Below are 288,358 nucleotides of genomic sequence, written 5' to 3' on the forward strand. Positions count from 1 at the left end.
CTGTAGTGTGTGTGGTGTGTGTAGTGTTAGAGAGAGAGAGAGAGAGAGAGAGAGAGAGGTAGCTGTAGTGTGTGTGGTGTGTGTAGTGTTAGAGAGAGAGAGAGAGAGAGAGAGAGAGAGAGGTAGCTGGAGTGTGTGTGGTGTGTGTAGTGTTAGAGAGAGAGAGAGAGAGAGAGGTAGCTGTAGTGTGTGTGGTGTGTTATGGTCCCGGGGGGAGTATAATGTGTAGTTAAGCGCAGGTCCTCTGCTCTCTCCCAGAATCCTCTGCTAAAAGCATAACTGCGCTTCACACACTCCACTCATCAGCTCTGCACACACACACACACACACACACACACACACACACACACAGCTTCTACAGACCCAGCCCCCCACAGCCAAACCCTGCCTAGTTAACCCCTCACACTGCAGCAGTGCTGTAACAGCGCCTTTCCTGACCCTCAGGAGCTCCGTATCACAGGTATCAGTCATCCTACAGGAATCCTCTCCCTGCTGCTCACTGAGGCGAGCAGACGACCCCTATCAGAAGTGTGAACCTCCGTTAGAGAGCAGGAGCACAATGCACTCCAATTAGGGATTTGACACTCTTTTATTTTACACAGTGATATAATGATACTTTATTATGAAACAAATTCATCATTTTTATTTAATAAGTAGATTTTATTTGCAGAAAAAAATAGTATTGTAGGTGTATGATGATTTTGTCTGAGTGAGTGAATTAATTATATAATGTAATTCCATCATAACCAATTACACATCATTCAAAAATTACTATGAACTATTCTGTTAATTACTTAATTGTTCAGTAATTACCACATCCCATTCATTTATGTACTTTTAATTAATTATTACTATTAAAAATTCATTAACTACTATATCTCATTCATTGCTGCACAATTATTGTTATTATTATTATTATTGTCATCAGCAGCATTATTATTGTTATTAATATTATTATTATAATTGTTGTTATTGTTATCATTTGTAATTTTGTTATTGTGTTGTATAACTGCTACTGGTTGCTAAATTACATTCCGGATCAATATCTATTAATTATTCCATCATTAATATTTATTATTTAGTAACTGTTTTAAACTCAGTACTTACTTTACATAAATTACTATTAATTATTTGTGAACTACTATGAATTATTTAGTAATAACTTTTAATTATTCAGTAACTATTATTTCTTTAGCAGCGACTATACATTATTCAGTAATTATTAAGTACAAGTATCCAATAACTTTTGAATTACTGAGTAACAACTATAACTAACTATTACTATAAATTCTTCAGTAAATAGTATGAATTATTCAGAAAGTCTTATGAATTATTGAATATCTACTGTAAATAATTCAGTAGAGACTATTATTTATTCATGAAAAACGTGAAATGAGTTACACAGTAAATAAAGTGTTGAGCTGGAGTATGGGTCAGCATTTCCATTCATTTAACCACTAAAATCTTTTATTTTTATCAAGTTATACCAATAATTCCACTTCAGCCATTGCCCAAACCTTCATATTTACCAGAGGAATCATCTGAGTCTGTGGGTGAAGGTGTAAAATGCAGTTGGGGTGTAGGGTGTAGGGTGTCAGTGCTCACTGTTCTGCAGTGAGGTCTGTTTTTACCTGCTAAGTGTAATTGTGCTGTACAGTTGTGTTACAGTGCAGCAGCTCATAAACACAGTTTTCACACGTCTCATTTCCTGCAGGCCAGGAGAACAATGAGCGGTGATGAATACACACAGAAACACTCCAACCTGTAGTGCAGGAGGCATTATTCCAGCGGCAGTGAAAGGAAATTTGAGTGAGTCAAACACAAAAGTGTGCGATGTCAGAAAAGCCTGACAAGGCAATTAAGACAAAAGAGGGCCGCAATTAAACAGATAGATGAGAGAGAGAGAGAGAGAGAGAGAGAGAGAGGGAGAGAGAGAGAGAGAGAGCAAAAGAGAGAGAGAGAGAGAGAGAGAGAAAGGGAGAGAGGGAGAGCAAAAGAGAGAGAGAGAAAGAGGGAGAGAGGGAGAGCAAAAGAGAGAGAGAGAGAGAGAGAGAGAGAGAGAGAGAGAGAGAGAGTTGGATTCTGCAAAAGGTTATTTTTAGTCCAAAATATCATTAGAATATATTTGTTGTCTTTTAAAAACTAGTGTAACAGTATTATTATTAATATTATTACATAATGACACTTCTCAGAATTCTTAGGACCTTAACCTATAATACATAAGGTTAATATTATGCATTAAGGAAATCAGTGTAGGTACTATCATTGATTTTCTACTATAATTTGTTCAGTAGCTACTGTAGATTATTCAGTAATTATTCAGTAACTCCTATAGATTGTGCAGTAATTATTCAGTAGCTACTGTAAATTATTTAGTAATTATTCAGTAACTCCTATAGATTGTGCAGTAATTATTCAGTAGCTACTGTAAATTATTTAGTAATTATTCAGTAACTCCTATAGATTGTGCAGTAATTATTCAGTAGCTACTGTAAATTATTTAGTAATTATTCAGTAACTCCTATATATTGTGCAGTAATTATTCAGTAACTACTGTTAATCATTCAGTATCTCCTATAAACGATTCAGTAATTATTCAGTAGCTACTGTAAATTATTCAGTAAATATTGTAAATTATTTAGTAACTACTATAAATTATCCATTAATTATTTAGAAGCTACTGTAAAGTATTCAGTAATTATTCAGAAACTACTGTAAATTATTCATTAATTATTCAGTAGCTGCTGTAAATTATTCAGTAATTATTCAGTAGCTGCTATAAATTAATTAGCAAATATTCAGTAGCTACAGTAAATTAATTATTAATTATTCAGTAGCTACTATAAATGATTCAGTAATTATTCAAAAGCTACTATAAATTATTCAGTAAATACTATAAATTATTACTATTTAATTATAATTTATTATTATTATTTAACTACTTTAAATGATTCAGTAATTATTCAGTAACTACTATACGTCTTGCTGGTCAACCAGTTTGGTCATGTTGGTCATACTTGTTGGTCACTATGAATTATTTACTGCCATAAATAAGTTGATAAACTAATAAGTAACTAATAAATAAGTACCATAAAGTAATGTAGTAATGTTCAGTAGTAATGAAAGTGAGTTGAACTGAGTGAGTTATGGGATCACACATCGTTCCATACATTCCCTACAACCACAAATCCTGTATATGGAAGTTGAGATTTACCACAGTAAAAATGACTGTGTGTGAATCTGTTTATAATGAATTTCTCTTTGACAAAATACATTTTTTTTCTGTTGTCCCTCATTCCCTCATCCCCTCATCCCCTCATTCCACCCCGTAACCATTTCTTCCCTGGTAAAAATAAAGCTTTGCTCTTTCTGACATCGCTGCAAGGAAGTGACGTCATCCAGGTCTCTTCATCTGCAGGGTTCTTACCCCCCTTCACCACACACTCGAAAACACTGTAACTTTAACATCCAGCTGATGAAACTCATCATCATTCCACCCCCGTCTCTCTTCCTAAAATACGTTTGTGAGATCTGTTAACAGATTTCCACATCCAAACATCTGGCGCGGTGCCAAGCACAGAAGGATCTGCTCTTAAAACACCATTTTGAACGACAGTGTTTGCAAGCGTAGAGCGGAGCGAGGCTTCAATTCGCTTCTATTCGCCAAGCCTTGCATTTTGGGAGCGTGACGGGGTTGAAGGACTTGACACTTTCTCCTGAGAACGACTCACTCACTCACTCACTTACATATGGGACATGAACCCCTGTCCTGACACTGTATAAAAACACAAATATGTGTGTGTGTGTGTGTGTGAGGGACTGTGTTTGCATGTGCTGACTGATGAGTGTGTCGTGTGTAATATTAGAGAAAGCTGCTCCCTGTGTGTCACTTCATTATCTGGATATTATTACAGTTATTGAACTTGTGCTTCCATTCGTCAGAGCCAAACTACCAGGCCTTAAAGAAGCCTTCCAGAGCCTCCTTAATCAAAACCAGCCCCTAACTCCACTCTCTCTCTCCCCCTCTCTCTTTCTGTCCTACAGCAAAATGTCATCTTCTCTCCTCCCTTCATCTCTCTCCCTCTCTGTTTCTCTCTCATTTTCCTCCCTCCCTCACTCTTGCTCTGAGACTTGGCCCAGGAACCTCTGTAAAAAACGCTCACTCCAGAACTCTTCTCTCATCTGAATCCAAAAGAACTCATCAAAAGGCCCACAGCGAACCCAGCTCCCCTCCCTCTCCTACTGTATGCTACAATGCCTCAACTCTCACACATACGCTTACTCACTCTCTCTCTCTCTCTCACACACACACACACACACACACACACTCATGGAGTGTGCGTACGCAGCTGCCAGGGTTACACGCAACAGGGATCTGGACCCGGTTTGTCTTCTCCTGTTTAAAATGAGAAATCGAGTCAGACTGAGATCCTCGCTGCAGTAATTGAGACGGAAAGTGTACAGCGCTCAGACAGTCATTTTCTCAGTGGGCTGCAGATGTTAGCTGCTGGATGAGACTAAATACAATGCTTTAGTAGGTAGATTAGCCCTGGGTCGGACTAGTGGACCAAAATCAGGCAAAATACAAAAACAATAACAGTAATATCACCTAACCACCTAACATAGATAGTTATATCGATATAGATTAGTATAGTAACTAAGTAGAACTACTTCAGTACTGTACCACAAAGTACCACATTACCACCTCCAGAGCGCTAGATGGCGCTGTCACCAGGTTTGATGAAGCCGCCTCAGCATTAAGCAGGACAGAAGATCGAGCTGTGAGAATGCTAGAACTCTGTTAGTTTATCTCCAGATGGAAGAAGAAGAACCACCAGAAGAAACCCCTCCATCTTCACCTCCTGCAAATCCTCATATGTGTCCGAATGGCCAAAGATCTTTCAGCTGTAGTTGAGTTCACAGAGAGTGAAGCTCAGGGGTTTGAGCTGCTCAGCTCTCTCTCTTTTGGGTGAGTTAGTTTAGAGAGTGAACTGAAGACTCGCGAAGGTTCATGAACTCTGTCTTCTACAGTCCTGTCCTTCTACTACAGCCAGAGGAACTGAGACAGGCCTTAAGTCTGAGCATCTGAAATCATATAAACACTGATACTCAAACTTTTGACTGCTTTCTGTAAGAACTACAGAACAAAGTACTGTACTTTTACTTTCAGTACTTAAGTACAAAACATGTTGAATACTTTAGTACTTCCACTTAAGTCTGGAGCTTAAAGACACTTCTGCTTCTACTCAAGTCACTTTTTTGATTTTCACATGAAATTATTTGCCAGTACTGTTGGGATGAATTGGGAAGTTGGGAATGAGATAGGTGGCAATTATCCAAGAGTCTGACCTCACTAACGCTCTTGTCACTGAATGCAATCAAATGCTCACAACAATGCTCCCCGGAAATCTAATAGAAAGCCTGGATTTTTTAATACCCTTGATTTTAGAAGAAACAATAAATGAGCAGGTGTCCCATTACTTTTGTCCATATAGTGTATTCAGCTGTTTCAAATGAGAAGTCAGATTAAGACGGAAAGTATAAAATGCTTGAGTAGATGTCATGCTGTCATGCTGGGTGACCAACCAAAGCTTAGTTGGGTCAAGTTGATCATGTCTGTAGACCAGCTAAACCATCAAACTCACCCCACGCCAAAACAGACCCTCTGCTGGTCGAGAGCTAGACTGGTCAATCATCTTTACCAGCTTGAACACCTCCAGCTGACCAGGCTGTGTTTTTCAGAAGGGCAGTTGTGTCAAAGGTTCTGTAGGCCATGGTTCTGTAGTACAGGCAAAAAACTTTTTGGGTGCTTCTCTGGCTGGTTCTCTGGCTGGTTTTATGGCTGGTTGTCTGGCTGGTTCTATGGCTGGTTCTCTGGCAGGTTTTATGGCTGGTTGTCTGGCTGGTTCTGGGGCTTGTTCTCTGGCTGGATCTATGGCTGGTTTTATGTCTGGTTCTCTGGCTGGTTCTATGTCTGGTTCTCTGGCTGGTTTTATGGCTGGCTCTCTGGCTGGTTTTATGGCTGGTTGTCTGGCTGGTTCTCTGGCAGGTTTTTATGGCTGGTTCTGTGGCTGGTTATATGGCTGGTTCTGTGGCTGGTTTTATGGCTGGTTCTCTGGCTGGTTCTATGTCTGGTTGTCTGTCTGGTTGCTGGGCTGGTTCTCTGGACGGTTTTATGGCTGGTTCTCTGGCTGGTTGTCTGTCTGGTTGCCGGGCTGATTCTCTGGATGGTTTTATGGCTGGTTCTCTGTCTGGTTGACAGTTCTTTGTAGAACCCCTAAATGGCACCAAGAAGGGTCCAGGGAGTGTTTCTCAGTCCTACACCAGACCTTTTTAGCTTAGAGTGTCTTAATGAGCTCGAAATCAGAGGAAAAGCAAAAATGACAATGACAAAATGGTCCCTCCCCTAACAAAGTTGCCGGATACTGTAATTCAGGCAGATAAATGGATTGGTCTCCATGGAGACGGCTGGCGAGAAGCTGCGGGATGGGGTAACGGCTTCCTCACCCAAACAGATGGGGAGTAAGATGGCGTGGAGTGGATCGATATCCATGTGCTCCACTGAACACTGGCTCCTCTTGTCTCCTGGACTGCGCCCAGCCTGAGGGCCACCGCGGGCTCCTTCCCCTCCTCCAAACACAACGGCTGAGCTTTGTCTCCTCCAAACACTGTCCGTTGTGTCCGCACAGACGGTCAGGCAAAGAGGAGAGACTGAGTTGTGATCCTGGGAGGTCAGGGGATGATGTACGAGTTTATGGGGAAGACAGTAAATGCTTTCTGTTGCAGCTTCCTTTTACTTGCCTGTATTGATCGGTCTCATGAATGCGAGACCTCGTTAGTAAGAAAATACAGCAGGCCGCTCTCGCGCTGTGTTAACTATGCGCAAATCGGGTGGCGACTGCACACAGCAATGATCTGAGTGGGAAATTAACTTTAATTAAATTAACTTAATTATTATTTTGAAGTAATTACTTAATAATGTACACTAAATTGACAAAAGTATTGGGACCCCTGCTCATCCATTACTTCTTCCAAAAAATAGTTGATCCTGCTTTTGTTGGAGTAACTGTCTCTACTGTCCAGGGAAGAAGGCTTTCTACTAGATTATGGAGAAGCTCTGCTGTGAGGATTTGATTGTACTCAGCGACAAGAGCGTTAGTGAGGTCAGGATGTTGGATGATCACCACCCCACCTCATCTCCAGCTCCCCAACTCAACCTAAAAGTATTGGATGAAGCACGAACCATCATTCCAGAGAACACAGTTCTTTCACTGCTCCACAGCTCAATGCTGGGGGGCTTTATACCCCTCTATAGCCCACGCCTGACAGCATGGTGCCAACAGGTTCATGTTTATCTGCGGGCAGTACTGCTCTACAGATACTAGTCAAGCTGTGTGTGTGCGTGTGCACTTGGCGTAACGTAAAGTAGCTGAATGCATTCATTAGAAGGGTTGTCCACAAACATTTGGACATGTAATGTACAGTATTAGAAGATATTATCAAGGAACTGGGCCCTAATGACTATTCACTACATTCATAAATCTGCATTAATAGATACAGAACATTATTATTATTATTATTATTATTATTATTAAGTTAATTTAACTTAGGTTAGTCAGGTTAGGTTAGTCTGCATCTCAGTTTGATCCACACATTGGTCATACACATTAAGTTGAGCCTCAAAACATTAATAATTAAACATTAATAACTGATTAAATACTATGTAAGATGTTTAGTCTGTGGCTCCGCCCCCTCAATCTGTTTACTGTTTATTCCCAGCTGCAGGTTACAACTCCCCCTATCACATCTTCAGACTGGGAGGATTTTGACAGTGGCAATGCACTGAGGCCTTGCTGGGGTTTAAACGTATGATCTGCTCAAACTTGATGAGCAGCAGTTAGACCGTAGGGCCGGTCTAGAACTGTGAAATTCCACTACATAAAACGTAGCTTTCCAACATCCATGACAAAACGTTTGTTTTACTTTCACAACTTTGAAATTTTACTGATTGTTTACATAAGCCGTATAAGCAGCCACTTGTGGTGATTTAACCTCCACCCCATCGTTTGCAGTGTGAAAATGTAACTTATTTGGATGGTTCTGACTTTCAAACCAATTACAGGAACTTAAGGAAGGCTATCGTTACCCATCAGACAACAGAAGAAGAAAAAGAACTGGAAAAGCCGCAAAAAATAAACAGTGCAGGCCGACCTAGGAATAGGAAGATTCAGTTCATGTAGGTGAAGACCAAGAGGGGCAGAGACGTACCCCTCCGTTTGCCTAATAATATCACTATTAATAATAATAATAATAATAATAATAATAATATGTCAATAACAATTTTAGCAAAGATGTTACTAGCTCTTTTATTATTATTATTATTATTATTATTATTATTATTATTATTATATTAGTAATATTACTGTCATACACATGCATGAAATATTTTCTTCTGCAGCATAAAACTACATGTGAACTTGTGTCTTTTTCTGCCTTTTCCTCATTAATACATCTTAGACTTTTAAAAGGAGTAGTTTAGTGTCACCCTGCTAGCTCACATGACCCTTATTTTGTCAGTGCCCTGTTACCAGCTAGCATAAACAAAGCCTGTGCTAACGTACCTGATGCCTTTGCTAGTTTAATTAATGGTCTAATTAGTGGTCTAATGTGTATTGTCGGATGGCTATAGGGTTATAAATGGCTTTAACCAAACCATACAGCCATGAGCTATCATTACCCTGTCCTTTGTGTGACTGACTTGCATAATGGAAAGGTGCATTATGGGAAATGTAGTGCCTTTAGTCCTGTAGTTCTGATCAGATAACCCAGGATAAAATGTTATTTTTACAGTTGTAATTTTAGTGTTGCGCAGCAATATTGGGTCTAATTATGCCATTGATGAACAGCTTACGTTTTACAGTCATTTTATCATTTGTAAAAATAAATAAATAAATAAATAAATAAATAAATATCTGCATTAATAACAAAGTTATATTAAGATATTAAGTGAAAATGACTAATAACGATGAATTAAGGAATCACTATTAGTTATTTTCACTAAACTGAATTTACCGAAGTTTACGGTACAGCGAGTGCAGAGATGTACACCGATCAGCCATAACATTAAAACCACCTGTGTAATAATTTATGGATCCCACTCCTGCCACCAAAACAGCTTGTGGAGGAATGGACTCCACAAGCTGGTGGTATATCTCTGGCACTTGCTGCCGAATAGGGAGATTCATCTTGACAGGTGCCATTGTCACTGTATCCAGATTATCAATGTTTTTCACTTCACCTGCCAGTGGTTTTAATGTTATGTCTGATTGGTGTATTGTTCCTGCCTAAATACACCTTTTTTAAACATATTATGAGCTCTTCGCTCATTTGCAAAGGAATAAAATCCAGTACATTATACTAATATACATTTAACAAATACACTATATGTCCAAATGTTTGTGGACACCCCTTCTGATGAATGCATTCAGCTACTTTACGTTGCACCCATTGCTGACACACATCTCGTCATTGCTGTAAAGGATTAGGACTAAACTATAACATGTTGGCACCATGCTGCCTAATGCCAGGTGTGGGCTAGATTGGTATGAAGCCCCCGAGTATTGACCTGTGGAGCAGTGGAAGAGCTGTGTACTATGGTTGGTGGTGCTCCAGCCAATACTTTTGGATGGGATTTGGAAGTTGGGGGGTTGGGGATGAGGTGGGTTGGTAATCATCTGACAGCCTCACTCACATTCCCTTGTTGCTGAATGCAATCAAATCTTCACAGCAATGCTCCAAAATGTAGTAGAATGCCCTTTCTGGGACAGTCGAGACAGTCGAGTCGTTACTCCAGCAGAAGCAGGATAAGCCCATTTTTATAGCCTTGATTTTGAGAAGAGAGAAACAATAAATGAGCAGGTGTCCTAATACTTTTGTCCATACAGTGTATTTTAGTTGGACTTAGGTCAAACTGAAGACTCTTGTGCTTTTTACAGTGTGCAGCAGTTTACTGTGATTTGGCCGTGATTGGGTAGATGCTCTTTGAGGCCTTCGACTTTTGGTAGGCCCATTCTGACCTCATGTGACACTCGCTAAGGACTCACAGTGAAGAAAGTGAGGCACTGAAATTTTGGTGACATCACCGCCGCATGAATAAAGCATGCTACAGAATCGCTCGCTCTGCCAAACGTAAGCAAACGGAGAGACAAAACTGTGAGGATATTTTATTCATGTGGAAACGATGTACATGTTTTTTCAGTGTACAGTAACGCTGCTGATCTGCTGCGCTGGGGTTAGCATCCACCCCACAGTGCTGAATAAAAATACCACTCTCCCTGTAGTGCTGTAGCTGTTCTGTGGTTAGCATGTTCATAGAGCGTTTTAACTTTAAGACAAGTGAGTCTCCTGACAATAGGTTGCTTGTGTGAGGGTGTGTGTGTGTGTAAGTGTGTGTGAGTGTGTCTCTGTGGGGGTGGTGTTGCTACGTGAGGAGGGTTGAGGGGTTGCTAAGAGATTGCTGTAGGCTTAGGTTGAAAAGCCATGGCAGAAGGTCATTAGATTCTGGTTTCACATTAGCATGTGCTGAATGGGATTACCCAGTCAGTGAGCCCAGAGGACACTAAACTACACACACACACACACACACACACACACACACACACACCCTGCAGGCACTACCGCTATCAGAGCAGTCATTAGTTGAACCCCTGCATACAACTCTGTCTCTCTCGCTCTCCTTCTCCTATCTATCTCTCGCCCGCTTTTGTTTATCAGTCTCTCTGTTCTTTCATTCTCTCTCTCTCTCTCTTTCTCTCTCTCTCTCTCTCTCTCTCTCTCTCTCTCTCTCTCTCTCTCTCTCACTCACACATTTCTGGTTTTCTATCTTTAATGTTTTCCTCTCTCTTCTTCTTCCATCTCTTGCGCCCCTCCCATTTTACTCTCTGCCATTCCATCTTTCTCTCTCTCTCCATCTCTCTCTCTTTCCCATTTCTCACCCTCTCCATCTCTCTCTCTTTCCCATTTCTCACCCTCTCCATCTCTCTCTCTTTCCCATTTCTCACCCTCTCCATCTCACCCTCTTCATCTCTCCCTCCATCTCTCTCTCTTTCCCATTTCTCACCCTCTCCATCTCTCCCTCCATCTCTCTCTCTTTCCCATTTCTCACCCTCTCCATCTCTCTCTCTCCATCTCTCTCTCTTTCCCATTTCTCACCCTCTCCATCTCTCTCTCTTTCCCATTTCTCACCCTCTCCATCTCTCTCTCTTTCCCATTTCTCACCCTCTCCATCTCACCCTCTTCATCTCTCTCTCCATCTCTCTCTCTTTCCCATTTCTCACCCTCTCCATCTCTCCCTCCATCTCTCTCTCTTTCCCATTTCTCACCCTCTCCATCTCTCTCTCTTTCCCATTTCTCTCCCTCTCCATCTCTCTCTCTTTCCCATTTCTCACCCTCTCCATCTCTCTCTCCATCTCTCTCTTTACCATTTCTCACCCTCTCCATCTCTCTCCTTCCCATTTCTCACCCTCTCCATCTCTCTCCCTCTTTCCCATTTCTCACCCTCTCCATCTCTCTCTCCATCTCTCTCTCTTTCCCATTTCTCTCCCTCTCCATCTCTCTCTCTTTCCCATTTCTCACCCTCTCCATCTCTCTCTCCATCTCTCTCTCTTTCCCATTTCTCACCCTCTCCATCTCTCTCTCTTTTCCCTTTCCCATTTCTCTCCCCCTCCCTCTCTCTGTTTTCCCATTTCTCTCTCTCTCTCCCTATCTTTCTCTCTGTCCCATTTCCCACCCTCTTCATTTCTCTTTCTCTCTCTCTTTTCCTTTTCCAATATCTCTCTCTCCCTTTCTCTCCTGTTTCTCCTGCTCTCTAATCTGCTGCTCTCTATCCTCCCCTCCTCCCTCCTGTTTTTGTCTTTTTCCATTTCCTTTCTCTCTCTCTCATCCTCTTCGGTCTCCCCTCTCTCTCCCTCTCTCTCTCTCTCTCATCCTCTTCGGTCTCTCTCTCTCTCTCTCTCTCTCTCTCTCTCTCTCTCTCTCTCTCTCTCTCTCTCTCTGCTGTTTCTCTCTCTCTCATCCTCTTTGGTCTCCCTTTCTCTCTCTCTCTCTCTCTCTCTCTCTCTCTCTCTCTCTCTCTCTCTCTCTCTCTCTCTCCATCTCGTTTCCTCTTCCTTTCAATTCAATTCAATTCAATTCAATTCAGCTTTATTATCATGATAATGCAAGGACAATGGACAAATACACCAGACAGGGCACTTAAACAATCAGTACAACAAATACAAAAATCTGTGTGAATATATAGAGTTGTAACTGAAGGTGCACATTGGTACTATACTAATCAGTAATCATTATTAATTAATATAATACTGTAATTAATGTGTAGTCCAGCGATTACCACTGGCTATTGTATTAAGGGAAGAGTACAGTATGCTCAGGTGTAGTGTGCTGAGAAAGAGTGTGGGGAGCATTGCTAGTGCTAATGCTATTTAGCTGACGCTCTTATCCAGAGCGATTTATGAGATTACTCGTATTACAGAGGTGGGCCAGTGTGGTGTTAGGAGTCTTGTCCAAGGACTCTTTTTGGTGTAGCACAGCACAGTCACCCAGACCAGGAATCTGCTAGCTCACTGGCAGGTATTATAGCAGAACCACTTTTGGTTCTGTAGGGTTTTTTTTATTGCCCAATGACGGGTACTGTGACCAGAGAATATAATTATTGATTTAATTAATCTCCATGAAGATTAAAGAAAATTACGAGTCATTTCTGAGTAACTCCAAACATGAATACCCAAAGAACAGTTAGCTTAGCATTATTCTCCTAACCACAGCGCGAGTATAGCCAATCAGAGCCTCCGAAGGAGCCCCGGCAATCTCGCCCTCCCTGGAATTCTAACTCTCGGTTCTTACTTAGAGATCCTGACCTTTTATCAGTGACCAGATCTCTTATCTCCTACAAAAAGCATCTAACCAGCCAATCCAAAGTGCCCACAACCCCCAACTGTGTGAACACCCCCCCCCCCCGACCCCAAACTGTCGAGGTGGGGGTTAGACAGAGCAGGAGGGCAGAATGCAGCATTTATACGTTTATCACTTCTACTACAGTACCAGAGTTGTATGAGAGTGAAGAACCTTTAAAGGAACCTTTACATCAGGTGAAGGTCCGTCTAGCCTCCAAAAAGTTCTTCACACTCATACAGCTCTCTGTTACACAGACAGGGCTTTCTGGAACCAAGCGTGGTTCTTTCGTGGCATTGCTGATGAAACCCTTAGTAGCAGCTTTACGGTTAAGAGTGCATGCCTTTCCATCCCGTTTCGCCAAGACTGAAGGTGGCTTTTTTAGTTCTGCTCTGGAGCTACGAGGCTAATGAAGCCAACGACCAACGGCAGCTCACACCCCACCAGTCAGCACTGTGTAAACATCCTGCCTGATGAAGCCATTACACATATCACAAAGAAGCACACTACTGGAACTGCCTTTGCTGATTGACTGATTGACAGGAAGACTGAGCACCCTCTGGAGTGGAATGGAGGTGCACTGTTCTACTGTGCAGCGAGACCTACTCAAATATGGCCCACAAAGAAGTAGTTATAGTTATAGTGTCTTATTATTTTGTAGTTAATAACTGAATAAAACTTTACTACTCCTTAATAACAAGCTTACAGTGTAACCCCTTAAATTGGCGATGGCCGGCGGGCGGGCCAAACTTTTTACTACACACTTCTATTACCAGGGAACAGCCCCAGCAGTTTGCACAGAAGTCTGTGTAGCTACAGAGTAATACACCTTAATGTGTAATAAGCCTTGGGGTATTAAGGGTTTAATGGCTTAACACTATAAATGGGGAAACATCCCAAGGCCAAAACCTCATTATCAGTCTTTATGGCATATTACTATATTTGTTGAAGCAAACTATGGATATTAAGATGTCTTCGCTGATTGACTGATTGACAGGAAGGGTTATCAGACTCAGGAGTGGAGGTGGTGGTGCACTGTTCTACTGTGCAGCGACACTTACACAAATATGGTCTTCATTAAGAGTCACCGTAATGCTACATATGATCACTCTGCAGGCCAACAGGCCCAGGTTTGTTATTTCTATAGTGGTCACCGAATAATTCGTCATTATTAACTGATAATAGGCTCTCAGTTATATTATATCTTGGGGTGTCTTAAGTGTCTACACATGTAGTAGATTACTACATGTGTGGGAAGCAAACTACTGACATTATTACTGACATATGGAATGGTGGTGCACTTTCCCACTATGTTATTACCTACACAAATACGACCCTCATAGAAGAGGACTCTATGGCCAAGTCATAGAACATGGCCAAGTTTGTTTTGATTACAGTATCGCATTACTTTCATAGTAATTACTAAGAAATACATTCTTACTCTTTAATAACAAGCCCACCATTTAATGGTGTAAGGCCGAAACCTAATTTACAGTCTCAATATTAATATATGTGTGAAGTAAACTATGGATGTTAACAGGTTTTTAGGTCTTTCCTGATTGGCTGATTGACAGGAAGACTAATTAGACTCTACTGCCCAAATTAGACCCTCATAGAGCAACATGGCCAAGTTTGTTTTGACTATATAAAATTATATACATAATATATATATATGAGTAAAGACATGTTTATGTCCATAGTTTGCTTCCCACAGATAATACATCTGTATATATATATATATATATATATATATATATATATATATATATATATATACACACACATTTATATATATGTATATACACACATAAATACATACATACATATATATATGTATATATATATATATATGTGTGTGTGTTTGTATATGTATATGTATACACACACACACACACACATACACACAGCCAATTACCCAACCCACTCATTAGTACTTCCACCATCACATGTAATCCTCACAACACTGGGAGGGCAAGGACTGTAATACGCCTCTTCTGATACAGGCAAAATCAGCCACCGGCACCGCAATTTCGAACTGCTATCAGTGCAACAACAGGGGTTCGACCAGGGCTCCGACCGACCAACGCACTCGGATGAAAGTGCCAGCATCACGCTAAAGTTATGCGGGTAAATAGAGAGAGCACAATCTACCCACCCGGAGAGAGCAAGGTCATCTGTGCTCTCTCTGGCTCCGGTTGATGATGGCAAGCAGGTTTTGCTCTCTGCTTCCCAATGAAGGCTCTAATCAGGACAAAGACCAGCGGCCTCCAGATGAGCGTCTACTGTCTACTGACCTTTCGAGTCGCGTGATCAATATGGACCCAGAGCTCAGCGTCATGAATACTGCTTCTGCTCCTGGAGCGGAGAGAAAGTGGAGCCTCCCCCAGCTACTGTGAACCCGTACAAAACCCATAAGGCTAAAACACTTGCTGGAGTATCATTTCACATAATAGCAGGCTTTCTTTGCCAGGCCTTCAGTGCGGCCATTTGCCGAGGCTGGAGCGCATTCATTTGCGTTTGATGAATCACAAACATAGTACATCACGCAGCGCCGAACAATTATAGCAGCGGAACGTTTAGAACAATAAATGTTTATCACTGTTTATTGGCTGCGACCGCTGGGAAACGATTAGGTCCAATAGCGCGGTGGAGTTTTCATGCTTATTGCATTACCTGCACATCTGAAGCGCCGGAGCCGTGCAGACTGCACGACAGTATATTAAACAATATTTCAAACACTGTGCCTTAAATAAGCTCTCAGATTACCGCACATGTATCATACCCATATGTATGTACCGGATCATGTGGCTCGGGATTGAAAAGCTGATCCAGGGTCAGCTCTCTGCTCTGATGCCCATTTATAGCTGGTTAAGAAAACTGATCCTAGATCAGCAGGCTCATTTAAAACCTTCCAGGTTTGTCTGGCCACAGAGAACCCGATCTGGTGTCTGTGGTGGCGCGGCTACGTGTCTGGATAAACGCATGCCTTTCGAATAGACGGCAACTTGGTTTTCCAGAGATTTCCATGACTGAAACTTAATAGCAGCGGAGTCACAGGTCAATCTTCCCAGCTGGGAATTTTTTCGGCAGAACGTTCCATTTTACCATGCAAACCCACACAGGTCGGTTAAGCACTGTTTGTGTAATAAACGTAATGCTGACAATTTCTGACGTTTTTCACTTCAAAAATAAAAAAATAAAAAAATCTGGCAGTTGTTCTTTACACTGTGTAAAACTTTACACAACACATGTATTTTACTTTTACAGCATGTACAAGTGTTGGTAGCCTGGTTAAAGGACAAAAGTAATGGGACAACTGCACTCCCTTACTGTTGTGCGGATTTGATTGCATTCAGCAACAAGTGCGCTAGTGAGGTCAGGATGTTGGATGGTCACCACCCCACCTCATGCCAAATGTATTGGATGGAGCACCACCATCTATCATTCCAGAGAACACAGTTCTTTCACTGCTCCACAGCTCAATACTGGGGGGGCTTTATATCCCTCTATAGCCCACATCTGGCATTAGGCAGTATGGTGTCAACAGGTTCGTGTTTATCTGCTCCAGAGAGTCCTATTCTATTGGCAGTACAGTATTCTCGCATTTGCACATCTGTGTCAGCATTGGGTGCAACCTAAACGTAGTTGAATGCATTTATTAAAAGGGGTGTCCACAAACATTTGGACATATTGTATATCATTGGCAGCTCTACTTTGCCAGTTGCTGGTATTTAACTGAATGCATTATACCCCTGAAATGTTCCCTGAGCCACTGGCTGCAACACAAGCCCAAAGCATGATCCATCCCTCCCCATGCTTAACAGTTGGAAAGATGTTCTCAGCATGAGATCCAGCATCCGTTCTCCTCTAAACACAGCAAAAAGGTCCTATCATAACTTTCTTAATGAACTTTTTCTACAGCTGAATTTGGTAAAAAGTATATATATTTGCCAATAATAATTTTATATTTGCCATAGTTTGCTCAATGAGGGGCATCAAACCAACAAGAAAAAAGTAGAAGAGCTGATTTAAATAACTTATATGTACATTTGATTAATATTTTATTAAAACTTAATACTTACTTAAATATTCATTTTGGTACGGTCACACAATTATATTATTCCTTCATTTTTTTTTATATACAGCTGTCATTTCTTGACATATTTTACATCTGTCAAGTAAAAACCTTGTATCTCCATTTTTGCCGTTGTCATTTGTCATTTGTTCTCTACATCCACTTTCTTTAAATGTCCACATTTCATGAAGAATTGACCAGTTGTCCAAAATGACTTGGAATAAAACCTTTTTACATTGACCTTTATTAAGGGTCGAGTTTTTTTTAGTTGCAGTTTTGGAGATACAAGGTTTTTGCGTCACAGCGACAGTAATCATGAATTTTGAAGCATTAATAAGGACATACGAATCATGCTCTATCCAAATAACTGTATTGCTGTGTAAATTATGCAGGTGACCTAATTTACCTGCTCTTCAGTTTGTAAGCCATCCAGGCAGTGAAATTACACCTCAACAGTGCCCTCTACTGACAGGAGCAGTGCATCACAACAGCCACACACTTCACTAAAGACCTGATAAAAGGAGGCACACAACAATGTACAAGAATTTGTGTACAAAACGTACATATTTAATGCAGATCATACACATTACAATAAATTAGAAGCACACACTGAATTGTAAGCTCTCTCTTTTTCACTACAAACACACAAAAATGGCAAACTTCATCTGTTTACACTCCTTATGACAAACTACCACACACCAGGGCTCACTGAGTCCAGGCCTGGAGGGTCGGCGTCCAACAGAGTTTGGTGTTTTCACTGCTGTATAAACAGGAAAATCAGCAAGCGGTGCTGGACCAAAGCCCTCGGTATAAACTGCTGTAAGAAATGATGGATTTATTTGTCATTGTCATGCAAATACCTTTTATCTCCAAAAGGTCAATTTTACAGGATGAGGGGAAAAAAAAACTCTTTTAATGGAAGTAAATGTTAAAATATATTTTATATTTTATTTAGTCATTTTGGAGGATGTTATTGGTCAGTTCATCATCAAACTTGTAAGATGTAAAGAACAAGAGATTGACATGATGTCAAAAACTGCAAAAATTGAAATACAAGGTTTTTGTGTGACAGTGGCGATATGTGAAGCTGTGTTCTGTCAAGGGATTATGGTTTTAAATTTTTTTAGTTGACTCTGGTTCATCTCTCTGGCCGATTCCATTCTGCCGGGGGGTCTCTGGGTCCTTTGGGTTTCTTTATTCGGCAGTTAAAACCTGAAGGCAGAGAAAACAGACAAGAAAACAACAACATAAACAAATGCAGGTGACCATTAAGATATGATATGATTGTGCAAATCAGCTTCAGCAGCAGCACCAGAGATGTGTATCAGCAACTCTAGGTCAAAAATGATTTAAGGGTAATACCAGAATGTTTATATATATATATATGACAAAAGTATTGGGACATGTGAAAACAAGAGTATTAAAAGAGTTGATCCTGCCTTTCTTGGAGTAACTATCTCTACTGTCCTGGGAAGAAGGCTTTCTAGATTTTGGAGGAGCACTGCTGTGAGGATTTGATTGCATTCAGCAACAAGGGCGTTAGTGAGGTCAGGATGTTGGATGATGATCACCACCCCACCTCATCCTCAACTCATTCCAAAAGTATTGGATGGAGCACCACCATCATTCCAGAGAACACAGCTCTTCCACTGCTCCAGCGCTCAATGCTCCACACTCCTCTCTAGCCCATGCCTGGGCTCCTTTAAGCAGCTGCCCAGCTGCACTCTGAAAATTTAAATAATTGATGACCACAAAGGAGAAGTCTTCAGTATGTGTTGTAATTAAGAAAGTTAGTAGGAGACAGCTGCTTTAGGATTACTAAATAGTCCAATCAAACCCCCTAATTGAATGTAAAAGACCTTCAGGAAGACTGAGCAGACTCTGGAGGGGTGGTGCACTGTTCTACTGTGCAGTGACCCCTGCAGAAATATGACTATGACTAATATGACTATGATTCATATAGAAAGATTAAAATGTTTGACTTGGGCAATATTTTCAGTGAAGTTACTAAATAATTCATTATTACTCCTCATTAATAAATTTACCCATTTCGTTCATTTTGACACAGCCTGTTTGTACAGTTTGTACCAAAACCCAGTAGAACGTCTTTCCCGGACAGTACATTTACATTTACGGCATTTAGCTGACGCTCTTATCCAGAGCGACCTACAAGGTTACTCATATTACAGAGGTAGACCAATGTAGTGTTGGGAGTCTTGCCCAAGTACTATTATTGGTGTAGCACAGCACAGTCACCCAGACCGGGAATCGAACCCCAGTCTCCCACATGGTGTGGGAGCTCATTGGCAGGTAGTGGTGTTATCTGTTGCACCAACCACAATAGATGCACAGTTACGCAAATAATTTTTTTTAATCCCTTGATTTAGAAACAAACAATGAATAAGCAGGTGTCCCAATACTTTTGTCCATACAGTGTGCACCTAATGGACCTAATAAACTGGAAAAAAACAGGATTTCTCACCCATGCCACCTGGACTGCAGTAGCTGCTGGTGTCCCGGACCGGCAGAGAGACGTTGGAGAGGTTAGTGACATTAGAGACGTATTCGTAGTCGTCATCTGTGGAGCTGTTGTTGTCAGCTGGGAACACAACACACACACACACACACACAAAGACAGCACACAACAGGTTGGCTAAACCTTATAAGACTCAGGAGAGAGAGAGAGAGAGAGAGAGAGAGAGACAGACATACAGACAGAAAGTGAGAGTAATCTAACACTTCTTCCTGTTTATTTCTTCACAACACTTTACACTGGTGCGGTTGATAAGCAGTCTCCAGGGTAGACTTCACACAAACACACACACAAACACACACACACACACACACACACACACACACACACACACACACACACATAAGCTCAAAGCTCCCTCAGTATACGGTCTTTGTGCTGGAGTTGGTAATAAACTCTTTATTTTCCTGTTGTTTTCACTCCAGCTTATCCTTAATTAAAACATTTTACAAAACGCAGCGGTTCCCCAACTGAGAGCTCCTTTAATCTGAATGCAAAAATCTGTAAAGTACTTACACGTCCCCTGAGTCGGAGGTGGGTACAGCTGTAGGAGATACAAAAGATCTAAATGAGATTTTTCACCCCAGTTTTTAAGTTGCACGTCTTCATCTGTGAGAGTAAGTGTTGCACATAAAATCGCCGAACCGCTGAAAATACAAACTTTAATAAGCACAATTATCACTGAGTGGAGAGGAAATCAGCACTAAATTCACCCTAAATCCATGTTACGCTGAGCTGACACTTTATTAGGCACATTTATCTTGTGCCAGGACTTGCACAGTTGCAGTTGCACTGCACAGAATTACCAAAAACAACACTGTGTGAAGTAAAATCATCTGAAATCATGCCAATATATACAATATTTCTCACACTGAGGTTGTATTAAGAACATTATAACTCGATTTAACTTATTTCTAGACACTGAACTTTGTCCTGATCTAGCCTTATCAACCCCCAAATTAAACATCCAAGAGGGCCGCACCGCACATCAACAGCGGTAATAGCAGTAGTGTTATACAGTAGAAAGTACTGTCCAACGCCACAATCTGTGGACGAGTTTCCATGATGTTTGGATGCGCGAAATACTGTATAGTGCATAAGAAATGCGTTATGCAATGCTAACCTGGTACAAAGCTAACAGTGCTAACCTGGGACATAAATATTGGGATGCATTTTGGTCGATTCGCCTTAAAAAACACTGATAAATAAAGTCGTGGGCTAACAATCATCAGAAACTGATGATTTGACTGGAACACAGTCAACTCGGGTGTGACTCGGGTCATTCCTAGCTCCAGCATCCGACTTCTGAGGTTAATGGAACGCAGCATAAGACGTGGTCTGATCTCGATCCAACCCAACTATTAGGTGCACTCCACACGTTTGAGCTACAGTTCTGAACAAATGCCGTCTCTGCCGTTGCTCTATGTTAAACTGCACAGAAATCTGCAGTAGTCCAGAACACAGGACCGAGAAAACGTTCTTTCATGGTTTGTTTTGATGCATTTTGGTGCACTTGTAAGTTTGCGAACTTGTAAAGTTCCAGTTATGTTTCATCGCTCCTGTGTGACTGTGAAACCTGCAGCGTGTGGAAGAAGGGCAAGATGGATTTAGTCAAGTATCAGGAAATCCCAGGAGAAAACGTCACGCTGTCAGTGAGGAAGCTAAAGTTTGTGCATCATTGGACCTTCCAACAGGACAATGATCCCGAGCATACCTCCACCACGTCCACCAAGGCTCGGTTTCAGAAGAAGTCCTGGAAGATTCTGGAAGTGGTCGTCAGAGTCCCTTTACTTGAAACCTACAGCAAATCTTTGGTGGGATCTGACGAAGGTGGCTGCAGTAGCAGCAAACCCAAGAATATTAGTGAACTAGAGGCCACCAAGATTCCTCAGCAACACTGCCAGAAGCTGGTGCCTGGTTGTGCATTGTGTTTGCAGCAGGTCAGAACAGCAGAAGGGTGCTCTGATAAATACTAAAGACGCTTGTCATGGAGGGGTCATTAAAAGTATTTTGGCATTTTGTGATGAACTGGGAGAAAGCACTTGTTCTATTAGTGGTGTTGAGATATTTAAATTGGTCTTGTTTGATTGGTTTGATTGCAGTTTCCATTTCAGCTGTATATGGCCAGAGAGTGTAGGTGCAAGTGAGGTCTTTCTAACAAACTCTTTTTTTTTTTTTTTTAAGGCAGCTCAGTTTGACAAACAAGAAGCAGTTTTTAAACTTCCTACCACAGGAAAACAGAACGTCAACAAGTGCAAAATGAGAGCAAACTGTGAAAATGTCAAGAAGAACTGCAGTCGGCCACGGCTGAGAAACACTGCTTATTTACTAGAGGAACGCACTGTCATCGAGGCAATTACCCACACCTGTACATGAGACTGAGCGAAGCTGAGATCCTTTATGAAATATCCTTCATTTGTCAGATAAATTGTGAATACAAACGGCCAAACAATATGCACATATGAAATTGAGTGCAGATGAGATTCTAGATAAACGCCGGCATCTCAGATTGACTTCATGAACTGTATGAATATAGAACAGACGTTTGACAGGTTGTGGCTGAGGCGGTGGGTGGCTGCTGAAGCTGGATGAGAATTAAATACCGCTTGTCAAACAGTACTTAGATAAAATGCTGGCGAAATGAGAGATCTGTACATAATGAAAATGGTTTCAAGCTGCAATAAGGAATCTACTGCATCTATTGGGCAGCTATGCTCCTGCAACACATGGTTTGGTGAAAAATCGAAATAACATGATGTATCACTTTCTGTAGATGCAGTTGATCAGCTTAGATATGTTTGGCATCTGATGTTTGGTTCAGTAGTTTAGAACAGGAAATGCTAGGCTAGCATTGCTAACAAACACTGAACTTAAAGACTGTGACCACCCAGCTGACACAGCCAGCTCCAGACCAGCTTTTGTTGGTAGCTGGTTTTGGATGTCCAGACAAAAACAAACCCTATGCTGGTGAGCTAGCTGGTTCACCAGCTCAGACCAGCTCGTTTGGCCATGCTAGTCACACGCTGGTCGACAAGCTCAGTTATTCTGGTCATGCTGGTCAACTAGCTAAGTCATTCTGGACATTCTGGTCAACATTCTTTGTCAATCTGGACATGCTGGTCGACCGGCATGGTAAAGCCTGGTCATACTGGAGGTCCGACTTCTCTACAGCTTCGCCATGAACCTGGTAGACCAGGTTGACCATCAAACTTAAACAAAAACAAACCACATACTGGTCAAGAGCTAAGATGGTCAAACAGTTTAACCAGCTTGACCAGCTAGAGCTGGCCAGGCTGTTGTTTTTATAGCAGGTCAATCTCCTCTTTGTGAAAGTATGCCTCTAAACAGCTTGTAACCTGCTTACAAAGCATCCAGAATTACATTTTTGTGGTCAGACAAATTGATGTAATGTTTAGAAGCAGTCTGTAAAAATAATACAGTCTTCTCAACAGTAACCAGAACCACATTTACCCAATTTTACTCAACATATGCAGTAATTTATTCACTCATTGTGGTCCATTTTGAGAAGTGAAAAGTGTTATAGAGGTCATTATGTAGTTCAATTTGAGCTCACATCTTTACATAAGGCCTCTCTGTATATAATAATACCTATTTCTTAACTGTTTATGTAGCTTTTCTATAGATTTCTGATGCCACTGCTTGTTAGCAGCATTAGCCTAGCACCTAGGGGCAGTGGTGGCTCAGAGGTTAGAGCTCCGGGCTATTGACTACAGGGTTTTGGGTTTGATACCCGGGCTCAGCAAGCTGCCACTGTTAGGCCCTTAAGCAAGGCCCGTCCCCCTCTCTGCTGCCTGGGCGCTGGAGTTGGTTGCCCACCGCTCTGGATGTGTTTGTGCTCACTGCCCCTAGTTCACTAGTGTGTGTGTGTGTGTGTGTTCACTACAACAGATGGGAAAAATGTGGACGGCGGTGACAATTACGTATCTTCTGGGATAAACTAAAGAAGCACACAGTCGATATCAAACAGTTCAGGGTTAAATCAGGATTCCTTTGATTGTTCTCCAAACTACTACTTTAAGTGTATAGAGGGGAAGTGGACGTTACCTGTGAGTCTCTCGTCCGGAAGTCCACTAAGAGAAAAAAAAAGAAGAAAAGAAAAAGCAGATGTAAATGATGGATAAAAATACTTTTAATAGTTTTATTTCATTCCCACAAAATTTAAACGTGATATTATATATACACTATATGTCAAATATTTGTGGACACACCTTCTAATAAATGCATTTAGCTACTTTAAGTTGCACTCATTGCTGATGTGCAACAGATGTACAAATGCTCGCACACACACACACACAGCTTGTCTAGTCCCTGTAGGGAAGCACTGCCAATAGAATAGGACTCTCTGGAGCAGATAAGCATGAACCTATTGGCACCATGCTGTCTAATGCCAGGCGTGGGCTAGAGGGGGGTATAAAGCCCCCCAGCACTTGGCTGTGGAGCAGTGGAAGAACTGTGTTCTCTGGAATGATGGATGGTACTTCATCCAGTATTTTTGGAATGAGTTGGGGATGAGGTGGGGTGGTAATCATCCAACATCCTGACCTCACCAACACTCTTGTCGCTGAATCCAATCAAATTCTCACAGCAATGCTTTAGAAACTCTAGCAAAAAAACCTTTCCTGGACAGTAGAGACAGATACTCCAACAAAAGTAGGATCAACTCTTTAATACTCTTGATTTCATAAGAAACAATGAATAAGCAGGTGTCCCAATCCTTTTGTCTATATTATTCAGTCCATATATATATATATATATATATATATATATATATATTCTTATATGCTATATTCAATTTACTATAGACAAAAAAAAAAAACAAATAACACATTTTTCTGAGATTAAATGTATGTCTTGATTCATCAAAGCACTCATCTGGATGAGTTTACAGCATCCAGTAAGGGATTAGGGAGCGCATTACAGTACATATGCTGGCCTTCTGCAATTAGCCTTCTGTATTATCAAGGCCAATATTGGGATAATGACTAACAGATGATATTTTGTAACACACCTTTAAGTAGATTCACATGCACTGGAGCAAAGAAACACTGCGCAGGGCTGCAGGTTGACCTTACTATTCAAGCCAGCTGTGTGCACTAGTGGTGTTACTCTGATGTAAACCTTAAGAACCACAGGCTTGCACAATTTACACACCTGAGTCCTCTCTCTCCTCTGGTATTTATCAATCCTTTCAGGAGTTGCTTTGTACATTTTAGAGTAGGGAAAAAATGATTTATCACATTTAGGCCTTATCTTATTTATACCACCGCTAGCCTACGCCTGGCATTAGGCAGCATGGTGCCCATGGTTTCATGTCCATCTACTCCAGAAAGTCCTATTCTACTGGCAGTTTTTCTCTATAGGGACTAGACAAACTGTGCATGTTTGCATTTGCACATCTGTGTCAGCAATGGGTGCAACTAGTAGTAGAGGAGTAGCTGAATCAATTCATTTGAAGGGGTGTCCACAAATATTTGGACGTACAGTGTATTTGTATTTGACTGATTCTGTTCATTTCTGAACATCACAACAACCAGGACAACTTCACAGATTCCAGGTGTGACAAAATTTGCTGCATGCATAAATACGCGATCACACCAGTCAGTTGTAGCAGAGTGCAAAACGATGGTCATGGGCAAAGGACGTGATCTGACTGATGTCCAAAAGGGCATGATCATAGGGTACCAGGCAAAGGGTGCTAGCATCTTGGAAACTGCTAAGTTTGTGGGATGTGGCTAGTACCGAGTGCAGCTGTACCGAGAACAGACCTCCTGTACGCCGAGTGCCTCCCAATGACATATCAATGGTGCCCCATGGGCCACTGGGGATGCCAAAGGGGGCCGATGACTCCAGGGAGTGGTACAGAGCAATCGGCGCTCTACAGTGGAACCCCTATAATGAACACCTTCACCCAATATAGTCCATGCCACAATGCCTCACTAGCGTCTTCCGAGTCAAGGGTGGTTATTCCCACTATAAGGTAGGGGGTCAGGATATTCACATAAGACTGTATAGTTACTAAATTACTAAATAAACTGAATAATGAATTAAACATGTAATTGTGTACTTTATTATTATTTATTTACATGAACTTCTGACTTCTAAGAGTTAAAACTGGAAGAAAAACAGCCATTTCTATTCTTAGTCTGTTTTTTGTTTACACTATAAACACGTTGCTATCTCTCTCTCTCTCTCTCTCTCTCTCTTTCTCTCTGAACATTTTAATACCTGGATAGAAAGTTGTGTCTGTTTCCTGGCCAGCATTCCTTCGGAGATGTAATTAAACCCTTACACACTGAGAGAGAATAAACATCAAACCCTGCCGCTCTGAATACCCTGATGATCACATGAAAGGGAGGAATTCAAATAGAGAAGTAAGAAAAGGGGGGAGCGGAATAAAAACAGCTCCAACAAAAGTTTCCAGGCAGGCTCATGGATGTGTTACACAGCACCACCGAGACGAACACACACTTCTCCTTATACAGGCTTTTCCTCAAAGGAAACAGTGAAATCACCGTGTGCCATTAACTCTTACAGTGCTCTCTTACAGAGTATGGCCTAAATTGGAGCCGGAAAAAGGCAAAGGGCAAAGGCTTTTTCTATTCAAATTCTATTCAAACTTTGTGGGACTTGTCAGGTATAGAACCAGGTGCTTATTTATGGGTATGGTAAATTGCACAGAGTATTGATTGATGATTTGGTAGGTAAACATGCTGAATTTTTAGTCGCTAGTGATGAAGAAGTTGCTTGTTTTTATTTTAGCGAAGTTTAATGGGGAACAACACTGCTCGTCACATGGCAGACTAGGGTTCAATTACCTAGCTGGGCAGGCACACCACTCTACACCAAATGTGTAGAGTGGTGTGAGTCCTAACACTACGTTCTCCTACCTGTGTAACACTGATCCTGGTGAGAGTACCTCTGGATAAGAGCATCAGCTAACTGCCATTACTGTAAATGTAACAATGTAGGTCCTATAACAGAACCTTGTGGGACACCATAAAGTGGTTTGTGTCACCCGTCCCATGGCAGACTAGGATTTCACTGCCCGGCTGGGCAAGCATACCACTCTACACTAATACAAGTCCCTGGGAAAGACTCTTAGACTCTACATTAACACTACATTCTCCTACCTGGGTAATCTGGTGTGGCAATGAGATAAAAAATGTCTAAAAATGAACTGCCTCTTACCTGGTAACGGTTCATACCCACTGTGCTCCACCTCTATCTGAGGCACCATTGTCCTCCTCTGGTTGGCCAGCACTGTCCTGTCGTAAGCAGGCGCCGCCCCAGCGCCCCTGTTTTTTGGCTTTACAATACTGTACAGAGCATTGCTGGGACCTTTCTGGCTCTCTGAGTCTAAATTGTCGTAGTGGTGGACTGTAGGTGAAGCGGTGGGCTGCCTGGACTTGTTGACTACTGCATACGTGTCGTTCATTCTGCTTGACGGAGGAGGATGAGAAGATCTAGGCCGGAGAGGAGGAGGTTTTCTGCACAGACGGAAACACAGAGGTTAGATAGGGATATGAAAGATGTGGTTACAGAAACAGCAGGTGTCCAAATGTTTGTGGACAAAAGCTTAGGTTTGATTTTCGACATAAAAGCGGACCACTGGAGGTCATTAATGGAGGTAATTAAACTTTATCTGTGACTCTGTCTCTCCACCTGCCTCTTCTCTGTCTGAGCTACTATGCGGATGGGTTGGTTTTGTCACCTGAATGATACAGTCAAGGGGGCTCAGTCTGCACACCCCTTTCACCTTCTTCATGTAAACTGTCGCTCTAGTCAGAGGTTGTCTTTGAGGGTCTTGGTTTTCTTAGCTGCATTCATCTTTCCCTCTTCAGTACATGCAATCGTCAGGATGCTGTGACCGCCACGATTCACTGTAGGAATGGCAATAGCCAGGTGATGAGCAGTGCCTGGTTTCCTTCTTGGTATTCAGGCCAAAAAGTCCAATTTTGGTTTCATCAGACCAGAGAATCTTGTTTCTCATGGTTTGAGAGTCCTCTAGGTGCCTTTTGCCAAACTCCAAGAGGGCAGCCATGTGCCTTTTTCTAAGGAGTGGCTTCTGTCTGGCCACTCTACCATTAAGGCGTGATTTGTGGAGTGCTGCCTGGATGGTTCTTCCATCTCCACAGGGATACGCAGGAGCTCTGTCAGAGTAACCTTTGGGTCCCTGCTTCCTCTTCGCTCTTCTTCCTTTTTCTTACAGACACCACTTTAACAAAACTCTGCATTCCCCAACGGCTCACACTTACTGAGTCACTTGAGCTACACTTATTGGTCTAGCACATCCCACAGATGCTGGATTGAACTAGGATCCAATGAATTTTGAAGGCATCCAAAGAACGTTGATCCAAAATTTGTTAGGCACTAACCACTCCAAAATGTAACACCCTAAAAAACATCGCCTACTGTTTCGGCGATGTTCGTATCCAGGCCAGTCGTCTAGCCATCGCAGCTTGGCTCTTGTAAAAGTGGCTCAGATTCTTAAGCTTGTTCATTTTTTCTGCCTCAAAAACTAACTGTACATCTGCTGCCTAATGTGTAGATCCCACCCCTTGACAACTGCCTTTGTACTTTGTAGATGAAGCACTGTTATTCACTTCACCTGTCAGTGTTTTTAATGTTATGGCTGATCAGTGCACACACTGTCACTCTGATAGGATCGTACGCTCAGGAAATCATGTCTTAAACCTCTACTCTCCTTCCAAGATAGAGAACTACATCTGACTTCTTCTGGAAACGAAACTGTCAAAAGGACCCATTTTTAGACTCACCAGATGAAGCGTTTTAGCAAGTCTAGCAAATGGTAAGCAGGAAATAAGCACTGCTGTTCTCTGTTCTCCTACAGCATATCAACCACAATCGACCCGAATATGTAAATATGATTTCAAAGTGAGCTGGCATGAAAAGGCATGTTTAAGTCAAGAGCTCCTGGTAAATGTATGTTTTATTGTACTGTCGATGTCAGGCAAAGAATCTTGTGTCTATTAAAAAAGACGATTTTACATAAGAGGGAAAAGACTTTGAACTTTCAGTGGAAAATGTCAATTTCGGAGCATTTCTATTGGTTCATTTAGTTTTGACACAATGTAAAGATCCATTCATCCAATTGCAGCATGAAGTTAGCACTTTTATCATTTTCAGTGTAGACACGCATTCTGTTCATACACAGGCCTAATGATAAAGTGCAATGATGGGCCTCAAAACATTAAACACAAAACACATACAATAGGGTTTGTATGTGGTCCCGTACTTCAATTTCCACTCTCACATAGTTTACAAATAGATTCATTGTAATTACTGACTCACTGTCTTGCCGTTTAAGGGAATAACTAACCTAACTTGGTGGATTACATTCGGAAGTGATGCACACAAGGATGAATCATTGAAAGTCAGAATGCAAATCATGCTCACGTCCGATCAACCATAACATCCTGTCTTGTATGTTGTGAGGTGGGGCCCTCAGGAGCATCTGTGAGCCTTAGGTGGCCCACGACCCTGTCACTGGTTAACGGTTGTCCTTTTTTTGGACCACTTTCGGTAGGTTCAAGTCAAGCCAAGTGGGTTTTATTGTCATTTCAACTACATGCAGAGTACACAGTGAAACGAAACAACGTTCCTCCAGGACCATGGTGCAACATAGACCAGTACATACAGAACACACATGCAACACAGAACAGTAGGTAGTATAGTTATTAGTGCAAAATGCCATATTGTTTGGGGTAAATGGTTGGTGAATGAGAGAGAGAGAGAGAGAGAGAGAGAGAGAGTGAGTGAGGAACAGAAAAAAACATCAGTTCAGTCTCTGGAGTTGAGAAGTCTGATGGCTTGGGGGAAGAAACTATTGCAGAGTCTGGTCGTGTTGGACCGGATGCTGTGGAACTGACTGTTCTGACCACTGCCTGATGTTTTGGAGATGTTCTGACCCAGTCCAGTCATCTAGCAATCACAATTTGGTTCAAAGTGGCTCAGATTCTTATGCTTGCCCATGTAACACCTTTATCACCTTCAAGAACTGACTGTTCACTTGCTGCCTAGTATTTAGATCCCACCCCATTGACAGATGCCACTGTAGATGAAAACAGTCAAGGTTTTTAACTTCACCTATTATATAATAATAATAATAGGTAAAAATGTTATGGCTGATGAGTGTATAGTCTTGTCTTGTATAGGATTATCTTGTCTCGTCACTGTCGAGCAAAAACCTCTCCAAAATGGAAATTTTACAGGGCAGTTCTACTGGCATGCGTATGCTCTTTAGTGTGATTTACTAATGAGCTGCACTGTGACTTCATGTGGTTGGGTGGGTTGAAACACATCTGAGGCTGGAAAAACAACACCTAATGCCTATTTATAAACACTAACACCTTAAACTGCAGGGCTGTGTACATAGGTCCACACTTCTAATGTCTATTCTCACACATAACTCATATGTTAGATTCACTGTAGTTACAGCATAATAAGCTATATTGCAATTAAGTAACCTAATGTGGTGAACTGCATTCAGATGAATGCCAAAATTAATAAAAGCCAAAATGCGAATGCCTCTTATATAGCACTCTTATACTACACTCTTATATAGTTAAAAGAGTTTCAACTTTGAATGAACATCAATATTCATTTCTATCAGATATAAATAATGTCAAAAAGTAAAAAATGGCAAAAATAGTGGATATATATTGAATATTTGGGGCGGTATTTCTGTCTGTTTGAACAGGGCTGTGATGTTAGTGGCAACTATATTATTAAAGTTAGTTATGCCATGGAGCTCACATTTAGGGGTGAGTAATATGTAAGACAGTATGTTCCCTTTATCATTAAAGCGTCTAACAGTCAGTACTGTTGTCAGAACAATGAGCGACTGTATGTATCATAAAAAACAGCTTCATAATCTGCATAGTAATACATGGTTGGTTGATGTGGCGCAACAGATAACACCACTACCTGCTGGTGAGCTACCTCACCACGTGGGAGACTGGGGTTCAATTCCTGGGCTGGGTGACTGTGCTGCGCTACACCAATAAGAGTCCCTGGGCAAGACTCCTAACACTACACTGACCCTCCTCTGTAATACGAGTAACCTTGTAAGTCGCTCTGGATAAGAGCGTCAGCTAAATGCCATAAATGCCAAATGCCAATACATAGGTGGCTGATTCGACTGACATCCAATCTTTGTCAATTTTACTTATTGTTTGATTTAATGGTTGATTTACCCCAATAGTTCATTTTTGTAAATCATATATAATATAAATAATTGTGCTTCAGAGCTTTTCATAGCTTTTCATTTACAAATGTGCCACTACTGTCTGTTCTACCCTCATGTTCACAGTCCACTTCTAGTTAGTATCTTGACTAAATGTCGGTACAGCACACAGCGCTACTCTCTTAAAAATAAAGGTGCTCCAAATGGTTCTTCAAATGAGGGATACCACAGAAGAACCGCTTTTAGTTCCATGAAGAACCATGTTTGTAATAGAGAGGTGTGAGTGCGAAGAACATCAAACGATGGTTAGATCTTTAAAAGGTTCTACACACTCATATCTCGCATATCTGTTGCAAACATTGGGGCCTCATTAACCAGCTCACTATATGGACAAAAGTATTGGGACATCTGCTCATTCACTGTTTCTTTTAAAATGAAGGCTATTCAAAAGAGTTTATCCTGCTTTTGTTGGAGTAACTGTCTCTACTGTCCAGGGAAGAAGGCTTTTTACTAGATTTTGGAAAAGCATTGCTGTGAGGATTTGATAGCATTCAGCAACAAAAGCATTAGTGAGGTCAGAGTGTTGGATGAGCACCACCCCACCTCATCATTCCCAACTCCCCAACTCATCCTAAAAGTATTGGATAAAGCACCACCATTCTGGAGAACATAGTTCTTCCACTGCTCCACGGCTCAATGCAGATAAATGTGGACCTATTCTATTGGCACCAGGTCTGCTGCCAGTGTGAGCAGGGGATCCACATTTATCTGCTCCAGAGAGGCTTATTCTATTGACAATACAGGGCTACACATACAAGGACTAGATAAGCTGTGTGTGTGTGTGTCACACATCTATTTTAGAAACAGGTGCAACTTAAAGCAGCTGAATGCATGCATTAGAAGGGGTGTCCACAAATATTTGGACATTATGTATTATGTATCTTAAGAATTTTTGTAAATTTGTTCTTGAGAAAAGTCCAAACAAAAAGTCTACGTCAGATTCCTGATGTGTTTTTCAAGCGCAGAACTGTTCACAGCTCTGCTCTTATAATGATGGATCTTGTTGTCCTTGTAAATTGAACAAATCCCAAATGAGAAAAGGCTGGGGAATGGCGAAATAACCGCGAGAACAGCGAAGGGTGAAAATAAAGGGTTGCTGAAAGCGGCTCAATGTTGGTAATAGCTTAAACTGATGAAGAACCTTTACATCATCAAGTGACGGTTATTTAGATCGCACATCTCTACTGCAAACATGGTTCTTAATGGAACCAAAAGTGGTTCTTCTATGTAATCGCTCAAAGAACCATTCATAGCACCTTTATTTAAAAGCGTGTAGAAGACAGTCCACGCGATCAGCAGAAGATTAAGTCTGATTCTGTCCCTGGAGACGCAGATACATCTCAGTCCGTCCTAATCTCGGCTGTTTTATCCTGTTTACTGGATGTTTTGTAGCACGCAGCTCCCTTAAATTGGCCACTCGCTGTGTTCTTTCCTGTGGTTCTTAATCACAGAGGCCGCAAACAGCCCAGCATGCTGAGAATGCCCCTGTATGTGTGTGTGTGTAAGTGTGTGTTATTACCTTGTTGATGGGTCAAAGCTGCTGCCGCTGATGGAGACTGACCTCAGCGCTGGCTTTGGGGGAACCACATTGGCGTAGAGAGACGGAGAACCCTGAAAGTTCCAAAAAAAAAACGAAACGAGGGTTGTAAGAGATAAGAGAGTTAAAACGGCTCTCGTCAGTGTCGCCGAAACCTGAAGCAGAAGGGTGAGGAGCAGTCTGTCAGGGTGTTGCTCAGACTGCTGCTCCAGTATTTGCATAGAGGAAGCACACAGTGAGTATGTTTCCTGCTGCAGTTGGGTTTTATTTAAACACTCGCAGCATAAGATGTTGAGGAAGTAATGTGAGTGATGGCATAACAGTTAATAGGGGTACGTCCAATATTAAGGGACTGGTAAATAAAACGGGAGAAGTGAAACACTTCTCTCTTTACAAGCTGTTACAAGAGTTTTTATTACACACTAAATGTTTAAATTCTGCCTGGAATGGAGAAATGAGAGGACACTTGTGTTGTTATATATCTTACATGGGATTATACGCCACTTTCAGTGCTGGTTCTATTCAAATACACCTGATTTACGTCATCTGGCAACTGCTAAACCCGTGTGAAAAAGCAAGCAAGACACTATACTGGCATTAAAAACTGCTGTTTCTCACAACTCCACCACCTAGAAGGTTGACGATGCCGATTACAGACCTTACTACTGAGTCCTTCTAACAAATGAACACCTTCACTTTCAATCACTTGTTATCATTTGTTATAAACTGCACTGCAGTGTAATCCTGTGAGTGGCCAACAGGGGAGCTCTCTCTACCTTACAAAAGAACCTGAGGAGGTATGACCCAAGAGAGATGTTTAGGGCTTCTCCTCTTTGACGACCTGAAAAAAACTCATGCTCAGCTCGCTATCTTTGTTGTATTTTGCCAAACCCATACACACTATATGGACAAAAGTATTGGGACACCAGCTTATTTACAGTTTTGTCCGTAATCAAGGCTCCACACCAGTTCCACTGCTCCACAGCTCAGTACAGGGGGCTTTATCTTTAATGCCTAGCATTATCTGCTCCAGGGAGTCCTATTTTATGGGAAGTACTTGTATACAGGGACTACACAAAATGTGTGTGTGTGTGTGTGTGTACACATCTGTGTCAGCAATGGGTGCCACTTAATGTGACTGAAATGATTTATTAGAAAAGGTGTCCATCAGTGGGAAAGGACCACAACTGGACCATCCCTGCCATCCCTGGGTGGCGGACCTTTCTCTGCACACACACACACACACACACACACACACACACACACACACATACATACACATACACATATACACACACACACACAAGTAAACTAGGGGCAGTGAGCTCACACACACCCAGAGTGGTGGGCAGCCAACTCCAGCACCCAGGGAGCAGAGAGGGTGAAGGACCCTGCTCAAGGGCCCAACAGTGGCAGCTTGGGTATCGAGCCCGGGTATTGAACCCACAACCCTGTCATCAATAGCTCAGAGCTCTAACCGCTGAGCCACCATTGCAAAATTAGGCGTTGCTAATAATGGTTGGTGAGAGTATCTTAGAAATGTACCTTGGTCTTCTTTTGGGGTGTGTGTATAGGTTCTCCCAAGACCTTCTCAAACATCTGAGCCACAGTATGAAACACAAATTCATACTGCTCCTGAAAGGACACAACAAATCGTCACCATCTGACCTGAAAACGGTCAATTTTACATGCTTTTACATTCATCAATATCCAACACTTTTACTGAACACCACACATTATGTCCATATTGTTTAGATCTAAGACACACTTCACAAGCCATTTATTAGCTTTTTTCAATAATAACTACCAGTTGATGTCCCCAGACTCTACCTTAGTTTGAACAGCTGACGGTCTCTGTCTCCTCAGCTCCAGAACCATGTCCATAATGCTGAAATCTTCTCCAATTTTCTATCAAATAGAAAAAATGCAAACTTACATAAATGCAGCAGATATTTCTCAGTCACTATCCAACCATGGACATGACAAATGACTTTTTATTTCAACTATGAATACCTTTAAAGGTGGCCTAGAATGGAAAACTGTCTTTATATGGGAGTAAATGCTTAATGAGAGTTCAGTAGATTAATGTGAGAAATTGGGAACCGCAAAACTGTTTTCTTCTTCAAAATAACCAAAGCAGGGCTGTAAAACGGGTCAAATCCAACCCCTCAAAACTTACATAAGCCCAGCCCACTCCCATAACCTTCCAAGGCTAAATGCTATGGCTATTTTGGGAGAACATGGAAAGCTAAAAAAGCTAAACACTTAGACTAGGTAGACCAAATGAAGCTTCACTGTGGATATCCATGATGTGTGGAGGCCAGGGGAGCTGATAAAGACCAAAAGCCTAAAAGCTCATGCTAGGCCAGCTAGAGAAGGGTGGATGCTAGGCCTGCTAGAGAAGGGTGGATGCTAGGCCTGCTAGAGAAGGATGGATGCTAGGCCTGCTAGAGAAGGCTGGATGCTAGGCCTCCTAGAGAAGGGTGGATGCAAGGCTAAAAGCTAACCCAGCTCTCTCTTCAGCTAGTCAACCGAGAAGATCCAGAGGTGACAGCAACACTATTCAGTACAATTTAAGAATAATTACAAATAAATTGTGTGTTTTTTGTTTTACATTGCTAGGCTAAGATAGTCTAGGCTAAGGCTAAGCCGGACCACCACTGGCTGCGTACATTCGTGAATGGTGAATATTTCGGACCAAAATATCTGCTCTTTATGTCTGAAAAATGTTCTGCGGTATAAAAATGAACTCAAGCCTTGCCCTCAGAGCTTCAAGACGTAGACCACATATCTACTAGTTTTTCGATTTGAAAGCCCAGGACCTCATCAATGTGGTTTGTCACTTACGCCGCGTTAATATTGGTGGTGAGGCTGGTTGCCAGTGCTAGCGATGCTAACGTCGCGCTAGCAGTGTTAGTTTCGCAGTAGCTAATGTCACAATATCGTTCAGGCCGGGGCAGTCAATCAGCCAGTCAGTCAGTAAGCGAAATCACCTCCCACCATCAATGACAGGATGGTAAATCGGTCTTGTAAAACAGCATCTGACCCCAACCATTCACCCCAACAAAAGTCACATCCTTATTTATACATTAAAGAACAACTTGAATACTGAATAAATGCATTCTGTGGCCCCTTTAGAGTATGAAGCTTATGGGTGGTCACATGGTGCTGACAGAACGGACTCACTTATACATTCAGCATTTCATGAATCTTTATTTCTTTCCGTACCTTTTTGTGCAGTAGGTCATTAATGTAGTCGATGGCACAGATCACCCCGGTCCTTCCACAGCCGGCGCTGCAAAAGCAAAGAAGCAAAGGCAATCAACCCCAATCACTCAACACAATCGAGTCTATTCCTGCTGCCACCGCCGCCGCCGTGGAGGTCAGCGAGGAATCGCGGTCCACATTGTCGGACAGAGCGTCTCCCATACATTATAGCGCGAGGGTAATGAGTGAATTTGTGCAGAAGTCTGTGAGTTAACTGGCTGTCGTGGCGCTACATCAGGTGCTGAATATTTAACATGTCTCGCTTCATTCAAATGCTGGGATTAAAATGCATGGGGCTGGGGAGGTACAGAGAGCGGCTCACTCTGATGAATTTTCATGGGCAGATGGGTCATTTGTCAGAGGTGGTGAAAAACAGTCGGTTAGTCATGGTGAGGACGGCCAGTTTTGAAGTGTGTGAGTGAGAAAGCTGTTGATGATTTGATTAGGGTGTGTGTGTGTATGTATATGTGTGTGTGTAACAGACAGACCTGCAGTGGATAAGCAAAGGTCCTGTGTGGTAACCCTGTCTAATATTGGCCAATTCCATCATTCCCAAAATGCCATCCGGCATATATGGAATTCCGTGATCTGGCCATGCTGTGTACTGGAATTGGGACACAGAGCGGGTTTCCTACACACAGAAACAGATGTATTGAAATACAATTGGATGGCCATTCTGAACAGAATACGATAAAGCATTATAGAAACAAGCAGGTCTGGACAATATGGCAAACATATCGTCAGTGTCAGGAAAAAAATAACCTGTATATCCAATTAATTTTTCTTTCTACATCATGTCCAAATTTCATGACTTAAAATTAATCTTTTTACAATGACCATTGAAAGTTAAAAAAGTTCAGGATGTCTCTACTGTCCAGTTAAGAAGGCTTTCTACTAGATTTTGGAGCATTGCTGTTAGCGACAACAGCGTCAGTGAGTTTAGGATGTTGGATGATCACCACCCCACCTTATCATCCCCAACTAATCCCAAAAGTACTGGATGGAGCACCATTCATCATTCCAGAGAACACAGTTTCACTTGCTCCACAGCTCAATGCTTGGGGGCTTTATACCCTTCTAGCCCACGTCCATGCTTATCTGCTCCAGAGAGTCCTATTCTATTGGCAGTACTTCTCTACAGGGACCAGAGGGACCAAGCTGTGTGTCAGCAATGGGGGCAAGGGGTGTCTACAAACATTTGGACATATAGTGTAGCTTCCTTTAGTGCTTCCTATAAATGCAAACGGTCATTTATATGCGAGTATGGTCCTGAGGAAGTGAGGTGAGCACTCACATACAGAACCTCAGATTTGAAGGGTGAAAACCACACTCTCACACTCAAACTAATAAGCATGTTTCTCTTAATGGCGTAGAAAAGCATGTGCTAGGTACAGCCCGCCAGCTGTTACTCCATATTGCCCCCCAGTACAGTACGTCACATTCTGCATAAAGCTTGCACACATGGAGCAGCAGGACACACGTACATCACAGTATTGCACCGCCAACGTTCGCACTATCACTTCCTCATTCGGGCACGACTCTTCAACCTGCCAGAACAATGACAACACACAGAGGAATTTCAGCAACAGCACTTCCTTTAACACAGCACGTGTTGGGTCAATATCAGGAGTGAAAAGGCTGACCACCATCACATCTTAGATGCAGAGATTTCGGACATGTGGAGGAGCAAGAAACTCAAATCTAGCAAAATACAAAACCAACTGATATAATAACTGAAGTTGCGGCTTACTGTTGAGACAGTGAATGGGCCAAAAGTGGACGGTTCTGCTGAAGAACCCCAGTAGACCTCACATTTTTTCTGCAGAGAGAGATTTGAGAGTGTGTGAGCAGTGGTGTAACACATCAAGGCCATAATATTTAGTAAAGCACCCATTCTTTTCTGTTTTTTTATCCTAAGCCTGTGTTATTCATTAAATAAGGGCTTGAGGTAATGTGAAATAACTAAGACACTCATAAAAACCTTAGTTTTTAACATATTAAAACAGATGGGAATTTATTTATTTCCTCATGTAAATAATATTGAGAGATGGAGGTAAATAACTAAACACACACAACTGAAGAAATGTGTTCTAACATCATTATTAAGATGGAACGAACCCAATGCCACAGAACACCTAGACAAAGACCAGGACGTCAGGAATAACGTGCTTTGGCCAGATGAATCTAATAATAAAAATTTTATTTGTGCATAGTAACAGAAGACATGCTTAGAGCAAACCAAATAAAGCATGAGGTTGATGAATGGAGAATGGAGGTTGAAATGTCATGGTTTGGGGCTGCTTTGCTGCAGCTGGGCCTGGCAAGCTCTCCGTCATAGACATCAGGGCTGTGCAACTAATGGAAAATGAATCAAAGCCGATATTCAGAAGCTCTAATCCAGTGTGGCACCCTGTCAACACACCCCCTGCATCTCTAAAAGGCCTTTTTAATGAGATGATTAGTTAAATCAGGTGTGTTGGGAGCAGGGAAAGCACTGCAATCTTCAGGATAAGGGTTCACCGGGGTCCCAAACATTCCAGTAAATCCACCAAGGAGAGGCTCAAAAAAACAGAAATTAAAATTTCTGAAATGGAAAGTCAAAGCCTGGATTTGTAATCTTACTAAGATGCTGTTGGGTGACTTGTAATGGACTGTCCAGTCAGGAAAGCCCATCAAACATCACTCACTCAACTGAAAGAATTCTGCTTGGAGGAGTGGGAAAAACCTTCTCCCAGTCGATGTCAGAGACTGGTAGACGGTTATAGGAAATGTCTAACTGAGGTCATTTCAGCCAAAAGGGGAAACATCAGCTATTAGGGCATCCTAACTTATTGCATTTCTGTTATTTACAATTTACTCATTATTTTGGAATATATTTCCTGATTTGTTGTGTTAAATTATAATAGCTCCATCTTTCAATATTGTTTAAATGAAGACCATATGTTTAAATATATTACAAACGAGCCCAAGCAGCTGGTATTGAAGGGGACAATACCAGCTACTAGGGCACTGTGTGTCTCAGCTTTTCTAAAATTATTTCTATTAGTTACATTTTTTCAATTATTTAAAAAAATAAATGTATTGCTGTTCTTTAAGTTATATTAGCCCAATTTGTTAGTTGGGTTAAAATGAAAACCATATGTTTAAATATATTAAAACGATAAAAAAGCCCCAATAGGTTTTTTTTATTTTATGGGGTGTCCTAATTGTATATTTGACTGTATATATGGGCCCACCCTGCAATTCCTTACTTTCATAATAACATTTGCTTCATGGTAGCTCCTAAATAAAATGTTTAAGTAAGACTAATGACTGAATACTAAGCCTGCTTACTAAGGACTTAACCTTAAAACATGGTTTTTATAAGGACAGAAAAACATCATTACCTTCCCCATCTCTATCTCCTTACAGGCCATGACTATGACCTACAAAAACAGGATACATCCTTAATCATGCACAAACTCAAACAACTGAGGCAGTGTAGCCACTTCTACATTATTTATAGGCTGCAAGCATCAATTTTTAAATAAGCATTACTGTGCAGAAGTCTTAGGCCATCTGAAAAGTTTTATTATTTTACCAAAAACACCCTTAAAATAACAGGAGTAAAAAATTAGGCAATTCACTGTAATTAGATTTGATTTCTATTAGATTTAGCCGTTTCCAAAGTTCTTCTTAAGGAAGGCCGGTATTTCCAGTGCCCATCCAAAGCCCAGTTTATCAGGTGAGCTGCTGGTCCACCTGAACAAACCCTTGCCTGGAGTTCAAGTCAGGAACCAAACCGGTGTTCTTCTAAAGCCAATATTTATCTATAAATGTAACTGAAGACAAGGCTGTGATCTTACGTTGTGTTGTACTTATGTTTTCATGTTTATTTATATGTATTTATTCTAATATAATATATTATTTTTACAGACTAGAACCCACTCACTTCTAACGTAAACAGTTCTACGCTGTTTTTAAGGCTGCCCAAGACTTCTACATTGTAGTGTATACTGGATTTCTCCATCATCTTCATCATTTGCCTGCATTTACCTGGATGTTGTATTGCCAAATCATACGCCAGAAATCCACCACTGTGCTGCTGAGGGGGCCTTGAGTGGCAATGTATGTCTTATGGTCAGCTGCCCCCTAGTGGAAAAAAGGACCATGTCAGCAACATGACCTATGGCAGTGCAGTTCAGGAGCCTTAATTCCGTCATAAATCAACAAACAAACAAACAAACAGATAAATATTTTTCTGTATGTCATCTAATGTTTTGTGCAATTTCAAACAACATACAATAGTTCACCGATCAGCCATAACATTAAAACCGCCTGCCTTATATTGTGTAGGTCCCCCTCGTGCTGCCAAAACAGCACTGCTAGCACTAACTTTTCAGAGGTTTGTGCTACAGCAGCTCTTCTGTGGGGTCGGATCAGACAGGCTAGCTTTTCCTACCTACTAATGAGCCTTGGGCGCATATGACCCTGCCATCGGTTCTAAGGTTGTCCTTCCTTGGACCACTTTTGGTAGGTACTGACTACTGCATATCAGAAAAACCCCACCAGCCCTGCCTGATGTTTTGGAGATGCTCTGAACAAGTCTTACTGTCTTGCAGTTTAAGGGATTAACTAACCCAACATGGTGGATTACATTCGGAGGTGATACACACAAGGATGAATTACTGAATAATCTGATAAATCCTGTCTGTTGTGAGGTGGGGCCACACAAGCCCTGTCTGATGTTCTGGAGACGTTCTAAACCAGTCCAGTCATCTAGCCATCACAATTTGGCCACTGTCAAAGTGGCTCAGACTCTTATACTTGCTAATTTGTCCTGCTTTTAGCACCTTCATCACCTTCATGAACTGACTGTTCACTTGCTGTGTAATATGTAGGTCCTACTTCTTCCCTTGACAGGTGTCACTGCAACCAGATAATCAATGTAATTCATGTCAACTGTCAGTGGTTTTAATGTTATGGCTGATGGGTGTAAATGTATTTCATATGTCTCCATCATGATTCTCATCCTGACTGCCGTGAAAGAGCTCACATGAAAGCTTTACCTTAATAAAACTGGCGTTAATGTAATCAGAATTATATTCCGGTGGTGTTGGGCTCAGGTAGACGCGAGTCTGGTCATCTGAGGAGAAAGACACATGCCGTTTAGACAAATGCCATTAATGTATATGTAAAAATGTAGGTCCTAAAATAGAACCTTGTGGGATGCCATATAGTGGTTGGTGTAGTGGTAGAGTAGGCTTCAGTTCCCAGGCCGAGCGAGAACACCACTCTACACCAGTACGAGACACAATTCCAACGTACGCAACATCTTTTTCTGTTTTCACTGCTCTAATGCCTTCTAATGAGCTTCTGAACAGCTTAATAATCACATGCTCAAACAAATCATTAACTATAATTTGAAGCGGGGTCTATTAGAATAGGAAAACAACAGAATTGTGCAGGGCCATAATTAAAGTGAGCTATTACTGCCAAACTGAACACAAGAACATCATTTTATGCAGAATAACGACAGATGTGCACCAGTGAGAGAAACTGACTGAACCAGGTCCTAACTCAAAAAGAGATACTGTCCTAACTCAAAATGAGATCTTCAATGTAATAACCAGAATTCACATTCAACATATGCGTTGAATATATTTACATATTACATATAGTTACATATTAGTCTAGGTAAATAAATAATTCCTATTCACCTTTTATAGTAATTACTGAAGACTTTATAGTGGCTACAGATTAATTAATAGGGGTTACAGAGTAATTTAAAGTTGTCATGGAATAATGCATAGTAGTAACAGAACAATTCATAGTGGCTAAAGAATAATCCTTAGTAGTCAAGGAATAATTCATAGTAGTTATGAAAGAATTCATAGTGGCTACAGAATAATTCACAGTGGCTAAAGAATCATCTATAGTGGCTAAAGAATAATTCACAGTGGCTACAGAAGAATTCATAGTGGCTAAAGAATAATTCATAGTGGCTAAATAATAATTCATAGTAGTCAAGGAATAATTCATAGTGGCTACAGAAGAATTCATAGTAGTTATGGAAGAATTCATAGTGGCTGCAAAATAAATTATAGGACTTACGGCACAATTCAAAGTAATTACTGCATAATGCATCATGGTTACTGAATACTTTAGTAACAGAATAATTCATAGTGGTTACAGCATAATTCAAAGTACTCACGGCTTAACTCATAGAAGTCACAGTGTAATGCATTGTGGTTACTGAATAGTTTACAATAGTAGCAATAATTCATAGTGGCTATGGAATAATTAATAGTAGTCAAGGAATAATTCATAGTAGTTATGAAAGAATTCATAGTGGCTACAGAATAATTCATAGTGGCTAAAGAATCATCTATAGTGGCTAAAGAATAATTCAGTGGCTACAGAAGAATTTATAGTGGTCAAGGAATAATTCATAGTGGCTAAAGAATAATTCATAATGGCTACAGAAGAATTTATAGTAGTCAAGGAATAATTCATAGTAGTTATGAAAGAATTCATTGTGGCTAAAGAATAATTCATAGTGGCTAAATAATAATTCATAGTAGTCAAGGAATAATTCATAGTGGCTAAAGAATAATTCATAGTAGTCAAGGAATAATTCATAATGGCTACAGAAAAATTCATAGTGGCTAAAGAATAATTCATAGTAGTCAAGGAATAATTCATAGTGGCTACAGAAGAATTCATAGTGGCTAAAGAATAATTCATAGTGGCTAAATAATAATTCATAGTAGTCAAGGAATAATTCATAGTAGTTATGAAAGAATCCATAGTGGCTAAAGAATAATTCATAGTGGCTAAATAATAATTCATAGTAGTCAAGGAATAATTCATAGTGGCTACAGAAGAATTCATAGTGGCTAAAGAATAATTCATAGTGGCTAAATAATAATTCATAGTAGTCAAGGAATAATTCATAGTGGCTACAGAAGAATTTATAGTAGTTACGGAAGAATTCATAGTGGCTGCAGAATAAATTATAGGACTTACGGCACAATTCAAAGTAATTACTGCATAATGCATCATGGTTACTGAATACTTAAGTGACAGAATAATTCATAGTGGTTACAGCATAATTCAAAGTACTCACGGCTTAACTCATAGTAGTCACAGTGTAATGCATTGTGGTTACTGAATAGTTTACAATAGTAGCAATAATTCATAGTGTCTATGGAATAATTAATAGTAGTCAAGGAATAATTTATAGCATTTACAGCATCATTTATAATGTAACACGATTACTGAATAATCTATAGTAGTAACAGAATAATTTGTAGTAGTAACATAATTCATAGTGGTTACGGAAAAATTCTTAGTAATGACTGAATAAATCATTCTAGTAACAGAATAATTCATAGTGGTCACAGAATTATAGATCTTAAAACTGAAATAACAGGTCTTAAAATAAAAACAGGCCTATGGTTTTAGGGGTAAAGAAGGGTGGTTTAATAAGGAACTCAGTAGCAGTAGTGTGTTACTCACAGGGCAGAATGTCCTTGTAGCGATTTTTCTTCACATTTTCTTTGAGTCCCCCAATCTCAGTAGTCAGCCCATACTTGTCTTTCTGATGCCGAATTTTCTGCATTTACAGGGAAAGTACAGTAATTAGCAGCTGTCAATCAAACGCAATACAGAAAAAGACTTCATAAGTGAATCTGGTAGAGTAGCAGTTATGTTTCTGGAGCACATTTCAGTAATTAACTGAATGTACAGACGTGCATCTAACATACATGAGTGCAAAACTGATGTTGAGGTACTATTTAGGTATCATGTCATTGTCATTGTCATCATTGTCTCCTAAAGTGAGTAAGTAAGCTGTTACTAACACCACAAGGGGAAAAAAGGTCTGCTGAAAGCGGTGGGGAGCAAAGATACACAAGCTACTACAGACCATCAAAGAGGCCTGATCTAGAAACCAGCAGATGCAGGTCAAAAACACCACATCATACTTATACATAGCCCAGGATAGGGTATTTACAGTGGCCTATTATAATGACTATGCTACAGAAGAGTGACACAGCCAGTAAATATCCACATGTGACGCAAAGACCAGAGACAGAAAAACCACTCCGTTAAACCCAGCCCTCAATGACAAAACTACAACCTGGGGTTCACGTATCTGTAAGAGTGATAGATGTATGTGTGTGTGTGTGTGTGTGTGTGTGTGTGTGTGGTTATGATGTCTGAGCGTAAGCTAAGGCACAACTTACAGACTTGCCAAATACAGCATGTAGTGTTTTCAACACAACCTTAATGTCAACACATGGGTTACTTCACTAATTAATGCCTGACTGCTGAGAGCGTAGGGTCATTTAGGGTCAGCCATGATAACCTGATTATACAGTCAAAAAGTTCTTTAAGGGCATGCGTCTCATGTGCACATTTAATTATTTACATCTTTAAAATATATATACTTAAAAGAAAAGCACATTTGTGTTTATTTACACTGTATGACAAAAGTATTGGGACCTACTCATTCATTGTAACTTTTAAATTGAAGTTTTTTTAAGTGTTGGTCCTGCTTTTGTTGGAGTAACTATCTCTGCTGTCCAGGGAAGAAGGCCTTCTACTAGATTTTGGAGCACTGCAGTGATGATTTGATTGCACCATCCCATCTCATCATCCCCAACTTCCCAACGTATACCCCTTTTATACCCCTCTAGATCACGCCTGGCATTAGGCATGGTGCCTAGGCAATATTCTAATAAATACTGAATGAATTAATAGAATTTCATGTGGGGATTGTAGATGATCAGTGGTAGACGTCATTCTGGAAGACGTGGTGGGCTTCAGTTCTGTACATGACCACAAGATGGTGCCTTCTTATTTTTGGCCTAGAAATATATTACATTGTTTTACAGTTGTTTTTTTTCATAAAGAACCAGATTTATAATTAAGATGCGTATGTGTAAAGAACCTTTCCATCAAGTGAAGGTTTTTAGACCTTGATAAGGTTCTTTACATGCATACATGATTACAAATATGGTTCTTTATGAAACCAAAAGTGGTTCTTCTATGCCTGGACACGGAGCTTATCGAGAAGCTGTTACTGTTAAAAGAAAAAAACAAAATCTAACAAAGAAGGAAGACACTGGTGTTCTCAGAGCCATAGCCTGACCCAGGGTCCAGACCTCAACGTCACTGAATGTGTTTGAGATTACTTGGATTGTAAGAAGCTGAAAATTCTCCAATGCCTAAGACTGCTTTTTCTAAGAAATCACTCAAAGACTCCTCTGCAGCACCTTTATTTTAAGGCGGTGTGGGAAATACCTTCCAGCAGATTCTGCAGAAGAACTGAAAGAACTCCGGAAAAGAATGGAAGCTGTAATAACGGGAAAGGGAAAATGAATAATGGCTGTTTTGGAAAACAATAAACTGCTTGCAGGGAACTATATGGATGGCTTATATATGTAAACGGTCAAGCTGGAAAGATTCTGAGCAGAACAGTGGAACCAGTGGTAGCGACAGAGCTACCAGTGGTAGTTAGAATATGACCCATATGCTTTGCTGTCAAGATGTGGAACAGAAAGGAATACATATCAGAACTTAAATGATGGGGGCCGAACCCAGGTCCCAGGGATCCGAGACCAGGGGCTTTACCACTGCGCCACAGCAGCTCCTATAAACCTCTAACCTTGGGCTTTGAAGAAGTACAAACTAAAAGGTGCCAAAAGAAATAGGCTGCTCAAACCCACCTGTTTTAGGTAGGGATGCACCGATCCGATATGAGGATCGAATACTGGCCCCAATATTAACAAAATTGGCTGGATCGGGTAGCGGATAATTAGGCAGATCCATGGACTGATCCTTTCACTTTAATTTGTTGGTGTAAGACTGAACTAAATGAAAATAAATAAACGACAAATGGCAGTTTAGTACATTTATATATATGTGTTTATTTGTTATATAATATAAAGTAATAATTAAGTCAATCCTAATGCCTTAAGTCTCTCCCACATAGTGAGGTATACGGTTTATTAATACAGCAATAGCATCGGATCGGTATCGGGTATCGCCCGATAAGCAAAGTTTATGCATCAGTATCGGAAGTGAAAAAGCCGGATCGGTGCATTCCTAGTTTTAGGAGAGAGTGTGAGCAGGAAAATCGATAAATTACCACTACGTACACAATATAAATAATAGAAGTAAAAAAAGCAATAACAGTATTGTTTACAGATTATTTACAGATAATTGACTCTTAATTGACTCTTAATTGCACGTGTGTGTGTGTGTGTGTGTGTGTGTGTGTGTGTGTGTGTGTATAAGCAGCCTGTCACTAAAGGAGCTGCCCAGTGCTGTCAGAGTCTCATGCATGGGGTGGGAGCTGTTCTCCAGCATGGATGCCAGCTTGGCTGTCACCCTCCTGTCTCCCACCACCTGCACTGGGTCTAAGAGGCTTCCCAGGACAGAGCTGGACGGCCCTCTTTATGAGTTTATTCAGTTTCTTCTTGTCTGCCGTCGAGATGCTACTGCCCCAGCAGACCACTCCATAAAAGATGGCAGATGCGACCACTGTGTCGAAGAAAGTCCTCAGGAGTGCTCCCTCCACTCCAAAGGACCTCAATCTCCTCAGTAGGTAGAGTCCGCTCTGGCCTTTCTTGTACAGTGCAGCCGTGTTAACTGACCAGTCCTGTTTGTTGTTTAGATGAACACCCAGGTATTTATAAGAGAACACTGGGACTGCCTGCACTTTGCAAACACCATGTTTCATCAGACAACCGCTTCCCTCTGGTGGCGGGAATTGGTCTGGCACCCAGACCAACCCTTACAATAAGTCTGGTAATGTGACCCTTGCCTTTAACTCATGGATGTTAAACTGCCACAGATTGTGAGAAACAACGTTTTCTGGGCCTTGCTTTGTAAGCGGAAGGTGCAGAATGTTCCTTACTGGCAATGTGTAAAGTTTGAAAAGTGGCTCGCTTGCAGGCAGGCCATGCTGAGAAAGCTCTGTTTTTTTTAAGAGGCTGTTTATCTTGTTATCTGACACATAAGAATAGCCAGGCTGTGTGATGAAAAAATAGAAATGTGTGATGATTGTGGGCTTTCTCAAACCACACACATCTGTCTAAAGCTGACTAACCCCAAAGACTTGTGAGAAACTGACAATTGTGATGTGTGGAGCAACAACTGGAAGACTATGTGTCAAACTGTTCGCCTCTCAGAGCTTCAAGCCTAATCATGCACAAAGCAAGAGCCTGCGACCGTCTGACAAACAGTGGAATCCAACTCTCAATGGCCAGCATGGTCTTCTGAGAAGCAGGGAGCGACATTATGAACCACAGCAGTTATTAGCTCCTAGAACTGGGATGGAAAAGGAACAGGGAAAGGGACGGCACAGACAAAACGCACCAGAAAAATAACAAATCCAGAAACTGCTACAAGTACAGTACAGTGCTTTTACAGAATATTGGATTGCCACCCACCTCATCTGCAACTCCCCAACTCATGCCAAAAGTATTGGATGGAGCACCATCCAATGGTCTTCTCCTATTCCATTGGCAGTATGTCTCTACAGAGAGTGTTTGTGTGTGCGTGTGTGTGTGTTTTAGAGCTGATACTCTTTCAATAGGGAATCATCATTCAGAAATCTCTGTAGTCCAAGACTAGGCCTAATCCCTGTCTGGGAAACCGGCCCATATAGTGTACGTAACTAGCCACTGTACTCAGGAGAAAGCAATGCAGCATAACTAATCATAAAACCATAAAATATTTTCACATTAATCACCCCCAGTGACAAAGATAACAACAATAACGCGCTTGAGAAAAGGCCTTTTCACACCCCACAGCCAAACCACAATGTAGAAAATGCTATTTGTTCAAAGTTGGACTGCAAAGACCATCTCAAATCATTTCAAAAGACAATGATTTCCAATAAATAAATAAACAATAAATAAATATTAAGCACAGGACAAGGGGACTCAGAGTGAAGTTCTAAAAAACATTGACCTGTTAACCATATTTAAGTTTTAATTCTGGAACTGCTGGTTGTTAACTCGTTCCTCTTTTCAGCTGGCACACGCAACTGAAACGGTTGCCTATGAGCTGCATCGTGATAATGTATGCCTTGCGTGACTCCCTATGACATTAGGTCTTCTCTGTCTTCATGGCTGCTGCCAGGCGTGGAGTCTTAATGAGGAAGATTGAGAATGTTCTCAGTGGACTGGTCTCGTAAGGGTCGGTAAAACTTCCAAATACAAGTTTTAAATGGTCTATATACATACAGACAGTCAATAAGCCATCTTAGCCGCAGGGACAGGGATCAGGCCCTCACTAGCACTAGAGCTAGCACTGATTACAAGTCTCCAGAACTCCTGCAGATTAGGACAATGCTTTTGGTTGCAGATCCACCCTCTTGACACTGCCAGAATACTCTACATCCAAAGGTTTGTGGACACCCCTTCTAATGAACGCACTCAACTACTTTAAGTTGCACCCATTGCTGACACAGACGTGCAAATGCACACACATGGCTTGTCTATTCCCTGTAGAGAAGTACTGTCGACTCTCTGGAGCAGATAAACAAGAACCTATTGGCACCATGCTGCCTAATGCCAGGCGTGGGCTAGAGTATAGTATAAAGCAAAGCCAAATGAATGCCCAGGAGCAATTGGGGGTCAGGGGCCTTGGTTAAGGGCACATCAGCAGTGGATGCCTGTCCTTGGAACTGAACCAGCAACCTTTGCTTCCTAACCCACTTCTCTAAGCTTTAGGCCATGGCACTTTACAGTACCATGCATAAATGCTAGAGTATCATAAGAAACAAATTAATCTGCCATATATCAGTTCAGTGCTGATATGATTTACTCTCTAGAACTGCATCACCACAAGGTGGTCAGAGTCCATCTCCAGGACTGCGGAGAGATCAGCAGGGAGAAACACAGTCAACATGGATTATGAGATATAGCAGTCTGAGGGACAGGAACATCCACACCTGGGAGTGTCATAGCCTTCTCGAAAAAAGAGATTCCTCCACATGCTTTTTGATGCCCAGTTTGTCCAAGATAGAAAGCAATTTCCTCATTTCTGCACAAAAATGATGTTATATTGGACAAGAAAGTCTTGCCTTCCAAATGTGAGTCAGTCCGATTACGGTCTGAATTGACTAAAGGTTCAGAAATGAAGATGGAGACTGAAAAAGAGACACTAACATGAATGGGAACATGGACAATGATGGTGGTGGACACAGACTGGACACTAGAAGTGGACTGACAAAAAGACATGGTCTGAAGACTGTAGCTGATCAAGACACTTCAATAACAGGGACATGAGAAGGAACTAGAATGAGAATGGAGTCAGACCATGGATTTAAACCAGCAGCAGAAGTGCCCAAGGAACCAGTACCTGAATATCCCGGGGAGCTGGCATCTTCGCAATTTGGAAGCCGGCAGCATAGGGAGCTAATACCTGATCAGCATGGGCAGCTGGTATGTAAACAGCCTGGAAAGCCAATGCCTGAGCATCCTGGGAGGACGTTTTTGAAAAGCCTGGGGAGCCAGGACCTGAACAGCCTAATCACCTGATCACTATGGGGAGCCGGGACCTGAACAGCCTGGGGAGCCGGGACCTGAACAGCTTGGGGAGCCGGGACCTGAACAGCCTGGGGAGCTGGTACCTGAACAGCCTGATCACTATAAGGATCCGGGACCTGAACAGCCAAGGGAGCCGGCACCTCAACAGCCTGGGGAGCCGGCACCTCAACAGCCTGGGGAGCCGGCACCTCAACAGCCTGGGGAGCCGGCACCTCAACAGCCTGGGGAGCCGGTACATGAACAACCTGGGGATCCAGTAGTTGAACAGGATTGGGTACTGGCACTTCTTGGGAAACCTGAATGAACACTGTCAGAGACTGGAGGTGTGCAGAGCAGGATAGTCGGAGCTCTAATCAGTGCACAGAGGAAGAGTTGCTGAGTGAGCAGAGGCTGTGGCAGAGGAAACTGGAGCAGCTTGGCTGGAGTGTGGTGAGTGGCTTTGTGGCATGTGGCATATCTGACTTCACCATCTCTGACTGTGAGGGGAAATGACAGTTAAATCCACCATGACCAGAGCAGGGTCCTCTGCCCTGAAGAGAGCGGAGATGTCAGCTGCCAGAAAGGCACCATCCGTAGACGTCAGTTGGCCATTTGCGTCAGACCAGCTGCCACCTACCAGTCTGACAACCTACCAGTACCCCCACCACCCATGCCAGCCCAGCGGCACACCCTGCTAACACTGCTACCTGCCTAATGACCATGTTAAAACCTAAATGGACTCTTAACTATCTGCCACTATTACTCTGACCATCACTGCCATGACTGTATAAAGTCATACTACACCATGATTATTATATTATGATTATGAATATGTTGCACACCAGAGCAATTCAACAGTATTACAACAGTATAGAGGGTTTGGTAACTTTTAATAATAATTAATAAATAGTTCTGATCAGAGGAGGACGGGTCGGGTCCCCCTTGTGAGTCTTGGTTCCTCCCAAGGTTTCTTCCTCCAGCTCTAAGGGAGTTTTTCCTTGCCACTGTCGCCATTGGTTTGCTCACTGGGGGTCTTAGATTTTTCATGTTTTTTTATGTTATTGATTTTTTTTCTGTCTTTTACTAATTACTGATTGTGTAAATCTGCTTTGTGACAATAACAGTTGTAAAAAGCTATACAAATACATTTGACTTGATTTGATTTAGCTACCATCCTCAGAGTGCAAAGAGATATCACCACAGAGGCTGGAGTAGCACAGCCCCATTATTGAGCCATGGCCTCAGGATAGCCTCATCTTCTCCCATGTGGGGTATGTTCTGGAGAAGGAACAGATGCAGGCAACACTGCTGTCCACTGTAACTGCACTGGATTTTAAACAAATCTGCTGCTGTTCTGCCGTGGTTTGGACTCATAGCCGGCTATCTAGGCTTAGAGAAGTTAGCTAGCAGGCAAATCACCAAAGCACAGACCACATTCCAGCTAAGTGAGGCTCAAATCTCACACATTTATAGGATAAAGCCTCATATCTGAGAGCACAGAGTAAAGTGAATGGTCTTAGGAGTGTTTTCCACTGTTTTCAGGCACGTTTGGTAGACTGGATTCACCATATTCACATTCATCTATACTAGGACTGAAATATTGGTCCAGATACTAACAAAATTACCTGGATGGATGGATGGATGGATGGATAAGCAGCATAATGAACCTCAGCCCCTCTCTCTCTATTTGTCTAAAAGTCAAATCCATAGTGACCAACAACCAAAGACCAAAACATGTCCAAAGTTATGTGGACACCCCTTCTAATGAATGCAACACTGCTGTCCACTGTAACTGCACTGGATTTTAAACAAAGCTGCTGCATCTGGTGACATACCAGTGGCAAAGGAACAGGCAGCACTTCTGCAGCACAGGCTGTAAGTGAATGTAAGTGCAATGGCAGTATGGACTGACTGAAGGTCTGAAGTAGAACGGATGGTTCCATGACAATAAAACAAAATAGAAAAAGAAACCAAACTAACTAAAGCAAAACTAGCGCGATAAACCAGAAAGTGCAGAAAAACAGTGAAACAATCCGGGAACTATGAAAAAAAGGAGAAGGCAAAACTATGAAACTAAACCAATAGTTAAACCAATAATACTAAAAAAAGAACAAACTGGGAACTAAAAGTATGAAAAGGAGTGTGGACAGATAATAACTGGGAAACATGGACCGATATCCTAAGTGCTAACATTGAGGGCTAATAATTATAATCATCGATAATATCAGCCAGTGTAATTTTGTTTATTTTACATATACTAAATGTTTGTGGACACCCCTTCTAATGAACACATTCAGCTACTTTAAGTTGCATCTATTTCTGACACAGATGTGCAAATGCACACACAGCTTATAACATGAACCTACTGGCAGCAATGCCAGGTGTGGGCTAGAGGGGTATAAAGCCCCCAGCATTGAGCTGTGGAGCAGTGGACAAACTGTGTTCTCTGGAATGATGGTTGGTGCTCCATCCAGTATTTTTAGGATGAGTTTGGGATGAGGTAAGTCAGTGATCATCCAACATCCTGACCTCACTAACACCCTTGCCATCATATCGTTACAACAATGCTCCAGAATCGAGAGTAAATGTGTTGTAATTATAGTACTCCAGCGTTGAGGTGGTCAAAGGTGGTCATAGAGACGCATATGACCACATTATTCTTGTAGTGTGAACACCAATGCATCTCGATGTGTCCCCAAAAGCAAACGGCACCCGCATTACCTGTGTCACTGCCCAAGTTCAAAAAAAAAAAAAAAAGCATAATAGCCGCAAGACCACACCGTTCACCGTCCGCATGCGAAACTAGGTTCATCAACTCAATTGATTAATGAATTAGTAATGTGCTCCATGCCTCTCCTTCAGTGGAAATGCTGTGAGAATACCGATCACAGGCAGTCACAGGAGACATGCCAGGTGTGAACGGCTATGTTTTTAACCTGTGTGTACAAACCAAACACAGGGTGGATTACATAACAAGAGGGTAAAGCAAAGGTGAGACCAAATTTAGACAGAAAAGGAGAAGAACCTGACCAGAGGAACCATGAGAAGTGGAGACCAAACTTCCACACATTCTTCTGTGCAAAGTGCGGCATGCAGTACTCTCTCAAGTGGAGCGACTGCCTAACTACCAGAGTGTAAACTAACTGTTTTCGCACCTAGCTTGTTTGCTAAAGGCTGCACTAGAGTTTGGGTCTTTGTGACAGTGTATCTGTTTGATTTGGACAGGTTGTTTTCACACGAAGATACTACCAGCACTCTGCTACCTTCACATTTCTTCACATTCTTTGAACTTTCAGCAGCTTATCATAGTGTAAAATACAGCTTCCAGTAGAGTTGGGCGAGCAGAGCCCTCTGAGCTACCATAATCATCATCACTATGAGATGAAATGAGACCAGTTCTGCTGTGGTTTGGACTCGTAACCGGCTATCTAGGCTTAGAGAAGTTAGCTAGCAGGCAAATCACCACAGCACAGACCACATTCCAGCTAACTGAGGCTCAAATCTCACACGTTTAGAGGAGAGAAAAGCCTCATATCTGAGAGCACAGTAGAGTGAATGATCCTAGGGGTGTTTTCCACTGTTTTTAGGCACGTATGGTAGACTGGATTCACCAATCTATACTAGGATTCAAATATTGGTTCAGATACTAACAAAATTAGCTGGATCTGGTATCGGATAATCAGGCAGATCCAGGGGACAGATCTATGCACTGAAACCGATTCCCGCACTGCCAGTTTTCTAGGCCGATGGATGGATGGCATGGACCAGCATAATGAACCTCAGCCCCTCTCTCTCTATTTGTCTACAAGTCAAATCCATAGTGACGAAGAACCAGAGACCAAAACATGTCCAAATGTTTGTGGACACCCCTTCTAATGAATGCATTCCGGTACTTTACGTTGTACCCATTGCTGACACAGATGTGCGAATGTACACATACAGCTTGTCTAGACCCTGTAGAAAAGTTTTGCCAATAGAATAGGACTCTCTGGAGCAGATAAACATTAACCTATTGGCACCATGCCTAATACCATGCATACACAGCCCTTTCTGTCGAAATCTGAAAACAGAAGGGTAGATAAAAGAGTAAAGCAAAGTCAGGTCAAAATATGACCCAGAAAAGGAGAAGAACCTGACCAGAGAAATGCTGAGACTTGGAGACCACGGAAGCTCCTACACCACTCAAAGTGTTTAAAGTGCTGCACGAAGGGCTACCAAGTGGTGCAACTACTGGAGTGTAAGGCAACGTCCAGCATTGAGCTGTGGAGCAGTGGAAGAACTGTGCTCTCAGGAATGATGGTGGTGATCCATCTAATACATTTGGGATGAGTTAGGGAATTGGGGATGAGGTGAAGGAGAGCGGAGATGTCAGCTGCCAGAGAAACATCATCCTTGGATGAGAGTTGGCCATCTACAGTATTTAGTCAGTCACCAATTGTGCAAGTTCTCCCACTTAAAAAAATGAGAGAGGCCTGTAATTGACATCATAGGTAGACATCAACTATGAAAGACAAAATCTGAAAATCACATTGTCTGATTTTTAAAGAATTTATTTGCAAAAACAAGCAAGAAACAAGCAAAAAACAAGCAAGATTTCTGGCTGTCACAGACCTGTAACTTCTTCTTTAGGAGGCTTCTCTGTCCTCCACTCATTACCTGTATTAATGGCACCTGTTTGAACTCGTTAATAGTATAAAAGACACCTGCCCACAAACTCAAACAGTCACACTCCAAACTCCACTATGGTGAAGACCAAAGAGCTGTTGAAGGACACCAGAAACAAAATTGTAGACCTGCACCAGGCTGGGAAGACTGAATCTGCAATAGGCATCACAACTCGTTGTGTTTGGAGGAGAGTGAATGCTGAGTTGCATCCAAAGAACACCATACCAACTGTGAAGCATGGGGGTGGCAACATCATGCTTTGGGGCTGTTTCTCTGCAAAGGGACTAGGACTACTGGTCCGTGTACATGAAAGAATGAATGGGGCCATGTATTGTGAGATTTTGAGTGCAAACCTCCTTCCATCAGCAAGGGCATTGAAGATGAAACGTGGCTGGGTCTTTCAGCATGACAATGATCCCAAGCACACTGCCAGGGCAACAAAGGAGTGGCTTCGTAAGAAGCATTTCAAGGTCCTGGAGTGGCCTAGCCAGTCTCCAGATCTCAAACCCCTAGAAAACCTTTGGAGGGAGTTGAAAGTCTGTGTTGCCCGCCGACAGCCCCAAAACATCACTGCTCTAGATCTGCATGGAGGAATGGGCCAACATACCAGCAATGGTGTGTGCCAACCTTGTGAAGACTTACAGAAAACGTTTGACCTCTGTCATTGCCAATAAAGGATATATAACAAAGTATTGAGATGAGCTTTTGTTATTGACCAAATACTTATTTTCCACCATTATTTGCAAATAAATTATTTAAAAATCAGACAATGTGATTTTTAGATTTTTTGTTTCTCATTTTGTCTCTCATAGTTGAGGTCTACCTATGATGTCAATTACAGGCTCTCTCATCTTTTTAAGTGGGAGAACCTGCACAATTGGTGACTGACTAAATACTTTTTTTCCCCACTGTAGCTAGTGTAGCTAGGAGTGCAAAGTGATGCAGAGGCCCATTATTGGACAACAGCCTCAGGATAGCCTCATCTTGCTCTAAAGAAGAGACAGAAGTGGATGCAGTGGAACATTTGGACATATAGTGCATCACATTTTGTGTGCTTATCACATGGCCTTACTATATCAGTTAGATCTGCAGCCCCCCATGAGAAACAGTGCAGTGAGTAAATACTGCTCATTAGGACTGCGAGTACAAACCAGATTCCAAAAAAGTTGGGACACTAAACAAACTGTGAATAAAAACTGAATGCAATGATGTGGAGATGGCAAATGTCAATATGTTATTCGTAATAGAACATAGATGACAGATCGAAAGTTTAATCTAAGTAAATGTATCATTTTAAAGGAGAAATATGTTGATTCAAAATTTCATGGCGTTAACAAATCCCAAAAAAGTTGGGACAAGGCCATTTTTACCACTGTGTGGCATCCCCCCTTCTTCTTACAACACTCAACAGACGTCTGGGTACAGAGGAGACCAGTTTCTCAAGTTTAGAAATAGGAATGCTCTCCCATTCATGTCTAATACAGGCCTCTAACTGTTCAATCGTCTTGGGCCTTCTTTGTCGCACCTTCCTCTTTATGATGCGCCAAATGTTCTCTATAGGTGAAAGATCTGGACGCAGGCTGGCCATTTCAGTACCCGGATCCTTCTCCTACATAGCCATGATGTTGTGATTGCTGCAGAATGTGGTCTGGCATTATCTTGTTGAAAAATGCAGGGTCTTCCCTGAAAGAGATGACGTCTAGATGGGAGCATATGTTGTTCTAGAACCTGAACATAGTTCTCTGCATTAATGGTGCCTTTCCAGACATGCAAGCTGCCCATGCCACAAGCACTCATGCAACCCCATACCATCAGTGATGAAGGCTTCTGAACGGAGCGTTGATAACAACTTGGGTTATCCTTGTCCTCTCTGGTCCGGATGACATGGCGTCCCAGTGTTCCCTAAAGAACTTCAAATCGTGACTCATCTGACCACAGAACAGTCTTCCATTTTGCCACACTCCATTTTAAAAGACCCTGGCCCAGAGCAACGTCTGAGCTTGTGGAGCTTGCTTAGAAATGGCTTCCTCTTTGCACTGTAGAGTTTCAGCTGGCAACGGCAGATGGCACGGTGGATTGTGTTCACTGACAATGATTTCTGGAAGTATTCCTGAGCCCATTCTGTTATTTCCTTGACAGTGGAATTCCTGTCTGAGGTGCAGTGACGTTTAAGGGCCCGGAGATCACGAGCATCCAGTAGAGTTTTATGGCCTTGACCCTTACACACAGCGATTGTTCCAGATTCTCTGAATCTTTTGATGATGTTAAGCACGGCTGATGATGATAAGTTAAAAGTCTTTGCTATTTTACGCTGGGTAACACCATTCTGGTATTGCTGCACTATCTTTCTGCGCAACAATGGTGGAATTGGTGATCCTCTTACCATCTTGGCTTCAGAGAGACACTGACACTCTGAGAAGCTCTTTTTATACCCAATTATGTTGTCAATTGACCTAATTAGTGTTAATTGGTCTTCCAGCTGTTCGTTATATGCTCAATTTCCTTTTTCCAGTCACTTATTGCTACTTGTCCCAACTTTTTTGGGATTTGTTGACGCCATGAAATTTTGAATCAACATATTTCTCCTTTAAAATGTTACATTAACTCAGATTAAACTTTTGATCTGTCATCTATGTTCTATTACGAATAAAATATTGACATTTGCCATCTCCACAATATTGCATTCAGTTTTTATTCACAATTTGTTTAGTGTCCCAACTTTTTTGGAATCTGGTTTGTATATAAAAAAGGGATGCACTTAATTCAAATGTGCAGTTTAATCACATTCAGTGCATCACTTTGTTTCCTGCACAGGCCATACTGGTGAGACAGCGCGAGACGCACTAAAGCCCGTTAGCATGAAGAGGATTTGTTCGGCCCTATCTGTGTCACAATGAAAGCCGCAGTGCTTTTCTTACTTCCTTGCTACAAAAGGAGAAGAGATCAGCACACAGTGCAGCGTGCCACTTTCAGTTTTAGCCTGGATTGCGAGTTGACCGTGCATTACCTCAGAAATTGCGGCAGCATGTTTAACGCTCACCGATGGGGCACGTATTTCCTGTAGGCATACACAGAATGGGCCAGCTGTGGTCTGAAAGTGGCCTTAAAACAAAAGGCACGGTGCAGGGGAGGGAACAGACTGTCTGTTTGAGCTGCGGTGTACATTAACTAGCAGATTCTATTAACAGTACTCACCACCGAAGAACCGCAACAGAGAAATAAAGAGCCTGTGTAGTGTCCCAGCTAATGCTTTGTGAGGAAACTCCGCGGTCACGTGCCTGATATGAAGGTTTTCCTATCTCTCTCAGTACTGTGTAGCAATACCACTATGCAAAATAGCACAGTCTGGATGAGAAACTAGCACTCATGCAACTCCGCTCACCTGTACACTGACTTCTACATGCAATTGTCTAATCAGACAATCATGTTGCTGTAGTGCAATGCTTGAAACCATGCAGATATGGGCCAGTAGCTGCAGTTAATGTTCACATCAACCATATAACCAATAAAAGAGTGGCATGGTGTTTGTTGGTGTCAGAAGTGCTGGTTTGAGTATTTCTAGACGTGCTGATCCACCTGGGTTTTTTTAGCGGAGCAGTTTCTACAGCTTTCTTAGAATGGTGTACTAAAAAAACAAATACCGCAAGTGGTACTTCTGCAGACAGAAACAGCATGTTGATGGTAGAGCTGCCAGTAAGTCAGGGTTCACGTATATACACAAATAATTCCCCTGCTGGCAAAGCCCAGTACATCACCTGCAAATGTAGACAGTAATCAGCAATTTCTCCAGATTAGCCCCAAAAACTGTTGGTCACAGAAGTCCCTCCTTTATTACTTAATTTACTCTTCCTCTCTTGGTGCCTATAACATGGTATAATACTGAAATATATACACCGATTAGCCATTGGTCAAGGGGAGGGATCTACAAATTAGGCAGCAAGTGAACAGTCAGTTCCTGAAGGTGATTAAAACCTGAGACACTTTGACAAGAACCTAATTGTGATGGCTACATGACTGGGTCAGAACATCTCAAAAACATCAGGCAGGTCTTGTGGAGCCCTTGTTTTTGGTAAGCAGTGGTCAGTACCTGCCAAAAGTGGTGCAAGAAAGGACAGCCGGTGAACCAGCATTGATGCGATTCATGGAGGCCCCACCTCACAACTTACAGGACTTGCTGCTAACATCTTGCAGCCAGATACCAAAAGACGCCTTCAGAGATCTTGTGGAGTCCATGCTTCAAACGGTCAGATCAGGACCTACTCAATAATGGGGGGGGGGGGGGGGGGGTACTAATGTTATGGCTGATCGGTGTGATCTGTGAGGATTTGATTGCATTTGGCGACAAGACTGTTGGACTGTTGGTGAGGTCTGGATGTTGGATGATCACCACCCCACCTCAGCCCTAACTCCCGAACTCATCCCAACCATCATTCCAGAGAACATAGTTCTTCCACTGCTCCACAGCTCAATGCTGGGGGGCTTTATACCCCTCTAGCCCACACCTGGAATTAGGCAGCATGGTGGCAATAGGTTCAAGTCATGTCTGTCAAATGTTAAAGCCTGATGAGCTTAAGTCAACCCACTATGTGACTTTAATTTTCACGGCTGAGGTGCCCTAGGTACTGAGGTGGCTGTCCACTGCTCTGGGTATGTGTTCTCATGGCCCTAGTCACTAGTGTGAGTGTGTGTGTGTTCAGTGCCACAGATAAGTTAGATATGGTGGTTGAACACCATTGTACTGTTGTGCAATAGCTATAAAGCGTGATACTGATCAGCATGTTTTAATGTATGAAGGTTGGAAAGCTTGTGTAGATGCCAAGCTACAGTCTACTGTAGAGCCTTAATTGTAAGCAGTGATCCCATTTACTCTAACAGAGAACAGTTAAGCTTTCATTTATTAAACTGCTTAATCATAACCTAACATCTGATTGCCACCACGGAAAGGCATTAACATCAATGACGGATAACCCTCTCACCCTGGGCTGTGTGCATGCAAATTTCCATGTCAGGGCCTTTATTTTTGGCATGACTCTGTATTAACATATTCAAATCCTGTGAGGGATTGGTTTATTCAGGACAGCGGTACGCACTGCATCCTTCTAAACCGCATGACGCTCTGTTAGACATGCCTTAAAGTCTGTCTCAGAGCATTATCTTCCGTTAATAATCAACCGACTCTTTATGGGCTCAATAAGGAACCACAGCATGAGGCTGTACCCTCATTTACCTCCCAGTCATCATAACTGCAGAAGACTTTTGTACAAGTCAGCACAATTCTCAGTTGCTGTTCTCTCTAAGGCTTCTTCACATGACGCCCTACAGTTTACAGTCCAGGCAAAGAGCTGCATTAGGGACGTAAACATTAGAAAGCCTTCTGCCTTAGCTAACAGTGTTGAGGGTTTATCAAGGCAAGACAACCATATTCACCACTTGTGACATTTCACACACCTGTGAAACACACACAGTTAACAGTGAGCATACATGCCCGGAGCAGTGGGCAGCCCGGGGAGCAGTGATGGCAAAGGGCCTTGCTCTAGGGCCCAACAGTGGGAACCTGTCAAACCTGGGTATCGAACCTACAACCCTATCATCAATAGCCCACAGCTCGAACCGCTGAGCCACCACTGCCCCTCACAATCTGCATAAAACTACTCGGGTATCGAGTTCTAAAGTCCTTAAGAATGGCTTAATTCACCGGCAGAACTGGAAACAGAGTCGATCAGAGTGGTCTGCAGTGAAATGAAGCCCTGTAGAAAACCAGCTGGTGATTTGATCAATTTCTGCACAATCCAAAACAATCACTGAACCCACACATGTCTGAGATTTAGCTAAAACAAATACGTGTGCAATTTTCTGAACGCAGAAACAGTGTCTTGGGCCTCAAGCCTGAGTTGTCAAAGCCATTTTACAGAGGTGTAGAACCCTGCAGACGTCTGGATCCGCTCACCACCACTGCGAACAGCCCTAACTCGCCAGGTTTCCCTGGAAAGTAACAATTTCACAGCGAACCATCTAAACCCAACTTGAGAAACCTGCAACCAGTATCCTCTGAATAACCTCCAGAACTGCTGTGGACCATCTTAACACCTCCAGCATCTCTCAGGAACCTGCAAGTTATGGATCCTGTTGGGTTTACATGAAACGCTAAGCAGCACAGAATGAGACGAAATCCAGAAAAAGAACAGGAACCAAACAGTGACTCAAACGTAGACTACCTGAGTAAAAAAAACAGCTTCCTTACCAACATATCTGAGGGCAATTGTTTTTGACAAATTCTCAAAAAAGTACAAATGAATTATCATGTACTTGGAGATGTGGGCCTGAGTCGTTGGACCAACACTGGAGCTTCATTGAGAAGTTCTAACAACCTCTGGAAATCAGTGTGAGGCAGACTTTGTGTGTTTACAAGGCAGCTAATAGCAATATAATGATTTCCTGAGGTGTTGTGTTGTTTAGTTTGACTCATAGATCTTTTTTTATGTATTTTGTCATCATTTTTAATATAAATAACAACATAAGGAACCTCAAGCAATTTCTCAAAAACCTCTCAATATTATGCTGCTCAAATTGCACTGCTATGCATTAACATAAAGCCCACAATTAAAGCCCATAACTGCACTACTCCCACTTAAAGCCCAGGTTTTCAGAGAGGAGAGGGGTCGTATAACTCACAGCGTACTCAGCCGCAATAACGCTTTCCCCATCGCTGTCGTTTTCTGACAGAGCCCTCACTCGCTCGATGAACTTCAGTAGGTGAGCTTCCATTGAGGTGCCGGTCGACGTTTCCCCCTTAAAGCTGCTTCAGAAACATCCAACTGAATGTTCTCGACAGGTCCACTGAGGAACACCGAGGTGGTAACACCATGTTTTACAGCAGCCCAAAATAAAGCACGAAGCCAGAGCCACCTGTGCGAGTCTACAACCTCCCAGCTGAGCGCAGAGCCAGCAGATAGACAGGGGGTGGAAGTTATCGTGCAGTCATTCACTTGGTTTCCACGGTGGCTGCGCTCCAATACGCGCAGGTCTGCACTAACTAGAGCGCGTAGATGCGTTTCGGTGTGCCAGGGTTGCCAGATCCAGCAGAAAACCTCCAGATTGCTTAAACGTGCCTCTTAGGATGAGAGAAACCCCCACATAAGCTAAAAAAACTCTTGGCTAAAATGTGGAGTGCTTAAAAGATGTTTGGTCCAATATCTCATCCAATTTGGCTAATAGAGCAGTGCCCATAAAGGGGTCAAAATATGGGGTCAAAAGATGGGCGTCTAATTTTTAACCATAATAATATATAACTGTATATATATACTGTACTTTATGTGCATCATAGCAATTTTCATAGCTGCTGTTTACTGCATGTTATGTGAAAATCTACATATGCATTAATGTAATATGACACAGGCCCTTAATAATGGACGCATGACCTCTATCATGCTCCACCACTGTTCAGTCAGGAGGAGCTGTTATAAAGTGATAGTGGGAAATATTAGGGACTTTTATTGTGAACCGTCAAGGGGAGCTTTATTCTCGGCTGGTCAGGGCACAGAGTTTAGGGCAGAAAAACTCCTCCTTGACCGAGTCACAATAAACAGTCTGTGGATGAGTCCCCGACTGCTTTCCCAGTGTCATCGTGCCCTAAGCTGGTGAGCGTGAGTGCAATTCACAACTGTGAGGAGCTGTTATGAAGTTAGGTAATAGTAATAGGTCACACTGTTTTTTTAAAGTTTAGTCTGGGACTGAAGCTGGTTTATTGTTTAGTCCGGGACTGAAGCTGGTTTATTGTTTAGTCTGGGACTGATGCTGGTTTCTTGTTTAGTCTGGGACTGATGCTGGTTTCTTGTTTAGTCCGGGACTGATGCTGGTTTCTTATTTAGTCTGGGACTGATGCTGGTTTCTTGTTTAGTCTGGGACTGATGCTGGTTTATTGTTTAGTCTGGGACTGATGCTGGTTTCTTGTTTAGTCCGGGACTGATGCTGGTTTCTTGTTTAGTCCGGGACTGATGCTGGTTTATTGTTTAGTCTGGGACTGATGCTGGTTTATTGTTTAGTCCGGGACTGATGCTGGTTTCTTGTTTAGTCCGGGACTGATGCTGGTTTCTTGTTTAGTCTGGGACTGATGCTGGTTTCTTATTTAGTCTGGGACTGAAGCTGGTTTCTTGTTTAGTCTGGGACTGATGATGGTTTCTTGTTTAGTCTGGGACTGAAGCTGGTTTCTTGTTTAGTCTGGGACTGATGCTGGTTTCTTGTTTAGTCTGGGACTGATGCTGGTTTCTTGTTTAGTCTGGGACTGATGCTGGTTTCTTGTTTAGTCTGGGACTGAAGCTGGTTTCTTGTTTAGTCCGGGACTGATGCTGGTTTCTTGTTTAGTCTGGGACTGAAGCTGGTTTATTGTTTAGTCTGGGACTAATGCTGGTTTCTTGTTTAGTCTGGGACTGATGCTGGTTTCTTGTTTAGTCTGGGACTGATGCTGGTTTCTTGTTTAGTCTGGTGTTGATGCTGTTTTAAACATGGAATAAATCAATAATAATAATAATAATAATAATAATAATAATAACTTTAAAAGTGCATTTTCTGATGGAAAGAAATAATTGCATAGCTTAACAGGCTAAGGGAGTTGCTAAGATGTTGCCAAGTGGCCACTAGGGTAAAACTGTATTAACTGTATAAGTGGTCGCTATGGTGTTTCTGTTGGTTGCTAAGATTTTTCAGGTAGTTCATAAGTTGTTGCTAAGTGGGTGCCTTGGTGTTGCTAATGTTTTCCTATGTATTTCAGATGGTTGCTAAGGTATACCAGGTGGTTGATAAGGTGTTGTTAAGTAGGTGCTTTTTATAGGTATTTCAGACGATTGCTAAGGTGTTCTATGTGGCTGTGGCTGCCCAGGCAAAGGTATTGTTAAATGGGTGCTCTGGGGTTAGTAAGGTGTTTCTTGCTGGCTGCTATGGTATTAGATCGTAGATCTCCAGTGTAAATGCTGTGATATTTCAAATGGTTGATATAGTGTCAGGTGGTTGCTAGGGTGTTGCCAAGTTTTTTTTTCCACCCCATGTGGTTGGTTGGGTGTTACTGGTGCAAATATATCAGTGCAATCTTTGCGCTCCATTCATTCCTACGGGAAAAAATCTGTAAACAAATTTGTGGTCTATAAAATTCATCTGACCACTCCTGGAAACCCTGACGAACCTGTAACAATCTTCATAGGAACCCATCGTCCGTCATCTATGGAAGAAGTGTTCCTCTGAAAGAAGGACATAATTTCCAGAGTACAAAGCAAACATTTTAAGGGAAGTGAGAAACAAACAGTATGTTCAGGAGAGACAGTGCAGGAAATGACGATGTGCTACCTGAGAACACCACTGACTCTCTGGAGGAATCCAGTGACTTTACCGCATTTTTATCTGGAGCAGAACTGAAGCAAGACCAGAGTTCCTCGAGTCTGGGCACTGATTGCTCCACTGTTTCCCAAAGTCCACCCAGTCGAAATGAGGAGGTGATGACGGACAGCTGGAGGAGCCACAGGAAGCATGTGTTTGTACTGAGCGAGGCGGGGAAACCCATCTACTCTCGCTACGGCAGCGAGGAGGCCCTGTCTTCTGTGATGGGGGTCATGATGGCCCTGGTCGCCTTTGTCCAGGTTGGCGGTAACACCATTCGGTCCATTTACTCAGGTGAGATTTAAAGGTGGGGTTTTAGTGGCGCAGACATCTAACATGTGTACTACGTTTATTAGAAAATAAGCAAAAAAATGGAATTGACAAGCATGGCTTGGCTTCTGGTGTTTGTAGGCAGACAATATGGACAATTTCCTCCTCCAATACAAAGTTCCAGCCCCTTTTCATCCAATCAGAATGTGCGATGCCTTGTGATTTTCTAGCCTAATATTGTGTAGGCCTCCGTCTTGCCACCAAATCAGCTCTGACCCATTGATACATGGACTCCACTATACCTCTGAAGGTGCCCTGTGGTATGTAGTACCAAGACTGTAGTCCTGTAAGTTGTGAGCTGGGGCTTCAATGGATTGCATCACTGAATTGTGGGCACCTAGGACCCTGTTGCTGGTTCACTGGTTGCTCTTCCTTGGTCCACGTTTGGTAGGTACTGACCACTGCATACCAGGAACACCCCACAAGACAAACCTGCTGTTTTGGAGATGTTCTGATCCAGTCATTTAGCCATTACAGTTTGGCTGATGTAACTGACTGTTCACTTGTTACCTAATATGTGGACAGGTGCCACTGTAACCTACATTATTAATGATATTCATGTCATATCAGTGGTTTTAATGTTATGGCTGATTAATTTAGTGTGGATAATGGATGTTCCATGTAAGTAGCATCAAAACTGAGAAGAAAATAGTGTGGACTGTAACCCACTGGTTGTAATCTATGCAATATTTTATTACCCAACTAGCAACACTATATAGCCAAATGTTTGTGGACACCCCTTCTAATAAATGTAATCAGCATTATTTCAGTTGAACACATTGCTGACAAAGATGCACGAATGCCCACAAACACAGCTTGTCTAGTCCCTGTAAAGACGTATTGCCAATAAAATAAGACTTCCTAGACTGGGCTAGAGGGGTATAAAGCCCCCCAGCATTGAGCTGTGGAGCAGTGGAACTGTGTTCTCTGGACTGATGGATGGTGCTACATCCAATACGTCTGGCATAGGTTGGCGAGTTGGGGATGAGGTGGGGTGGTGATCATCCAACATCCTGACCTCACTAATGCTCTTGCCGCTAAATGCAATCAAATTCGCGAAGCAATGCTTTAAAATCTAGTACAAAGCCTTCTTCCATGGACAGTAGAGACAATTACTCCAGCAAAAGCAGGATCAGCTTTTTTTTTTGATAACCTTAATTTCAGAAGAAACAAAGAATGAGCAGGTGTCCCAATACTTTTGTCCAAGTGGTGTATATGATTTTATTTGCCAAGCTATCTCTTGTCTTCCTCCTTCAGACGGGCATATGATTGTCTTCATGCAAAAGGGGCCTTTGGTGCTTGTTTCGGCGTCCAAGAGTCGTCAGTCTGAGCCACAGCTTCGTGCTGAGCTCCTGCATGTTTACCACCAGATCGTCAGCATGCTCACCCAGGCCAGCATCAATCGCATTTTCCAGCGCAGGAAGAACTACGACCTTCGCCGGCTCCTGTTTGGCTCAGAGAAGGTTCTAGACACTCTCCTGAACGTTATGGAGTCTGAGGCTGGCTTCTTGCTCTCGGCTGTGCAGTGCATGCCTATGGCTCCACCTGTCAGGGAAGTTCTCAGCCAGATCCTGCAGAAAGCGGTCACTCCTAACCTTGTGCTGTCGCTCCTAATCGCCAAAGGACAGCTCCTCTCCATCGTCCAGGAGAAAATGGTCATTGAGGATGCCAGGCTGAAGCCGACTGACCTCCACCTCCTCCTGAACCTGATTCGAGCCTCCTCGGCCTTCCAGGCCGGTGAAATCTGGACCCCTGTTTGCCTCCCTCGTTTCAATCCAGACTGCTACTTCTACACTTACGTCGCCTATCTAGACCCTCCTGAGTGCACCGTCTGCCTCGTGCTACTGTCCACCGATAAGGAGGCTTTCTACGCTGTGGCTGACTGCAAGAGGAGAATCGAGGAGGGGGTCAGGACAAACAGTGCTCTGCAGTTTATCTCAAAAGCACACCTCTGTCAAGTTTGCCATGTTGGCGTGGCTGAGCTGAGGCACTTCCTGTACATGCCCTTTGATGTTCCAGACCACTACGGCCAGCTGCCACAATTCACCAGGTGAACAAGTGTGCGCGTGTGTGAATCTGTAGGATAACATGTGGATGTAATGCACACTATATGTCCAAATGTTTGTGGACACCCCTTCTAATGAATGCATTCTGCTACTTTAAGTTGCACCCATTGCTAACACAGCTTGTCTAGTCCCTGTAGAGAAGTATTGCCAATAGAATATGGAGCAGATAAAGGTGTAGCCAGGCGTGGTAGAGGGGTATAGAGCCACCAGCACTGAGCTCTGGAGCTCTAGAATGGTAGATGGTGCTCCATGCAGTACTTTTGGGGCAAGTTGGGGAGTTGACTTGACCTGACTAAGGCTCTTGGTGTTGAATGCAATCAATGATATCCTCTGAAATCTAGTAGAAAGCCTTTGCTGTGGAGACAGTAGAGCTTTTTTAAAAAAGCAGCTTTTTAAATCACACAGAAAAATTTCATTCGAACCGTGGATTGATTGCACAATTTGGCCGGTCACTTTTCTGCAAGCGTTTTGATGAACAGTGCTTTCTGGGGTCAAGAAATGTCACATGCACAGAAACACCTGAATTCATACAAGGAGCTGTTCTCACACAAGCAGGTTTTTAGCCATGCAGGCCATAAGTCGAAGGAGTCACATGTCAAAATGAACCAATCACGCAACCCCAAACGTGGTCCCAGGAGTAGATAGCTTCCATTTGTGCAGCATCCCATATCAATCTCATGAGTCCATATGAAGCGAACCATATGAAGACCACCGATTTCAGAAGGACCAGAGATCAGTGCTGCGGACCATTCCTGGGCTCAAAAACAGCTTTCACACTTACCAAACGTACCAACCTCAGGGAGCAAGCACTCCCCGGTGAAAACGCCCTTACATTCATGCAAGTAGTGTCATATGAGTCACATACCACATTAGCAAGCCTATCTAAGACCAAGCTCAAATTGGTTTAAGGCCGGTGTGCTGAGATAGACATGCAGTTACCATGATGCTAATTAGTGGGCTATAAACCTCCATCACTTGTGGGCTGCATTAGCCTCGTAGCTTCAGTGTAGATTTCAGACACTACTTGAGAAACTTGAGATACTATAAGCCAGAGTTTCGCCGTTTCTTCAGCAGACTTTCCGAAGCAGTGTTTCATCTGCAGCTGCTGTACAAAGTGCCCGGGTGCCTTTTATGCAAAGGCAATCAAATAAGGCCAGGCTGGCTGATTAGGTTGAAACTGCCACTGCAGTCGATGTGTGGAGTATTGTGGGCTCTGTGATCAGCAACAAGCAGCACATGGCGTGTTAGACGAGCCTGAGGTGAAGAACTTAAGGCCTCTTTGTTCTGCAGCATTTGCTGAGGCTATTTAAAGTCGACCAGTGCACAACTTTAGTAACAGAAATGGTTCCCCCCTCACATGGTTTCCATTGTGCGAATCAGATGATACAGCTGAGAAATGTATTTATCACGTTTATACACCAAAAAGTGCAACCGACAGAGTTAACTTAGCTATTGGTGACATTTTAGCTGTGATATTTAAGCTGAAAACACAACTACAACATAACTACAACATATACTACAACATATACTACATAGCTGAGTCATTCAGGTCCACCTTTTCTGATTTTTTGAATATCAGAAATGATCAAAAACATATCACAAACATAAAACAAAGGGCACAGATGATTTTTCTCTCTGCAAAACAAAACTACAGCAATCATACTCACGGAAACATATAAAGATATACATGTGGATTTATTAATATAGAATGACTTAATGTTTCATTAAAAATATCAGCTAAATTATGGCTAAAATCCCTATAATCTGGAGAACCAGGCCTAGTACCAGTGGTTGCTATATATTCCAAACTCTACTTTTTTTCATGGCTTTTTGGTACTAAACAGAACCATTTTCTAATTTATAAAGAACCCTAATTCATAAAGACATGTTTTAGCATCCATATGGTTCTTTAAGTTGTCATGCTTTTATGGGTGGCCGTATGGGTGGGTAAAATTAAGGCGGGTTGAAGGCCCTGGGACTGGAGATGCCGGTTCCAGACCTGCAGTTCCAAGGCGTGCCTTAGTTTTAGTTTAATGGGAATGCTGTGAATGCTGTAAAGACCTGTGTTTACATTAAACATTAAAAGTGACCCCTGTTATGGCTTGGTGAATTTACTGCTATATCTGTCATAGAAATGACCCAAATACCACTGGATTTGTTTTAATGTAATCAAATTATTGATTACAAATTAAATCTTAATTCCTGACTAATTCCTGACTCAGTTTGAGAGTAGCATCAGAGATGAATGTCTATACAGACTGTGGTGGTGGTGGTATTTATTGTTTCCCTATACAAGAGAATATCATGTGTTATTAAGACGTGTTGTAACAATAACAGCAGTATCTAACTACTGATTACTAATCAGTAATACAGTAATAAACATTTAAAAACTAACTATTAAGACTCATAAAGAGGTCATTTATTAAGGGGAAGAGGGCTGCCTTTTGATTCTGAACCTTTTTAGCCAAAACTTTAACCAAATAAATGTATCTAATTTATAAGATGTTTAGGGAGTGTTGCCCACAAAATTACACGTATTGAATTATCCCAAATTCAGTATAAAGCCTTTTATACTTATATACTAATGTAGCCATTTTCCTTATAGACAGTTTTAATTAATTGATCTATCATCTACAAGCACAACTTGCGTCCTTAAATATAATAATATTTTACTTGAAAGTATTTACAAATGTAACTTATAGGACCAAACACATTTATTTGGAGTAATAAAGCATATTCTCTATTAAATATCTACACAAATGGTTTGATAAAGATGTAATCTAATGTAATTGATGCACTTTTTAATTCAAGGCAGAACGTAAAAATTGAAGAAGACGCTAAGCTGTTTGCTAAAAGCGAATGAGCTAACATGGAGTTATTAAAAACAACGGACATCTTTGTTATATTAGGTAGTTTACTACGGCATGTCCTGGAACTGCTGGTCTGAAACTGCTGGTCCAACACCAGCAAGTTCTGCAGAGCGTTTAACGTATAAATGTCCGCCTTAAACAGGTGCGATTGCGTAACTGCGATCAATTCACTGCAAGTTGGAAGGGAAGTAGTGTGTTGCCTTTAAAAGTAACCTCTGTTTTCCAGAAACGCAAAGAAAGTCAGTGTATTTCAGTCAGTTATGTAGTTGAGATCTTCACTAAAACAAGTGTTTACATTTCACGCCAATATTTAATCAATGCAGGCAAAGGTTTTAGCAGCTACTCCTACTAAAAGACTGGTCCCTGTCTCTGCCTCTGTGCCAAGACTAAGCAGCCCGGCCTACCTATCCTCATATCAAAGACCTATTTCCAAATGAAGAAGGAGGTGATTTGTCAGTTGACATAATTGCAGGAGCTCAGTGAATCTCAGGGAATTTATGTTAGTATTATTATTACTATTATTAATATTAAAAATCTTAACTTTTTTACAATACAAATAATTAAAAACTGTATAAAATATATTACTGTAAAATATAGTTTTTAGCACTTTTCTTAAAGAGGGTATCAGTCTTGCCTCAAATAGTGATTTCCACCATATACACATTTGTTACATTTTCAGGGTTGGCGTGGCCCGGGGTGGTGAGGTTTTGGGGCCCAGTGTAATATAATTTCATGGGGCCCAAAATGCCTGTCAGCGCCGCTGTTTAGAATCATTAGCTATACTAATGAACCACTGAAAAAGAGCCACTTTAGAGAGTGTTGGGAACCTGGCCTGAGAAACAGTGGTCACCACTTTATGAAGCCAGCACTCCATGACCTAATCCTTGTGTATGTCTCAGTCCAGAGGTAGAGGCACCGTACACTACAGAAGAGGAGCGGGTTCGTCTGATGGACCTGTACCGACATCTCCACAGCCGAATTCACAGCACCTCACGCCCCCTTAAACTTCTCTATCACTCCACCCAGAGGGAGACCCTGCTAGCATGGGTATGGTAATCCAGACAGAGCTGTTTTTGTTCATGTAGTGTATTTGCAATTTGGATGCAGCGGTTCAATGGGGTTTACAGGACCTCTACTCTTTTGGGAAGACTCTACTTTAGCAGTAAGGATGCACGAGAGCATTAGTGAGGTCAGGTACTAATGTTGCATGATTATTTGTGGATTACAAATGCAACTCCAGATCATCCCAGATGTACTGGTTGGAGGTCCTTCAGTCCGGAGAACACAGTTCCACAGTTCCACATGAGCCTTGGGTCACCATATCCAATGGTAATGATTGGCTAAAGGTGCAGGGCCTATAAAGCTTTCCAGACTCTGGGCAGTGGAGCTTTATAGGCCCTACACCTTTAGCCAGTGATTACCACTGGATATGGGTGCACCTTAACGTAGCTGAATCAGCAGAGGGATATATTTGAATATGTAATTATTTGCATAATCTTAGCCAGAAATAGTGGTAAAATGCCATTTTTAAGGTTGTCATATCTCACAGATCTATTGAATAAAATAATTGTAAGGCTCTGGATGGGTTATCTGAACCCGAATCAAGGCACTGTATTTCTATTAGAACAACCTAAGACCTAAAGTCAGTCCTATCCTCTTCTCTACAGGTCACTGGCAAGTTTGAGATGTATGCCTGCTTTAGTCCACTGGTCCCCAAGGCCTCAGCTATTGCTGCGGTCACTAAGCTGTTGCGGTGGATCAAAAAGGAAGAAGATCGTCTCTTCATCTGTTCTCCCCCAAAATACTCCACCACCCCACAGCCAGGCAGGAGCTTCTCCAATGGCAGGGCCAGGGCCGACAGGCAGGAGGCATCAGACAGCAGCTTTCTCTCGCTCTTATAGCAACAGCAGCTCTTAAAGCTCTTAGGAATTCTCATCTTTTCACAAAAGCAGTTGATCAGGCAAGACATGCTTGTTATTTGAGGTTTGCCTTAGCTTAGCTTAGCTTTGATGCTATTAGGCTAACGTATCTAACAAACTGACATTAAGGATAAATGCAAGGCAAACAATCACTCTAAAGAAGACCAAGATGCATTAACAGCTACATTACATATCTTTAAACCAGCATTACAGTAGGGTGACCACATGCATCACCCTAGTGTCCGACCAAGTGGATGTAAGTTGCGTAAAATGTCCAGGATTTCGCTTTCTTAAATTGTTACTACAGTGTTTGCATCTACAGTGCTTTGTATTTGTTGTGCAGATTTTTAAAGCTGATTTAAACACTTTATCTTATGTTGCTTTTGTCAAATTTCTCCCAATTTGGTACTGCATGTCAGTATCCCCATAGCACTAGTGCTGCTCCCGACTCTCAGAGGGTAAGGACTTAACACACGTCTCCTCTGATACATGTGCAACCAGCCACCACTTCAGTTTGAGCTGGCAGCCGACGCGCCCGGGGGTCCCCAGCTCTACCACACCAGCCAACAGATGCTTGTGCCGGCCAACATCTCTTAAGAGCGATGAGGAGAGAGGGCACCATCCACCCACCCAGAAAGAGCATGGCTAACTGTGCTGTCTTGGACTCTGGCTGCTGATGGCAAAGCGGCGCGGCTCGGGATTCGAACGGGATTTGACGCCCAGGCCATGGTGGCAGCGCGTTAGACAGCTGAGCCACTCGGAGCCCCTAAGCACTTTAACTTCTCTTCAATCCCACCTTCTCTCCACAATACCTGCTCAATATGTGCTGCATCTACACAAGCAGTGGTCAAAACTGCAGCCGGAAAAATTAAAGTATTAAACTAAAGGAAAATGGCACTAAACAATAAATAGGTAGGGGATAAATTTAAAAAGTAAAGTAAAACGTACTAAGGTGTAACAAGAGCTGAAGAAGCTGAGAGATGTGAAACAGATTTAGTTGAAAGATATAAAATATAGAAAGTTACAGATGACCTGAATATTTACAGAAAGAGAGAGAACATCTGTACAGGTGTGCAAATAGCTGTTCAGTCCGGTTTGGTACAGTTCAGTTGTATGTTTTGAGGTTTACAGTGGGAGGTGTCCACTGTGGTTGAGGAGCGCTACAGCTCTGGGGAAGAAGCTGTTAGCATGACATGTTGTGCTGGTTTTGATGGACCGCAGTCTTCTACCCGAGGGGAGTGTCTGGAAGAGGAGGTGTCCAGGATGTGAGGGGTCAGATGTAATTTTGCCAGCACGCTTCCTCACCCTGCTGGTGTAGATCTGCTGAAGTGACGGCAGGTTACATCCAATGATCTTCTCTGCTGTCCTGATGATGCGCTGGAGTTTGGCTCTCTCTTGTGAGGTGGAGGAACCAAACCATATGGTTTTGGAGGCTGTGAGAATGGACTTGATGATCGCTGTGTAGAACTGGATCATCAGGGTCTGTGGCAGGTTGAATTTCCTGAGCTGTCTCAAGAAGAACCAAAGGGGAGAGTGGCAAGGAAAAGCTCCCTCTGGAGGTGGAACCAAGGAGGGAGTAACTGTGAGTAACTGTGAATAATCACAAGTTAAAATGCTAGCTTGAGGAATCCAAAATTTGTCTTATAATGTCTCAGTGTAGTTGTGAGAACCAACTTCATGCTTCTCCAACTTTTTAAGAGATAAATAGACAGGTGTCAGGTAAAAAAGTACAAATACTTCATTCCCTACTTCAGTAGAAATGTTGGTTATCTAAACTTTACTGGAGTAATTATTTTCCAGTCGACTTTTTACTTCTACTCCTAACATTTTCACCCAATTATCTGTCCTTTCTACTCCTTACATTTTAAAAATAGTCCCACAATAGTGGGGACGTTAGGGACAATGTCCCAACTAAGCTCCACATTTACACTCCAATAAAGCTTATTGATCACACGCCTCTGAAGTTTGACTTTTTGCAGCATTACAAAACTTCTAGACAACTAATCCTCACATTTTCCTCCATGAAGCTCATGTTGATGCTCAGTAGAGCACAGAGACGCTCCTTTAATAGAGCTGATATTACTGAAATGCTTCATTTTCAATGGGCAGATCTGCAGCTGAAACAGGAGCCTAGTGCAGCCCAACATTTTAATAGAACATTCTCTTCATTATGATCTTTTAGAGAAATGGGTTTTTGGGGGGTAGTGCACTATAGACCCCTGTGGCGCGGCCTAAGCTTTTGGCATCTGTTTTCCTTCCATTACTTTTACTTTTCAACTTTAAGTAGTTTTGTAACCAGTACTTTTACACTTTTACTGGAGTAAAAAGCTTCAACTTCTATAGAAGTCTTTTTAAACCCTAGTATCTCCACTTCTACCTGAGTCATAGATGTGAATACGTTTGACACCTTTGTAAATAGATGATCGGTCATTGGGCTGGACTAAGCTAAGAGCCAAGAGAGGAGCAGCTGTGTGTGTGTGTGTGTGTGTGTGTGTGAAAGAGAAAGAATGAGAGTTAGTTATGAGATTGAATCCATATTGCAGCATGAATAAAGTGTAATCTACCCTCTGAGTTTAACAGTAGTGACGCTGTGTTTACATCTCTAAATAAAGCCGCTAATACGTCACTCGGCTCTGTGGAGAGAGAGAGAGACCTCCGGGAGGAAGTGGGGGCCAAACGTGATAAGATGAAAAAGGTTCACGCGTTAAAGTTTTGCAGATCAATCACGTTAACTTATAGGAATAATTAAAGTAATGATGATGCTTATAGTAATAGTAGCAAATAGTCCATGTAAAGTCCAGTGTAGTCGGTAGGCCGAAAGCAGTAGCAGGAGGGTGGGTGCTGATGTCTGAGCAGCTGACGTCGGGCATCAGCAGGAATGCTTGGTGTTTTTAAGTCACATGAATTGTCACAAGCTTCTACAGCCACCAGTGCAGTTTCAGCATCTGATAGTGAGCATTTGTAAAAGATTAGTGCTGTTAAATCCGTTCAAAATAAACTGAACTCTCTCCCCAACGCTCTCTTTGAGTCTTCCTTCGAGTCTGATCCTTCATATCAGTGCCATTGCCCTGGCTGTGAGTTTGTGAGACTGTTTCCTGTAATAAGTAGGTTTTTTTTAAGCCATTTAATGAAACACTTGCCTCTTTCTTTTTTTCTTGGGCTGCTTTTGACAGAATGGCTCATTAGATTGAGAATTTGAGCAAAACAACATGACCAGAGTCTATCAGACATGATCCTCCTATTAACGTTATCTTTCTTAAGGGAACTGTTCACCAAAGAACTTTGGTATCCATATCGGGAGCAAAGGTATCCATAATGGGAGGTAGCTAGTCAAATAGCACGTTAGCTAGTTAGAGTGTTAGTTAAGTAACTCACAGTAACATTAGCTGGGCCTTCTTCTGCCAGTGCTTAAGCTTTGTCTGGCCTGGGGCTCGGCCTGCAGTGCTCAGTATCCACATTCCTAGAGTCAAAAACCTTTACATCATATTTTGGAGACCAAGCATGCCTTAGCCACTCAGCCACATTTGGGTAAGGGAGAAACTGTAAAGGTTGCTACACAAACCAGGCCTCCTGACTGTGGTCTTTCCTGCTCTAGTGTCGGCGAAAGGTTCACTCCAACTCGGCGAGCAAGAACCCTAAACCCAGGTGCTCGAATCTCTTCAGCGGACAGTGAGAGGACAGCATCGCTATTCGGTATGCTACGCATCATGACTCCTGTGAGCCGCTGCAGTGCCATAAACAAGGCTATATATGCAGAGCTCATCATGCTTATCACAGGCCATAATCCATAAACCATAAACGCAAAATCAGTGTGTTTCACCCATTGGGTTTCAATAACAGGGTTGTAAACAGGGTTGTAAAACCACATCTGGGCATTTCCGAGGCTGCCTTTGCTGCAGAAGCAGAAGATTTACATTTACATAGAAGGCATTTAGCAGATGCTGTTCTCCAGAGCGACTTACAAAAAAGCTTCACTGTTTACTCAGTAAATAAAATACCCCTAACTAGTTTTTATCTAGGCTAAGATCCAAAGGATCCCTCTAAAGGTCAGTATGGAGACCACAATGCTCGACTCTACCCTCGCCCAAGTACTCTCAGAAGAAGTGTGTCTTCAGTCGGTGGCGGCGGCGGCGGCAGCGAGTTGGGGAAGTCCGTTCCTCCACCACTTCTGTTCCAGGACAGAAGGACAGAAGACCAGAGGGTGGAGCTGGATCTATATCAGTCATAAGAGATGAACTGGTAAGCAGAGTGGGCGATACTGGATGTGGTTTGACCCCACCTTCTATACATCTGGACAGCTGTTCCTTACTGTTCCATACATAATACTCAATATTTAGACTTGTACAGAGTTATAAAACAACTTAAAATATTAAATAAACACATTTAATGACATCTTTACTTCCATCTCCACATCATAACGTCCTCAGGTGGACTGTTAATGCAGCACGCCACCTACTGGACAGGTGAGCAGTAACTTACCTAGCTTATTAGGCGTTTTTAAATGCATGAATGCATGAATGGAAAAATATTTTCATAATCCATAAACCATAAACGCAAAATCAGTGTGTTTCACCCACTGGGTTTCAATAACGGGGTTGTAAACAGGGTTGTAAAACCACATCTGGGCATTTTCAAGGCTTTTACATAGAAGGCATTTAGCAGATGCTGTTCTCCAGAGCGACTTACAAAAAAGCTTCACTGTTTACTCAGTAAATAAAATACCCATAACTAGTTTTTATCTAGGCTAAGATCCAAAGGATCCCTCTAAAGGTCAGTATGGAGACCACAATGCTCGACACTACCCTCGCCCAAGTACTCTCAGAAGAAGTGTGTCTTCGGTCGCTTCATAATGCATAATGTACAGAGTTATAAAACAACTTAAAATATTAAATAAACACATTTAATGACATCTTTACTTCCATCTCCACATCATAACGTCCTCAGGTGGACTGTTAATGCAGCACGCCACCTACTGGACAGGTGAGCAGTAACTTACCTAGCTTATTAGGCGTTTTTAAATGCATGAATGCATGAATGGAAAAATATTTTCATAATCCATAAACCATAAACGCAAAATCAGTGTGTTTCACCCACTGGGTTTCAATAACGGGGTTGTAAACAGGGTTGTAAAACCACATCTGGGCATTTTCAAGGCTTTTACATAGAAGGCATTTAGCAGATGCTGTTCTCCAGAGCAACTTACAAAAAAGCTTCACTGTTTACTCAGTAAATAAAATACCCCTAACTAGTTTTTATCTAGGCTAAGATCCAAAGGATCCCTCTAAAAGTCAGTATGGAGACCACAATGCTCGACTCTACCCTCGCCCAAGTACTCTCAGAAGAAGTGTGTCTTCGGTCGCTTCATAATGCATAATGTACAGAGTTATAAAACTATAAAATATTAAATAAACACATTTAATGACATCTTTACTTCCATCTCCACATCATAACGTCCTCAGGTGGACTGTTAATGCAGCACGCCACCTACTGGACAGGTGAGCAGTAACTTACCTAGCTTATTAGGTGTTTTTAAATGCATGCATGCATGAATGGAAAAATATTTTTTTTTTACCAGCTTTCCTTCCACTTGTTGCATGTTTTCTTGGAAATATATGCATGGAGCATCTGAGTGAAGTTGCTGTGTATGTGGAGCCTCAACACCCCCTCTTGGTGGACCCATAGTGAGCTCCTGGTTCCTGTGGGTGAAGATGGCGCAGGCTCTATCAGAAGAGGAGTTCCACCGTATGCAGGTTAGTCGCCCTGCCCGTGTCTGTGTCTGGTTAATCAGCCGCTGTGGGATTTAGCTTTTAATATGGCAAGCTGCTGATGGGCTTCAGGCAGATTTTTCGGCTGTATCTTAAAGAATTAGGGGGGTAATCTCGGCAGCAGGGCCCTGTAATCTGCACAGTCTGCTGACTGCTGCCGTAACGTTGGTCCAGCCAGCTAGCTAGCACCGCCGGTTAGCGCCCGAGCTAATATTGAAACTAATGCTCGTGTAGGCTTTTAAAGTGTTTTAACATCATATATTAACCATTTTATTTAACCATCTTTCTCATTCTGGTGGTTAGACTGCGTGGCAATATGCTTGGCTCGGATTTTTGATCTTATTAGTAACGTTAGCTGCCTAATTATGAGTTAGCTGGCGCTAGGAAGCTAGCTAGCATCCCCGTTAGCCGGCCAACTAGCTCGCCTTCCTTAGCAGCAAAACATACCGATGTTTCGTTCATTTAATCACCAGAATCGGCTTCAGTTCGCTCAGGGAACACTGTAGGTGGCTTAAGCACTGCTTCAGGTCCCAAACTTTAATAGTACGAGCTCGCAGGAGGGCTGTCAAGCCTCTGTTTCTGCGTGTAGCATCAGGGTTTGTTGACACACGAATGCTTAGCTAGCTGACCTGACCTCCAGTTTCGTGTCTGCGGGGTTCAGAGCTAATCATTTATTGTTTCCATCACCTGACATAATTAGATATGGATTAAAGAAGCTGTAGAAGAAGCAGGATGTCTTAAACTGAAGGAGGTGATGCTGAAAATTGATGACTGCTGACTCCCTACACCTGCCAGTAGCTGGCTGGCTGGCTGGCTGGCTGGCTGATGGAGCACTGCTCCTCTTGTCCACATCCACATGCTTTAATTTAGCTCTGTCCTGGGTTGGAGAATGCTCCCTAGGGCTGTTTTACATCGTAACCCATGATATTTGAGTCTGATCAGGATGTAATTCCCTTTGACGCCTTTTGTTTTTGTCACACCAGGCTCAGCTGCTGGAGCTGAGGACCCAGAACTACCAGCTGTCGGATGACCTGAGAAAAAACACTGCAGGTAAGCAGTGATTACACAAGGCATGATCAACACACACTCACACTCTCTCACACACACACACACACGGCTGACTCCTGCATCTACACACCTAAAGGTGAAGGTGCACGTATTTGTCACTGTACAGCGAAATGTGTCCTCCGCATTTAACCCATCTGTGGTAGTGAACACACACACACACACACACACTAGTGATCTAGGGGCAGTGAGTACACACACACACACCCAGAGCGGTGGGCAGCCAACTCCAGGGCCCGGGGAGCAGAGAGGGTAAAGGGCCTTGCAGAGAGGCTCAAGGCAGCTTGCCGAGCCCGGGTATCGAACCCACAACCCTGTGATCAATAGCCACTGCCCTGGCTTAGGTCATTGTGTTGGGCGGTGTGTGTGTGTATGTATGTGTGTGTGTGTGGGGGGGAGGTGGGGTGTTGGACATGAGTGTCTGATATCTACTGCAAGCCAGACTGGCCACAACTACTGGCATTATCAGCAGCACTGTGATTGCCTGTGTGTGTGTACACACACTACTGTACACTGGTTTTAATCTGCTTGATCTGCCCCAAAATACACTCGCTAGGGTTTTCCAGTTCAGTGTTTTGCCAAATTTTACTCTGATCTCCTAAAACTGGGTTAAATAAGTACTTTCTACACTTTCTACTGGTCAAACTTTTAGGGCACCTTTAAGGATGGAAGGGGTCAGGGATGGGTCAGGAGCTTGTTCAGGAACGTGGGCTTGTTCTCAGTAAATAATACATTTTAGGGGGGGGGGGTATTTTGTTGGAGACCATATTAAGATAGGCCCTTCTAGTTATTTTATTATTGATCTGATTCCTAACTCGTCTGTTGGAACATTTGTTAACATAAAAATGGTTACATTTAATAATGACCTTGGAATTGAACGTCGTATATGCTCGAACCGCATAGTGTATCACATTAGAAAGCTATTTCAGACAATCCTGATTATCATATTGAATCATTTTGTTTGTTTTTGCTGTCAAACCACTTTACTACAGTATAATAATGAGGTAACTTTCATTTATCATATTTCATTTACATTCACATTCACATTTATCATATGCTTACTGTCCACTCCTAGACTCCCCTACCTTGCTCATCCTGTAGAGGTCAAGTTAAAGTCAATAACTCATCTGTTGCTGCGCCGTTTAAATGAGACATCAGTAGTTTATGGGCACAGAGAATTGTGAAGCTGATGTTTTTCGGTGTGGAGGTCTGTTCTCTTTGCAGATTTGTATGATACAAATAATAATGTCACTACCATGCTGGTGTCACTGCAGTGCTGAAAATGCTCCACCATCCAAATAATACCTGGTCAGTGGGTGATCCTATGGGAGTCCTGACCTATGATAAACAAAGTAAACAATTGTGAAAATGGGCCAAAATCTATAATTGAACCTGTGAATATTTATATTTTATGTGTTATAAAATTGTATTTATTTGGTGAATAGGTGATGATGGATTTAAATAAAGTGACTAGCAATTAATTTAGAAATTAGTGAGCAACATATCCTCATATTGGCCACATCCTATTGTTGCACACAGTTTCATTTCCCTTTTTTATGTGTGCTTGTACCAAGATTTGACTGCCTGTCTAAATCACAGTTATAAATATACCAATGTTCAGCGCCTCACATTTATTACTTTTTTAGTCTAGATTAATTTTTCAGGGATTAATCCTAATGCAGAAACTGTTTGCGTTAGCTTACTTTGTGGAGTCCCTCAGGGTTTTATTTTAGGGCCTATGAAACTGATGTTAATTGTGAGAGTGCAGTTATAAAAGGGAATTATGGGCTTATTTACAGGGTCTAAGGGCTTAAACCACACCCACAATTAGAAAGAAGTATCAGTAGAAGTCAAGGTCTCAGTATTAGTGTCCGTAATAATTCCTAATTCAGTTTAGTCAAATATAGAAGGAATGTAGTCTGCTGCGCTTTACTTCACACTTGCTTTAAGGCTCCTAATCACAGCACACTATTGTTCCAGGGTGTTTACCTTGATAACATCAGAGTAGTGCTGCCTGCAGTATTTAATATGTAATAACCGGCTTAGAGACCATGCCTGAAACGCCACTCCTCTGGGTAATGTCTAACTAAGCCACTGTAAATGGCACCTGACTCTACATCATCTTGTACCTAACAGCTCAGTTCACCTGCCTGCCTGTCTGCTTTTTCTGGACATGAAGTGCAGTGAGATGATGTGAACTTTGGATCAAATGACTGATTGCTGAGGAGAAAAAACAGAGCTCTACCCACTGTTTCAGAAATATGAATTTTCCACATACTAAATCAATATCCTATCCATACTAAATAACTCCTATCAGGAGTCTTTTATAGTGACAGGCATTATGGACAGAACCGTAACAGTTTTTATAAAGCAAAAACAAAAAAAATATTTTTTACTTCGAAAACTGGTGTTTTTATTATGTCATTCTACTTATTCTATCAATTATTTAGTGTACGTATTATTTATCTTTTTGTTTATAGAAACTTTGCTTCTCTGTATGGATTTGCTTGAAAGAAGGATTGATTATTATATGATTGAAATTATTTACACTAAATATGGTACAAAGGAGCTGTTATATTTATTCTCTCGTTCTCTTGCCACAATAGAAAATGGACTAGAAATAGATCTGTAATGCCTTACTGAGTCTTAATTCAGTAACTACTGTAAATGATTTTGTATCTATTATATATGATTCAGTATCTGCTTTAAACGATTTATCTATTATGAATGTTTCAGTAATTGGTCTAATTGATTCAGTAATTGCTATAAATTATTCGGTATCTATTGTAATTGATTCAGTCACTGTTATAAATGATTCATTAACTTAACTGATTCATACACATTCAACTTAAATTATAAATGATCCAGGAGCTAATATAAATTGATTAGTGTCTACTGTAAAGGATTTATTACCGATATATGTGGTTCAGTGGTTGCCATAAACGATTCAGTATCTGTTATATATTTTTCTGTAATTGCTATACATGATTCATTATCCACTGTAATTGATTCAGTAGCTGTTCTAAATTATTCATTAACTTAAATGGTTCATGCAGTAGAGATATAAAAGTTATAAATGATCCAGGGGCTGCTATGAATTAATTGGTGGCTGCTATAAATGATTCAGTAATTGCTATAGATATTTTAGTATCTACTGTAGTTGATTCGGTAGCTTTTATTAATGATTTAACAATATTACATATCTACTACAAATGACTCCAATATAAATTATTTTGTATTATCAAAAAATAAATGAGAATCTACTATAAAGGATTAGTAACTTCAGTGAGTAAAATCAGTGGTTTGAGGTCGAGGAATGGAAGTATGTTCCCACTCACAGGATTAAAGCACCACTGTTAAGAGACACAGAACCTTTTTTGGACTTTGTAGATCGCTTTTGGCTTGTTTTTCGTGTGAGTCTGGATGTCAGTCTGTTCTAACTTCTCAATCTGTTTCACAGAACTCAACAATGTCCGTCAGAAGACCTTGACCTTGGAGAAAGATTACGTCAAAGCACAGAAGGTAGACACACCTGTTTTTCTATGAACTTCACGACTGTTAGTGGTGTACTGATATTTGGAGTGTGTTGTACGCAGGCTACTAGGGTCAATGGGTTATTCTTAGTGTAAAGTAGAACTACTTCACTACTGTACTTCAGTACTAAAATACTGTATCTGTATCTACTGGAGTATTATTTTTTTTTCCTACTTTCACTTCTACTTCTCTGCATATTTTGGATGAGTTTAATACTTTTGTTCCGTTACATGTTTGATGTGCTGCTTCGTTACTCGTTTAAATGATAAAAATGCTACGAATCATTTCAAACCCACATTATCACCACGCCAGAGCGCTAGACGGCGCTGTCACCGGGTTCGATAAAGCCGCCTCAGCATTGAGCAGAAGAGGCTGTGATCGAGCCGTGAGCGAGCATGCTGTCGTTCTTCCTGTCACAACTCTGCTTTCTCTCTTTTGAGCGAGTTTGTTTAGAGAGTTAACTGAAGACTCATGTTCATGAACTCCTTAATTTCATGAAATTTCTTAAGTCTGAGCATTTGAAATAATATAAACACTGATACTCAAACTTTTGACTGCTTTCTGTAAGAACTACAGAACAAAGTACTGTACTTTTACTTTCAGTACTTAAGTACAAAACATGTTGAATACTTTAGTACTTCCACTTAAGTCTGGAACTTAAAGACACTTCTGCTTCTACTCAAGTCGCTTTTTTTGATAGAGCACTTGTACTTTTACTCAAGTCTTGTAAATCAGTCTGGTGTGTAAATCAGTTGGATAAGAAAGAAAGGATTTCCTGCTGTTGCTCAGAAAGGGTTAACATAGTTCATCTTGTGTAACCACAACAGCAGAGTGGTTTAGTAAAACGGGATCAGTGCAGGGACGTGCAGACTGCACAGGCCGCAGGCAAAGTAAACCTAAACTGAAGCTCCTATACTGTCCACTGCGGAGCTACAAACAGAAGAAGCGACTATTTGACTATTTTGTTTCCATATAATTTCACACTGTGTCCAAAGCCATGTAAAAGAAACTACTAGAGATTACTAAACAGCTTGCTGTGGTTTGATGTCTGTGAGAAAGTGTGTGAGGAAATGGTAGTTTGCGCTAGATTTACCCTTTCAGCCCTAAAGGTAGGGGTGGGCAACGGGGCCAGAAGCCAGTACAGCTAAACATGATGATTGACAGGTGAGTTGAATCAGGTGTGCTTGAGCAGGATTGAGCAGGAAAAGCCAGGAATCTGGCCCTCCAGGACTGGAATTGTCCACCCCTGCCTTAAGGCTTGTATTCCTCCACAGTTTTGGACGTTTCCTTTTATTTCAAATGGCATGTTGCCATTTACCTTACACCAGTCCGTTTGAGCAAGATATACCCTAACTCCCCTTCTATATAGAAGATGTACTGTACTTATTCAGAACTGATCTGGTCAGGACAGTGAACCCCATGTCTGTCAAGAGGAGAGGTATAATATCATATATAGCAATGAAATGCACTCTGCTTAATTAGAATCAACAGAGACCTCCAGCATTTAAATAGTTTACAAGAATCCTGAATGAAACCCTGCAACTGGAACAGAGCACTTATTGTCTATCGGACAAAGGAGAAGTCTTTCAGAGAACATGGGAGTCATTTATGGACCTCTCACTACCTGCCTAGCATTTAGCATCTGCTTTGACTATGTAGAAGAAAAATCCATACTGTCTGTGACCGTAGGTAGCACTTATTATATATATTGGAAAAATAGTATTTACTAATTTATTAATATCTTTTGAATACTTAGTATGTACTAAATAATTAATATTATAATTATATACTATGTTGTGAACAGTTAATGATTAAATCTTTGTAAGTATTAAATATAAAATTTAAAAAAATAGGCTGGGGTTTAAGTGGTTAACCTTGTAGCTCCAGTGCAAAACTAAAGAAGACTAAATATGTCTTGTCTGATTGATTACATCTGGTATAATGAGGAAATTGGGTTTGATTTGATGGTCAAACCATTGGTTTTTAAAATGTATTATTATTTGTCCAATTTTATGCTGATAAATTAAATTTTGCCATTTCACACCTGACTTGTGCGCCCCCTAGTGGTTGAAAAGTCAGTTCTGCTGCCTCTGTAACTCTGTAACCTCCTCAGTTGATGGCAATATTCCAAATATTGATGCTCCGGCTGGTCGCCACGTTGAAGTAGAAGCAGAAAAGCCTGTGATTGGCTCTTTTCTTCCCTGCACTCTCTTCACCTAGCCCCTCCTCCACATATTTGTTAGCTACCCCCCTAATGTGCATTTGTCAAGTGTGCTGAGATGGTGGGAGACCGGCTGATGTTAAGTGGATGTACTCTTTAAATCTGCTGGATATTTTATAGGGGAAGCTTTGATGAATATGTAATTATGATTAAATATTAAAGTCAGCCAGCATCAGTCAGTCACTGAAATATTAATTGATCTACAGGTGTTTGCTGAAGCTCTGCACGGCTCAAGCTGATTCCATAAATAAACTCCATTACCGAGAAGACCTTGTAAGTTTAACTGAATGTTGAGCAGCTGAGCAGATTTCTGGAGCCACTGCAGCACCTGATGGATTTATGTTTGAGCACCCAGGTTCTAAACCTGTTTGATAATGCTTCTGGGTCTCAGCCAAAAAAAAAAAGGCGCAGATAACTGATAAAATTAAATATAATATAATGAACATTTTGGATTTTATTAACTCTGAAACTTGGTTCAGCGCTCAGCCTGTAGTCTGTAGGTGTTATGACCATGTAAAGCCCAAAGTAACAGTTATCTTTCAGTAATAAGGTTTTATAATCACACTGTAATGCTCACTTATGGGTCGTTCTGTCACATGCATAGAATCAGAATCAGAATCAGAATCTCTTTATTTCACCAAGTATGTTACCCATACAAGGAATTTGTCTTGGTGAGAGCAACACGTATGACAAGTAACAAAGAAACACAGAACACAGTCTTAAACTAAAGGAAAATTACACTAAACAATAAATAGGGTAGGGGATAAATTAAAAAAAGTAGAAAGTACTAAAGGTAATAAAGGTAATAAAGAGCTGAAAGATGTATTTACAGAAAAGAAAAGAACATCTGTACAGGTGTGCAAATAGTCATAGTGCAAAATAGGCAGAGTGCAAATAACTGTTCAGTCCGGTTTGGTACAGTTCAGTTGTAAGTTTAGAGGTTTACAGTGGGAGGTGACCACTGTGATTGAGGAGCGCTACAGCTCTGGGGAAGAAGCTGTTAGCATGACGTGTTGTGCTGGTTTTGATGGACCGCAGTCTTCTACCCGAGGGGAGTGCCTGGAAGAGGAGGTGTCCAGGATGTGAGGGGTCAGATGTAATCTTGCCAGCCCGCTTCCTCATCCTGCTGGAGTAGATCTGCTGAAGTGATGGCAGGTTACATCCTATGATCCTCTCTGCTGTCCTGATGATGCGCTGGAGTTTGGTTCTTTCTTGTGAGGTGGAGGAACCAAACCAGATAGTTATGGAGGCTGTGATAATGGACTCGATGATCGCTGTGTAGAACTGGATCATCAGGGTCTGTGGCAGGTTGAATTTCTTGAGCTGTCTCAAGAAGTACATTCTTTGTTGAGCTTTCTTGATGATGGAGATGGTGTTTTTCTCCCATTTCAAGTCTCTGGAAATGGTGGTGCCCAGGAACTTGAGTGACTCCACCATAGATGTCCTTACTTTCAGTGTCTAGAGGTGGCTAAAACAATAGCCAAATCTTACAGAAGACTGTAAAAGCTACTCGGCTGCTCCAGTTGGCTGGAAGAAGAAGGCCGTTTGCTAATATAATCAGCAAATGTTAATGCAATCTTCCTTTCCCAGAACTCACCCTGGCTGTTTTTTCCATCGCAGCCAAGACTGATCTGATTTATGCCATCATGTCTTTTCTTATTTCCCCCTCCAGGCCCTTAATAAGAGCAAGAAAGCTCAGGTAAGTCTGTCTTTATGGTGTTCCAGGGAGTAGTCAGTCTAATAGCTCATATTGTAATATGCCGGGTGTGGGACATAAGGACGACGTCATACATCAGAGACACTAGTAGATATGAGATGCACAGATGCACATGTTTATTTAATGTACCCCTTTTCAGTCATGAAGAGCGCCCTCTGCTGTCCTGGTGCTCAGCTTGCTGAACCATCAGGCAGGTGATGGTCCCATAGTCCCTAATTGTAGCCCCATAATGCCCCATAAAACAAGTGGTTGGCATGTACTTGATTAAAGTTGATAATTCATATGGAAGAATAGACCTTCTTGTTGCAATGAATACAAGGTTCAAAATAGAGCTGAAACTGGGTATTTGACCCTTTTGGTGTTTTAATTTTTAAGACACCTGGTTTGGTAAATCAGAGCTTAATGATGGTAAATCAGGTGAGCTGCTGCTGCTGATGCTGCTATTGCTGCTGATGGAATTGAACACATCCACGCTGTGCTGGCTGGACTGGGGGGCATCCAGGAGAAACCTGGTACTAAGCTCACTAGATCTCACCTACTTTCTTCAGAATGAGAAGCTCTTGATCATGTTCAATGCGTATTGTTGAGCTAGATGGTTTTAAATAATGTGCTGGGGTGTCTTACAGCGCCTTACAGTACTGTACACTACCGGTAGCACTGCAGTGTACATAGTGTACAGTTTGACCTTTACACAGCCAACCAAAACTAAAAGTGCATGTTAATATTTCTTGTAATTACAGCCAAGGGCTGCTTTTACAAACCATTAGAGCTGTTCCTGTATGACTGAGAAAGGGACCCCAGTACTTTGTATAAGTGGTTTATCTAATTTTCCTTTGAGAGGCTTGACCTTTTAAGAGGCATTATGCTGTACAGGGTTTTCATAGTGTTGTTATTTATTGTGTTCATTTTTTTTTACTTGTTGCTGCAGGAGGTGGATGCTTTACTGAGTGAAAATGAGATGCTCCAGGGTAAACTGCACAGCCAGGAGGATGATTTCAGACTACAGAACAGCACACTCATGCAAGAGCTGTCCAAGGTGCTGAGCTGAGCTCTTTTGCGCACACACACACACACACACACACACACACACACACACACACACACACACACACACACATATGCAGGCCCAAATGCCTACTGGGTATAACAACAGTCTGTTGTATTAGTTTACTTGGTAATAATCAGTGTGTAATAATGCCCATGCTAGGCAGGTTTCCTTGCATTGTCCCAGTCTGTGTTCTCAACCTAAAGTCACTACATAAGAATTTAAGCATTTTAAGGAGACATTGGTTGGAGATGGAGAACTCCGCCCAGATTGCACTGTCAACTAGGACTGTATGAGCAGGACAGTTACAAACTGCATGAAGTTCATTCATCCATTCTTTCACATAAGACTGACTCCCATCCCTCTAAGGGTGTTTGCTGTGCGACTTTGGCATGTTTGGAAGTGTGGAAGCTGTTTTTGAGCCCGGGAGCAGTTTTGGGGGCTCTGGAATTGGGGCTCTGGTTTGGTTTGCAGTGCATGTAGAAGCTCTCTGCTCCTGGTGCCACATGTGGGGTTGCATAGTTGGTTCATTTTGTCTCCTGACTGCTGCGACTTAGCCTGCGTGGCTAAAAACCTTCTCCTACAAGAGCAGGTGTTGGACATGGTCTATTTTGCTCCATTGTGTGTTACCTAAGAAAGAAAGAGACGTGCAGTGCAATCTCAATGGAATCGTGGAAACACATTCACATGTGAAGTAATACTGCATGCTAATGTTCCCTAGTCCTGAAAATGTGCCTTGATTAGTGTGTTGTCTTTGTGCTGGGGATGAAGCTATGCTGGGGTTGGTTAGCTGCTGTAGACTTAGCCCCCTGACTGGTTGGTGGTCTGTGTGTGTGCAGCTATGTTCGCAGATTGAGCAGTTGGAGGTGGAGAATAAGAGGCTGAAGGAGGGGAGAGGACTCTCAGCTTCAGCCCCCAGCCCTGTCTCTGGACCAACAGATGGAGAACTGCTGCGTCTTCAGGCTGAGAACTCCGCCTTGCAAAAGAAATTGGCAGGTAAGAGTGTGAGTCAATATGGAGGTGGTTTGGAGCTCAGCAAAGTGTTGGAGACTTAAATGCACTTATGCTCTGAGCTCAGCACTCAGCCCTGACCCTGCTCTGTAACTTTACGTGGTCTGAAGCTCGGTTGACACTCACGACTGATGGTGGAGGAAATTTCACCAGCTGACTCTTTGTTGCAGCAGTGGCTCCTATTACAGCACCAAGCTCTTAAGAACCATCTAGCATGGCTGTGGCAATGGGACTAAATAAAACACTTGCATTATGTTATTAAAATGTGTCCCAATACTTTTGTCCATATATATGTGACTGTGTGATCTTTTAAATGACGTTGTGTTTCCTTCTCTGTTCGCTGTTAATTCCCAAGTCTGCACTTTTTTCCTGCTGTGCCAGCATAAACCGATTTCCACCGTAACTTCTCTTATTAGGCAGCTAAGCCAAAGCTAAAACACAGATTATCACCCTTTAAAAGGATTTTCCCCTGTATGGCAGAAAAGTGCAGATTGGCAGTAATAATGTCAGCAATCTAGCCTAGTTTATTTGGCCACAGACTCTGATGGATGTGAGCTGTCATTGCAGGGATGGTTATACTCTCTCTGTGTGTGTGTGTGTGTGTGTGTGTGTGTGTGTGTGTGTGTGTGTGTGTGTGTGTGTGTCAAGCTCTTCAGGAGCGCTATGACAACGAGCTGAATCGTTTGCGGGGAGCGGACGTTAATGATGGGAAAGAGGCAGTGATCGATGGCCAGGCCGACTCAAACGGCGTCCACCAGTCGAACGCTGATGCTGGTGGTCCAGGTGATGCAACGGCAGCTGCGCCAGCTGGGGACAGACTGGAGCAGGTGAGATCTCATTGGTTCAGACAAGGGAAGAATGCTCTGTTTTTCCATGGGACCTCAATGAACAATATATATATATATATATATATATATATATATATATATATATATATATATATATATATATATATTAGTTTACACTGTCATTTTTTTTCAGTGTATTTTTTATCGGAGTTAATTATATCTTTTTTTTCTTTTTTTTCTTTGCTTCATTCTTAAATGTGAACCATTTGTCAGTGTTTTAAAATTGTATTTTTATTTATTTATTTATTTATTTATTTTGCAGGCTGAGGCACGGAATGACGCTCTGGAGCAGAGAGCTTATGACCTAAGTGGTAAGCCAAGCCTTCCTCACTACTGACATCTTGACTATTTCTATCCTGCCGTCTGCCAGTGGTATAGATACTTGGGAAGTTTGCTTTTGTGACTTTAGACTAAAACTGTTTGATTGAAAAAATGATTTGGAATTAAGCCTCTTCACAGGGGTTAAGAGAATAGCCCTGTGATCAAGCAGGGTAGGACCCTGCACAGTTTTATGCTTTTCCTGCTCAAACACACCTGATTCAACTCGTCTATTTTTCGTCTATGTTGCCAAGTTTAGTTGATCAGCAAACTGAGCAGGACTCTGGCCCCTGTTGCCCACCCCTGACTTAGGCTACCCAGGCCGTCCATTTGGTATGCGCCTGTCCTGTAGAAACAGAAAGGGATGTGCACAGTCTGTTTACTGAAGCACAATTACTCAGTGTCCAAGAGAGATGTTCTTTGTTTCCATTGTCGTACCACTCATGTCTGGAGGACGGTGAGATGTTTGCGTCCTTCTGAAATCCACATTAACTGCTGTTGTATTAAAGGTTTACATAAAGGCCTTAAAGGAAAATAATGAGCATGACTGATGAACCTAGATGCAATCGATCAGCCAAGACAGGTTTAATATCTAGTGTAAGCAATTAAATGTATTTGATTTTATTTATTTATTTATAATAAGGTTTGTGACTGGAGATGCTTAATTAACGCTTCTAACAAACACTGGACTGGGGTGGGCAATTATGCTTATTATAATTTATGCTTTTCCTGCTTAAACTTTATTGCCAGGTTTAGTTGATCAGCAAACTGTGCAGGACTCTGGCCCCTGTTGCCCACCCCTGACTTAGACTGTCACCAGTCTCCTCACCATAAAAACATGTCTAAAAACCTCTCAAAAAGCAACCAGATCTTTATTTGTTTGGTACACACAAATCAGTGTGGTTTAGAATGATGTATAATATATATTGTATGTACAATTAGAAATGAATTACTACAGTCTATTAAAGAAAATAAATAAATAAACTTATTTACAGAGCTTGATCATGTGATGAACATTTTAAGGAACCCTGTATAATTGTAGCATAAATGTTTGAATCAGATCAGATCCATGTTGGTTTTAGAGGTTTTATTGTTATGTATATATGTTGCTTTTTGAAGCCTATAAATGAAGGTATTGGACATCTATTTACCAATTGTGATTGCTGACAGTGTCATTGTTATTTACCTTAGCCTAGCAGAGAACACTGTAAATGAAATAATTATACATCAGATACCAAACATGTGTTCATTGCATCCCTACTCCCAGAATGCCTGCTTGTTGTTGTAGTGTGTTGACTCTCTTTGCTATAGTACACTCATTAAAATGCCTGGCATAGGGGCAGTGTCAGCTGAAGGAGTTTCACAGTAGAAGCACCGTTTGTGTCCTCATATTCACTGCTGCTTGCTCACTTGCCATTTCCAGAAGTGGAGCTGAAGCTTCAGACAGAGATGGAAGAGAAGCGCTTACTGAAGGAGCAGCTTCAGGCATTCGAGGTAAACACTGTCTCACGATAAATGCCTGCTTCAGCAACACAGCACTTTCTAAACTCTGGGCGCTTCAGAGAAGGGCTTGTGGGTGCCACATACCTTAGCACCCGTCTGCTTGCTTGTGCTTCCCTTATATTCCCGGTTGCTTAGACAGAACTAATTGATGTACAGTGCTGCAATATGTTGTTCTTTGTTGCTTGTTTATTTCAGGTATCTAAGCAGACCGAAATAGGCAAACTCCAAGAGGAGATTGCCAAGGTAAGTAGAAATAAACATTCCCAGATGTCCTTGTGCTCACTGTTGTGACAGAATTTGTGATTGTGATTTTTATTTATTTATTTATTTATTTATTTATTTATTGTTTTTTGTTTTTTTAGCTCTCTGACAAATTGAAGAAAAAACAAGAAAGGTAAGAGAAACATGTTTTTCTGTATTGTTGGAGTGTCGTTAAGTCCTTAAACCCTTTAATCCTGAAGTGAAAACTAATGTATAATTGTTTAGCTTACTAGATTGTGAGGAGCCCCACAGGGTTCCATTTTAGGGCCTATGAAGCTGATGTAAAGCATGACCGCAATGAAGTGTGGGCTTACATACATGGTTTGAATGGTTAAAGGGTTTGAAGCAGCTTTTATGAAGCATTTTTACCTTGAAATTACAGCTTCATCATTGCAGTGATTCCCCACTGACCCGTAATAAGGAGAACAGCACTGCTATCATTGCTGCTTCAGGCTTGGAACGCCAGAAACTATGCAGCTTTGCGAAAGCGGGCAGGAAAATGCTTGCAAGAGCTGTGTAACACGTTGTAACCCAAGTCATAATCATTTTCAGAAAATTCTTATTAAGCTGCTGGTGAATGAGTCCCATTGTACGTCTGATATCATCCGTGGAAATCATGGAAAATGTCCTGGAAAAGTTCCTGGAACAAAAAAGAAAAAGGACGAACCTTGCATGATAATGATCTTATAAATGCTTACATGAATGTCATACCTTTTTGTGTATTATTGATGGTGGACAACAAGGAAAACTGCAGCACGTAGCCCTCGCTGTCCTCTGCCCCGTCCGTACCGCAGTTCTATGTTACGATGTTCTATTTTAAACTCCAGCCTTTTCTTGCAGAAGATAAATGACTGTCATTTTTCCACCTCACCCTTTTGACCTGTACCTGCTGTGCCATGACGAGGCATCCAGCCTCTGTAATGTGGTGCAGCCTCACAGTCGTTTGCCAGCATGCCCTGCATGACATCGCAACCCTGCAGCATGGCTCCCGGACGCGGGTCCAGCGGAGCAGGTGTAATGATTCTGAACGAGAGCTTGTTCTTCTTGCCCTCACTGTCACTTGCTCAGTCAGCAGAAGGCGATTGCCGCCGCCACTGTGGCACCTTCTGACCAGCACTGGGTGCCTGCATCATCACCCACAGGCTCTCCAGGTTGGCAGAGGCTTCATACCAGTGGGGAAAAATGCAAAGTGATCTTTTTGCAAAGGACACAAACTCAGTGCCGTGCTCCTCTGGCTTTTCAGGGGCTGCTTGTGTGTCACAAGCCTACAAGTATTTGGCGGACATAAAGACCCTGTATTCAATGATTACTATCCTTCTGTTGCTGGAGTTATAACTGACTGATATATCTGTTATATATCAGTGTCTTTTTTTTTTTTTTATTAATTTTTTTTTTTTTTTATGGGACCCACCTGAGAGCCCAATAAGAATCGCTCCCTGTTAAATATATCACAGCAGCTATTTCACAGAAACTCACCATAGCTTTAGCATGTAAATTGTTTCTTAAAGCAGCATTATGAATTTAATTGGTGTTGGCGTTTCTTGCTCTGAAGGACACGCTTTTCTGGACGTGCTGTGAGAGATGCAGAACTGTCTCTAAAAGTGAAAGAAGCATGTAGACTGAGGTGGTGGAATAATATTACAAGATCCATATCACGAGGTGCCGTGATGCTTATTGCTATCTTACACCTTGCCAACAGTGTATTTTCATGACTTCTACCTGCGAAACAACCTAGGCGACTGTCAACAGTCAGACGTTCGTCGCTATCCTGGCAGTGAATTGTCAACACAGGCGTGTGCAGCCCAACGCACTACACCCTCGCTTTGCACCATTGAAACAGCAATCAGCCAATGTCAGACCGCACCTGGCTCTTAAAGAAAATGGCGAGTGAGACACGCTGATTGATTTATTGCACGTTTTGCCCAAAACACACCCATGATTAATTAAGAGACTCAGTACATGCCCTTTGCGCATTTCAAGCTGTGCATAGTGTACTTTTCCCATTGTTATGAGAGCAAAGACGCACTGACACCCTAAATCAAGCTGCACAGTGCCCAATTGGCGGCTCATCCAAAGATCGCTAAAAGAGGACCCCAAGAGTTTCTACAAATATGACACACAGGTCTCGCAAGAACTGCAGAGTCCAGAGTAGCAAGTAGCCCTTTTCTGCCTTGTACAGTCAATGGAGAATCACAGTGATTTTGCAGCTGATATTTTAAGGAAGAAATGCTGCAGAGTGGTGCTTTAACATAATCTTTGCCTTGAAAATAACATGGAACTAAATTAATAATGTGCAAAATATGAGGTTATTACCAGAATTCAAATCCACAAAGAATTCTGAGTAGATCTACTTTAAGTGCTGGCTTAATAAATAAGTTTTTGTTAATTCAAATGTAAAAAGTTGTCTCTTAGATAATATAAATCAGGAAAGCAGTGTTAAACTAAAACAATTATTTAAAAAAAACTAAAATCAAAATAATTATAGTATATAATTATTATACCATTATTGACTTTTTCCAACTTCTGTTAGTCATAAACTGCTGGGTAGTTCTGGCCTAATTAAGGTTGCCATAAGTAACTAGAGTAAGTTAGCGACAGACAGTATATGCTGTTTAAAAAACAGTAAAGTTTTTAGTTTCATTAATTGTTTAATTTAAATATTCTTCTTCTTCTTATTATTATTATTATTAACGTAACATTTATTTTTACATAAATAACACAATACGCAAGGCTCAAAGGGCTTGACTAGGCCTCTCTTTAATCTCTCTTTATGCTCCTCTTACAGCTTTCTGCGGCTCCAGGGAGAAAAGGAGGCTCTCTACAATGACAGCAGGTTACATTTACCATTGACTTTGTTTGTTTCATGTAATGTAAAAGAGAATCTAATGATGACGTAGGGCTGTGGTTTATTTGCCCTCCCAGCATATCGTACAGTCATTATATTGAGATATACAGGTGCTTTTCTGAATGTGCCCTGAGAGCAAATACGGCTGTGTATGTTAAATTACATTTGTGATGAACGTTTTGTGTGTGTTTTGCTCCAGGACTAAAATAGAGGAGATTCAGCAGCGCAAAGAGGAGGAGCTGAAATCCATAAACCTGCGTGTGCAGAAACTGCAGAATGACTTAATGACTGCAAACCAGGTAAACACAGCTTAACCTTGCTTTGCATGTTAGTGGTCAGTAAGAACCATTCACATTCTCTGTAGGGCTGCACAGCATGTGCTGCATTGATTTAATATTGTGATGTTTGTCTTTGACATTAATGTTAATACTGCTGTAATTAATTCAGTTTTCACAATTTTCATTGTGTAGTGTTAAGTTAAGGATCAGACCAGCCTTAATGTGTGTCTATCCTCTTTGGAAGTAGAAATGCAGTATTACATATGCTGTATCTTTGCAAAATGTACAATCTGGGCCAATAAATGTCTCAACAAACAGCTTCTTTGGAGCTGAAAGTTATTATTTATATAATAAGAAGCTAGATATATCATATATAATAATCTCTATATAATATTATATTAAAATATTTGTGGACACTGCTTCCAATTAATGCATTGAGGAACTTTTAGGTCACATACAGCTTGTCTTGTCCCTGTAAAGACGTATTGCGTATAGAATAGGACTCTCTGGATCAAATAACCATGAAGCTATTGGCTCCATGCTGCCTAATGCCAGGTGCGGGCTAGAGGGGTATAAAGCCCCCCAGCACTGAGCTGTGGAGGAACTGGGGCAGTGGTGGCTCAGCGGTTAGAGCGCCGGGATATCGATAACAGGGTTGTGGGTTCGATTCCCGGGCTCGGCAAGCTGCCACTGTTGGGCCCTTGAGCAAGGCCCTTTACCCTCTCTGCTCCCCGGGCGCTGGAGTTGGCTGCCCACCGCTCTGGGTGTGTGTGTGTACTCACTGCCCCTAACACGTGTGTGTGTGTGTGAGTGTTTGTTCACTACCAGATGGGTTAAATGCGGAGGACACATTTCGCTGTACAGTCCACACTGTACAGTGACGAATACGTGCACCTTTATCCTTTTATCCTTTAACTGTGCTCTCTGGAATGATGGTTGGTGCTCCTGACCTCACTAACGCTCTTGTTGCAATCAGATCCTCAAAGCAGTGCTTCAAAATTGACAGTTGAGACAGTGACTCCAAGAAAGGTGGGATAAGCAGTATCATAAGGCAATATCATAGTTGGACCAGAATTAAAGAGCCCTCCCAGGTGTGTGTGTGTGTGTGTTCTGGTTTAGGCTCAATATGTTCAGATTGGACTTCCCTTCGATCCAGCGTTTTCTGCTGCCATTACTCGATACCCAAGTCTATCAGTACTGATATGCCAGGTGCGTTTTAGTTCTTCAGTGCCAAACCTCAAAACATCTCAAAGTGACATTTTTCCAATACTATTTAGCCCCCTCACGAGAGCTGTTTAGATGGCGTTAGAGCTCCCCAGCTCCCCTTGTCCAGGTATGAGTGTTGTGGATGGATGGTCAGCAGTGTAATATTAAGCTGGACTCTGCACTCAGGGTTTTGGTATGAGGAACACCCAGTACAGATTAATGGACCTTTACCTACTACTGAATCACTGTCATACTCAGTGCTTGCTGAATCTCAATGCCTGTGTGTGTGTGTGTGTGTGTGTGTGTGTGTGTGTGTGTGTGTGTGTGGCCACAGAATGTTGCTGAGCTGAAGGAGCAGTTGCAGAGCAAGCAGAAAGAGCATGAGATGGCCCTCCATGCACTCAAAGACCAGGTAAAAGTGACCCCTCTGTTCACCTTCTATTTTAACCCATTTCCAGGTGGTATGATGATGAATGTGTGAAGCTGGTGAACATACGTCAAGTGGAAAATATGTTTCAAAGCAAAACAGCTACTTTTTCTTTATTTTTTTGATGTAGAGAAATATATTTATTTATTTATTTAATTATTAATATGTCTGCATATAAAAAACTCCAGAAGAATAGGATTAAATGTCATCATTTAAAACCCAGAGCACCGAATGGAGACAGTTCCTGAATGGAGGTCTGGAGGAAGGACTTTGTAAACTAAGCTAAGAAGCAGATGTTCATTATCATAGCCCTTGAGATTCAGGCGATTATCTCCCTACCTGTCAGTGTGCTGTTTACAAATGAGCGGACCTGTGGAATGGGGCTAGAGGTCTGTGTAAATGCTAATGGGCTCTATGATTCCTGATTAAATATGCATGCTTGATTAAATTCCGTTGACTGTAATTTGGCTCGGATTCAAAAGGCTTGTTAAACTTAAATTCCACCTCCAATTCAAAATCCAGTGTGTAGAAGTGAATGGGCCACTGGTTTTGTTGCTGTATCTACATTTCATGTTTATTTGATGACAAACACATATTAAAATAGATGTATTTCTTGATTTCTTTTGTATTATTTAACCCCCTTAAACCCACTAAGAATCCTGATTAGGCTTCGTTTTTTCACGTTCTTCAGCAGGGTTGCAGCAGTATGCTTCAGTATACTCTAGTGTGCAAAAAATCAGGGTGCAATATGCATCATCAGCACTATCCCTCCATATGTGTCCCGTCTCTGACTTCAGTCCCTATTGAAAAAGCCTGTGATTGTTTAAAAAGGATTGTAAAATGCGCCGTTTAATCTGTGCTCCCGGCTACAACTAGCGTCTGATTTTGAAACACGCTCACCCTGATCTGACCCCATAAAGAAACACACACACATGAACTTTCCCCATCTCTGAGAGTAGTAAGTTTCAGTGTAAGTGTGTTCGTCGACTATTTTGATAACTTCAGAGCAGTTGTAATTGCATTTCTCACTACCCCCCAGTGGGGCACAATCTAATTGCAGCATCATCAGTCGCAGTGTGCACATACACAATAGTCACATCGCAATACGTGCAATGTCACATAAGAAAAATTCAATCAAACACGTCAACTTTTTTGCTGCTTGTTGCAAAAGAAAGGTTAACGGTAGGGCTGAGCAATGAATCGAAATTAATAATAAATAAATAAAACCGACATGCAGAACCTCTAAATGACGTAATCTTGTCCACGTCGACCATTTCCATTTTTTCTGTTAGTACTTTTCCGATTGTGTGTGTTCATGCACTGTCCCCTGAATGTGTTTAGCCCCCTAATCCACCTTGTCCAGTTGGAAGCAACATGGGGGGGCAAACATCGAGTCAGTTATCATAATTATAGAAATAAAGGTCCAATGAATGTTCAATTAACATTAGCATTTATTTGAGGTCATATCGCCCAGCACTAATTCACACAGTTCTCCTTTTCCATCGACGTTTGATGTTTTCCAAAAGGCAGATTATATCTGCCCAGTATCATTTCGTTTACTCCAGACTTGGATACACAGCTTGCATCAGGAATATCATCCTTGATTTCTGGTGAAATCTGGTGATTGCAGTATATCGCAATATTTATCCTTATCGCAAGAAAAAATTACAATTTGTTTTCCAATATTATGCAGGCCTACTTTTCAGAGGTTATTATTAGTTAGATATAATATTACTCCAGTAAGCTTCACCTCAACTAACTACAACAGTACAATTCTGTATTTAATGTTAATGCATGAGTAATAATATTCTAATGATCTCAGGATGATAGTATCAAACGGTCCTGTGCTTCCCCCCCCCTTCCATTTTTAAAAGAAAGTACAGTTTGATTGATTTACTTTTGTCCCTCCTAATGTCTTTTGTTCAAATGGAAAATATAAAAAATGGAAAATCTTTCTTATTTATTTGTTTTGTTTATTTATATTTCATTTATTACTAAGAGATCATTTTTTAAAAATTATTTTTACACCCACCTGTGTTAAAATCGCTTCAGGTTCAACCAAAAACCCTTCTGTTTTCATTCCTTTAAAGCAGCAGTATGAAGAATTGGTATTTTTTTGCTTATGGGCTCCCTCTACAGGTTGAGAGTGTAATTCACTGCAGTGAAGACTATTTTCTTTCAATTCCCATCCTTGTGCCACACAGAATTGTCACTGAAAGTGAGAGAAGCATGTGGACTGAGGCTGGAGAGTAGTATTAGAGGATTTTACACCAATACAACTCTGGTTACGCAGCATTACATAGTTCTTGCGAGTGTTGTCCTGTCCGCTTCACCAAGGTTAAAGTGTAGACACCGGCATGTCGAGCCCAGGGTAGCAACGTTTGAGACTCTATATGCCCCATTACAGTCAGTTTAACGTCACCCTGATTCTTAAGCTGCAATTTTAAGGTAAAATGCTGCATACTGTGGCTTTAAGTGTTATTCTAACTAATATTAATGCTTGTAAAATGTTGTATACTGTGAAACAGAAATTGTTAGCCATTCACCATACTTTCGTTTTCCTCTCATGTTCTCTGTTCAAGCCCTGTAAAGAAAAAGTTTTGAGAAGTTTTAGAATGATCAGGAGAGCAGCATGTTTAATTGGGCTTTAATAGAGGAGCGTGCTAAAGATCACCTGAATAATTAAGGATTAGTGGGGCCGCAGGGCTTATTGGCATTGGCTCCAGCCCTGTGGGAGGGCCCCCTTGTCTCTCTGCCTACATAAGTACTCGGCCTGGGCACCAGCAGTGTCACGGTCTTCCTCAGTGAGGGCACAAATCTTAATTAAGGGCCTGTCTGTGATGGGCAGCTCAGAGAGATTAGCAAGAAGAGTTGGCTGCCCTGCTTTTCCTCCTGTTGGTGCTTACGTTGGAGAGCTCAGGTCGACTTGCACTTTCTAATTCTGTGGGTTTCTTTTTTTTACCCCTTTTTTTATTTTATTTGTTTATCTCTTTCTGAACAGCGCCTCGAATGGATGGCATATTCAATTTTTTGCTCTCCTCAGCTTGTCCTCCCTCGCTCAGATTTCACCCTTCTGTTTCCTGTTTCCTCATTTCTGTGTGATGTGACACCTTTCAACTTCTCAACTGCTCAACTGTGCAACTCTAGCTTCCTCTGACTGTCCTCCTTCTCTTTCTTTTTGTCTCTCTCTCCCCCCTGGCCGTGCGTATGGCGTTGGGCTGAGCTGCAGGTAGCGTGTCAGAGTGCGGTCAGTCAGGAGCAGGTGGAGGGCATGCTGAGTGAGAACGATGCACTCAGGACTAACCTAGCCGCCCTAGAACAGGTACAACTCAGCCTGAGTCATCTAGATTCCCATATCCATCGCCATCCAAACCCCAGCATGAGCTCATTTAGGGCTGTCACTATTGATCAGTAATCAAGTAGTCCACTGGTTATTTAGGCAGTGGTGTAATCGGAGACGCTGGGCGTTTCGTGTATCTTGAGTATCAGATTTTGTTACACAGTCCGGTTCACGCAGCGGTTCACGCAGTCCTTCTGGTTCTGTACAGGTCCGGTACAACGAGAAAAAAGCAAGGGCTCACAGCTATCCCAGATTTAACCCAGATTAAATTAAACAGATAGTCGTGCAAGTTACAGTTTGTTCCACCTAGTTGGGTATAGCGCCCCCTTCTGGTAGTCTGCACAGCTTTTTAGTGAATTGAACAGTAAATTGTAAACATGTTCAATGTGTTTCAGCACACACACACCCTACACCTGTCCAAGAACACGCTGTCCTTGTCCGAGACACCGTGATTTAATGAGTTGGAAAATACCCAGAGTATCGTAGAAATACTACTTTATGTTCAGTCGTTTCACCACAAGTGGAGCAGTGAGAGATTGAGCATGAAGAAAGAACAGAAAACCTAAAGTTACCATAGCGATACTCGGAAATTCACTACAAATCCCACAATACCATGCAAATCCTAACTTTACTTGCTCACCACCTACAGTTTAAAGATTACATGCACACTCAGTATCTATGGCTCTTTGGCCCTCTCAGCCCGTTGGACGAACCCATGTTATGGAGTCGATGACAAACGTGTGGAGGCGGGGCTTAGTGGAATACAAAGCAGCCAATCAGAGAATCAGATTTTCTGGCTTGTAGCTCGCTGTTGTGACCAGTGGAAGTATAGTGTAATAGAGGGGAATAATCCTCACTATTTCTTCATCAGCGGCGGCAGAATTACAGACTTCAACCACTTGGGGGCGCACCAGACAGGTTTAACAGCAAGGGTTTAAAAGCTAAAATGGCTTTTAATGGACAAACTACTTGTTACTTCAAGGAGTCTGTTTTTTTTTATTTTTTTATGAAATGGTAGTTTTCTCAAACTGTAACATTTCTGAGTCTGAAACCTTGTGAGATTTGGTTCCAGGTTGCGTTCATCAATCTTTGGCCGGAGCATGAACGCTTATAGCTTGTTTATAGCTTACGACATGTACGACAGCACGCACCAAACCGTGGTGACTGTACACGCAAATACACATAACCTTGCACCCCTAATATATGACTGTCCACATAAATACTTAAATCTGAGTACTCAGTCCATTTTAAAAGGTGGTCTAAAAGGCATTTCAGCCTGATGTTATATCGCTGTCTGTGCATCCATCTCTACAAGCCACATTCCGCAATCAATGCATCCGGGAGGAGAAATTCAGCAGCCTGTGCTGGGCTGTGGGTTGAGGTGCTTGGCTTAAATAAAGAGCCAGTGCTGTGCACAGTACATCTGCGGTTTAATACATGCTGTTCACGTCTGCACTGACTGGTACAGGAGGCTAATTATCGTAAACAGCTGTCGTCTTGTAAACATCGTCTACCAGGTGTAGGAAACTAAACAACGGAAATCAAGCCGCCTTTGAATAAAACAAACAGTTGGTTGTTGTATATCAGCTGATGTGCACAGTAAGCACCACAGAACAATCGCATTTCAGTCCGGCTACTTGAAGAGAGACGTTTGACTACCGAAAGCTAATGCATGATGATAAGATCTTTTTGGCTTACAATCCAGGCATAGCCAGGGTCAGACGTGAGCTCTGTGAGCAATAATAAACAAATCTGAGCACTTCAGAGATGTCATAGTACTTTACTGATACAGTTACCAGCCTTGCTCTTGGGGATCTGCTATCCTGCAGCGTTCACCTCCAACTCAGACCGAACCCACCACATTCAGCAAATCTTTCGCTTCTGAAAGCAGTACTTCGGTCCAGTGTGGTAGATTAAGGTTGAAACTGAAGGCTGCAGGGAGGTCGATCTCCAGAAGTTAAACAAGGATGTTTATGAATGCATATAGAGATTGATTTAATGAAACCAAAAAAGGTCAGTCTTGAAATTGGGTAATCAAGTTATATCCGGATGTTGTGACAGCCCCATGCCATTCCCAGCCCTTCATCCATGTGCTGCCATTAGGTATACAGTTTGAACCCTGTTACTAAAGTTTAGCATCTCATACAGGAGTGTATGACTGTATGTCATCATGTCATCAGCATAATCATAATCATCATCATCCTCCTACTCCTCCTAAATTACACCTCCATTACCTGACTTTCACCAGTTCTGAAAATCTATTAACCTGGAACAATTCATTATTTCATATTAAATTAACATAATTAATCATTTATATAAAAGAAAGTCTACATTTATATTGATCAAGAACCGTTTTTCTGGTGGGCTTTTTTTAGCTGTATCTTTGCATTTTTATTAATTAATTCATTAATTCATCTATTCATTCGTTCATTAATTAATAGTAGACTTATACAGCCATTATACTACGTACCTTTTCGAACTACACGCAGAAATGGAGAAAAAAAAATTATATCAAAGTAATATGTAGAGTGATTGGAGGTTTTGGCTTCATTCTCTTGCTGTGTGTGTGTGTGTGTGTGTGTGTGTGTGTGTGTGTGTGTGTGTGTGTGTGTCAGATCCAGACAGTGAAGACTCAAGAGATGAACCTGCTGAGGGATCAGAACATGGCTCTGAATGTGGACCTGCAGCAGAGACGCACCGAGCAGGACAGTTTACTGGCCCAGAGGGATGACCTCAGCTCTCAACTACAGGTCATTCAACATCAGCCACATTACAAAACCGTCAGCGGCATTCCTGTCCACTGGGTTTTGCCAAATCAGAGGAAGAAACTCACATTGCCTAACTTCTAGAGTTTTGCTGAACACACTACATATTGTCTAACTCACTGTAACGTCTACAAAACACAGAAATGTAACACATCTAGTCACATGATAAGCCATATGGACAAAATTTTTTATTGATTGGTTTGAAATCAAGGGTATTATAAAAAAAGAGTTGATCCTGCTATAGTTAGAGGAACTGTCGCTACTGTCCAGGGAAGAAGGCTGTCTACTAGATTTTGTAGCACTGATGAGAGGATGTGATGGCCTTCAGCGATAAGAGCATTAGTAAGGTCGGGATGTTGGATGATTATCACCCCACCAAAAGTACTGAATGGAGAATCATCATCCCAGAGAACACAGTTCTTCCATTGCTCTACAGCTCAATGCTTGGGGGGGCTTTATACCTCTCTAACCCACATCTGGTATTAGGCAGCATGCTTTCAATAGATTTATCTGCTCCAGAGTGTCCTATTCTATTGGCAACACTACACTTCAAGCGTGTGTCCATTTGCACATATGTGTCAGCAATGGGTTAAACTTGAAATGTCCACAAACATATGGACATTTATATATAAGATTTTAGAAGTGATGTGCAATGTAGAGGTACAGAGATATTTGGGAAGATATGGGGGTCATTGAGAGAGAGTTTTACAGGGCTGAAATTCTGTGTTTGTCAAGGAACATAAGCTTAAACTGTAAACTACAGAGAAGCAGAACCGGTAGGTGGTCATTCTGTCTGGACCGTGAGCTTTCCGACTCTTTAACTATCCTACTCATCTGCTTCACGGAAACCCTCCTGGCATTGAGTCTGCATTCTGCTGTGTTTCAGCTCAGACAAATAAGGCTGATGGAAAGTTCTAGCTGAATGAATTTTAGCTCGTAAATTGATTTTCATTCTCAATTTCCCTGAATATTGAATCGAGGTGGATTGGCCCCTGGCTACTGCTCGAACAAAGTGCCATATTTTCCTTTGTGACATCAACAAAGAAATTGAGATAAAGGAGAAAAAGGAGTTTATATTTACAGTTTAAGAAACATTTAAATATTCTGCTGCTTGTCTTTCTTAGTGAAACTATGGATTCTCTGATAAACAACTTCTTCAGTATTTGCATGGTTTTTATGTTTCATGTGATCTGTGTCATTTTACACATACAGTTACGTTTTGCAGCCAATTTTATAAGATTATCTTTGCAAAAAACTAAAAAGAAAAGACTGCTGAGAGGTTATTATGCCTGATTCTGTCCCAAGTAAACTATGTTGAGAGTCTTAGCTCAGTTGGTTTTCTGCTGTTTGTTCTTTAGGAGGCAAACCGAGCCAGCAGCAGACTGTTGGAGCAGATTTCTGAACTGGGCTTGGAAAAGGACAAGCTACAGCAAGACCTAGAGGAAGCCAAAAAGGTACGATATACACTGTGTGCAGAATTATTAGGCAAATGAGTATTTTGATCACATCATCCTTTTTATACATGTTGTCCTACTCCAAGCTCTATAGGCTTGAAAGCCAACTACCAATCAAGTAAATCAGGTGATGTGCATCTCTGTAATGAGAAGGGGTGTGGTCTAATGACCTCAACACCCTATATAAGGTGTGCTTAATTATTAGGCAACTTCCTTTCCTTTGGCAAACTGGGTCAGAAGAGAGATTTGATGGACTCTGAAAAGTCAAAAATTGTGAGATGTCTTGCAGAGGGATGCAGCAGTCTTGAAATTGCCAAACTTTTGAAGCGTGATCACCAAACAATCAAGCGTTTCATGGCAAATAGCCATGAAAAAAAAAATAACTACCCATGAATTGAGGAAAATCAATTTGCCACCAGTTTTGCCATATTTCAGAGCTGCAACGTTACTGGAGTATCAAAAAGCACATGGTGTGCAATACTCAGGGACATTGGTGAAGGTGAAGAAGGTGAAGAAGGCTGAAAAACGACCACCTTTGAACAAGAGATAAACATAAGATATAACATAACATAAGATAAAACGTCAAGACTGGGCCAAGAAATATCTTAAGACTGATTTAAGGTTTTATGGACTGATGAAATGCGAGTGACTCTTGATGGGCCAGATGGATGGGCCCGAGGCTGGATCAGTAAAGGGCAGAGAGCTCCACTCTGACTCAGATGCCAGCAAGGTGGAGGTGGGGTACTGGTATGGGCTGGTATCATCAAAGATGAACTTGTGGGACCTTTTCGGGTTGAGGATGGAGTGAAGCTCAACTCCCAGACCTACTGCCAGTTTCTGAAAGACACCTTCTTCAAGCAGTGGTACAGAAAGAAGTCCGTATCGTTCAAGAAAAACATGATTTTCATGCAGGACAATGCTCCATCACATGCATCCAAATACTCCACAGCGTGGCTGGCCAGTAATTATCACATGGCTCCCTTGTTCACCTAATCTGAACCCATAGAGAACCTGTGGTCCCTCATAAAATGTGAGATCTACAGGGAGGGAAAACAGTACACCTCTCTGAACAGTGTCTGGGAGGCTGTGGTGTCTGCTGCACGCAATGTTGATCGTAAACAGATCAAGCAACTGACAGAATCTATGGATGGAAGGCTTTTGAGTGTCATGGTAAAGAAAGGTGGCTGTATTGGTCACTGATTTTGTTTTTGGTTTTGTTTTTGAATGTCAAATGTTTATTTCTAAATTTTGTGTTATGTTGGTTTAACTGGTGAAAATAAATACCTGGTGAGGTGGGTATATATTTGTTTTTTTATTAAGTTGCCTAATAATTCTGCACGGTAATAGTTACCTGCACAAACAGATATCCTCCTAAGATAGCCAAATCTAAAAAAAAAAAAAAAAACCCACTCAAACTTCCAAAAATCTTAAGCTTTGATATTTGAGTCTTTTGGGTTGATTGAGAACATAGTTGTTGTTCAATAATAAAAAGAATCCTCTCAGATACAATTTGCCTAATAATTCTGCACACACTGTACACACACACACTCTCTTCTGATCTTAGAATCATTCATGGAGTTAGAAACAGGCTGGAGAAACAGCACCATTGTCATTGCCTTCATCTCCGTTTCTCTGCCGTTATTCTTGCCGTTCTCTCTCCTTCACTTTAATAAGGCTCATGAACTTTTGATCATAATTGCGACTCAATTAACTCATGAGCCACTCTGTGATTTAGCCCCCCCCCCAAAAAGTGTGCTATCTGTGGATTAGGACTTCTTCACATCCTTCTCTAAGATTTTCATTTAGATTGAAGTGAAATAAATCTCTTAGCAGAAAGACGAGCCTTTAATGACAGGCTTCCCTTTTTGCCATCTTTTGAAAGAGATTGTCTCAGAGTAGCTTCTGGCTACCAGACTAATGTCTTTCTGTGTTTCCAGGCAGATCTAATAAATGCATTCCAAATTGAGGCTTGAAGAGACAGAAGTGTTTCTGAATGAAAGCTTGGCCAAGAAATACTTGGATCCATTAATTTATCCTAAGAGGCACAGAGTGGGTTTTCGGCAGTGATCTCGCAGAGCTCTACAGTTCCGCCTTCAGTCATGTAGAAGTGATCTGAATGAGCCAGTTATGAGAATGTTGTACGCCATGTTTTCCAGGGTTTTTTAGGGTGTGTTTATACTTGCAGCTTGGTTTGTTTTATTTTGGACCGAGTAAGCAACGTCCTTGCAAGTGGGTTCCATGGTCCTTGCATTTTCTTTGCGTGCGGTTTCCTTAATCTGGACCAGAAGCGTTTCTGATAAAAGCTTAGCCAAGAAATACTTGGGTCCACTTATTTATCCTAAGAGGCACAAAGTGGGTTTTCTGTGGTGATCTTGCAGAGCTCTATAGTTACATTACATTACATTTATGGCATTTACCTGACACTCTTATCTAGAGCGACTTCCAGGGTTACTCATATTACAGAGGCGGGGCAATGTAGTGTTAGGAGTCTTGCCCAAGGACTCTTATTGGTGTAGCGTCATAGTCACCCAGACTGGGAATTAAACCCCACATGGTGTGGAAGCTGACTGGCAGGTAGTGATGTTATCTGTTGCGCTACACCAACCAGACCAGTTCCGCCATGTAAAAGTGATCTGAATGAGGTAGATATAAAGAAGTTGTACGCCATGTTTTTTAGGGTGTGTTTATACTTGTAGGTCAGTTTCCTTGGTTCGGACCTAGGAAGAAAATGATGCATTGTGTGCTTTGCGTTCATACTGACTGAATCTGCAGTCAACCAAAAGGGAAAAAAGTGACGTATGACGCACAGATTACAGAAGGCTACAAGTAGAGGTCTGCCCAAGGTGGATGTGTCCGCAAGTCCTGCGTGATCCATGCAATAACTAGCGGGATCTAACTGCTGGATCCTTAAACCTGTCTTATTAATTAACGTCATCTGCATTTCAGTATTAAACCATGATTTTGTACATGATAATGTACACATGCAAATTTTACAGCTTTTATGAACCTTGTTCTGTGAACAGATTAGCATCCCAACTCCCACACATCTTTACTTTACTACACTTTAGCTACACTAATGAATGCAGTTCTAATGGTGGCCAGTTTTAACACTGTGTAGTAGTGTGGTATTGTGTGGTGAACTACAGCGCCAGACAGAAGAAGGTGTAAAGCACAGAAACATGGGCAGGTCTGCACAGAGACTCAACTAGGTGTGTTACTGGGCTCTGATTCTCACTGTTTTGGAAGCCAGTAGAATAATGCTATGTGTAAGCATGTAAGAGAAGATGATCTTTTTTTATTAAATCAAGCAAGGTCAGTCTTAAAATTGAGTAATCAGGCTACATCATGAAAAACGTGTGTGGTCTTTTTTTTTTTTTTGCCCATAGATTTTCAGAGCTGAAAACAGCAACTATAACAAGGTTGGATGAATATTACTGAGGCGGGTGCGTTGCCACAGTACAGAAAGCCTGTGCATGAATTGAGTTGAATTATGGCACCCTAAATTTAAGGGGTGATGGAAAATGTCCAGACAATAATTGATGATAGCGTTGGTCTGCTTGTGTTGGTTGGAGTAGACAAATTTGAGAGTGTAAACGGGTCATATATTGAAATGTAGGGTTTCTGTAATTTTGGATTGCATGTTGTGTTTTAGTATTTAATATGTTTACCTGCCCAGAGACTGTAGATGTAGAAATGTGGTGCATAGTTTATCTTTGGAGATTAATGTAATTTGTATTCATAATAATAATAATAATGATACTTTTGATAGAATGAAAGTTAGTGAGAATTGAATTCCCACATATTGAACACTCTATATGACCACTTTTCCTTTTTTTTGTCTTCTCCCCTTGCACCATGGGACAGACTGCGGACAAGCGCAAGGCCATGCTGGATGAGCTGGCCATCGAGACTGCTCAGGAGAAGTCCCGGCACAAAGAGGAGCTCAGCGACCTGCGCCTCCAGCACGAGAAGGAGGTGCTCAGTGTCCGGGCGCGATATGAAAAGGAGCTCCGTGGACTCCACGAGGAGAAAAATCGCACAGAAGAGGAGATCCGCTCTCAGCTACGAGATGAGAAGGTGAGAGGGAGAGAAAGTAAGAAGGTTAAGTGAAGGTAAGGCGTGTTTGGAGGGGGGAGAAGGGAAGCTCGGGAGAAATCGAGAGACATTGGGGGAACTGGTAATAGTAGACTGGTAGAAGTAGAGATGGATTCCGTGGTGTGTAAGACTGAGACTGAGAGAAATGGGTACGGAGAAAGAAAAGGTTAGGCAGGGGAGTTTGTTAGGGACAGCCATACAGTACTGTGTCAATGATTTAGGCACCTAAGCTCATTATTTAAAAGCTTTTTCTGAGCAGTAAGAAAGTTTTATTGTAGAAGCTCCAGTTTCCATCAGAACAGATGTAGGTGAACATAAATCCAGTAAAAAGGAGCAAGAGCTTTTCATTCTGAAGAAAAAAAGTGAGATCATGTCGGTGAGCTAGTCTGAAGAACAGAGCTCGGTTCCTCCAGGTTTCTCCTGGATGCCCCCCAGTCCAGCCAGCACAGTGTGGAGGATGTGTTCAACTCCATCAGCGGCAGCAGCAGCAGCAGCTCACCTGATTTACCATCATTGAGCCCTGATTTACCACCAAACCGGGTGTTGATCTGAGGAGAACTCTAAATAATACTAGACTCCATGAGAGAGGAGAACTTTGGAGATGTTCTAATGATGAACACAGTGATGGAAAAGCACGACTTATTGTATGAATTTTATTAGTATTTATTCTAATATCTATTAGTGTTTTACTGAGGGAATAAACACTTACTGTCCAGATAAGTAGCTTTTAAATTTTTCCCCTCAGGTGCCTAAAGATTTTGCACAGTGCAGTGTATATAATAGCTACATGTGTTCTGTATGTTTGGGTCTGACACCTTGCTTTGTGTTTCAGGCACGTACCAAAGAGCTGGAGGGTCTGCAGCAGAGTGTGGAAGAACTGCAGGCACAAGTGCAGTCTATGGAGGGCACCAAGGGTTGGTTTGAACGCAGACTCAAAGAGGCTGAGGTACCGCTGGTTTGATTGTGTCTGCAGCAGGGTTTAATGTTGTGGTCGCGCAGGGTTTTCTGTGCTCTGTAAGAATCGAGAATAATCAGTCTGGCCACTTGATGTCAGTGTTGTTTTGTGTAGTTCTTCACTTCAATCCAAAGTGAAACTGAAAAGTTTCTTTATTGATTCTTGTCTTAAGTGTAGAAACATTTACTGTGACTCATATTTAGTTTGCATAAGCATCTATAGAAATGAATCGTGTTTTTTTTTTTTTTTTTTTTTTTTAATGCGTGTTTGTATTTATGTGAACAGGAGACGATGGAAAAGAACAGTCTGGAACATGCAGAGGAGATTCAGAGGCTGCAGAAAGAACACGCTCTCCAGCTAGAGGTAATTGTATGTGCTTGTGTGTGTGCATGACTGTACGGGTGGGTGATGTGATTATACTCTAGTGTTATCATGATGCGTTGCCTCCGTATTTTTGGCATATTGTTGACATTATCAGTACAGGAACATTGATCACTTTCATGTTTCATTAAAATTAGCTTTATCAGGTGCTGAAAAAGTGCTGTGATTTGGGAGATCAGGAGTTCAGAAAATGGCAAGTAGGAGCGGACATTCTGCTGTCATTCTGAAAAGCCACAGATTCCCTTGGGCATTGTTGTGCAGGGCTTATATACCTCTGAATGCTTTATAATATCTTAATGGGAATTCGTTATATATACAGACTTGTTTTTGGAACAGAAATTAACAATGTTTTAAAAAATAATAAAATAAAAAGTCATTAAATGGAAGTAATTAAGTCTTTTAACAGAGCTAATGTTTTTATCCCTGCAGAATACATATGCTATAATCAAATTACACACATCAGTGGGGATTGAATTTAATACGCTGGAAGAGTTTATTTACACTGAGGAGATTTTGCAGAAGTGGTTATTTGTGTATCTACAGTACTTTGCAAAAGCTTTAGGCACCTGTGGAAAATTAGAATGATAAATGTGCTTATCTGGGCAGTAAGTGTTTATTTCCTCAGTAAAACACTGATCTTAGAATAAACACCAATAACGTTCCTACAGAAGGTGGTGGTGGTTTTCCATCACTGTGTTCATTAGAACATCTCCAAAGTTCTCCTCAGCTCTTTATGGAGTCTAGTATTACTTAAGGTGATCAATCCAACACCTGGTTTGGTAAATCGGAGCTTAATGATGGTAATTCAGGTGAGCTGCTGGGCCAATGGGGGCGTCCAGAAGAAACCTGGAACCAAACTTTGTTCTTCAGACTAGCTCACCGACAAGATCTCACTACTTTCTTCAGAATGAGAAGCTCTTGTTCCTTTTTACTTGATTTATGTTCACCTGCATATGTTCTGATGGGGTCTGGAGCTTCTACAGGCAGAACGTTCTTACTGCTGAGAGAAATGACTTTTAAATAATGTGCTTAGGTGCCTAAAACCTCTACACAGCACTGTATATATTTGTGTGTGTGCGTGCAGGTGAAAGCAGGAGAGATTGAGGCTGTGAAGCAACAAATTGTCACCATGGAAAAAGAGAAGGAGGAGCTTAACAGCACCATCACTAAACTCAAACAGGTACCAAAGGAGTCTCTTTGACTGCTTTATTTAGTTAGAATTTTACACTTAATGAGGATGATGTAAGGAGTGTGTGTGTGTGTGTGTGTGTGTGTGTGTGTGTGTGTGTGTGTATGTATGTGTTTACAAAGATAAATACAGCCCAGCTTGAACAGAAGCATATTATGGAGATGTGGTCACTGGACCGATTCAGAATGTGACTCAGCAGCAGAACAATGAGTGTGTGTGTGTGTGTGTGTGTGTGTGTGTGTGTGTGTATATGTGTATGTGCCTGTGTGTGTGTCAGACTTTGCATCACTTACATCTGTTGCCAGAAGAACAGAGACTCCTCGGGGATGTAACATTTTCAGGGCAGCTAAAAATTGGCGTTTTATGAACTCGTTCAGCCATTAGATGGTTTATTAAGACTGACCTTTCTATTTTGTGTGTGTTTGTGTATTTGTGTGTTGCAGGAAATCAGAGACACAGTAGACGAACAGAGAATTCTGGAAAAGAAAGGCAGCTCAGCAGTAAGTGGTCCTCTTATACATTCTCTCTCTCTCTCTCTCTCTCTCTCTCTCTCTCTCTCTCTCTCTCTCTCTCTCTCTCTCTCTCTCTCTCTCTCTCTCTCTCTCTCTCTCTCTCTCTCCTTTTTCCTCTGCATCTCTCTCTCTCTCTCTCCTTTTTCCTCTGCATCTCTCTCTCCCTCCCCATCTCTCGCACACACAAACACTAATGCACATACACTCAAATGCACACATACTGCCAAAGAGAAAACGATGAGTCAGGTCTTTCCATCTCTCCAGTTCTCAGAAAGTGAATTAAACACACCAGTTCACTTCTCTGCACTAAACACACGAGACTGGGTCTTTCACTGATAAGGCAGAGTGGGCCCTCATTACGCTGGCCAGAAAGAGTGGCAAAGCATTCTGCAGTTGAGTGTTTTCGCGGAAGCACAATACGTAATGTTTTATTGTTGTCATTATAATTTTTGTTATTAGTATTCTTATTAACATTAACGTCTTAAAAAGACTCAGACTTTGTAGTTTAAAGCACCAGTAGTCAAGGAAGCTCCTCAGTATCCAGCTTACCCGGCTTCCTCAAATATTTTTTGGGTGGGGCTTTGTCTTGTTTCATTTGTCTTGTGTCATTAGAAATGTGGAGTTATATTCAGATTAGTGTTCATGGTCATATTGGGGGCCAGTTTGTGTCGACTAACATCGCTTTAAGAGTGGTGAGGGCAAAGAGCTCCATCTACCCACCCAGAGAGGGAACAGCCAAATTGGACTCTGGCTGCTGATGGCATAGTGTCATGGCTCAGGATTCAAACTCACATCCCCCGGGCAGGAGTATTGCACGTTAGACCACTGAGCCACTCTCATAACGCTGAGCTAGTCTTTCATAACATTTAAAAAGATCTAATTCATCAGTCTGGCCTATGGAAAGGTTTGGGCACCCTTAGTGATATATATTTTTTTTCTTTCTCGTCAAGGTCTCAGACCTTGATTGGCAAATCAGGCCTGGGGCATCTCACCAAATGTAATTAGGAACTCTCAGCTGAACCCATTTTTCATGTTTCGAACCCTTCAAATACATATAGTATTTATAATAGTATTACTAACTAGTTCTTGAGTGTGTAGTGTGTAGAGTGTCAAGGTTGAGCCTATTTGAATGTCCACATATTTAGAAGTAGACGGTTTTTTACAATGGACAGTTATCCCACAATGCAGTGTGAAACTTATGTAGAGAAGCAGTCATTGAAATTTTGGACTTTATAGAATCAGGACTTAGAAACACCCCCTTTGGCATATGTGTAAAGCTTGCATTACAGAAATGTAGAAGCTCTCATTCTCTTGTAGTTCAGTTCTGAGACGTTTCTGGGTTGTCTTGCTGCACAACATGTTAAAACATTCTCTAAAGGATCAAAGTTACTTTGACGTTTAGGGGGCTGTAAGTGACATTCCAGAAACTATTTAGGTGGATTTTGAGGTATGGTGTTTGGATCCTTATCATCGTCGTCTCAGACTTGGCTTTTAAACAGATGGTTTGTCAGTTCCAGCATCCAGGATTTTTGTGGAATCCACTCTTCCCTCCACCTGTGCAGTATTGCCACTGCACTGGCAGCAACACAACATCGTATCATAACAATGCAGCTCCATGCTTCACAGTTAGCAAGGAGTTCTTTTCAGCCCCCCCTCCCAAGTGTACCTTCCCTGATTGTAGCCAAAGATGATGATTTTGACTTCATCAGTCCACAGAACCTTTTTAGATCTTCTGTTGTACACTTCTACTGTTGAGTTTTTAACAAAGTTGCAGGTGATTATTTTCTTCTTATGCCTCTTTCATAAAGATTGTTGTACAAGCAAAGCTGCCCAGTAGAGCGATGCACCACCCTCTGGGCAAAACTTTCATTTGTCCGTCTTACCAGCATACCAGCAGTTCTCTTAGAGGTTCCTTGGTCTTTCAGATCTCAGCTTGACCTCAACAAATTCCTTGAATGGATAACGATCCTTGCAGTAGAAACCCTACAAGATGAGAACCCTTGACTATATTCTTATGGCCTTCTCCTGCCATGTTGGCATCAATTACTTTCAGTTCTGGATCTTTACACAGTTGCTTAAAGGAGCCCATGTTTGATGAGTGATGATTCCAAGGCTGCATCCCTACATACACTACATACACACTCATAAATATTATACAGTATATGTTATACACCTGTGGAGGTTTGTCTGGTTGATGCACAAAATATAAACATACTAACCTGTTAACCAGAAAGTGATGCTATGTTGCTATGCCACCGTTGCAGCTTCACTTGCATCATTATCTGCCATTTTTCCAATCTTTCCAGATGTGAGTAGATCCCCTCTTTCCGTTTCATACTGCATTGTGGGACAGAAGTGTCCATTGAAATCACACTCAGAATCCGACTGGTTTTAGGCTTCCCGTAGCTGCTTGCATCCGATTCAAAGCCAAGAACGGACCAGCCCCTCCTTACTTGATGGCAATGGTCAAAAGCTGATCCGCACCAAGAGCCCTTCCAACTTTAAGTACGGCTCGGATCGACCCGCCATCCCTCAGAATCCATGGAAAACAAGCGTCCAGGCTTTTTTCTGTCCTGCACCAAAGTGGTGGAACGAGCTTCCCCTGGGTGTCCGAACGGCAGAGTCCAACACTCGCTGTCTTCAAGCGCAGACTGAAGACCCTCCTCTTCTGAGAATACTTGGGCGAATAGCAGAGTACTATGGTCTCCTTACTGACTTGTGTTTAGTAGTGTCTAAACTTAGAGGTATCTTTGAATTATTAGTCTGTTTAAACTAGCTGAGGTTATTCTTGGGTAAGTCACGTCTGCTAAATGCCTTAAATGTAAGGTATGCATCAGGGATTTGTGAGTGTACTCCACTCTGACACTTTTATCTGTATTACATACTGAAAAACTAGTTACTAGGCAATTGGGACGCGTCCCAAAGTTTGAAGAGTTTGAAGCATGGAAATTTGATTCGACTGACCGCTCCTAATTACAGTTGGTGACCTGGCTCAGGCCTGTTTGGTTAATCAAGGTCTGACACCTTGACCCAAAAATGCCCAACGCTTAAGGTGCCCCAACCTTTGCACAGGCCACACAGATAACTCTGTGCCTTCTGCTGTTAGTGTGTGGGGGGTTTTTTTGAGCCACTGTTCCTGAAAGTGTCTTTTGTGTGAGCAAATGCAAATGTTAGTTTAAATAATGGGCATTTGTTTAAGTGCTGACTCCATGACTAGAACTCCTCTCCCTCCACAGCTAAAAGACTTGAAGCGTCAGCTCCATCTGGAGCGAAAGAGAGCAGACAAACTGCAGGAGAGACTGCAGGAGATCCTGACCAATACCAAGACCAGGACAGGTAGGTGGTTTGGGACTTGTGCAACGCTGCAGTGCAGTCTCCAATGTATTTTCCTTCTTTCTTCACATGATGCAGGGGGGTTGAGATGTCATTAAGCCAACAAATCAATAAGAAGATTTATTGTCTTTAATGTTTTATTCATTTGTTATTGTTTATTATTGATGCACTGTGCGCCCGGGGTTGCGTGATTGGTTTATTTAGTCACGTGACTGCTTCGACTTACCGCCTGCATGGCTTAAAAAAAAATCTAATATCTCCTGAGAGAACTTCTTCGCTGCTTGAGTCTTTGTATTTAAGCAAAATGATGAAAAGCATGTAACGGACGAACCAAGGTCCTACCTTTTTGACAATATGTGGGCCGGCAAAATTGCTCAGTCAATCCTGGGGTCATAGCCAACCAGTGATCATGAGTCCCTTCCCCAAATTAAGCCCAGAATCAGACCTGGGTGTGGACTGATGTATTGCAGACAGGCGAGAGAACGCTCTACGTTCCATGAATGCTGATGCTGGCAAGAGGGGCAGGAAATGAAATTAGCAATAAGCAATTTTGGAAAAATTATAAATCAGGACAAACTTATTAATTGAAGTGATTAAAAAACACTTATCTAGTTCAGATGCCCTCCCTTAGACATTCCCATATGTTGGAAATATTTCATCGTATGGAAGAAACATGTCTTACAATTTGTTTCAAGCCTGAAACTGTCTGGATGGGCATATTTTGTGCATTGAGATAAAATGCAGTTCTATGCTGTGTGTATCAGTTAAGTTAAGCCAGGATGAGAGTTTGGGATTCATAAAATGTAGCACAGAATGCTGATGCCAAGCAACATTAAAAAAATAGGCACATTTTCATGATCATAAATGGGTATCATCAATAAATCCGTAAGTAGTTAATCAGTACTAGACAAAGTTGATGGCTGCAGCCCTACTTTCTACCACAGACACCAAGACAGGCAAACTACATGCCATCCTGCTCTTCCCCCTTTATTTTATTACATCAATATTACATTCAGGCTTTTCCCCCCTCTGTGGGTCAAAAAGTCCCAGGATCAGTGTGGGGTGGGGTCAGGTTAAGGGGTGTCAGAATAGGCAGGGTTGACCTGGTCGCACGTCAGATGGTCCACCGTCCTTCTCCGATGGTCTGAACTGCTTAGTTAAGTGGAATTGCTGCTACGTCCCGTTCATGCAGCATGAAAGATTTACAGCAGGTAAGTGAATATGCAACGCTGCACATAAATAAGACAGAAGATGAAAGCTGCCTCGTGCTCTCTGCAGGCGGTCGCTGTAAAAATGAGATGAAGACATGGCTCGGACTGGTGCAGGCTCACTTATTTGCTTGCGGACCGCCGCTTTAAGAACATGCATGACCGTGTCATGATCATTCTTTGGGGTCCAAAGGGACAAGCATCAGTTCAGCATCTCTTCAATATCATCTAAGAAAAGGCTCAAATGCAGTGCTTCAGTGGCAGAAGGTGATTGAGACTTCAAGCTGACCCTCAAGCTGCCAAAACGGCTTGGACCCCTCGAGGCATGGATTCCACAAGACCTCTGAAGGTGTCCTGTGGTATCTGGCACCAAGATGTTATCAGCAGATCTTTTAGGTCCTGTAAGTTGTGAGGTGGGTCCTCCATGGATTGCATCAAGGTCAAGCCTTGGACATCCATGGCCTTGTTGCGGGTTCACCGGTCGTCCTTTCTTGGAGCATTTCTTATTAGGTGCTGTCCACTGCATACTGGTAACACCCTAAAATACCTGCCTGATGTTTTGGAGGTGTTCGGACCCAGTCCGGTTGTCTAGACATCACAGTTTGGTTCTTGTCAAAGGGGCTCAGATTCTTGTGCTGGCCCATTGTCCCTGCGTTTAACACCTTCATCACCTCCAAGAACTGACTGTTCACTTGCTGCCTAATATGTAGATCCCACCCTTTAATGAATTATAATGTTAGAATTGTTTCAGCTTCTAACACGCTGATCTAGCTCAGCTCTAGGAACATGCCTTTTATGATGTGTTTCGCTATGACTTTAACGATTGTACTGCACCACTAAACTGACAACACACGAGTTGTTATAAGCAAAAACTGAACTTTAACATCCAAATCCAAAATCTTAATCTATCTGTAACTGAGAGTGGTGCTTTGCGTCAATGACTCATTGTCCTAATTGCTGTATAGGGACCTCTAGTTTTTAGTGTTTTGGGGCCAAATTCTAAAAATGACTGTCTGGGTATAGTTTTGTATTATTGATTGTAATTCTGTAAATTGCACTGTTATTAGTTCATTTCTATTTTCTAATTCAGCACTAACCCTGTCAATCAGTAATATTTGTAGCCAACACAAATGTTCAGTGTTGAAGATGAAAATATGAAAATTGCATAAACGTATCTCGTCATTTTAACAGTTTATAATGTCTGTATAGGGACCCATCACTCTCTTGACACTGTTTAAATACTTCCAGTCATGTCAGCCCTGCCATTCATTAAAAAGCATGTCGCTGTCCAAAAAAAAAAAAGAAGAAAAAAATCGATAATGCTAAATTTACAGGAGAAGGTCAGCATGCTGTTAAGTTTGAGTGGAAGTTAACATAAAGCAATTAAATTCTTTACAGTTATGGAGCCTTCATGTCAGTCCATTCCTGGAATTTCTGTCGCGATACAAAGAGCAGATTAAATAAGATAAATAGAAAATATATTAAATAGATAAAATAATAAACGCTAAAACTTCCTAGTCATGCTCTCAAAATGAAACCACAGTGTGGGAGGCTCACTAGAGTTGCATCCCTGCTGTGATGAGATTTGCAACATGGCCGCTGAACTTCGATCAGTATACACTGTGATCTTATTGGTGGCAGTAGAGATGACTCTGCAGATGTAGTGTAGCTCAGGCCTCGAATTTCAGAAGGAAAAATTACATCAATACGTAATTGTGTATCTTTTTAGAAAGCTCAGCTTCTCTAGTTTAACATTGGGTTAAGTTATTAACGCTTGAACGAAGCAGCGCAAACATTTCCACTGTGACAAATTTGCTCTGGAAACTGAAGCTTTTTTTGTACTGTTGAACAGAGTGTGAGACGATGAGGGTAAGAGGTAATCTGTATCTAACTGCTCGGTTGTTGGTTTACATTTTTTCCTTTCCAATTTCCCCCTCCAATTTAGTTATTTCTTGTTTCCACACTCATTTAATTTCATGCGGTTTCTTTTATGGGTGACTCAAAGCGCAAATTCCACTTCTAGACTCCAGGGGGAGCCCATGAGCAAATATATTAAAAAAAAGTTCTTCATAGTGTTGTTTTTACTTACAAAATACATAAGTGACACGTTTCCGTATGTAGGTTTGTTTGAATATGGCCACAACCGAATGTGCTCTCTCAGGCTCTGGCCACTGATGGCAAAGCGGCATGGCTTGGGATTAAAACTTGCAACTGCCAAGCAATTCTGAGTCCTTTTCATTTTAAATATAAGATCTATGAGGCTGTTTACACATGACGTTAACTTGCATTTTGTGAATTTTGCAAGACCCCCATGATGCATCGTGAATGCGTTATGATAGGATCCCTCAAACCACAACTCTTGGTGGTGAGAGATGGATCTCTTTAGTATGAACAAGTGTAAATATGTATGGGAAAGTATGTGAAAGTGTAAATGGAATTTGCTTCCTATGATCGGATACAGTCAAAAATGGATAAAAATAATAAAATAGTAATAATAAGGCATTAATATGTGTAATAATTACTGTGGCTCTTGGGCTTGTGCTTATTTACCGGTAGATGGTGGCAGTGTTGCAGTTCATTCCCTTGCAGTTTAAATAGTTCTTATCATTTTCTGATAGAGCTGTTATAGGAATGGGAGAACCATTTGTTGTTCCTACACGTTGTGGAACCCCTCACAGTTCCTCTAAATTGTTTAGGCTCCTAAAGGATAATTTTGGTGAAATACATGGAGTACAGGAAGTAAGACTTTAATAAGGACATGAGGTAAGGTAGGATGTACATGTAAACCCCCCCCCCGATTTTTTCAGAGTATATCCAGAGACTATCTGGATACGAAATGAATGTCAATGCCAGGTGTAAACATGCTTAATTATTCAGTATCTAGTAATTATTCAATAACTACTGTAAATAAAGTAGCAAATGTAACTAACATGTAACTTTGTCATTTAAAAGGCCTCATACAGGCCTTTTAGATGTTCAGTTTGATGGGCTTTTAAATGGCAAGATAATGCACTACCTATGTAGCTTTTGTTCCAAACATTAAATGCCTTATTTGAAGTGAACCCATACTAAGATGAGTGCAGAGATCTGTGTGCATAAATGACAGCGGTCATCTTTACATAACAGTTTTATTTGACAGCTTATTGCTTGTCTGACAAAGCACCCTTAGAAGAGCTCTGAATGCGATCGAATGTCGTAAGTAACCGGACGTCTTGGTCAGTTTCACTTAAGACACTTTCAGACACCGTTGTTTACTCAGCTGGTCGTGTGATTGCACGTCCGAGCAGCAGTGTGGTCAACAGTATTACCTAAAGTTGCCGCATACTTCCAGAGAATCTTGCGGCGTGCGGCTGAACACACCGGTGTCTTAAAAACATTAACTCCTGTGGGGGCCACCACCCTTCTCCGGCACATAACTATCAGGGAGAGGCAGGGGTGTAAATATTTGATGGTGCCCCCCTCTAAAAATGTGCCACAGCGCCACACGTACGCACATTTGCTCTCTGTAGATTGTTGGTGATGCCAGGGCGCTCCTCTTTTGGGTCATCCATTATTTAAATGGCTGTAAATGTTTAATGGTTGCTCTACAGAAAGTTTAGAATCAGACATTTTAAAGTAGGGAGCTTTATCTTCATCCACTGTCCAGAAGGGTCTGCCCCCCCCCCCCCCCCCCCCTTTCCACACACACACTCACTCACCCCTTTCTCTCTTTCTTTATCTCTCTTAGCTGCATACAACTTGAAAAGAGCAGCGTCTGGTGCTTGTTGAGGATGACCGTGCCGTTTTGTTTTTTATGCCGTCATGCTGGGCTGCGGCGTAGAGCGTTCTGATGTAATGCCATAGATTATTAGATGTTAAAAGCTTCTATTTTTTTAATGAATTATCATTAATATAATCTCTACTGCTTGTGCAAAAGGTCTGTGATATGTGTCTATTTGCGACTTTGCAGCATTGCACCCTATTCATTTCAATGGGGAGCTCTCGCGCATGTCTGTTTACTGTAGAAGCTCCAGATCAGGTGAACATAAATTCAGTAAAAAGGAGCAAGAGCTTCTCATTCTGAAGAAAGTAGTGAGATCTTGTCAGTGAGCAAGTCTGAAGAGCAGAGCTCGGTTCCTCCAGGTTTCTCCTGGACGCCCCCCCCACAGTCCAGCCAGCACAGCGTGGAGGATGTGTTCAGCAGCAGCAGCAGCTCACCTGATTTACCATCATTAAGCCCTGATTTACCACCAAACCAGGTGTTGATCTGAGGAGAACTCTAAATAATACTAGACTCCATGAGAGAGGAGAACTTTGGAGATGTTCTAAAGCCCATGTCTACTCATTTTCATAATTCTCTTCTAACCTTTATCTATAACTGTTGTGATGACTTCACTCTAAACTGGCAGAGACAAAATCGCTGCTGTTTTTTTGTGGAGAGGGAGATTTCCATAGTTCTTCTGTTGAATTTAAGTAGGATGGGACTAAATTTGGCCTACATGATGTCGGATTGGCCGAAGAACCAATAAAGAGGTAGCAATATGTGCATTCGGCCTCTGTGCTAATCACACACTCCTAATGTCTTTCTCTCGTTGTTTGCCAAAACAGCATGGAAATGTCCTGTTCACCAAACACAGCTGCACCAACAAGGCAGGAGTCTTCCGCTCCACCTTAAATGATGCAGAATGTAACTGCAGCTCTGTTTTAAGGTGGAATATGAACTTCATGCTGTGATTCTAACTCTTTAAAAACATTTTTTGTACATTTTTATATTATATTATTAAAATCAGTCAGATTCACTAAATACATGCATCTAACTTATGAAGTGAAAACAGGTCACTGCCGATCATTCTGCAATCTGACCCGCCCTCACAGTTCTAAGAGGACTGTATCTCACAGTACTTAACTACAATTAAACTGCCTTCATTTAGAGAAACGCATCGCATTGGTAAATGCTTATTCTGTAGCATATCATTAGTATTAAAGTTCTGGTTACATTTTTTCAAACTTCAAAGTAAAAACACTAGTTTTTATATGAATATTGTTTAAATATTGAAGAAATTAATGTATGATTATCAGTGTTTTACTAAACATAAAACACTCACTGCCCAGATAAGGAGCTTTTCCTTCTCATGTTAAAAGGCAGCACTGTATGTAAAGCATTTAGTGAAACCTGTCAACGAAATGATTGACGATTGATGCAATGCTTAGAAAGTCTGATTTAGATGTTTTTATTTTTTTATTTTAAACGTATGTATGAAAAAGCAATCATCATGAGAAAAGAAACTAGTGTATTGTGACACCCCCAGGGTTCGAATAGAGCAACAGGGCAGATATTTGAGTCCAGTATCAGACTGCCTTTGTTAAATCTACTTCTGTCTGCAACAGTTTGCAGTTTTACTTCTTAACTTGTGCAGTTTTAAAACCTGGGTTATGGCTCCATCAAGAAAATGCATAATCTTTACTACTCTCCTTTAGCTCCTCTGTCAAGAAGAGCAGCTTGAAACTTGGTGCTGTAATGTGTTTCATGAGGTTAAGCGCTGAGCAGTAGTTCAGTTGATGCAGTGTTTACCAGCTTGTGTACTCGCTCGGTTATTATCTATAAAGCGCATTAGAAGCTCTGTTACTGCTCATTTAATTATGCAGATGCTCTAGCTTTTTTATTTTTTTATTTATTTTATTAGCAGGGCTGCATCTCATTCACGTGGCTCAAGTCCAGTGGAAACTGTGTGTCCTTCTTGTGGTAGTTAAAGAAAGAGTCATTAGCATTAGTCTTATTGACCCCAGCCGTATAGATTCCCATAGAAGTAAAGTGACTGTAACTGTGGAGCTTAGCTGAGAAACTGCCACCTAAGCAAATGAGACTGAACGATGCGACACGTAAACACTGAAACTTTTATAATGCAAGATTTGTTGTATCAGCGAGCCAAAATGTTAAGGCCACTCAAAGGTGAAGCAGATGACCTTGATTAATGTTGATTATTGGGTAACAGCATCACATTTTAAGGTCTGGGATGTATGGGAGACCGAAACAGAACAGTCGGTTCTCAGTGTGGTTGGTGTGTGCACAACAGATAACACCACTACCTGCCAGTGAGCTATTACACCATGTGGGAGACTGGGGTTCGATTCCCAGTCTGGGTGACTGTGCTGTGCTACACTAATAAGAGTCCTTGGGCAAGACTCCTAACACTACATAGGCCCACCCCTGGAAGTCGCTCTGGATAAGAGCGTCAGCTAAATAACATAAATGTAAATGTTATAGTCAATATGTAGGATTCAGGTGAAGTGGTCAGTGGTGAAGATTGGAGACATTTACGTTTAGAGCATTTAGCAGACGCTCTTATCCAGAGCGCCTTACAAAAGTGCTTTGCTATTTGCTCAAGAATAACCTCAGCTAGTTTGAATAGGCTAAAAATTCAAAGATACCTCCAAGTTTAGACACTACTAAACACAAGTCAGTAAGGTGACCACTCTGTTATTCGCCCACTTAGACAAGGGCGAATAACATCTGCAAAATGGCAAGGCTTGTGAGGTGGACGAATAGTTCTATGGTCGCCTTATTGTATTGTGTTTAGTAATGTCTAAGCTTAGAGGTATCCTTTGAATTATTGGTCTATTCTAACTAGCTAAGGCGTTTCTTGGGTAAATAGCAAAACACTTTGTAAGTCGCTCTGGATAAGAGCGTCTGCTAAATGCTGTAAATGTAAATGTAAATGTAAATGCTTCTGGTCTGTTGTGCTAAGTATCTAGACGAAAGTGACCGAGGGGCTACTGTGGTCAGAATTAAATTTTTTTTAATGATGATTACTGGGACGAATACCTAACAACACAATGCAGTACCCTCTGCTGCGTAGTCGCAGACCTGTCAGAATTATCCACAAATATCTAAACTAGATTTTGGAGCAATGAAAGCAGGTCACCTGGTCTGAGGAATCCTTTTCTCTTTTACGTCACTTGGACTGCAGGGTACATGCAAACAGTTTACCCGTGGGATGTGCGGGATCCACTTTAGATCTTGGTGCCAGGGCACTTTCATAGGTCTGGTAGAGTGAGCTGTTTTGTGTGGCACTCAGCATATTAGGTGTATTAGGTATTAGGGTAGTCTTAATGTTTTGGCTCATTGGTGTATGCAAGTTGTGCAAATATTCTTCTTCTTTTTTATTATTAATACTATTATTATTATTATTATTATTTTATTTAAAGAGCCTGCCGGATGTATTGCAGTGCATACCTATAAATGTCTGCATGTTTTGAATGTGTGTGTGTGTGTGTGTGTGCAGGTCTGGAGGAGCTGGTGCTGTCGGAGATCAGTTCTCCGAGTCGGACGCAGCAGACAGGAGACAGCAGCAGTGTCTCTTCCTTCAGCTACAGAGAGATTATGAAAGAAGGAGCCTCATCCCAGACAACCAATAAGGTAGACGCACAGCACGCAAGCTTATACAAGCTCCAGAACATCCATAACTGTATAGACATACACACACTGTATGTCCAAATGTTTGTGGACACCCCTTGTAATCTGTGCGTTCAGCTATAATAAGTTGCACTCATTGCTGACACAGATGTGCAAATGCACCCACACACACAGCTTGTCTAGTCCGTGTAGAGAAGTACTGCCAATAGAATAGAACTCTCTTAAGCAGATAAGCATGAACTTTATGGCACCTTACCTAATGCCGAGTGTGGGCTAGTAGAGGGGTATAAAGCCCCCCAACATTGAGCTGTGGAGCAGTGGAAGAACTGTGTTCTCTGGAATGATGGATGGTGCTCCATTTAATATTACTTTTGCAATCAGGTAGGTTAAGATCATCCAACATCCTGACCTCACTGACGCTCATGTCGCTGAATGCAATCAAATTTTCACAACAATGCTCGAGAATCTAGTAGAATTCTCGATTCCCTGGACAGTAGAGACTATTACTCCAACAAAAGCAGGATAAACAATTTTTTTTAATAACCTTGATTTTGAAAGAAACATTTATTGAGCTGGTGTCCCAATACTTTTGCCCATGTAGTGTGTGTCTACGTCCATATAAAACCTTGCATCTCTGTTTTTGCTGAATTTCATTTGAATCTGGCACGCACCTGTTCTGAACTCTTCCTCCAAACTTTGGTGTGATGGATTGAGGGCTCATAAAGTGGCCGGGCATAGCCAGAGCTGAGTGGGCACACACACACACACACACACACACACACAAATCAGCTTCTTCTAACTCTGTTGCCATGGACAACTACTTGTCTCTGCAGCTCCCTGAGCTCATATGCACTTCTATGTCCCCAGGAGTTATTAATAGACTCCTGTATAGTGTGGAAACTATAAATACAGTGGCTTTAAATAAACACTGCAACAGATTGTGTTTGCCTTTACAGGCAGTGGAGGAGTGAAAGGACTTCTGAGTAGTCAGGCTAGTACAGCAATATACACGATTTATTATTACACTGAAAGACTTTGTTCTTTGTACTGAACTTCATGCAGAACAGCACTGATGGTCTAAGCGGTTGCTCCACCCCCCCACCCCCCTTACTTTCGGCACTGTACTAACGAAACGCCCTAAGCTGAAGCAGAACGTCTAGGAATGGTGTATTTAAGTGGAATCGTCTTTGTCCTTCAGTAAAAGAAGCTCATTTAATAAGCCTGAGGGGAAGATAAGACTCCGAGGGGAAGGAAGCAATCGCAGGGGACTGCTTCCAGTCTCGGGGACGTGCTGACCTTCTTTTGATTGGATACACTCCAGTTCCTCCGAAATGAACAAACTTGTGGATGCATGCTGAAACGAAGAGTCATAAACTGTACAAACAGGCTAGCCTCACAGATTAAAGAAATGTCTTTGCTCTGAAGTGATTGCTGTCGAGCGTGTAGGCTTCAAGGTCCTAACATCATATATGTACATATATTTGTGTGTGTGTGTGTGTGTGTGTGTGTGTGTGTACACTATACTTACATTAGTTGCAGTATGTGTTGTATAAGACTTATTAGTTCATGTAAAGATTTAAGAATTCTGACAGTCACAACCATAACCATCATAATCGTGTCCCAATATAATCCAGCTGATTAAGGCATGTGTTAATGTCCGATCCATTAACCAGCCTGAATGATTCCCAATAGAAGATCCTCAATATCTGAACATTTATGAAACTACCACTGAAATGCTCTGTTTTACCAGCGGGAGAACCAGAGAACCACTTAGCCTTCTTTTTTTTAATTAAACCAGCACTGAAAATCCCATTCAGAACAGAGTGGAGGCTAACGCTAATGCTAGCACACACACATGCACTATAAAAAAAAACCCAAGTCACACATACAGCACAGTTATTACCAGTTATAAACCAGTTATTACACACCAGTAGACCAACAACCACAGATATCAATCCAGAATGTGGACCACTATACACACACACACAGGAAGTGATCAGATTGCAGTGTTGTAAAGGAGCTGGGAGCTGATTGGTCAGGGAGGTGAGTCAGACTGGATTATAAGATATTAAACACTATAAAATATTTACGGAAAGTCTCAACTAAACTAATTTAATCAGTCCAGAATGTCTCATTATAAAAACTGAGACTAAAAATAAAGGGGTTTTACTGAACTGATTAATTAGCAGCTCGTCGGATCTAAACTGTGGGGCTGGATTATTTGTACAAACACAGAGATCAGATTGGTAACTGATGATACTCAGCGTTAAGAAACTGTCCATTAGGGGACGCTCATAGTACGTAAGGAGTAAAAGTGAATTGCGCTCCCCAACTGTAGGGGGAGCCCAGGAGCACAAAATAGCAGTTCTTGCATAATGCTGCTTTATTTTTGACCATATTAATGTATATGGGCCAGTCATTTCTCCTTAAAATTGATTCCCAAAAATGTTCAAGTCTGTCGAACCCCATTGGAAATGCTCTGTTTACTAGCTAATCGTCAATCGTCAGTTCAACTCAGCTCAGTTCAAACCACTCTTTGGTTCCACTGCACCTCCACTGTGTTTGGGCTAAGTTTTCCACATGGACGGATGGGTGGCTGGACGAAGGGTGGTAAATGGCTGTGAGCTTGAGTGTTTACATTCTGTGGAGGAAGCCTGTCTGTTCCACCTCTCCACCTCAACACACTGCAATTACCCACGTCTCTTTTTAGATGGCTCGAAAAGTGGTCTGGAGGTGAGGTGTGGGAAGAAAAGTGACTGTGGGAGCAGAGTTGGAATTCTGTTCTTTTCTTCCTTGTATCATAATTTTCTTCCCCTCCTTCCTTGCAGTCCAACACCAGCAGTCCACAGTCTCAGAGACCTGCTGACCTTTCTGATGACGAGGTCGGTGAACTCTTCCAGAGGCTGGCTGAGGTGCAGCAGGAGAAATGGCTGCTGGAGGAGAAGGTATGACCTTTTGACAGTAGTATTGATTTGTCCTCTATTAAGAGAAAGAGTTTGGGTTTTGGTACAGGTCTTTTGTGTTGAACGAGTGAGGTGAATGTCTAAAGCTTATTACATGGTAAGATTGGGCTGTCCAGTCTTGCATGTAAAGAACTGGTGTGTGTGTGGCTGCAGGTTTTCGTTCCTGTCAAGCAGACAAACCTGATTACACTGCTTTAATCAGCTGGTTTGTGGGTAGCCTTTACCTTTAGCTTATTATTCAGGAATTCTATACAGTAGAAGACCAACCAAACTAAGTTACTCTTACATTATAGGAGGGAGTAACAGAAGCCTGGACCCTCCCGTGAGATTGAATTAGGTCCCAACAATAGTTTCTGCTGAAGTCGTATTTTATCGTATGTAACTAGGGCACGGTCTATACTGCGAACTGCATCTTGAGCTTTAAATGATGTGCGAATATTGATGTTTCGACCCAAGTGTTGTTCCCTTACTGTTTCAGTGCATGTGATTGGAATGCCAATACTTGGTGAATTAGATTGTGTGTAATTTTTCTGCTCGTTTCAGAAACGCCTGGTCGGTATCAGGCCTGCTCAGCTTTAAGCATGTTCTGATAGACACCATTTATGCCTTAATATTAATTTAACCATCCCTTTTCCATCTAATTTTTAGTACAACTTAACCTTATGTATGTATTATTCTGTTATTTATATCCTAATGCAGAAATTACAGTGACCTAGTTGGTTACTGTTAAGCATGTTTTGTGGCGTCCCACAGGGTTCAATTGTAGAGTCTATGAAACTCTTATGGGAATTATGAGAGTAATGCAGCTATGAGGGTGAAGAACTGAAATGTGGACCTATGTATAGGGCTTAAGGAGTTGAAATAGCTCATAGCTTAGATCAAAAACCTTATGAAGAAACTAGAGCATGCCGGCTTTAAGATTCACGTCCACAGCCGCTAACATTGCATTAATAAACGTTGAGCTAAGAAGCAGTGTACGGTAAGGGGCCAGAATAGCATCATATATTTTTTATGTGTGTCTGTCTCTCAAGGTGAAACATTTGGAGGTCAGCTGCTCCTCAATGGCTGAAGACATCTGTAAGAAGAGCGCCATAATAGAGACGTACGTCATGGACAGCAGGAGAGGTAGGAGGCTCGCTGTCTGTGGTTGTGTTTTCGGCCCCAGGCTGATTTGCTTTGTCCTGACCTGTAATGCTGTACTGTTGGCATTTTTTTGGTCAGCTAATAGTCGTGCCTCGCTTCCTTTTTTCATTATTCATTATTCAGAGAGAATCTGATGGCAATGCCAGCGAGAAATGAAAATCTGTCATGAGGCAAGGTCTGCATGATCTTACTTTTGGTATTATAATCAGGCGTTCCTTGAAAGTTCTTCATTGGACTACAGTGTTCTATAATAAACTAGCCCTTTTTACTTTGTGCTTGGAGCACTAAATATTTTAAAGAAACTTGGCTTGGCATCGTCCTCGGTCTGAAAGTCGCTCTCCTGCCGTCACGCTTCGGCTGGTAAATCTCAAGATAACAAAAATACTTTTTCTTTTTTTTAATTATTATTATTTTTTTATTTTTAAGTCTGTGTAAACAGCTGGCATAAATGCTTCTATTATTCTATTATTATATTTTGAACTTGTCTTGCTATCTTGCTTGTGTAATCTCCCTTTAAATGTTTTAGCGTGTCTATTTATAAGGGTGCTATTTTTGGGATGGCCCTGCACTGCTCTCGGACGCGTTTTGAAGAGGGAGGAAAAAGAAGAATCTAATAAGTCTGTGATCTGAGCTGCAGGCCTTCCTCCAGGCTTTATGGGTTTCTCTTTAATAAAGCCTGCCTGTGTGACTGTGGAGGGCTGTGGTTTGCAAAGATCCTCGTGTAGTATCTCCTCTGCTCTTTGCTTTAGTTAGATTAGCATCAGACTGACCCTCTGCGTGTGTTATCTGTCTGCCTCACTGGCCTCTCTCCCAGGCCAAATGAACATTACTGTAATGAAAATCGACTTCAAGGACAAATGGGGCCTTCTGTTTCCTTCTGCTGTGTTTTTGTCACTTCTGGGCTGATTTGTAAAGCATTTGGGAACGTCGTATGGTCGTGTGGGATCTGATTAGGTGTGAGCTAGTCACTGATTGCACTAAAATTGGATCCTGAAATTTGCTAATTTCCCACTGCTAATTGCAGTTTTTTTTTATTATTGCTGAGACCTTATTGGCCGCTACCAATTCAGGCTTTCTCTAAATAGTACAGCCTAGGGGTCGACGATATGATAAAAATATTGTAACTGGTTGGTGTGGCGCAACAGATAACACCACTACCTGCCGCTGGGTTACAACACCATGTGGGAGACCAGGGTTCAATTCCCGGTCTGGGTGACTATGCTGCGCTGCACCAATAAGAGTCCCTGGGCAAGACTCCTAACACTACATTGGCCCACCTCTGTAATACGAGTTACCTTGTAAGTTGCTCTGGATAAGAGCATCAGCTAAATACCATAAATGTAAATATATATATAAAGATATATAGACATTTTCATGATGCCTGATATTTATCACGATACGTGTGAACACTGCTATAAACTGCTATTCAGATACTCTCCCGTACGGAGTACAGTGATTTATTATTAAAAATCTGCTGCACTTCATCCAATTAAACCGACTAATTACAACATTTGCAGTGAAATATGAAGTTGATCAGTGTTCTTTAAGCGCTGGAAATATTTTTGATATGCTAAGAAATGTATATTGTGTATAATGATAAAATCTATCACACTCATAGTACAGCCCCACAATTTTGGTAAAATGAACTGTTAATTAACACTGAAGTACTGGAACGCTGAACTAGAGCTGGGCAATATGACGATATTTTATCGTATTGTGATTATCAAGGATGTGTTTAGTGCTTAAAAAAACTGATCAGCTGCAGGTTTCATTACTAACAGTGTAATTAGACTGGTTTAAAAAAGACGAAGAGCAGTAGATGTTGAATATAATTAACTGTATTCAGTACAGGAGAGGATCTGAATAGTAGTTTTAGAAGAGTCTGATGTATTTACATGTATTGTGATATAGTATTTTTAGCATATCGCCCAGCCCTACGCTGAATTGATATCTGTTGTCCTCTACTGATGTAAAATATCAGTAGGACGACTGCTACAACAACCAAAGGATCAAGTATCCAATTCCTGAACCATTAAAATATGCCTCAATATCGCCCCAATCCCAATCTACCGGACCGGTTCAGGACATTCCTATAAATTAGTATTAAGTTATTAATAACAAGGGCACAGTCTGACTGAGCATCTGTGTCAAGGACAGGAACCAGTGATGCTTAATTTTTGAATGCTTAATAACTGGTTTCAGTGTGTTTCTAATAGTTTTAGAAATATGTTTCACATACAGTCTCACCTGAACACATAGGTGAGGTGTTACTGTGCATTCAGCAGTCCCTGTGAGCACAACCACAGGTGAATTTCTAGTAAAGTCCCATTTCCAAGAGCTAGGGAGCACCCTTGACACAAATTGACCCACTTTTAGATCTGGAACCGGTCAGAGCACCTCATAATTCAGCGCTGAAGTCAGTTTCTGACAGACGGACTCTCTCCTGTGCAAGGAGGCACTCGAGCTCAGTAATACTGCCTGGGTTCATCTTACGAAAGTCTAGCCCAAGCTGTAGAGATGGCACTGCAGGTGAAGAAGAGCTCATGAAAGGATAAATCATGGTCTCGTGGGATTTTTCACTTTTGAACTTAAGACAGGAAGTCGAGATCTCCCTCAGAATTCACCTCCAGATCTCCTGGTTATCTGTGAAAGCAAATCTCCTGTGCAGCAGAAAAGGTCTGTTTGAGAATAGGAACGCCGTCACTGAGCAGTTCGCTTGTGACTGAAGGGCCGAATTAGCCAGGAATTTATCGTCTGCTTAATTCCTCAATTATTTAAGCTTGTTACTTTTTGTGGCATTCTGTGAAATGAATGTTTTATACTCTGAAATGCTTCTCATCTGCATGTCTGCTTTCTCTCACTGTGTAAAGACAGAAAATTCGATATTTTAAGGCCTGTAATCAGTACAAATGAATGAAATCACTCAATAATCTACATTTTAAAAGAATATACAGTGGTTTTCATTCAAGTCTGGCTGTATGGATTGCATTAGTGAGCCTTAGGTGCCTGTGACCCTGTCGCTGGTTCACTGTTTGTCCTTTCTTGGACCCCTTTTGATAGGTACTGACCACTGCACACCAGAAACATACCATCACAGTTTGGTTCTTGTCAGTGTGTCTCAGATTCTTATGCTTGACCATTTTTTTTTACTGCTTTTAACACCATCACCTTCAGTAAACTGGCTGTTCACTTGCTGCCTAATATGTAGATCCCACCCCTTGACCGGTGCTGCTGTAGATACGGGTAATCAATGTTGTTCACTTTACCTGTCAGTAGTGCTAATGTTATGGCTGATCAGTGTACAGTGTAACACTAGCAGTATGAATTCTGCCCCATAAGCTTTTCAGACCGAACCGCAGCATCTCTGTCTGTCCTCGAATGAAGACTAGAGCTTGAGTGCCTTCAGTAAGAGTCAGTGCTCATTTCTCAAGGAGATTGGATCTCACTTAACTTTGCCTGTCTGTCTCTGTTTTTCTTTCTCACTTTCTCTTTCTAACACACACACACACACACACACACACACACAAATGTGACAAAAAGCCATATGTGGTTACATCATGTGCCCTATAAAGACCTTGGCCAGATCTTGTTGAGATTTTGGTCATCGTTTGAAGCAAGTGCCCCACCCCCTGTATAAGAAAATAGGTTACTTTTCTGCATCCCCAGTAGAGAGGATAGATGATGTGGCTTCTCCCTGCCCTGCCTCCCCTATGTGCCTTCCTTCTGTTTTAATTTCATGACTGACTGATTTAACATTTAATGCCAGAGTAGATTCTATTAAGGCCAGTGTCTTCTAATTGTAAATATTGTGCTATAAAAGTTGAAGGTCTCTGAACCTTTGGGGTTGTGGGCTTGTTCAGAACAGCCCTCCCAGCCCACACATCTATCAAGGGCTGAATGGATTTGAATGGAGAATAATCTGCACTTTTTGAGATTTTGTTTTTGGTAGGGTTTCATTAATCCTCAGAGTCGAGGTTCTCGGGGGAATTCTGAACATGAGCAACTTTTCAACCATGTTTTGTTGATCTCTGCATTATCATTTTTGATGCCAAGTTCACAAACCTGTGGAAATGTAAAATTCTGCATGGCTCCTAAAAGATGATCTGACCTTCATCTAAAACAGAACCTCTGCTATGCCATAATACTGAATACTGGCAATTTGGAAAGATCGCATTTGATGTCGGATGCTACAGTCAATGTTAACTTTGTCCATGTTAACTTTGGTTTGCTTTGGCCTTTTCACATTTGAACACTAAGCTAATGAGACGGATTATTAGAAGGATTAGGAAAGATCTGTGAAGACTTCTAGATATTCATCAGTATCATGCAGTATTATTGCTACCTTCTCAAGAAGTCCTCGTCCTACAAAGATCAGGGAAAGAACATGTTTTCCATCTGCAAAACCGTGACCCTTGAAGAACTCTGGAAAACTCTGGAGTTTCAATATGGCTTTTTTATGCTCTGATTTTAGCTCAGATTCTCAGGCTGTGTGTCTCTAGTCTGCAGATTTCTTGTCAGTCTGAGTCAACAGTTGTAGAGAGATTCAAGTAGTGCGTGAGAGGCGCATACTTCGATTTTTGGCCCAGTTGAAGCACATCAAACATGTTTGATTTTATTTTTTTTAGACACGAGAGTATCACTAGAAGTGTATACTGGTCCCATCAATAGCTTATAAAAACTGATCATGGCAAGTGCAGTTTTAATTGTTTGCTGCACCTTAAATAGTGCAGCAGCTCAGTTGAGGCCAAGGTCTTTATAGGTCTTTATGGTTTAGTATAAGAACCCCCGCCTCGTACGTAGAGTAGCCTCTAGTATAGGTTGTGCTTTTTACCTCCGAACAAGTAAAACACTAAACAAGAGTGGTGCTCATTTGAGGCTACCATGGAAGAAACTCCTCTTCGTTTCCATAGGTTTGACTGTCTGGATCTTTAATGACGCTGCACTTTCTTTATGTTGATAATTAGATGACTAGATGAATCATAACTGTGAAACATGGTGGCGGGAGTGTGAGAACCTTCACTGTTCAACCCCAAACAGGACTGTCCTTAGTTTGTTATTATGATTTTGTTAAGGGTGGCCTCACATTTTAGGAGCAACCCATGCAGAAATACAGCTAGTTTCAAGGTGTTTACACACTGCATTTCTAGTGCTGGAGAAGCCAGCGTGGCTTTGGCACAGTATCTCTTTTGCAAGCCTTGTTTGTTTTGACTTGCTCTAGATTTGGCCACAAACTGGATCTGCTTCATCAGCTTTGTACGCGGCGCAGAATTACTCTGGCCTGGTCAAGCTTAAACAAAAGTATTAACTTTCTACTTGCTATATTAATCAATCATAATGCTTATGCCAGATTAGAAAAATACTTCACCCCTTTCCTAGTCACATTCTCACCCAGAAACGCCTGTCTCGATTCCTTCAACCTCTTGGTTCAGCAGAAGGCAAGGCTGCCTAAAGATTTAGCTGTGGAAACAGTCCTCCATGTGTTGGGAACAGACACAGTGCATGACGTGAGACCAAACAGACAAAGACTGAGGACGACGTTAGAAAAAGAGAAGACCAGAGAGAGAGGGGGATTGCAGGAGCTGAAGCAGCGGTGCTAGATGAAAGCTGACATTAGCAAGGACGTAAATGATTCAGCTCGAGGATATGCCTGAGTGAACCCAACACTCGTCCTCAATAATGCAGCGAGGGGGCGAGCAAAAAGCAGCAAGGAGAGGCACGAGCCCGTTGTCTTGCAGCTTTTGGGCGACCCTATACAGCATGGGTGTCCAGCTCTTTTCCTAGAGACTGTTCTGATCTCATCTACTGAGCTTTAAAGCATTGAGTGACTCCTGAAGACCTTGATGAGCTGGGGCCACGTTTAGATGCGGTTGGGCAGCAAGGTTGGGCTTTTGGCTTTTACCCATGAGTAATGAGTGAACGCCAGCACTGGTTGGTGAACATGGTAAAGGCTTGCTTTAAAGCAAAAATGACTAAGCTGTCATTACTAAGAGAAGCTGATGAGTCTTAGAGGTATACCAGTTCTTCCTATGGTGTGTCACATATGAACCCAGATAACTCAACGTATAAACAATGGAAAACACTGATGGTAGCACCTTGAGCCTGAATTCCAGCGATTTCCCACACAATTTATTGGCCCTCTTGGCATGGGGGCACTGTGGTTTCTGGGCCTGGTCCTTACAAAAAGCAGAGTCTTCACTTTTCAGCTAGTTATTTGATAGCACAAATGTCATGGATACATGCATGGAACCCAGATGTACGTAAAAGGTTCTTAGGTTTGGGCGATAATGTAATTGTGTACAAGCAATTTATTATAAACAATAGTTCATGTGAGAGTTATAGTGCCTTTCATCATTCCAGAGAACACCATTCCACCGCTCCGCATCTCAATGCTGGGGGTTTTTTATACCCCTCTAGCCTATGCCTGGCACATGCCTAGACATGGCACCAATAGACTCATGTTAATCTGCTCCAAGGAGTCTCTAGGGACTAGACAAGCTTTGTGTGTAATTTTTTTTGCACATGTGTGTCAGCAATTGGTGCAATTTAAATTTAAAGTAGCTGAATGCATTAATTAGAAGAGGTGTCCACAAACTTTTGGGCAGATGTTGTAGGTCTATTTAGGCAGACCCTACTAGTTAATAATATTAAATAATAATTGTGGCAATCTTTCTTAAATGGTGCACGGCCTGCTAGGTCGTGTTCATTGTTAGTCAGTATGCTTGTTTGAGTTGGTAAGGCTTTATCTCAGGTGTTGGGAGCGCTGTTGATCTCTGATCAGAGCATTTTGACGAGATGACCAAAACCGCTTTGCTCAGCGCTTGAGGGCGAATGTGTTTACTCCCATTGGTCCATGCTTGGATGGTTCTGCTGCTTTCTCCTTGAAACCTAGCTCAGGATCCTTCACGAGCAACACGAATCAATAGGTCAGACATCCACGTGTTCGTGCATCGCAGTATTGGCATTTGCATCTCTGGTACATTGCCCTGTTTTGTTTAGCCCTTAGAGCTCTTCTCCGGCTTTCATTAATGAAATGGTGATTTAACATTTGTAGCTCATGAATGTACAAGAGTTTGGATGTGTGTGTGTGTGTGTGTGCATGTGTTGCTATGATGTAAGATGGCTATGTGGTAGTGTTTGGGGGCAAAGAAGGTGTCTCTGCAGGGGCGAGTGGGCTAATCCTGCATTCAGGGACATGCTGCAGTCATGTGTGTACAGGGACTGTGTGTGTGTGTGGAACACTGTCTCTTGCTAAGTGCTCTTTCCTACCGGAGGAGTCAGCCAGGGTGAAGCTCTCAGGCGAGCACAAGCCTTGCTGCAGTCTGGAGGCCCTCCACACCACTAAACCCCACCCTTTACGTGTCCTGTTGTGGACATGCAGTGGTGCATGAAGTGAGCTAACCTTTCACTTCGCGCTCTCTCTCTCCCACCGTGCCGCTATGGGTGAAACAAAACAGGCCTGAATTTCAGAATGCCTCACATCTCTCCGATTCTGCAAATTCGAGGATTTAATGGCTGTGGAAGGTCTGCGTCATTGAAGCGAATTGTTGCAAATCACTCAATTAGTCTCATGCCGGAACTTGCATTAGCAGAATAAGAGAACCTGAAGCCAGAACTAATGGGCTTTCTGCTTACAAGGACTAGCGAACAAAGACGAGACCGGAGCCTTGTTTGCTTGCAGAAATCTTGCTCGATTCCCGACAGTTCTCCAGGAAACTATTGTTCATCATCTGGCGCCCGATGCAAAAGCACCCGCTCGCTCCCTCTGTTTCAGATCTATGACAGCGGATGACACATAGCAGCGAGCAGGCGGGAACCTAGTTGAGGAGATGAAATAGCCTGCTTCCCCCTTGGTCCTTTTTCCATTTAACCTGTCTCGCTCCAGTGGGAGTTGGCTGCAGGGCTGCAGTTAGCTGCGTAGGCAGCAGGCGCCCCGGTGAGTCAGGCAGCATCGCCTGCTGGAAAAACCTTAGGAAGGTCCTAATGAAGCTTCAGAACAACTGGCCCCTGGTTTAGTCTCAGTGGAGCCTCAGTCAAGGTGTTTGAAGGAGACTAGGTTTTACCAGTGGTTTGAAGGGCACGGACACATCTGGTGCTGGATGGAATTCGTAAAATTCATCACCATGCAATTTCCCAGTGTCTCATGTTACATGAAGTTTGTTACATAAAATATCTGCTTTATCATTGTGATGCTTCACTGCTAATTGCTCCATGTCATTTTAGTGTTGAGGGTAGGACGGTGCTCAAGAGAACCCTTGTCATATTTGTGTAAAGCCCTGTAATATTTTTCTCAGACCCAGTCCACATGCTTCCTACATCTCTCAGCTTGTCCAGAAATGCATGTGTATATGTGTAAAGCTCAAAACTTAGAGGTGCCTCAAAGTGCAAATACTTCCCAACTGTAGGGGGAACCCAGGAGGATGAATGACCAGTTTTCATATAGTGCTGCTTTTATAAACCCATGCTTCCTCAGAACTGTAACTTTACACTGTACATATTAACCAGACAGAAACCAGGATAAACTTTACATCTGAAACTTGACAGCTCTGCTGCTCCTCTCAAGTATTGATGATTGTTTGTGCTCAAGACACCTCTGCGGTTCTCCAGCCAGCTCTGTGGCCGGGGATCCCCTGAGCGGAGAGCTTGATGACATCAGCGTCTGCCCCTTCATCTGATGCCTCTCTGAGTAGCCCGGCTTCTTCGCTTTACGTTCTCCCACCGGCTTGTGGCAGGGCACTAAGCGGAAGAGCAATTCTGGCACTGGTCCACGCCTCTGAAACCCATCCCCGCAGCATTTTCCACCCATTAGAGGAGGGAGTCCTCTCTGTAAATCTGCTTTGTGGATTCATCAAAGCTTTTCAATGGAGCTCTGCCTCCACACTGCAGCAAATTAGAATTAATGTTGCTGATCAATATGTAGGAATTACTAGTTACAGGCAGGTGTGGCATTTTCCCATCGATGCCGTCATTAGTGCTGACGTTGATGTAGCTGTTGTTGCTTCGCTTTGAGGATCTCGCTGGCCTCATGGCACAGAGTTGAATCTATTCCGTTCAGGTGTGGCCTGATTGCTTGCTGATTGCTTCATCTTTTTCAACACGTTACACTGAGGTGGTGGTGGTGGCGGGGAGGGCATATGCTGAAAATGAATATGTAAATAAATGTGCTTGCTTTTGACCAAGTACATAAGTAGGCCTATTGCAGTGCACTGTATTTTTCATCAAGGGGGTATTCATGTGAACTAGCTCTGTGCTTGTACCATTATAAATAGTGCCTGTTTGATATATTTTAATTGTTTAGATTAAATTAACATACGCTCCATGTAATGAGTTTCTGAGTATTAAATCTGATTTTTTTGGTATATCTAGATTATATCCAGATTGATTTTTGATAGTCTGAAAACCACATCGGATCTAAACCTCATTTGGAGGTAGTTTAACACAGTCTGGATGCTCTGGCCACCAAAATCAGTCACTCTCAAAGCAACAAGCGACGGCTACATCAAATATCAAATGTAATATATATATATATATATATATATATATATATATATATATATATATATATATATATATATATAGGGGCAGTGGTGGCTCAGCGGTTAGAGCGCCGGGTTATCGATAACAGGGTTGTGGGTTCGATTCCCGGGCTTGCTCCCGTGACAAGCTGCCACTGTTGGGCCCTTGAGCAAGGCCCTTTACCCTCTCTGCTCCCCGGGCGCTGGAGTTGGCTGCCCACCGCTCTGGGTGTGTGTGTGTGTACTCACTGCCCCTAACACGTGTGTGTGTGTGTGTGTGTGTGTGTGTGAGTGTGTGTGTGTGTGAGTGTGTGTTCACTACCACAGATGGGTTAAATGCGGAGGACCCATTTTGCTGTACAGTGCACACTGGACAGTGACAAATACGTGCACCTTTACCTTTATATATATATATATATATATATATATATATATATATATATATATATATATATATATATATATATAAGCAGCTCGTTAACGCCTACCTTGTTACCTCAGAAACCTATTCAGACACTTGAGTCCAGTCTGATCACTTGCAAATAGCAGTGTGGACAGTCATCTCACCAGATCTGATTTCAGAAACAAATCCGGTTTGCCTACAGTCTTATCTGCATAGTTATTGCATATTTGGCCTATAAAAACGTCAGATACCGATACATAGCTGATCAGTCTTTCCCATTTACTAGACTCGCATCCTACAAATGATTCATCAGACCTCTCTTCATTGCGCACCAGCCTCTTATCACAAATTGGTTTTGGCATCTCGATGGCCACATGGAAGGCAAAATAACATGGATTTGTTGTGAATCTATGATGCATTTAATAAGTACAGCTATACTTTAATCGAATAATACAGGAGGTAATTCCAGCGCATGGCCTGGAGGTGCTTTCTCCAGGTGGGTAGATGGCGTTCTTTACCTTCATCACTCTTAAGCGACGTTGGCTGGGACAGCCGTTCATTAGCTGGTGTCGTGGAGCTGGGGACCCTCACTTTTTCTATCCGAGCGTGTCGACTGCCCCGCAATGCCACATCGACGGCAGTTTGAAAAAGAGGCGGTGGCTGGCAAGTGTTGGGGAAACTAATACCAAATATAAATTCTCAAGCATTCAGATTCTTCAGGCCAGCCTTGATAAATAATTCTAATACTTCTTGACCTCAACGTTTCTGACCAATGCTAAGCTTCTTGCTTTTAATCCGTCTTCTAGACCGTGCACAATGCATATAAAGCATGCAGTAGCAGAAAGTCCTTGATGGCATATTTTACATATAACCTCTACATGTAACACCACAAAAGGCATCCAGCACTTCTGCATTCACATCCACTCGCCTCAGAGCCATCCAACACCTTCCTTGCTGCTCACTTCCCCCTTTCTTCTTCTTGTTCTTTTGAAAGTCACAGAGAGTTGCCTGGGCTCACCCCCTGCTAGTGTTGTGACGAAGAGCAAAGAGGGGCGTCCGGCTTCTCATGCTGTTTACTGTCACCCTTCGCGGGTGAGCGAAATGTCAGGCGTAGCCTCCAACGCTGAAAGCTGCGAACTCAAAGGTTGAGCACGCCTCTGGGCTGGGGTTAAAGTCTCCATTAACAATGACTTGTCACTTACTACGTAATATTTCCCTACTGCGAGCTCTTAGTGCAGAGAGAGCTCCAGTACCTCCTGAAGCTGAAATGCAGGTCTGCTACAGATCTTCAGTTTTTGTAAGGCCATTGTAGAAGCACTTGTATCAGATCTGTATGTGGTTCTAGCAGCTGTTTTTGAGCTCAAATGCACATGAAATTACACAAATGAACATTTTTCTGTATGGGTCTCTAAGTCACAATGCTTTCGTGGTTGTTAAGCTTTGCGGCATAACCGGGAAGTAGCTACACTCTGTAAGCCATTCTTTCCTTACATGAGATCATTTACAGTGTGTGATGACTATCTTGCTATGCAGCACTTTTATTTTGTAATGCATTTATAAACGTTGTACACATGGTAATACAGATTAGTAGAGCTGGACCAAACAATTAGTTCCTTTCTGTTTAGTTTTTGAATTTTGTCAGTTTTTAAGCCACAAAATTGTAGACAATGGTGTAGACCATCTACTTTAGATAGTATGTGGAAAATATTAAACCTATAAATCATAGCCATGCATGCTTTGCTGCAATTAATGTTAAAAGGGTAAAGATGCCCAATACATCTTCAGAGTGGCAGCATTTGAAATTATTGAGTGATGATGAAGATTATCAGAGCCAAATGTTAGAAAAGAGACTGGTTTATCATGGATGCACAACAGGTTTGGTCATTCCAGACCTGCTAGCATTACTATAATAATAATAATAGTTCACGGCAAGTTTCGGTTCATTTGCGCCTTCACTGGAATCGCTGTTTATACGCTTTTGCCACATACTGCGAATATTTTGAATGCAAGGGGAAAAAAACATTCTTTTTTACAAACACTTCACGTTGGAGCTGATTACAGAGGCTGGGAAAAGTCAAAGTTGCTCACCATTTAATCGGGGCTCAGAACTAACCTTCAGTTCTGCATAGATTTTTACTCCCAAAGTGCGCACTGGTAAGCAAGAGAAGCGTTTTGCTTGGCTGTAATGAAAATGCAGCTGTCAGTCCTCATTCTGCACAGCCGTGCTCTCAAGCGGCAGTGCTTTGAGTCTGATAGGCTGAAGTCCGTTTCCTGTAAGGTTTCAGGACACTGTCAGTGTAACAGTGTAAGCAGTGAAGTGGTCTTTAAAACAATAGCGCTAACGTACCCCTCAATCTCTTCTGGTGTTCTCAAATTTACCATCCTTTATAGAAACCCCAGGCAGTGAGCAAAAGTAGACTTCTGGTTGCAGCGTATTAAAATTAAGTATGCAGGGTTATGTTATGCATGAACTCACATTCAAATGTTTGTTTAATACGAGGGTTAGAGCTTCAAAAAAGTTCTGTCTGAAGCTGATAATGCATTAGACCCAGTCCAATTCAAGTCTAATCATAGTGGTGAGGGAATTTCTGGGATGTTTGATGGATATTTGGCATTTGTGATGGAATTTGGGGATTTTTAATGAAATTTTAAGCAGTTCTTAAAGTCAGACTAAGTCCACGTTTTATACGTAGATTCACTGGAATAGCAAATACTGCTTATTTATTAGCCTAATTTAGGTCTAATAGAAGGTTTGTAGAATAAAAATCATTTTAATGGGATTTTTGTATTTCTTTGATGGAATTTCTGGCATTTTCGATGGATTTTGGGAATTTTTTTTATGGATTTTGGGATTTTTCATGGAATTTTAAGCATCAACATTTTATATGTAGATTCACTCCAATAGCAAATACTGCTTATTTACTTGATCCAGGCCTATTTATGTCTAATAATAGTTTTAATAGTAGCATAAATATCTCATAACTGTATTTTGTTTTTAATGGAATTTGGGGGATTTTTAATGTTTTTTAACCCAGCTCTAAAAGTCAGACTACGTCAGCGTTTTATACATAGATTCACTCAAATAGCAAATAAATAAAAGTCAAACTGAAATAGGTGGTTGTGGCATTGGCACAGCGCTCGGCACCCTACCATCACGGTATTGCAGTGATTGTTGCGGTTCTGATGCTACGAGCTGACCTTGAGTCTCTCCACTCACCCAGATAGAGTGATATTCGAGAGAGACGCAGCCCGATCGAACTGATAGCATTTGCCCTTGACATGCTTGGCAAGCCCTCCGCAGCTCACTTCTCCACCCTTCTTCAGTCAAACTGCACCCGAGCATCTGCGGCTTCACCTGAAGCTCAGGCGTACCTGTGCGCTCCTGTTAAAGAGGTGTCCCCGCTGTATCGTTTAGCTCATTAACAGAGGAGCTGTCGTCCGCACATCATCACCTACGCACCCGCCTTTCATTTTTTAACAAGTCACTTCGTCCAGTTACAGCCCTCAACCCAGCCAGCCAGCCAGCCAGCCAGCGAACACGGCCAGTAAATCCTCATCAGGTCTCATCCAGCTGCTCTTTCACTTCATTCAGCACAGTGACCTCACCTTTCTCTAATCTCTACTCTCTATATCCTCCTTTTCTTTCTTTCTTTTCTCTCTCTCTCTCTCTCTCTCTCTCTCTGTTCTTCTTTTTTGTCTTTTGTACTTTCTATTAGTTTTTTCTTTTTTTGTACTTTTTTTCTGTAAAATTGTACTTTTTATTTTTTTCTGTCAGTTTTTACTTTTTAATTTCTTTGTTTTTCTTTTTCTTTTAAATGATACTTTTTTCCTTTTTTCTTTTTTTCTTTTTATTATTATTTTCTTCTTTTTATTTTTTCTTTTCATTTTTACTTTTCTTTTTTTTTCTTTTGGTTTTCTTTCCTTTTTACCCCCTTCCTTTCTTTCTTTCTTTTCCTCTCATTCTTTTTCTTGCTGCCTTTTCTTTCAATGTGCTCTCCTTCCTCTCCATATCTCTAATACATCGTTCTTTAAGTTCTTTAAGTTGAAGTTCTTCACATTGGATTCATATTACACTTCATCAGCAGCAATACTTTTGCATCCAACAGGCACAGGAGTCTTTCCTCATTTTTTAATGCAGCTTTTTAGCAGGTATTATAAAAATCACCTACGAGGACTATTCTGATACATTGCTGCACATTGTTACCTGGAAACTAACATCTGTAGACTTTTAGACTGTAGACTCATTTCTCCCATCTTCTAGACCTTCATAAGACCTGTTTGCACTTATAGGGTGTTATTTAGGAGATTGCCATCTTGGATCCAGCATTACAGGCTTTTTTTTTTAAAAAAAGGAAACATATATTTTATTTCTTTAATTATATCAAACATATCCAAGAGGTAGCAAAATGTACTGAAGAATGGTTCGGGACTCTGAGGGTTAATGCCGTCCTCCCTTTTTCCTATTTTTTTCTTTTCTTTCTTTATTGCTTATTGATTTACTTGTTCCCTTCTTTGTCTCTCTCTCTCTCTCTCTCTCTCTCTCTCTCTCTATACATCTTGCTCTGTCTTTCTTGTTTTTTATTCTTCCCCCATTGTTCTCCCTCTCTGCCTTTCTGTCCTCTTTTACTCTCGTTCTTTTCTTTTTTAATCGATTGCCGTACGTACCTGTTTTCTCCCTCTCTCTCTCTCTCCCTCTCTCCCCCTCTCTCTTTCTCACACTTCCTGTCCTCTGGTTTTTAATTGATGCTGAATGGTTTATTGATGTGGCTGATGGAACGGTAAGCCTCTGTCTGGTGTTGGGCCGTTGGAGGTGATGGGGAAACTAGAGCTTAATGTCCTCTATGTACTCTCAGTCTCTTCTTATCACACACCAGTGCTTCGCTGATATGGCCTGTTGATGTTCACGGGCCTGCTGGCGAAAACCTTGTGTTTCAGACTGGTGTGTAATTTACTGTAAGATTTTACAATCTGCTCTGTCTTTGTTCCTTGTTTTCCTCTCTAACGCTCCCTCTTCAGTGTTTTCTGAATGATTTTCCATATAGTAATTTCATTAGCGCAGTTGCAGTATAGCTGCAGTGTGTCTGGATCCGGTGGTACCAGTGGGAACTGTCTGTGTGGTTCTTAATGTCTCTGCACATACACATGTGTAGTGTATTTAAGGCCAACAGAGAACATGCACCTTTAGCGCCATCAAACCTGTCTAGCTCTTGTCACTGAATTCAATCAAATCCTCACAACAATGCTACAAAATCTAGCAAACAAAAGCAATACCCTGTATTTCAGAAGAACCAATGAATGAGCAGGTATATGAATGTATATAAACTGTATGGACAAAAGTATTGGGACACCTACTCAATTATTGTTACAGAAGCGCTTGTACTGGTTTTGTTGGACTAACTGTCTCTACTGTCCAGGCATTCACCGACAAGAGCATTGGATGTTGGAGGATTGTCGCTCCACCTTACCACCAACATCTTTCCAGAGAACACAGTTCTTCCACTGCTCCATAGCTCAAAGCTGGGGGGGAGGGGGTTGTACCCCTCATGCCCACGCCTGGCATTAAGCAGCATGGTGCCAATAGGTTCATGATTATCTGCTCCAGAGAGTCCAAATCTATTGCCAATACTTCTCTACAGGACAACCTGAGCTGTGTGCGTGTGCATTTACACATCTGTGTCAGCAGTGGGTGCAGCCTAAAGCAGCTAAAATGCATTCTTCAGAAGAGTTGTCCACAAACATTTGGACAGCGTAATAGTTTATTTGATATACACTGATTGGGTAGCTAGACTGTGGTCCCGACGGTGCACCTGGTAAAGATCTGCATCTGCTTTGTGTAGGGGATAGTTAAGGGAATCTAATGCAAATCCATTATTTCTTTTTAGGGTCCAGTAGCATTCTCATTACTTAGGTGATTCGGTAGCATTGTCCCCAGTGGTCTGCTTTGTTTGATAATTTGGTTTAGACTGCCTTTGGCTTTGGTCAGCAGTGCTGAGCTGAAATGATTACCTTGTTAATTAGTTTCAGAGCCATCTAACTGAGGTCATCGATTTTAAGACCTAACTCTCTTGCTTTACCATGTAAAACCCAAGATAACCCTGGTTAGAAAGGTCTTATTTGGGTCTGTTCCTTCTACATATTTTGCAGGAGTAATTAATGAAACGAATGTATTACTGTCATTAAAAGCTGTAAATGCTGTAGCTTGACAGGCGCCTTTTACTGATGCATCAGATGTCAAAAGGTGTACTTGCTTGATTGGAAGCGGACTGGTTTAATTTTGAAGGTTGTAATCTTGCAGAAACTTGGGTTTTATCTTGTATATAATAGAGATGGTTGAGCAAAGCCTGTCCATGTTATATTTACGTGCTAATCTAGGTGATTCAGGGGCTTTTTTCCACACTGTGTGTGTGTGTGTGTGTGTGTGTGTGTGTGTGTGTGTGTGTGTGTGTGTGTGTGTGTGTGTGTTTGAACCAGCTGCTTTAAGTTGCGCCCATTGCTGACATAGATGGGCAAATGCACACACACGGCTTGTCTATACCCTGTAGAGAAGTATTGCCAATAGAATAGGACTCTCCAGAGCAGATAAACATGAACTCATTGGCATCATGCCTCTTAATGCCAGGTGTGGGCTAGGGCAGTATAAACCCTCCCCAGCATTGAGCTGTGGTGCAGTGGAACAGTGTTGTCTGGAATGATGGTGCTCCATTCAGTCCTTCTGGGGTGAATTTTAGATAAAGTCATCCAACATCCTGACCTCACTAATGCATTCTCATCCTCACAGCAACATTCCCAAATCTAGTGGAAAGCCTTTTCTGGACAGTAGAGACATTTACTCCAACCCCCCCCCCCCCCCCCCCCCCCCAATACCCTTGAAACAAAGAATAAGCATGTGTCCCAATACTTTTGTCCATCTAGTATATCCCATAAATCAGCTTTGGTCCAAAATCCCCATATCGGTAGATCTCTAATACTGTGGTGTCCAACCCTGCTCCTGGGCACTGCCTTCTGCAGACTTTGGATCCAACCCTAATCCACCTCACCTGATCCAACTAATTACTGCCTTCAGATGTGATTGATTGGCTGAATGGGGTGTGTTAGATTTGAGTAGCTCTCCAGGAGAAAGGTTGGAGACCACTGCCCTAATATAGACAGAGACGACCACAATCACCAGTTGTGTTGGACACCTTGTGTTAACCCATCCTTGCAGTGAACACACACACAGAATGATTTAGTGAGCACACATGCCCAAAGCAGTGGGCAGCCCCCAATGCGGCTCCTGGTGGGAAGAGAGGGTTAAGGGCCTTGCTCAAGGACCCAACAGTGTCATTAATAATCTGGTGCTTTTACCCCTGAGCCACTACTGAGCCTCTCTGCCCCTTATATTGCACATTGTCCCACTAAGACCACTAAAATTTCCTTTTTACAAGTGAGGGTGGACACTGCAACCTGGGACATTCTAAGCATTAAATGGCAGGCAGGCCAACCTGCCATGACTAGTTATTGATTCCCCATATAATTCAAACCATATCCCAATATTTAGTCATAGAATTTCACCACTACTGTTTTGCCCCTATTGTCCAGATGTGTGATTTTTTGTGACACTGATTCTGGCCTTTTTCAGTTCTGATTTGGGCCGGCTGTATATGTGGTGTTGAGATCCGACACACATCAGATATGTGCCAGCGCAACTGGAACAGCTAGATCGGAATCGTGTGAATTTTACGGCAGTTCAGCTCAACACTCGTTACAGATGTGTGCTGAGGACTAGGGAAATGGACGACAGCGCCGTTGTTTACCTCTGTGATGAAGCGCGTCAGTATAACAGTGCGAATGACGGCTATAGCTTAAAAAGATGGTGTGAACAGCATAAGGAAATCTGATTCGGTGAGAAAATCAGACATAGCCTAAATCCCACTCTTTCTTTCTTTCTTTCAGACGGAGGTGGGGCTGCAGCCCACACTGGTCACCAGGCAGAGCGAGGCGGTCTCAGTTCAGTGCTGAGGGACCTGGTCAAGCCTGGAGATGAGAACCTGCGTGAGATGAACAAGAAGCTGCAGAACATGCTGGAAGAACAACTGACCAAGAACATGCACCTACAGAAGGTATGCTGGGAGGAGAGGCTGTTTCAGGGCAATTTTGGTCAGTTCAGGTGCAGAAAAATGGTCCTTTGGGATGCATGTGCTGGAGGGGCACTCATTCTGAATCCAGGTCTCTTGCAGTCCTCACACAATTAAATGATGATCTCACTGACTGTTAAAGGAATACTCTTCTTTTAACCCAATCTAAACCTGCACCTGCTGCACCTGCTGCACCTGTAGTGTACAGTTTATCACCACAGGCGTTTTGAATGGGGTTCTCTGTGCTCTGTAGAACACATTTACAGTTTACTAGGGCTGTAAGGCTGCATCACATTTGTGATGATGTACATGATTGAGTTCACACCTCAGGGATACATGTTAGCGTGCATATACACTATATGTCCTAATGTTTGTGGACACCCCTTTTTATGAACGCATTTAGAGACTTTAAAGTGCGGCCATTGCCGACACAGGTGTGCATATGCGGGCAGACACACACAGGCACACACGATCACTTTTTACAATGTTGTCACAATGCAGCTTTACAAAGACGTGGGTCCTAGCTAACCAAGGGCGACAGTGGCAAGTAAAAACTCCCTCATGTCGAGAGGAAGAAACTTTAGTAGCAAACCAGGACTCCGATAATAACAGAACGACAAGAGGATCCAGAGCAGGACAGCATTGCATTGGGCAGAAAGGAAAGTGGAGAGTCCGGTCGGGCAACACTGTGACAGAACATTAGGTACAGGGCATCTCAGTACAGGGACTCTTATTGGTGGAGTATGGTGTGACTTCCCTAGCTGTGGAATCGAACCACTAGCCTTCCATGAGAAGGACGGTGCTGTTACCCACTACGCCACACCTTGACGTAGAGATTACTCAGTAAGTGCAGATGAGGAGGGCTTAGACGGCCAGTCACCTGGCTGAATTTTTTTAAACAGGTGTGCGTAGTGGCTCACCGGTGGGTAATGACTGACGGATATTTTTGCTGCTCAGTATTATCGAAGTAAGTTTTAATACCCAACTCAACCCAACTTTTCATGTAATAAACATTTACCGACTGAATTCAGCCTCTTCCCATTGGCCCCTATTAGATTTGAGCTTATGAGTGATTCCAGTTTACGCTACAGATGGATATGAGGTCCTAGGTTAAAGGCTGGAGTATTCTTTGAAGAGCTGATTCATGTTAAGTGAGGAAGGGTTCAGGTGGGTTAAGGAGAACTGAAGCTTTGCCAGCATGACTCCATGGATTCCCTGCTGCTGCCTAATAAGCTGCCTAAGCTATAAGCATGTTGGAGTAGGATGTGTGGCAGTGCTGACTCTGACAGGGCGCTGGGGCTGTGTTTGTGTGTGCGTCTATGTGTGTGGAGGCGGTTCACTGTCACGCAGCCCTGAGACTCCACCGAAGGGGTCTTATTCATTGGGAGCCAACGGGTGGGCGTGTTTTCGAACGATGAAACGGTTTGGGCCGCAGGAATAGAAACGCCACCCCGGGCGGCCTGCCGGGCGAAACGTTTGATGGGATTACACCATCACAGAGATCCAGTAATGACAATTAACCTCTCACATTGCACTGCACGTTTCCGCAGCTGCCTCTTCAACCACAGCACACGGATTCCGGGTGAAATTTTGAGCGGTGAATGTGAATGTGCAGAAGTTCTTACGTAATTCAGGCCCACTGGTGTGGATATGGATTTGCATGTATTTATGCTTGTCGTAGGTGTAGGTGTGTTTACTGTATGCACGTTTAATGTGAGAAATAGATCCATGCTTTTGCTGTGTGTGTGTGTATGCGCACGTGTATATGTTTTGTATTTGTGTGTGTGTTAGGAAATGTGGACGTGAATAAGCTACTTGTCTACACTGAGGGGGTGTTCTCTTTTCTTTTCTTTTTTTTTTTTTTTTTTAAATTTGGCCATGCAAGGCTCAGAGACGGTCTGGATCCTTGGCAGAGTGGTGTGTAGGCGTTGTTGGTGCCCAGAGGGAGTTGTAGGTTACACAAACACCCTACTTTAACCTTGGCGGGAGGGAGGAAATAGCACTAAAGGAGAAGAAGAGGGAGAGAAATACAAGGAGGAGGGCACGGAGTAGTGCTCTTGTGAAAGTTTGCCCTAAAGGACATCAGGGTCACACTGCAGCATTTAAACCTGGGTTGGGGAGGGGGCATATCTCCTTGAACCACCGATTGGCTCGACTCTAGCGCTACTGTACGCCAAAGCAGTGCTTCCCTACTTCAGTCCTGGGTTACTGTAATAATACAAAAAAGCAGGATTTCCCAGTTAACTATTTCATGATGAGTCTTCCAGTTCATTCTTCTGGTTACGTGATGGGATTGCTCACTGCCGTTGTCGCAGGTATTTTTCTAATCAATCATATGAATAAGAAAATACTTCACACTGCAGTTCTTTTGTGAGAACCACTCACAATGGTTCTGCTCTCAAATTTGATGAGGTATGGCAACTTTTTTTAACCTATGTGGAAAAACCTCTAATTTTACAGTTCCAGAATCAAATTCCCACTAATAAATACTAAAGGCTATAGGTTGTCCTTTAAGGTCAATTATCAGTGTGCAGGACAGGGCTGCTTCAGGTCCAGGGCTAGGAACCACTGCAGTGTAAACCTGCACGTTCAGATGCTCCCTGGTTTCCTCTTGTGGATGAGCTGATGAGGTTCTGCTTGTGTGCTCTGGTTACATCTGGAGCGTAGAGTGGAGTGCAGAGAGTGAAATTGCAGCCTGTGATGTGGTGCAAGCCGGGCTGTGTTGGCTGCTGTTCAGTAGGTGCCATTGCCCTGTGGCAGACGAGGCGGAGCTCATTAAGGGAAGCAGGAACAGTTCGGGATGGAAGGGAACGCTGCAGCTGAACGAGCACTCCTTTATGATCCTGCCACTTCTCCTCTCTCTACGTTCAATCTCTCGGTCACAGTGAAGGGTTGGGAGATACGGCAGTGATTACAACCCATGTGCCGCCTTTCAGTTTCCTAGATTACGTTGATGATTGACTACACTAGTGGTCAAAAGTTTTAGAACACCACCAGTGTTTTTGATAGTCCACTGGCAGTGTTGCATGGCCTAGGCAGGCCTGCTTTTCTTATTTTGCCATCTTACCATTGACTTTATTACTGGCGCTCCACCTGCAGTCAAACCTGCAGCTCCAAGTCTTCGCTCTACAGCTGAAACCAACACGTGGTCCAGTGATGAACTGAGCTGCAAGTGCTTCAGTTCTCTCCAGTTTCCAGGAGTCTTTAGATGGTGTAGGAAACTGTACGCACAACCCTCTGGCTTTATCTGGTATTTCTTTAAAGGAAGGAGCTCCACTTTTTTGAGTTATGATGCTCTATCTGTTTCTTTGTTAAGGGTCTTGTTCTAGTCAATGAGAGTAGTCTGGGTTTGTAATCCTTTGTTTTTATTTTTTTGCATCAATGTTCAAAGCTTAATTTGCTTTTTTTTTTTCTACAGACCAGCTGTAAGTTGTTAACCAACGACTTGTCCCCTTGTTTTTTAACAATTTGCATTATTTATTTTTTTAGTTTATTTTTGTCATTTGACTGCTGACCTTTGTACCATTTCAGCTTACTGGACTTTAGCTGCTTAAATGTCAGTAAAAACTCGATAAATGTAGGTGTTCTAAAACTTTTGACCGGTAGTGTGAATGGCAGAAATGATAAAACAAATTGTGTGTTCATCAGGCTATGTTGCTCATAGCTTGATGAGCTAGTGGGCTCCAGTCTAGTGGGCTCATGAGTCATGAGCTCCTGATCATCATTATACAGGTTTAGTCTCTGGTGATGCCATAGCCATCTGTGGCCATCCATGCAGAATCCAAGTAGAGCACAACTGGACTTGTTTTCTCATAGGATGACCCTCCATTTACCTCCAGAACTGACAGTTAGCACTCTCCTCCATGTACATTGAGCTTTCCAATGATGTTGCATTTGTGGCTCATCAGAAAGATGAATGTGGGGATAGCACATGCTTCTAAATTACTAGCCTTTACCCTTCCAGTACTGTAGTATTATGTGATCGGGTGAGGCCAAGCTAGGGGGTGGGAATTCGAAAATGACTAATTTGGGGGAAGAGGACTGTCTTTCCTGATGCTGTTGTTCGATTGTAGACGTGCTGAAGATACCCACTATACCCTCGGAAAGCGATCATGATAATATATTACACTGGCCTTTTGGTCTTTGTGTTACTGTCACTTTCTCTCGCGCTCTCTCGCTCTCTCTCTCGTTGACCTCTCCCTCTTTCTCCTCTAGCTCTCCTGTTCCAGAGTCCTTCCCACAGGCCATCAGTTCAGAGCGCCAATAGAACAAACACCCAGCCAGAGTAAACTTGCTGCCACCTGCTGAGGTGAACTTCATTGCAGGAGTGTTCCCCCATTCGCTAAGCCAGCAGTTCCAGCTCCAGCAGAAGCAGCAGCCTCATGCATATTTGCTGCCGGTTGGGGCCGCCAGCCCAGAAACAAACAGCCCACTTAATATTTGATAGCCTTAGAGTGAGCGCATGGCAGATGGAACATTGCCTCTGTGTTTGTGTGCATATGCGCAATAATGTGTGTGTGTGTGGGGGTCCAAGAGGGGTGGAGCTTGATATTTCAACTAAAGCCTGGCAGCTTCCTACCTGGGACCGAGAAAGGGAGGGGTGGAGAATGTCTTGTTTCTGAATTTGGAGTATATTTGGAGCTGAGAGGGTGTAAGCTATGCATTGCTGTTCTGAGGGAATGGGGGAGGCACCTCTAGAACAGTGGAAATTTGGGCTGAACAGTGGAAATTTGGGCTGAACAGTGGGAATGGGGGGGGGCACCTCTAGAACAGTGGGAATAGGGCGAGCCACCTCTAGAACGGTGGGAATGGGGTGAATGGTGGGAATGGGGTAGCACAGTGTTATGAAGGAGAGACCTCTAGAACAGTGGGAATGGGCTGAACGGTGGGAATGGGGCGAGCCACCTCTAGAACGGTGGGAATGGGGTGAATGGTGGGAATGGGGGGGGGGGACACCTCTAGAACGGTGGGAATGGGGTGAGTGCTGGGAATGGGGGTAGCAGTGTTATGAAGGAGAGCCCTCTAGAACAGTGTGCATAGGGAGAGTCTTCTAGACTGTTCTCAGCTCCTTGTCTTTTGTTTTTCTCCCCTTCAGGATCTGGAGGTGTTGTCTCAGGAGATTGTGCGTTTGAGTAAAGACGCCAGCCCTGCAGAAGACTCGAAGGCCATAGGTTAAGGCTGACCACCACGCCCAGCCTCTCGGTCAGAACTCTTCTTTCACTAGCTCATCTTTTCCATGGCTGCAGAGAGAATGTTGCACCTACTTAAACACACAAACTGGACGACTGGCTCCAGCCTCACACAGACCAGGAGGAGGAAGGGGATCGTGGCCATTCGCAAGTCCTGTACTACTGAATGTATTTCCACTGTAACACTCTATGTCTCGTTCTATGAGCTGGGTGGTCGCTTGCTAGCTAGCAGCCCCAGACCGCTTTGCGTCCTTGATCCATCGAGCTGAGAGACATGGTGCAACCCCGCAGGACAAGCGTACAAAGGACAAAATTCAGGTTTCGCGATGCCCTCTATTATTGCTTTAGCTGTGTGATGTACTTTTGTACAGTTTTGTGTGTATTTGATCCTGAAGAGGCTTCCCTCAACCCACCTCCCACCAGAAGAGAGGCTGCGGTCGCTACTGGCTCCTTTACGGCTCCTCCTGTTTGCCTGTATTTGTCCTGTATATCCGCTTCACAGCAGCGACGTCCTGTTTTCTTAAGACCTGTTCATAAGTTTGACTCGTGTAAATATGAAAATGGGAAAGTTAAATAGTGATTTATCAGCTCCACGTAATTGTAGTAGGCTGAACAGTCAGGCTGAACTTACAGAGCGAGTTTCACAAGGGGAGACCTGCTGCTTTGTGCCGCGGTGGAGGTGGAGGATGAAGTAGAGCTCATTAAGTGAGAAGAGTTTGGCTAAGTTCATTCTGTCAACAAATTAAATGTAACTTTTTTGGCGTCGTGCGAGAGCTTGTAATAGCACTGCTAATTGTCTGAGCAGTGAAGGCACCCCATGGCCTCCTTTCCTTAACCAGCACCCCATATTGTCCCGCTCTCTTTGCCTCTCTGCTTTCTTGTGCTTCTCTGGCGGGTCTTTTGACGCCGAATTCAGCTGTTTGTTGTCTGCGGCCTCCGGAGCGCTTGAATGTTACGTCATTCCGCTTTTACAAACTTAACTAAAGAAGGAGAACCTTTTACTTGTACCTGTTTAAAGGAGAACCTTTTGAGACACTACAGTTTGAGCTGAGCTCAGCCGTGTGCTCTTTTAAGACCAAGAACCTGTCTGACGTTTCCTGTGAATCTCACTGTCCGCAGCTTAGCCATTCCTGGATGGATAAAACTGCACCTTGCACTGACATGTTTATTTGTAATGGTCCTATCTATGCTCCACCTGACATTGAGCTCTTCTGTAGCAGCAGTTGAGAGGTTGGACAAGCCTTGTTTAATGTTGGCAAACACAAATCTCATCCAGTCGAATGAGGTTCAGGATAAAGTTTAAATTCACTATTCCAGTTTATAGCGCTATGCTACCAAGGTAGACTGTGAACACGCGATCACATCGGTTTAGTTAGACTACAGAACAACTGCATTAGATCTGCTAATTGTGTTTGTAACCCTTTCGTTCACAGTTCTTTCACGTTCTAGGTATTAACCAGGTAAATGTGACCTACAGTCCTGAAGCCCCTGAGTATTTATGTTTATGTTAAGCTCCAAGACTAGGGTTGTGGAAAGTCTGACCAAATTATACAGAAATCCCCAACAGGTTGTAGGTAATAACTGGAAAATTGGGAGGTACTAATGTGAAGTGTCTCTTAAGTTTATATATATATATATATATGTGTGTGTGTGTGTATATGTATATATGTGTTAACTTAAAAATAAAAGTGCTACAAAGAATTGTTTGAGCAATGCTATGGAAGAACCATTTTTTAATATATGTGTATATGTGTGAGGAAACTTTTAATGGTCAAAAGAAGCCACTGCAATGGTTCTTTACCAATACTAGTTCTTCTACTAGTACTAGTTCTTCACCAATCTTTACAAAAATGGTTCCTAAAGGAAAGATAAAACTTTGGATCTTCTGTGGCACTGTTCAAAGAACCCTTTATAGCACATTTATTATAAGTATACAGAAGGGGGGATTGAAATCATGAGAAGACCTACACCAATCAGCCATAACATTAGCAACGACGTGAACAACATTGATCATCATCTTCTCCAGTGGCATCTGTCCAGGGCTGGGATCTACATTCTACATATTAGACAGTAGGGTAACAGTCAGTATCTGAGCCACAAGAGCCAAATTGTGATGGCCCAAAACAGCGGACAGGTCTTGTGGGGTGTTTCTGGTATGCAGTGGTCAGTACCTACCAAAAGTTAGTTCAGGAAGGGACAACCGCTAAACTGGCGACAGGGTCATGGGCACCTAAGGCTCATTGATGCGATCCATGGAGGCTTCATCTCATCTCATAACTTATAGGACTTACTGGTGCCAGATACCACAGGACACTTTCCGAGGTCTCGTGGAGTCCATGACTTGAATGGTCAGATCTGTTGTGGTGGCACAAGGGGGACCTACTTAATATTAGGCTATGATAATGTTTTGGTTGATCGGTGTAAGTGTCTTCTGATATGTACAAAACTGAAGCTGGGCTGTGAAAGAGTTCAGTTCTGCTCTTCCTGTTGGTCATTTCAGTGTATTTTAGTATTTTAGTGAAGCTGTCTGGATATTAACTCTTATTTTACCAAGAATAGTTCAACAGCATTTCCTTTTTCAGTGTTGTTTAGCTAGATTGTCTGTACTATAAAGAAATGAACCCTCTAAATTTGCATAGATTTTCTACTACAACTTTCAGGAGATTTTTGCCACCTTTCTGCTAAGCTTGTCCAACCTCACAGCAGTTACTCTGAGAAAATACACTGTTTGGCAGAGCGTGGATATGTCAGTGTTTTTACCCTCCTCCATACTGTACACATTTTTTTTTAATGACTCAAACTCTGACCACACAGCCTATGAAATAGCCCTTTATGCCTCTTATTGATTGTTCAACGTTAATTTCTGAAATACTGATATATTTTAAAGTGGGAGGCGTAACAGTGGTGTCTGGCAGTAAAACTGAACTGTAGGCCTGCACTCGGATATATTTACTCCTCCGGTTCAACCCAGTCGGCTTGGGGATATTAGTCAGATGCGGTCAGTCACTAATCTGTTCTGATTATATCAGGTGCTTTTGAAGAAGAGACATCATTTCACGCCTCATTTTGATCTTTTAACTCTGTCATTTGATTTGATACTATTTATACATAATCATTTGCATGTTGTATAGTATGTATTTTAAATTCTTTGCTTGGACACTAATAAAAAAGAGAATTGTATTGAAACTATTCTTTATCTAATGTAGATCAGACGTATAATGGTGAATGGCGAATGACCAGCTGTTTACTTGCGATAAGACATTCACTGTAACCATGACGTCAGTGATTCATGCAGTCATGTTATCCTATGTTAAAAAATGCTCAACCTTTTCTTTGCCTTTTCGTTTGCTAATGCTTTTCAATCTGCCAAATCAGCTAATCTCAACAGGGACATCATTACTAACTAGTAGGGGTGTAACGGATCGCAAAACTCACGGTTAAAATTTTGGTTCATAGATTGGATCATATTTCGGATTTTTGCTAAATAAGAGAAAGGAACTGACTCATCAGAGTGAGATTACTTCAATTGTGTGGCTATATATATATATAGCCATTCAGCAGTCTAATGTGCTACCACTGTGGCTTTGGGGATTGCACATATAAATCCTGAGCCATGTTGCTTTGGCATCCGTGACCATAGACAGAGAGAGCATAATTTGCTGTGGGTAGGTGGTGCTCTCTCCCCTCATCACTCTTAAAGGCGTCTGCCCGTTGGTGCCGCATTGTTGGCAGTATCGGAGCAGACTGGTGAAGTCCTTACCCTGCTAGTGCTAGGGGGAGATTTGAACAGGTGGGTTATTTGGCAGTACCAAAACTGGGAAAAAATCGACTAATTTATTTAAAAAATAAAAACCTTTTTTAAAAAATAAATTACGATTTTAAATACATTTAAATGAATTACGTCTGCATAGAGTAGACAACTTCTGATACGCACTGTACTGGGCTGAGTGATGTTCTCTGAAGTGTGGTGTCCAATTAGTGGTGAAAGTCTTTACTCTGCTCACCTCACGCGGTACGTTCCTTTTATACATTTTAGAAGTAGCACTTCCTGAGTGCAAGTCAGATATGATTAAAAAGAAAATTAGGAAGACTGAAGACAAAATTAGTGTTCCATCTAGTGGCTGAACGAGGAATTACAGGGTAACTTGTAACCAACATGCTTCACAAAGAGCTGCTGTAATTCTTAATTCGTGAAATATGGCTCATATATTTAACATCACAGCAGAAAGTTGGCTGATACCGGTACATAGCCGATCGAACCTTCTGTCTCTAGTCGTGCGGCTTTCTCGTGTCAGAATCTCAACATGTGACCTCTTTGTCTTGATATTTTTACTGCAGTTCTGAGAGAATGCGAGAGTGATTACTGTAAGAAGTACTAGTGAAAGTAACAGGGTTGTAAAACTGTGTACCACTCTATTACAGTTGAATATAGACAATTAATCTGTGCCGAACCGCTGGTTGGGGGGATTTGTACAGATCGTTGATCAGCGTCGATCCATTACACAACTACTAACTCTAGTAACTTAGAGCGAAACATGGGAATTCCCCTCTTCCCTTTTCTCTTTATTTATTTATCTATCTGTGTTTGTCAGCTGTCATGTTCAGCAACCAGACTTCCCTTTGCCTTCTTGCAACGTTAATAAAGAATGGCTGGAAAACAAATGTTATAATCTCCTTTTCTTTCTTCTTCTTCTTCCATGGTTTGTCTTGAGTCCTCTGTGGTTGCTGGGCTGTGATGCAGCAGCTGTAATGTTTACTAGAACTGGAGCAGAGGCGTCAATGTTAAGAGCATGTTCAACATGGACAATGCTCATGTACATCATCAGCAATGTTGATAGATCACCTAGGCTGTTCTCTGTTCTCCTGGCAATGCATGGTTGCAAATGGAGTGCTGCTATGAATATTGACCCCCCTCTCCCCCCCCCCCCCCCCCCCCCCCACACACACACTTTTCGCATTGTCTTTCTTTATCCTCCTTTCCCAGCAGGTCTTGCTCAGCTGGATAACCCCCATTCACTGCAGCATTACCAATTACTGCAGAGCCATGTAAACAAATTACATGAATCATTGAACAGCTTTTTAACGTGGTCACTTTTTGATCCTGGTTGTCACCTCATTCGTTGCATTTGTCACTCTTGAGCAGACTCCGTCTAAGCTTCAATCTGTCTTGGGATGCTAAACTGTGGGGGCGGTGTGTTATCAGGCAAGGCAGGCGAGGGACAGCACGCCCCACCTGACCACTGCTGAAAACAAAGGCATTCAGATCACCTCAGTGACTGAGGAGAATTTTTATCTGTGGTCATTACAGATAATGCATTCCACACGTACACACCTGTACCAGTGACCGTACAAATGCACCATCAGGTTATCAAATGCACCGACTGGACTATTTGATCAGATGGTGCTCTGAACACTGTAGTTAAAACTAAGCATCGGAACTGGATTGGAATTAAAATAGCCAGTGCCCGTTTCATTAAAATGCCTGGATCGGCCTAATCCACTGGATCAGATGATGATGGGACATCCCTAATTGACAGTCACTGAACTATAAGCTCTGCTTCTGTGCTGTTTTTAATGTGTCCTTGTCAAATTTCTAGAGGTGGAGGAAAGGATATGAGGGTGCCTTTCTACACCATCTCAGTGGTGGACCTAGCTACACTGACTGCCATAGACTCCCGTTATAACCCCGCCTCTACCATGTTTGACAGATTATCAAATCATGACTCCTTCCATGAAGTTGGTGCTTTCCAAGATGCTCACACTGTACCCTGTTGTCATGCCCTTTTTGGACATCAGTCAAATCACGGCCTTTGCCCATGATGGGTGTTTTGCACTCTGCTACAACTGATTGATGTGTGCAGATTATTTATATGTGCAGCAGACTCGGTCCCGTGGCGTCTACGGCGCCCTGGGATGAATTAATTCCAAACCATTGATCATCATTTTGTGATAAGGCCATGACAGTGGGAGAAGGGGATAGCATATCGGAAACCGACAACTTTGTGGGGTGTTTTAGAGCCACCGCAGTGAAGGTGTACTGAGAATGGACGTCTCGCACGTTGAGTGCTTCCCAGTACCGTAACAGTGGTGCCCCACAAGCCATTGATGCCAGAGGGGAACAACGACTCTGGTCAGTAGTACAGAGCAATCATCGCGCCACTGTGGAGCAGCTAATGTCCATAATGAACACCTTCCATCACCTAATACAGTCCATACCATGATGTCTCACTTGTCATCCAAGCCTAGAGAGGTTATTTCCACTATAGGTACGTGGTTAGGCCAATCCTGACCATGAAACTGCTTACCAGTCAGTTGTCCAATTACTTTACAACCTAAGCAAATTGGGGTTCTTTGAAAAAACAGCTGTAATTCTCTAATGTAGTTAAGAATTGTGGTTAAAGCCCTTGAATTAGAGCTGAAAGCATAATCACTCATTCATTGATTTACTTGTCCAAAGAAACTTCACTTGAGCTCATACAATAAGAAATTGTCCTTACAATTGGTTGGTGTGGCGCAACAGATAAAACTCCTAGCTGCCAGTGAGCTGTTACACCATGTTGGAGACCAGGGTTCGATTCCCAGTCTGGGTGACCGTATGCACCAATACACCAATAAGAGTCCCTGGGCAAGACTCCTAACACTACATTGGCCCACTTGTGTAATACGAGTCACTTTGTAAGTCGCTCTGGATAAGAGCGTCAACTAAATGCCGTAAATGTAAATGTCCATAAAGATGGCGTCCGGTATTTCTCCAACAGGAGGTGAACAAGGGCTTGCTGACAATGATATTGAGCAGCCAGTCAATCAACCAAGAGAGGTTTAGTTTCTGAAGCCTACCAATTAGCATTAAAGCACACTGCACTCCTAAATCAGCACACACCACGTCCTATATATTGCTGCTGTCCAATTAGTTTTGAGTTTTCTCCATGGTTTGAACACTGTAGCTGCTCTGTACACTGTGTAAATAACTCGGGATGAATGGACCCACAGAAATGCCCTAAATGACTTGGCATGCACTCCTTCTCCTGTAAACTCACCATTTTGGAGATACCTGTTTTTCATTGGATAGCGACAATTTACTGTATCCTGCTTATGTGGTTTCTAACACCGTATGACACTCTCCTCTATAAGCAAAGGAAAGTACAGATCGTTTTTGCTTCAAAACGACACATCAGCTGTCAATCACCAGTGCCTTTTTTTTTTAAGAAAGCGAAACTAGAACTCCAGTATTTTATCTGATGGAGCTGTCTGGATACGCAGACCTTCTGTTGAGCAAAGCTCCTCAGGGGCAGAGGGAAAAACATGACAGTTCGAATCTGCAAGAACCATCAATCCTTTATGTGTTCAGAAAAATGAAAATGAATTCTTGAGACTAAAACACGCTTTATTAGTTTTGCATCATAAACTTAACCTGCAGCCGTCAACCGTCATCTCCTCAACTATTTGAAATCATATGAAAAGAAACCCATGATATCAGGACTGGTTCACATTCAAGATAGGGAGATGAGCAGGGTTTTGAGTCCAGTCTTGCTGGGCAACAGTACTGCATTAAATAATTGCATAAATAAAATCATGAGAATAATCGATTACTGACTGCTCTGAAATGTTCCCTCTTATACGACTTAATGTTAATCACCAGAATAATCGGTAGATTAATCGATTACCAATCAAAAGTGACAGACCTAAAAATCTCCACGTCTAAATTGGACCCTTAATGCTCAAAATAATTGGTATATTAATTGATTACTAATCAACAGTGACTGTCCTGGACACCCCCCACTTATATTCCACACCATCAATTACCAGAATAATCGGTAGATTAATCGATTACCAATCAAAAGTGACAGCCCTAAAGATCTCCACCTTTAAATTGGACCCTTAATGCTCCAAGTAATTGGTATATTAATCAATTACTAATCAACAGTAACTGTCCTGGACACCCCCCACTCATATTCCACACCATCAATCACCAGATTAATCAGTATATTAATCGATTACCAAACAAAAGTGACAACCCAAAAAATCTACACCTTTAAATCGGACCCTTAATGCTAAAAATAATTGGTATATTAATTGATTACTAATCAACAGTGACTGTCCTGGACACCCCCCACTTATATTCCACACCATCTATCACCAGAATAATCAGTAGATTAATCGATTACCAATCAAAAGTGACAGCCCTAAAGATATCCACCTTTAAATTTCCCCTTTGATGCTCAAAATAATTGGTATATTAATCGATTACTAATCAACAGTGACTGTCCTGGACATCCCCCACTCATATTCCACACCATCAATCACCAGAATAATCGGTAGATTAATCGATTACCAATCAAAAGTGACAGCCCTAAAGATCTCCACGTCTAAATTGGACCCTTAATGCTCAAAATAATTGGTATATTAATCGATTACTAATCAACAGTGACCGTCCTGGACACCCCACACTCATATTCCACACCATCAATCACCAGAATAATCAGTAGATTAATCGATTACCAATCAAAAGTGACAGCCCTAAAGATCTCCACCTTAAAATTTCATCATAATTGGGAGCTTAATCGATTACTCATCCTATTTGGTAGATTATTCGAATGCTAATGCACTTGGTAGACAGCTCTACTATATTGTTAAATAATGGTATTGCCTTTCCAAACTGTGTCCTAACCAAATGTCTATTAATTATGGCTGTAAATGGCCATTATTATTATTAGCAAGACAAAAGAGGCACAATTTAGACACCAAACATCTCCTGGCTCATGGACTACGCTTGGAGAAGAAGGAGGGAAGCTGTAAACTGTGATTTCTGGCTCAAACACCCCTAATTCAACCCATCAGCTCTTCTCAAGGCCTTAATAAGGCCTTAATATTTCACGTGGTGCTTTAGAAGGGTGAAAAACACCAGTCTCAGCTTGCCTGTGGCCATCCAGGACCTGCTTGAGGCCCCCTGTTTTAAGCAGATGGTACATCGGAGGAATTCTGCTGCAATTGAAACGCAGAATGGCATACAGGGCCACATTCGGCACAATGCCACATCCTGCTCTGTTCAGATGGAGCTAAAGCTAAATTTTACAGGGTAGGCTTGCTCATCTAACGTGGGAGGCTATGAAATTACATCCACTCTATTCCTACCGTTTCTATCTGCGGCGTTCCGGAAGACTTTCACCGAATTCAGCTCGAGGTAGCACCTAAATTAGAGCTGCTTGGAAAGGCAACCAAAGCATCTGTATAAAATATGAAGACGCTGCTTCTTCAAACTCTTGAGTGAATGAAGACTCGCAGGGACGGATCCATCCAGCCCTCCAGTGTTTCAGATCAGAGAGCCAGGTTCTTCAGAAATCAAAGCACTTGAAGAAATCGATCCGCAATATCGATCCAGAGATTTATGTTTATCAATATGTCCGTGATCGTGGTTACCGGTGATGGACTGCAGTAGCTCGCTCTTTTTCTTTCGCGCTCTCTCTTTCACTCTCTCTAGCAATAAATTCAAAGCATTGTACAGGTGCTAATACTCACTATGTGGACAAAAGTATTTGGACACACCTCTTAATCAATTAATTTAAGTGTATCCCATTCAGTCTCATTGCCACAGGTGTATAAAATCAAGCCCCTGGCCATGCAGTCTGCCTTTCTTACACACATTAGTGAAAGAATGGGTGGTCCCTGAACTCCAGCTGGTGAAATTTCCTCCCTCCTAGATCTTCCACCATCAGCTGTGAGTGGTACTATTATTGAACAGTGGAAGCGTTTAGGAGGAACAGCTCACAGAGAGCAGCTCAGCCATCGAGTGTCAATGTCCCTTATAGGCAAGTCTGTTCACTCGGCATCCATCTTTTTGCTGAAAGGCAGGTCTTTATCCGTAAATCCTCCCATTCATACTTCCTCGCTCTCCTCATGTATAACATCTGGTAAAGTTACAGAATGGCTTGGCCAAGTCTTGAGGAGCGTGCTGTTGGAGCTGCGAAGGGGGGCCGACTCCATATTAATGCCTATGGATTTCGAATGGGATGTCATACAAGCTCAAAACGTAGGTGTAAAGTGTAGGTGTCCCAATACTTCTGTCCATATATTTCTCTATGTCAGTAAACATCAGCAGTCTTCTCTGCAGTACATTCAGTCCGCGTGGCCGCTTACGCAGGTTGGATGCCCAGGACTGAACTCATTACATCCGGTTAATTACCTGGTCTTTACATACAGTCTGTTAGGCTGCTAAATAGCCTAATAAATGTATAAATGTTTGATAAACTATTGCATATAATACAAATATATCATATTAGTAGTATTTTGCCCAGCAATGCTCCAAAATCTAGCGGAAAGCCTTCTTTCCTGGTCAGCAGAGACAGTTACTCCAACAAAGAAACAGTGAATGAGCAGGTGTCCCAATACTTTTGTCCATGTAGTGTATTTTAAAATGCAAAAGATACACCTGTGGTGTCTTTAATATCAATACAGTGAGTTAGCATGAGCTAGTTAGCATGGAGCTCTGAGTGGCTAGGCTGACAGGATTAGCTAGCAAGCTAGCATGGAGCTCTGAGTGGCTAGGCTGACAGGATTAGCTAGCAAGCTAGCATGGAGCTCTGAGTGGCTAGGCTGACAGGATTAGCTAGCAAGCTAGCATGGAGCTTTGAGTGGCTGTGTGTGATTGAACATTGCTCATTATTATTGATTATTATTTGAATATAAGTCTAAATTTGAGATACTTCAGTTCAGATGAGTTCAGATGATTCTTTAATAAAGAAAAAGGCCACTGATTAAGCGACAAAGGTTAGAGCTGCTAATGCTAGTTTGGCGGTGTTTCTTTACTTGTAGCTCAGTGGCTAGGCTAACACTCAGGTTTATTTTGGCAAGGAGCACTGATGAATAAAACCATTAAAAATAACATTTAAATTAATTTACTGTTAATTCTATTATTTTACATCTTTATTTAGTGTAACTTCAGTTTCAGTTTGAGCTACAGGGTCATTAGCATCTCCAAAATGTAGCTAGCTAGTTTGTGACTCTCCGTCTATTTTAACCCCCTATTCTCTCTTAAATATAAAACACATGCAGTTTAATGGTAATTATGAACAATTGATCTTAGTTGCTGAGTAATAATTCTCTATGATTAATTAGTGAATAATAATTTAGAGTACATTGATTAAGGAAGAGCTAAACTGATTATAAATGGTAGCTTTAAGGTGTGAAAACTCTCCCCTCTGCTTCCTGATCTCCATATCTGTTTTTTTGCCCAGTGCTTATTGACCAGGTCATTCAATAAACCTGATAAGGGTGTCAGTGTGTCCTCAAGATCTCTAAATATTTTGCCAGCATTTTTCTTTAGTTACAGGGGCAGCAAGCTGATCCTGTCCTTTCCCAAGGGCCTGTAGGTGTTAAATGTCGGATCGGGACGTATTTAAACCTTTACAGAGGAAAAGAGGGATGCTCTATCACATGACCTTAGTTTGGGACAAGCCCTAGAGCTCACAAACACACACACACACACACACACACACACACATGCATGCAGAGCAAAAAGAAAGTTCCAGAAAGCGAAGTAGGACAGGTCATTAAAGATTAACAGGAGGGTGAAAGGTATGAAATATTCAAAGTGAACGGCAAAAAGAAAGGCTAGTTAAACGAATGACATAAAAACAGGGAAACATTACAGGCCCAGGTGAATCCCTGTTAGAGGAAGGTGGTCCTTTTAGAGGTGGACGGGGCGCCAAAACACCTTCTGCGGTCAGCTATCGGGAAGTGCAGCCAATTTCCAAGCCTGAGCTGCTGCTGCTGCTCCTCCTGCCTTCAAACAAATACAGCATCATGTATAAATCAGAGCCACCCGAAAGCACAGGCAGTCTGGCCTGTGTGTATTTGTATGTGTGTGTGTGTGTGTGTGAGTGTGTGTGTGAGTGTGTGTAGCCTCAGATCCTTCCTATTATAACACTTCCTGGCTGTGTCGAAGTGATGATTTCCTTCCTCAGCATACTGTATCTGCTGGGCCCCTAGGTGACACTGTGTGTGTGTATACACTGACCAGCCATGACCTTAAATATTATGTAGGTCCCTCTCATGCCACTGAAACAGCGCTGACCTATCGAGACATGGACTTCACGAGGCATAGCCAGCATTCATTTTCTCAGCAGTTGTTTGTTTTGCAGTAGCTCTTCTGTGGGATTGGATCAGATGGGCTAGCCTTGCTCTCCACAAGCATCAGCGAGTCAGTGGTGTCCATGGCCATGTCGATGGTTCACTGGATGTCCTTCCTTGGAGCGTGTTTGGTAAGTACTGACCCCTGCGTACTGGGAACACCCCACAAGATCTGCCATCTGAGGTTTTGCCGATTTTCAGTCAGCTCAGATTGGCTTTACAGTCGATGCTGGAACATTGCTGTGAGGATTTGGCTGCATGTAGCCACAAGAGCATTAGTGAGATGATTAGTCGTGGACCACAAATTCCACTTCAGCTTATATCAAAGACATTGCTATTGGATGGAGCTCCATCACTTCAGAGAACACAGCTTCACAGCCCAATGCTGGGGGGCTTTATATCTTGGCATTGGGCTTGGGGAACTAGGGGCATTATGCAGCAAAGGGGTTTGAAAGGGGTGTCCGGATACCTCATGGGTATATATACTGTTTTAACTGCTTCTACAAAGCAGGAGCCCTGAATATGAACTGTGTGAGGTATTCAGTACCATCACTCCTGTACAACTGAACAGGGTTTTGATTGGCAGGCCTAGACTAAGGGCAGGCCCACCTGCAGTGCCTAACAACTCTCCTGCGGTTTCTACACGCCAAACAGCCGCGGGTTGCCAGTTATTGTTTAAAAGGATTGATCTTATAAACTTAATTAATAAAAAACAAGACAAAAACAAGGCATGCCTGGCCCATCCCTCCGCCTGTCTAATTAGAGTGTTTTGTGAACGTATAATTGACCTTCATGTGAGCAGGGCTTCTTGTTAAGTGTTGCTAATTGCTTTTACTTGTATTTTCCACACCCCTGGGAAGCCAAAGTGTCCTAAGGTGAGCATAAGTTTCTGCCAAGTTGGGCTGGCAGCAGATATTGACGGGTGCGGACGTTAGGGTTAATTGAGCTGACACTTCAGCCCTCTTTCAAACCTGCTCTTAATTAAAGGCAGCGCGGTCGTGTCTGCTGCCGGACTTTTCAGACTTTCGTAATTAGACTGAAGCAGATTAACCGGAGAGTCTCAAATGTTAGACTATTGAAATTACGAAATATCCGTATTAAAAAGGTTTGATGTTCTCTGTATTTATTTTAAAATTATTATTATTTATTATTTGATTATTTTTTATTTGTCATGATTGTGATGTTACAACCATTGCATGTTTACATATGATCAAGAATGTAGGGCATTTTTTACAATTGTACACCTGGATCCACACCCAGGATCGATTCTGGCTCATTTAGTACAGTTTTTATTTTATTTTATTAATATTATTATTATTTTCAGAGCTGTTTTTTTATTTTACTTATTAACGAGCAATCTGTAACGTTATTGTATTACTATCAGAGCTATCTTTAGTAATATAAGAACAGATTTGGATATTACTTGTTAAGAAGTAACATTCCAAACATATTATTATGAAATATTGTTGGTATTTATTTTAGTAATTAGTAATGTATTAGTAATTAATATTGTAATTGTATTTTCTAAAAAGTATTATACCGATAGTATTGCTAAAGTACTAATACTAATGCTGATATAATTACTAGAGTTATTATGATAAGTACTATGGATTTATTTATTAGTTATTAATATAATAATATTAGTATAGTATGCCTACTCTAATGGTTAGTGTTAGAGCTATTGTGTTACTACTACAAGAGATACTATGTAGTAACTTGTTATTTATTTGTCATTAATATTAGAATAATATTAGAATCATTTATATTCTAATGTAACTTATCTATAATTATCTTAACTCTAATTATTATCATATATATAATATATAATTAATTATTATATAGATAATATAGCGTTATTGTGGATTAATAACTAGAGTTATCAATAATTAGAGTTATTATGGCTCAGTTGAGTGAAGTCGGTCAGAGCAAGGGGATGGCTTTTTGCTTTAAGTACTAATACTAAGCACTAGTATTTATACTAATATAATTACAAAAGTTATTATGAAAATGTCTATGGGTTTATTTTTTGGTAATTAATATTATAATAATATTAGCATAGAATGAACTACTAATATACTAATAATACTAATGTTAGTATCAGAGCTTTTGTGTAACTACTACAAGAGATACTATGTAGTAATTTGTTATTTATTAGTAATTAATATTATAATTATATTAGAATCCTTTATATTCTCATGTCACTTGTCTAAATGTATCTTTATACTCACATTAATTATTATTAATATAGAGTTATTATGGCTCAGTAAGCAGGAGTTGAGTGAAGTCAGTCAGAGCAAGGCGAGGGCTTTTTCCTTCTGTCAGTGGTTTTTAATGCTGTTGTTTTGTGTGTTGCAGGAGGGCACTATCACGCGTTTGCTTTCACACAGATGAATTCCATCCAAACGGCAGATCCCAAGCAGAATTACATTCGTTTCAAAGGGATTTGTGGTGATGAGCAGTTTCAAAGTTCAAGCATGTCAAAGTTCAGCTTCAGTAAACCAGTAGCACTGCTGCTCTGGCTATGCTGACCCCTGAATATTGGCCGTGTCTAAACATGATCATTCTTCCTCCACTGGATCTTAATAAACCAATAAATGGGAGCTACTACATACACAGTCAACCTGAGACGCTCCCTCACTGCTGCTGTCCATTTTCGGATCCGTTATCGGATTTTCAATATGAAAGTGGCCCAAATTGGAATTGAAATGGCCGGGTTCAGTGTTTTTTGCTGTTCAGGCCATCACACAGATAACACATCTGTGTCACAAACACTGGATTCGGGCCACTTTGCTATGCAGTGTGAACGCAGGCTTACTAAACTAAATACTCCCTCCCTCGTAGCGCAGTGCTAATGAGGGAGTAGGGCTCCATTTCAGTCACAGGCCATGTTTCCAGTCCAGCCCCAGTTCATTTCAGACATTTCAGAAACTAAATAACTAATGCATAAAAAGACCTCTATAGTGGCCTGCTAATACTACCTTAGCTGGACTGCCGTGGATGACGCTATGCTGGTATCTGTTGCTGTATCTGACCTACTGTAGCCTCTCATCATTCCAGTGGAAAGTCGTGGCGATGAATAAAGCGATAGATGTGTTTTTTTCTCAGACGACAGCTGGACAAATGAGGGGAAATCAGAGGAGAAGTGCGGATGGCCTGCAGCGGTTTCTTGCCTGGTGTGAAGCAGCGGTGCTGGTGCTCTGTGTATGTGTGTGTGTGTGTGTGGTTGATTTGTCATGAGAAATGTTTCTGCTGCATAAGCCCCCCTTCCCCCCAGCGCTGTGCACTCCCATTCTCTCGCCCATGTGGCCGTCCACACCGAGGTAAATTTTTCATGCCTGGGAGAATATTTTTAGCAGGTTGCAGGCTGGGGTTTAGACACATTAAGCTGCATTGATTAAGCATGTAGACCACTGCCTAAACACACACACAAACACACACTTAGTGTTTCAAGTTTCTACTTCATCACTGTCCTCATAGCAGTCATTTATTTTATATTTCTTTGACAATTAAAACACATGAATAATTCTCTGCAGGCGAATCTCCGCATCATATACTTCATCATAACCATAATCATCAACAACAAATGTGATTTTCTATTATTAACTAACATTATGTTTCAGTATTACTTATGAATATTGGCATTATAGTCATATTTAATATTATGATATCTATTGTGTAGCAATCATTTATTGTTAATCACTCATATATCAACTAATAGTATATATTAGTTTTCAATTCTTAACATACTAGTATACTTATATTTATACAGCTGTTATAGATCACTAAATTATTATTTATTAGTATTTCATATTCTAATCTTATTAGAGTAGTTCATTTTCTAAAATCTAAAAAAGATTTCCTTTTATTTGTTTGTATGATTTTCAGAAGATTACTTATTAATGAGCAATATTGTGTTAGAGTTAAGTAAAATATCAGAAGTATCATTATCTTTAATAATATAAGAACAGATTTGGATATTACTTGTTAATATGTAATAATTCAAAAATAGTATGATGAAATATTGTCAGTATTTTTTATTTTAGCAATTAGTTATGTATTAGTAATTAATATCCTAATAACATAAGTAACATTTTCTAATATCACTTGACAAAAGTATTATAACTGAAATTATTGCTTTAAGCACTAATACTAAGTACTAGTATTAAGTACTAGTACTTATACTAATATTATTACTAGAGCTATTATAAAAACATCTATGGGTTTATTTATTATTAATTAATATTATAAGAAAATTAGCATAGAATGTCTACTATAATGGTTAGTATTAGAGCTATTGTGCAACTACTACAAGCTATACTATGTAGCAATTTGTTATTAATTATTAATATTAGTAAATAATATTAGAAATATATTAGAATCCTTTATATGCTCATGGCACTTGTCTAAATTTATCTTTATACTAATATTAATTATTATTCATATAGAGTTATTATGGCTCAGTAAGCAGGAGTTGAGTGAGGTCAGTCAGCGATGGCTTTTTCTTTCTGTCAGTGGTTTCAGGGCTGTTGTTGTGTGTATTGGCAAGAACCTGGTGATACGATACGTACCACACTACAGGGGTCACAATCCAATATATCTGTAAGTAAGGTGATATATTGTGATTTCTTTAAAAAAAAACTAATTTTAGAAAGCTGTACATGCATGACTCGAAACGCACAAAGGGCATGGAATAAGTCTTTGAATTAATCATGGGTGTGTTTTGGGCAAAACGTGCAATAAACCAATCAGTGGGTCACTTGCTATTCCCTTTAAGAGCCAGGTGTGGTCTGACTTTGGCTGATTGCTATTTTAATGGTGCGGTCTGGGAAGGCGTTCTGAAGCGGTAGAGCTCCTCACCTCTAGAATAATGTTATTTTATTTTGGATTCTGTTTATTATTGATGTAAAAGTTTGCATAGCTGCCAACCGGCACGTGCTATGAGTTTGTGCACTGCTGTGTGTCCATGTGTGCAATTCACTGCCAAGATAGCAGTGAACGTCTGACTGTTGACGTCTGCCTAGGTTGTTTTCGGTCAGTGGAGCTCCTGTGTTTTTCATTGCCAAGATTGCAGTACGCTAGAAATTCACCTGAACACACCTCATTTTGAGACAACCACACCCATAGGTGTAGATATATTCGCAAGCACTGTTGCTATTTAAACGATGCAGGTGGAAGGCGTGAAAACAGACTGTTGGCAGGGTGCACAGGGTGTAAGATGGGGCCCAGAATATTGCAAAACAAAAGATCCTGATATTTCGATTCATGAATATTTCGTACACCCCTGTTTTCCCTATGATCAGGAGAAACCGTGTGTAGAAGAAGCTGCAATTGTATGGTCATGTCCCAAACACCAGAGGCTGATTCAGATGCCTGTATGAGTGATCCTGAGCACTGCTGTCCGTGTGTGTGTGTGTGTGTGTGGCTGGAGCTGAAGCTGGTAGTTGGGAAGATCTTGAGGGATTTGGAGTGTCTTGCAGAAGATGAGTCATGTGAAATAAACAGACCATATCGATGGACAGAGAAAATGGGGCAATAACTCATCTGTCGTCAGCTTGTCATCGCCGAATGTGACTCAGTGTTTTTGTTTTTTTGCCTCCTGTTATCACGAGATGTGAATATGAAATTTCATATCAGGAATGAACGTCAGATTCACTGGAGGCATTTCTTTTCTGACTCCTCCACTGGAGGAAAGCAGGGAGAAGGCCAGATTTGAATTGTTGTTTTTGAATGAAAAAAACCCTGCCGAAGTCTCGGTAACATAAACAGCAATGTTCTGATACTTTGGGTTCACTCTTAAAAACAAAGGTACTTTAAAGGGTTCTACAAACAGTCCCTTATTGACCCAAAAATGGTTCTTGGATAACATCGTTCAAAGAACGCTTACATTTTAGGAGGCAAGTTAGTATTAGCCAGTGGACTTACCTATATACTAATCTTAACAGTACAGGTTTGTAGTGCAGATTAGTACACCAATATTAACATACCAATCCGTTTAATAGAAACAGGAAGTGCTAAAGTGTTGCTATGCCAACACACGTCGTTCCCCTGCTGCCATCGCTGCTGCACTTGCTTTGTTGTCTGCCATTTTTCCAAATGTTTCATAGCATGAGTAGCTCCCTTTTCAGTTTCCGCTTAGCATTGTGCTGTTGGCCAATAGTGTCCATCGAAACCATACGTAGAAGCGGCCGGTTTCTGAGTATGGGTTCACCGCCATGTGCTTTTAAGAGGTGGAAGGAACACACCAAACTCCAGAGAGACCAAAGTGAGGATTGAACCCACAACCCAAGGCCTCTGAAGCCATGAACCACACACTGCCTTCTGTGCCACTGTGCCACCCTAATTCCATTACGATTTCCTAGGGCTTTTTCACACCTGCACCAGGTGTGAACTCAGTAATCCCACTCAGATGCGGACCAAAACAACCCACTTCAATCTGACCCAACTATCAGGTATCTTACTCCGCAAGTCTGAGCGAAACGGCTCCCGGTTCCAGGTGTTTAACCCTCTATACTGCCCAGATAATTAACGTTACTACAGCTATGAACAAACCTCATCTCTGCTGTTTCTCCATGTTAAAGTGCACAGAAGTATGTACTAGTCCAAGACAGATCTGACCGGTAAGCAGAGAGAATGTATTAGACATGGTTTGTTGTGATGCATTTTGGTACTCTTGGATTTTTCCCTGTGTGTAACAAAACCAAACCAAACCAAACCAAGGGGAAAATGCTCCAATTCCACCTGTTAACTGATCTGGACCAGAGCAATGTCCCAGCATAGTCCCAAATAGTCCATAGTCTCAATGGACTTAAATATGAGTATTGTGAACATCCTCTCTTCACCTGATTAGCAGTGCAGTATCCTGCATTGTTTCATAGGCCTCTTGTTTGGGAGCGAATAAAAGCAGAGGTCATATGTGGACGTCTATATGTAGAAAGTTGGAATGAAAGAGTTGGGCCTTTTTTTAAATCCACTGAAAGGAAGCAAATTTGTTCTACTATGGATCTTTACTCTAAATAACCCTTTGGCACCTTTTAAAGGACGGCTTATCTGTATATTAGACTGTGTGGTGGACCGGTCATTGCGTGATGTGGCTCCTGTTCGTTATACAGTGTTGGTTTGTTGCACTCAGCGGGTGACATTTCTCCATCTCCTGAGCCCGTGGACCGCTCTCTCAGTTTTAAAACCAGACAGGGATTAGTAGGTGCATGTTTAAGTGATGAAATTTCTGCACTCTACGAGGTGATGCTCCAGCCATGCAGCCATGGAGGTGTGATGTAACCGCGGTACTATTTTAGACATAGACAGGAGATGCAGCGTTTCAATTGCCTCCCCAGGCCAGCTGCTGGAGAGTGAGCGAGAGAGAGAGAGAGAGAGAGAGAGAGAGAGAGAGAGAGAGAGAGAGGGAGGAATGAACACAGTGAGGGCGGCTTCAGAAACGGGAGACTGGAGTCTTGGACTTTAAAAATTTACCGGTTTCCCTTTTCCTCTTTACTGCTGTCTATAAATAGCTTCTTCTCTGGGCTTTGCAGTGGTGAAGTAAGCTAACAGCACGGGACGTCTGTAGGAGAGAGTGCCTCTCGGCCTCTGAGCCTCCAATTAAAGGATTAAACTAAAGCACTACAGCAGACAGCGGTGTTCTGTGTCCCCCAAACCTGAGATCTAATCTCTGCTGATGTCCACCTTTTGTGGTTCTCCACTTTCTGCTGCTGTCCACTTTATTCTGCTGCCTGGCTTGTGCTTCAGTTCTGTGCCAGAGTGCAAAGCTGCTGTGCAGCAAAAATGGCCATTATTGAACCTATTGAATACAAGGCTTAAGACGTTTTATTGAGTGATAAATATGATTTGGTAAAGTTCATTACGTTATGCAGTTAGCAACTGAAAAAGTGGGCTCAGATAACAAACCCAGGGTTTGAAGCAAATGAAAGCAAGTGGTTGGTGTGGCGCAACAGATAAAGCCACTATCTGCCACTGAGCTACCACACCATGTTGGAGACTGGGGTTTAAATCCCGGCCTGGGTGGCTATGCTGCGCTACGCCAATAAGAGTCCTTGGGCAAGACTCCTAACACTCCATTGGCCCTCCTCTGTAATACATGTAACCATGTAATCTCTCTGGATAAGAGCGTCAGCTAAATGCTGTAAATGTAAATGTTTAAGAGGTGGATTGAACTACTAAAACAGGGGCTTCCAGGTGGCACAACTGTCTAAGCATTGTCCTTATAACTGGGTGATGCCACAGCCATCCATAACCAGAAGTAGTACCAGACAGCACGGTTGACCCCCCCCCCCCCATCTCTCATTGCAATGCTAACCATTGTTAGCCAATGTGAGTGTCTGTCTGTTTTCTGATGTAACAAAATTTGGACAGTTAGCGTTCTTCACCAGGTAGCAACATGTGACGGGGGACTCTTGGCTAATAGTAATTAAGGGGGAAAAATGTTCCCACCACAACGTGGACCAGTCTTGCAAAAGTCTGCAATGCTCTTTACTTCTAAATGCCAAGAGGATCATAACATCTCCCTGTCATTCCTACAGCAGGAGCCTCTAAAAGAAAAGCAAGCATTGCTGTATTTATTTGGGGCCGGAGATGACAAGCCTGCTTCTGAATATAATATCACTTGTGAGAAAAGGGACCACCAGTGAAGAAACTACAGACGCTGCAGATTCGTACCGGATTAAAGCCGCGAGTCTTGGCGGTAAAATGACTAGCTAGTCCAGCTCCAAAAGGCCTAAAGCTCACATATCCAGCTGTGTTTTCCTGTAATACAGGTGTTTAGTTCGGAGCTGTTGCTGTTAGTTGTCAAACCTCAGCGCACTAGGCCTTCTGTAATGGCACGACTGTCTCCATCCACACATCACCTCTCTCCCCCTCCGCTGGACGCTCGTACAGGCAAAGCATAAAGTGCTGGACAGCCCTGTATCGATTCCCTCCTTCTAAGTGTCTGCGTGTAAGGAAATCTGCCGGATGGGACGGCCAGCTTGTGTCACTGCGGCAGAGTGGGAGGCTGTCAGAGAGAGAGAGAGAGAAACAGTAGCACTCAGAGGGAGAGTGGTAGTGTCAGGATGAGAGGAAACCAGTGACAGTGTGTGAAGCAAATGAAAGAAAGAGAGAAGGAAGAAGGAAGGAGAGAAAGAGCGCAGTGAGAAGCGTAGAAGAGAGTGGCAATACGTGAAGCGAAGAGAGACAGAGATAAAGACTGTGAAAGAGAGCAAAAGCAGGAGAGGGAATAGAAGCTTTGAGATGGAGAGTGGTAGTGGAGAGGCAGAGAGGGAGGTAGAAGGGGCGGATGAGAGAAAGAGAATGTACGAGAGGGAGGGAAGCAGTGAGACCTGTAGTGTTCTTGGAAAGAGGACTAGATTACCCAGCTTTGAGGCAAAGAGAGAGACAGATTGATAGAATGGGAAGGAATAGAGAGAGGCCCCGTTCACACCTGGTATTAACAGGCGTCTCGAGTGATCCGATCACAAACAACTGCCAAAATGCATAGCTGTTCACACCTATCATTTTAAATGTGCCTCTTGTGATTGGATTTCCCCTGTAGGAGGGGCATGGTGCACATTAATATACCAATATAAAAATAATAATAATAATAACACCAGCCATGAGTATCGCTTTATCCATTAGTTCGTTTGTTATTGCAGCATGCTCAGATAACTCGTGCAGATGGTGGACGGCGTGGTCTCGTGGTTATTATGCATTTTTCGGCTGGGGCACTGACGTGGTTGAGATCGAGACGCTTTGGTATTCACACTACAACAATAATGTGGCCATATGTGTCTCTGACCACCTACTACTACCAATGTAATTGGGTTACAGTGCATCCTCAAGGACTTTGTGATGGTCACTGATGATCGGATGTTAGACAGATCGGAGACAGAAGCTGGATTACATTTTTTTTTTTTTTTTTTTATATAACGTGTGCAATAAAATGTGTTTCCATCCACTAGAGTTGTGAGAAGAAACTCTGGGTGACGTAGGTTACCATGATTAGGCGTGGCATCAAAACCAGAAAAATGCAAATGGAGAAATTGGCCTTTGCTTTAAGTAGAATCATCTCCCTGCTGGTTGAGCAGCTTAGCTCTTGATCAACAAGGTTTCATTTGAGTTTGATGGTTTAGCTTTTCTACCATCATTAACAACCTGACCAAGCTAGACCACCAGAAAAACCAAGCAAGACCATGCAGGTTGACCAGCAGTGACCAGTAAGACTAAGCTAGACAACCAGCATGACCAAAATCAAATGCAACATACAATATGCTGGTCAAGAGATGGTTAACCAGCTAGTTTGCCAGCTCAGGGTATGTTTTAATCTGGACGACCAGCTTTCATGGATCACCTTGACCATTGAAGACCAGCTTAGATCATCCAAAACCAGCTACCAGCAAAAGCTGGTCTTGAGCTGTATTTTTCAGCAGGGCTTGGGATTTTTTATGGCTGGTTTGTCGTTTGCAGTTTAGAGGTCAAGCAGTGGCCAATCTAGTGAGGGCAGATGTCTCTGAGCCACCCGAAGACCACCATACATCTGGGAGCGCAAACACATCAAGCAGTTCTGGGAGAGCAGTGCCGATCCATTTCGGATTGGCCAGCTTTGGATTTGGCATTTTAGAATGTGGAAAGCTGTGTGTCATGATTGGACCATCTGTAGGGCTGGTCGTTACCGGACACCCATGCCAACTGATAAGAGAATCATGTTTTTCATCATGTGTATTTCGCATTTTGGCTTTAGTGATATTCTAACTTTTCCGCCTCATCGTAGCGTAAAAATCTTTTTTTGTGATTTTTGGGTGTTTTTTCTTGTGTATTTTCAATATTTGCAAAAATTTGGTGAATGGAAAATCTGCTACAGAATACTAGTGGAGAGAGGAAGAGAGTAACAGTATGTGAAGCAAAGAGTGAGAGAGATAGACTGAAGCTATGGCTTAAGAGGCCAGATAGGAATGAAAATGTTACATTTACATGTACGGCATTAGATTGACACTCTTATCCAGATGATAGGCTTGCCTGACCAGGGAATCCCACCCCAGTCTGTCACATGAACTGCAATGTTGTTATCCACTACACTACACTACACCAACCACATGGATAACATACCCATGCATACGCCCTGCAAGCTGAGGGTAAAGCACTATCCCATTGTGCATTAAAGCAGTAGGAAGAACATGGACCATAACAGAGGTGTTAAAAGGTCACAGGAAGCTTAACCTTAACCTAAACCCTAGCCCTCAACCTTAAATCCTTACCTAAACCCAGATGATTCAAGACTTAGACACAACTTGGCATTAACAAATTGTCATTGTCAGAATAATAAAATATTAATAATAAAGACCGTTCTGAGCAGCTCATGCTCCATATACAATATATGGACAAAAGTATTTGGACACACGTCTTACTCACTAAAAACAAGTGTTCAAATCAGTCCAATTTCCACAGGTGTATATGGTAAAATCCAGCCCCTAGCCATGCAGTCTGCCTTTCCACACAGTAGTGGAAGAATAGTGTGAGCATGGTTCTGTAAGTAATAGGAGACACAGTTAAAACAAGTGAGCTGGTGAAATTTCCTCCCTCCTAGATCTTCCTCCATCGGCTGTGAGTGATATTATTATTGAACAGTGGAAGCGTTTAGGTGAGCAGCTCAGCCACCGAGTGTCTGACCAGTTACAGAGCGGGGTCAGGGCCGAATGCTGAGCTCCTCAGAGCAGAGTGCCGAAAAGTCTCCAACTGACTCAATAACTGCAGCAGAGCTCCAGACCTGCTGCTGCTGTTAGAGCTTAGAGCAAAGGGGGACCAGCTCCATATTAATGCCTGTGGACTTAGGATATTAGCTCCTGTATGTGTAACATGTAGATGTCCCAATACATTTGCCTGTATTGTGTAGTATGCAAGTATTGGTAGCAGCATAAATGTAAATAAGCTAAAACAGAACCTTGCATGAACCATGTGGAGGCATACATAACGGCTAATAAAGGTGTTGTGGCTTTTTAATACATGCCCCTTGTATTACTTATCAGTTACATAGGATTTGAATGGCTCCATGTGATTTAAGCCACTGCTGCCGGTCTGTTAGTATGCTAACATATTGTTAGCAACTTACGCATGTAAATAAAGTCCATTTGCAGGAAGCATTAAAATACTAATTGGGCCTCCCTCTTTATGGTAGATTATGCTCAGTATGACTAACTGAGTGAATAACTAGTGTCTTATGGTCCCCAGAGTCATAAATATTAATGGTCTATAAAAAGAAAAGAAGAAGAAGAAAAAAAAAGGATTTCCTTGAGTATTTGCTATGTCCCAACTGAGGTGGTGCCTTAATGCAGACTAGTGATTTAGGCATATTATCAGCAGGACTACCCATAAATCATGGATGTAAAACTGTGTAAGCAACAATAAGGACCCCCCTTGAGGACCCCATGGTGACTGCCCTATTTTCTGATACAAAAATAAAAGTAAAAGCTTAAAGGTTTTAATACACCCCCCTTATATTACTAATAAACTGCATCATAAAAATATAGACTAGCTGCTGCTAGTCTGTTTTTTGCATGCTAAGATATCGTTATCAACATACACACATGAGTAAAGTACTCGCAGGGCTAATCGGGACTCTTAATGGCCGATTGTGCCTTCTATGATTGAGCGAATTCTGAATCTCAGTGTGGAACTGAGATCTAATAAGCACCTGTCAAGCTGTTGCTAGTCCATTAGCATCATGTAAATCAAATTGCAGGTTATTTCAGGCACGACTTTGCATGAGTCCATTGGTAGGATACATAAATAAAAAGAGTGTTTTTGGCAGGTTACCCTCCATGTGACTCACTCTTGTTGCTAGTCTGTTCGCATGCTAGCATATTGTTACAAGCATGCATATGTAAATCAAACGGCTGCTTAAGGGATGAATATTCATATTAAAATCACGCTCTAATCTCCTGAGTCACTGGCGGTTGTGTGAGGAAATTAAACTGACAAGCTTGATGGCTCGTGCTGTTTATCTGCTGGATTGTAGCGTGTTAGTGTAGATGTGATGCGCTCTTGTACCTGAAAAATGGGGCTCAGTAAAATTACTTTGGAGGAGTTAAAATCCCTCAGTAGCTTTGCAATTCATCTAACTCTGCTGATCTTGCCGTGCAGGACTGATGGTTTTCACTGGCTGGGGGTGTGATGTAACCGAAACTCAATGTACATTTACGCTGAAGTAGTAAAAATATGCCCCTGCTGTACATTATCCATCGAGTCTGTCGGAAAGCGGCTGAACACTGCATTGAAACCAAAGCCTCTGTACTCGCTCAGTGCAGATGAATGCACTGAAGCGCTCTGGTTTCCTCTAATCCCAGAACCCCCAGCCCACACATGCTGTGTGCTGACCCCCTCCCAGTCCTCCATTGTGTCTAACTGGGTCTGGTGCTGGTGTGTACAGTAGACACTGAGATACAGTGTTTTCTGTGCCCTGTGTATGTCTTGAATGTCTCTGCCTTGTGTGTGTGTGTGTGTGTGTGTGTCAAGCATGTCTGACTTCTGCTATTGTGGGATGTAATTTCAGCTCCTTGCACATCACCGGTTAAGCAGACTGTCAGAGGTTTAAACAGTCACATTAGCCCATATGCTGGAACATCACACCATCAGGGGGAACCGTCACTGGGGTTCAGCTCAAACCAGGGGGTCTGTGGGCATTAGTGTGGGCCTTAACCTACAGTTATGTATGTTTAATAGAGGATTTTAAGGTACATTTTAAGGTGAGTCATTATCCTCTTGTTGAAGCTAGACTCTGTTGCTGGAATTTGCTCCTAGAGTTTGTTGATATTTATCAGAATCCATCTTTCCATGTATACAATGTTTCCTGCACCACTGGCTGCCACACAACCCCAAAGCATAAGAGATCCACTGTCTATGATTAACAGTTGGCAGGGTTTTCCTGCTGATGACTGTTATCCATGTTATCCATGCAGTTGGAATAGGCAATGCTGCACAGTAGAACAGTGAACCAATGCTCCAGTATCAGCTAAACCTTCCTGTAGCTCGGCATATGAGTAGTTCTACCTGAGAGTTTTCTTGGTCTTCTAGACCTTGACCTTCATAATTCCCCTTAAGTGACATGTCACATAGTGGATATTATCAGCTAGAACACTTGACTACTCCTGGATTCTCAGGAGGCTGCCTAGGGGAGTACATGGTTGTTGAGTGTTAAAAAGGTTTGAAGAGTTAGAAAAGCCATTACACTCTGGAATCTGTTATCAGTTGATCATTTCTAATGACAATTCTTGACATGCCTGAGTCAGTTAAGGCCTAGTGAGTCACCCCAAGGTGAATTACTCAGTAACTACAAGGACTTGATGGGGCTATTCTTAGTAATAGAAGTTTGTAATACCACTTGTTTAGGGGGTTGATTAAGACCTGAGTCTTTTCAACTGGAAGGATTTCCAAGCTTTTGAAAGTGCCACAATTACTATCTTTCTCCTCTAACTGATAGTTTGCTCAGCTTGGCTGAGGCAAGGAAGGGAAACTCAAGGCTGGATTTTGGGCTGGAGTTCTGAGGGGCTTCGAGCTGATGGGACCTGAAACCGACCCAATCTTGCCAAGCAGAGGTTGAGCATAATTGGACCTTCAGGAGAAGCAGGCGTGGTGGTTGGGTGCGAATTTCATCACAAGAAGGAGAGGAGAGAGAAGCCGTTTTATAGTGCGTAGTAATGGAGAGGAGGAGTTGGGGCGTGATCCTTCTCCCAAAATGTGAGCTATTACGTAACTCCATTAATGGATGTGGCTGAAACTGGACTTTACCGGAGAAGTCAGAAATGTTCTAAACTCTGGAAGGAAATCAGTGTAAAATAAGAGTTTATTCCAGGTAATTCAGAGCATTTTACAGTGTACAGAGCAGCGACAGGGTTTGATTGATGGCGAAAACTAAAAACAGTGAAATCTGGACATGCTTGTTTTTCATTGGACAACAGTGATATACTATGTTGGTAATATAGTCTATTAGGGATCATTCAATGCATGTGGTTTATTGTGGAGGGACAACACGAATGAGACTGAGACTGACACAGAGACTGACTGTACATCCCCCCCCCCATGCACTGCACTTTATGTGTTTTCCCCACTTGAACACCTGAATCACCTCGTCACGCTATTATCAACTCCTTCATGAGCTCAGGCTAGTGTGCTAGATCATAAAAAACACAGTGTCAGTTCATCAGATCTCCACGACTAGATACAAAGTCTCCCGTGTAGCTTACTGTGCTTCAGCATGGGTCTGAAATCACAGACTGTGTTTACTCTTCCTGCTCTGTCCACCTGGCCTTGCGTGTCGGGTTGGCGTACCGACGCTGAACCTCGCAGACTAAACAAACAGCAAACCTGTCTGTGTTTTGGTCGGAGATTAAATTGCCTTGCGGCTTTGCCTCCGCCCTGCACCCCAGGCTTCATCCATTATCCAGTGGGCAGATGAGGCTTAAGGAAGGTTGACATGCCAAAGACAGACATGATGATGAAACAGATACACGGAGCCGTGTGACGGGGGGTCATGGCGTACTCCGGCCTGAATGGAGTCCCTGCTGATTGTGGAACCAGATCCCGCTCGTCCAAACGGTCACGCTAAGTTGAAGTTGCCTTGCCGTGGCCCTCACTGCTCGTACAGTACTGTAATCCAATACGTACAGTGGAAGTGGCTGTGCTTTATAAAGGCATGGTGCATGATTTACAGTATTGTTCAGAAGTATGGAATCTTTGTTTAATGATAAAAAATCAATATGAGTGACATAACCAGAATCCTATGGTCCCCAGTGCCATAAATATTAATGGCTGCCCATAGAAAACAACCCATCATAAAAATGAATTGAGTGTAATGTGTTTTCTTACATTTTCGTTATTGCTACGTCCCAACCACGATGGTCCACTAATTATAGATTAGTGGTTTAAGCATAATATTAGCATAGTTGCCCATGAGTGATGGAGGTAAAATTGTGTAAGATGCAACAAGGGCTCTGCTCACCATGGCCCCTAAGGAGACTACCCTGCAACAGTGATTCTAGGACTGTATAAATTGAGTGTCCGAAATCCACAAAGCGACCCAGAAAGTTTTTTTGGCTCCAAAATGACCCGAAAAGAGGCTTATTGCCTTTCTTCCTTTTTTTTAGCTGGAAAAAAAAATTGACCTGCACTTTGGATGAACAACTAACCCAAAAAGCATATTTTCTTTACAGACAGTATAGAGACAGAGTAGTGAAATCACTAAAGGGCACTGACTGATCTTTAAACAACACTTAATACACTGATATCCAATACACACCTACACATAAAGCAAAGCTGAGATTGGCTTCGTTTTAAAGTTTTTCATTCCAAACTGCCCTGCCTGTGCTACCTGCAGAGGTGCCGCTTGCCACCAGGCAAAGTGGGCAACTGCTTGGGGCCCCAGGCCAGTGGGTAGCAAACCTTAAACTACAGCAGTGACCCCCCCCCCAAACCAAGCTATAATGGTTGGATCTGCATGCTATTCTATGGTTTAGTAATATTGCTGTAGACCCTATACTGTATTTTTCATATCTGTTATACTGGCCTGGTGTTGGCTTAGTGGTTTTATGATACTGAAAACTGTATGTTAAGTAGTCAGTGCAGGCTTAAGTACATACATCTTTTGTGTTGGAACTATTGCATTGTCCCTATCATATCAAATGTTAACAATATTGATCATGGTAATGAAGATGGGTTGAAAGGCCCCCCTGTGAATTTTTGCCTAGGGCCCCAACAAACTCTAGAATGGCCACGTCTAACCTGCAGTTGTTTTAGCTATAAAATTGGACATTCCAAAACCCTAAAACTGTTACACAACAGTCTTAGCTCACTTTAATGATGCTCAAAAGCAAAAGACAGGGAAGCGAGTGGATATCCATGCTAGACTAAAGGCTAACCCTAGCCAACTGACTTTACCATCTCTGTTGCTAACTAACCGCACACCACAGGACAGGACATCAACATAATTACCACAAACATAATCATAATAATCATAATAATAAGAATAATCTGTTCTTGTTACTGTGCTAAAAACAAAGCTAAGCTATGATGTGCAACTCTATGCTATGTAGCTTCTGTAAGCTGTCATGGTGCCAACCAGCCAATCAGAGCAGAGCTAATTACATTATTCATGAGCCCACAATAAAAGGGAAAGCTGCCTGTTTCATTCTGAGGCAAAGTAACAGGGTGGTAAATAGGCTTGTTAAATCGCATCTGTGCCTTTTTCACCACAATCAAAGTCACATGTTTACTATTAATACCTAATAAAGAATACAATAAAGAATTTAATACTAATGAATCTTATAAATAATTAACTATATCTATATATATGTATATATTAAAGATATATTAAATGTCTATATAGAAAATCTTTCTAGTTATAATATTCCAATGTATGCAGTATAACCAAATAATTGATATGCCAGGTGTTTCAAAACTTTTGACAGACAGTGTATTAGAGAATCAGAGCAGTGTGTGTGCGATTCATGCATTATTACCAATGGGAGAAGAGAATGGAGCTCAGGTTATTGGAAAGTGAAAGGCTATGTTCTGGATTTAACACACAGACTCGCACAGGCTGACGTGCGTATAATGGACTTGCGGTGCTCGTGACATATTCCAAAACAAATCACGGCCCGTCCTGATGTGGTGCTCATATTACTAATCTGCCTGTACTGGCCGAGCTACTGAAGCATGTACTGCTTCACAATGACCCATCAAACCCAGTTCCAGAAGCCCCTCACATGACCAGCAGCCTCGCTGTCTCAAACAGGCCGCGCTGAGAATATTGGCTTCAGTTCATCTTGAGGGACGAACTGAAGAACTATGAACAATTGTTTTTGTCTATTTTAAATTCAAGTTTATAGCACTTCTCATGATTAAATATTTAGGTCCTGTAAGCAGCTCAAGCATTCGGTAAACACTTTCATAAATAGTGCAGTAACTGCATCTGCATCCTCCAGGCTGGATGATGTCATACAGTTAATCTGGCCTGATCTGCACACACTTAAATACACTGTATGGAAAAAAGGACTGGGACACACCTCTTAATCAGTGAATTAGGGTGTTTCCCTAATTGAGTCAGTCCCATTTCCACAGGTGTATAAAGCAAATCCAAGCCCCTAGCCATGCAGTCTGCCTTTCCACACGTCAGTGAAAGAATGGGTGGTTCTTAAGAGCTCACTGAACTCCAGCGTGGTTCTGTATTAGGAGCCACCGCTGATAAGAAGTCAGCTGGTGAAATTTCTTCTTCTATCATCAGCTGTAAGGGGCATTATTGCGTGGTAATATTTTTTTTGCATTTTCTGCACTTTTTTTTTTACGTTTTTTTTTAAAGTAGCTGAGTACCGCACTATACCATAACGATCCTCTATTTGCACAACCCCACTTCCCACTACACTACAATCTCAGCCAAAGCTCAGTCTATCTCACTTTCTCGTCTGCACCCTGTGTATTGTACTGTACTGCATTGTGTTGTACTGTCTGTCTGCACTGCGCTGTGTGTTGCACCATGTGTACTCTGTATATAGTTGAAATGACAATAAAGCCTCTTGACTTGACTTGGCTTTGAAAAGTGAAGAATTTAGGAGGAACCACAGAGAGCAGCCCAGCGTTAGAACTCACAGAGAGCAACTCAGAGTGTTAGACCACATAAAGTTACAGAGCGGGGTCAGGGCCGAGTGCTGAGCTCAGAGCAGAGTGCAGAAAAGTCTCCAACTGACTCAATAACTGCAGCAGAGCTCAAGACCTGCTGCTGCTGTTAGAGCTTAGAACAAAGGGGGACCAGCTCCATATTAATGCCTGTACATTTATAATGGGACATCATAATAGCTCTTGTAGGTGTAAGGTGTGTAATGTCCTAATACTTTTGTCCATATAAAGCTGCTCTCTAAATCATAAAACCAATTTTCTGTCATTTAAATATATGTGGAGCTGTGATGTACTGCACTGAAGCACTGCAGAACTGCCATGAGGACCTTAACGCTCAGACTGTAATATTGATGGTCCAATATAGTTTATAGACAAGTGCTCAAACTGTTATACATTAGGCAATTGAAAAATCTGATCTCCTACATTCAAATCTGCTGAAAATACGCACGCTTTGATGAATTTCTGTGTTTGTGTGAAGTTAAAGCAGTTAAAACCATTGTGTCTAGCATTTATGAACTGCATTGCTTGGCAGAGTATTGAGAGAATCATAAACAGTCTAATATTAAGAGAACATATTACAGATGTTCCACAGGACAATTTAATAGTGTATTTTATCACCATCTTATAAAAGCAATAAACCACATCAGGCTATGAGAGACAGTGATTAGACAATGTATAATTAGTATTAGCGCTGGGATTAGAACCAGCATTGGGGTTGGGATTAGATGGGGTTGGTGAGGCTCTGCTACTGACTTTCCAAGTAGGAAATCTGACTTGTGGAGGCATTCCAGTGGAAAGGTACTACATTTATTGGAAATGTAAAAAGGTAAAGGTGCACGTATTTGTCACTGTACAGTGTACAGCGAAATGTGTCCTCTGCATTTAACCCATCTGGTAGTAAACACACACTCACATGTGTTAGGGGCAGTGAGTACACACACACACACACACACACACACACACACACACACCCACACCCAGAGTGGTGGGCAGCCAACTCCAGCGCCCGGGGAGCAGAGAGGGTAAAGGGCCTTGCTCAAGGGTCCAACAGTGGCAGCTTGCTGAGCCCGGGAATCAAACCCATAACCCTGTTATCGATATCCCGGCGCTCTAACCGCTGAGCCCCCACTGCCCCCATGCATAATGTATAGTGAGGGATTATGTATAGTAGAAGTTCATGTATAAATACTCAGTATTTCTATTTTTTAATATGTGTTATTTTTACAGTGCATTGGTGGCTCAGCAGTTAGAGCTCTGGGCTCTTAATGACAGGGTTGTGGGTTCGATACCCGGGCTCGGCAAGTTGCTGCTGTTGGGCTGTTGAGCAAGGCCCTTCACCCTTTCTGCTCCTTAGGCGCAGCAGCAATGGCTGCCTGGGCATGTGTGCTCACTGTCCACTGTGTGTGTTTCACTGGTGTGTATGTGTGTGTTCACTGCATGGATGGGATAAATGTGGAAGCCATATTCCCTCTATGTGGCTGTTTAATGTTTACTACGGTGACGGACAAAGTCTTTCCACTCACCTTTACACCTGTGTAATGTGACATGACAATAAACTTGGATTTTGGAAACTGGATTTGATTTGGAGCTCAGAAGATCCGACATCCCAGTAAAACTGGAACGCAACATTAGACTTATTACGCCTGTGGCATCTTTGCAATCATGGCTGGTTGATTACAAATTTTAAACCTTGTCCCAGCAATCAGCAGACATGGGCTCCTCTGAGCAGCTGGCAAGTACTCTGAACATTAAAATAACTGATATCCACAAAGGAAAAGGGAAAAGTCAAACTTTAACAATTAACGTTTAGTTGAATTTAAGGTAAAGACACACTGAAAAGTGCTTCTGTCAGTCAGCCTAAGTTCATTTAGGATTAAAAGACAAGGCTTTGTTGAACTGTCTATCTTTACCTTTATCAATAAAAGTCCTATAACGAATACTAGCCGCCTGTAAGGATGTTGAGGCCTGCTGGAGATGGTGAGACCATCCCGGATGCCCTTCTCTCCTCTCGCTGATCTCAGCACAGCTCCTCTGCTTTGAGCTAGCACTGATGCTGTGTTCTCTTCATGGAGCATAAAAATGACTGGGGAGAAATATAGAGAGGGATAAAGGAGAGTGGCCATTAACAGAAGGCAATCTATCTGGTAATAGAAATCATTACGGAGGCATTATGAATAAATAATGTGTCCTTTTTTCTTTCTTTCTTTCCTCTCTCTCTCTCTCTCCCTCTCTCTCTCTCTCTCTCCCTCTCTCTCTCTCTCTCTCTCTCTCTCTCTCTCCTTCTCCCTCTCTCTCTCTCTCTCTCTCTCTCTCTCGCTCTCTCGCCTCTCTATCCTCTTTCCATTCTCCTCTCAGCAGTGTTTCCTCAAGCTTTTCTCTGACTTCAGAAGGAGAGAGAGTTAATTGAAATCTAATCAAGTCGATGAGGCAAGTGGAGAGAACTTGGTCCACTGCTGGAAGGGTTGAGGGGTGTCTGGAGAGAAACAGATGGAGGAAGTATTTATAAAAATTTTGTCATTTTATTCTCTTTCCAAGATGGAGTAGTGTGATTGGTGCTTCTTTGCTTTCTTGCGAGAAATGGGATCTGAAGAAGGCTACAGTGCATTCATTACAGTCAAGCACTAGATTCATCTTGACATGTTCAGGTTTCGCTAATCACCAACTTCTCCTCTACCTACTAGGAGATGAGATGAGACACCATCTTCAATCTATGGAGACCAAAGCCATTTCAGAGAGGTCATTACTCATCAAGAAATGAGTTCTTATCTTCAAATTGGATTGAGCAGAGCACCTCAACACAAATCATGCAGCATCTAGAACCCAGAACTCATTGTAGCACTGATATAGAATATGGAAACCCATCAGTATCCCCTGAGCTTTATAGTGCTGTACAGTGGAACGCAGAAGGTTGGGCACCAATGGTCAAAAAAAAAAAATCTCCAGAAGGTACGAAGTTAAAATATGAACCACAGTCCTCAACATTTTAAGCAAGAAAAGGAAAAGGTAAAGGTAAAGATGCACGTATTTGTCACTGTACTATGTACACCGAAACATGTCCTCCGCATTTAACCCATCTGTGGTAGTGAACACACACACACACACACACACACACACACACACACACACTAGTGAACTAGGGGCAGTGAGTACACACACACACACACACCCAGAGCGGTGGGCAGCCAACTCCAGCGCCCAGTTCTAGCAGAGAGGGTAAAGGGCCTTGCTCAAGGGCCCAACAGTGGCAGCTTGCCGAGCCCGGGAATCGAACCCACAACGGTCATGCATCATGCAAAAGTCTTGGCATCCCAAGAGATCTGAGCTCCCAGACATTTAAGCAAGATCTTCTGCTTTGTTCAGAGCTGTCGCTTTTTCATATACAGAGAAAAACAGGAATGCAAGTATCACCTATTGTTCCACGGTATTATTAAAACTCTCACCGTTTACATGGGTAGACCGTGGGCTAGGTGGGTTTCAGGTGGGCATGGGCTCTAAGTGGGTTTGTACATGCATTGTTACTGGGACCCAGTAGTGCTTCCCAAATGGGCCCCATTGTTACAGCCCACCCTTAACCTCTCATCTACGCCCCATGTGCAGTGTACAACCCCATGCTTAACCCCTCCTGGTCCAATCACTGACCCTGATGGGCATCCAAATGTGGGGCCAGTGTGAAATTCAGGGACAAAGCGCTCTAGTTCCCAGTTGGGCTACGTAGCCTTTTTTATTTTATTTTATGATATTTTACAGCTTTAAGTCCACACTTCTGACGTCAATACACACATTTGCAGTTTTCATAGACGTTTTCTGCTCATTTTACTGATCTGCAAGAAAGCACACAGCACACAGTTGTTATCGCCACTGATAATGGCAGCCTCTATGGGTTAATTAGCACCTGGGGTGAATACTCCTGTACACTGTAATACTGCAGTTTCTACACCACACATCGGTTCATTTTAGCTTGCTCATCGAGACAAGAGGAACTATTTAAAAACTTTCTGTGAGCTGTTTACATTTCCCTGCATTTCTCCATTTTGCTTTAATTACTTCTTTGTGGCTTTTGTGCTAGAAATGATCTCATTAAGCTGCACTTAAAGTGCTCTCCGTTGCGTTGGCACGAAGAGTGGAAATGCTGCTGTCAGAGATCATTAAGCAGTAGAGCTGGAGTTCAGCCATGCTGTGTTTCAGATGGACGTAGCGCGGGCACGCTGTCTAAGCCACCTCCGGCTTTAGCTGAGATGTGACTGTTTAGCATAAATTGCTTCTCTTCGTAAGAAATCACGAAGCTGAGCTGAATTTTTAAAGCTCAGCTTTAAATTCTTCCTCCACCAAACGCTGCCACGCCGCTATAGCCCTTTAATCCTGTAAAGCGAGCGGTTTGTGCCATGCTTTATGGTGGCTAATCCCCAAATAAGTTACATTAACTCCCACTTGGCTTTCGCGCCTGTGTGGCACAGTGAATTGGCAGCGGCCTCTGCAGAAGTACGCCTGGCTTATACACCTCTAACACCCTTGTGGTAATGCTAAAGTGATTCATGCTAACTAAATCTACATTTCCTGAAGGGTTTTGCCGCTTAGCTAAATGGATTTTTTTTAGCTAAGCAGCGAGCCAGACAAATGGTGCGGTTGCTAATAATGAATAATAGCTAACAGGGGCTACTCAGCATTAAGCCATGCCAGTGCAATTATGCTAACTCCTCTCCTCTATATTAGCTTTTGTTCAATGCTAGCCACGTTAGCATTGTTTTTTTTTTTGTTCTTAAACATGTCTTTGAGGAGATACATAACAAACTGCAGCTCCTGTCTGAAATTTTAATTAGCTGAATGTGTTCCCGGACATTTGTTTTAGCCATATGGAGGAAATTAAATCGTTTTCTTGTACCATAATCAACCAGACAGTGAGTGAACAGGAACATCTGCTAGCGTAGCTCATGAAAAGATAACGTGGCAAATAGCAAGTCTAATCTATTAAAAGTCTAGTCAAATCTATTAAATGAAGTGTTCAAGTTAAGCTAATTGGACAGAAGTATTTGGACACCTGCTCATTCATTATTTCTTTCTAAATCAAGGGTATTAAAAAAAAAAGTTTATCCTGCTTTTGTTGAGGTAACTGTCTCTACTGTTCAGGGAAGAAGGCCTTCTACCAGCTCGCATCCGGTAACAAGAGCACTGGAGGGATCAGGATGGTGGATGGTCAGCACCCCACCTTATCATCCAACTCATTTAAAAACGTATTGGCTGGAGCACTACGACAAAACTGTCCAGGGAAGGCTTTCTGCTAGAGTTTGGAGGCTTGCTGTGAGGGTTTGATTGCATTCAGCAACAAGAGTGTTAGAGTAATCAGGATGTTGGGTAATCAGCACCCCATTTCATCATCCAACTCCCCAACAAATCCCAAAAGTATTGGATGGAGCACCACCTTCACCCAGTACTTCCACTGCTCCATGGCTCAATGCTGGGGGCTTCATGCCCCTCTATCCCACGCCTGGTATGGTGCCAATAGGTTCGTCTGCTCCAGAGAGTCCTATTCTATTGTCAGTACTTCTCTAGACGAGCTATGTGTGTACACTTGCACATCAGTGTTCATTAGAAGGGGTGTCCACAAACATTTGGACATGGTCTGTTTTTTAAACGACGAAGCCCGGCTTCGCCTCTCCTCCGCTGGGCTGAGGAATTGGAAGTAGTAAAGTAAAGCATAGCCTTTGATTCTGTCTCAGACAACAGGCTCTGAGAGCCATCTCTCCACTGACTATCATTCTAATTAAACTGGGGTCCACTCTGGTCCACGGAACCAAAGAATTGTTTTAATTAAGGTGGCTGTGTGTATAAAGATGATATCAGGTTGTGTGACGGCAGCCTGTGATGAGTAAATCCGTCACATCGCTACTAATGGAGGCTACCGGCCCTTTGATGAAGTGGTGCTCCTGGGGGACAGGAAAGTGATGAGCTAGCAAAATGACCTGCATGCCATCTCTCTCTATCTTGCTCATGCACTCTCTCTCTCACTGTCTCCATCTCTCTCTCTTGCCATCACTTTCTTTCTGTTTGTCTTTTCCTCTCTCTCATTTTCATTGCTAATTTTCTATGCTAATCAAGACATATGCTACATCAGTTAGGGCATTAGGCAGTCCTCTACATTTTGCCCCTGTCTCTGTACCTATGCTACACTCTCTGTCTTGGCTCATTCATATTGCATGGCAACATTAAAGTGTCTTGGTGTACTTACTGCAAAGCAGCTAGCCTCATTAGCATCTGTGTCCAGGACAGCAAACCAATCGAACACTGTTTCACACTGCTCCTGTTTGCTAAATGGGGTAGAGGTTACCTGCTAACGAGGGTAGATCTACTAACATTTCGTACGTTTTGACGTTGAAAACTTACCATCACGATTCACTACATTGGCGATGCGTTAGAAATTATACAGCTCACACTATAATTATACAATATCACACTCTTTTCCTAATACACTCCAGTTCAGCTCAAACCAGCTCAAAGTGTCTAAGCAGTCTAATGCGCTACCACTTTCCCTCAAGCCATGCCGCTTTACCATCAGCAGCCAGAGTCCAAGAGGGCACAACTGGCTGTGCTCTCTCTGGGTGGATGAATGGTGCTCTTTCCCCTCACCACTCCTAAGCTATGTTGGCCAGCACAGGCATCTGTTAGCTGGTGCTCTAGGACCCTGGAGCTAAGGACCCAGTGCTTTCCTCTGAGCGCGTAGGCTGCCCAGCAATGCCGCATCAGCAGCAGTTTGAAAAGAGGTGGTGGCTGGCTTGTAGCTTTGTAGAATTGTAGCTAATGAATTTGTAGCTAGTGGGAACCATTTAGCATAGTGCCACTAACCTACAGTTGCGCTAACTCTAGTCTTCATTCCTGATTAGCCACCTTAATCAAGCTGTGAATCTAGTTAACAGAATGTTACAACAACTTACTAAACCTAGTAGAGCCCACTTAGGATCAGTTCATACTATTATGCTACACTATAATGTCAAAAGTATTGGGACACCTGCTTTTGTTGGAGTAACTGTCTCTATCTAATTATATCTCTAGGATGTTGGATTATCACCACCACCCCACCTTATCATCCCCAACTACACAAGCCATATTGGATGGAGCACCATCCATTCTTCCAGAGAACACAGTTCTTCCACTGCTCCACAGCTCAATGCTGGGGGCTTTATATCCCTCTATAGCCCACGCCTGGCATTAGGCAGCATGGTGCCAGTAGGTTCATGTTCATCTGCTATAGAGAGTCCTATTCTGTTGACAATAGCTCTATACAGGTACTAAACAAGCTGTGTGTGCATGTGCATTTGCACATCGGTGTCCACTTAAAGCAGCTGAATGCATTCATTAGAAAATAAATCCAGTAGTCTCAGTAGTTGTTACAATGTCCTAGTCTTAGTGGGACAGTCATAACAGCGGGTCTAATGTGCAGTCATCTTCCCCTTTGGGCCTGATTAGCCAAATAGGCTGAATTCAGCTTAAGTACTCCCACCTCCCATAAATAGTCATTCACACTGTAGCTCAGGGTTGACCAACTGTGGTCCTAGAGGGCTGGAGTCCAACTCAGCTTGCTAATTTCCCTGCTCACACACACCTGGTTCAACCTATCAGTTAATACCCATGTTCAGAAGGTGTGCATGGACTGCTCCAGCTAGAGGAATGAAAGAAAATGAATCAGGGAAGAAAATAACTTCCAGGAAGCCCTGGTGTCCTAGCAGAGCGGTGACAGTGGCACTCTCTCTTTCTCTATCCTCTCCCTGCAGGTCCCATAGGGTATCCCTGCAGAGGAGAGGACACGTGCCCTAAATCGCTAATTAGCTGCTGACTATTTAAGGCCTACCAATCAATCCTGAAAGAACTTACTGAAATCCATGACTACAGAGAACTGCTGCGTAAACATTACAGCAACATGCGCTGTATGTCCAAATGTTTGTGGACACCCCTTCTAATGAATGCATTCAGCTACTTTAGGCTGCATCCATTGCTGACACAGATACGCAAATGCACTCACAGCTTGTCTAGTCCCTGTAGAGAAGTGTTGCCAATAGATTAGGACTCTCTGGTGCAGGTGAACATGAACCTGTCAGCATCATGCCTAATGCCAGGCATGGGCTGGAGGGGTATAAAGCCCCCTAGCATTGAGCTGTGGAGCAGTGAAACTGTGTTCACTGGAGTGATGGTTGGTGATCCGTCCAATACGGGGTCAACCGGGATGAGTTAGGGAGTTGGCATGAGAAGGGGTGGTCATCATCCAGCATTCTGACCTTACTGTCGCTTTTGTCACTGAATACAAGCAAATCCTCACAGCATTGTTTCAAAATCTAGTTGAAAATAGTAGTACCCTTTTCCCCTGGATGGTAGAGACAGTCAATTAAACAAAAGTAGGATGAATTCTTTTTAATATCCTTAATTTCAGAAGAAGCAATGGATGCTCATCCAGGTGTCCCAATACTTTTGTCCATACAGTGTACCATGTTTTATTTAGTAAAAAACAAGCCACTATTCTATTAAGCTTTTTAAAGTTTTGAAATCTAGGTACCAGTCTATCATGCAATGCATGTGTAGGTGGACATTATAAGCACAGGTCTCTGATACACGCTGTTAAATCCATACAAATGCTGAAACAGAATGTTAGTGAAAAAAAGGAAGAGGACCTACATTCAGGGAAACACATAAAGACTCATTTCAGCGCTTTCCACAGAGCTGCAGACCACTCTTACTTTGGCTGTCTCAGTGTAGCTTTAGTGGTGTAAATTGTGGCTGGCGCAGTACGCTACACTACTGCTGATCTCCAGGGTGAAATACAGCAAGCTAAAGGAACAGTCGAAGACAGAGATCTTAAAATCTTAAACAAGGCCACACAGGGGGGTGATTCTCAGCCTGTGTTCTTGTGACCTCTCTTGACATTATCTTCCAAGATCTCTCCTTTGTAGTCATCATGCCTAAGTTTGGTTTCAGCCCTGAAAAACACAAGTACAACCCATGGTTGAAATACTCCGATTTTTGAAGGAACCTTTGAATCTCCTGAATGTCAGCTTTACAGGATGAGGGGAAAAACCTTCTTACCATTTAATGGAAGTCAATGTAAAAAGATTTTATTCCAAGTCAGTTTGGAGCATTTCTATTGGTCCATTCATCATGAAATTTTGTGCAGTGATCCTCGTACGTGAGCTCACTCAGGACTTCAAGACTCATTTCTGCTTTCATGGCCCTGCAGGAGGCTAGCAAGGTGTACTTGGTGGGTCTGTTTGAAGACACTAACCTGTGCGCCATGGTGGGTTTGCTATACAGCCACTGTTGGGGCCTTGAGTAAGGCGCTTAACCATCTTTGCTTAACCCACCGCTTTTGGCACGAGTGAACAATGAACAATGAATGAGCAGGTGTCCCAATACTTTTGTCCATATAGTGTACTGGAGGGGTATAAAGCCCCCTAGCATTGAGCTGTGGAGCAGTGAAACTGTGTTCACTGGAGTGATGGTTGGTGATCCGTCCAATACTTTCGGGATGAGTTAGGGAGTTGGCATGAGAAGGGGTGGTCATCATCCAGCATTCTGACCTTACTGTCGCTTTTGTCAGCGACCATCTTTGCTTAACCCACCGCTTTTGGCACAAGTGCTTGCTCACTGTCTCACTGTGTGTGTTTGCTCAGTAGTGTGAATGTGTGGGCAGATGCAATTTCCATTAAGATGAGGTGGGATGGTAATGCAATCAAATCCTCACAGCAATGCTCCAAAATCTAGTAGAAAACCTTCTTTCCTGGACAGTAGAGACAGTTACTTCAACAAAAGCAAGATAAACACTTTTGAGAACAATAAATGAGCAGGTGTCCCAATACTTTTGTCTATACAGTGTACATAGAACCAGGGTGTTTCTTGCTTGGTAGGCCTGAATGGTAGGTTCAGTATGCTGTGATATTACCTTTGAGGATTAGTTTGAGGAATGTGTGGTGTTGATTCTACATGCTTCATCTATCTCCACAGACAAGAAGCATGCTGTAAATCTGACCTTATTTCAGGGCATCCACAGAACCAGAATATAGCTCAACTGGATCTCAGAACACCAGGTGGTAAAGTAATAAGATAAGGGATGCGATGTCTCTGTTAGGCTAACGATCGGTTCACATTTATGGTGCACCCAATTTCTCAAAAGACCACCCTTTAAGCACACTAACACTTATTGCCTGAATAGTGCAAAAGAGCTTTGGGGCCCCATTAAAATGTATTACACAGGTATTACACCCCCCCCCCCCCCCCCCCATACTCAATTTGTTGTTTTTTCAGGGCCCTTGTCGCAGGCCCTTAAAATTGTCCTAAAATTACAATTGGCCGAGGAGGTATATACCACACAATTCAGCATGGTGGTGACATTATGACACACTGGGGTATGACACACTGGGGTATGATAGATAGATAGATAGATAGATAGATAGATAGATAGAGAGATAGAGAGATAGATAGAGAGATAGAGAGATAAATACATAGATAGACAGACAGACAGATAGACAGACAGACATACAGACAGATGGACAGATAAATAGATAGATAGATAGACAGACAGACAGACAGACAGATGGACAGATAAATAGATAGATAGATAGACAGACAGACAGACAGACAGAGAGATAAATACATAGATAGATAGACAGACAGACAGACAGATGGACAGATAAATAGATAGACAGACAGACAGACAGACAGAGAGATAAATACATAGATAGATAGACAGACAGACAGACAGACATACAGACAGATAGACAGATAGATAGATAGATAGACAGACAGACAGACAGACAGATAGACAGATAGATAGATAGATAGACAGACAGACAGACAGATAGATAGATAGATAGATAGATAGATAGATAGATAGATAGATAGATAGACAGACAGATAGATAGATAGATAGATAGATAGATATATAGATAGACAGACAGACAGATAGATAGATAGACAGACAGACAGATAGATAGATAGACAGACAGACAGACAGATATATAAATAGATAGACAGACAGATAGATAGATAGACAGACAGATAAATAGATAGATAGATAGACAGACAGACAGACAGATAAATAGACAGTGTACAACTGAAGATTACAGAAATCCAAAAGAGCATTAACACATGCAAGTGTAACCTTAAGTGAGCAAGCCAAAGTTGACAGTAGCAAGGGAAAAGCAGTAGGATTATTGCACCAACACCGTTGACCACAATTCCCTATGTCCAAAGACAAGGAAAATCCCCTCATATTTTTTATTGAAAACACAGGCTTGGTTGTAACTATTAGCCTGCAGATTACTGGATAGACTAGCAGCTGGATTTAGCTGTCAGTTTTACTGTGGTGCCACAGTGTTCTCTAACGTAAGTTTATCCAATATAAAGACAAGAAAAACCCGTTGATGACAAAACTTGGTGGAAGGAAGTTTCGAAGAGCTACATGCCAATTTTTGGGGGTGGGCTGATTTTATTGTATGTGCTACTACACAGATTCGATTGTAATTATTAGTCTTTTAGTCAGTCACTAGACCAGCAGTTGGATTTAGTTGAGCACTGCAAAGGATTCCTACATTTTTCAGAGATTTTGGGACATCATTGGAAGTTTAACATTAAGGTGTAAAGGGACATTGTACGAAATAGCTGAACCTGATTTGGAGGTGCTTTGCATCTAAAAATTGAGGTAGGACTTAGTATCTGCTGTCAGTTGTTGGGCCCACTGTTGTGCCGGTGTCTTCCTACAGGATGAGCAGGTTTGGGGAGACTGCTGTGAATTTTAAGAGTGTTGTCAAATGCGATTCTTTTCCATTTCGAGGCTTTTAGCTTGTGAGTTTGGCAGAGTTTTTGGAGATTTAAACTGATTCTGTGTGAGGGCCTCTTCAAGCTTTGAGTTGAGGCTTTTAGCTTTGAATTTTGGTGGAGCAGTTTCTGAAGTTGAGGGAGGGAAAGGACGGAATGGGGTTTTCATATTTCATTTATCAGTTTAAACTTAAACTGGCTCTCGGCTGCACTCGTACATGTTTTGGGCTTGGGGTCTGATTTGGAAAAGGGAAATGGACTGTGGAGAGTGGAAATCAAACAGCTCGGTTTTTGCAGCAGTTGTGTTTTCGTTTTTAAATCTGTGATTCAAAGGGAGACATCTAAAAACTATTAGTGATTGGGAAAGAGAAGATGACAGCCATAGAGAAAATGGTTTTACGCTCTCGGATATGCAAGATGACAGAAATGCATTGAACCAGGGTGCATATAGTCGCTTCTTGATTGCTTGATTGCTGGGTAAGTCCAGCGCACTATTATATTACTTTTGCTGTCGCTGAAATGAAGAGTTGATTAACTTCAGGAATTTGCAGTGTGCTTTTACATTTTTTGATTCAGTATGCTGCATCTGCCTTCACAAAAAAAAAAAAAAAAAAAATAGAATATAGCTCAACTGGATCTCTGGGTACTATGGTACTCTGTGGTACCATAATAAGATTCACATTTGGCTGTCTGTATTAGACTATGGTCCCATTTGTGGATTTGTGTAGTTGTATGCATGTTCATGTTCCCGGTAAGTGTCCTAGTGCGTCCAATTTCTAAACTCACCAATTCCCAAATGCTGCATCATGCCAGATGTATAGAGCTTATTAGATATCCTGTCCAACAGTTGACACTTCAGCAATATTAGGGAATAACGTGAAGACCTCAAAAGCATCTGAAAAAGATGCAACACATGTCCACATCCGTGGTCTTAAATTTTAAAAGCTCACATTGATGTAGATTGAAAACACCAGTAATTGTTAACTGTTAATGTGGACTTGGAACAGTCTGTGACGCTGTAAATTGCCAAGCTTTTCCGTACGGTTCAATTCCAATCAAAATAAGTGACACCTTTTTTTAGACAGACTTTGTGTAGCACTTTAAACAACAGGCATTTTCACAAAGTAGCTTTACAGAAATATGGGTGCATGGCAACAGTGTCTAAGAGAAAGAAACCCTGAGAAGAACTAAGACTCAAAAAAAAAACCACCCACCTTTAGTAGACATCAGATAGCACGACCAGAAATACAACAAAGCATGTTTAATTATGGGATAAACATGAAGCAATGGAAAGTTCAATAATAGTGAACAGTCACTATTGTGAGGGGAAGGCATGGATCATGTAGAGAGAATGAGCAGAAGGCTCATGTTGGTCATGGTGAGCATGGTCAGTATCGGTATATTGTACAGTGAGAGAGGATGAAATGATGGGAGAGTCTATGCAGACAGTAGTCATAGTCAAGCAGAAGATTTCAGAAATTTTGATGATGAACTAATTACTAAAGTCTCTGGTGCAAGCCAACGAGGGAGGCTTTCTGATCTCAGTGGGAGCGTGAGTGAGTGGGCATGCAGGAGGGGAAACATCTGGAATAAAGCTGACATATGTAGTTGATCTGTAGGACAGGCATCAATGTGGACAGCAAGGAAAGGGCAGCAGTGAAATGACCAGCATGGGAAGAGTAGGATCGAAGCGGGCAACGAAGAGCAGGGCAGCAGTGAAGCAGGCAGTAATGGAAAGGCAGCATCAAAGTGAACATTAAAAGCAGGTCAGCACTGAAGTGGGCAGCATGGAAAGGGCAGCATCATGCGGGCAGCAGGGAATAGTAACATCTAAGCAGGCAACAAGGAAAGGGCAGCAGTGGAAGGCATCATCGAAGTGGACATGCAAAGCAGGTCAGCATTGAAGTGGGCAGCAAGGAAAGAGCAGCATTGAAGAAAGTGGCAATGGAAGGTCAGCATTGAAGCAGGCAATATCAATGAGGACATCCAGAGCATGGCAGCAATGAAGCGGGCAGCAATGGAAGGGCAGCATCAAAATGGACATCCAAATCAGTTCAGCTTTAAAATGGGCAGCATGGGAAGGGCAGCAATCGTAGCTGGCAGCATGGGAAGCGTAGCATTGAAGCGAGCAAAAAGAAAAGGGCAGCATCGAAATGGGCAACAACGGAAGGACAGCTTTGAAGTGGACATACAAAGCAGGCCAGCATTGAAGTGGGCAGCAAGGAAAGGGTAGCATAGAAGCGGGCAGCATGGGAATAGTAGCATCGAAGCGGGCAACAAGGAAAAGGCAGCAGTGAAGCAGGCAGCAAAAGAAGGGCAGCATCAAAGTGGACATCCAAAGTGGTCAGCAATCATAGCTGGCAGCATGGGAAGCATAGCATTGAAGTGGGCAACAAGGAAAGGGCAGCATCGAAATGGGCAACAACGGAAGGACAGCTTTGAAGTGGACATACAAAGCAGGCAAGCATTGAAGTGGGCAGCATGGGAAGGGCAGCAGTCGAAGCGGTCAGCATGGGAAGCATGGTAGCGGGTAGCAAGGTAACGGTAGCAAGGGTAGGGCATCTCAGACAGACAAAAGGACAAAGACTTTATTAAGGTAACGGCAGATACAGGTGACTTCATGGTGGTAAAAACTGATCTGGATGGCAGCCCTGAAGCGGGCAGCAGGGGAATATGGATATGGTTGGTGTTGTGTAGTGGGTGAGTGAGTACTACCTTTCCCTTGGTAGACTAAGGTTCAATTTCCCCGGCTGGGCAAACCCACCACACTAATCCAAAGTCCTTTTAAAAGATTTCTAACACTAAATTCACCTACTTGCATAGCATGGGAGGTTAGCCCATGTTTAAAGAGGTTAGTTTTTAATTTAGAATTAAAATCTGAGAGCGTGATCCCACTAATCTATTTAAAATTCTGTAGAAGATTGTGGGCAGCACCGCATGATGGATCAGGCGTTCAATAGTACAAAACTGATCATTTAAATTCTGACATTTCAGTTCTTTATTGAAATAACTGAATAATGTTGACATTGTATTTTTGCTAACCATAGTCAGCCTATAGAAAGTGTAGAAAGCTAGCCTTCTGTTGCCCCTTTGGCCCATTGTTAGAGAGGTAAGGACTAATTTGCATTGCAAAATGAATCAATAAAGCATAACTTAACTATCGACTAATCAAAGTGTGCATGCTAATGTGGTTTAATGTGGACAGAAACCGAAATGTTCATTAGCATTTCAAAACATATAGGAATATAATTGTGTTGAATAATATATTAGACCACCTTTACTTAATAAATTGCATTTTATTGGAATAAAATTGTCTTTGGATTTAAATAAATACATTTTTGTTGTCTGTTCCACATAAACCAGTCCCTCAAAGACAACAAAAATCCTTAATTTAATATTAAGTTCTTTAGTCTGTAAGTTGAACAACCCCCTGATTAATTTTTGAGTGTATAAAACATTACTTTATATTTCTATATTCACAATATCATCAAATTTATTAAAAAAAAACACACCTAATGCAAACACCCATAGTGTTTACAGAAAATACATTGCACTTCACACTTTTGCCTGTGTTTGGATGTAGTGACCCCTTTTGCCATTTTTTTTACATGTTCACAGTCATATCAGAATATTATGACCATGCCGCTCCTCTTACCATACAGGAGCACTTTGTAGTTCTATAATTACAGACTGTATCCATCTGTTTCTCTGTATACTCTGTTATTTGCCTCCTTTCACCTTGTTCTTCAATGCCCCAACAGCACCAACACAGAGCAGGTACGATTTGTGCAGTGGGTCATTCTCCGCATTCTCTAGCCATGCTTCTTGTATCCTGTATGTTATTTTTCCATGGTCTCCAATGATCTTCTGCTCAGGGGTTGATATTTTAGAGTACTCCTTGAAATATTCAGCCTATGCTTGTGTTTTGGCTTCTATGCATTGTCTTTATGACAGTGCTGTTTGGAAGAGCCTTTTCAATCGAATGTCCACTAACCCCCTGCGTCTTACCGTGACCTCTCTCTGAGTTCTGACACTCACCATTAATCTTCCTCTGAAGATTGAACGAAGCCACGTTTAAATTATTTCCTTACTTATTTGATTTGGCTGACATTTAGTTTTGGAGTTTTGGCATTGATTAAAATGTTAGTAATTAAAACCACAGATGTTAATTAAGCCTTAACGTTTAGTTAGGAATAGTTTTCTTTAAAAAAAAAAATAGATACTGTACTTTTGCTATGATTATTATTGTAAGTCAGTGGTTCTTATTCACCAGCTGTTCTTAACAAGCAATTTCTTCAGTTTTTTTCACCAGGTTTTCTTATTTGGGATTTTTTGTTCATTTGTTTAATTTACGAGGACAGTGGGATCTGCCGGTATCCATTTACCAATTTAAAGGTTTTTCAGAGTGTAGGAGGAGTGTTGGTGAGGGTCTGTAGGGCCTGTATAGCTGTAGAGGTCAGTGAAGGTGCACGTAAGGGTCTCGACCTGAATACTCAGTAAATATGGTGTGCAGTGTACACAGTCGTGTGTGTGTGTGTGTGTGGGGGGGGGGGTCACTTTCTTCCTCTCTTAAATCATTCATACAGAAGACTGCATTTAAATTAAACATATAAGAGGAAGTCTGGTCTGGGGTCTGCTAGGTTCTCACAGGAGTTTTCCTGGCTATGTCACATGTCTTTAGGTACGTACGTCACACGCACAGCCGCTAAAAGAGGATCAGCACCTTCTGCTTGTTACCCGAGCAACCGTGGCAGCGCTGACTTAAACAGAATGGCAATACTGCCATAAATAAGAGACTCAGTGTAAACTCTGAAAGGAGACCGAACCCCAACACACATTTTAAAAAGGCCTCTTCCAGTTGCTCGGCGCAGTTACACATTCTCACCAGAGAGGCCTCCAACACTGGGCCGGTGTGGTGTTAACGTGGTGTTTTTTTGCTGTTTTGCTTTTTTGAAGGTGGAGTTTGACCTGAGAATAATTGAGCTCAAGCTCAAGTCTAAACCCTCAGCTTGGCGACAGGAACTGGGAGGAAACGCAACCTCTAGTGTAGAGGAACAAGAGTACAGGTGACTCAATTCACAACTGAGAGTAAAGGCATCAAACCCAACATTATTGTAAGCAGGGAAAAACCACAAACCTTAACCTACACCTAAACCTAACCTTAATCTACACCTTAATCTACACCTTAATCTACACCTTAACCTACACCTAAACCTAACCTTAATCTACACCTTAATCTACACATAAACCTAACCTTAATCTACACCTTAATCTACACCTTAATCTACACGTAAACCTAACCTTAATCTACACCTTAATCTACACGTAAACCTAACCTTAATCTACACCTTAATCTACACCTTAATCTACACGTAAACCTAACCTTAATCTACACATTAATCTACACCTACACCTAAACACAACCTTAATCTATACCTTAACCTAACCTTAATCTACACCTTAATCTACACGTAAACCTAACCTTAATCTACACCTACACCTAAACCTAACCTTAACCTACACCTAAACATAACCCTAATCTACACCTTAACCTACAACTTAATCTACACCTTAACCCACACCTAATCCTAACTTTAATCTAACCTTAACCTACACCTAAAGGTAACCTTAATCTACACCTAAACCTAACATTAATCTACACCTTAACATACACCTAAACCTAATCTACACCTTACACCTAACCCTAACCTTAATATACACCTTAACCTAATATTAATCTACACCTTAACCTACACCTAAACCTAACCTTAATCTACACCTTAATCTAACCTTAATCTAACCTCAATCTACACCACAACCTAACCTTAATCTACACTTTAATCTACACCTTAACCTAACCTTAATCTACACCTTAATCTACTCCTAAACCTAACCTTAACCTTACACTTAAACCAAATCTTAAACTACACCTTAACCTACACCGAAACCCAACCTTAATCTAACCCCAACCTTAATTAGTGAAATGGTGTATATTTGCTCAGTCTGTGAACTCTACCACTTGCATTTTGCACCCAGAGATCACAGCAGAAAATTAGCCACGTTGGCCCGACTGGTACATTTACAGAAATGTGGCTGTAAATCTACACAGAGAAAAGTAAAGTGTACTCTGGCCTTTAGAACCATATTTTTAATAGTGTAGATGAGGTGCCTGAACCATTTCCAATTAAACTTTCCCATGGCTTTGTAATTAAGAGGTAGTGTAAGTGTACAAAAATAACTCCTAACATTGCCTCATTTTTGGACTGAGCTGAGTTCTGGGGGCACAGTAAGTAGGTGAGGTTGGTGTGTGGTGATGCAATTTGTCCCAGTTAGGTATACAATCATATATTTGGGTGGGGGGGTAGGTTCTTTATAAGGCAGCAGTCACATTGCCATTAGTCCTTGTTTGTCATATGTAAGCATATATGGGAAGGAGTGTTATTTTTGTGTCGTTTGGGCTGGGCTAGAGGATCATATATGTGCTTCAGTAGATTTTTAATGGCTTAGATGCTGCTACTTAATTTCATTGTTTATTGATTTACATTCAGTAGCTGCATACTGTGAAGATAGAGCTTACACATGAACAGTCTCAGTACCAGTTAGTACCACTAGCCTTTGGTGTTTACTGAAGAAATTAGTTTAGAGTTAAATGTGTCCTAGAATGGAAAACTTTGGTAAAACTGTATTTTTCTTGCTGTAGGTAAATTATAAGAGATCAGAAATCCGGCAGAACCAAAACAGAGCTGGGAAATGAGCCAAATCCAAAATCCCAAAACTCACATACAGTGAGTCCAAGAAGTATTTGATCCCTTGCTGATTTTCTTTGTTTGCCCACTAATAAAGACACTATCCTTCTGCACTTTTAATGGTAGATATATTCTAACATGGAGAGACAGAATATCAAGACAAAAATCCAGAATATAATTTTAAAGAATATATTTTAATTAATTTGTATTTCAATGAGGAAAATAAGTATTTGATCCCTCTTGCCAAACACACTCAATACTTAGTGGCAAAGCCTTTGTTTGCAAGCACAGCGGTGAGACGTTTGTTGTAGTTAACCACAAGTTTAGCACACACACCAGGGGGAATTTTGGCCCACTCTTCTTTGCAGATCCTCTCTAAATCATGAAGGTTGGTGGGCTGTCGCTTGGCAACTCTGACCTTCAGCTCCCTCCATAGATTTTCGATCGGATTGAGGTCTGGCGACTGGCTGGGCCACTCCATGACCTTAATGTGATTTTTCTTGAGCCAATCCTTTGTTGCCTTTGCTGTATGTTTAGGGTCGTTATCATGTTGGAAGACCCAACCACGGCCCATTTTCAGATCCCTGGCAGAGGGGAGGAGGTTGTCCCTCAGGATTGTGCGGTACATGGCTCCATCCATCTTCCCAGTGATGCGGTGAAGTAGCCCTGTACCCTTGGCAGAGAAACACCCCCAAAACATTATGCTTCCACCTCCATGCTTGACGGTGGGCACAGTGTTCTTGGGGTCATAGGCAGCATTTTTCTTCCTCCACACATGGCGGGTGGAGTTGAGGCCAAAAAGTTCAATTTTGGTCTCGTCTGACCACAAAACCTTCTCCCAATAACTTGGTTCATCTTTCAAATGATCATTGGCATACTTGAGGCGCGCCTCCACATGTGCTCTCTTCAGCAGGGGTACCTTTCGGGCACTGCAGGATGTGAATCCATTGTTGCGCAAAGTGTTGCCAATTGTTTCCTTGCAAACTGTGGTCCCAGCTGCCTTCAGGTCATTTGCTAACTCCTGCCGAGTGGTTGCAGGACGATTTCTGACTGTTCTCAGCATCATTGCCACCCCACGAGGCGAAATCTTCTTTGGAGCACCGGGCCGAGGTCTGTTGATTGTCATGTTATACTCTTTAAACTTTCTGATAATTGCACCAATAGTTGTTACTTTCACATCCAACACCTTACTAATCTTTTTGTAGCCCATTCCAGCTTTGTGAAGGTCAACAATTCTGACTCTGAGTTCCTGTGACAGCTCTTTGGTTTTACCCATGTTGGAGACTTGAAATCTGTGTGATCTGTCTGATTCTGTGGACAGGTGTTTTTCACACAAGTGATTAGTGAGAACAGGTGGCTTCAGGTCAGGTAACAAGTTGATTGGGAGTGTCTAACTGGTCTGTAAAAGCCAGAACTGCTAATGAATACTAAGGGATCAAATACTTATTTCACTCCATGAAATACAAATCAATTAATATATATTCCTTAGATTTATTTTCTGGATTTTCTGTTTAATATTCTGTCTCTCCATGTAAGAATACATCTACCATTAAAAGTATAGAATGATCATGTCTTTATTAGTGGGCCAACGAAGAAAATCAGCAAGGGATCAAATACTTCTTGGACTCACTGTAGCTGTCTTTCGTGTCTGGGGTTGCAGCAGCACACAGGTATTAGGTTTACTATGGTATAATAATTGATGGTTATCATACTGTGTACATTTGCTTAATACCGGTATTAGAAAAAATGCTAAACTGTAAAACAGCTGTAACTGAACAGAAATTCCCAATTTCTTACTATTTTTTTTTTTTTTGTAAACCAATCAATTAATTAACGGATAACATAATCAACAAATGAATCATTACCTACATACCAAGTAGTACTAAATTATTTTTTATTATTGTTTTTATTTATTTAGTATTTAATGAGTATTTATTTATTTATTTTATTATCAAAAAGGAGTCTTTTCATACTTCCATAATGAAATCCATAAAGAATTTGGTTTATTTTGAGAAAGGCAAACCTGTGAAAAGCGAGTGGTTGCTGGCTAAAAGCTAATTCGGCTACAATCCCTTCAGCTTGCTAACCGCACACTGCAATGAGAGGACACAGAGAGGACATCAACACTATTCGCTAAGACTTGAAACATGAATAATTAAGTTTTTGTTTAAGTGCTTAAAATCAAAGCTAAGCTAGACTATGCAATGCTGTGTGGCTTCTGTGAGACGTTGCAGTTCCACAAACCAGCTAATAAAAGCAGATCTTGTCATTTTTTTCACGAGCCCACCGTAAACCAGAAAATCAGCATGTTTCATTCTGAGGCATAATAACAGGGTTGTAAATAGGCTTGTAAAACCCTCCAAAGAAAGTAATATACTTAAAATACTCAATAAATGCATTCAGTGGCACCTTTAAGTACAACCCCCACCTCTCATCTAATGTATTAATTAAGTTATAAGGGCAGAATCTGATCTGGGGTCAGCAGTTTTACTGAATCTGATAAACATGGGCCCAGGGGACACATTTGTTCAGTGTTTTAGGATCCGTTCCTGCTGGATGATTATAATCAGAAGGATTTAGAAGGAATAAGCTGATTCTGCATCCAGCAGTGTGATAGCTCCCCTGATCAGAGATGAGAACCGGTCAGAAGAAGCTGAGATACTGCAGTTCTGTTCCTCACAAGCCTGAGCTTTCCTCTCCTTTCCTTTTCTGCTGTTGTTTTCCTCTTTGTTTTTTTCTTCTTCTTCTTCTCAGCCTTTTCTTCTGTGTTTTTACCCATTTCCTCCTCTCTGAACAGGATCTTTTCAAAATCAGTGAATTATTGATGGCCTCATACTGACTGCAGGAGTAGCTCCTATACAGCCTACTTCTCCTAACTCTCCTGTCGTGGTAAAATTGTGGCCTAAACCCTGAGTTTTAATCATTGGATTCAAATTTTATTTAAAAATGATACTTTATCAGGTGTTTTAGTTATTTTCAAATGTAGGTATTGTGTTGAAGGAGAAGTAAAATTATGCATTGTGTTGATTCAGCTGTATATGATTGTATTGATTGTTGGATGGATTGTAAGCAAATATAATAATATTGTAATTTTAATGTGCTTAATTTTAATTTTTGGGCCTAAATTAAAACTTAGAAATGTGCCCACTGTCCTAAACTGCATTTTACCCATCTGTGGTAGTGAACACACACACATACACTAGTGAACAAGGGGCAGTGAGCAGCCAACAGCCAACTCCAGTGCCCGGGGAGTAGAGAGGGTGAGGGCCTTGCTCAAGGGCCCAACAGTGACAGCTTGCCGAGCCCAGGTATTGAACCCACAACCCTGTTATCAATAACCCGGAGCTCCAACAGCTGAGCCACCACTGCCCCAATATATAGCCAATATATAGCCAATATACTGTACTGCCTTGTCTACAGGGAAGCTCAGGATGTTGTTTTGCTTCCTCTGGCACTGGAAACCTGCAGCGTGTGGAAGGGCAAGATGGATTCAATGAACTATCAGGAGATACTAGGAGACAACGTCTGTGGGGAAGCTGAAGCTTGGGCGTCGTTGAACCTTCCAACAGGACAGTGATCCCAGGCACACCTCAAAGGCACACCTCAAAGTCCACCAAGGCTTGGCTTCAGAAGAGGTCCTGCATGCAAACCCAAGAACATTGGTGAACTGGAGGCCACTGCCAAGAGGAATGGGCTGAGAGTCCCCAGAGACGCTGCTAGAAGACACTGCTGAAAATGTAAGTAATGGTTATAGTTTCCCTATCCTGTTATACAGCAGTGGGATATCTGTGTTTGTGCTGCAGTTAACCTGAGTGGTGTGGTCGGTCTTCCTGCAGACACTTCTATACAGGCATTGACTTGAAGAATGCAGTAATCAATCCAGCCATCATCTTAGCTTACCTCATTCCTCTCTCTCTTCTTCAGCAGCTCTCGCCAGCTCCTCTTTATTCTAGCTTGTATCGAATGGAGAAGCTTCACCCCGGGTCAATGAGATCACTACGATGACGGCTCTGTTCATCCCAAAGCAGGTGCTGTGGCTTGCTAATGCTTTCTGCGCTAGAGTTCATTATAAATGGAACATGTCACAGGAAATTATCTAGAAGAACAAAAATGGCTTGTTTACAAACTGTCTGTTTCCTCTCACAGAAAAGGCCATTCCGGCCACGTAAACGAAAATTATTGAGTGATTTGCTATGTTGTTGTTTTGCAATACTACATCATTATTTTGGGATACTTTCTCATTAGTTTGAGATACTATAATTATTTTGAGATACTGTCATTAGTTTAAAATACTGTCATTATTTTGAGATACTATCATTATTTTGAGATACTGTCATTAGTTTGAGATACTATCATTAGTTTTGAAATATACTATAATTATTTTGAGATACTATCATTATATTGAAATATGCTATCATTATTTTGAGATAGTATCATTATTTTGAGATACTGTCATTATTTTGAGATACTATCATTATTTTGAGATAGTATCATTATTTTGAGATACTGTCATTAGTTTGAGATACTATCATTATTTTGAAATATACTATCATTAGTTTGAGATACTATCATTATTTTGAGATATTGTCATTAGTTTGAGATACTATAATTATTTTGAGATACTGTCATTATTTTGAGATACTGTCATTATTTTGAAATATACTATCATTATTTTGCGATACTGTCATTATTTTGAGATACTGTCATTAGTTTGAGATACTGTCATTATTTGAAATACTATCATTAGTTTGAAATACTATCATTAGTTTGAGATACTATCATTAGTTTGAGATACTATCGTTATTTTGACGTATGAAGTCATTCTTTTGAGATACTCTCATTATTCTGAGATATTAAATCTTACCTTTTTAAATACTGTCTCATCACATTACGATTCCTTGTTTTGAGATACTGACTCTGATTATTATGAGATACTAAGTCATTATATTGAGATTTTAATGCTAAGTCATTATTTTAAAAGGTTATTTTTTAGATTATTTCTTTTTTATTCTTACTTGTTTGTTTCATTATTAAATGAATTAATATGTTGTTGTTTTACAATGTCATTATTTTGAGGACTAGGACTTTAATATGAGATTAATTTGAAATACTCTTGTTATTCTGAGATGGTAAATCATTGTTTTTAATACTGTCTCAGTTTTATCACAATTCTATTTCATTATTTTGAGTCATAATAATGAGATGTTAATGCTAAGTCAATATTTTGAGAGGTTATAATTTATTCTATTATTACTATTTGTTATTATATTATTTTATAATTTTTTGAGATTCTTTCTCATTGTTTTAAGATGTTTTCTTGTGATTTTGAGATCATTCCACATATAATGAGATGCTTTATGCTTTTGGAATGAAAGATGTTTTTTAAATGGTGGGAATGGTGGGCTTCCATGAATAAGCCTATTTTGTACCTGTGTGTGTGTGTGTGTGTTTATTAGAGTGGGTGTGTGTACATAAGTATGCATATTCTTACCATATTTAAAACATCTTCATTGTAAATGCATTATAATTACCATCAATTCCGTTGAGAAAGCAGCACGGCTAAAAATACCCCTTTGTAACTGAATCCTTCTATTTTAGGTGCAACTCAATAAGCCATGTGGGATTGCAGTGGCAGTAGCATGTTTGTGTGCTCCCCGTTATAAATGGTGAGTGAATGAGTGTCAGTCTGCTGTATTCAGCTTTAACTCATGTATTATTCAGTACAGGGGCTAAAGTGGAGCCTGTGATTGTAAACCTTTACGAAATCCCCCCCCAGCATCGTCTTCCTCCTGTTCCAGTGCGATGTCTCTGAAGAACATTGTCTTTTTGTTCAGAGAGAAAAATGTGAGAGAGGTAAACATGCTGGTGTGACCGTTCTCTCTTCACAGGCTGCACAGTGTGGTTGCATCACCTTGTGCTCTTGGAGCCACTTTCCCTGCCTTCTATCTTCTGTCTTCTGTCACAGTGATTCAAAGTAAAACAACCGGACTGTCAAGCCCACCTAGTCCGAATCCAGTTCAGGACTGAGGCAAGTGTGGCTCCTGTATGATCACAGAGTGTATAATGTCGTATATAGTGTAAATAATAATAATAATAATAATAATAATAATATTATATATAATATATAAGGTGATATAAATATATATATATATAGATTAAACTTGATCAAAGCAAAATGTGCAAATGCACAAAACCATGACTGACACTATTGCATAATGCTGCTGTGCTACATAGTCCAACCACTCATTCTCCCACCCATCCCACCCACTTCTCCAAAAGAGTCACCTGCTCACCCAAACAAGTTTTAGGTTTTTATATATTTTCCCTTTTTGATAAATGGCCGTTTGGAACGGCAGGAAAATGTAAGGCTAAGAACGTTAGCAGCATTTAAGTAGCATAACAGCGGTGAGCTACCGCACTTCTTTCTCTGCTTGCAGACAGGCAGTCACTGCTCAGTCATTCTTGCAGATTTAACCCTTTGAACCTCTGCCTTGAACCCCATTATTGAGCTTTAGTTTTAGCAGTATTTTTATAAAGTATCTAGTATTCGGTACATCCTAATTTTTTAATTATTCAATAAGCAGTAATTGTTCAGTACCTCATAATGTAGCTCCCCAAAAGTATTCAATAAGTAGTAATTATTCAGTACTTCCTAATTTAGTTCCACAGAAGTATTCAATAAGTTGTAATTAATTTAATAAGTAGTAATTATTTGGTAAATACTAATTAGTCAGTAACTACTGCCTACTAATTATTTAGTATCTACTTATTACGTTTACATTACATTTACAGCCTTTAGCAGACGCTCTTATCCAGAGCGACTTATAAAAGTGCTTCACTATTTACCCAAGAACAACCTCAGCTAGTCTGAATAGATATTCAAAGATACCTCTACTTATTATTCAGTAACTATTAATTATTCACTATTTACTGATTATTAAATACATATTACTTAATTAGAATGCTAATTATTCAGTAACTACCTATTATTCAATAAATACGTATATAATAATAAACACCATGCTAATAATTATTCATTATCTTCTTACTATTCAGTATCTGCAAGTTATTCAGCATTTACCTACTATCCAATAAGTGTTAGTTAAGTAGTACACACCAATTATTCAGTATCCACTAATTGTTCATTACATACTTATTATTTATTATGTATTTCTAATTAATGTGTATTTATTATTAGTACCTCCTAAATATCCAGAATCTACTTACAATTCAGTATCTACTAAATATTTAGCATCTACCTACTACCTACCAAAAAGTATTAGTTAATGGGTAAACTAATCATTCAGTATGTACTTATCAGTATCCACTAATTGTTAATTATCTATTTATTATCTAATAGTATTATTTAATTAGTACCTACTTATTATTGAACACTTACTAAAAATGTTATATTGACTTATTCAGTACCAAATATGTATTAGTTTAATTAGTTAATCTTACTCATTATTCTGAAGTTGAAATCTGACCTTTAGGTTTGAACAGTTTTAGTTAGGAGAGCTCATTTCTACAGGTACCTCCTTCAGTTTTTAGTATTAGCTCGATTTTCTATTTCAGCGAAATCAGTGCGGGCCTTGTTTGCTCAGATGCTGGCATGCAGGCTAGTTTGCAGGCTGATTTGCGGTCCAGTCTGTCAGCACTGCCAGTGTTCTTCTGTTTCACCAGTGCCAGTGCAGATTCTCTGGCAGCTCTGATCTCCACAGCAAACGGTGTAGTAAATCAGCCCTCGCTAAACATTATGATGATGATGATTATTATTAATATTATTGTTATGGTTATAAAATATGCCTTTTTTTAACCTGCTGTCTAAGATCTTAAGAATACACTGTTCGCATGTTGCACAAAACCTGTTTCTACTTGGGTGCCATGCACTTGTGAGTTAAGCTTTAGATGGATGTGTGAGCGTATGTGTGAGAGAGAGAGAAAGCCTCTGTGTGAGAGAGAGGGAGAGAGAAAGAGAGAGAGAGAGAGAGAGAGAGAGAGAGAGAGAGGGAGAGAAAGAGAGAGGGTGGGGGGGTTGAGCAAGCAAATGAGAGAGCAAGAGAGAGAAGCAGTGCGGGAGTGGAACAGCGCAAGCGGAGGAGAGTGGAAAGAGAGAGAAAGAGAGAGTAAGTGAGAGAGAGAGAGAGAGAGAGAGAGGCTAGAAGGGCTAAGCATTACAATCACTTCTTCTCTAGCACGTACGTGATATGCCAAGACTGCTGCAGAGGATTGGCTCTTTCCTGCCTATCCAATTTTTTTTCATTCCTTTTTTTCCCCTCTTTCTTTCATCTGCTTTCTGTCACACAGGACCCATCATCCTCTCTAGATCCTCGTCTGTAACGGGAGGTAACTATGATCCTTATTAAGCTTAAAAATAGACTGCTATTCATAAGAGACGCCCATTAGAGCTTTGAGTTATAAAGCTTGTTGACTGCTCGGAACTTCATTTCAGATTGGCAGGACTTTTCGCCTCCTCCAGCTCTGTCCTTTCCCATTTTAATTTACTCTGAGACGATTGGGGGGTTTAAAGTGAGTGCGGGTATCGGATGCCAGGGTCGATTTTCTTGTAAAATGCCAGGATTTGTTTTTCCTGTCTGATATCGACTGCCGGATACTTTGCAGCTCCGAGCAACAAGCTGCAGCTTGGACAGATGTTATATGAAATCTGCATAAGCAATATATAACGTAAGGACAGAGGAGTGTGTTGTACCTCTGAGTTTATTTGGTAAATCTAAAGTAATGCATTTCACCTGAAATTGTGTACAGTACAGCACTTTGCCTTGCTTTGAATAGATGTCTTCACCTCGGTGAACTACATGCATATGCTGGGTACGTGATGCAGGAAGTGTGGTCTAAGCTGATATTGATTTTTGATTGTGTGATTGTGTGATCTGTGTGCGCTGGGGTGAGTCTGGGGTGGGTCATCTGCCCTTCAGTAGGACTCCTTGGGACGGACAGCGTCAGTGTTGCATGCAAGGCTCTGTCTTAAATGCCTACTAGGTGGTCTTGCTGGGAGATACTCAATTAGCAATCAGGAAGGATCTGGGGATCTGGAAAACAGACTGGGAATTAGTTTAGGATATTCTGTCTCTTCACTGACAGGATCTAAATCCTGAATTTTGAAAATGAAAAAATATGTGGACATGACTCTTATGTATACAGAACCTGTCCGGTACTTCTGAGGATCATTTAATATCCTACTCAGCACTTTTATCAGTCAATACCTCGGTCAAGGGGAGGACAGAAAGTCACCATAATGAGGCACCTGATTATTGGTGTCTTCTACGGAAGAATCAGATCTTCTAAAAGTTTTAAGATCCCCAGAAGACGCCTTTTGTAAGCTGACGTTAAAGCTCGCTTGTTCAAACAAGACTGCAAAAAAAAGCTCAGGCATGATAGCATGAAAAAGTCAGAGCTTCAAAAGTCAGAGCTGTACAGTATCTAAGCTTTTGTTGTGTTTGGGTTTGACAGGGACTAAAGAGGAACCTCCGTATATGGAATAGAGGCGCCCGTGATTCCCTGAGATATCCATTCAAAAGCCCTGCCAACCACCGGTGAAATCGAGTAGCCACTTAAGGCTCGCTTGTAAGAGAGGGCAGATGCTCTCACAGTCAAAGCTCTAAAACAACAGAGAGAACGAGAGCGGGAGAGAAAGAGACGGGGAGACAGAAAAGGGCAACGGCGGGAAGATTTGCCTATCTTGCAACTTTGGAGACCATCATCACAATTTAATAAGAGTTTGAAACGCAATGGTGCTGCAACAAATCTGTCTTCTTTAGGCAGTGTCTGCGAGTACGAGCCGGCAGACTTAACCATAAGATGCCCCGACGGCTTTCATGAATAGCAAGAAGACACTGAAGCTGTGCTCTGCAAGCAAAAAAAGGCCAAGAAGCGAATTGAGAAGAAGTGCACTGCAACTGGGTCTGTTTTAGGACCGTTTTTGGTTTTCTGGGTTTGTAGAAAGTAGTTTGTCATGTGATTCGAATGGGGTCACATTTGTCCTCCATGGTCCAGTGGGATTGCTGTATCTTTTCCTGATGATGACATTGAATTTGCCTCAACCCACTCACCTCACAGGATCTTCTTCCTGTGACCGAAGTGGACAAACAAGCTAAGGGTCATTAAAGTTTGACAAACGGGCCTGGCTGTTAAAGCCCACAGCTCGGATGATCAGTTTGGAAATACCTTTTCTGTTCCTCTTGCTTCGAAAAGGTTTGGAGAAACCACCTCAGGGCTCATCACCCTACTCTACACTCGCCCGTTTGCTCTGGTAAAAAACCTGCATTCCCCAAAGCAAATATGGCCGCTGGAGTGGCAACATGGCTGCCCTTTGCCCGGGCAGCCGCCGTTGGCTGGCTTCCTCTGGCCAAAAAGACCATGCCCAAGCCTCCTGTGGACAAGAAAAGCCGCAACGACGAGATTCTGATTGTCAACGTGAGCGGGCTCCGCTTCCAGACGTGGAAAAACACCCTTGACCGTTATCCCGACACCTTGCTGGGAAGCTCGGAAAAGGAGTTCTTCTACAATGAGGACACTCGGGAATACTTCTTTGACAGGGACCCGGAGATGTTCCGCCATATCCTGAACTTCTACCGCACAGGCAAGTTGCACTACCCGCGGCAGGAGTGCATCCAGGCGTTTGACGAGGAGTTGGCCTTTTACGGTATCGTGCCGGACATCATCGGGGATTGCTGCATGGAAGAGTACCGCGACCGCAAGAAGGAGAACCAGGAGCGACTAGCCGAAGACACAGAAGCAGAGATGGCCACGGACACTCCACTGCCGCCGAACAGCACGCCTCGAGAGCGGCTTTGGCGGGCCTTCGAGAATCCTCACACAAGCACCATGGCGCTGGTCTTCTACTACGTCACAGGATTCTTCATTGCGGTCTCGGTCATCGCCAATGTCGTGGAGACGGTGCCATGCCGACCGCCCAAGGGCAGCGTCAAGGACTTGCCGTGTGGCGAGAAGTATTCAGTGGCCTTCTTCTGCATGGACACGGCGTGCGTCTTGATTTTCACCTTCGAGTACCTGATGAGGCTCTTCGCTGCCCCAAGCCGCTGCAAGTTCATGCGCTCGGTCATGAGTGTCATCGACGTGGTGGCCATCATGCCCTACTACATTGGCCTGGTCATGCCTGAGAACGAGGACGTGAGTGGTGCCTTCGTCACGCTCCGGGTCTTCCGGGTCTTCCGCATCTTCAAGTTCTCACGCCACTCGCAGGGCCTGCGCATCCTGGGCTACACGCTAAAGAGCTGTGCCTCCGAGCTCGGCTTTCTCCTCTTCTCCCTCACCATGGCCATCATCATCTTCGCCACCGTCATGTTCTATGCTGAGAAAGGGACCAAAGGAACCAACTTCACCAGCATTCCAGCCTCCTTCTGGTACACCATTGTTACCATGACAACGCTGGGGTTAGTCCATCTGTTTTTTCTCTTGGCTTTACATGTGTTTGTGATTGTGGAGATATGGGCAAGCTTAGATCAGAGGAGACGGCCTTTCAGAACCACAACACATATAGGGTTTGCTCTGCTTTTGGCGAAAGGGGTTTGTCAGAAATGCTATTTAGCTCAATTATCGAAGTGTTTAGATCCGTTTGAAACGGTGTACCGGTCATGATTAAGCCAACACAGACTTGCCACAAACCACGTTGGAGGTCCTGACGATGAATGGAACACTGTAAAAATGGTCATCTGTAAAAATGGACAAAATTAGACAAAAATGCAGGATTTAAGACTCCTGTTATGACTGTTTGTAGCGATGCAATATTTTTGTCCATTTTACTCGGACCAGTACCACTAGCGTTCAGCAAAAACCACACAAGCATCTATTTCAGACTACCTAATAACCTGATACGGTTTGATGCAGGTGTATGGAGGTGTAGGCATTTGTAGCTCCAGTGCAAATGGAAGGAAGTAAACTCTAAGCACCAAACCTGTCGTCGCTGTTTAATGTTGTTTGGTGGTTTTAACTCAGATGATCCGATTCTGCCATAGCATTGGGAACGCCAAAGTGTGCAGTGCAGTGTAGAACTGCAGGAATGGAGTTTGCCTTGGCCTCAGACAACTGCATACATATACGATGTTGGACCTTCAGTGGAGATAAGTGCGCAGGCTGGGGCTTTGCTTGCAAGGAAACAGACTAGATCCATTAAGGACGCTTGGAAAATTCCCCCGTGCTCAAATCCACTTACAGTTTCATTTTTCATGCATGCTGCTGACAGTATTCTTACATACACGTTCTCCAGAAAGTCCTGCAGTGACTTATGAAGTATAAAACACTGCAGTGATTCCCAGGCCTGGGCAGCACCATGACACACCTCACAAACTAATGAGCAAAGCCCCCCCGTGAGCTCGCTCAGGTGTCCTGGAGCAGCAACAACAAAACCAAATGTGCAAAACACAGGTTTCGCAGGACTGTGATTGGTTTATTATCAGATATCTTTATACTGAGCAATTCTAGGGCGATACCCCCCCCCGCTGCAGTATATAAAACTTTCATTTCAATGCATTTTATCGCAGATAGTAGATAGGCACAAATGAAAAGTACTGCGCTGGAGAATTGTGTTTCTGGAATCATATTGATATTTTATGAATCTGAGACAGGGCTATTGAGCTCGTCTGCTGAAAATGAGAATGCCTGCCCATTGACTATCACCCATCATGCAGAAATAAGAGGAATCAGCCAGGAACGCCTAGCAAATGTTTCTGAGCTTTTGTGATACTTAGTCTGAAGCTAATGAATTTTGCTTTTGTTTGTTGCACACGTTAAATGCCACACATCCAATTTGCAAATAGATATTAGTTAGATTGGTAATCATCCGTACAAATCTGTGCTAATCATGGGCTTTTTAATTTCATTTTTTTTATTTCGGAGGGTTTGTGATGAAGAGAAAGCCATTGTCTTTTATATGCTTTTCTGAATACGTCCAAACTTAAAGGGAAGATTTTAATGAGCAACAATAGTCAATGTATAGTAACTGCATAATCTGCGCAGTAGCAAGTAGCTGATTGGATAGCAGCCTGTTATGACAACCTTTTTGAATAGTTGCAAAAAATGTACTCATTATTCACTATGGTTGTTCTTGTGCATTTCTTTAATACACTTTAATACATTTACAAGGAGACTATCACCAAACCTCATATACTCACATTATTTGTGTTGTTTTATGTTGTCACATGGCACCCAAATGTAAAAATACAGTACAGTGCATTATAGTACACAAAAGAGACTGTTTAGTTAAATTTACACAGAGTTCAGTAACACTGATATCAGCACACTGATTTATCAGTCTACTCAGGCTTTAGTAGAGCTCAGTAACACTGAGATAAATAACTGATCAGCACACTGATTTATCAGTCTACTCAGGCTTTAGTAGAGCTCAGTAACACTGAGATAAATAACTGATCAGCACACTGATTTATCAGTCTACTCAGGCTTTAGTAGAGCTCAGTAACACTGAGATAAATAACTGATCAGCACACTGATTTATCAGTCTACTCAGGCTTTAGTAGAGCTCAGTAACACTGAGATAAATAACTGATCAGCACAGTGATTTATCAGTCTACTCAGGCTTTAGTAGAGTTCAGTAACACTGAGATACTAAATAACTGATCAGCACAGTGATTTATTAGTCTACTCAGGCTTTAGTAGAGCTCATTAACACTAGGGTAAATAACTGATCAGCACAGTGATTTATCAGTCTACTCAGGCTTTAGCAGAGCTCAGTAACACTGAGATAAATAACTGATCAGCACAGTGATTTATCAGTCTACTCAGGCTTTAGTAGAGTTCAGTAACACTGAGATACTAAATAACTGATCAGCACAGTGATTTATCAGTCTACTCAGGCTTTAGTAGAGTTCAGTAACACTGAGATAATAAATAACTGATCAGCACAGTGATTTATCAGTCTACTCAGGCTTTGGTAGAGCTCAGTAACACTGAGATAAATAACTGATCAGCACAGTGATTTATCAGTCTACTCAGGCTTTGGTAGAGCTCATTAACACTAGGATAAATAACTGATCAGCACAGTGATTTATCAGTCTACTCAGGCTTTAGTAGAGCTCATTAACACTAGGGTAAATAACTGATCAGCACAGTGATTTATCAGTCTACTCAGGCTTTAGTAGAGCTCAGTAACACTGAGATAATAAATAACTGATCAGCACAGTGATTTATCAGTCTACTCAGGCTTTAGTAGAGTTCAGTAACACTGAGATACTAAATAACTGATCAGCACAGTGATTTATCAGTCTACTCAGGCTTTAGTAGAGTTCAGTAACACTGAGATACTAAATAACTGATCAGCACAGTGATTTATCAGTCTACTCAGGCTTTAGTAGAGCTCATTAATAGTAGGGTAAATAACTGATCAGCACAGTGATTTATCAGTCTACTCAGGCTTTAGTAGAGTTCAGTAACACTGAGATACTAAATAACTGATCAGCACAGTGATTTATTAGTCTACTCAGGCTTTAGTAGAGCTCATTAACACTAGGGTAAATAACTGATCAGCACAGTGATTTATCAGTCTACTCAGGCTTTAGCAGAGCTCAGTAACACTGAGATAAATAACTGATCAGCACAGTGATTTATCAGTCTACTCAGGCTTTAGTAGAGTTCAGTAACACTGAGATACTAAATAACTGATCAGCACAGTGATTTATCAGTCTACTCAGGCTTTAGTAGAGTTCAGTAACACTGAGATAATAAATAACTGATCAGCACAGTGATTTATCAGTCTACTCAGGCTTTGGTAGAGCTCAGTAACACTGAGATAAATAACTGATCAGCACAGTGATTTATCAGTCTACTCAGGCTTTGGTAGAGCTCATTAACACTAGGATAAATAACTGATCAGCACAGTGATTTATCAGTCTACTCAGGCTTTAGTAGAGCTCATTAACACTAGGGTAAATAACTGATCAGCACAGTGATTTATCAGTCTACTCAGGCTTTAGTAGAGCTCAGTAACACTGAGATAATAAATAACTGATCAGCACAGTGATTTATCAGTCTACTCAGGCTTTAGTAGAGTTCAGTAACACTGAGATACTAAATAACTGATCAGCACAGTGATTTATTAGTCTACTCAGGCTTTAGTAGAGTTCAGTAACACTGAGATACTAAATAACTGATCAGCACAGTGATTTATCAGTCTACTCAGGCTTTAGTAGAGCTCATTAATAGTAGGGTAAATAACTGATCAGCACAGTGATTTATCAGTCTACTCAGGCTTTAGTAGAGCTCAGTAACACTGAGATACTAAATAACTGATCAGCACAGTGATTTATTGTCTACTCAGGCTTTAGTAGAGTTCAGTAACACTGAGATACTAAATAACTGATCAGCACAGTGATTTATCAGTCTACTTCCGTCTACTATCGTTCAGATTTAAGCAACTGAACCTGCAATCTTTATTTATGTCGAGGTTCTCCCAGAGTGCAAACCTGACTGTTTAACATCTGCTTGGAGTGAATTACAGTGGTGTGTCACATTATTCCTGGTGGTTTCATACAGACTGCAGCAGAGAACACACACACACACATTCACACACTCATAAACGCCTGTTGAGGATGGCGAAGTCAAGAGATGCAGACTTATGGCTATGGTGTGTGTGTGTGTGTGTGTGAGGGGGGCTGATACATCATAATCTCTCGCAGTGATGGATGGAGGGAGGGAGACTGCTGTGTCACAACAGTTGGGACGAGAGAATGGGGAGGCTTTATGTGTGTGTGTGTGTGTGTGTGTGTGAATGAATGACTGTCAGAGTTGTGTGAATAGGTGTTTGTGAATGACTGTGAGAGGATGAGGAAGCCTAGAAAGCCCCAAATGTGTCTGAGAACTCTGAGAACAGTCTGACAGTCTGTGCCGCCTGTATGGAAATGCAGATTTATGTAAAAGCCAGCAGCTACGCTGAGAGTGCATCCTACTTTCCACAGGATTAGGTCATATGTTAAACATATTCAGACCTTCAGGGAAAGAGCATGACTCAAAAAAGGGTGGATATAATGTGTTGAAGTAGTCATGTTGGGCTGATATTATTTACTCATAATAAGCTATACTTTAAATTCCAGTATCCAAGGAGCCGAACACGAACAGCACCTGGACAGGTATGAGGATAGTGTGGATCTGGCGGCCTCCCTTCTCAAAGCTGGCTCTAAAATATTGCAGAAATACATTTACATTGAAGGCATTTAGCAGACACTCTTCTCCAGAGCGACTTACAGCAGTGCTCCACTGTTTACTCAGAAAATACCCTTAGCTAGTTTTTATCGTCTAGGATCCAAAAGATCCCTCTAAGCTTAGATACGACTAAATACAGAAGCCAGTATGGAGACAACAATGCTCAACACTACACTTCACCCAAGTACTCTTCGGTGCCAGGACAGAAAAGAGCCTGGACGCTTGTCTTCCGTGAATCTGAAAGGATGGCGGGTCGAGCCGAGCCACACTTGAAGTACAAAATAGGATCTCGATAGTCTAAACTGACTAACTGGTCAATCTTCAGTGTCAGCTAATAATTCTGTACGACTTCTAAAGACACTCACTGCAAAGCTCTGTCTGCTAAATCCAGCATTATCCATGGTGGTTCCTCTGGTGGCTATGACAGACCCCAGGCCCTGCTGTTGCCCTGCTGATTGACCAACTAATTAAACCAAAACAGGTGGTATTAGGACATGTTGTTTGCTTGTTAAGTGTAATTTTCTTTGATTTTATGTTTTTTTTCTTTATTGATCCTGAAGGAAATTTAGTAGCCAGTAGGAATTGCACAATAGAGCACAGTAATACAATTCAGTAATTACAAAAATAACAATAAATAGAATAAATGTAAAAAATGTAAAAGATTTCGAGACTGTATTCGAGAATGAATTCAGGCATTTACAAAAGAAAAGTGTTTTTGCGAATGAAATGCAAATTCGCTCGGCCCGCGTTTGATGTGTGCGGCCCTACGAGTTTAACCCATTAAAGCAGCAAGGCTTATTACACACTAAGGTGTATTATTCAGTAACTGCAAACTGGTCTTCTGGACTTCTGTACAAACTGGTGGGGCAGTTCTCTGCTAACAGAAGTTTGTAATAGCACTTTTGGCCTGCCGGTGGGCAATAAATAGGCTATTTAAGGGGTTAAATCATGGGAGCATGAGTGTGTGGTAGTCTACTGTCGCTAGCAACACAGTTGAATTGCGTTCTGTACTTGTACTGTACTTGTACTATTTGTTGTATATTAGATTTACGGTGTGTAGGAAATGCAGACCCCTGGATGAACATCAAACAATATACTGAATGAGCACTATTTCATTTCATCAGATAAACATCAGATAAACATCTTCAGCTCATCCATTTGTTAGATAAACTTGTTTTGTGAATTAATGCAACAATAAAATCAGACAATTTCTATAGATATAAAGAGTTAAAATTTGTATAAATAAATTATATAAACTTAAATGACAGAAATATAATAAGGGGGGACTATGTTTAGGATGCTCTAGTTGGCAGTGTACGACCGTTTTGATTATTTTGTACCCTTGTAAAGTTTCTTAGCGATGTTGTGTGTATAAGCGAAGTTTGTGTATAAACCGTACTGAGACATCATGATAAATCTGCTTGGTTTAGATATCAAACTCGCATTAGTGATAATGACCACAATCCATTTCTTCGCAGGAGCCGTAATCTGACTGTACATTACGGGCCGGGCTATAAATGAATTGTAACATCGATCATAATGCTTCAGCTTATCGTGTCGTTGTCAGGACTTGGGTATTAAGCATTCTGGTTTTACCTCATACATCATTTCGCTCGCATGATTGCCTTCATACTGCTCTCCCCCACACACACAAACACACACACACATATGTATGCATGCAGATGCACCAGGCTTTGAGCAGTTCTAGATTAAAGTGCAGCGTCTTCTTGCATGTAGTTAAATGCACAGATGCATAGCAATCTCAGGAAAGGCCTTATTCCGCACTTTCTGCTGAGACGGTGTTATGGATGCTTTCAGGGACAGAAGGGCTGTGAACAGAATCATATTTTTCACGAAAGGCATTTTCAGCACGTATGACGCTGTGCACCACTGCATGCTTCAGGACACTACAGGAGACACTCTAGGTGGTGGTGACAGTGGATGTGACCAGTGCTCTCACTGGTGGGACGTAAAGAAGGTTTTCTCTCCCCACATCTGCAATGTTCTGGTTATTTAAGCCCATTAATGTCACTTAAATTAAAAATAAATCAGTTTTTTTTTTTATTTCAAAAGCATAAAGCATCATAAAATAATGTGAGGGTTATAAAACTAATGAGAATGATTCTCTAAATAATGTATTTCAAACTAATGCGAAATGTCAAATTATCTCAAATTATCAAGGGAGTATCTCAGAATAATGAAATAATGAGAAAGAATCACTCTCACTCTCTCTCTGTCTCTCTCTCTCTCTCTCTCTATATATATATATATATATATATACATATATATACATATTGGGAAAGTATTTCAAACTTATGAGAAATCATCTCAAATTATTAAGAATGTATCTCAAATAATGAGAAATTATCTGAAAATAAATAGAAAATATGAAAATATCTCAAAATATTGAGGATTCATCCAACAATATTGAGAAATGATCTCAAATTATCCAAAAATATTTAAAAGTATTGATAAAGTATTTCAACATAATGAGAAATAATCTAAATATTTTGAAAAAGTATCCCAAAATATTGAAAAATCATCAATAAATATGGAGAAATGTTCTCAAATTATAATTTATTTGATTTAATAATGAGAAATCATCTCAAAATTGTTTAGAAAGTATCTCAATATTGAGAAACTATTTCATAATAATGAGAAACCATCTCAAATAAGAAAGTATCTCAAAATAATGAAAATTATATCAATATTTTTAGAAGGTATTTAGTGATAATAGTGAAAATTTTTCAGCTTAGAGAATTCATAAAGCTAAATAATGATTTACAATGTCAAAATAATGGCATAGCAATTCACTTAATCATAATTAATAATTGCTGGGCTTCTATAGGATTCGTTTCTCATTTTGATGTTTGGGGGCTTTTTGCTCTGAGGCTGATGGTGCTGTCACATGACAGATGAGGGACCTGCTGCAATGAGTTAAATGAAAAGTCATTAATAAACTGAATCTGTGACTCAGGGCCCCATCTTACAGCCTGCGCAATGCGCGTCGAGATGCTCACTGCTATCTTACACCCCGTCAACTGTCTATTTTCACTCCTTCCGCCAGCGTCGTAAAAACAGTAACAGTGCTTGTGAATATATCTACGCTCGTGTGTGTGGTGGTCTCGTTATGAGGTGTGTTCAGGTAAATTTCTGGTGTATTGCTATCTTGGCAATGGAAAACACATGAGCTCCACTGACTGAAAACAACCTAAGATTGCTCAAACAGGGCCCTCTGTGTTTTGGGGGAAGAGGAGGGGAAACAAGTGGAAACCTGGGGGAAACCCACCCAGACACAGGGAGAACTCCAACACCGAGCTCCTCACAGAGACCAGAACAATCCCAAAATTTATCCAAATTAATATTTAAAAATCATAGAAAAAAAAGGACAAGCGTTACCTGGATGACTGATATACTCCCAAGGCCGTCCTTTTACTAACAGAAGTGACATGCTGTGCGTTACGTAGCTGATTCTGTAGATTGGCCAAGCAGAAGAAGTCTTTGATGAGGTTTATTAAGTTATTATATACGTATATAAGTTATTACATATATATAAGTTATTACATATATCAGCTAACCGGCCAAGTTGGCAACCCAGGCCTGTCTTCCATGTTATCCTGCCAAGGTCGGTCGTAAAAAGGACAAACCGCCGCTGGCAAGCTGATAATCAGTTCCTTACACGGCTGCATCCGCCTCAAGCGAGCCTATTACTGCACAACACACACACACACACACACACCCCTACACAAGGCCCGCCTCAGGCTAAGGGCCAACCCACAGAACACTAGAGAACATCCCTCAAGGCCGTTTGAAGTACAGATGCCGTCTTCTATATCATATGTGTCAAGCGCCATCCTCTGAGGCCACGGCACTACATGCTTCAGTGGCTCCTCTGCTCTGCCACACCTGATTCACACTCAGCTGCTAATTATCATAGCCTTCATGAGATGAACCAGGTGTGTTGGCAGGCAAGGTGGAAAGGAAGCTAAGCTGGGCTGTGGGTTTGGTGTGGATTGGGCTGTTACTGTGTTTTGATACCTATTTTTCTTAGATTGTTTTCTTAATCCATCCACACACACACACACGCACACACACACACACTCATTTTAAATTTGCTCTTCTCTAAGTTTAAGCAATTTATTCTAATTGCTGTAGTAGGTTCAGCTTTACCAGTGCCTGGGAATGTGTGTGCTTGTATAGAGATACTACGACACTACGAATATCCTATATGTCCAAAAGTTTGTGGACATGCCTTCTAATGAATGCATTCAGCTTTTTTTAAGTTGCACCTTAAGAGTGTGTTGGGATGCATAGTGTATAGCCAATAGAATAGGACTTTCTGGAGCCTAAATATGATAAATATGGACCTATTGGTTCCATGTCTAATGCCAGGTGTGGGCTAGAGGGGTATAAGCCCCCCCCCCCCGGTCTTATTGAGCTGTGGAGCAGTGGGAGAACTGTGTTCTCCAGATGGTGGGTGGATGGTGCTCCATCCAGTACTTTTAGGGTGAATTAGGGAGTTTGGGTTGAGGTTAGTTGGTGATCATCCAACATCAAGATCTCACTAATGCTCTTTAGTTGCTGAATGTCATTAAATCCTCACAGCAGTCTAGTGGAGACCCTTCTTTCCTGGACAGAATAAACAGTTACTCCAACAAAAGCAGGATACGCTCTTTTTAAATAACCTTGAATTCAGAAGAAATGGAAAAAAAGAGATGGTGTCCCAATACTTTTGTCCATTTAGTGCATTTAACCATTCCAAAGTAAATACAGATTGACAAATGGGCAGATTGACAGTCTAGGCACCTTTAAACCTTTTTAACCTTTAACTTCAGCTAATTTCAGTATTTTTAATCAGCACTGGTTCGAAGGTATCGCTGATCTACCCCCCAGCACTAGCTGGCACATGTCCGTGTTTTACCGCTGCCTTTTATTTGTAATAGGAAAGTGTAAAAGTGCAGTAATTGTTATGACAAATGCACTATGTACCTTTTTAATGTGAATCCATTTCCAGATAAACAGCTCCAGCAGGTCGTACGCTTGAGTGTGCATGCTAATGAACCCCTCATCTGAATGAATGAGTACATTTGTATGTCTGTGTGTGTGTGTGTGCGCGTGCACATGCCCGTGCGTGTGCTCGTTTCTGCAGACGCAGCACAAAGATCACCAGATGCATTAATGGGTTGGGCAGGCGCGGCTGGAGAGGCGCTGGAAGCCCGTTTAAACGCTCTGCTTTAGCCTTAGTGTGCAGAACAACACAGCGAGTAATGTATGCTGATCAAAGCGGCGGAGCAGGAACTCTTTGGAGAGTCCTCCGAATTGGTGCAGATTCTATTTGCAATTACTTGACCCAGTGTCTGCCAGCAGATGACTGGAATTCTCATTAAGACGCTTCATGTCTTATTGTCTCATTCCCTTTTGCACTTTTCCCCTCCTTCTGCACCTCATTTGCCCCTCAAAGTTCCACCTTGGCCCGTTCACATGGACCGGGTGCAGCGGTTTTACAGCAGTTTGGGTGCTTTGGGGCCTCTGTGAAAATTGAATGCGCTTTGAGAGTTATTACTTAATGCTGCAGTGGGGAGGGTCATTATACAAGCATTTGCTGAGCAAATTACAGCGGTTTCATTTACTTAACCCCTACGCCATCACAGTTATTGCCAGTGACAACAAAAACATGCTGTAATTAATTCGCTCTCACTCGCTGCAGTTCTGTGGAGAGTACAGACTCCTAACTGTCAACCCTGCAGCAGAAGCAGAGATATTTTACTATGATTTGAATTTGATGAAAAGTTCGGACACAAGGGCAGTGCAGAAGGACCATCTTTTACTAAGGGTGTAACAATTTCGATACGTATCAATAAATGGATTGATTTTAAACCATATCGCTTATATGATGGGCAGCACAGTGGTGCAGCAGGAAGAGTGAGTGCCATTTAGGTTCAGGGACCTGGGCTTGTGGGACCAGGGGATATTCCTGCATTGTGGCCTATGATTCTGGATAGACTACGAACCCACCGCTCCACTTGGACGTCTAGTAGGCCTGGAGCTTGACCAGTTAAACTGACCATATTGGATTAATTCATGCATTATTCATGGATTCATGGATCTCTCCAGTCTTTAACTGCCCACTTTTGGTCAGTATTTCTGTTTATGGCTGACAGAAGTGGAACCCCATGTGGCCTCCTGCTGTTATAGCTCAACCACCTCAGGGTTCTGTGCACAGAGTGGTTATCTGAGCTACGGTAGCCTTTCTGTCAGTGCCGACCAGTCAGCCTATTCTTCATTGACCTCTTTTGAAAATAAGACATTACCATCTCACATGCCGCTCACTGCATGTGTTTTGCAAACATGCTACAGTCAAAATCATTAAGATTTCATTTAGTCTGATGGTTGATGGGAACACTAGCTGAAGCTGGTTGCCCTGTATCTGTATCTGCTAGCATTCACTAGTCTGATTAGATAATTGCATAAATTAGTAGATGTCCTAAATAAGTTCCTTGTTATCATTCTGCATCCCAATGAAATGAAAAATAATAACAACTTGCCTAAAAAAAGCAATATTTTTTTTATTTATTTTATTTCGTAATTCAATTACCTCCCCCTACAGTGATTCCTGGATGGCACCTGATGTGCCTTGCACTGTCCAGGGAAATTCTGTTTGGGGAATAAGTGCTTAATCCTCTCCTTCGCTAGAGGACGTGTAGTCTTTAGTCCCATTGCATCATTGTTTCTCTCCGGAGCCCTCGTCTCCCTACTCTCACCATCTGCCGTTGGCTTATATAAGAGTCTTCTGGGAGAAGAGCCGTCCTTGAACAATGCGAGACCCAGAGGACCTCGAGGTACAGATGATCACACAAGTCCAGTAAATAAAAGGACAAGGCTCACTGGCTGAGGGAAGAGTGGGAATTTTGACGCCACTCGATTGGGAGTAATTCTGAGAGTAATAGAAATCCCTGAACCGAGCTGAATGGGTGGGGCATGACCTCGGCCCACCACAGCTGGATGATTCAGTGGCATGTTCTGAGGAGTACTGCTGAGGCACCTCCTTTTCTTTCACTGAAACCATTCAGCTCCACTTAGATGTCTACTAGGCCAGAAGCTAGACCGGTAAAACTGACCATTATGGATGGATTCATGCATTATTTAGGGATTTATGAACACTGGCAACAAACCTGCTGATAAAGCACCAGTACTCTCTTTGAATATTATATAATATCATTGCATTCAGGAATATGATGCCATTTAGCAAAACTATTATGCCATCTAATTTATAGCCTCATCCTCTTCCTCCTCTTCCTCCTCCTCCTACTCCTTCTTCTTCTTCTTCTTCTTCTTCTTCTTATTTTCTCCTGGATTTTTGAAGATGTTTTCAAGCTCACCATTTTATTTACTGGCTTGTTCAGTCTGACTGTATACAGCATAACCGGATGCATGGTTTCTGCATAGCAATTATTTGCTGAATATTTTCCTATGAGTTTTCCATATGAGTTAATGGGATGCAAGTGTTTGTGCACCCTTCTAAAATGACACAATGATACAATTACAGTAGTATCCCCTAACCAACCACATGAGAGTATGAATGTAACCACTTGACAGCATCCTAGAAACCACCTGTGACACCATGGCTACCACCTACAATAGCAGCTGCCATGCAACCACCTAGCAACACCATAGCAACAACTTGAAAGACCATGAAAAATATTCCAAGCAAAACAAATTCACTCTGTGAGCAAGAAGGAACAGCCTAGCATCTGCCTGGCAGTGGGAATCCCTGAAGCTGTGGACCATTCAGCTTTTTCTTCAGGTATTATTTCCCCGAAAGGTATTAATGTCCAGGTCTTAAGAGTAAATGACATAATAATACTGGCTTAATAATACAGTCATAGAATAGGCTATATGATACTAATTCATAGGCTGATAGCGGGGTCATCCAGGACCACGGTCGGGAACCGCTGATCGAACCAGTAGAGGCCACTGACTTTTCACTGATACCTGATACTAATATATATATATAAAATATAATATAATATATATAATGCTTCTGTTGGGGGTTGTCTCTGCTGCCTCTACTCTAAATATCTCTAAATATGTGAAATATCTGTACATATATATATATATATATATATATATATATATATATATGTATTGCTATATAAGTATATATATATATATATATATATATATATATATTATATATAAATATATAAGTATCAGGTATCAGTGAAAAGTCAGTGGCCTCTACTGGCTCGATCAGCGGTTCCCAACTGCGGTCCTGGATGACCCCGTCTCCTGCACATTCACACCTGCACACATGTGTTTATCCTGCGCCTAACAAACCTGATCCAGCTAATCGACTAATTAGCAAGCTTAGACAGGAGCAGGACAGGATCCAGGACCACGGTTGGGAACCACTAGGCTAGATGATCAGATTTTCTCTGTTTCTCAGATTCTCTTATTTCGATATCTGCATAAGTGGTGTGTTAGTGATGTAATGTGTTTATGGGTTTAAATCGCTCACGCAATCCAGCTCCAAGTCCAGACACTCGACAACACATGGCAGGTGTCGCATGTAGGGAGAGAGGGGACTGTTTGCAAAGGACAGCAGATTATAAGCTCTTAATCTGGATTGATACGGTAGCAGTCACGGCACACCCTGAGTCGAGTACCCTGGCAGTGCAGAGGAAATCTCTATTTGACGTCAGGTCTGAGTGTGTTTGAATGTTGTCTCCAGCACACGAGGGATCAAGAGCTCCACTCTGGGAACGACACCAGCAGGACACTGATGTGATCTGTTTTGACAAGCTGTTTTTCTCCATATGTTGGTATATGCATGGAAATGAATGCGTGTGTGTTCTAATGGGGCTGAAGGTGCTGCACTGACTGAGAAAGATGCTGACTCTCTGAGGGACCTTGTTGACTTTCTGGTTAGTGCAGGAAGTATACACAACGTACCTTATGTGTTCTAGCCAGGTCGTACACTTCCGGTCAAAAGTTTTAGAACCCCCACTTGCCCGCCCCCCTTCAGGTCCAGTGACTAAACTGAAATGGTACAAAGGAATGTTATGTTGTCTGCAGCAATGGAAGTAAAGTCAGCTTTGAAAACTGACATAGACAGTTAACAAGCAGTGTAAAAGCAGTGTTACTGAATCAGAGCATTCTAACTACTAAAATCTGAGCTATTTCCTTTAGAGAAACTCCAGATAGTGGAGAAAAGCCAGAGTGTGGAGAGTGGACAGTGTCCTACACCATCAAAATTGAAGAGGTCTGGTACAGGAAGAGCTCTGACAGACTCAAATCCACAACAGCATCACAAGTTTCTGAGAGTCAACAGCTTGTGTGATAGTCAGCTTACATGACAGCACCTTGTAGCTCAGCTTAACACTGTACCAAGTCCCAGCTCGAGTCTCAGCTGTGAAGAGAAGACTTTGAGCTGCGGGTTTAACAAGTGGACAGGCAGTAAGAAAAGTCAGTGCTAAGATGTCACAATAAGAAAAGCAGGCTTACCTGGGCCAAAAGGCAGTACCAGTGGGCTACTGAAAAACACTGGGGGTGTTCTAAAACTTTTGACCTGTAGTGTATATCTCATAAAAGCACTATAGTATGACATTAGAAGGCATATAAATAAACATGAATCCAGTACCACAGAGTTTTTCTTAAGAACGGTTTTGCTATCTGGGTACAGGTACCCATTTTCCACATGAATGCAGCTCCAGCCACTGTATGGATTTGCTCAGTTGCCTCAGGTATTGAGAAGGAAACTGTAAATACTGATGTTTCCACAAAGAGGGCTTTAAAAATGGGTAAGCTAACCATCAAATCACAATATGTTGTAATAATGCTTATTTGCTTTAATTCTGTTAGACGTGTATGGTGGGCTATCTGCCCACCTCTAACTCTGTCAGTGTCTAACTGTTTATTCCCCTTAACTCATTAAAATCCTGGTGGGCTCTATGTCAGTATTTTCTGGTCAGTAAAATGGACCAGCATGTGGAACTGGAGCTTTCTGTCAGCTACAGTGTTTTCTATCACTGTATGAAAGAAGCTCCGGGCTGCCTTTATTGTTGGATGCACTGTGGCAGTTTCCAAGTTCGAGCACACATTCAGAACACGGTTCACATTGCTGTGGAAAGTCTTCTGTAGTACACATCATCTGTGACCTACAAGGTTCCTTTGAGGACCTTTGAGCGAGGCCATGGAAGACCCCCTTACGGTTCCACAAAGAGCCATGTTTGTAATAGAGATGTGTGAGTGAAGGTTCTTTAAACCTTTATAAGGTTCCTCAGCCTCAAACATCTCTCATACAAACATGAAGCCATGGAACCAATAAGTGGCCAGACGTCTTGGTCTGGTTCAGCAGAGCATTTAAGACACCAGCCTACAAACCAATCCTGAATAAAGGGTCATCATTCATGGCATTGCTGACACTGTTATCCAGAGCGACTTACAAGGTTACCCATCAGACCAGGAATCAAACCCTGGTCTCCCACATGGTGTGGTATTGATGTTATCTGTTGCGTCACACCAACCACTATGACACAGCTTTAGAGGTTATGTAGTAAACATCAAGTGTCCCTGTAAATGAGTAAGTATTACAGAAGATGGCCAATGTTAGGAGTCTTGCCCAAGGATTCTTTTTGGTGTAGCACATCAACTTGATGTTTACTACGTAACCTCTAAAGTTGTGTCATAGTGGTTGGTGCGGCACAACAGATAACACCACTACCTGCCAGTGAGCTACCACACCATATGGGAGACCAGGGTTTGATTCCTGGTCTGGATGACTATGCTGTGCTACACCAATAAGAGTCCTTGGGCAAGACTCCTAACACTACATTGGTCATCCTCTGTCCCTGTGTGAATGAGTAAGTAATCAATTATTCCCATGTTCAAGAGGAATTTGAATTTGAACAACAATCAATAATAGGAGGGATAATAAGAGTTTGGGAGGGTAGCGAGTGAAGTCCTCTTACAGGTTTTGTAACTTATTTTAATATGTTTTAAGTGATTATATCTACTAAAAACATCTTTATTGGCAGATAACCTGCTTAATTCAAGAAATAACCATTTTATCAAGAAATAATGATTGAAACAAGCAAAATTATCTGCCAGTGGAATAAAATATAAGATAAAATTACTTAGAATCAGAATCGGACTTTATTGGCCAAGTATGCTTACACATACAAGGAATTTGTTTTTGGTTACAGTAGCTCACAGTGCACGATAACTGACATTACAGAAGTAACAAACACACCCATCCTACACACACACACACACACACACACACACACACACACACACACACACAGTGACATACATGCACAGACACACCTGTAAACTTAACATGTGCAGAGTTGTATATTTAAAGTAAAGTGCTGAGTGCAGCAGTAAAGAACAGTGCAGACTGGATTAAATAGATATAAATAAGGAGAACAGAGGAGTCACTGGTTGAGACGGTAGTACAGATTGTTCTGAGACACTATCAGATAAATAAAAGTGCAGTACAGAGAAAGAAGAGTGAGATAACATCTGGATAGGATGTATGTATGTAATAGACTGTATTCAGAACGTAGTGTTGTAATGTTCAGCTGTTCGTGAGTGTGATGGCGTGTGGGAAGAAGCTTCTCTGTAGTCTGGAGGTTTTGATCCTCAACTGGCTGAAACGCCGACCTGAGGGAACAAGTAAAAATAGTTTGTGATAATCTGAATAATCATATAATATTCTTACATCAATCTAAAAATAATAATATCAGATATTTAAATAAGTGGAATGAGGCTTGCACTTGCTAAGATATCATTTTTTGCAGTGCGATCACCTCAACTGATGTGGCTGATTGTGATTGTTCAGCCGTGAATTTGCATACTGCTGTTTTCACAGTGTCAACCTTATCGCTCACTGAGATGTCTCGCAATCCATACCTGAACCCAGAAGTGGGACCTTTCAAGAAGCCTGGAAAAAAAAATCACAGATACTTTCTGACGAGTTCCAGAGCTCCAGGCCGGCACCAGTGGGGCCTCTCCGACGCAGGCAGGCCTGTTTACACAAGCGAGCACTTAAGGGAAGAGTTTCAGACAGGGCAATGTGCAGTTACCTAGGTGGTTTCTGGCCTGGATGGGCTCAGATGAAGCACAGAGAGCACAGAGAGATTCAGAAAGCTGAGCTATTCTTCAGTAAAACCTCTAGCATTACATTTATCTGATGTAATAAAATTCTGGCTGTCAGATGCGTTCGATGGAGCCGTCTTCTTCCTTGATTGCAAGAAGCCGAGCACGAGCTACGCATAAACTGTTTATCGGCTGCTAAGCTTGAGGGTCAGCATGTGTGTGTGTGTGTGTGAGCCAGCTATTTGTAAAGACTGAGAACACACAATGTGTGGACACGTGTTTGTGTATGTGAGTGTTTTATATCAGCTGATTCATTTATCAGTTATTAGAACAAGCTAGAATGAGGTGCTGTTGGAGGGTCATCAGTCAGTGAGCGAGTGTGTTACTTGACTCCACCCATAAGTTGCTACTTACCATAAATCGAGGATGTAGCAGCTTAGCCTTTCAGGTTTTTAGTAAGATGATAGAAAAGGTGTATCCAGGTTTTTTGAGGTTGTATAATGTTGACTAAGACCTTATCTGTCCATCGCTTTGTCCAGGAGGAGCTTGCCCAGATGTTGACCGGTTGCCTTCTGCTGACACTTCATGACACTTCTTTCTTTTTTCTCTAGCAAGTAGATACCACAGATGTGCAAATGCACACACACAGCTTGTCTAGTCCTTGTGGAGAAGTACTGCCAATAGAATAGGACTCTCTGGAGCAGAAAAACATGAACCTATTGGCACCATGCTGCCGGGCTATTGATAACAGGGTTGTGGGTTCGATTCCCAGGCTTGGCAAGCTGCCACTGTTGAGCCCTTGAGCAAGACCCTTTACCCTCTCTGCTCCCCGGGCGCTGGAGTTGGCTGCCCACTGCTCTGGGTGTGTGTGTACTCACTGCCCCTAGTTCACGTGTGTGTGTGTGTGGACACATTTCTCTGTACAGTGACAAAATACATGCACCTTTACCTTAATGAGCTGTGGAGCAGTGGAAAAACTGTGTTCTCTGGAATGATGGTTAATGCTCCATCCAGTACTTTTGGGGCTGAGTTGGGGATTTGGAGATAAGGTGGGGTGGTGATAATCCACCATCCTTGTGACCCACTTTCTTGTATATTTCCTTTGTTTTTCCGTACACTTCAACCAAATGTGCCGTCACTAATCAGGATTGCTAACAGTGAGCGAGAGTGTCATCCTCTTTCTGAATAACATCCTCCATATCTAATAATGTCCCTTTATTAAAAAGGTGAAATTGATCCGGATATGTGAAGATTAGTGCCACTTCTATAAGCCCACAACTTCGCCTTGAGCAAAACTGAAGATTAAGTTGTTCGTTTATTAGACGAATACTAATTTGAGTTCAGCTGGAGTCTGTAGGAAACTTTTCTAATCCACATCTTGAGGTGCTGTAAGTTTTTCCTTCTCTTCTGCCTGAGCTAAATAATGATTGATTACATAAAGATTGCTCAGACCGTGTGTATTAGGCCTGCAGAACTGCCTGATGGTACTTATGAACTAGACTGTGAACCACCTCTCTGCATTACGACCGCGCTGTCCCTTCGTTATTATTCTAAAGCTGGTATTATTTCATTTCATTGTTTGCCAACACTTGTTCCACCTCTGGTCTAAGTAGAAAAGCTGTTCATTGTTCTCAACAGTTGTGAAGGGGTAAAATAACAGGCTGAGTTTAATGTAATTTTTCTTCCTGAGCTTAATAATGCCTTGTGGAGTCACGGGGTTCTTTTGTAATGGAGAAATCTGAAGTCATTGTGTTTATGCATTAAGGTTTCTGCTCATGCTGCTCATGCAGCTTTCAATGGCTGGGCAGTAATAGGCAATGCATAATCTCTTTGGGAAGAAAGTCTACAACTGGATTTGCCATGCTTAACAAGATTTGTTGACCCATAGAGGTCTAAAGAGAAGGCTGACATTGTGGGGATTATCGTCTTTATAGCTGCGGAACAACTCGGAGCTGTAAGTCTCGGCCTTCATTTAACTGGCTGTTTAAGACGAGAAACACTTGCATTCATTCAGTTGCATAGGATGCTGATGGAAATCAATCAGGTTGTGACTTTTTGGGGTGTGTCTACAAACCTAGTATCACAGTCTTCCGCTCGTATTGTAATAAATCTTCATTGTCACAACAATGATGTAGCATGGCTGTTGGTATAGCTTTGCGGTTGGTGTAGTGTTGCAGGTGGTATAGCATTGCGGTTGGTGTAGCATAGTGGTTTGTATAGCACAGCAGTTGACAAAACACTGCGATTACAGTAGCATTAGAGCTGGTTTAGCATTGTGGGTTGTATAGCATAGCGAGCTGGGGATGGTATAAACGTTGCGGTTGGTGTAGTGTTGCAGGTGGTATAGCATTGCGATTGGTGTAGTGTTGCAGGTGGTATAGCTTTGTGGTTGGTGTAGTGTTGCAGGTGGTATAGCATTGTGGTTGGTGTAGTGTTGCAGGTGGTATAGCATTGCGATTGGTGTAGTGTTGCAGGTGGTATAGCTTTGTGGTTGGTGTAGTGTTGCAGGTGGTATAGCATTGCAATTGGTGTAGTGTTGCAGGTGGTATAGCATTGCGGTTGGTGTAGTGTTGCAGGTGGTATAGCTTTGTGGTTGGTGTAGTGTTGCAGGTGGTATAGCTTTGTGGTTGGTGTAGTGTTGCAGGTGGTATAGCATTGCGATTGGTGTAGTGTTGCAGGTGGTATAGCATTGCAGTTGGTGTCGTGTTGCAGGTGGTATAGCTTTGTGGTTGGTGTAGTGTTGCAGGTGGTATAGCATTGCGGTTGGTGTAGTGTTGCAGGTGGTATAGCATTGCAGTTGGTGTCGTGTTGCAGGTGGTATAGCTTTGTGGTTGGTGTAGTGTTGCAGGTGGTATAGCATTGCGATTGGTGTAGTGTTGCAGGTGGTATAGCTTTGTGGTTGGTGTAGTGTTGCAGGTGGTATAGCTTTGTGGTTGGTATAGGTTGCAGGTGGTATAGCATTGCGGTTGGTGTAGTGTTGCAGGTGGTATAGCATTGCGGTTGGTGTAGTGTTGCAGGTGGTATAGCATTGCGGTTGGTGTCGTGTTGCAGGTGGTATGGCATTGCGGTTGGTGTAGTGTTGCAGGTGGTATAGCTTTGTGGTTGGTATAGGTTGCAGGTGGTATAGCATTGCGGTTGGTGTAGTGTTGCAGGTGGTATAGCATTGCGGTTGGTGTAGTGTTGCAGGTGGTATAGCATTGCGGTTGGTATAGTGTTGCAGCATTGTGGGTTGTATAGCATAGTGAGTCGGGGCTGGTATAAGCGTTGCGGCTGGTGTAGTGTAGTAGTTTGTACAGCATAGCAGTCGTCAAAGCGTTACTTTTTACAAAAGCAGAATTACAGTTGGTATAGCGGACTTTTGTGTAATGTAACTAACCACGTGGAGACTGTGCTTTAGCCTAGCTACGTCTCACAGGGCTAAATCACAGCCATCTACAGGGTGATTCAAATAATATAGGAGTGAATGTTGTGATGTATACACACACAATGGAGCTGCCAGGGATTTTGGGCTTCATGAAAAGATATTACACTGGGTCCCACCGCCCCAGTCCATGCCGACTCTGAAGATGTGGCATTGTGCAAATGGTGGAATTTATTAAATGATGCAAGACTGATATCCTCAATAAGAAAAGTGCTAAAGACCATATTTTACAGTCATTACAGTGATTAAAGTATTTTTTAATCATTATTTTTAAATAATAATTAAAGTACATTCTAGTGTATAATGTAGTGGTCGTTATAGGGTTTGTTGTTGTGGTTTGTGTAGCATTACAGCTGGTGTAGTATTATGGTTGGTATAGTTAGTATACCATTGCAGTTGATATAGTGTAGCGTTGGTGGCATCACCTGTGTTTTGCATATCACTATACCAATCGATCTGCTACATCATACAATATGTAGCATAGAGTTTGGAACACCATAGTGGTTCATATGGTATGGTGTTGTAGTTAGTTGGTGCAGCACAGGGGTATCCAATCGAACGGCCGGTGTGGCTACAGGTTTTCGTTCCAGCCAAGCAGAAGCACATGTGATCCGTTATTTGAGGACTGGCTAACTGATCAAACTAGTGGAATCAGATGTGCTGCTGGCTGTATAGAGTGAAAACCTGCAGCCCTACTGGCCCTTTGCGGATAAGATTGGACACCACTGGTGTAGCATAACAGTTTATTGCATAGTGAATAACACCTCTGTCCTTCCAACTAACGCACTGGGGTTCAGTTCACTACCTAGAGATGACATTTTAATAAGTGCTAATCAATCAGGCTTTACACCAAGGCTGAAGTCACAATATAGATTGGGAGGGACATGTCCCCCCAATATTGGGATATGCAGAAATTGTCTCCCCCAATATACTGATGTAAAAAACATACTTTAATAAAAATATTCCACTCACTAGTTTCATGCACTGTTAGGATCTGTCAGTCTTCCCATCTGTTGTTAATAGGGCACTTATGACTGTAACACTGTACCAGCCTACCGGCACTTCACTTCAGCAAAGTCTTTGTAGCTAGCTAGTGTATTTGACTTGCATCAAAAGGTAACGTTAATGTCAGTACATCAATTTGCATTGGAACTGTTTCTGGGGAAGTACATTGTACTGGATTACAGGAAAAAGTGTCAGTAGCTGTATGAAGTTGGTGGAAACAATCAATTAACCATCTCTAATAATGTTAACTATCACAGTCGAGTTACCTGGAAGGATAACTAGCCACACATTCATGCAGCATCCAACAATGGTCACGGCCATTTTCAACTAACGTTAATGTCTTTATTTCATTATATATTTAGTTGTGTTTCTGTAGCTGCTGCCTGCATCAGATTCAAAACCTTGACGCTGGCCTACAAAGCCAAGAACGGACCAGCCTCTCCATACTTGATGGCAATGGTCAAAAGCCGATCCGCTCCAAGAGCTTCAAGCTTCAAGTACGGCTCGGCTCGACCTGCCATCCCTCAAAATCCAGGGAAGACAAGCGTCCAGACTTTTTTGTGTCCTGCACCAAAGTGGTGGAACGAACTTCCCCTGGGTGTCCGAACAGCAGAGTCGCTCGCTGTCTTCAAACCCAGACTGAAGACCCTCCTCTTCCGAGAATACTTGGAGTGGTCACCCTTTTGACTTGTGTTTAGTAGAGTCTAAACTTAGAGGTATCTAATTTTTAGTCTATTTAAACTAGCTGAGGTTTTTCTTGGGTAAATAGCAAAGCACTTTTGTAAGTCGCTCTGAATAAAATGTAAATGTAAATGTCTCATCAATCATTGTAGTGATGCATGTGTTAAATGAAGTGAGTAGCTGTAATTTATCAACTACGTAAGTCATGAGTAAAAGGAATGGGGGCAATGACATTTGGTGAATATTTGGGCAGTCTCAGGAAAAATACACGGCAACAACAGAGGGTAAAGGGCCTTTCTTGAGGGTCCAACAGTGGCAGCTTGCCAGGCACAGGTATTGAACCCACAACCCTGTCATCAATAGCCTGGTCCTCGAACCGCTGAGCCACCACTGTATATAGTTGGTTCCTATAAAGGTTCTTCTGAAAAGTTGTGAGCAGTAGGAAAAGTACTAGCTGGGCTACAGACTCTCCAGGAGACCATTGGCCAGGGGACTCCTGCAGTTCGGTCCGATCTCAGGCCCAGTGTTTTCCCCACAAATATTAAAATTCCATCCAACTACATTAATCTCACTGCTGGATCCAAGTACCCACCCCATCAGTTTGGTCCCCATCAATGTTCAGTTCATGGCCTTGTCTCACACCAGTCTTGTGCAAAACTCCTAACATGGCATTCCTCTTCCTCTGTAACATAATTAAGCTGTACAGTAAACATAATACTTATATTAAGAAGAATTAAAGTTCTCTTCTTATAGTTCATATTAAGGTTCTGAAATAGAAGGTTGTTGTTACGACAGTGATTACATATTCATATATTCGCTCTGTTGCTGTGAGACTGTTTCGTGGCCTCAGGTATCGTAGCTGATATTGGGTCAGAGATTACTTCATCCACACAGTAAATTATATTAAAGCATCAGACAGCAGAGGTCAAAAGGTCTGGTGTAGCATCCATATTCATTATGATGACTCAATGACAGGCAGACTGTACATCCTCCTGGATGGGGAGATGCTGAGCATGTATTATCTCTCTTAGAGTGAAAGGACAAGGCTCATTGGGCAAGTGAAGAGGTGTATTTCAACACCATTTGAATGGAAGTGACTGAAGAGTGGCATAAAGCCCTGAACCCAGCTGTAGTCCGTGGCCTCTGCCCTAGCCTAAATCTCTACTGTCACGAGCCAGTGATGCGCTAAACGCTCAGTGAGGCTTTATTGAACTTTTCTCTTCTGTCTTGTGAGTGATGGGGAAGTTTTCAAGTGGTGATAGACACATGAATTACAGCAGAGAGCAGAGCGCCACTCGGAACAACAGTGTTTCGGTACTCGAATCATTTTAAAGCCCCCGAGAGTCCCGGATTTTGATGGTTTTCATGTTCCTCGGTTCAGTTTTATTATTTACCATTTAGAGAGACACAAAGGCCTTGTGGGGGAAAAAAAGCCCTGCCATTATTGGCTGGTTTACGTCACTGTGACTGCTAACAGAAGCCACATATTAGCAGAGTGGTCATAGGTGTCTTGGTGGCCTCCCCTCATCCGTCCCCTGACTGTTACTTTTTATTAAGCTATTAAGCTGATACTCTTTATTAAGCTTGTATTGTAGCCTGGAATACTGATAAACCAGTGACTGGACCTTCCAGATAGGTGTCTTTATACAGTGTTTACTCTACTTTTTACTTTACCACCACTGCAAAATTACTGCAGTTTTATTATTATTTTCATTTAGAGAGACACAAAGACCTTGTGGGGAAAAAAGCCCTGCCATTATTGGCTGGTTTACGTCACTGTGACTGCTCACAGAAGCCACATATTAGCAGAGTGGTCATAGGTGTCTTGGTGGCCTCCCTCACTAATCTCTTTCTTGCCTGGTCGCTCAGACTGTGAGGATGGCCTGCTCTAGGCAGATTAACACATGTGCCATATTTCTTCCAATTACAAAACAGAGGGCTTTTAATTTGAAATGCCGGATTGAGGAAATGAAATAAAGACAGGGACAGGAGAGAAGAGAGGAAGGTAGATTAACTGGCTAACGTTACGTCAGAGGGTTTTACAGTTCAAGATATGTAGCGTACAGACGGTCGCAAGCTGGATGTGCTGTGCCATGTCCAAATAGTTTATAATGGAGACACACACGGATGTCAGCACTGCGCATCAACACATGCGAGAGTTTTATGACTCTGAACACTTCAATTCCTCCCTTAGCCTGTATATGTTTTGTTTAATAACATATTTCTATTAATATGACTTTCTTTAATGTCTGTAAAGGCATTCAACTCATCAGATCAGGTCCCATTCAGCACCACTGTCAACAACTCTGACTAAAGACGTTTTTCTTTAATGCAGCGTTAAGTGAAAATTGGTATATCTGCTCCTGTGCTCCCCCTACAGTTAGGAAGTGTAATTCGCACTTTGAGTCACTCTTCAAGAAGGACACGCTTTACACATGCATTGCTGGGCAAGCAAAGAGAAAGAACCTTCCGTGAAAGTGACAGAAGTATGTGGACTGATGCGGTACAGTAATATTACCAGATTTTACATGAATATTTACATGAATAATTTTCCACAACGCACCACAGAGCTTTTTTTTTTTTTTTTTTTTTTTTTTACAGTACCGCATTAGGTTAAAGCCATATCATGACCACAGAAAGCCACAGTTAATTACATATGACTTGAAATGAACACAGAGAAAGGCAGCTGGTCTTTTGGTAAACAAACAAATGCTAAGGCCAGGTTACCTCAGCTAATGCTACTAGCCTAGCCCTGCACAGCTCGTATCTGTCAGCTCAACAACAGCCAGTTAACAGAGGGTGAAAGACTCTATGGGTGTAAATGGATCTGATTAAACAGTTTACAATTTTTTTTTTGCAGTCATATTACGCCAAATTTTACATTTTTTTATGTTACTACCTACCTACCTCATCTCCATGCGTCTCGCTGCTGAAAAAGCCTAGAGGCTGATCCTTCAGTTAGAGCTAGAGCCGCCATCAGTTGCAGCCCGCGTACTGCTCCTTTAAAGGTTCACATCAAGCCAAGTACAGTCCGGCCACCCAGATGTGTTCTTGTTCGGCCCGTGTTTTTGAGGATGCATCAGGACGTGACTTTTGTGGACTTGGCACAACCAAATATCCTAGAATGCATAACGCTGCACCCTGCTGCTGTTCCAATTGCAAAATGACCGTACAGCCTCCTCCTGTCCTCGGGAGTTTGTACTCAGGAGTCGAATTTGCCAAATCAATACTACCGAGTCCGAACTTGCCGTATTTTGTATTGAGAATCTCCCACTTTTTACACAACAGGCACTAAGACACATTCACTGCACTCAGGTGAGTCACTTTAAAGGGGGTAAATATATTTAAATATTTATGCAGTCACTTAATTTACATTATATATTTTTATGGAATTTGCATTTCTTTATAAAAATCTGTTTTGACAATTTTATATATATAGAAAATATTAAAAAAATATAAAAAAGGGACAACATCCAAGGGGGTGACTACTTTTGATAGGAACAATAAAATAAATAAATAAATAAATAAATAAATAAATAACATTTTAAACCTGCACGTCTGCATTTACTGCCTGATTCTACTGCATCTCGAGTACGCAGCTCCTTTACTGCAGCTTAAAGTGAAAACCTCACAAAGGAGTGCTAGCATTGCTAAGAACTAATGAAGGCTAGTAATCAGATAGTGAAATGCTAACATGGCTAACAATTAACTGAAGCTGGTAGGGGTCTTCTCATCTTCTCATTTGCATCATGCTGACTAAAAAGTCTAACAGCTTTCTTTCACGATTGGCCAAGTTAGCATTCTCCAGTGAAGTGTCCTTTAGGAAAGTTCCACTCCTACAGTCTGAATCTGGGACTCTGAAGGGCGAAGCGAGGGGCTCGTTAACACCGACCAGACAGCGTTCAAATCAAATCAAATCAAATCAAATTTTATTTGTCACATACATAGTAATACACAGTATAACTTGCAGTGAAATGCTTTTTTGACAGTCTGCCCACATCAAAGCTATTCAATAAGATCTAAATTTAAACTAAACCTTAACTTAATGAAATAAAGTGCAAAAGTGCAAAGGTGCAAAAAAAAAAAATAAATAATAAAATAAAAGTTACATTTAAGTTAAATTTAAGTTAAAAAAAAAATAAAAATATGAAAATATAGAAATATAAGAAGCAAAAAAAATATACAGATGGAATAGTGCGTGTCTGTATATATATATATATATATATATATATATATATATATATATATATATATATATGTATACATATGTACATATTTATCTGTATGTGAGTGTATGTGTGAGTTAAAAAGAAATATTTGCATTATTGTCCGTAGTGAGTTGTCCGTGAGCCATAGTTGTGTATCTAGCGTTCACTAATTGTGTAAAATCCAGACGTACACTGCATGTCCAAAAGTTTGTAGACACCAGCTCATCCAGTGTTCCTTCTGAATCTTATTTCTCATTAAAGCTGCAGTACCAGCTTCAACTCTTCTGGGAAGGCTTTTCCACAGATATCAGAACATTGCTCATATTGCTGTGATGATTTGATTGCATTGAGCCATGAGAGCTTTAGTCGGACCAAGTAATGATGTTAGATGATTAGTTCTGGATCACAGACTTATGCTCTAACTAATACCAAAGATATTGATAAGAGCTCTATCACTCAAGAGTCAATGCTGGGGGGCTTTATACCCCTCTAGCCGAAGCTTGCTGTTGGTCATGGTGAGGCTGCAGAGCATCACATTCTGTGTCAGTGGAGATTATACAGGCTGTGTGTGCACACCTGAACACCAGTAGTAAGCAGCTAAAATCACTAATTAGACGTGTCTAGATACTTTTGGACATAAAGTGTATATTCCTGTTATGCATGTGTTATCCTTCCCATTTTACTGCGTGAAAACATGCATAAGAGCATGGAAGCAGAGTAAAGGAGAATTTGAGGTGCAAATACAGTAAATCAGTAAATCATATTTTAGGTCAAATCATTTATTTTAAAGAAATACTGAGCCACAGCGTCAACACATTGCACACATAGCTTATTCTAAAATAAGATGAATCTAAACATGGATTCTGAGCTACATGTGTAATATTGATGATGGTAAAATAGCATAAAATCTGAAAAAGTATGTTTTTGTGGACTATTTTACCTAACAACAGCCTACCAATGTACCCCTTCACCATGTATGGAGTTAAAAAATAGTCTTAGGTTAAAATTGTAAAATAATGTCTGCATCACTGTCAACAGCTCTGACCTGGTAGGTTTCCTCGAAAGCAGCGTAATGTGAAAACTGTTATTGTTCCTGTGCTCCCCCTACAGTTAGGAAGTGTAATTCGCACTTTTAGCCACTCTTCAAGAAGGACACGCTTTACACGTGCATTTCTGGACAAGTGGAGAGAAAGAACCTTCAACAGCTCTGACTTGGTAGGTTTCCTCAAAAGCAGCGTAATGTGAAAACTGTTATTGCTCCTGTGCTCCCCCTACAGTTAGGAAGTGTAATTTGAGACACACTTTGAGACAGCCTTCAAGAAGGACACGCTTTACACATACATTTCTGGACAAGTGGAGAGAAAAAACCTTCAGTGATAGTGACAGAAGTATGTGGACTGAGGTGGCAGAGTACTTTTACCAGATTGTACAAGAATATGACTTGGATTTTGACCTTTTTTTTTTTTAAGAAATTGCTAGAATGACACATTTTTTAACCCCTTAAAATGTATTTAGAGTGTTATTACAAACTTTTGCTACCAAAGAAAAGCCCCACCAGTTTGTACAGAAGTCCCTGTAGTTACTGAGTAATACACCTTAGTGTGTGATAAGCCTTGGAGTGTTAAGGGGTTAACTTTACTCTGACATTTTAATATCAGTGTAAGAAACAATGAGTGACAGCTGTGAGCTAAAGAATTGAACAGTTGTAGTCTCTCTCTTTCTCTCTCTCTCTCTCTCTCTCTCTCTTCTCAAGCATTTTTTGTGATAAATGTGCATTCTGTCCTGCTCCAAAAATAATCGAAGGCTGTCGCCAGGACCTACTCACCAAGGCCCTTCTGCGTGACCCATTTACAGCGTGGCTGACGCACTCCCCTCCCAAGCTATCGTCTGCCCGGGCTCTGCCCACACCTCTCCCGCAGGGCCGTCCAGGCCTCTCAGACAGTGCACAGCTGCCACGCTTAAACAGCGCCCGCCCAGCTCCTGCTAACCGCGAGCACTGGTGCAGTGGAAACCCTACACTATAATGCCTCTCAGTACCGCCTGTCTGTCGGCTCTGTATGCCTGCTGTCTGTCCGTCTGTACTCGTGCTAAGTAGGGCAGGATGAAAACTCCATCTTAACTTCAGGCAGCCGAGCAGGACGGCATACTGGATGCGCAGAGTGCTTTAACGAAATCAATTTCCTCAGATGTTGCCTCGTGCAGCTGCTCTGTATTGGAAATGTTCTCTCTAGCGTAATGCAATTCATCTCGGCCCTCTCCTCTTCGCCCGCTCCCTTCAGTCAGGTGCCGTTATTTTCTTCAGTGCCCTTCCCGCCGCTTCATCTGTCAGAGTTGACACAAGCAGAATTTAAGCCCAAGACCCCACGGGAGACAATTTCACACCACATAATCATCGCAGTGTTCGCATTAGACAAAAAACGTGAGGGATGGCGCAAGTTTGCGCTTGTTATGTGTTCCCCCCCTCCGGAACAAACTGGGAACAGTGATAGATCATGTTCTTGCCCAGCGTCGGCTCTGAGGATGGGCTAATTCTGAACGTGCTTGTGTTTCTGAATGATGTTTTTAATTTGCTCGAACCGAGAGGCGCTGATGTTTGCGTGGGATGGGGGCAAGGAAAGCAGAGGGGGCTGTGGGTTTTGATAGAAGTGAAGACTAACACACTCCAAGTGAGCTGGAGTGTGGACAAGGCTAGACATTCTGGTCTGCTAAGTAAAGCATACTTTACCTTGTATCTCCAAAATGACCTTCTTCACTTTTAATGGAAGTCAATGTAAAAAGATTTGAATCCAACTCATTTTGGAGCATTTCTATTGGTCCGTTCATCATGAAATTCTGACATGATGTAAAGAGCAACAGCCATGTCAAAAAGTGAAAAACAATGTTTTTTTTGCATGACAACGACAATACACTATAGTTACTTTTAAATGGTATCTGTGATCCTTGGTGTGCTGGGTTGGGTAGAGTAGCCTGAACCCGTATCATCATACAAATACTTCTAGTTCTAAAATTTGATTGGCTGAGCCAATCAGAACTCCCGAAGCCAACGTGTAAAACTGCTTCATAAAAGCACACTTTTGCCGCCTCACAACCAATAAATTCTGTATTGAAACCATTCTGCTGTTAAAGGAAATTTACATTTAGGGCATTTAGCATCTTTTCCAGAGCGACTTCCACAAGCGCTTCACTGTTTACTCAGAAAACACACTCAGCTCGTTTGTATAGACTAAGATTCAAAGATACCTCTTAAGCCTTCATACTACTAAACACAAATGTCAACACTGAGACCATGATACTCGACACTACACTTTGCCCAAGTACTCTCGGAAGACGAGGGTCTTCAGTCTGGGTTTGAAGACAGCGAGTGACTCTGCTGTTCGGACACCCAGCGGAAGGTCGTCCCACCACTTCGGTGCAGGACAGAAAAAAGTCTGGACGCTTGTCTTCTGTGGATCTTAAGGTAAGGCGGGTCGAGACGAGCCGTGTTTGAAGCTGGAAGAGCTCTTGGTGCAGATCGGCTTTTGACCATCACCATCAATAACTGAGGGGCTGTCTGGTCCATTCTTGGCTTTGTAGGCCAGAGTCAGGGTTTTGAATCTGATGCGGGCAGCAGCTACAGGAAGCCAGTGAAGAGAGAACGCAGCAGTGGAGAGACATGGCTAAATTTAGGAACCTTTAAGACAACCCGTGCCGCTGCATTCTGGATCAGCTATTGGGGCCCGGTGGTGCGCAGAGGGAGACCAGCCAGTTGCAGTAGTCAAGTCTCGAAGTGATGAGAGACTGAACGAGCACCTGGGCGACTCTCTAGAGAGGAAGGGTCGAATTCTCCGGATGTTGTACAGGAGAAATCTGCAGGACCGAGTTACGTTTACAACATGACATGAGAACAATAACTGATTGTCCACGACTACACCAAGGCTTCCAGCTTCTGTAGAAGGAGTGACCAGTGAGTTCTCAAAAGAGATGGCAAGATCATTGTGAAGTCCAGCAGTTCCTGGGATGTACAGCAGCTCTGTCTTGCTGGGGTTGAGTTTGAAGTGGTGAGGGAGACAAGGATAGAAAGGGGTCAGGACCTCTGTTCTGTATGTAATGTGTGCTTCTTTCGTTTTTAGATAGAGATTCTAGGCTAATGTTGCTAACAAACATTGGACTCAAACTGTTACCAATTTCTTATTGGTTAATACACTCCCAAAATTCAGATTTTTCTTTTTTTTAAGCTCAGTTTTGGAAAAAAAGCATGTATAGGCCTCAGTTTAAGCTTAGCGCTTAGTGCTTCATGACAGCAAGCATATTCACCATTAGTGTTGGACACAAATGGATTTTGGGTCCACCTTTAACCCATCCGTGCAGTGAACATACACACACATACACACTAGTAATCAAACACACTCAGTGAGCACAGTAAGCACACATGCCCAGAGCAGTGGGCAGCCATCACTGTGGTGCCTGGGGAGCAAAGAGAGTGAAGGACCTTGCTCAAGGGCCCAACAGTGGCAGCTTGTCGAGCCCAGGTATCGAACCCACATCCCTGTCATCAATAGCCCAGAGCTCTAACCGCTAAACCACCACAGCCGGCATCGGCTGTGCGGCCAAACAACAACCGAGGCGACATGCATAACCGGATCAGCGTGCCCATGCGAGCCGATTCGTGGACAGATTTGTTCGCATTACAGACAGTTACGGTTCACTTTACAGATCCGAGAAATATATGTAATGTAATGTGAACGTAGCTTTTTAAGAAGTTTGAGAGGCATAGTTGGCCGGCTTCATTGTGAATGGGAGGAAATAAACTTGTATAGGTTAAAAATTAGTGGATATGCGTAATTGTGCTGTTTTTGGTGACATCACCAAAGTAAAACTTTACATATTTCAACTGTTTACATTAAACTTTATCATAAAAAAGAAAACAAAAAAGCATGAGAAAGTTGGTTTTCCATCCTATCTATGGCCCCTTTATGTCCGTGTAACTGAATGAATATAAGTGCTGATGTAGTCCTGTGCTGGGTTTAGCTCTGTGCCCCCTGAAGCATTCAGAGCTTACCTCTCGGCTTTATGGAACCTCTGAATCAGAAACATTAGCAGAAAGCGGAAAAGCTCTTCCGCTCAAACGTGCTGGAAAAGAATCGATCAAGCCCACGTCGGCCTGCACGCAATTCCGTTGGGCCCTGGGCCCCTGCATCTTCCATTTGCACACCGATAGCTGTGTGTGTGTGTGTTGGTGTGTTTATTACGCTGTCACGAATGCAGGCTCTCTGAGCTAAGACGAGGAGATGCAGGGTGATGGCTAGTTGGCACGCACACTGTATGTGTATGTGTGTGTGTGTTGGTGGATGCTGGTGTAGAGAAATGAGGGGTCATTGCTTTAGAAGTCCTACTCGGTGAGAAGCTCACTGGAAGCTTTGGGCCGTTTGGGGACATCTTCTTCTTCTCCTAAAGGCCCACCTTTTCATTTAGACTTTGAATGAGAAAGTTTTACATCCGTCTCAGCAGAAAAGCCATTTCACGACACCACCCAGCATGTTCTGCCAGGAACGCACTTTTCAGAAACACCTCCCCCCCCCCCTTTTTTTGAGCTGATGTCTCTCACCTGCCAGCTAATCTCACTTCTGCTCATTTTTCTTACATTAGACCTGTAACTACTCAGATATACACCAAGTACACAATATGGACTAAAGTATTGGGACACCTGCTCATTCATTGTTATCCTGAAATCAAAGGTATTTAAAAATAGTTTGTAAAGGAACCACTGTCTCTACTGTCCAGGAAAGAAGGCTTTCAAGGCTTTTAAACTAGATTTTTGAGCATTGCTGTGAGGATTTGATTGCATTTAGCAACAAGAGTGCAGGTTTCCAGTACCAGAGGAAGGGAAGGATCCCCAGAGCTTCACAGAGCTTCACAGAAAATATGGGCTGGGTGTTCTTTTCAGCGAATGCTTCATTCTTCCTGCTCAAGATATGCTGCCTAAAAAGTTCCAGTCTTGTTTTTAATCGCTCCACAGAACAGAATCCCAAACCCCAAACTCTTTGGAAAACCAAAGGGTGCCCTGATAATAATTGTAAGACTGCAGTCATCATTAAAAGTCAAATTGGAGGAAGCACTTGTTCTGTTTCAACATTTACATTTACGGCATTTAGCTGACGCGCTTATCCAGAGCGACTTACAAGGTTACTCGTATTACAGAGGTGGCCCAATGTAGTGTTAGGAGTCTGGCCCAAGGACTCTTATTGGTGTAGCGCAGCATAGTCACCCAGACCAGGAATCGAACCCCAGTCTCCCACATGGTGTGGTAGCGCACTGGCAGGTAATGGTGTTATCTGTTGCGCCACACCAACCACTATTGATCTTGTTTCAATTGGTCTTGTTTGATTGGTTGATTGTATATTTTGCTAATAGCTCTATTATTCAATGGATGTAGAATAATTCTGATTGCAGCTATAAATAGTGTATATAGTCTTTTGTGCATACATTGAGCTTTGGCACCCCCAGGACAAAAAAAAAAAAGTTTAGGCCCCCCTGCTCTGGGCCGAGGACAATTCTCGCAATATTACCAGAAGTGCTCAAGTGTGAACAGTAGCTAATGCATTACTGGGAAAGCTGAGTAATGGTTCAGCTTCTGGTTTTTGTCCAGTTGAGCTTTCGGTTTTCGTGAGTAAAAAACGTCATCGGAGTGTATTTTGAATTTATTCCTGTGGCAAACCACTCAGGAGACGCAGCAAAAAGTCTTTTGCTTGTGGCTTCCTGCTACTGTGCAGAATCGATACAGCTTCCCTGCCAAAGTGGAACGCTCCAGTGATGCTTTTGCTGTTATGGTCGAGTTTAAAGTTTTAACAAGTGAAAAGTGTCGTAGGACTGCATTCTGTCGGTAATTCAGGAATGTAGGAGCTGCAGACCATTTATACAGAGGATGTTACATCTTATTTAACCCCTTATAAAGCCTAGGGGACGCCTATGGGGGGAAAGTGTTATTACAAACTTCTGTTCCCAAAGAATAGCCCTAGCAGTTTATATAGACGTCCCTGTAGTTACTGAATAATAATACGCCTTAGTGTGTAACAAGCCTTGGAGTGTTTAAGGGTTAATAAGATTTCTGAGGCAATATTGTTAAGCCTAAACATTGCAGGTAAATGGTTGTGGGTTTAAGCACTGATGCCAGGCGTCTCGAACCATGCTGTCAGTTTGATTAATGTATTGGCAGCTAGGCAGGGTTCAGTGTCACCCAGAACAAGTAGCTAAAAGTGCCCTTGTAAAAGCACCCTTGTAAATGTCCTTGCACTGAGTAACAGCTACCGAACTAAGGGCTTTGTTTTTACACCTTGAACTCTTCATGATATACCTGCTTCCCGTCTGCATCACTGTTGATTGGTTTGTAAAGGAGGGGTGCGTCTGACATTGGCGTGTTGTCGTTTGGATGGGTATACAGGTTTTTCCGGACAAATGAATGAACAGAACTCGAGTCTTGTTCCAATTCGCCACATGAACTCGGCCAAATGTGCTCGTTGTGCAACAGTTATATCATGGTCGACAGATGTAATCGTCCCCATGTGCTCCTGCACCCTGGTTTTACTTCTTTTCTGCGTCAGTTTCTTCTTCTGTTTTTCAATGGGTGATGATAGCCTGCCTCAACTTCCAGTGATTGGTCTGAACCATCCAATTCAGTTGCTTTCACACTGCAAACCAACCAAATCACTGTTCCGTTTGATACGGACCGAAACCACCTGCATTGGTCAGACCCGATTTTGGTCCTTTGGTCCGAACTATGGGCAGTGGCAGCTTTCACACCTGCTATGTTGGTTCAGACCAAACTGAAAAGTCAGAAGGTCAGGATGAAGCAAGGTAGGTATGCAAGCACAGTAGGTTTACGTCTCCCTCATATGAAGCAATCAGAAGAGCTTAGTTCAAGTAATTTAAAGCATTTCTATTGGTCTATTCATCCAGAACTATTTACACAGTGTGCAGAGCAGCTACAGGGTTCAACCAATAGAGAAAATTAAATGTATGTATTTCATTGGACAGCAGCGATTTATTCTGAGGCCAGTTGAGGTGTATCTACAGTAGGCCTCAGTTTTAGGGGCAGTGTTATTAATGAAGGCCTGTTTTTTGTATCCTACTAGATCATCAGCCATGTGTTAGGACTTGAGGTTTAACCTCAATTTTCTGATTTATGCTTTAGGATATTTTAAGAGTTGTTATACAGAAAGCTTAGAGTAGCTGAGCTAAATAACAAAGTATCTTATACTATAAAACTTGTCTTGTGAATGCAAAAGCTTATATAACAGGGAGCTCTAGTACCAAACCGGATCGTCTGAGCAGTGTTTAAAATTGTTAATTACAGAAATCTGTTGAATTCTATATTAATGCTTGAAGTTATTAAATATCATTGTGCTGCTTACAGAATGCTCATAGAGTTCTTTAACTCAACTTAGTCAAAAGTTCTCTTAACTCACAATTTTTTACTTCTGCATATCAATTTAATTCTTAAAAAAAACTGTGTAGGATGTTAAGTCTGTGACTCCTCCCCCCCCCAATCTGTTAACAACGTTTAATCCCATCTGCAGGTTAGAACTCCCCCTATTACATTGTGAGGAGGCCTTCCAATTCTTCTCCTGATCATGCAGGGCTGTGGTGTTGATGGGATTCAAACTTATGATCTCCTGCCTCTAAACAAGCAGACAGTTAGACAGTCGCTCCACTCTAAAGCTGGGAAATCATGTACATTTCTGTATCTGAGAAAGAAGGCAAAGGTAAATTAACTCAGTGTTTTTATGTAGTGTAAGTTCACAGCTCTAGACCGGCCCTATGGTCTAACTGCTGCGCATCCTCCTAAGTGTGAGGAGATCATAAGTCCAAATCCCAGCCAGGCTTCATTGTGTCATTGTCTAAAGCCTCCCAGTCTGGGGATGATATGTGATAGGGGGAGGTTTTAACCTGCAGATGGGAATAAATAGTAAACAGATGTAGGGGGCGGAGCCACAGATTAAAGATCTTACACAGTATTTAATCAGTTTAAGATGCAGCTCATTTACTGGTGCTTTTGAGGCACATAATTGGCTAAGTTAGCTTTTTTTGACCATTTTCCCTCTGGTGGTCTACTTATGATGTTATGTGTGTATGTACTAAAATAGCCAAGCCATGATGACCATTTTACAACCTCTCTTTATTCTTTAAACAGACATTATTTGATATTTTAAGACTGATCTTTGTAAATGAGCTCTGTTCTGATTGGCTGATTTGTATCAAACCTCATTCAAAAAGCAGGCCAGGCTGCAGAAATGCAGTTCCAAAGCTTTTGGAATGGCTCTTTCTACTTTTGGGCCTCATAACTGTAGTAATTAAAACAATTCTGCAGGGTTCACATTTATTTCTTGATCCCGGATTGTGTGAAATCATTTATCGTGAGCTGTAGCCCAAGCAGTAACTCCGACCAGAATTTGCTCCGACATGCACACGAACAGTCGTGGCAGTTGCACATCCCACATACGGCAGTTCGATTTTATGCTTACCGGTAATCTTTAATGAGACGTCCATTTATCCCAATGCATTGAAATGGGCACGGATTCACATTAATTCCCAGCCATCTCCTCTCTATTTCACACCATTAACACCTTTCCGCGCTATTGGAGGGGATTTTAATTTATTGCTGCTGCCATTCCTGACAGCACTGGCATGCATCCTCTTCATTTCACGCAGTTCTAAAAGCGGGCAGCGGGCAGCGGGCTGGCGGCAGCGCCGAGAGCAGCTTTAATTCAAACCACTGAAGCATGCCCTCGGGTGTCTGCGCAGAGCCAACGTGGGAAGAGAGCCGGAGAGATACTGACTGCTTGATACACTTACACTCAGGCCTGCCACATCCCGGCCATGTGCTGATTTATCTGCGGGCTTGCAGGAGCTGGGAGAGCTGTGGCTTCTCCTGCTTCGGCCTGTAGATGCTGCATTGGTGCATTGTTGTGGTCTGGGGCTGGACGCTGTCAGGAAGGTAAAGAAGGAAATTAGAGATGTTTTTGGTTTCATTGTCAGAAGTATCATCAGTTCAGTGATACCTGTTGGCATGAATGAAGTATGACAGGAAAAGCTCACAAGCTCTGACGAGGTTCTGATGGAGCTCCTGTTTATTTTCTTACAGCCTAGAGGTTAATAGGACACTATATTAATATGCCCTTAGTCATGTGAAAAGTTCGGACATCCGTTTAAAAGTTTTAATAAATTACCGTACTTAATTTATATCTGGACTTTGATATTAATTTAAATAATGCTGAGAGATGGAGGTAAGACAATTAAACACATACAACTGAAGAAATGTCTTAAAAGGTCTAAAAATATCTGTAATCTGTAACATGTAATTCATAGAAATGCAATTTTCTGGTAAGAAAAAAGATAAACAAATAACAGTAATGGTCATCGTTATTTATAGAGTGACTTTTATATATTAAGCAGCTCAGAGTGTTTAATAGAGAGGGATTTTTATTGTCACTGTTGCACAATCCATTTTTTGCCATTTTTTCACTTTTTTGATGTAAGGTGATCTGGTTGTTTTTTGCATCGAGTCAAACTATCAGAATGAATGGACCAATAGAAATGCTCCAAAATGACTTGGAATACAAACCTTTTACATAGATTTTCCTTATTCTCTAATGTTGATTTTTATGGTTTACAGATTTTTAATAGTCAAGTCAAGTCACATTTATTTGTTTTTTTACAACTGTTATTGTCACAAAGCAGCTTTACATAATCAGTAATTAGTAAAAGACAAATAAAGAAAAATAAATAACATGAAAAAACATGAAAAATCTAAGACCCCCAGTGAGCAAGCCAACAGCGACAGTGGCAAGGAAAAACTCCCTCAGAGCTGGAGGAAGAAACCTTGGGAGGAACCAAGACTCACAAGGGGGACCCGACCCGTCCTCCTCTGATCAGAACTATTTATTAATTATTAATAAAAGTTACCAAACCCTCTATACTGTTAAACTGCTCTGATCATAATCATAATATAATAATCATGGTGTAGTGGAACTTAATATAGTCCTGGCAGTGATGGTCAGAGTAATGAGAGTAATGATAGTTAATAGTGGTGATATTAATAATGGCAGATAGTTAAGAGTCCATTTAGGTTTTAACATGGTCATTAGGCAGGTAGCAGGGGTTGGAGGGTGTGCCGCTGGTCTGACATGGGTGGTGTTGGGGGGCTGTCTGCTTTCCTAATGAAGAATAGCAGCGAGATCCACAGTTTAGAATAACAGACCTTTGGTATTCATTTTGTCTTCTTTGTTGTTGTTGTTGTTGTTTTGTAATTGCATCAGTCCTATGATCTCTCCCCGAGAAGTGAGAGGAAGATATGGAAGTATATGGATGATTTGTGGAAGATATGGAAGTATGTTTTGTGGAGAACTAAGACAATAGTCAGGACGGCAAAATCTGGACAACAACCCCAAAACCTTGTAAACACATTAGTAGACCCTTAATGTGATGGGCTCTTATGATGATCCCATCATCATCATCATCATCATCAACATCATCATCATCAACATTTTAGAGCACTTTTCAGACACTTAGCAGGTCAGATTTTTTGTTTTTGTTGTTGTTGATGTTTTTAATAGCATTTCCCCCTTATACCCTGACCTCCGTATTTCATAATTTATTTTTCTGTATTAAAAAAAATAGCGCATGTGAGCTCTGATTGGCTCAGAAGTCTAATGCCTATGATCAGAAGTTTGAATCCCAAGCCATGTTGCTTTGCCATCAGCATCTGGAGTCTAAGAGAGCACAATTGGCTATGCTGCTCTCTGTTAGCTGGTGTGGCAAGACTGGGGACCCATGTTGGTTGCCTGGCAATCCTGCATTGGCAGCAGTTAGAAGAAAGACGATGGCTGGCTTTGCATGTATTGAAGGAGACTTATTAGGTCCTTACCCTCAAAATTCTGGGAGAATTGCTAATGCTAGGGAAAGTTACCAGTGGGTGATGGGTCAATTGACAGTACCAGGCTGGTAGAAAAAGGGGAAAATATTGGGAAATAAAAAAAGATAGCTCATGAAAGGCTCCATATATGCCCTTTTTCCCTGGTAGGTGAATGTGGGGACCCTTTTTATTGACTGTTGGGCCTATTTATATTGTACCTGTAGAAAGCCTTATTTATGATGGTGTTTAGAGCTTTAAAACCAAGAAAAGAACCTTAAAATGATTCCTAAAATTTGACTAATTTTGGTGAAGCACTTGTCATTTTCAGAATGATTCAATGCTGTTACAGAAATGTTAAACCAACGATCATATTGAGATAAATAAAGATTTGAGGTCAATGGATACACACAAAAAACAATATACTGTCACACACAAACCTTGTATAATTCCAAAATGTCAACTTTACAGGAGAAGGATTAAACCTTCTTAGCTTTCAATGGAAGTCAATGTACAACATTATTCAAGTCATTTTGGAGCATTTCTATTGGTCCATTTGTCTCATGTACACATAACACAATTTAAAGAACAACTGCCTGATTCACATTATGTCAAAAAGTCAATAGCCCTTCCTGGGACGTGGCCTGCTCTGTTGCTCTCACATGGAACAACTACAGTATTCTTTCTGTTTTTGGAGGCTTCAGGCACTGAGCAGTTAAAAGGTTTTGTATTAAGTATTAATTGTAAGTAGTAAGAAGCTTCATTTATTTATACTGCAAGTGGGGTTGGGGTAGGGTGGTGCCAGCCAGTCGGTTTTTAATGTTGCACAAGGTTCCTTGCCTCTGGACTTGGCCTATGTGGCCTAGGCTTATTTCTCAAAGACAGGTACATTATTATCTATTTACTGCCCAGCATTTGCTAAAGCACTGGCCATATCAGTTTACAGAGAAGCCAGGTGGCCTGAATCTCATGCAGAGAAGCTAGGGTTAAATTCATTGCGAGATCAGAGTGCAGCCGTCGCTCGCTCATCACAGCAGTGTAGCCATACAGCGTTCCTACATGTCTAATGCCTAAGGTTAGAAGAGGAAGTGATGATGTAAACTGTAGACTGTGGGGGCGGGAAGGGGAACATGAAATCCCAATCCCTCCTCCTACAACTTTTATGCTCTTCCCATAAATAAGTCATTGCAAAATATTACACTAGCCAGGATGAGGAAACTGTACAAGGAAGGAGATGCTAGCTTTGACGCAGTGGTCTGACCACATGAGAATAAAAACACAGTCCTTATATTCTTTCTAAAAGAACCTTACTTAAGATCCCTTAATCAAGGGTGAGGCGGCCTTTTATCCTGCTGCTGATATACCGCTAGCCTCCGACCACCAGCATTAACTACCACATCTGGTTAGTATACCCTCTTCTAGGCTGGGAGCTAGTTTCAGAAGGGCGCTCAGTTTTAGTTTTTTTTTCTTAATGTTTTCTGCTTTTGCTCAAGGAGTAGCACAGTGGTTCTGTCCATCTGTGTACCTTCCAGTCAGTGTCCATTATTCCTGTATTCCTCATTAAAACGCCGGCCCATTTCTTCAATAAAAGGACAATTTTTCACTCAATTAAACTGATGGCGCTCTCCAGTCGCAGCTGGCTGAACTGGCCCTGATGAGCAGGCATGGCTCAAATTTCACCTTTGGCCACCATAAACTGACACATTGGATTTTAAGGTTTTCATTTTTGTTGGAATTGGCAGAGAAGCACATTAGCTCTTATGGCTTTTTGACGATTTTGCTACATCAGCTGTTAAGTTTCCGCTAGTCGAAGGTATACCCTACTGCACAGGGTGATTACGGTGAATTTCTGTTGTTTGTTTGTTTTTTAATGCACATGAACAGTCTGTTTTCCCCTTGGGCATCAATACATAAACTGTTAAGAAGCAGGCCAGTGACTGGGGGGTTTGAATCTTAGGACTAACTGGGCATTCCTGATTCGTGACTGGGCTGCAAACTACCACCAGGATCTTAGATAACACCAATCTGCCATTATCCCCATCTGCCCCAGGCTGCTTCGCCTGGCGGCTGGAGCTGGTCCCAGTCTGGGCACCGTTAGGCCGCAAAATCACAGATTTCCATCAGAGAGGAGAAAGAGTAGAGTATAACTTAGTAACTGATAATGGGTTCCTCTTACACTGAGGCATCAAGGCCTTGCAATTATAAGGGGTAGATCATCATTGATTATTAATATGCAGCACGGTTTGTGTATATATAGTATCATAAGAAAGGCTGACTAGTCCCACATGCCCTTTCTGAGGCTACAAAGTACATGGGCACACTGTAATATGTATGATGGACCTGTCAGTGGACTATAAAGCTTAAGGACTGACAAGGTCTGTTCAAGTACCCTGTGGGGATTTCAGGAGAGGAAAGACAGACTTGAGTTCTGATAGAGGACCAGAGGGAGGAACACCATAATAGTCGCGTTCCCTTTTCCCACAGCACCGCAACGAAGCACAAGGAGTACCCCCTCGGCTTTGCATGCAAATTGTGTCCTGCAAGGTAGCATAAAGAGATGCCACAGTTGCCACCCTTTTCTGATCCAGTCTTTGTGCTGCTAAGCCTGAACTTACATTACTTAAAGCAGCATTATGTGAGAACTGGCATTTCTGACTCCTGGGCTCCCCCTAGAGGCAGAGAATGGAATTTGCGTATTGGGCCACCCCTAAATGACACAGAGAAACAGAACTGTCACTGAAACTGAAAGCCGTTGAGGCAGTTGACTCCGATTACGCAGTGTTACTCAGTTCTTGCGAGTGTTGTCCTATCCGCCTCACCAGAGTTACATAGTGGTGTATCAGCGCTCCAAGCCTGAAGTGGAAATTTCTGCAATCAGTAGAGCAGCAATGTGAGTCTGAAGCTGCTATTTTAAAGTAAAAATGCTACTGAAAGCTGATTCTGGAAGAAACATGAGCAGCTGTCTCAATACTTTTGTCCATACAGTGTACCTTTTGACTTTCATGTAATAATAATTTGGTGGAACAGTGAAACTACATTCTCTGAGCTGGAGTGTCGTGAGTAATCATCACCACACCAGTACCTGACCTCACTAATTCTCTTATGGCTGAATGCAGTCAAATGTTAAATTCTCACATCAATGTTCCACTGGAGAGCTATCCCTAAAAAGTAGAGGCTACAGCAAAAAAAGGGGGTTAACTCTCAAATAATAGCCTTAATTCAGAAGAGCTACTGAATGAGCAGGTGTCTACAGACTTTTGGCCATATAGAGTATCAGTGCTCCATCACTGATTTCTGGGGCCGCCCTGCTTAATGGATCCTGCCCATGGACCTACTTCTTTAGTGCTCCTCAGCTGGGTCCCAGCTTTATTCTTCTCCATCTCGTGACACATCTGAGCCAGCTAATGAACAGCTGGAATGCAGAACATGTGGCTCAGGTGTGTCGGAAGACAGCGTGGAGCACAGGCTGCCTGGGAGGTCCTCAGGATTGAGCTGACAACCTCAAAAATACAGTATTTTAAAACCATGCAGGAGCATTCCTCTCTTACAGAAGCATGGCCCTTGTTTGTTGGTGAAATATGTGTTGAAAGTGGAAGCTAATGTGCGAGGCGTGCAGAGCACTGCATTCCTCCTGCAATCGCATTTATTAATAATGACACGCGTGTTTAATAGCAGTGACTGACTGACTGTAGGTGGAGGCAGTTAATTTTAACTGGTGAAATGTGCTGGGAGCTGAGGTGAGAGAAGAGCTGTTTCAGTGGCTTTGCCGTCTTGCGTCTTGAGCTCTGATTTGTCGTTTCTTGTGTGCAGCTATTGGCATATTTATGATTTGGAGAATGTGTTAAGATGAAGGTGCCGGTGTGGGTTAAGATGAAGGTGCTGGTGTGGATTATCCTGAAGCTGCAGGTGTGGGTTAAGATGAAGGTGCTGGTGTGGGTTATCCTGAAGGTGCTGGTGTGTGTTAAGATGAAGGTGCCGGTGTGGGTTAAGATGAAGGTGCTGGTGTGGATTATCCTGAAGCTGCAGGTGTGGGTTAAGTTGAAGGTGCTGGTGTGGGATAAACTGATGTTTATTAAGATGAAGGTGCTGGTGTGGGTTAAGTTGAAGGTGCTGGTGTGGGGGTTAAGATAAAGGTGCTGGTGTGGGTTAAGATGAAGGTGCTGGTGTGGGTTATCCTGAAGGTGCTGGTGTGGGTTAAGATGAAGGTGCTGGTGTGGATTATCCTGAAGGTGCTGGTGTGGGTTAATTGGCATATTTATGATTTGGAGAATGTGCAGTAGAGTTTAGCTGGTTTTGTTGGTACACTCTGTACACTCCTATGTGAGTTTCAGTTCTTGATACTGGTTTAAGAGTTCAGTGTTCTGATAATATTCTGAGAAAAGAAATATTATCCAGAAGGTGCTGTTGGGGTTTTTCTTAGGGTGCTGGTGTAGGTTAAAACTAAGAGGCTTGTGTGGGTTATCCTGAAGGTGCTGCTGTGGGCTAAGACTAGGAGGCTGGTGTGGGTTAGGATGAAGGTGCTGGTGTAGGTTATCCTGAAGGTGCTGGTGTGGGTTAGAATGAAGGTGCTGGTGTAGGTTAAGACTAAGAGGCTGGTGTGGGTTAGGATGAAGGTGCTGGTGTGGGTTATCTGGAAGGTGCTGGTGTGGGTTTAGATGAAGATGCTGCTGTGGGTTACGATGAAGGTGCTGGTGTGGGGGTTAAGATAAAGGTGCTGGTGTGGGTTAAGATGAAGGTGCTGGTGTGGATTATCCTGAAGGTGCTGGTGTGGGTTAAGTTGAAGGTGCCTGTGTGGGTTATCCTGAAGGTGCTGGTGTGGGTTATCCTGAAGCTGCAGGTGTGGGTTTAGTTGAAGGTGCCGGTGTGGGATAAACTGATGTTTATTAAGATGAAGGTGCTGGTGTGGGTTAAGTTGAAGGTGCTGGTGTGGGGGTTAAGATAAAGGTGCTGGTGTGGGTTAAGATGAAGGTGCTGGTGTGGATTAAGATGAAGGTGCTGGTGTGGATTATCCTGAAGTTGCTGGTGTGGGTTAAGTTGAAGGTGCCTGTGTGGGTTATCCTGAAGGTGCTGGTGTGGGTTATCCTGAAGGTGCTGGTGTGTGTTAAGATGAAGGTGCCGGTGTGGGTTAAGATGAAGGTGCTGGTGTGGATTATCCTGAAGCTGCAGGTGTGGGTTAAGTTGAAGGTGCTGGTGTGGGATAAACTGATGTTTATTAAGATGAAGGTGCTGGTGTGGGTTAGGTTGAAGGTGCTGGTGTGGGGGTTAAGATAAAGGTGCTGGTGTGGGTTAAGATGAAGGTGCTGGTGTGGATTATCCTGAAGGTGCTGGTGTGGGTTAAGATGAAGGTGCCGGTGTGGGTTATCCTGAAGGTGCTGGTGTGGATTATCCTGAAGCTGCAGGTGTGGGTTAAGTTGAAGGTGCTGGTGTGGGATAAACTGATGTTTATTAAGATGAAGGTGCTGGTGTGGGTTAAGTTGAAGGTGCTGGTGTGGGGGTTAAGATAAAGGTGCTGGTGTGGGTTAAGATGAAGGTGCTGGTGTGGATTATCCTGAAGGTGCTGGTGTGGGTTAAGGTGAAGGTGCCGGTGTGGGTTATTCTGAAGCTGCAGGTGTGGGTTAAGATGAAGGTGCCGGTGTGGGATAAACTGATGTTTATTAAGATGAGGGTGCTGGTGTGGGTTAAGTTGAAGGTGCTGGTGTGGGTTAAGTTGAAGGTGCTGGTGTGGGATAAACTGATGTTTATTAAGATGAAGGTGCCGGTGTGGGTTACGTTGAAGGTGCTGGTGTGGGTTATCCTGAAGCTGCAGGTGTGGGTTAAGTTGAAGGTGCTGGTGTGGGATAAACTGATGTTTATTAAGATGAAGGTGCTGGTGTGGGTTAAGTTGAAGGTGCTGGTGTGGATTATCCTGAAGGTGCTGGTGTAGGCTAAGTTTGAGGTGCTAGTGTGGGTTAAGATGAAGGTGCCGGTGTGGGTTAAGTTGAAGGTGCTGGTGTGGGATAAACTGATGTTTATTAAGATGAAGGTGCTGGTGTGGGTTAAGATGAAGGTGCCGGTGCGTGTTATCCTGAAGGTGCTGGTGTGGGTTATCCTGAAGCTGTAGGTGTGGGTTAAGTTGAAGGTGCTGGTGTGGGATAATCTGATGTTTATTAAGATGAAGGTGCTGGTGTGGGTTAAGTTGAAGGTGCTGGTGTGGGTTAAGTTGAAGGTGCTGGTGTGGATTGTCCTGAAGGTGCTGGTGTGGGTTATCCTGAAGGTGCTGGTGTAGGCTAAGTTTAAGGTGCTGGTGTGGGTTAAGATTAAGGTGCTGGTGTGGGTTAAGATGAAGGTGCCGGTGTGGATTATCCTGAAGCTGCAGGTGTGGGTTAAATTGAAGGTGCTGGTGTGGGATAAACTGATGTTTATTAAGATGAAGGTGCTGGTGTGGGTTAAGTTGAAGGTGCTGGTGTGGGTTATCCTGAAGGTGCTGGTGTGGATTATCCTGAAGGTGCTGGTGTAGGCTAAGTTTAAGGTGCTGGTTTGAGTAAAGCTAAAGGTGCTGACATGAGTAGAGCTGAAAGTGCTGAAGTGGGTTAAGTTAAGGTGCTGATGACTGTTAAATATAAAGTGCTGTTGCTTCTTTGGCTGAAGGCTCTGGTTTGTGTTAAGTTGAAGGTTCTGTTAAATGTGCTTTTAATTGAAGTTGCTAGTGTGGCTTAACCTTCTGAGACCCAGACTTTTGCTTGGTGTGCATTTTTTATTTCTCCTATTTGGGATTATTAGGACCTAACAAAAAACTAAGTGTAGTCTTTGTACAGAAAGTCGTTTTTGCAAACAATGTCCTCATATGAGGCCAAAGGGTGCAGTATCATGGTGCAGAGAAGCAGAAATGTAATGTCCCCATAAGAGGACGCAGGGTCTCAAACTGGAGGTTCCTGTAAGGGTTAAGCAAAAGATGATGACATGAGGTGCTGAGGTGCTTAACATACTGGTGTGGGTCACGTTGACCGTGCTGGTGGGATCGTCTGAATCAGTATGTTGTGCCACACTGTCATAGTTTCATAACAAAAGGCCCAAAAGCCCAAGTAATAAAAGTAAGCTACTCTTTTATTATATGAATGTCAGCGTTCTTACACAAACATGTCTAGTATACAATTTATTTAGAGAAAAATACTGTAACTCACTCTGCTCTATACACTCCGTAGTCTACATCCCACAAATATCCCTTGGGCCAACACTTTTCTGCAAGAATAACTGGAGTGTTTTCTCCTACCTGAGCCTAATGACTATGCTGTTTACCTCCAGCATTTGTTTTTGTAGGCCTAATTGATCGAGAAAGAGAACAAAGTCAAATCTTACTTTCATTTTATCCTCATTTGTACAGTCCAGTACGTTTGGCATGCAAAGGAGCAGACCAGAAACAGAAGATTGGGGATGAACCCTTAAGAGCTGCAGGCTTATGAAGTCAGTTCTTCTTGTAAGGGTTGATATTAAGTCACTGCTAGAAGAAAAAGAAGAATTAAAGGGTTAAATTTGGAGTATGATAGATTTTCTTTCTCCTGTCAGATGGTAAAAGTCATTTTAAAAGATCTGTCTCTTCTGTCACTCATTGGTGTGTTTCATTTAATAAGTTACCTTTCCAAATGTCACACCGATGACGTGGCCACTGAGGGGACCGAGGCTGTGCTTTAAAAATAGACCACAAATTTCATTGTAATTGTCCTTCTCTTTGCTCCCTGTGAAGGGATTTTGCTTCGGACTCGTCCCGTCATTTATTTGATAGAGTAGATATGGATCTCCCTGACTGTCGTCCTCCGCTGCAGTCTTCATAACGGATAGGCCTCATCTGCTCCAATCAGCCTAAGCGGGAGAAACAGTCAGAAATCTATTTCTCAGTCTCTGACCTTTTCATGAAACCACATCCACCCCTCATCATCATCTCCTCTGTGTCTCGTGCTTTTTCTCATTCACTTTTCCTTCCTTCTTCTGTCAGTGTTTCTTTCGCACATTTCGAAGGTCAGGATCTTCTCCAGTCCTCTAATTTTATAATTGTTGCTTTCTATTTTGACCCAATTTAGAAAGCCAATTACCCAGTCCCTGTTCACGTGAACTCTCTATATCACTAGCAATGCCGCCAACACCAGTACAGTGAAGTCTATGTTCCTCTGAGAGCATCTGCACCATTGCTAGGTAGCTAGCACACACAGAGGAAAGCATGCCCCCCCCCCACACAGCTCTGATACAACAGCTAACAGACATCTGAGCTGACCAACATCCCACTAGAAGTTAAGGGAGGAAGTGCCATCAACTCACCCCTGCGAGAGTGAGGCCAGTTGTGCTCTCTTGGGCTTCGGCTGCTGATGGCATGCAGGGATTTAAACCAGCGATCCTTGGATCATAGTGGCAGCCCCCATTCCGTCATGAGCCAATTATATTAAATAATGAATGTTTCATTCATGTAATGAATAATTTTATAATTATTTCTTTTTAATTTTACCCAATTTGGAAAGCCAATTACCCAGTCCCTGTTCACGTGAACTCTCTTTATCACTAGCAATGCCGCCAACACCAGTAGGGTGTAGTCTGCTGTAAAAGTCTGCAGCACCCACGTGGCCGTCCTGCACGGTGACTATACTGTAGTTTGTAATAAGCATTTTCTGAAACACAAGGACAAATAGGACAAATAGCGTATCTTCTGGTAGTGTGTTTCTCGTCAGCATTTTGTTTGTGTAATGTTCTCGCTGTTTTTATTTTTTTATATCTCTAAAACCCACACCTTGTGCCTTTAGTGCCATCATTACAAACGAGCTCCACAACTCAGCTCACCTTTACTGTCCATAGTAAAGGTAAGGGTCAACAGAGTTATCCTACACACCACATACATTAGGTTACTGTCTACCTACAGGCAAATGGTGTTTCTCAGAAAGGCCTCATGCACTTCAGCCATAACATTAACACCACTGCCTAATACTGAGTTGGTTCCTCTTGTATTCTATTCAAGGCATGGACTCCACAAGACCTCTGAAGGTGTCCAGCAGTATATTGCACCACGTTGTCAGCAGATCCTTTGATCCTAAGTTCTGTAAATGAGGTGGGTCCTCCATGGATGAGGGGAGGATCATTGAGCCTTAAGTGCCCATGACCCTGTCACTCACTGGTTTCTTTTTGGCACCGTTTTGTCCTTCCTTGGATCTTTTTCGGTTGGTCCTGACCACTGCATTCCAGGAAAAAAGACCATCTGACCCAGATGCCTAGACATCACAGTTCGGTTCTTGTCGAAGTGTCTCAGATTCTTATGATCGCCTATTTTTACTTCACCTGTAAGTGGTGTTAATGTTATGGCTGATTTGTGAATGCTTTACAGAGCATAAACCGATCAAAATAATGGTTCTTTACATCAAATTAAGGATTTATTAAGGTTCTTGTTCTTCAATCAATAAACCCTAAATTATATGACCTTCTTTAAGCCTCAAAAAAAGGTTCTTCACACTCTAACATTTGTTCTTTAAACATGGTTCTTTATGGAAGTGAAAGTGGCGTCCTTCAAAGGACCATTGGTAGCACCTTATTTTGAAGAGCATACTGTGGAGTGAGGAGTGTGAGTGTGAAGAGCTGCATGTTCTCAAAGACCTTCTAAACTTTTAATGGAAGTCTAAGTAATTTCAAACATTTGTATTGGTCAGTTTATCATGATATGTAGTAAAAATTGATTATTATTGTTATTGATGTGGGTCATGTTAATCGTTCTGGTGGGATTGTGTGAATAAATGTATTGTGCCCTACTGTTATAGTTTCATATGACAAAAGTACTAAAAGTAAGCTCCACTTTTAATTGTATGAATGCCAGCGCTCTTACACAAACATGGTTCAAGGCATGGACTCCATGGTATTTGTGGTATCTGGCACCAAGACATTGGCAGCAGATCTTTTAAGTCCTGTAAGTTGTGAGGGGCCTCCATGGATCATTTGAATGAGCCTGTCACCCGATGTTTTAACACCCCATAAGACCTGCCTGGTGTTTTGGAGATCCAGTCATCTGGTCATCACAGTTTGGTCCTTGCACTATTATTATTATTATTATTATGAATAATAATAATAATAATAATAATAAACATTAAACAACCACATTGACAGACACAGATGGAATTTGGCTTCTGCTTTTATCCCATCCATGCAGTGAACACACACATATACACACCAGTGAAACACACACAGCGCTCAGTGACATTGTCTTAGTGTTTCTTTGTCTGGTCTTGTGTCTTTGCCCTGTGTTTAGCCCTTTCTGTGCTTGTTGAGTGTGTTGTGTTCAAGCTTTGTTTACATGCTCAAACATCCCGCTTCCAGCCCCCCCAGTGTGAGACAGCCGATCAATAGTCAGTATATTCAAGAAATGATCAACTGAAATGAAACAGCCGTATGAACAGGATCACTGCACCCCAGAAAGTCTTCATTTACTCAGCAATGAGAGAGAGAGAGAGAGAGAGAGAGAGAGTCGGTGGGAGAGTGGATATAGGGTAAATATAGAAATGGAGTAAGCGCAAAAAGAATGTGAATGAGGTGAAGAGATAAAGAGAAAATGAGAGATAGAGAGAGAAATAGTGAGAGAGAGAGAGAGAGAAAGCGAGAGAGAGAGAGAGAGAGAGAGAGAGAGAGAGAGAGAGAGAGAGAGAGAGAGAGAAAGCGAGAGAGAGAGAGAGAGAGAGAGAGAGAGCGATATAAAAAGAGAGCGGTGGAGAGAGATTGAGAGAGAGAGATATGGATAGAGAGAAGGAAAGAGGGAGACAGAGTGAGAGAGACAGAGAGAGGTGGAAAGAGAGAGAGAGATGGAGAGAGAGATGGAATGAGAGAATGGGGTAATGAGAAATAGAGAGAGAGAGGGGGGGAGGAGAGATGGAGAGAAAGGGATAGAGAGACAGATGGGGAGAGAGGTGTAATAAAAGATAGAGATGGAAAGAGAGAGAGGTGGAAAAAGGGAGTAAGAGGTGAAAAGAGCAAGAGGGAGAGAGAGAAAGCGAGCGAGAGATGGAGAGAGATATGGATAGAGAGAGGGAAAGAGAGAGAGAGAGCGAGAGAGAGAAAGAGAGAGAGAGATGAATAGAGAGAAAGAGAAGGAAGGAGAAAGAGAGAGAGAGAGAGAGAGAGAGAGAGAGAGAGAGAGAGAGATGAATAGAGAGAAAGAGAAGGAAGGAGAAAGAGAGAGAGAGAGAGGGAGAGAGAGAGAGAGAGAGGGTGGTGTGAAGAACTTCTGTGAAGTTTAAAAGAACCAGTGTAAAGGTTCTGCCCCAATTACAGTCTCTTCCCAGAACCCCGTGCTCAAGCCTACATTCAGGTCTGTGATCACTCTCCTCTTCTCTCTCCTGACCTCTCTGTCCTTCCTCTCCTCACTGGTCCCCCCTTCTCACTCCGTCCTGACTCCTCCTATCCGTCCCCATCCCAGCATCTGATCATGTCTTCGTCTGCCATTCGTGGATTACTAGAGCCAGTATCCGTTTCTTCTCCCTTTCTCCTCCAGAAGCCCTCGCTTTCTCCTCGCGGTGCTTTTCTGTCTCTGTAACCCTCCTCGATCTCCTCTCGCTCTAAATCTCTCTTGCTCTCTCACTTTGTTGTTGTCTTTAGCAGCTTGTGTGAAGGCTTCCTGGCTCGATAAGGGCTGGGATAATGACTTTGCTGCCCGTTCCCTCCTTCCTGGCGTTTAGCTGTCTTTTATCGACAGGCCCGGGCCAGATGCAGCCCTGCAGGATCAGTGGGAGAGAGAGAGAGAGAGAGAGAGAGACAATCAGCCTAGACAATCATGCCGACCCAGACAAACAGATAGAGATAGAAAGAGAGATATAATGCTGTTACTGCACGGAGGGGTTGCGAAGCCAGTTTGAGCACAATATCGAACACCAGACTGTGGCAGAGTGCCCACCGCATGACAGTTACACCCCCAGAGGGAGATTTACACAGTTTTCCGGCATGCAGGGCACGGGACATATCCACATTTTAAAAACATGAGAACCTATTTCGGGCCTCAACAGAACCTTTGCTTTGATGGCTGATTCTTTAAAGAACCACATTCTTTAAGGCCTTTCCCTATCACACCACTCTGGGAAAGATGAGGGCTAGTGTGAGCTTCCTCCCGGTAGCATGATTGGATCTACTGGAACTGCTAAAAAAAACTCAACGCTAAGATGCCATTTACACAATATGTCCAAAAGTTTGTGGACGCCCCTTCTAATAAATGCATTCAGCTACTTTAAGTTGCACCCATTGCTGACACAGATGAGCAAATGCACACAGACACTCACATACAGCTTGTCTAGTTCTTGTAGAGAAGTACTGCCAATAGAATAGGACTCTCTAGAGCAGATCAACATGAACCTATTGGCACCATGCTGCCTAATGCCAGGCGTGGGCTAGAGAGGTATAAAGCCCCCCAGCACTGAGCTGTGGAGCAGTGGAAGAACTGTGTTCTTTGGAATGATGGTTGGTGGTGCTCCATCCAATACTATTGGGATGAGTTGGGGAGTTAAGGATGAGGTGGGGTGGTGATCATCCAAATTCCTGACTTCACTAACGCTCTCCTCACAGCAACGCTACGCCTCCCCACCACCACGGACATATACACCTCCAGATGCAGGAAGAGGGCTACCTGCATCATGAAGGACCCCACTCACCCAGTACACTCACTGTTTGTCCCGCTCCCCTCAGGCAGGAGGCTGCGGAGCATTAAGTGTAGAACGAACAGACTGTGAGGAACAGCTTCATTCCGGAAGCTGTAAGACTTTTAAACGCCACTTAGTGGAACCACTGCAACGACACTTTGACGACACTAGTCACTTTAAATACACTCTGCTGCTACCTTCTCCATTTACTTCTCTCTGTATTTTATTTTCATTTTTACATATATTTTTATATATTTATGTATATTTTATTTATTTAAGTACTGCTTCTGGGTAAAACTGGGTCCTTGGGTACCACAATTTCGTTCCACCCCATGTACCACATGTGATGCGAATGACAATAAAGTCTCCTTGAATCCTTGAATCCTTGAACATTAAAACTAAATGCTACAGTAGAGACAGTTCATCCAACAAAAGCAGGATAAAGTTCTTGATTTTGGAAGAAACAACAATGAATGAGCAGCTGTCCCAATACTTTTGCCCATATAGTACAAAAGTACATCATTACTGCGCCGTCTTGCATTAGCCTAATTCTGTCCAGGATTAGACTTTATCTCTTCAGCTTGCTAACAGCACATCGCACTAAGAGGACACAACAAGAGGACAGGCATCTCAGTGTCATAATCCAGCTAATAAAAGCAGAGCGTATTGTTTTTTATTTCATAAGATCCCGTTATTAAAAAGGAAACCCATCATGTTTCATTCTGGGACCAAATAACAGGGTTGTAAATAGGCTTGTAAAAATGAGCAACTTTTGGAGGTTCTTCAGTTTGAAATGGTAGAGGAACCTCTTAAAGACCTTTGAGGAACCTTCAAGAAAAGGTTCTTAAAAGGAAAAAAGGTTTCCTCAAAGCACATTATGAGGTTCGTCCACAGTGTCAAACTGAAGAACCTCCAAAAGTTCCTCAAGGATCTTATACGTCTTACAGTGTATATCAAATATCTTAAAATAAATGAAAATACTAAATAAATGCATTATTTGGTAACATTAATTGTGTAAAGCCCTTGCTCGTGGCCAGCCGAGTTGTAGGTGACTCTTAACGTGCGAGTAATGACATTTGGAGCAGTGCTCACAGGGGTGTTATCTGAAGGTGGGGGCCTGTTGCCTGATTGCTGCTTTTGCAGCAACTGAACTTCATAGGCCCTGATGCACTTACGGCATTGATGGATTGTCTCGCCTGGCTTCCACTCGGCCGTAATTGTTCTCTCCTTCACTCTGCCCTCTGTGAAGGAGTGCATTATGCCCACTTCCTATTGGTACATCTACACCTTCATAAATGTGCAGGACTATTGAATTCCCTTTGGCACCTGTCAGGCTGCGGTGCTGGACGAGCTCTACCCTTGATAGCATCTCTGCACCCTTCAGGAGGCTAAACTGCTGGATGGTACGACAGCGTAATTGGAACATTAAATCAGCCGTTAGCCCCCTGTCGCTCGCCGTGGACCCATGTTCTTCGTTAACATATGTAAATTGACCTTGATTCTAAATAGCTTGTTGGTGCGGTCTGACAGTGATGTTGCCATTCGCTCTGGGATGCCGGCCAAGCAACCCCCCCAGGTATCTGTCCGGGAGCTTGGGTTTGGTTTTCTCCTTTTTCAAGCAGTGGTACCCTGAAGGGCAAGGCTAAGAGCTGCATAAATTTGACTGAATGCCTTGCATTATGTCATACATAATTTATGATTAGCAATTTGTGGAGAAAAAAATATCCTTTGGGCCTTAACAAGGTGGATGCATTTGTTAAGAGGTATGACTGGAGTGATTATTAGGGCCTGGCCAGGAAATGGGATGGAGTACTGCTGTTGCGGCCTGCCGTTTGAGCTCTGAGTAGATGCCCAGCTAACAGCCAAGTCATCAACGTATAGGCTTATTGCTTCCCTCTCCTAGTTTCTGGACAGAGGTGTGCTAATGTAAGTGCGCAGTGGTGGACCGCACTAGTGGTGCTTCACTAGTGTACATATCGACAAAAGTATTGGGACACCTGCTCATGGATTGTTTCTTCGGAAATCAAAGGTATTAAAAAGAGTTTATTCTACGTTTGTTGGAGTAAGTGTCCCCACTGTCCGCTGTACTAGGTTCTGGAGCATTGCTGTGAGGATTTGATGGCATTCAACCACAAGAGAACACAGTTCTTCCAGTGCTTAATACCCCTCTAGCCCAGGCCTGTGGTGTCCATAAATGTTTGGACATGTAGTTTAAGTTTTTTCATACTCACACTCACTTCACCAAATTTCAGACTAAAATATCATACTTTTTGCTCAATTTGCTCAATTTTCAATTCATAATTCATAATCATTATTGTTATGATGGGATGAGAATAGACTCTCATCATCTTTGTGGCATTTTATAGCATTGCACTGTGTTTGAATAATGTGGTATAGAAATGCATTATAATGTGTTATAATGGGACCTGTCAGGGGGTGGATATATTAGGCAGCAAGTTAACAGTCAGTCCTGAAGATGATGTGTTAAAAGCAGGGAAAATGGACAACCCTGTAAGAACCTGAGACACTTCGGCAAGGGTCGGATTGTCAGGGCCAGACAGCTGGGTCAGAACATAACCTCCAATAAATCAGGCAGCAGTGGTCAGTACCTACAAAAAGAGCTCCAAGAAAGGACAACTCATGGGTGCCCAAGTATCACTGATGCTAATGGAGACCCCACCTCACAACTTGCAGGACTTAATAGATCTGCTAGTAACATCTTGGTGTTCCAGATACCTCATGACAACCGTAGAAGTCGTGTGGAGTCCATACCTTGATAAGTTGGAGCTAATTTGATGGCCCGAGAAGATCTATGCAATATTGGTGGTTGGTGTGGCGCAACAGATAACACCACAACCTGGCAGTGGGCTACCACACCATGTGGGGGACTGGGATTCGATTACCAGTCTGGGTGGCTATGCTGCACTACACCAATAAGAGTCCTTGGCCAAGACTCCTAACTCTACATTGGCCCACCTCTGTAATACGAGCGATGGGCGATATATAATTAGCTAAACAAATGTCCAAATGTATCCAGACACCCCTTCTTATTTGTAATACGAGCCCCTTCTAGAGGGGTATAAAGCACCTGACACTAGACTTTGGGGCAGTGGAGGAGAGTATTAGAGCTTTGGCGTGAGCTGAAGTGGTGTATGTAATCAATAACCCATCAAACATCAGTACCTGTCCTCATCTATGCTAAATGCAAACAAATCCTCACAGCAATGTTCCAACTTCCAATATAAGGCCTTTCCAGAACAGTAGAAGCATTCTGCAGCAGAGTAGGGATGAACTCTGTATCAGAAGCGCTGGATGAGCAGGTGTCTACAAACCTTTGGACACACTGTGTATAGTCATTTACTTGCATTGCAGGGGTTCTGTGGGATTATGGCTGAGAGCTGTATCCTTAAACACTGTAATAGGTCTGCTGTGGTGTGAGAGAAATGATTAAAAAACACAGAAAACAGAGGTCAGCACAAAACAGAATGACAGCAAGGCGGGCCTGGATTGATTTAGAGAGGTTCGTACCTCCCGTTATAGCAGATTCCTCCCTTTCCTCAAAAGATTCCTCAAAAAGTCATTCCAGACACATGGTGGGAAGGTTGATGGTGGATTTGTAAAGATTTTTATGACTATGAAACCCTTCAGCTTGCAAAGTAAGTTACTGCGCTTTTGAGCTACACAATAAAAAAAACAGGTGTAATGTTGTGTCAGAGGAACCTGCTGAGTTATGCCCTCAATTTGATGAAGCGCTCGAGCATTGAATGAGCTTAAGAGGGCCATTTCCAAGACTTATGATTCTTTCCTGCGCAATAAAATGTGAACAGTTGAGCTTACTCAAACATCCTGAGAAAACCAACTTCCTGGAGTTATTTGGTGGGGCTGAATGCAGCAGTCGGGCGTGCTGGACCAAGAAGTTACCAAGTAGGGATATGCAAACACATCAACGAGGACCAGCGCATTTCTCACTGCAGTGTAGCTAATACAGAAACAGAGTGCAGTTGAGGCAATTCAATACAATACAGTTCAATACAGCACAGGCCTGCTCTTATTTATTATGCAGGACAGTAGTCATATTGCGTTGCTGTTGAATGAATTGCCTTTTAAGTCCATTTATTTTTGGCTTTTATTTTATTTACACTTTTGTGAGCTGCCCTTACCAATGTGGGAACTTTTTATGATGAATAAACCAATAGAAATCTGTAATCAAACCTAATAGAGAAATTGTTTCACCAACTTTTTAAGAGATAAATGGATGATCAGTCATTGGGCTGGATTAAGCTAAGAGCTAAGAGAGGAGCAGTGTGTGTGTATGTGTGTGTGTATAAGAGAATGAGAATTAGTTATGAGTTTTAATCCATATTTCAGCATGAATAAAGTGTAATTTACCTTTAATTTAAGTACAACAGTAGCGACGCTGTGTTTACTTTAATTAATTATTAAGCGTTAATACGTCACTAGACTGTGGTAAGATGATTAATTTGCATTTTGAAAAAGGTAACACAGTTTGCAGATTAATCGTGTGTCTGTAAACCTGTTAGCGCTGACAGCACAAATTTATTTCTTTAATTATTTGTTTGTTTGGAAACAGCTCTGTTTTGGTTAGTTGGATGAGTTGGGGATGAGGCGGGGTGGTGGTCATCCAACATACTGACCTCATTAACGCTCTTGTCGCCGAATGCAATCAAATCCTCACAGCAATGCTCCTCCAAAATCTAGTAGAAAGCCTTCTTCTCTGGACAGTAGAAACCATTACTCCAACAAATACCCTTTATTTCAGAGGAAGCAATGAATGAGCAGGTGTCCTAATACTTTTGTCCACATAGTGTATATATAAAATACATAATGTGAGGTTGCTCTCTTGAAAACCAGGAAGATTAATCGCGTGGATGAACGTGTTCGTTTGGGGTTCACTTAAGGTACACTTCGGTTATCTATTCTAGGGCACTTTCAGCGGGTACGGTTATTTTCCTTCTCTCTAAAGGTACAGTTTGAAGTGACTACAGTTGAACATGTCAAGTCGTGGCAAGCGAATAAAATGTGCTACATTGACACAATTGCCTTCTTTTAGCTTGCTTGTTTTGGCAGAGGTTGTTGTTAATTTAACACATTTTATTCATTTGCAAACACTTGACACATTCAAGTCATGTAAATATTCTACATTCGAAGCCTCATCTTTCTCTGCTGAGCTCATTCAGATCCTCTGGCTTAGGAGTTAAATACACTGTGTGTGAGATTAGCGGACACACAGCTTGTCCAGTCCCTGTAGAGAAGAACTGCCACCATGCCTAATGCCAGGCGTGGGCTAGAGGGGTAAAGAGCACCAGTGGAGTAGCTGTGTTCTCTGGAATGATGGTTGGTGCTCCATCCAATACTTTTGGGATGAGTTGGGGATGATGAGGTGAGGTGGTGATCATCATCCAACATCCTGACCTCACTGACAGCACTTGTAGCTGAATGCAATCAAATCCTCACAGCAACGCTCCTCCAAAGCAGAAAGCCTTCTTCCCTGAACAGAAGAGACAGTTACTCCAACAAAAGCAGGATCAGCTCTTTTTTAATACCCTTGAATTTCAAAAGTATTGGTAGCCCAATACTTTTGTCCATGTAGTGCATCATCGTGCCGCTGTCTACATTGAGTTAGCTGTTATAAAGGCTGTAGGAATGGCTGGATCTGACGTAGCTGTGGGAGCTGTCTGTCGTCTACCATCTGTCAGAAGTCATCAGTAACTCAGTGATCTAAGATCAGTGGCAAATTCTGGAGTTTTCCACCTCTTCTGCTTTTTTTTTCCACATGCTGGTCCATGATAATCTAATTCCTAGATCTTGAGACCTTCCTCGGATTTAACCCGGTTCATTTAATGCACCGTCTTCCCCTTCCACTCTCTACAGGAAACAGATTTACTGCAGACCCCTCCACAGGTCACTCAACACAGCTGGGCACTTCAGGACACTGAAGAGCCGGTGGAGAGCTGTTAGTTCGCAGCACTTTGAGAGAAGTACTTCCGCCAGCACACTGAAAGTTCTCCTGCAATACTGCTGTGTTAAGATGGGATCCAGACAATCCTCTTCTCTCACATTAATATGGAAAACCGGAGAGCTTTGCCTTCTCCCGGTCTTATCATCGCCTTCCTCACGGGCCTGCTGTAAAGCCCTGCACAATCCCCCCAGTAATATACATCCCTAATACATTTCGTTTTCATCTTATTAGATGAGGGAGCTTTCTGCTCCCTTTTAGACGCCATATCTAAGCAGAGATACATCCAGATCTTCTGGTCCAGGAGTCAAATGTGTATTAGCCTATCACTGCATATCACAGTGCTCTCGTCTATAGTGTCTGTGCAAATCGAGGGCTTGACTGTGCCGTAGGTTTGATACTGTCAGGGAGTTAGATTGTCGGATGTTACTGTAAAGGTTTATGGAAATGCACTACATGTCCAAATGTTTGTGGACACCCTTTCTAATGAATGCATTCAGCTACTTTAAGTGGCACCCATTGCTGCCACAGTCTACACCCCTCTACATTTATGTTTACAGTATTTAGCTGACTTATCCAGATCTTATCCAGATCGATTTACAGAGGTGGACCAGTGTAGTGTGGAGCAGGTAAATATGAATCTATTGGTAGCATGCATAATGCAAGACATGAGCCAGAGGGGTATAAAACCCATAGTATTGAGCAGTGCGACTGTGTTCTCTGTAGTGATGGTGCTGCTTCATCCAATACAATCCGGCATCCTGACCTCACTGACCCTCTTGTCGCTGAATGCAATCAAATCTTCACAGCAGTGCTCCAAAATCTACTAGAAAGGCTTCTCCACTGGACAGTTACTCCAAAAGCAGAATAAACTATTTTTTAAAACCTGCGATTTCAGAGGAAACAATGAATGAGCAGGTGTCCCAATACTTTTGTCATATAGTGTACATATAAAATATATCATGTGATACTACTACTTGATGGAAACTTCTTCTCGTGGGAGTTCATCACGGGGGAGTTCTTCTTGCTGTCTGCTTTTACCGTCTGCCTAAGGTCCTCAGAAGCTCACGGTTCTGACCCTGACCAGTTTCCCAGCTTGCACGCGCCTCGAAAAGCTCCGTAGACACGTAACTTGTTCTCCTGTTGCCAAGGCTGCTCGCTGTGAGAAGGAGGATGGTAAATATAGCTCTCTGTCCAGTAAGGGTGACCTTTGACCACCCCCAGATCCTGGCTCGTCACGGCTTCACTTCAGCGTGCGGCGCTACATTGCTTGCTAATTGAATGTTAACAGCGCCTTTACACACAAACAAGGCTGCAGAGCTAAAGCAGAAGCATGTGGGCGCGGACATGTGCTCACACACACACACACACATACAAACACATGTAGAGAGAAAAGTGGAATCGTTTAAATGCATTTCCTCCTGGCTGTTTTTCGGCTCCGCTCTGCTGGTGTAATCCAATGTTTGGTTTGCTTTCTTGTGGAGCCAGAGCTGCAAACCAAAGTGTAGAACAATCATCCACTTAAAAAAGCTCTGTGATCAGCCACGTTGCCTCAAAGCACTTGGAGTTCTCGGTTAACACTGTATACACTCATCTTTGGCGTTAAAGGCCTAGCGTGGGCGATGTTACCCCAAGCCATTGGCGTTTCTTATCCTATCTGAGGCAGACTCAGGCCTGCTGCTGGCGAGCAGCTAGTGAACAAGTTCCTGGCGTTATTTCTACATCGATCAGCCTACAGCTGTTATGTTCTGTAAGGGTGGCAAACCAGGTAATGTGGTTGTGGGTTCAAGTCTCGCTATGTTCTTTGGTCTCTGGTATGTTCTTGACGTCTGTGTGGGTTTCAGCCAGGTGCTCTGGTTTACTCCCACCTCCCAAAAGCACACATGGTAGGTGGGATGCCCGGTGATGGACTGGCGCCCAGTCCAAGGGCTGTTCCTGCATTGCATCCAATAGTTCTTAGTAACTACCGCAAGAACTACCGCAGCCCTGCCCAGGATGAGGTGGATAAGGACAGGAATGAATGACCTGGTGTTCTGAAGTGGTACCAACCAAACAAGTAGTTCATACCTGACAGAGAGGTTTGGAGGCACCTCAGATGGTGTGAACTGAGAGTGAGTCAATTGCCCCATTCTAATCACAGGAGTGAAGCATCTCGCAGTACGGCTGCGCTTTTTGCTGGTCCTGGCTTGCTGTGGTTCTTTGACAGGAACTTGATGGCCTTCCCAGCGCTCTTCCTGGCCGGGTATGCCATGGACGGCCGCCGGTGATTTATATCCTCTTGCAGAAAACCAAGAAATCAGGGTGATTACGTTCATGCATCTCACATTACTCCCCAGATTTATGAGTTTGTCCCCGACAGGGCCCCCGGGACCATTAAAGCGCGAACAATGACGAACATTTACCTGCCTCGCTGTTGGCTTGTGTAAAAGTCGTTTAGGAATTCAATAACGCTCGCTTCCGAAGAGGCCCATAAACGCGGGGGGTACGAAAACGGGCATCGTGCTCTGACATCCCGAGACCCTTTCGATCAATGTGCTGGAGGTGATTGGAAGCGGTGGGAGACGTATTGCCTGGAGGCGCTGGAGAAAAGGCGCGTGGCTTTTGCTGATAACCCTGTAATTTACTGCTCAGTGTCAGAGATCACTGCAGCGCTGCATCCCTAACAGCTGAGAAAAGCATCCCATATATTGGAACACACTGGGAATGGGCGATACCTGTGATTTTAGTTAGAGCAAAAACCAAGGCTGGTCACTGGCCATGTTTTCTGGCCAGAGCTTAAATTGCATTGTTATATTAAAATGAGCACAACTGGAAAGTTGAAGTACCAGTGTGGATAGAATCAAATGTAATGTATATAAGCTATGTGTAGGGATATTGGGATGGTAGTTACTTGTTGTATGAGTCAGAGATGTGGATCCTAGTCGCATGTTGACTGACTCTCACCCTCTGACTCACCCTTAAATGACTCATGACTCAGAAGGATCAGCATTATTCTTAAAATCCAATTGTCACAGGTCCCAGAGACAAGCTGCATATGTGTCACTTTTATAACATTTTCTTAAAATAGAAAAAAAATCAATAAAAGCCTGGAGTCTAGACCGAGCATATGAGAAGCAATGCAATTTTAAAAGAAATATTGCAACTGGAAGATGGAACAATTATGTTCCTTAACTAAAAGAGTTCCTACCCTAGAGATTCAGGACTTTACTCAGATTTCTACCCTAAAGACTCAAGGCTCGGTTCTGACTTGTAGCCAGAGACTTGAGACTCAACTTGGACTCGTACCCCAGAGACTCAAGACTCAACTCAGACTCACCTCAGAGATTTAAGTCTCATAAGTCAGACTCATATCCCAGAGACTCAAGATTTGTCTGGGACTCGTACCCCAGAGACTCTAGACTTGACTCAGACTCACTTCAGTGCCTTGAGACTCATAAGTCAGATTCATATCCCAGAGACTCAAGATTTGTCTGGGACTCGTACCCCAGAGACTCAAGACTTGACACAAAAATATATTGTGCTTATGTGACATGAGTCACGGGGTGGACAGAAAAGCAGTTCCTGTCATTCACAGTAATTTGTCTTTTTTATTTCAGTTTTGTAAAATGCTAAATATTTATACGATTGGTTAAAGCAATCACCTGGGGTCGATTCTCAAACACAATCCTCAGGATTGTCCGAGAATGGCTTCGATCTCAAGTATGGATACTTGAGCATCGATCCGCCTCCACCGCCTTCATTCTTTCACAGGCTAGAAGAAGGGGCACTGCAACGGAGGAGGATAGCTGTTCTCAGAGGAAGACCACCACAGAATGTGGAGATGCAAACAAACAAACAAACAAATAAATAAATAAGCTCTCACAGGGAATTGCTGTCTATCACTATTGGACATGGCTTGATTAACTGGAATGATTTAGTCCCAGTCTCCTTCACTTATTCAAAAAGAGAGGAGGTCAGTCTACTGAGGGCACAAACAGTCAATGACAATCTATTAAAAAGAGATTGCAATGCCTTCAGTTCGATGCCACTGGGACATTGTGGTTATTTTAGGAAGGAGGATGTTGACAGAGTCTAAAACTGGTGGGACAGTAAAGATAAAGTGCCTGTGCTGTTACAGTCATGATGTGTAACCCCACAGAAGTAAAATACACTGAACACTTTATTGGAATGTCTTGTAACGTCACCTTGCTGGACCGTTAAAAGCTGTGGCCTGTATCTGTTCATGCACAGTTTGTGATTGTCATCTTTTGGCTCTTTACTGAGATGCTCTTGGCTGGGTATGCTTGGGTGGTGGACCACTCTCAATCTAGAAGTGATACTAAAAACATCAACAACACAACTCTGTCTGGTGCACTTGTATTAGCTCCACGTCACTGCGGTGACTTCGGGGACTTCCCCAAATGAAATTTTGTCGGTTGGAGGTGCCCATGGTTTACAGTCTGCAATCGTACAACTATATATATATATTCTAAAATTCTGACAAAAGCCAAACTGTGATGGCTAGGACACTGGGTCAGAACATCTCCGAAACATCAGGTGTTCCTGGTATGCATGGGTCAGTACCTACCAAAAGTATTCTAAATGAACCAATGACAGGGTCAGCGGCAGCCAAGGCTCAGTGATGCTGGTGAGGAGTGAAGACAGCTAGGCCGTCTGGTTCAATCCCTCAAAAGATCTGCTGTAGCACAAACTTCTGAAAAAGTTAATGCTGGCTTATGTCTTGTGGAATCCTTGCCTCAATGGATCAGAGCTGTTTTTGGAACAGAATGGGGAGCTACACAATATAAGGGAGGTGGTTTTAATTAAAAGTGCTACAAAGGTTCTTGGGGCCATGGCACAGAAGAACCTTTTTACAGTTCCATTAAGATCCATTTTTGAAACAGAAATGTACGTGTGGGAACCTTTTAAGTTTGTGTAAAGGTTCTTTGGCAACTTAAAAGTTCTTCAAACCTACAGGTTCATTATGGAACCAGAAGTATTTTTTGTGGAACACCTTTATACCACATTTATTTTTAAGAGTGTAGGTGGGTCACAAAAAGTGTCCAGTAAGAGTAAGTTAAAGCAGCATTATGCAAGAATAGTTTTTTTTGTGTTCCTGGACTCCCCCTACAGTTGGGAAGTGACTTTTGCGCACCCCTACAAATGACTTATTACACACTCTTTAGATGCATTTCTTGACGAGCTGAGAGATACAGAACCGTCACTGAAAGTGAAAGAAGCATGTGGACTAAGGCGGTAGAGTCATTTATACAATAGGAGCATTATCCTGCCTGCCTCATCAAAGTTGCATAGTGCAGTTAGCTGCATGCTTAGACAGGAGTGGCAATGATAGAGAGGCAATTCTCCATAATACAACTCAGTAAAGCATCACAGTGATTTTGAAGCTGTATTTTAAATATACTGGTAAAAATACTGCATAATGCTGCTTTAATAGGCCTCGCTGTTACAACATGAGTGACCGTAGCTTGGTAGAAAACAGTAAAACTATAAAAGCGGTAATAAAACTGGGGAGCAGGCCTATGGTTGAGAGCTCAAGGTGGGAGACGGGTTACAAGAAACCTAAACACATCATCTGAACCCAAACTGAGCCTGACGAATATCTGAGAAATGATGTTTGAACTCAACTGAGCCTCAATGTCAGTAGTCAGGTCTTGTCTAGACACTGCATCATCATACACTGGATGTTCTCTATGGCTCATGCTTAATTGATTATGTACCTTGTGTCTTCAGTTAGAGCAGTGCTATTAAATCCCACATCACAAAAGAGATGATGTTATTACAACCTCTTACACTCCTGATTCAGCTAATTACCAGCCCTTTGAGAATCTAATCAGCCGTGCCAGAGCAGGGGATGTGCCGAGCGGTCCAGTGAACTGATATGCTCTGATCTGAGTTAATTGTAGATTGCACACTGATCCAACTTCCAGATTAGACTGAATCACACTTTAAACTGTATGCTTTTGTACCTCAATACAATTCGGTGATTCTGATATGTACTAATACCACAGGTGAAAGGAAGTTCTGCGTGAAGACCATTATTATCCCGGGTTGCATTTTACTATGTCATCCACATTAAAACCACTGATGTAAAGTGATGAGAATAACATTGATTATCGAGTTACAATGGTACATGTCAGGGGGTTGGATCTACATACCAGGCAGCAAGTGAACAGTCAGTTCTTAAAGGTGATGTGTTGGAAACCTGGATACTTTAGTTCTGACCCTGCCAGACTTTGTGCTCTAACCCTAAAGCAACAATTTGCAAGCAATACACAATTCCTAGAACCCGATTGTAGAGATTATTAAACTATGCAAAACCTGTAAAGAAGAACAAGGCAAGTAATAAAAGCTTTATTAGATATTAGTACTTTATGAGGTGCTCTCAAAGACGTGGGTTTTCAGTTGATGTCAGAAGATATCAAGTAATTCTGCTGCAGAGACTGAGGGATAGTTAATTCCACCACTTTGGTGCCAGGCGAGAAAATAATCTGGATGCTTGTCTTTCAAGCATCCTGAGAGATAATGGGTCAAGCCGAGCCATACTTGGAGAACGAAGGGCTCTTGTTATGGATCAGATTTTGACCACTGCCTTCAGATAGGGAATAGCTGGACCAATTTTGGCTTTGTAGGCTGGATATCTGATGCAGACTGCTACAGGAAGCCAGTGAGGAGAACGCAGCAAGGGAGTGACATGGGTAAACCTCTGAAGGTTAAAGATGAGTCAAGCTGCTGCATTCTGGATTAGCTGCAGGGGCTGAACAAGCACCAGGGTGACCTCCCTAGAGAGAAATTATGTTGTCAGGTTTGCAGCATGAGCAGAGAAGGTCAACCGGTCATCAACAACCATACCAAGGCTACATGCTTCTGCAGATGGAGTAGTTAAGAAGTTCACTTTGATCACTTTGAAGACCTGTAGCTCTTGGAATGTAGCACCGCTCTGACTTGCTTGGGTTGAGCTTTAGGTGATGGGCTGCTGTCCATAATGAGATCTGAGCGGGGACCTGTGTATCAGAAGAAGGAAGAGAAGGCATTGTTTCTGTCCTGGCACCGAAGTGATGAAACGAACTTCCCCTGGTTGTCTAAACGGCAGAGTCGCTCGCTGTTGTGGTGGAAAACTTGTGACAGAAGAAGCACTTAGTCTCTGAGTCAGTATCGAAGTGAGTAACAAATTTATTGAGCCTTTATCATCGCTGGGCTCTTCTCTCACCTGCTCAGCAATGATATACCAGATAGCCTTATATTGTATACACAGACTATACATTTATCTGTTACTTGCATGAGAACCGTCCCAGGAATTTGACCCCACTGACCCCATCTGGTCCCTGTTTATGGGGGGGGGGTCATTCTAAGGTAAGTGCTGACCGGAGATCATTCTGTCCTCCCGTCGGTACTTCTTCTCTCACCCACTTCTGCTTATCATCTATGTCAGGGCGCAGTTGCACCGTGAGAAAGATAAGCAGAGACAAACAATAACAGTGTGAACAGACCCCGGTACAACATAGATGAAGAACATATAACAAGAGGTGACCGAGGTCCCCTTACATATCACAGAATATGCATCAACAATTTAGTTATTGATTATGAATCATCAATAATTTCCATTACACTGTCTTCAAGCGCAAATTTTTGAGTAAACAGCAAAGCACTTTGGTAAGTCGTTCTGGATAAGAGAATCTGCTAAATGCCATAAATGTAAATGTAAGAGAAAGGATGAGTTGGGTGTCATCATCAGCATAACAATGGTAGAAAAAGCCATATAAGGAAATGACATCTCCTAGTGAGCAGGTCTAAAGTGAGATGAGAAGAGGACCCAGCACTGAACCCTGTGGGACCCCAGGGAAGAGTTTACATGGAGCAGATGTTGAACCTCCTCGTTACCTGATAGGAACACCAAGCTAATTTGTTCCTGGTGGTCAGGTGTGCTAAAGTGAGGTGATAAATGACCACTCCCTCATTTAATTAGCAGCATAGCCAGACATGCCTGTATTCATTACCCAAGCTGTAATCACCCAAAACAGATCAAACTATGTCACAGCATGAGAAGCAGCAATTCTGGGATTGCAGAGTTGTTGCTCAGTGAAGAGTCCACCAGCCTGAAACATCTTGTTCCTGTTAATTAGAACTGTCATACATAACACGATCGAAACAGGCCAGTTTTGTCAGGCTCAGTCACTACATTTGTTTACTGAGTGAAGCTAATGTCTCTGAGCGCTGCTCCATGCAAAGCAAGAACAGCTACGGTAATAATTAACTCCTCATGAATATTTAATGAATAATCCATGCACTTCTTGTGTCATGTCAACACAGCCTGCTATGCCAGTGTGTTAAGGATGGAAGCTAACAGAGCATAATCTGTGATCTGCGACTACATTGCAATATGGGTGTGTTTACGTGGTCCACTTTCCTAATCTGTGTGTACGTGCACAGTTAAAGTTTAGACTACAGTAACGACAATTTTACCAGTCCAGAACAGTCCTCCTCTACCAATTAATGGTCAGTTTAGGACCACAGGGCCGCTGCTGACTAGATATTATAAGGAAGGTGGACCATTCTCAGCACAGCAGGGACATTGGCATGGTACGAATGTACACATGTTGGCATCACTGCTAGATTGAAAGTGGTCCATAACCCAAAAGTGGTCCACTGGTGAAGGGGTAGAATTGCTGGAATTGTGCATCAATAGCTACAAGGTGGGGGTTTCAAATAAAGTGGCCAGTTGATGCATAATATACATAAAAATACTGTAATTGTTCTTGTGGATACCCCTTCTAATGAATGCCTGGTATTGCCAATAGAATAGGACTCTCTGGAGCAGATGAACATTAACCAGTTGGTACCATGTCTAATGCCAGACATGGGCTAGAGGGGTAAAAAGCCCCCCAGCATTGAGCTGTGGAGCAGTGGAAGAACTGTGTTCTCTGGAATGATGGATGATGGTTCTCAATCCAGTACTTCTGAGATACTTCTGAGATGATCCTCAACTCCCCAACTTAATACCCCTCTAGCCCACGTCTGGCATTAGGATTAATTCCAATAGGTTCATGATGTTTATCTGCTGCAGAGAGAGTCCTATTCTATTGGCAGTACTTCTCTACAGGGACTAGACAAGCTGCGTGTGTGATTTTACACATCCAGGTCAACAATCAGTGCAACTGCAAGCAGCTGAATGCATTCATTAGAAGGGGCGTCCACAAATCTTTGGACATATGGTGTATATTCATGATTTTTTATGACCGCTTAATTAAATAGATACACACTGGTCAGTGCTGTGTGACAGTGAGCAGTGGACCTGCAGTAGCAGACTCTTTATCCAGTGCTTCACGGCTTAAGGAAGTAAATATTATCATTTCATCCTGAAGTCCTTTTTCTGCGTGGATCAGCACTCAGCACAGTCACTGCCTGCCAACACATTGATTGCATTGACAGAAGCACTGGAAATTCAATCAGAGGTATTTGGGGGGCATGGAGACGGACGGACAGACACAATTCTTCGAGCGATGTTAGATGATAGAAGACCCATAAGTGTATCCCTCTTCCTTTCTAACTCACAATCACACACACACACACATTATTACACACATTCTGGCGCTGGCTAGAGTGTCCAGGACTGAGGATTGCAGAAAGACAGACAGAGAGAGAGAGACAGCGAGAGAGAGTGCAGAATAGCGATCCTGAGAAATCGGTAAAGATGTAATGTATGTGTGTTCCACAGTGTAATCTCCCCCAGCCGTCTCCTCTTTCACGGCCTGCCCAGGAGTTAACCCTTTATTCCCCCACAGCGGGTCAGCCAAGCACCCGCCCGGGTCGCAGAACAGGCCGCAGTGCTCCCTGTTAGAAAGCTCTGTGTGGTTTAATTGTGACGCTACTACCAGCACTGCTATAAATAAGTGAAAGTGCTGAGTGTGAAAGGAGAGAACAGGCTCAGGGCTGAGAGAAATAGGATCTCATCAAATTCACACAGGCCAGAAATAGCCCTGTTTGAGGATGCTGATTGTTCTGGAGCCTTTCTTCATTTCACTGTCCAAAACCACAGAGAGATAGAGGGAGAGAGGCCGAGAGAGAAAGGATACAATGACGCAGGCCTGTAGGATATTTCAGGAATAATAAATCTTCAATTATTTCGAGTAATTCTTCGCTGAATCTTCTGATTATTAAAATACTTTTTTTTAATTTGTCAAATTTTTCCCTTTTCTCCCAGTTTTGCTACTTCCAATAAACCCACCCATTCAAAGCCCCCCTCATCACTAGCAATTCTCCTGTCTCCTGAGAGTAAGGAATTACCACATGTATTCCAAAAATTGCTTATCTACTTTTCTTGGAGTAACAGGAGCACTGCAGTGAGGATTTGATTGCATTCAGCGACAAGAGCATTAGTGAGGTCAGGATGTTGGATGATCACCACCCCACCTCATCTCCAGCTCCCCAACTCAGCCCAAAATTATTGGACGGAGCATCATCCATCATTCCAGAGAATACTTTGGTTCTTCCACTGCTCCACAGCTCAATGCTGGGGGTCTTTGTAACCCTCTACCCAACGCCTGGCATTAGGCCTGGGTGCCCATGGGTTCATGTTGATCTGCTTCAAAGAGTCCTATTCTATTGGCAATACCTCTCTACAGGGACTAGACAGGCTATGTGTGTGTGTATTGCATCATTTAAGCAAAAGACATTAGGATTGTATTGGATTTGATTGTTTCTGGCTCTTTGACAGTTCCTCAGATCCAATCCCAGCAGTGCACACATCCATGTTCCTGTCTCTCACACACTCACCCATCGGACTATCTCATTATCTGATAATGAAGCCCTTCATGGGGTCAGCTGTGTGAGCTAGAGCAGGAGAACACACTAACCTGTGGGCCTCCTACACTGAACACACCCTGTTAACATGAGCCAATAAGTCCCAGCCTGCCTCTATCAGGAGTGAATGTGTTAGGGTTGTGCTAATTCTGCTGTTTCAGGACTGAGTACTGCGGTGAAGTCGTGACGGCGTGAGCTGGAGTAAAACATCATTAAGTGTTAGAGGATTGTCCTCGGGTTTCTTTTCCTCCCTTACATTTCTCTCTCTCTTTTTTTCATAAAAAAAACAGTCATGTGTTTTTGAGGCCCGATGCTGATGGCCAATTGTCTTTCAGTATGATCGGTCGATCGCTGATAGCAACCAAGGGCTGAGCGGGATGCTAAATAAGCCCATCAACCACATTTAAAATGCTGGAACTCCGAGCACCAACTGAGTGAGCTGTGAATTTCCATGCATTTGGGTGCGATTCCCCTAGCGTTCCGACTGCTGCTGCTGCTGCTGCTGCTGTACTTTTGGTCATTTGGTTAAAGGTGGTCTGCACTATTTGCTTTTTTACAAGACAACCATATTTACGATTTGTGACGGGCGCAGATGGAATTTGGCTTCTGCATTTATCCCATCTGTGCAGTGAACACACACACAGTGGACAGTGAGCACACATGCCCGGAGCAGTGGGCAGCCATTGCTGCGGCACCCGGGAAGCAGCGAGGGTGAAGGACCTTGCTCAAGAGCTTGAAGCTCTAACCGCTGAGCCACCACTGCCCCACTGTGTGATTAGGGCTGTTTGTTAGCTCTACTGTGTTCTGATGCTCGAACTGCTCTCGATGCAACATCACTGGGAGGAAAGCGCTGTGTGACACACAGCAGACGCCAGTGCCGGCCAGCATTGCACTGCACTGGAGCGATGTGGGGAGAAAGTGGTGCCATCTACCTCCCTGGACAGACCCAGGCTGATTGTGCTCTCTCAGGCTCTGGCTGCAGATGGCTAACAGCATGACCGGGATTTAACTTGTGATCCTCTGGTCATAGTGATGGTACCTTATTCTGCTGGGCCACTGAATATGTTTCTTAAGACATTTTCAGGATTTTCATTCTCAGGATCGGCTTATTAGAGAAATACCGGCTGATAGCAATGCATTTATCTCGAGTTACACTTACATAGCACCTAAAGTGCAACTTCTAATTCAACACCCTTTGTAATCATTTACACACAACCAACACACACTGGTCAGAAGCAGCAGGTAATTGTGCACAGCATACTATCAACCGGAAGTGACCATCCATCTAGAGGACTGCATTGAGCAGTAGAGGAGGGGGTTTACCCGGAACAGAGTGTCAAGCCATATCTGGGAGAACAGATACACACACATTCAGCAGAGCCTCTCTGGAGGAAACCCACACAGACACAGAGAGAACATGGAAGCTCCACCCAGATAGAGACCCTAGCACTGTCAGGCAAAGTGCTAACCAGCAAGCCATCAAGCCACCCACTTCTTTTTGTCTTTCTCTCGTCTCTCTTCTCGTCTCTCTCTCTCTCTCTCTCTGTTTTTGTCTATTTGTCGTGGTCTCTCTCTCTTTCTCCCTAACATCTGATGCTCTTTCTCTCTCTCTCTCTCTCTCTCTCTCTCTCTCTCTCTCTCTCTTTCTTTTTCCCCTTTCACTCTCTCTTTCTGTCTTGTTTCATATGTCTCTGTCTTTCTTTTTCTCTGTCTTCCTCTGTTTCTGTGTTTCTCTCTCACTTCCTTGACCCCTTTTTGGGCCAGCATCTAGGTCAGGCAGCCTCCTCCTCTCTACAGGCTGTCTGTCCAAGTCTTTCTATTAAAGGAAACTATAGGAGTAGCAGCTCTCCTCTCTCTCTTCTCTGTGCTGCTGCTGGGACGAGCAGCAGTGTGTGGATTTATGCTGTGTAATAAAACATTACAGCGTCCTCCTCAGTCCCTACCTGCGTCCTCCTTATTCCCTACCTGCGTCCTCCTTATTCCCTACCTGTGTCCTCCTCATTCCCTTAACTGCATCCTCCTGATTCACTACCTGCGTCCTCCTCATTCCCTACCTGCGTCCTCCTTATTCCCTACCTGCGTCCTCCTTATTCCCTACCTGTGTCCTCCTTATTCTCTTAACTGCATCCTCCTGATTCACTACCTGCGTCCTCCTCATTCCCTTTACTGCATCCTCCTGATTCACTACCTGCGTCCTCCTCATTCCCTACCTGCGTTCTCCTTATTCCCTACCTGCGTCCTCCTTATTCCCTACCTGTGTCCTCCTCATTCCCTTAACTGCATCCTCCTGATTCACTACCTGCGTCCTCCTCATTCCCTTTACTGCATCCTCCTGATTCACTACCTGCGTCCTCCTCATTCCCTACCTGCGTCCTCCTTATTCCCTACCTGCGTCCTCCTGATTCACTACCTGCGTCCTCCTCATTCCCTACCTGCGTCCTCCTTATTCCCTACCTGCGTCCTCCTTATTCCTTACCTATGTCCTCCTCATTCCCTACCTGCATCCTCCTTCCTATTCCCTACCTGCATCCTCCTTCCTATTCCCTACCTGCGTCCTCCTCATTCCCTTTACTGCATGCTCCTTTTTCCTTACCTGCATCCTCTTCATTCCCTACCTGCATCCTCCTTATTCCCTACCTGGGTCCTTCTCATTCCCTACCTGTGTCCTTCTCATTCCCTAACTTCATCCTCCTTATTCCCTACCTGCATCCTCCACATTCCCTACCTGCGTCCTCCTCTTTTCCTACCTGCGTCCTCCTCATTCCCTAACTGCGTCCTCCTTATTCCCTACCTGCATCCTCCTTCCTATTCCCTACCTGCGTCCTCCTCATTCCCTTTACTGCATCCTCCTTTTTCCTTACCTGCATCCTCCTCATTCCCTACCTGCATCCTCCTTATTCCCTACCTGGGTCCTTCTCATTCCCTACCTGTGTCCTTCTCATTCCCTAACTTCATCCTCCTTATTCCCTACCTGCGTCCTCCTCATTCCCTAACTGCGTCCTCCTTATTCCCTACCTGTGTCCTCCTCATTCTCTTAACTGCTTCCTCCTGATTCACTACCTGCGTCCTCCTCATTCCCTACCTGCATCCTCCTTCCTATTCCCTACCTGCGTCCTCCTTATTCCCTACCTGCGTCCTCCTCATTCCCTTTACTGCATCCTCCTTATTCCCTACCTGCATCCTCCTTATTCCCTACCTGGTCCTCCTCATTCCCTAACTTCATCCTCCTTATTCCCTAACTGTGTCCTCCTTATTCCCTACCTGGGTCCTTCTCATTCCCTACCTTTATGCATTTTATTAATATATGTATTTTTTTTATTTGCCATCTATGGTGCTAAAACTGAAATACACTGAGTGCGTTTTTGACCCTCCTGTCAGACTGTGTGGAGCCTCTAAGACCCTCTTTCTCTTTTTTATTCTTTCCTTTGAACCATATCAGCAAGTGATATATCCTCTTGATCATTCCCATAAATCTCTCTCTCTCGCACACACACACACACACACACACACACACACACACACACACACACACACAAAGCAAGAAACATGCCGACCAAAGCACAAAATTTCAAAATCCAGTTTTGTTATTATCTTGTCTTCTGATGTATTCAGTGTGTATTACTGTTGTATTGACTGACTCTCTCTCTCTCTCCCTCTCTCTCTCTCCCGCTCCCCCGCTCTTTCATTGTTACTCCTCCACTGTTCAGTAGCCCTTCAGGGGGCATGGAGCTCCCTCAACCAATTTCCATCAGTCCACCTCCTAATCGCATTCTGAGCTGGAAAAGCTCCAAATTATGGAAAACTGGGAGATGGGCAGATGGCCTCAGGCTCACAGATAAGGCAGCAAACAGATAAAGATTTGTATAATGATGATACTTCTTATCTTGCTCTGCGCTGTGTTCTGCGCAGGCTGCGTGTTCGTTAGCAGGGCTGTGCTGTAAAGGAGAAGCGGTTATGTAAAACCCCTTTGTGAGTTTTCTTTAGTAGCCTCGACAACATAAAAACACTCATTACTTCAGACTGAAGTGGATGCGGGCTGTGGGCTGGATGGTTGGATGTATCCCACTTTCCTAATGAACAGCACTGATCTAACATAAGGTCTCGTCTTCTGTCCTTGTTCTGCTCGGCTGTACTTCTGGCGGTGCGTGAGGTGGGCGCCGGTTCCAGTAGCTCTGTACAGTAGTGTTTGGATCATTTTGGGCTAAAACTATGACCACTCCTACATTCACCATCCACATTTTTGGTAGATCATGCCTTCAGCTTATGCTGATTTGGTAAAAGACTTTCTGGTAGGAAGCCAAGTCCCCTCTCTGATGTGTGGAGCCAGGAATGATAGATGACAGGGTTAAAGGGGATGTGACAGGGTGGTAGAGGGTTGCACATAGACTTGTCATAGATATGTAGACACGCTAGAGATGGAATTTATAGGATGTTAGATTAGGGAGTAGTGGCTTTAGGAATGTTCCTTATTCTAAAATTGAGTTATTTCATAACCTCAGGAATTAAAGCAGCACTATGCAACTTTTCTTATTTTTGCTCCTGAGCTCCCCCTTCAGTTGGGGAGTGTAATTCACTTCTACACCACACAGTAAATTTGAAAATTTTCACTCACAGTGTTAATTGGACACTATCAGTGTTGATTGAACACTGGCAAACTAACTGTGCAGATACAGAAGCAGCATCTGAAGGTAAAGAAGCATGTGGACTGAGGCTGAGACTGAGTCATTTTACAGGTTTTTACGCTAATATGATTGGGGTTAAGCAGAATTATCCATAGAGCAGTAGCAGCTTTATGGCCTGGAGTGGCAAAGACAGAGACGCCATTCTTCCCTTTACAGTGAGTGGAGCATCAACATGATTCTGAAGCTGCTATTTTAAAGTACAGTTTCTACATAGTGTTGCTTTAAGTGCTAAAAGTTGGATAGCTAAGTTTTCCTGACAAGCCTGTGTTAAAATCACCTACCTAAATAGATCCAAAAATGTTCTAAACTTTGAATGGAAGTCAATGTGAAATAAGAGTCCAAGTAATTTAGAGCATTTCTGTTGGTCCATTCATCCAGAATTATTCACAGAGTTTAGCTACAGAGCAGCTACAAGGTTTGAATGATGGAGAAAACGGTCAAAACTGGACATACATGTTTTTCATTGGAAAGTAACAATATGTAGAAATAAGCAGAAATCCAGAACAGTCCCCAAACTGCACTGTAACTAACCTGTATGTTGGCTTTTGTAGCATTTTTATTAACCAAAAGGATGAAACTTGACAAATGTTGAGCTCAAATGTCAGAATAGAACATATATTAGAAGATTCCCATCACTCCAAGAGTTCCTTGAATCAGGCAAAGAACCATTAAAGCATTCAAACTGTTCCTTAATTTGTTGTGGTTCTATGTACAGTAGAAGCATTGCCTTCATTCAAGAACCCTGGAGAAACTCTTATTTTATTTTAAGGATGTATTTAATGACCCCTGGTGTAGGTGTTTTGCTGTTTCCATAATGCTGCACACTGCAGTGAGGAAAAACGTTTGAACTCTAGTTCTGGACAGAGAAAGTCCATTAGCCCTCCTGTGGACTTAATCTCCCTCATAGCTCTGTGAGTGCAAGCACTGGACGTTTTTCCCCCATTGTTTACTTCTTCACTCTCTCCTACTCTCCAGCGCAGCTTCACGCTAATGCAGCTGTACAGCACAGGCCGTAAAAAGAAGCTCATGCTTATGTTTTCATCCTTTTTTGGTTGCATATGATTTCAACTCGTTTTAATAAGCTGATGGACTGAATCAGTCTATAAATGTCTGTAAATATTGAGACAGTTGCACCATGAACCTGTCCATGAAGTCCTTAATGGCTGGGTTTGTTAGGGGACGGAGACTGAGATCTCGTCAGAGATGATCGTGGGCAAATGATCTAGAGAACATATCAGGCTGGCTAAGACACGTGGAAATGAAAACTCTTCCTAAAATACACAAATTGTCCAAAAGTTTGTGGACACCTATGCTAATGAGCTACTACTGCTGACCCAAATGTGCAAACACACACATGCAGCTTGTAGAGAAGTGTTGCCAAGAAAATAGGACTCTCTGGAGCAGATAACCATGAACCTACTAGCACCCTGCCTAATGCCAAGTGAGGGCTCGAGGGGTACAAAGCCCCCGAGCATTGGGCTGTGAAGCAGTGGAACCGTGTTCTCTGGAAAGATGGTGGTGCTCCATCCAACACTTTTGGGGATGAGGTGGGGAGTTTGGGATGAGGTGGGCTTGTGATCATCCAACATCCTGGACTGTAGAAACAGCTACTCCAACCGAAACTCTTGTCCCAGTGTCCCAGTACATCTGTCTGTGTAGTGTATCAGATGAGATGTGTTGCTACCAAATGCAGGGGACTCCCAACTGTGGTCCTGGAGGACCCCAGTGCCCATGCCCTTTACATTTATCAGCTAATTACATTACATTAACTTTCATTGTTAGCTGCATTAAAGGGAGAGGCAGAGAGCTTCATCCACCTTGGGATCATTGTTGCAAACAGGGGGGCACAGGTGCCAATATTAGAACTTGAATCAGCAAGGCCAAGGCAGCTTTCCATCAGATGAAGAACATCTGAAGATCCACAGACCTGACAACCAACATCATGATCAGGATTTTCAAGAGCATCATGAAGCCTGTCTTACATTATGGAGCTGAGACCTGGAAAAACCCACCATGAAAAGAATCCAAGTGCTGCTGCTTGACAGGCTGTATGCTCCAGCATCACAAGGCAAGCCGTCACCGAGAACCCACAGGGGAAAAGGAAGAGGCATCCCCAAGAAAAATACATGGCGCGTGACCTGGAGGCGGACATGAAAAGGACAGGCCACACCTGGGGACACCTGGGAACAAATGGCTCGGGACGAGATTGCCTGGAGAGCATTTATTGGCGAGCTATATCCCAGGCGGGAGTGTCTTGGTTGATTGACTACGTTTGGGTTAATGAGATTTCTTGCTGAACTGTTGCTTTAAACTGCAGTGCCGGGCTCTCGCAGGACGGAGACTGAGGAGCGCTCTGTTGGTTTACACAGAGACGCTTTGCAGTGTGTTAATGTGATTTTCATGCTGTAGTAGTTGAAGTAACCTCAGTAATGGAGTGTGTGCAAGCAGGGCTTGTGTCTGACAGCGCCTCTTACACCTGTAACATCGGCGTGATGAAGACAAATACTGCTTTAATTTGAACCATCTGCGGATTCTCTCCGGCAAAACTGCAGTGCGTGACATGAATGTGCAAGTGCTGTCTACATCTCTCTCGTGCTCTCGCGTGCTCTCTCTCTCTCTCTCTCTCTCTCTCTCTCTCTGTGTCTCTCTGTCTTTCCCTCTTCTTTATACATCTCGCTATAACTATATAACTAAACTATATAGCTATAACTACGCTATATGGACAAAAGTATTGGGACACTTGTTCATGCATTGTCTCTTCTCCTCTATCCAGGAAAGAGGGCTTTCTACTAGATTTACTAGCTGTGAGGATTTGATTGCATTCAGCAACAAGAGCGTTAGTGAGGTCAGGATGTGGGATGATCACCACCCCACCTCATCAAACCCAACACAGTTCTACCACTGCTCCTGCGCTGTCTAAATTTCTCTCGTGCTCTCGCGTGCTCTCTCTCTCTCTCTCTCTCTCTCTCTCTCTCTCTCTCTGTGTTCTCTCTTTTGTACCTCTATTCATTACTTTCTTCACTGTCTTTCTCTGTCAGTTTCCCTTTCTCTCTGACTTTCCCTCTTCTCCATACATCTAGCTATAACTACTCTATATGGACACAAATATTGGGAAACTTGTTCATGCATTGTCTGTTCTGAGATCAAGGGTTTCTCTACTGTCCAGGAAAGAGGGCTTTCTACTAGATTTTGGAGGAGCATTGCTGTGAGGATTTTATTGCATTCCAGAGTGTTAGTGAGGTCAGGATGTGGGATGATACACCCCACCTCATCCCTAAATCATCCCAAAATTCATTCCAGAGAACACAGTTCAGTGCTGGGGGCTTTATAGCCCTTCACCCTCTCTGCTCCCCGGGTGCTGGAGTTGGCTGCCCACCGCCTTGGGTGTGTGTGTAATCACTGCCCCTAGTTCACTAGTGTGTGTGTGTGTGTGTGTGTGTGTGTATGTGTGTTCACTACCACAGATGGGTTAAATGCGGAGGACACATTTCGCTGTACAGTGACAAATACGTGCACCTTTACCTTTAAATTAGGCAACATGGGGCATGGGACATTTACGTCTGGGTTGATTCAACTCAAATTAATACTTTGAATGAACCATTTTGTTCATTTTATTATGTAAGTTTATATATATATTCTCTTGATTTACAGTGGGGGTGTGGCTTAGTGAAACTGAACCCAGTTGTCAATTGGATTTGATTAACTGTGATTTGTGATTAGTGATTTGTGATTGGAGGATGATCCAGGCATTGGGTCGGGTATCTGCTTATAAAGCCTTATCCAACCCAAATCTTGTTTTAGTTTTGGCAGAGCGCCCCCTGGGGTCCTCTAGGTGTCATTAATTAATTCTCAGCTGCCGCCTGCTGCAAAGAGGACCCCGAAAACTATCCTAAGCATTGTTCATACAGCTCCACCAGCTCCTGTCCCTGTAGTCACTACAGTTACTAGAGTAATACACCTTAGTGTGTGATAAGCTTTTTTGCGTTTAAGGGATTAACAGCATGTTTTGTCTAAGTTGTGGGCCTGTATTGTTTGTATAACGTTCTGCCCAGGACCGGATCGAATCGGGGGCAGAAAAACTTTAATTAATGTATTATTATGTATTATTGATTTTTAATCATCTGCCTATACAGAGTACCGATACCGATACCAACTCTGACTTAAATACTCGATAGATGGCTATAAATCCTGATAATCCTTAAAGGGGAACAGCATGTACTGGTTGAGTAACGGCACATTTGAAAAGCTTCAGAGCTTTGAAACAATAAAAAACGCCACAATTCTGGAAGCAAGTAGAAAGCTCGACCAAACAGCTTTTTATTTAGTGTTTAAAATTCACATTTCATTACAAGAACACATCTCTATGTAAAAATATACTAAACTTTAGTGTGTGGCTTTAAAACAAGCTGCTTAAACTCTTAAACTAAAAACATATGGAAAGAAAAAGTGCTAAAAGTTCCATGAAATGTGTGTTTAATGGTGATAACTATTTAAGACTGGCTGTTTACTGGTTGTTTAAACATTTGTTTTCATAAAGTATGCATGAATGAATTCATCTATGTTAAAAAAAAAATATGGCGTCAGTAAGCGCCAGTAAGCTCTCCAAGGCCAGTATCGGCGCCGATACCAATACAGGATATATATAATTTTTGGTGTTTACTCAGGTTGTGGCAAATTAAAAAAGTGTGACACATATGCAATCATATACAACATTGGGAAGTGGATAAATGCTGTTTGACAGTTTCGCAGTCTCAGTCAGTCAGTCTCTCTCTCTCTCTCTCTCTCTCTCTCTCAGGCGTTTAGCTGCTGTGCTCGGTTCGCTCGCCTCTTGTTTGTCTGTGTCTGTGTATAAAGTGCTGAGTTGAGCCTCAGTTGTCAGAGCAACATGTCGAACAACAGAAGCTAACGCTAGCGTTACATAAGTGCTGTAAACAGCAGCGCCTTCAGGACAGACTCAAACAGAATAATCGAGCTTTAATTTCTCTGAGCATTGTTAGCTTAATGAGGAAGTATCTGGCTAGACGATCTGGAGAGATGTTACAATTTACAGAACATCAGAAGTGCAGAGAAGCTGCTGCTCTGCATCTGAGCACTGTGCCATGAAACACTGACAGTGATGAATGTACACTCACTGAGCACTTTATTAGGAACGCTGTACTAACACTGGCTGGGGCCTCCTTTTGCTCTCCAAACAGCCTCAGTTCTTCATGCCATGGTTTCCACAAGCTGTCCCATTTCACCACCCACATCCCACAGGTGCCATGTTCCTATGCTATGTTAGTACAGTGTTATGTTAGTACAGTGTTCCTAATAAAGTGCTCAGTGAGTGTAAATTCATCACCAGGAAGGCCACTGAAAAACATTCAACTCATTGCCATGCTCATGAAACCAGTTTTAGACCAGCTTTGTGAGCTTTGTGACGTGGTGCATCATCATGCTGGATGTAGCTGTTAGACCATAAGTTGGGTAAATAGGTGGTAGCAATGAAGTGATGACTGATTGGTAATAAAAAGGCCCCGAAGTGTGTCAAGAAAACATTCCCCACACCATTACACCACCACTTCCACCAGCCTGCACTGTTCACACATGGCAAGTTGGGTCCATGGATTCAAGCTGTTGGCACCAAATTCTGACCCTACCATTTGAGGTTCCTCAGTTTATAACTGTGAAGGAAACTCTTAAAATGCTTTAAAGAACCTTCCAGGAAAGGTTTTTTAGAAGAAAAAGGTTCCTCAAAGCATCTTAAATCTAAATTTTTTGGTAATATTGTGTTCTGCTGATACATGAAGCACAGGGACAGATGGGGTCTAAAGGTTAGAGAAGTGGTCTTGGGACCAGACTGTTGTTGGTTCATGGCCCTTGAGTAAGGCATCTAACCCTCAATTGCTCCCAGATTGCTGAGGTGACTGCCCACCACTCTGGGTGTGTGCCCCCAGCACTTAGCCACTATTGTATGTGTGTGAGCACTGATAGTAGTCAAGGGATGTCTTAGCAAGTACTACTGCAGACATGACGCATGTGAAGGTGACAGTTAGTGAGTCACTCTATGAAACGGGAGCCACTTCCATCAAGAGCAAACACTTTTTTCCCTTTAACGGGAGCCATAGTCACAATAATGCATGATAGTGTTTGTGACCTTCCACAGATGGCAATGAATTTAAAATATAATTTTTTTTGCATTAGTAGTGTAAAAAATGAAAAGAGAAAAACAATAATTACATTGCCCTATTTATTTTGTGTGACAGGGTGGTTGGATCAAACTTAATAGACAATGTCTAACATAAAAAGGCAACAAATTATTTTGTTCCTGGCTGGTCCAAATGCACAAATTTTGGCACTTTCTCTTTGGAAAGTCATTTAAAGCAACAGTGCATTCTTTTTAGACAAAACAAGATAGTGTAATGGGGTGGTAAGTGAAATTGAGGTATGTGCACAAATCCTAAAAAAGGACACGAAATAACATTTTTATTTTGGAAGAAATATATCTTATGTAAACCGGAACACACATATTATCCTAAAGGGTTTATTAGTAATTTAAAATATATATATATATATATATTTATATCGTAGATGCAAAATGTCATGTTAGTCAAACAGGACTTGTGAAATTAGCTGTATACTGATAAAATGACTAAAAAAGACTTTGTTACTTTTTTATAAATAGAATTTATATATATTATATATATAGAATTGTACATATATCATGTTAACAAGAACACCAGAATTAATAGCTTTCAGCTTTGGAAACACACCTTGGCACATTTTCTGTGCTCAATTCATCTCATCAATTGCTGCGGACACAAATGGCACCCGTTCCGTAGAGTGACTCCAGTATTAAACAGCCACCTAATTTAGCAACATTCGCCAAACTGGCAAGCCCTGAGGCAAAGACAGCTAATTGTGATTAGTGCAGAGGGATCGGAGCTCGGCTACTGGTGTCTGTTTTCGGCTTTCCCTCCTCTCTCTCTCTCTCTGTTGCCTCTCGGCGCTCTAGGCCTGATTTATGGGTTAAAGCAAAAGCAGCACCAGCCCTCGAACCAGCGAAGAAGTTAATGAGCCACCAGTACGTGGGAGGACAAGCATGATTATAGC

At 42.1% G+C, this 288,358-nt stretch overlaps 4 protein-coding genes across 5 annotated transcripts in view; 3 read left to right on the top strand and 1 right to left on the bottom strand.

Annotated features, from left to right (window-relative positions):
- Positions 1-17,563: 17,563 nt before the first annotated feature.
- ptpn18 (protein tyrosine phosphatase non-receptor type 18) lies at positions 17,564-60,737 on the bottom strand. The gene is made up of 17 exons (XM_072681441.1): positions 60,514-60,737; positions 43,151-43,247; positions 40,699-40,775; positions 39,686-39,781; positions 39,037-39,075; positions 37,401-37,469; positions 37,135-37,197; positions 36,139-36,281; positions 35,612-35,678; positions 34,214-34,291; positions 33,929-34,018; positions 32,366-32,457; positions 26,769-27,067; positions 23,625-23,650; positions 20,076-20,103; positions 19,509-19,625; positions 17,564-18,238 (listed from the first exon to the last, which is right to left on the bottom strand). The coding sequence occupies exons 1-17, from the start codon at positions 60,604-60,606 to the stop codon at positions 18,165-18,167; spliced, it is 1,548 nt and encodes a 515-aa protein (XP_072537542.1). The 5' UTR covers positions 60,607-60,737; the 3' UTR covers positions 17,564-18,164.
- Positions 60,738-63,137: 2,400 nt separating this feature from the next.
- On the top strand, positions 63,138-70,374 carry mon1ba (MON1 secretory trafficking family member Ba). Its single transcript, XM_072680814.1, has 4 exons — positions 63,138-63,501; positions 64,795-65,587; positions 69,373-69,520; positions 70,141-70,374. Exons 1-4 carry the CDS (start codon positions 63,138-63,140, stop codon positions 70,372-70,374), a joined length of 1,539 nt encoding a protein of 512 aa, XP_072536915.1.
- A 5,694-nt stretch (positions 70,375-76,068) lies between these two features.
- On the top strand, positions 76,069-153,047 carry gripap1 (GRIP1 associated protein 1). 2 transcript variants are annotated; one of them, XM_072681442.1, is made up of 28 exons: positions 76,069-76,142; positions 77,141-77,207; positions 80,683-80,744; positions 84,650-84,676; positions 85,623-85,730; positions 86,579-86,735; positions 87,399-87,577; positions 87,861-87,909; positions 89,340-89,410; positions 89,615-89,662; positions 89,782-89,813; positions 92,466-92,513; positions 92,725-92,824; positions 94,344-94,421; positions 97,666-97,758; positions 100,392-100,526; positions 101,900-101,995; positions 105,860-106,072; positions 106,923-107,036; positions 107,331-107,408; positions 108,511-108,606; positions 109,059-109,115; positions 112,364-112,463; positions 120,931-121,064; positions 123,890-124,006; positions 125,056-125,149; positions 143,015-143,181; positions 148,292-153,047. In XM_072681442.1, the coding sequence occupies exons 1-28, from the start codon at positions 76,101-76,103 to the stop codon at positions 148,370-148,372; spliced, it is 2,643 nt and encodes an 880-aa protein (XP_072537543.1). In that variant the 5' UTR covers positions 76,069-76,100; the 3' UTR covers positions 148,373-153,047. The 2 variants fall into 2 exon arrangements, with proteins under 2 accessions (XP_072537543.1, XP_072537544.1); XM_072681443.1 differs by lacking the exon at positions 97,666-97,758.
- Positions 153,048-205,840: 52,793 nt separating this feature from the next.
- kcnd1 (potassium voltage-gated channel, Shal-related subfamily, member 1) overlaps positions 205,841-288,358 on the top strand; it is a 112,265-nt gene continuing 29,747 nt past the window's right edge. The window contains exons 1-2 of the mRNA XM_072681444.1: positions 205,841-206,041; positions 207,167-209,109. Of these exons, the coding sequence (XP_072537545.1) occupies positions 207,995-209,109 (1,115 nt within the window). The 5' untranslated portion in view covers positions 205,841-206,041; positions 207,167-207,994. The remainder of the gene's footprint in view (positions 206,042-207,166; positions 209,110-288,358) is intronic.

The sequence above is a fragment of the Salminus brasiliensis genome, chromosome 6, assembly GCF_030463535.1.
Source record: "Salminus brasiliensis chromosome 6, fSalBra1.hap2, whole genome shotgun sequence".
Lineage (NCBI taxonomy): Eukaryota > Metazoa > Chordata > Actinopteri > Characiformes > Bryconidae > Salminus > Salminus brasiliensis.

Coding starts and splice junctions, on each gene's coding strand:
- ptpn18 (XM_072681441.1), bottom strand. CDS start 60,606: ATGGAAGCTCACCTACTGAAGTTCATCGAGCGAGTGAGGGCTCTGTCA. Junction 43,248..60,513: donor TTATTGCGGCTGAGTACGCT/GTGAGTTATACG, acceptor CTGTAAATGCAG/AAAATTCGGCATCAGAAAGA. Junction 37,470..39,036: donor AGGAGATAGAGATGGGGAAG/GTAATGATGTTT, acceptor CTCTCTCTGCAG/AAAAAATGTGAGGTCTACTG.
- mon1ba (XM_072680814.1), top strand. CDS start 63,138: ATGTTCAGGAGAGACAGTGCAGGAAATGACGATGTGCTACCTGAGAAC. Junction 63,502..64,794: donor CATTCGGTCCATTTACTCAG/GTGAGATTTAAA, acceptor TTCCTCCTTCAG/ACGGGCATATGATTGTCTTC. Junction 69,521..70,140: donor GGGAGACCCTGCTAGCATGG/GTATGGTAATCC, acceptor TCTTCTCTACAG/GTCACTGGCAAGTTTGAGAT.
- gripap1 (XM_072681442.1), top strand. CDS start 76,101: ATGGCGCAGGCTCTATCAGAAGAGGAGTTCCACCGTATGCAG. Junction 97,759..100,391: donor ACCTAGCCGCCCTAGAACAG/GTACAACTCAGC, acceptor TGTGTGTGTCAG/ATCCAGACAGTGAAGACTCA. Junction 143,182..148,291: donor AGAACATGCACCTACAGAAG/GTATGCTGGGAG, acceptor TCTCCCCTTCAG/GATCTGGAGGTGTTGTCTCA.